Here is a 288358-nt window from a genome sequence, read left to right on the forward strand (position 1 = left end):
TTTTTTTTTTTTGCTTTGTGATGGGTTATATGGTTGTGTTGGGGGTTCTATTTATATATTTTTTGTGTGTGTGTTTTAAGAGACATGTAAGCCACTTTGTTGTTTATTATGGAAGGCAGTCAATCAAATTTAATAAACATAAATACAAAGCCAGTGCTAGACAGTGAGGAATTATACCATGAAAAAATAATCTTGGACCCATGCCAAGGATGGTAATTGGAAAGTTGGTGGAGGTCTCTGCCATTTATGTCAACATTAAATCTTATAGGAATCCAATTTGCTGAGAAAGAGGGCAGAGTTGAATCTGTGAATGATGTGCATTGTGGTTACCCGGAGAAGGTGGAAAAATGATTATCAAAGGAGGAGGACAAGCAGCCCTTGACAAGGCCTTTTTTTTATATGATCTTTTTTTCTATTTAGCTGTTCTTGTGTCATAGATATTTAACTAGAAACCAATTTATTCAACCAGAAAACAAAGGCCATTTATTTACAGTGCATGGATTTACAGCTGGATGTTTTACTTAACTAACTGTGTTGGAAATGGATACCTGCATTGTCAAAAGTTGCAATAAGACATATTTAAACACATAGGCCCTGATTCTATAAAGTCTGCCTAAAGATAGGCACTGAGAGCTGGATTCTGTAACTGGCGCCCAAGTCGATGGCCGCCTTAAAAGCGCCGGTTACAGAATCGCTCCAAGATAGGCTGCTGAAACGTAGGCCTAGAAAACCCAGGGCTACATTTCAGCCACTTATCTTTGCAGGTAGACCACAGCAGCTGATCATGGCAGGGAACTCCCATATTCAAACTTAAAAAGGGTGGGAGAGATGCCCACTCCCTCCTGCCAGCGCCCCCACCCCCTACTAACATCCCCAGCAGGAGGGATGCCCAAGCCCTCCCGCCGGCACCCCCCACTAACACCTGGCAGCCCTCCGAACATCCCTGGCAAGAGGGATACCCAATCCCTCCTGCCGGCACCCTCCACTAACACCCCCACGCGCCAAAACCCTGAAAATGGGACATTTCAGCGTCTGAAGCGGTGGGTCAGGATAAAGGGACGGTCAGTCCAAAAACGGGATGGTCTCGTTGAAAACGGGATGTATGGTCACCTTAAGAATCACCCAAAAGGTAGGCGCTGGAAATTTAGGTCAGGGTACGGCGCCTAAGTTAAGGCCACACTTAGAGAATATGGGCCTGATTAAGCCTATCCTCAATTAAATTAATAGGCGGTGTTTATAGAACAGGGCCATGACATAACAGCAGGGGATGAAAGAACAAGTAAACTGTCATTACACAGTACAATTTAATGAGACAGCCTGAGGAATCTTTATCGATTAACAGCTGTTGAAAAAAACGACTTTAAATCGATTCAGAGGGACATGCCTGCAGCCCTAAACTGCAGCCTAACAGTATTTCCTGCAGTTTCTTTCAATTGAACATTTCTATTTCCGTTCTAAAAACGAACCGGCAGTGACTTTTCAGAGCACTCAACCGTCTTCCTGCTACATAAGCAGCACGCCCTACCGCGCGCACAAGCAAAGGAAGTCCTCTACCGGCCCTTTCGCCACCGGAGGCCTAGTCATTGCCCCTTTAAGGCGAGACTGGGCAGGCGCGTCAGGAGGGGGGGGGGGGGAGGGATTACGTGACGTTGCAAGGAGGGAGGAGCCGGATTCGCTAGCAGAGTCTGATTCAGTCGAGCGTTGCAGGTCAGGCCGGACGGTAGCGGCGGTGCCGTTGCCTCGGTCTTCCAAGCCAGCCGGGGAGTAAGACCTTCGTTGTTCTTTGGCCAGACTGCTTCCCAGTGTTCGGGGCAGCATCTTAAATAACAATCCCCCCCACCCTACACACACACCCCAGCAGGGACAGTGAGAGGAGGCGGTGGGGGAAGGGCTGGAGGCTCGCGCTCGTTGCCTCGGAGCTCCAGCCTGACGCGCGCGCTCTCTCTCTCCTTCCCACGGGAGTTAAAGAAGAAACAAGATGGCTGGTGACAAGCGATGAGGAGGCGGACTGCCGGCGTTCTTCCCCTTTAAGAGCCAGAGGCGGCCGGTAACCGTCGGCTCGAGCCGTGCTCGGAGCGAGGACGACCGATGGGTAGCTGACCGTCCCGCCCCAGCAGGAGGAGAGCGCCGGATCGACCCGGACCCCCCTCCCTCCTCCACAGAAGCCCCCCCCAACACCACCACCACCACCCCAGTCCATAAACTGCCGAGGAGGCTGCGCCAGGCCCCTTTGTCAGCTCGGGAGGGGGGGGCGAATTTTTCCTCCTTCCCCGTCACTTGAACGTTCAGAACATTAAAAGATGAATAATTTATATATCTGGAAATAATATATTATATTTATGATCAAGCTGGTGGAGTGGCCTTTTTTTAACCTTTGCCTTTATTTTGGGGTTTTTTTTTCTCATGGGAAAGATAGTGTAAAGTTCCAGTGCGCTGCTTAAACTGGGGAGTGTGGGGGGGAAGAAACCTGGTTTGGTTACTGGACTGTTGAACGAAGCGGACCGGGAGGCACCAGTCGTTATCTGTCAGATGTGTTTTTATTGGAACGGGAAGGGGGGGAAAAGGAACCGATCTCTGTTTTTTTTAAACGAAAAAATGGATTAAAAAAACCAAGATGGCTGAAGGCGGCTGCGATGAGAGTGTTGCATTTTTTTCTGATCTGATGATAAAAGGCCAAAAAAAAAAAGGAAAGCCACAGCAGCTGCGTGCTCAGTTTGAAGTTTCCCTTCATTGAGCTGAGACTGAGCTCATAAAAGAAAAGAGAGACACATAATTCTTGGGGTGGGTGTTGGCATTTTATGGGTTTGTTTTTTTTTTTAAATTAAATCTATATTTTAATACACATATATGGATACGCGTATAAGCACATTTTTTGTTTGCTAAATCCAGCGGAGACTCAAAATGGCTGAGTGACTAGATCTGCTGGAATTATACGTTTCTGTGGTGGGGTTTCGACTCCCTCTCAGCCTCTCGCCACTTTGCAGGCTGGTCCTAAATGCAGAAAGAGCTTTCTTTCATGTCGGGACGAAGGGTTCTCTGATCAGCAGCCGAGAAATTTCTTTATCAACGAGGAATGCTTGCTTTGCTATCAGTGGAGCAGAAGAGAGGTGCTGAGGATTTGGGGTTTCTTTTCTTGTTTTCCTGCGTTTTAGAAACCACAACATACTTTCAAGGTTTTTACGACCAATAGTGTTTTGAAGGAGCTTCTCTCCCCCCCCCTTCATTTGCTTTTTTTTTTCTTCCTATTTGCGAAACAAGGAAGGAGTGGGAGGACTTTTTTTTTTTTTGCTCAGGGCTGGAATTTGATCTGAGTGACGGACCTGTTTTACAGAACTGTGTCCAGAGCACATTGTGAAGCAACGGAAGGAGAACTCGTTTTTCCCCCTCTTTCAATTAAATCTGTGAGCACTATTCAGCTTTCATAAAGAAACCCTTTTTTGCTATCCACTGGATCTGAGCGCTCTGATTATTTTCCGAGGCAAATGATTTCTCCCTCATTGAGAGAAGGCGCTGGGAGGAAGAGGAAGTCTGGTCTTGATGGAAATTGAAAAAGGGTACAGAAGCTGCATTTTGAACAGTGAAACTTACGTCAGTGTATGCTGAAATCCCAAACTGCAGAGGTTTATGTGGAATCAGGACAGATTTTTTGTTTTGTTTTTTGCATTTTCGCCACCAGCCTTGGGTAGGTTTTGATTTCTTTATCTGGAATCGGAGGATGCAGTGGTTAAAACTGTGGTTTTGAACCAGAAAGCTGCCTTTTTTTCCCCTTCACATCACTTAGCATAAAACCATCTACTGATCTCCCCTCTCTTTTTCAGCTTTATTTTTAGGGTTACTGAGATTTAGGATTACATTTTTAAACTATTTTGTTGGGAGACATCTTAAATATCTGCATATATCTCAAGTACAAAAGTTTGGAAAGACTAATAAAAATGGCTGAGAACTGGAAAAACTGTTTTGAGGAAGAGCTTATTTGCCCCATCTGCCTGCATGTCTTTGTGGAACCTGTTCAACTCCCATGTAAGCACAACTTCTGCAGGGGCTGTATAGGCGAGGCCTGGGCTAAAGAAACTGGGCTAGTACGTTGTCCTGAGTGCAATCAGGCTTATAATCAGAAACCTAACCTAGAGAAGAACTTGAAGCTCACAAATATTGTAGAAAAGTTCAATTCCCTTAGCGTGGAAAAGGCTCCCTCTGTCTTGCACTGTGTATTCTGTAGAAGGGGTCCGCCTCTGCCTGCCCAGAAGATCTGCCTCCGATGTGAAGCCCCCTGCTGCCAGTCCCATGTACAGACTCACCTGCAACAGCCTTCTACAGCTCGTGGGCACCTCCTGGTAGAGGCTGAAGATGTGAGGGCATGGAGCTGCCCACAACACAATGCTTACAGACTGTACCACTGTGAAGCAGAGCAGGTGGCAGTATGCCAGTTCTGCTGCTACTATAGTGGGGCCCATCAGGGACATTCAGTCTGTGATGTAGAGATTCGAAGAAATGAAATAAGAGTAAGTATTGTTTTTTCTTGCTGTCATGTACTAAAATTAAACTAGATAAGTGCCATACGTCATTTTCTGCTGCTTTTTTTTCTTTGCTGTTACTCAGAATACATGATACCTAATATCTGTCTTACTGGATGGACACCTGGGCATAAGCTGCCATTGTCCTTGACAAAATGTGAGTAATGAAAGATAAAAGTTAGAATGTCTTAATGGAAAAACTCATATCACTCATCAGATTGCTTGGGAGTTTAATCATTTTGAAACTTTGTAGTCTCTCTCACACTGCCATCCATCACCACCCCCAGGACTGTGGAGCTTTGAGATGTGCTGGGAAGAATTTCAGTATTGCATTGGAAGTTAGGTGTGTCACGCTGGAGCCACCTCTCACCGCCAGAGGGAAAGGAGGGTTAAAAACTGTAGGTTTATAACTATTTTCAGAAACTTGTGCTTTAGAGGGCCCCTTGTTGATTGTAACAGTGTAAAAGCTCCCAGAGGCAATGTGCTTGTTTTCAAAAGATGGTGGTTTTGTTCTTACTATACTGAGATAGTAAAATTCAAAATCAGTTATATTCAGACTATGCCTCAGTGGCCTGTTGAAAGGTTATATGCTAGTCTTTGTCCTGTAATAGCTTCTCAGCTGTCACCAGTTTCTCCAAGGAGCAGCCCCAATTTTGTAGGCTCTGGATGGAGTCCTAGATAAGAGAATGATTAAATGTTCATTGCATCTGGATGAGCTTGACTACTATTACACTGACTTGAATTTCTTTGCTACGGATGTCTTGGCCTACCTTAATACCATTGCCATGTTAGTCCCGGTCACAACCTCTGCAATAAATGCCATGAAGATTTGCAGCCTTGTTGGGAGATATATAGCCACTGCAGGCCTAATTCTATAAACTGCGCTGCTAGGTACCATAATCATGGATGCTGAGCGATGCCTAACTAAAATTTGCCTGCCGCTTGTTTGTTAATGGGTTAGATGGCATTGGATTTGACCACACCATTAAAAACCCATTAAACAGCAATTTTTTAATTGCTAATTTAGTTTGCACCTGGATATCTGCATGATGCCTACCTGGCATGGTTAGGGGTTACTTGGATGTTGCTAGGTGTCCTAGAGGTAGATGCTGGTATATTAGGTTTTACCTGGCCTAATTTACTGGTGCCTAATTACAATGTCTAGTGACGCCTAAGTTTGTTTAGGCGCTGCTAGGCATGATTCTGTAAAACAGGGGTAGGGAACTCTGGTCCTCGAGAACCGTATTCCAGTCGGATTTTCAGGATTTCCTCAATGAATATGCATTGAAAGCAGTGCATGCAAATAGATCTCATGCATATTCATTGGGGAAATCCTGAAAACCCGACTGGAATATGGCTCTCGAGGACCGGAGTTCCCTACCCCTGCTATAAAGGGTGGAGCAGCACCTACAAGTTAGGCTCTGTTTATACAATCGGGCCCTATGTGCCTGCTTCATGTTTTCTACCTGTCATCACCCAAGAAGTTATACCCTCATCTAATTACCTTCAATGTGTTTAAAACCAGATGGAATCAATATTTTAACAGTGAAAGAATGAGTATTTTATTATAGAATAAATGGATGAGGAGAGGCTAAAGTGGCTAGGGCTCTTCAGCTTGGAGAAGAGAATGCGCAGGGGGTGATATGATAGAAAGGGTAGATGTGAATCGCTTGTTCACTCTTTCAAAAAATACTAGGACTAGGGGGTATAAGATAAAGCTACTAAGTAGTAATTGTTGATGGAGAATGTGGTGAAATCAGTTAGCTAAATGAGATTTAAAAGGGCTTGGATAATTTCCTAAAAGAGAAGTCCGTAGGCCACTATTGAGGTGGCTTTGGGAAATCCATTGCTTATTTCTAGGATAAGCAGTATAAAATCCATTTTACTACTTGGGATGTAGCTAGGTACTTGGGACCTAGGTTGGCCATTGTTGGAAACAGCCGTCGGTCTGTCCCACTATGGCAATTCTTATGTTGGTAAACTGGGCGGGTTTTTGTTTGAGGCCTAGTATGCTATACTTGGCATTTCTGTGCAGGTGCTGTATGTTTACCTATGCTGGAAGTCAGACTTCCAGCAAAAAAGCGACTGGTAAGATATTTTTATTTTTTTTAGAATTATGTAATCTGTTAAGCTCCCAGTCGTTAATCCAGGCTCAGCATATGGATTATAGATCAGCTGGTGCTTCTGCCACTGTTGTTTTAAATTTATGTTCATGCTAATGTTCATGTTATCTCTGGAGCATTGGAGGGGTTTCAACTATTACAAAGGAAGAGGGTTACAATTTAAAACATTTGAGAAACAGATCGAGAAATCGCTCTTCAGTGCTTTAGAATCAGGCTGTGCAATGGCAACCAGCAGACTCTGCTAGAAAACATCTGGTAGCTCCCTTTTGAGACTGCAAACTCTGCCTACACAGCACGATCAGCTGTAAACCAGATTTTCAATACTTTGATTCCAATCATCAGGCCAGCAGAATGCAGCCTTCCTGGGTAATTTTCCTCTCCTCTCCTTCTCACAAAAAAGCAAATTTTATTCTAAGTGTTATTTAAATTGTGGTACACATGCAGCAATTAAAGTTGTTGAATACTTCATGCCACCTAGCTTGGAAAACACTGCTAGGTCAAGGGTAGGCAAAGACATTGCCATCATTTACAGTGCTACAAACAGAGTATCTGCCTTGCTGTCTGTCCAGTTAAGGTTTTTAAATTTAAAAAAAACAACACATTTTTGGGTAGATTGTGAATTTATAAACTAAATTTGCACAAAAACAAACGGAGACAGATGGTGCTCAATCTTATTTATTAAACAGACTTGGCACGATCGTGTTTCGGCCCAAAGAGCCTCAGAAGTCTTGGTATCGAATAATAAAACCAATGGCGTATCAATCCAGATGTCCAAGTATTGCAATAAAAAACTGACACCCCCCCCCTCGAAGAATGGATGGCATGGAGACTGTCGAGTTTATTTAATAAATAGGATTGAGCACCATCTGGTCTCCTTCGTTGTTTGATTTTTGTGCCCCTTTCTGGTGTAAACTAAACTTGCACCAACACCCATATTTTCCACATGATCTCTCAACCCCCCCTTCCTGTTCCTCTGCCCAAAACATGTGTAATTTTTATCTTTTTTTACAGTGCTGATGTAAACTACCAACTTGTAGGATATTCAAGGCTTTTTTTTCTGTTCATAGAAGACTTACAGTATTCTTAATTTATTGCCAAGGCCTCCCATACCTTTCCAGCAAGTGTACTGTGAAAACTAGTGAGGCTGCTCTGTGCAGCTTATCCCATTCTTTTGGGAAATCTGCTTGTAGAGCTCAGAACAACCTGTTTCATTGAATATCCAATGAGCATTTAGAAAAAAATTAAATTGAATCAGGTTGGGCAGACTGGATGGACCATCCGGGTCTTTATCTGCCATCATCTGCTATGTTAGCAGATATAGTATTTTGCATTCATTTGGCCTAGAAACACTGCTAATTTGCATAGTTTAGTGGTTATTTGCTGCTCCTCCAGGACCATTTTGTTCTAGGTTTGTTGACTAGGCAAGAATGGCTGGCCTGTGCTCAGAAACAATTGCAGGAGCAGATTTGTAAGGAAGAATGGTCCTGGAATGCCTTTGCTGTAAATCTTTTCTGGTTTTAGTTAGGGTGAAAGGTCAGGATAAATTTAGTTGAATTCTTTTGCCGTTGCTCTAGAAGGGAAAATGAGCTAGAAAAGTAACCATCTCCTTTTCTAGGCTGAAGTAGTTTTGAGATATATTGCTTGACGCAATAAAATATTGAGAAATCTGCTGTTTATCTTGTGACTGTCCCCCCCCACCAAAAAAAGCAGCTTGTATATCTTGTGCAACAGAGTGTTAATTGTAAAAACTTATTTTCCCCAAGAGCTTAAAACTCCATTTGTGCCTTCACCTTTCCAGTGTGTTTATTGGATTTGATTTTGGGCTCTTGACTGTGTCAATAGAAACAGTAAAGACAGCTGGAGCATTTCAGATTAGAGGTTACTGTTAATTCCAGTAAATCTAACACTTAGGTCACTTCCTTGAAGTAGCAGAACTGGTCAGAATGCTCAGCAGTAGCTTATCTGTTTGTTTTTCTTTCTGGCTTCCTCTCTAGGTGTTCCTAAATCTCCTTTCTTAAGTATTGGATTTTTTGGTGTGTTTGACTTTTTGAATAAGAGTAGGACCACATCCTGTTGTTCAAATTCTTCTACAAGCTAGATAGTTGTGCTGTGTTCACATTTCAGATGGGTCAGGGTGAAGTTTGTATAGGAATTTGATAGGGATCTTTGGACCCCTTACAAGAGATTGACTGTAAGCATTCGGAAAAAAAGCGATAATCTCTATAAGAATGAAATAAAAAAAAGTGAATATTACTTAATGTTCATACTTATAAACTAGGGCTGCAGGAAGATTAAAATTTTTAAATCATGCAATTAATTACAGTTAAAATATGTAATCATGATTGATCTCATGATTTAAAAATGTTTGCCAGCATCTTATTTCTGCCTCTCCCTCTTTCTTCCCCCTCCCCTTTATGGGCACCATCTCCCTTCTGTATTCCATCCCATATAAAAAAGTTGCCTGTATATTCAATAAGCATCGTCTGCTCTCTCCTGTGCCCTATCTCTTCCTCTGACTTTTTATCTTTGTATTTTTTTTTGTGTGTGTGTGTGTGTGTGTGTATGTATGTATGTATGGAGGGGGGGGTTGTGTGTGTGTGTTTTTAATTCCAAAGGATTCACCTGTTTGCAGGAGTGGATCAGGCAGTCAACTTCAGCGGTCTGGGGTTTCCCTGGAGCAAGTCCTCTATGCTGGGCAGCTCAGGGATGGAGAAAGGCTGCAGGAATTGGCATCTAAGCAGCTGTAGGGCAGTGACTAGGAGCTGCATCACCGACATTCATGGTGTGAGGCCTTCAGCATCTGTGCATGCTCAAGGCTGACACCTGCCCCCAATGAACTTCCTGTTTTGGAGAGGATGGAAGCTGGCTGGCCTTGAGCATACACAGATACTCAAGACCTTTATTAGGCTGCCTTATGGTGTCGGTGATGCAGCTCTTAGTCTCCATCCTATGGGAGCTAGTTGGGACCAAGGGCTTCATGAGGAAAGAGGCAGGGTAGCCTATGGCTGGATCTCCCAGACCCAGAAACAAGCAGTTGCATGAAGCTCTCTTAACTGGCTGTCTCTAGGCCCATTAGATTCAGCCTGCTGCTGATTCCTTTAATTGTGATTAAAAATATAACATGTTGATTGCGCTAATGTGTTAGATCTGCAGTCATATTATAAACTAAATTATAACAAATGTTTTAAAGCAAGGGATTAACAAACTTCTTTTTTATTGTTCAACCCTCCCTTTGACTAAGGGGTTTCAGGTAACTTTAACCAGTTGATCTACTTTCTCTGGCGTCCATTCAAATAAAATAATTTTCCTCTTCATATTAATTTTATATAGTCAAATTAAATCCAAAAGTAAAAAAAAAAAAGAATAAGCTTAAAGTAAACATTACCTATGTTAATTACTTCAAAAATATTTTGAAAAATTTAAACATAACTGCTTAAAAATTCTTGGCTCTCTACACTAGAGAAAAAAGTTTGCTTGTAGGAGTTACCTTAGCCGCCTGCCCCACACCCACACATGATGAGCACAGTAGAGCAGGGGTGTCAAAGTCCCTCCTCGAGGGCCACAATCCAGTCGGGTTTTCGGGATTTCCCCAATGAATATGCATGAAATCTATTATCATTCAATGAAAGCAATGGAGGCAAATAGATCTCATTTCTATTCATTGACACCCCTGCAGTAGAGTGACACCACCAAGAAAGGAATCAGTAAGTACACAAACACAAGTAAATTGCAAACAGTACACAGGCCTACTGAACTGGGCTAAATATTCTTTATTTATGGAGTCCTGACACTGCTGATGTTTCAGCCAATGGCCTGCTTCAGAGGTCTGGAACAATTCACAAATTGACAATGTATAAAATATTAAATCTTCATGTACACCAATAAATATAAAATAAACAGCACTTTTAAAATAATGATTTTATTATGTATCATTAATAAATATTATAACTGTACATATCATGCCATTTAATCATTGCATCCATGATTATAAAATCAACAGCATATTTAAAATACATTTTATAATGTATTCTGTGAATATTAAAATTGCACATATACCATTAATATGCATCATTTATTTTCACAGTTTCTGTTTTTAATGATTCAACGGATTCTGGTAAGGCTTGTTTGGAGAGACCTTTTATTACTGTATATACTTGAATATAAGTCGTTCCGAATATAAGTTGAGACCCCTTTTTCCCCCCAAAAAGGAGGAAAAATGGTTGACTCGAATATGTCAGGCGGCTTAATATTCTAGTGCTCTGCACCCAGCTCCCTTTCTGCCAGGCACTGCACCCAGCACCCTTCCCTCCCTCCCTTGTCAGGCATTACACCCAGCCTCCTTTCTTCCCTCCCTCCCCTGTCAGGCATTGAACCCAGCCCATTTCCTTCCTTCCCCCCATCCCTGTCAGACTCTGCACCTAGCATCCTTCCTTCCCTCCCCCATCAGACTCTGCACCCTCCCTACCTCCCAGCCTCTGCACCTTGCTGCCGCCGCCGTAAACCCTGCCACCCTCCCTGTCCTAGATTCAGGCTCATACCTCTACTGATGATCATCGGTGGAGGTGCAGTGGGCAGGAGTGAACTTTCCAAATTCCTGCCCTGCTGTTAACTGGCTACAGTGTCTTTGGCCGCTGAGAAGAAGCACGAGCAGGTGTGTGATTTCGCGCTGTTGCTCATTGCTGAGTGGCTTCCTTAATGGTTCCCGTGAATTCTTGTGGGAACCATTAAGGAAGCCGCTCAGCACTGAGCAGCAGCGCAAAATCACGCGCCTGCTTGTGCTTCTCAGCGGCCAAAGACACTGTTGCCAGTTAACAGTGGGGCTGGAACTTGGAAAGTTCGCTCCTGCCTGCTGCACCTCCACCAACGATCATCAGTAGAGGTATGAGCCCGAGTATAGGACAGGGAGTGCGGCAGGTTGAATGTTGGCGGTGGCCTGCAAAAATTTTGGAACGGGCGGTGTATTGGCTCGAATATAAACCGGGACCCCCATTTTTTGGCCCAAAAATCCCAGTTTATATTCTAGTATATACGGTACTTTGTATCAGCATCAGTTTTTAGTTTATCACATTTGATGATGTGTAGTAGTTTGGAAAAGACCTCATTACTTTATATTGGTGTCGGTCTTAAGCTTGATGATCACATTTGGTGATGACTAGTGGTTTTTCACAATGGTGTCAGCATTCAATAAAAGATACAACTACTTGAGCCGTGTTTGAGGGTTTCAGTTCTTCGCTCTCTACATAGGGCTCCTTTTACTAAGGTGCACTATGCTTTTTAGCACACGCTAAACGCTAACATGTGCATGTTAGTCTATGGACGCGTTAGCGGTTATCGCAAGCTAAACGCTTGGCGCACCTTTGTAAAACAGGGGGATAGTTTGAGAGCGGTGGTGTTTTTGATATTAAAAAATGTAATTTATTTGTGTACTTTCATTAAGAATCTTAGTATAAGTATTAAATATAAAATATTCTGTATTTATACTCTATTTTATAAAAATTTATTTTATTTAGTGCAAATAATTAGATGTGGATTAAGTTTAAATAATTTGAACATGGGTATTTATTAATAGGCATATATTTAAGGATCATTTTCATATTTGGACTTGCCTGAACACTGTAGGGTAGACATCACATTTGATTGATTATTGCACACATACAAACCCCTTTTAGTATGATTGGGATAACAAGTTATGTAAAAAGACCTGTCGATGTATTAAAAAAAGGAAAGTGCTTACCTTGACAGCTGAGAAATAAAGTGCATTGTTGGGCTTCAGAGAGCTTTCTTAGAATAAACATTTGTGGAGATTTTGTTGAAGATCATATTGAGTTTGGTTACTCACCCTGTTAAGAAGATGAAAGAATTTGTGATGCAGGTTGCCTTCAACTTTGACTTTTGATGCTGTTCTGAAAAATATTTCAATTCTAAGAGAGCACTTTCAATCTAGAGAAATAAACTTTATTTCTCAGTTATCAAAATGCATGCTTACCTTTTTGGGATATATTTAGAGAGTGGTCTTTTGATCAATTAACAACTTTATCCCAGATATACTGAAAGTCTTTGTTTGCTGTGATTAGTCATGTAATCGGAGGATCTAAGGTTATTTCTTTGAGCATGTTTAAATAGTTACCGTATATACTTGAATATAAACCGAGACTTTTGGGCCAAAGAGTTGGCCCAAAAATGGGTGTCCCAGTTTATATTTGGGTCAATGCCCCCTTCCAGAATTTTTTTTTTTCAGGTCGCCGCCAGACTCTGCCCCTGCCTCCCTCCCTGCCCTAGCCTCATAGGTACCTCATCTGGCGATCACGAGAATTCGCGGAGCCAGTAAGGATGTCTCAGTTCCAAGCAGCAGTGCAAAATCGCGCTTCTGCTCATGTTGCTCAGCGGCCGAAGAAACTCAGGCAGCCAGATAGCAGCAGGGCAGGAACTTGGAAAGTTCGCTCCTGCCAGCTGCACTTCCACCGCGGATCACCAGTTGAGGTACCTATGAGGCTAGGGCAGGGAGGGAGGGTGCAGAGTCTGACAAGGGAGAGGGAAGGGTGCTGGGTGCAGAGCTTGATAGGGGAGGAAGGAAGGGGGCTGGGGCAGAGCCTGAAAGGGGAGGAAGGAAGGGGGCTGGGTGCAGAGCTTGATGGGGCAGGATACTTGGATATTAAGCCACCTGACTTATATTCGAGTCAACAATTTTTTTTCCTCCTTTTTTGTGGAAAAAGGGGGTCTCTACTTATGTTCAGATCGACTTATATTCGAGTATATATGATATGTTGATACATTTTTCAAAATAATATATTGAAATTCTCAAGTTATTTAAAATTTGATTGATCGCCTATCCTGGATTCTAGGCGATAATATAATAATAAAAGGGGGGGAATACAAAAATTAAAACACAGACATATACAACAAATACATAGACATGACAAACAAATGAGAGAGAAGAACTACAATAAAGTCTAGGAAAGAAAACATTAATAGGAAGAACAATAGGAATGAAGGTTATCCCAGGACAAGCAGGCATGATATTCTCACATGTGGGTGACGTCATCTACGGAGCCCCAGCGCGGACAGCTTTTCAAGCAAACTTGATTGAAGTTTCAAGTTTGCTATGCTGCACCACGCATGTGCATGCCTTCTTGCCCACTAGAGGGCGCATCCCCACCTCGTGGTCCTCAGTAAGTTTTTTTCCGCGGAGCCAGAAGCCCTGTGGAATTTGTGCTCTCTCTTTTTTTGCTTTCTGACACCGCGTCTGAGTCGTTTTTCTTGGTCGCTGTGCTTGCTTTATTTTTTTATTCGTTCGTGTGTTTGTTAATCGTCGAAAAAAAAAAAAGATTTTTCGTTCGGCTCCGGGGGCTCCCGGTAGCCGCGGCCGCGGGACCTCGTTCCGTTCCCGGCCATTTTTCGATTTCATGTCCCGTCCTTTGACGGGCTTTAAAAAGTGCACCCGGTGCGATCGGCTACTTTCTCTCACCGATCCCCACCGGTGGTGCTTACTTTGCCTGGGTCCCGAGCACCCCACCGATTCCTGTCCCAGGTGCTCGACTTTTCAGCAAAGAGCTCTCCGCCGCCGTCGTGCCAGAATGGCGGAGCTCTTTGCTGTCGACCCCGCGGAGCAGGCCTCGACGTCGGCCCCGGCCTTGACCTCGGCCTCGACTCCCTCGGCCTCGCCGAGACATCCTGCTTCCTCGAAGCCGACGGCCTCGACTTCGAAGTCGACGGGGGGTAAGTCCTCTCTTCCTTCCTCAGCTCCACCTTCGAAAAGCCATCCTCGGGATCCTCGACGGGGGCGGGTGGGTCGTCCTCTGCCCCGCCCCGAGCGTCGAAGTCGGGTGCCCCGCGGGAATACTCGAGACTGAGGTCGCCCTCGAGGGAGCACCCGCCGGCCCCGGATCTACCAGCCATGATGGCGGTGCCGGCTTTTCAGGACTTGCTCCGTGCCCTCATTACCTCGGAGCTGTCCGGCGCCTTAGCGCACCTGCAGCCGGCTTCGGCCCCGAGTGCCCCGGCTTCGGCGGCCTCGGTCTCGGTGCCCTCGACTTCGGCCCCCGGGGTGGCTCCGGCCTCGACCCCGACCTTGCCCTCGACCTCGGTCGACCAGCCGGAACGGAGTGTGCGGCCTCGGGACAAGGTGTGGAGAGTTCGGAGGATCTCTTCCACTTCTTCCTCGTCGAGGTCCTCCCGGGGCTCCTCGCCCTCGGGTCGGCCTTGGGCGAAGCGCCGGCCGAGGAAGCCCAAGCGTTCTCGCGGGTCTCCTTGGAGGTGCGGTCGCTCCTCGCCGACTGGGGCTGAGACTCTACGTGTCTCGGAGCTCCGCCTCGATAATCCGAGGTTGTTCCGTTCCTCCGAGGGAGGGTTGTCGAGAGACTCCTACTGGATATGGGGAGGGCCTTGGACTTGGATCTGGTGTCTGGTTCACAATACACCAAGGAGTTTTTGGAGGAGCAGGATTTACCTTCTCCCCCGAGGGAGACCCCTCGTCTGCCTCTTAATAAAGTCCTCCATCAGACCTTCCTGAGGAACTTGGACTCCCCTCTTACAGTCACAGCGGTTCCATCTAAAATGGAGTCGAAGTGCCGTACCATCCCATGTAAGGGCTTCGAGAAAGCGCAACTGTCTCACCAGTGGTTGCTGGTGGAGTCGGCGTTAAAGAAGTCCCAGCCTTCTAGGGTCTCCGCTGCGGTCCCTCCCGGGTGGGAAGGGCGGAATTTGTACAAGTTTGGTCGCTGCCTCTATTCCAATTCCATGATGGCGGCCAGGGTCCTTAATTATGCTTTCACGTTTTCATCTTATCTGAGGCAGATGGTGAAGGCATTACCCCGTTATCATGGGGTCATGCCGGATTCCCATAAGGGGACTTTGGTAAATTTATGGCCAACTTGTCACAGCTGCGCCTATACCTCTTTCATGCGGTTTACGACGCATTTGAGTTGGCCTCCAGAGTCTCCGCCTTTGCAGTAGCGATGCGCCGTTTCGCATGGCTCCGAACGGTGGATATGGACCCGAACTTGCAGGAGCGCCTAGCCAATCTGCCATGTGTCAGATCGGAATTGTTTGATGAGTCCTTGGAGGCGGCGACCAAACGCCTGTCAGAACACGAGTGCTCCATCGCCTCCTTGGTCCGTCCTAAACCACGGGTAACGCCGCAGAAGCCATTTAGACCTCCACCGCGGCGATACCTTCAAAAGTCTACACCAGCATTCTCGAGGCCTCCGCCCAGGCGCCCATCGCAGCAGGGCAGAGGGGCCCAGCCGAAACCTCAGACGCAAGGGGCGTCTAAGCCGGCGCCGTCTTTTTGACGTGATGAGCGGATGGGGGCGGGCCCCCTCCGCACTCTCCCCGGACCCCCTGCCCATCGGGGGCCGGCTGCGGGCCTTTCATTCGGCCTGGACTATGATCACGTCAGACGCTTGGGTGCTCCGTCTCGTCTCCGAGGGTTACTCGCTAAACTTCTCGGCCACGCCGGGGGCATCTCTTTGCAACCGAACCCAGCTTCCTCTTCTACTCTCGGAAGCCAGGGCCTTGTTGAGCCTTCGGGCGGTGGAGCCGGTCCCCCCAAACCAACGGGGGCGGGGGTTCTACTCCCGTTACTTTTTGGTCCCAAAGAAGACCGGGGACTTATGCCCCATTTTGGAACTCCGGAAGCTCAACAAGTTCCTGGTCCGGGATAAGTTCCGTATGTTGTCGCTTCCGGTTCTCTACCCTCTGTTGGAGGAGGGGGACTGGATGTGCTCCCTAGACTTGAAGGAAGCGTATACTCATGTTCCGGTGCATCCTGCTTTCCGCAAGTTTTTACGGTTCCAGGTGGGGGAGTTGCACCTTCAGTATCGTGTCCTCCCCTTCGGGCTGGCCTCGTCTCCTCGAGTCTTCACGAAGTGTATGGTGGTAGTCGCGGCTGTCCTGAGATCTCAGGGGCTGCAGGTCTTCCCCCTACCTGGACGATTGGCTGATCAAGGCATCATCCCGGGAGGGGGTTATCTCAGCGACCCGACAGACTATCATCTTCCTTCAACGTCTGGAGTTCGAGGTGAATTTTCCCAAATCGCAGCTGTGCCCTGCTCAATCCCTTCAGTTTATCGGGGCCGTGCTGGACACGGTTCGCCTTCGTGCGTTCCTTCCCTCTTCGAGGCTGGAGGCTCTGCTTCGACTGTGCCGTCAGATTTCGCTGCAGCGCTCCGTCTCAGCACACCGGCTGATGATTCTACTCGGCCACATGGCATCGACGGTTCATGTCACACCGTTTGCCCGATTGCATCTGAGACTCCCTCAGTGGACCTTGGCCTCCCAGTGGCGTCAGGATCGAGACCCGCTCTCCCTTCCTGTAACAGTGACTCCTTCCTTGAGACGCTCGCTCCGTTGGTGGACCAACTCTTCCAATCTTTCCGGGGGTTTGCTCTTTCTCGTCCCTCCGCATCGCAAAGTTCTGACCACGGACTCTTCGGAGTACGCTTGGGGGGCTCACCTCGATGGTCTGCGGACTCAAGGTCTATGGTCTGCGGAGGACCGTCTTTATCACATCAATGTGTTGGAGCTTCGCGCCATTTTTCTGGCAGCTCGAGCGTTCTGCCATCTGCTGCGCAATCAGGTAGTCCTGGTACGGACGGACAACCAAGTGGCAATGTATTATGTAAACAAGCAAGGGGGGACGGGCTCTTGGTCCCTGTGCCGGGAAGCCTTGCGCCTTTGGGAATGGGCGGTCTCCCATAACATCTTCCTGCGGGCGGTTTACATTCAGGGAGAGAAGAATTGTCTGGCCGACAAACTCAGTCGTCTTCTCCAGCCGCACGAGTGGTCGCTCAACTCCCGAGTTCTGCGAGAGGTCTTCAACCGCTGGGGGACTCCTCAGGTGGATCTGTTTGCCTCCCCGGAGACTCACAAACTGCCCCTCTATTGTTCTCGGATTTACTCCCAGGACCGTCTCGAGGCCGATGCCTTCCTTCTCGACTGGGGAGGGAGGTTCCTTTATGCGTTTCCTCCTTTTCCTCTGATCTTGAGGACGTTGGTTCATCTCAAGTCATCCAGAGCCACTATGATTCTCATTGCGCCACGTTGGCCTCGTCAGCACTGGTTCTCCCTGCTCCTTCAACTCAGTGCCAGGGAGCCTCTACTTCTGCCTGTTTTTCCCTCTCTGCTGTCTCAGAGTCGGGGTTCGCTGTTGCATCCCAATCTTCAGTCATTACATCTGACGGCTTGGTTCCTTTCCCCCTGACTTCGGTTTCTGTTTCTCAGTCGGTCAGGGAGGTGTTGGAAGCCTCGCACAAGGTCTCGACTCGGCTTTGTTATTCCCAGAAGTGGACCAGATTTTCATTCTGGTGTTCCTCTCCCCATCCTCTATGAAATATTTAGGGGTTCTTTTTGGTCCCACTATATCAGAATCTATACAACTAAATTGTGAATATCTCATTGACACCATTAAATCACTAACAACCAAATGGTCCCCATTGACCTTGACCTGGTGGGGGAGACTTGAAACCATTAAGATGATGATGACTCCCAAAATTAATTACATACTGTACATGCTACCGTTTCAGCTGCCATCTCACTTTTACAAACAGGTGGACTCTATTCTCACGAAGTTCTTGTGGAATTCTAAGCAGCCTCGTATTGCTTTAAGCAAACTGAAAGCTCCACGTAAATCTGGTGGGGTCAATTTCCCGTCATTCTCACATTACCATAACGCATTCATCATGCGACAATGGTCGTTGGGGCACTATCTCATGGTTAGAGATCCCAACCCTCCAACATGGATACTGATTGAACGAGCATTGTACGGTGAACAATGGGTACAGTTCCTACCGGGTCTGCTTCTATCTAAAAAAGACATCACAGATCCTATACTTCAGGCCTATAAATCAACCATTCATAACCTTGATTCAACTTTTAAGAGTAGATGGGAGATGTCGACACTGATTCCTCTCTGGAGAAATGATCGCTTTAAAATTCAAAACTCAATCATATCCTGGAAAGAATGGCAAGAATGTGAAATCTGAACTGTACAAGACCTCATGACCTTAACTAATTGGACGCCGTTTACTACACTTGTGGAGAATAAAGGACTTCCTGCCAATCAACATTATAGATGGCTTCAACTTGTACATTGTATTCGTGATTCCTTACCTACGATCCTTAATTGCAACGCTGACTCTGGGTTGCGTGATTTTATGCATAGGAATGCTGGGCAAGTGCTCACTGCGTCAATATGGTATAAGCACTTACAGATGATGGCTTTTCATGGTTCTGCAGAATTAGAACAGAAATGGAATTATAAGCTTAGTCTTCCTTCTGATGCTATTGACTGGGAGGAACTCTGGAAAATCTTCTTTAAATCCATTCACTCTGCTTCACTTTTACAATCTATCTTCTTTGTGCTACACAGAGCTGTATGGACCCCACTATTATCTTATAAAATTGATTCAAAAAAGTCTCCCAAATGCTGGTCTTGTGAGACATGTGAGGGTTCCTTAGAACATTTACTTTTCTTTTGTCCACAAGTTCAGTCTTTCTGGGAACGAGTTTGGAATACTATCTGTGAGGTTCTTCAGATTCATGAAACAATGTCACTTGCCACACTTGTAGGTATGAGTCAAACATTATCAACTCCCTTACCTACACATTCAGAACGTTTATTCACCATAATGATAGCACTAGCCCTGCAAACGATATTATATTGCTGGAAAGATTTAACTAAAGTTGATTTTCACATGTGGTGGAATGCCCTTTGTCTCACTGGTAAATATGAGAAAATTAATGCTGAAAGATCTCATTTACTGTATAGATATTATGATATATGGAAACCTTTACTAGATTATTGCTCAGATTGACCTTTTGTGTTTTTGTTATATGCATGTCACATGTGATACACATATTAATGGAGCACTGTAAGAAATATTTTTATGTATACAATTATATGCACACGCATGTCTGGGTTGTTCAAGAGATAACTGTGACTATATGTACATCTTTCCATCTGATATTGTTTTCTATTATAATCAATAAAAACATTTGAACTTAAAAAAAAATTCTGGTGTTCCTCGCACCATCTGGATCCGAGTTCGGTTCCGGTGTCCTCGGTTCTGGAATATTTGTTGCATTTGTCCAAGTCTGGGCTAAAGACGACTTCCATTCGGGTGCATCTCAGTGCTATTGCTGCTTTCCATCGGCATCTCGAGGGACGTTCTCTCTCTTCATCCTCTGGTGGTTCGTTTCATGAGGGGTTTAGTGAATGTTAATCCTCCTCTGAAACCTCCTCCTGTGGTTTGGGATCTTAATGTGGTCTTGGCTCAGCTGATGAAACCTCCTTTTGAGCCTATTGACAAGTCTCTTCTTAAGTTTCTCACTTGGAAGGTGATCTTTTTACTTGCGCTCACGTCGGCTCGTCAGATTAGTGAGCTGCAAGCTTTGGTTGCGGACCCGCCCGTTACTGTGTTCCATCATGACAAGGTGGTTCTTCGCACCCATCCTAAATTTTTACCTAAGGTTGTGTCTGATTTCCACCTCAATCAGTCCAGTGTTCTTCCCGAAGCCCCACTCTCATCCTGGGGAGGCGGCGCTTCACACGCTTGACTGTAAGAGGGCGTTGGCTTTTTATCTTCAACGCACCAAGTCTCATCGGAAGGTTCCTCAATTATTTTTGTCCTTTGATCCTAATCGGTTGGGACGCCCTGTTTCCAAGCGCACCTTGTCCAACTGGTTGGCTGCTTGTATTTCTTTTTGTTACGCTCAGGCTGGTCTCGAGCTGCATGGTCGGGTTACGGGACATAAGGTCCGAGCGATGGCAGCTTCTGTTGCTTTCCTCCGGTCTACTCCGATGGAGGACATCTGCAAGGCTGCCACTTGGTCTTCGGTTCATACTTTCACCTCCCACTACTGTCTGGATACGTTATCCAGGAGTGACGGCCGGTTTGGCCAGTCAGTTTTGCGAAATCTGTTTTCCTAAATTGCCATCCTCCCACCTGCCCTTTTTTGGTTGGCTTGGAGGTCACCCACATGTGAGAATATCATGCCTGCTTGTCCTGGGATAAAGCACAGTTACTTACCGTAACAGGTGTTATCCAGGGACAGCAGGCATATATTCTCACAAACCACCCTCCTCCCCGGGGATGGCTTCTTTGCTGGATATGGAACTGAGGACCACGAGGTGGGGATGCGCCCTCTAGTGGGCAAGAAGGCATGCACATGCGTGGTGCAGCATAGCAAACTTGAAACTTCAAGTTTGCTTGAAAAGCTGTCCGTGCTGGGGCTCCGTAGATGACGTCACCCACATGTGAGAATATATGCCTGCTGTCCCTGGATAACACCTGTTACGGTAAGTAACTGCTTTTTGTTTAGTTTAAATCTGTGGAAATGAGCCACAACTCTGGTGTATAGATGGAGAGACCCCTCTCTTGAAAAACTTTTCTCTCCTGGCATATTCTTGGTTATAGGCTGCCTGATATTTTTTGGCTTCATGTTAATTTTTAGTTTGATCAGGTAGGTTGGTTGCTGCATACTAGTGCTTCCCGATTTTCAGGGAAGGTTTTTGTGATTCAATTTGGCTTATTGAATTGATCTTTTGATTCGATTCACCGCCCAATCAGGCGTGCGTTTTTTTATATCAGCCTGGTGGGTTTATTTTTGTAACCTCTTCACCCCCCCCCCCCTTTTTTTGCCCTTTCCAACCCCATACAAGTGCTGTGGTGTAAACAAAAGACTTTTCCTCTCTCTGTTATGTCTTAGCTCACGCTCACTAACACCAGCTCTGGCAGGATACACAGTTCAAATCTGTCACATTGTAATCGCAAAATAGAAAATTAAATTGTTTTTTGTTGTCTAGCCATATTATTCAAATCATGTTGGTCCCAGGCTCTGGTTTCTGTCTTCTGTTAACTTGCCTACCAGGGTCTCTTGCCTATTTGATGTTTTCTTCTTTCCCCGTGCTCACCATTCATCTTTTGTTTCTATACTTTCTCTTCTACTGCCATATCCAACATTTCTGTTTCTTTCCCACTGTCTACTATCTCTCCCTGACTTGTGCCCTGGGCCAAACCTCTCTATTCTCCAAGAAGCATCTTTCCCTTTCTCCTCTCCATTATCAAGTGCAACATTTCTTTCTCCCCATGCACCATCTCTCCCTGCCCTAGACCCTTTGTCCAACATTTATCTATCTCTCTCTTAACCATGCATGTCTCCCTCCCCTCCACCATATGCAAGATTTCTCCCTCTCACCCCTTTCTACCTCTTTTTTACTCCTGGCAGAATTCTATGCAAAATAATTCAAAATTCTGTGCACAAAATTAGGAAATTCTGCAAGTTTATTTGTCAAAATTTAAACAGTATTTTTGCTAATTATCCATATTCTATTTAAACAGTTAATATAAAATGTTTTTTTTCTACCTTTGTTGTCTGGATGTTTTATTTTTCCATCATGTTGGTCCCAGTTTTCGTTTTTCTGCTTTTCCTGTCTTTCCTGTCTTTTCTACTCTGTCTTGTCTATTCCCTCACTACATCTGCCTCAGATATATGTTGACTTTCTACTGTTGTTTTGTTTGGAGTGTATGTTTGTAATATACAAAATTTTTTCAATAAAAATATTAAAAAAAAAGAAAAAAGGAGGCACCTATGAAGCTAGGCGCTGGATTCAAATCTAAGCATGGCACCTAACAATGCCTAAGTTTAAAGTAGGCATGGTTAGGGGAAGAGAGATCTTAGGCACCGTTAGCCATGATTCTCCGTCAGATTTAGGCACCAGAGAAAGGAAAATGGTAAAACCAGAGGACATCATTTGAGGCTGAGGGGTTGGAGACTCAAGAGCAATATAAGGAAATTCTTCTTTATGGAATGCGCTCCCGAGAGAGGTGGTGGAGAGGAAAATGGTGACGGAGTTCAAAAAAGCGTGGGATGAACACAGAGGATCTAGAATCAGAAAATAATAGCAAATATTGAAGAACTAAGGGCAGCACTGGGCAGACTTGCACGGTCTGTGTCTGTATATGGCCGTTTGGGGGAGGATGGGCTGGAGACTTCAGCAGTTGGAACCTAAGAATAGTACCGGGCAGAGCTTTGGATTCTTGCCCAGAAATAGCTAAGAAAAAAAGAATTTTAAAAATTTAAATTGAATCAGGTTGGGCAGATTGCATGGACCATTTAGGTCTTTATCTACCGTCATCTACTATGTTATTCCTTTATATGAGTAGCTTTTTTCTGCCTCTTTCTTGCCCTTCTCCTCTTTGCACTTTTCAGCTACCTGTCAAATTTCCATCTTCTCTACCATTCCCTATCTCATTCCTTCCTCAGCCCTCCATTGCCTTTCATCTTCAGTGTACCTCCATTATCATATTTCTACCCTCTGTTATATCTCTCCTTATCCATTTCCTTGCCACCTTCTCCTCCCCCTTAGCATCTTCCTTCCTCTACCCTTATAGCCCAGCATCTCCTCCCCACCCTTGTAGCCTGACATCTCCCTATCTCTTCCCTGCTGCACTCTTATTTAATTCATTTTCTATCCCAATGTCGCCAAGAAACTTCTGGGTCAGCGGCAGGCAGCATGTGGAAATTGCTGCTGATACCGTGACACAGCGAGATTTGATACTAACACAGCCGGCGCAGTGAGCTTCTGCATAGGAAAAGGGAATTTCATCCTCCTGTGCAGCATTTCCGGATCAACCCCGCCTCCCCTTCCCTGTCAGACCTCAACTTTGGGTCTCCTAAATTAAAACACCTGCAGCGGTGAACAGGCTGCTGGCGGCTTGCCCACCAGGGCTTCCCTTTGCTGCATTATCAGTGATGTCATCAGTCATGTGGCAGAGGGAAGGCCCTGGTGGGCAGGTGAGGAGCAGCCTGTTCACCGCTGCTGCTGCTTTAGGAGACCCGGAGGAGACACTACTGGGCCCACAATAAACTCCTTCCTCATATAGCTACAGAGTAACAAAAGGTAATTTTGCACCTCTGCCAAGAATCTGCAATATTTTTCCCCCTCTTCTAAATGATCAGGACTCACTGAATCGGTGAGTCCAATTTTTTAAGGAAACGAACCGATACATCGAAGTGAATCGGGCAGCACTGCATACTGACTTGATTTCAAAGCAAGAGATTTAATCCATCTTTTTATGGGTGTATGAGATCAAAGACTAAGGAGAATGTTTAACTTAAGTTCACTCCAGATATGAGCAGTTTAATGCACAACTCAAGATTTTCATAACGATCTGATTTTGTGAGAAGGTCCCTGCCTATTTGCATTTCTGATCTGTGGTCTCATTGCCGATGTTCCAGAAAACAATTTATTCATATTGCCTTAGCCAGGGATTCTCGATCTAGTCCTTGGGACATACTTAGCCAGTGGTAGGGTATGAAAATATTTATTTATTTGTTTAGGTACTTATATACCGCCTATCAATCAGGTATTCAAGCATTTTCCTTTTTTGTCCCAGTGGGCTCACAATCTATCTAATGAACCTGGGGCAACAGAGGATTGAATGACTTGCCCAGGGTCACTCAGTATGTCATGCATATTCATTATGTGGATCCTGAAAACCTGATTGGTTAGGTGTGTCCTGAGGACTGGGTTGAGAAAAGCTGTTACAGGTCACTTGATCTGTACAATTGCAATTGGATTCCCCAAAACTTACACCAGTAGCAATTCCTAATGTGCAGTGCTTAGACCAGGGAGCAATACTGCACCAAAGGGAAAGAGGCATCAGCCTAAGCCAGGTGTTTTCCTATTTCCCTGTTTTATTTGTTGGCAGTCCCTGCCACTTCTTCCCAGACAGTGTGCTTAACTAGCTCTGTCACCAGCCTGAGGACTGGTAGGGTGCCTTCTTTGTGCCACCAGCACTGCTTTTCTGGATGTCAGTGATTGCCAGATAGATGACAGCTTCTTCCCTTTGGGTCTTAGGTGTGCAGGGAAGAACCGCACTGATGGTTGGGTGCTTTCAAACTTGAGTCCCCCTGCATTGCAAAGATGACCTGAACTATGGTATTGGCCCTGTAACGGCTCTCTTAGTAAGCTCTGTGCATACGTTCGTACAATTGTGAGACTTCTGACAAAGATCCCAACAGTCAGTTGACTTCATCAAAAAGGAAAATAAGAATCCTGCCAGGAAACGGGTTGACTTCTTGTTGGATGTCTGAAAAGCTGTAATTGCTATCAAACTGTATGCCTAAAAGAAGTAATGACTAATTTCCTATATGATTTCACTAAGAACCTTCAGCGTTGGTCATCAGCCTTGCTGTATCATTTATGACAGGAAGTCATATTTGTAAAAATATTTTGAATATGACTAGAGCTAGGTAGGTAAGAGGCCATCCTTCTCTATACAGCTTGGGTAATTATGGCTTGCTTTTGCATAGAAGCATCTTGAATATTCCCTGGTCCCTCCTCTGTATGATCCAATCCTTTAAGACAATGGTTCCCAACCCTGTCCTGGAGGACCACCAGGCCAGTCGGGTTTTCAGGCTAGCCCTAATGAATATGCATGAGAGAGATTTGCATATCTTGATTTTAGAAAATTGTTAAAGACTCAACTCTTTGATAGGCTGGTATCTTAATGCATTCTGCTTCATTTTTTCAATCAAGTTCCTTATATTCAACTTGATGTATTTTATCTGTTCTATGTATTACTTCTTTCCCTGCCATGCTGGTATTTTCTGCATTACATTGTAAATGCTGTCTGTCTTTATCTGTTTTTAAGTCCATTATTCTAATTTGTATTTTATCTGTATCCCATGTATTAGCTCACCTTGTTGTGAACCGTCTAGAACTTTTTCAGTCTATAAGAATAAAATTATTTATTATTATTATAATGGAAGTGACAGGCATGCAAATCTGCTCCATGCATATTCATTAATTATCCTGAAAATCCAATTGGCCTGGTGGACCTCCAGGACAGGGTATTGTGTGCTCTATCAGCACTGGACCAGAGGCTAATTTGAAATCTCACATTTTGTTCACAATGAGCCTTTCTACATTAGTCCACAATATTCATTCTTTAGACAGGTCTGAGCTAGTGTTGCTTCAGTTGACTTGCTGGCATGGATGTATGCACAGGATGTGTAGCCTATAAAATGAAAGAGGAGACTATTATTTTTAAGGGCGTTCTTATCATAAATCTTAATATCCTGGCTCTGTCATTTGAGAGGAGACAATCTGAAGATTTTCCAAGAGGGGGGAGTAGGGGAGAACAAGAATGAGTAAATCCATGTAGAATGAAGGGTGAATGTTTTGCTAGTGAAAGCAAGATGCTGTCTGCACAATTTTGTGTTTGAATACTGGTGTACTGAAAGAATTCTGCATGTTTTGCACTGTTCAGTATTTTATAAACTGGCCAGTTAATAAATTATTGCATCAGTTAAAGCATTATTCAGTCATAACTAACCAGTCATAACTCCTGGAAAAACCCCTCGGGAGTACCACAGGGTTCACCACTATCACCTACACTATTCAACATCTACATATCATCCCTAGGACACTTACTGCAAAAGCTAAACTTAAACTACTACATATATGCAGATGACATTTCCATTTTAATCCCAGTGAACAGCATAACAAACGAGACCTCAGAATACATTTTTCATGTAATGACCGAAATAGAACACTGGACAATCAACTTCAAACTGAAACTAAACACAGAAAAAACAAAAGTCTTCCTCGCAAGCCCAACGGACAAAATTACCAAAACAATGTTACATATAAAAGATCACAACTACCCGATACTAAAACAATAAAAATATTGGGAGTCACATTAGACACACATTTGACAATGGTTGAACACACGAATTTAGTGGTAAAAAAGTGTTTCCTGACAGTATATAAGAAATAAATTACATTACATTACATTATGGAAATTAAAGACCATAAAAAAATACTTTGACCCATTATCATTTAGATTACTAGTGCAATCACTAGTGCTTTCTACTCTGGACTATTGCAATATCGTTTATATGGGTATACCCAAAAAAACAGTGAAGAAACTTAGAATTGTTCAGAACACGGCAGTCCGCTTGATTTTTGGATTGAAAAAAAGCGACCATGTCAGCCCCTACTACAGACTGCTGCACTGGATGCCAGTCGAGGCACGAATAATATTCAAGTTCTCTTGCATATGTTTCAAGCTGGTATGGGGACTAGCTCCTACATATTTGCTATCTCACTTCATATTATACAGTCCCATAAGACAAACCAGAAACTGCAATCTATTTGCATATCCAAGCATTACCGGCATTAAATACAAAACCTTTCTGGATAGAACCTTTAAGTACCAAGCAAACAAACAACACTACTGACTTGACAACTACATTGATGGAGCTAGACTGACATACAATGTTTTTAGAAAAGTCATAAAAACTGCCTTATTCAACAGATATATCACCTAAACAGTAACTCTGTTAATCCTATCCTTTTCTATTTCTGTCCAATGCCCCTCCGAAATTCTTAACAAACTGTATTTTGTAATTTGCTCATATTTCTAACATGTCCCCTCTGAAATACTAAACAAACAGTATATTGTATTTCGCTGTATTTCAAGATTCTACATACTGTAATTTCACTGACTATCTGCATATTGTAATTCGCTGATTGTCCAGCTCTCTTCAAATGTGAACCGCCTAGAAGTCACACGATTATTGGCGGTATAGAAGAATAAAATTATTATTATTTAGCTTGTACTTTTTGGAATTCATGTTTGGAACAGTGATAACTGATTGGTTGATGCAGTTTATGATGTCATTTATGAGGCATCCAGTATAAATTCAGTAAAATGCAGTGAGTGTCAGATAACCCTACATGTGGCTTTACCACAGTAAGGACACGAAGAGCAATTCTAGTAGTGTCTAGGCTGTTTGAGGTCTTGGGAAGAAAAAATACTTTAACTTAGTATCAGTTTGTTCTCTGAATAGTTGTTAATACATATGTTGAACAAATTGTGATTTTCCATATTCAATTGGGAGTAACCCTTAGAAACATAGAAACTGACGGCAGAAAAGGGCCAAGGCCCATCTAGTCTGCCCATACCAATGTCCCACCCCCTAACTCCCTCCGTGAAGAGATCCCACGTGCCAATCCCATTTTTTCTTAAAATCTGACACTCTGCTGGCCTCAATTACCTCCAGTGGAAGACTATTCCAGCGATCAACCACTCTTTCGGTGAAGAAGTATTTTCTGGTGTCACCATGAAATTTCCCACCCCTGAGTTTCAACGGATGCCCTCTTGTTGCCATGGGACCTTTAAGAAAAAAGATATCTTCCTCCACCTTGATACGGCCTGTGACATATTTGAACGTCTCAATCATGTCCCCCCCTCTCTCTGCGTTCCTCGAGTGAATATAGATGCAACTTATCCAGCCGTTCCCCATACGGGAGATCCTTGAGTCCTGAGACCATCTGGGTGGCCATTCTCTGAACCGACTCAACTCTCCGCACATCTTTGTGGTAATGTGGCCTCCAGAATTGTACACAGTATTCCAGATGGGGTCTCACCATGGATCTGTAGAAAGGCATTATGACCTCGGGTTTACGGCTGACGAAGCTCCTACGGATACAACCCATGATTTGTCTAGCTTTGGATGAAGCTTTCTCCACTTGATTGGCAGACTTCATGTCTTCACTAATGATCACCCCCAAGTCTCGTTCTGCTACAGTCCTTGCTAGGGTCTCACCATTCAGGGTGTAAGACGTGCATGGATTTTTGCTGCCAAGGTGCATGACCTTGCATTTTTTGGCATTGAAACTTAGTTGCCAGGTCCTTGACCAATGCTCCAGTAGGAGCAGGTCATGTGCCATACTGTCGGATATTGAGCCTTTGTCAGGCACTGTGCTTTTGTCTGTTGTGCTCTTGCCCACTATGTTGCATAGTTTGGTGTCATCGGCGAATAACGTAATTTTACCTCGAAGACCCTTAGCCAAGTCACTTATGAAGATGTTGAATAGGATCGGGCCCATTTTGTAGGCAGCAATGCACGGATTCTCTAAACAGCATCGTTATTAGCAGCTGCCTTAAAAGCAGCTGCTGATCACATACCAATCACTCAATGGCACTGTTTAGAGCAGATGTGTCAAACACATGGCCTGCGGGGCCAATCCGGCCCACCTGGCCTTTTTATGTGGCCCATGGCAACGTTCCCGATCTTCCCCTTTAAGCCCTCCCCTCCGCGCCGGTCTGATGCTGCCAAGCCGGAAAGTCTGCTGGCCTCAGCAGAAACTCAGCAGTGCTGTTCGTGGCTCCCCCCCTCCTGCTCTCCATCCAATGCAGTCCACCCGGGTGAAAACAGGAAGTTGCGCGTCATTGGAGACAAGACCGCGGCAGGCAAAAAACAGGAGGAGAAGCCACGCACAGCACTCCTGAATCGCCGAGGCTGGCAGATTCCCCGGCCTGGCAGCGACATCGAACCGGCGCCGGAGAGAAAGGCACAACGGGCTGTGAAGAGAGCAAGATGAAGGGAGAGAGGTTGGACCTGGGGTAGTGTGGAGAAAGAGGAAGAACTGTTGGGAAGAGAAAGGAAGAAATGGTGGACCTGGGGGGAGGGAGGCAGGCAGACAGGGGGAGAGATGGGATGGGGGGCAGTTGGGAAGAGAAAGGGAGAGAAGTTGAATCTGGAGATGGAAGGGGATGGAGAAATGTTAGGCCTGGGGGTGGAAGGGAGAGAGAGAGAGATGCAGCATCTTTTTTTTTTTCCCCCTTCCATCTCATTGTTCAGCATCAAGGGGGGAAGGAAGAAGAACAACAACAGAAAAGTGATGGAGCAAAATGTTGGACCAAGAGGAGAGGGAGGAGGAAATAGGAGGCTGGGAAAGGAGTGAGATGGGAGAGCTACAGAATAAGAGAAGATGGAAAATTGATAGGTAGCTGAAAATTAAAAAAAGAGAAGAATGAGAAAGAGGGTGAGATTTGAGTGGACAGAAGCAGAAAAGGAAAAAAGGAGAAAAGTTGAAAGGGAAAAATCAATATATTGGAGACAGGGACTGGAGCAAGAGAGAAGAGGAGAAAAAAAATGGACAGCAGACGCTGGAAAGAGAATTAGAAGATAGACAAAATCATAAAGAGAAACTGGGACCAAAAGAAAAATGACCAGACAACAAACGGTAGAAAAAATAATTTTATTTTCTATTTTGAGATTACAACATGTCAGATTTGAAATATGTATCCTGCCAGAGCTGGTGTTAGACAGCAAGCGTGAACTTGGACCTAAAAGAGAGGAAAAGTCTCTATTATTTATTTTGTAGCCGGCGCGGGGTTGGAGAGGTTGCATCCCTATACTTCTGCTAAGACTAACCCCCTCCTTTGCTGGCATGCAGCGTGGGTTTTGGCGCTCCAACGCTCACAGAAGTCCTGTGAGTATCGGAGCCGCCACCGGCGCTGGGGCCCACACTGCGTCAGCAAAGGAGGGGACAAGTATTTTAATAAAAAATCTGGCCCACGACTTAGCCTGCGTTTTAGATTTCGGCCCCTTATGTGATTTGAGTTTGACACCCCTGGTTTAGAGAATCACGCCTCCAGTAAAGGTAGGCGCCAGAAATGTAGGCCAGGGTTTTCAAGGCTTACATTTCCTGCTTCTGCCTTTGATGTGACTCGCACCTCCAAGGGTGCCTACCATCGCCTAACATCACTTCTGGTATTAGCCACACCTAAAGTATCATTAGGCACCAGTAGGCACCTCTGGAGGCATGATTCTGGCGCTGGTAGGTGCTTTGAAATTTTATTTAAGTACTGTTTGAAACAGTATTTCCCTCTTAACTTAGGTGCTAGTAGGGTGCCTATCGGCGCTTAAGTTAAGGCGCTTTTATAGAATTTCCCCTCATGCAGTGTTTTTAAAAAAAATGTCTTCACACTAATGGCGATGGTGCATGGTCATTAATACAATAAAGGAAATCCGCCTTGGCACGCAGGAGAAACCTATGTTAAGGCTGCTTTTTGCAGCACCCTATTGTGGAATCATAACTGCTGCCTTTTTCCGAAGAGGGGGGGGGGGCAACAACAGGGTAAATGTTGGTGCCAGCCATGCACTTCAAAATGCTACATCTGAATTTTTTTTATTTTTTTTTAAGTAATCCATTTTTCTTTTTTGCTCCAGAGAGATATTCCTCATCCCTTTAAAAAAAAAAAAAAATCTAAGAAATTTGATGATTCTAGGCAGTTGCACCAGAGCTGTTATAAAGGGCCTGTGTTTCTGCTCTCAGACAAAAGGATTCTTTCTCTTTGTGGGTCTCTTTGTTCTCCTGTGCCTGTACAACATTCAATCAAGGAAACCTAATTTACTTCTGCTTCTTCCAGTCTGTCCTAATGCTACTGTAGCTTGGGAGTTGAAGGGTTTAAGAGTGGTCATGTCTAATGTTGGCTTTTATTTAATTTTAATGTGTCTAATTTTTGTGCCTTTTCCAGTTGAAATAGAAATGGCTTTAGCATGCAGGAAGGACCCATGTAAGGATGCACTAAGGCCACTTTGTAAATCAGAATGGCATTTCCCTATGCAGGATTTAAACAATTCATATAGTGTACGACTGACCTGAAGCCTTTATTTACTATCTGGTCTAATATATGTTCCTATTAACACCACAGTTCACTATATTACATACAGTATAACTAATGGGAGAAAAATGCTATTTATGGTAGATAGCGCAATTCATTGACATTTTATGAAAGGACCTTGAACTAGACATACTTGGGGAGCAGCTGCTGTTTAACCTCTTTCTTTCTTTATCACCCAAATAAAAATGTTGAAACATTAAAACCGCACCAATACTGCCACTTATAGAGAAAAAAAACTCATCCTTAGATATATTAACATAAACAACACATCTAACTTTTCTTCCTGGCTCCTATTGCACTAAACACTTTTATAAATTTACCCAATTTAGATTTAGGGCCAAGGAATTTTGTTTGCCTTTTTGTTTCATTCACAGACCTGTGATAACTACTCCTCAAAACCATTTGCTACCATTTACTGAAAGCCCATTTTGGGTTTCTCAATTGGATAATTGATGTGTGGCATATCTTTCTGTTGTATGTTAAAATCTTGTATATTGTATAGATTTATTCTGGCCATAATAATCTACTAACCCCAGGTACAACTATTTTAGTGGCTTGGGGAATGGAGAAAGGGTGTAGCTGTGGAAACTATTTTGTGGCCCCTGCTGACCTTTTCTAATCATTTTGTACTGTCATTGAATAGCAGAAATAGGTTTAATCCGTTGCTTTGTAGATGGGGATGGGGGTAAATGATTCTTGAGTGCCAGCTTTTTGAAAAGGGTTCCCCTCCCTTCCTCCTCCTCCCTTCTGCCAGATGTTGTGTGCTAATATTTTATGATTTCTTTGACGTAGTCCTGACAACTGAATTCGGCATTCACCTTGGAATACATTTACTTCTAAGGCACGGTTTGGTTAGGGCATTAAAATTTTTGTATATGTTTAGTTTAAATCTTGATTATCCACTTAGTAAACATACTTTGAACAATGTATGCATCCATTGGCATTAAATACAATAATATTCTAAAATAAAAACCATACATGTCAAATATAATTGGGTAAAAAACATTAGATGACAATAACTATTTATCAAAGAGCTTGTTTTAAACTTAAACAGTATAGCTTCCCATAGGAGCATCCAAGAGTTTACTGGTTTTCTAATTTTGTTTCTGCTTCTCACAATGCTAGATCAAAAATTTTTGTTGATTTTTAAGCAAAGGCCATTTTGGGTCTAAAAGGGCTGAAGGAAAGCCGACAAACATCTTCTTATATGGGGTCATGATGCCATAGCACTTCTCAACATTCATTCCTGCCAGAAGACCTGACCTTTGTCACCCAATGAATTAGACTAAAAGTTCTAACATACTGTACACAACCGAAACCCATAATGCCAGACTCTGCAAGCAGTGCACTACCAAAGGAATAGAAAGAAATGCATTGCTTCCTGAACAGTGCAAAATATAGACATCAGTTGTAAATTCTCAAAACTGGCATATTTCAATCACTGAATTAAAAATGAAATAATTTTTCCTACCTCTCCCCCACTCCATTTTATGAAGCAACGTTAAGCTTTTTTATCGCCAGCCACGGCGGTATGAGCTTCATCTTACCCAGGCTCTGGCTGTACTTCCTTTTGTCTGTGCTCTTAACAGTTTCAAGAACCTTCATATCCATTTGCTGTATTTCTCTCCACTTTCTGCCCTACATCCATCTTTGGCGTTCAGTTTTAGTATTCAACTTTCTTATAATTTTTTTCTGCTTCCTTCTCAATCTGAGTACGGTACTTTTCCATGTCTTCCCCTCATCTTCATCCATGCGTACCAACTTCTCCCTCTCTCTGCCCCTCCCCTCCTCTTCATCCATGCGCACCATCTCCTCCCTCTCATCCCTTCCCCTCCTCTTTATCCATGCGCACCATATCTCCTCCCTCTCTCTCTCTCTGCCCTTCCCCTCCTCTTTATCCATGCGCACCATATCTCCTCCCTCTCTCTCTCTCTGCCCTTCCCCTCCTCTTTATCCATGCGCACCATATCTCCTCCCTCTCTCTCTCTCTGCCCTTCCCCTCCTCTTTATCCATGCACACCATCTCCTCCCTCTCTCTCTCTGCCCTTCCCCTCCTCTTTATCCATGCGCACCATCTCCTTTATTGGGATCCAGCACTTTTTGTTTCCAGCTCTGCAGACCACTCTTTGGGCTACAGTGGCGTGAATGAAGTAAACACGCTGCCTTTGACAGCTCTGGAGGCTTTCCCTCTGCTATAGCTTCCTGTCCCGTAGTAGATACCTAGAATGCCCTTCTGCATCCCTTGGATGAGTCCCACCTTGCCAGAAAGAGGAAATTGTGTAAGAAGGTAGAACGCTGGAGAATAGAAAAAAAAAAGTTGCATCAAAGGAGGACGGGGCGCCAGAGAAAGAAAGGCACTGGGCTTGTGCCATGCAATCTCAAAGACATGTTGGAGACAAGAGAGCCGCATGAGAACAAGCTCTGCGGGATTCACTTGGGAGAGCAGGAGCCTCTCTGCGATCAGATCAGCTACGTATCTAGGGTCCGCCAAAACGTTTAACTACCACCTTCTTTCATAAATTCAAAGCAGCCGCTCTTATTTTCTGCACCGGTGAATGCAACTGTGTTTTCACATTTACTGGTGCACGGGCCACTAGCATCGGAGGTCACCTGATCTATTGGCGCATAAGTATGGCGACCTTCACTTGCAACTCATCGGTGCATGTGGAGGTCGCCACATCCTCGTGCCAGTAGGTAAGGCCATGAAATGACCTCTGTTGTCTGATTGAAGCCAAGACTCCGAGGATTTGTTGCATAGTACTAGTCGACCATGGTTTATCAGCTTCAATGCAAAGGGAGTTAAAAGATTGGCACCGAAGCTGATGCATGTCTTTTTTTTAATTTCTCATTCACACTGGTTCTACAAATAATTTTTTGCATGCATAGGCTTGGAGGCCAAGTTAAGAGTAGGCTGGGGCCGAAAAAGCTGTAGCAGCGTTAGAGCGGTGCAAAAGGTACGAGAACTGACGGCAGCCATTCATGCTGCGATGCAGGACAAGGCAGGTGCGCGAAAAGCTCACGCCTGCCTTTTGCGCCGCTCTGACGCTGCTGCAGCTTGTTTGGGAGTCAGCTGGAGGGAAAGGCAGGACCACCGGAGGAACTAAAATAAAGTATGGGGGGAAAAGGGGGGCCCTGCTTTCCTCGTGGTGGGGGGCCCTGCCTGCCACTAGGCCTGCCTGCCCTGTCTCTGCCTGCCCTGTGGCCTGTCCCAGCCTACCACTAGACCACCAGACGGGAGACAGGGTACACAGCCTGGCAGGGAGGGGGGACAGGGTGCAGAGCCTGGCAAGGAGTGTAGGGATGGGTGCAGAGCCTGGCAGGGAGAATTTGGTTCAGAATGTTTTTTTTTTCTTGTTTTCCTCCTCTAAATCTAGGGTGCGTCTTATGGTCAGGCGCATCTTATGGAGTGAAAACTGCGGTATATAGTATTGTCGTCATACCTTATACTATGAGTTTTTATCTTGTTGGGCAGACTGGTTAGACTATACAGATCTTAATCTGCCATTAGGATTGTTTCTTGTTTCCAGCTTTCTTTGAAGTACAGTTATTCAACAAGTAACTATATTCATTTGAAGTCTGAGTAAATCTTTTGAATATGTAGGAATCAAACTTTGGAATGATATTTCTACTGAATTAAGGAAAGATTCTTCATATTATCTTTCAAACATTTTTGAAAACTTGTTATTTTAATTGATTTATTGTAAATTTGTTGGGAACGTTGATGTATTTTAAAAAATATCTGTCTAGATGTATGTTTCTTAAATATTATTCACCTAGAATATGATTGGAGTGGGCTATAAATGTGAGTGTCGGGTCAAAAGCGCGCCAGGACAAAGGTGCGCGCAGACAACTGAGCGCAAAGCGGAGGCGTGCGCCAAAGAAAATTACTGTTTTAAAGGGCTCCGACGAGGGTGTGTGTGTGGGGAACTCCCCCCTTTACTTTATACAGATCGCGCCACGTTGTGGGGGCGTTGGGGGGTTGTAACCCCCCACATTTTACTGAAAACTTCACTTTTTCCCTAAAAAACAGGGAAACAGTTAAGTTTCCAGTATAATGAGGGTGGTTACAACCCCCCACAACGCCGTCGCGATCTGTATTAAGTAAAGTGTGAGGGGGGTGTTTCCCCAACAAAAACCCCCGTTGGAGCCTCTAAAAACACTTTTTCTTTGGCGTGCGCTTCCGTCTTGCGCTCAGTTGTAGGCGCGCGCCTTTGTCTTCGGCGGTTTTGTCTATGAACCATAAATGTGTTATAGAACAGAATGTTACTATGTATTCCTAGACTAAGTGCTGTTTGTTGAGGAAGATTAAGGAAAGGAATAAGTAGAAGGCGGGTTATTGGAGAGTGGTTGTGTTGGTGGTGGGGTACTCTGCTGTAACCTGAAGAAGAAACTTATTTGGTAGCTTCCTTCCCTTCTCTTATTACAGAGATTGGTTGAAGTAGCTATTAGGTTTTTAAATGCAGCACCTGATTGGGCACACTTTCAGTGCTTTGTGACAGTGTTTGGAAAAAATGAGAAATGTGATTTTGATTTTGTTTTACAGGGCCTAGTCACCACAAGCTTATTGCTTGGATCCTGTGCCTATGTGGTCAGTCAGCACCACTCTTAAGGAGAGGGTTGTACCTCTTAGGCACTGTTAAATTGTTATTTGGGTGGTTTAACACTTTGCTTTAAAGCACATAAAATGTCAGCTGTTGGTGAACAGTGTTTAGCTTGATGCTTAAACCATAGAATGAAAGGGGAGGGGAAATTCCTTTTTGTGCATTTTTCTTTGAGCTTCAGGTTTCTTTTTTTAGTGCAAAAACTGAAAGAGAAAATTTCATTTACTTTCAACTCCTGGATCCGACAATTTTCTCTTCCTTGTTTTTAAATATTTCTAGCTCATTCAGAATGGGAGTAGAATCAGTGCCTTGGATTTTCTGTTTGCAATTGCCTGCCTCCCCCCCTTCAAGTTTTAGTTTCTAAGATGCTTTTAAAAATTATTTTTTGGGTTGTAAAAAGAAAGACTGGGGAATTGAACTCATAAGAACATAAGAAACGCCTTCACCGGATCAGACCCTAGGTCCATCTATTCCGGCGACCCGCACACGCGGAGGCCAAGCCAGGTGCTCCCAGATGGAGACCCTGATCACCCGTATCCCTCACTTAGCTCAGCCATTTCAGAGCTGATGATGGTGTATGATGTCTTGAGATGCCATCCATCCACCTCTCCTTCCCCAGAGGCTGTGAATGCAATATTTGCATCCCCACTTTTACACAGGCACTTGGCACTTTTACACAGGCACAGTTGTCCCACTCCTGTGCTTTTATAAAAGAAAACTATGCTTATATTCACATTTTTCCACGTTCAGGGCTTTAGAATGCAAATTTTAATTTGTGAAATTCTGAAAACCATTTGCTTTGACAAACTAGATTTGCAAGCAAACGAATTTCTAGTTTTTTGCTTATTCATCCCCTCCCCACTAGCCACACAGTCACTCGGTGTGTGAGGGAGTCCTAGCCTTTGATTTCACTGTCTGCAATATAAAGTTGGTTTGGTTTCCATGGATACGACTGAGCGGCCAGCAGAAAACTTAGGAAGTGGCTTCTCTGCCATTTAATTCCCTGTGACAGCAGCACCTTTTCCTGAATGCTTGGAATTCTCATTTAGCAGCTTTGACCTCTCTTGTCACATGGTATCTTGGGAAGGCTACCTCTGTTGGTGTATGTCATTGCAATTTTACCCAAGACCCAAATTTGGTCCTTGGCTACTTTTTATAGGTAGGGGAATTTTTTCTCATTAAAACATACCATACTTTGCTTGTTCAGAACAAATGCCAAAGCAATAAAAGTTAGCCAGATATTTTTACAGTTAATATCATCTAAAAAGTGTACTTTATGTTAAAAGTGTAGTTTAGATTGTAATCTAGTAGTAAGAAGGCATGCAGCATGTGAAGTGGTGTAACCATGGGGGCTTGGGACCACCTCTGTCTTCATGGCTAGCGCAGCAACATTTAATTAACTTGGGTGCGCTTTGGTTGCTAATGCTGGCTCTCTCGTGTATGTTTAGGTCTAACTGAGCATGCATGGGGAAAATGTCATTAGTGGCTGAATCAAATGCTGCTATAGGTGCAACCCAGGTGGAAGATATCTTCAACTAGTGGGACTTGGCATCCCCACCGCCCAAGGTAATATCCTACCCCTCCCCCATACACCCACCCACCCACAAAGAAAGGGAACCTCCTAAAATGGACTTCTGGCTATGCCCCTGGTGAGGAATGTTCAGTTACCTTGCCAGGATTCTTAATCTTTGTTCCCAACTCAAAAATGGTATGACTGTGTGTGTTGTGCTTCCAAGAAGGCTGCAGTAAAGAGTGGATACAACTCCAAACAGCAGTGGTATGACAGTACTGGATTGCACAACCTGCATCAAGGTTCCTTGCATACAACCTTTAACTTTTTAAATCATATATAACCCATGGGACATTAATAATGTAATGCATATTCCATTCCCCTGTGCTTTCATATCTGCTTAGTGCTCACGCTCTCTCTCCTCCTTCCATCTTAGCCCAGTGGTCTGCAAATTGGTGGTACTGTGTGCTTTATGTCCTAATGCAGAGGCTTTCAACATGCAGTACATGTACCCCAAGGAGTATGTGAAACCTCTTCAGGGGATACCTGGCACCTTACCTCCTCCTTCCTGCCAAACCAGCAGCAGCAAAACAACCTAAAGCAGTCCCTGGGCCATGGCATTCATGTGTACATTGCTGGTTCTTTTCCTCCAGAACAGGAAGTTGACATCAGAGAGGGCGGGGGACCTGCAGAGCTGACAGCAGGCTGATGAAGTCTGCAGCCCAGAAACTGCTTTAGGTTGTTTTGCCTCTACTGCTCCTGGTTTGAAGAAGTAGGGGGGGGGAGACTGAAAGAGGGGAGATTCTGGATAGGAGGGTGGGGAGAGGACAGAGTTAGGATTTGAGGATTAAGAATAAGTGAAATAGGAGAACTAGGATGAGGGAAAGATGGAATGCTGTATAGGTAGATTCAGTAAAAAGAGGGAAATGAAGACTGGATAGTAAGAATGAATTAAATCTGGACAGAGGCAGAAAATAAATTGAAGAAAACAAAGGAAAAGGAGAGAAAATGATCAGAGTTAAGAGAAGATGGAGAAAAGCAGAAACCAGAGCTCAGACCACTATAATTAGAAAAATATGAAAAGTAATTTTATTTTCTTTTTTTGTGATAGAATACATTAGTTTTATGAATTCATTTTAAAATCTCTGAAGTCAGGGATACTGGGTTTGAAATTTGTCAGACTTAGAGAAACTGCTCTAATGTGTATTACGGTGTGCTTATTCAACAGCTGAAGGCACCCCCTGGTGGCCATAAGAAATTTAGCATTAGCAGAGTGCAACCAAGGCCTGTTAAGTAGGTAGTGTAAAAGGCCTGGAAAAAATTATATACAGTAATTCACAGCTCCTAAAGCCTGCCAGCACTAACTAATATCAGAATGCTTTCTTGATCCTTCCAAATATCCCCTCCTAGTTTATCCCTTCCTGCTCCATAATGGTGCTTACATACCTTTGGTTTTAATTCCCTTATGGCTACAGAATACCAGGTGCAATGTATCCAATCTGCATTAATTGCATGCTATGTGTCTTGAGTACTTACATACATCCCTGAAAAATACAAATCAGACAGTGTGGTCTGTTATTGAGACAGACATGGGGGAAGTCACTCTTGCCCTGGATCTGTAGCATGGAATGTTGCTACTATTGGGGTTTTTTGCCAGGCTCTTGTGACTTGGATTGGCTACTGTGAAGTTGGAATACTGGGCTGGATGGACCATTGGTCTGAACCAGTAGGGCTTTTATGTTCTAAAAAAACATGGAACAATTCCTAAGGGAGATAGAAACATAGAAAAATGACGGCAGAAAAGGGCCAAAGCCCATCAAGTCTGCCCACTCTAGTGACCCTTCTCCTTGATTTTGCTCACCACCCCCTGCCTTTACATCATTAGAGATCCCATTTATTTTTGAAATCTGCCACGCTGTTGGCCTCAATCACCTGCCGTGGGAGTTCATTCCAATGATCGACCACCCTCTCGGTGAAGAAATACTTTCTGGAGTCACCATGAAATTTCCCTCCCCTGATTTTCAGTGGATGCCCTCTGGTGGACGAAGGTCCCATAAGACGGAAGATATCCCCTTCCACCTCGATACGGCCCGTGATATATTTAAATGTCTCAATCATGTCCCCTCTCTTCGTTCTTCAAGTGAGTACAGCTGCAGTTTATTCAGCCTTACTTCATACGGAAGATCCTTGAGCCCCGAGACCATCCTGGTGGCCATCCGCTGAACTGACTCAATTCTCAGCACATCTTTCCGGTAATGTGGTCTCCAGAATTGAATACAATATTCCAAATGAGGTCTCACCATGGACCTGTACAGTGGCATTATGACCTCTGATATCCTGCTGATAAAACCTCTACGGATACAACCCATCATTTGCCTTGCCTTGGAGGAAGCCTTTTCCACTTGATTGGCAGTTTTCATGTTATCGCTAATGATTACTCCTAAATCCCGTTCTTCCGTGGTCCTAGCTAAGGTCTCACCATTTAACGTGTAAGTCCTGCACAGATTTCTTTTACCCAGGTGCATCACTTTACATTTTTTAGCATTGAAGTTGAGCTGCCAAGTCGATGACCATTGTTCCAATAGTAGTAGGTCCTCCGTCATACTGTCAAGCATAGTGCTTTTACCTACTATGTTGCACAGTTTGGTGGCGTCGGCGAACAATGATATTTTTCCTCTGAGCCCTTGGGTCATATCACTTATGAATATGTTGAATAGGATTGGACCCAAGACCGAGCCTTGTGGCACTCCACTGGTCACATCCGATGGGGTGGATGGGGTACCATTTACCATCACCCTCTGAAGTCTACCGCTCAGCCAATCCTTAACCCATGCAGCTAGTGTTTCCCCTAATCCCAGCGATTTCAGCTTGTTCAATAACCTTACTTAGCTTATCTTCAGGTGCACCACTTTGTGTTCCCAGCATTGGGATAGTATGCCGCCAGTGGGGAGGGAACACTTGGAAAACATGGTCACTTTTAAAAACTACTCTTTATAGATATTGGAGAAGCAGTGAAGTCCTTGTTTTTTTCCTTTAGGATCAACTAGGAGAAAGATTTGCGGTGTATTTGTACTTCTAGGGAATGGGCTAGCATATGTGCTGAAGGTGGTAAAGTGGCTTCTTGTGCGTTAGTGCAAGAAAATGCTTACAAGGTTGTACCTGCAAGCGTCTGATCTTTGTTGATGTTGCAATACAAGTTTAGGATCCTTTCTTCATATATGGTGGGCTTGTCCCTTATTGTCCCTTTTTGGAGAGCCGTAGTAGACTTTGGCTTGGCTTCTGGGAAAATCTGTAAGATTTACTCCACAGAGCTGTCTTTTGGGTCTTTGTAATATTTGTTCTTTTAAGTGGCAGACCAGGTTATTACGCTTGGGGTTGGCAGTAGCTAAGTGCTTGATTGCTGGTTCTTGGAAGTCACCTGTTGCGCCTGATTTGATTGCCTGGCGTCCGAGACTGTATAATCTAATGAAAATAGAATTGATGCTTGCCAAGCGAAGAGGTGGTTATACCCAGTCTCTGGGCACTTGGACTATGATAGATGATAAACTGGAGCTTTTATGAAGGGAAAGATTGGTGTGTTTCCTGTTTCTAGGTGTGGGAATGGAGAGGGGTCTTCTGTTATTTTCACACCACTCCTGGTTGTTGTACTTGTGAGATGGTGGGGGGAGGGGGGTGTTGGAAAGTCTACTATTTTAGCAGGCTCTCTGGATGGGGGCAGTTCAGGGGAAACGATGGGAACTGATTACATCTGACCTCTGGGTCTTCACAATAATCAGGGAGGGTTACTCTCTTCAATTTCTTCAGATTCCAACAGAGCTCCCTCCAAGAGAGTGTCCTTCCAATTCATCTCAGCTCACCCTTCTTCAGGAAGCTCAAGCTCTGCTTTGTCTCCATGCCATTGAGGAAGTTCCTCTGGAACAGCAGAGCAGGGGGTTTTACTCCCGTTATTTCCTTGTCCCGAAGAAGACAGGAGACCTACGACCTATTTTGGACCTCAGAGCTCTCAACAAATTTCTTGTCAAAGAAAAATTTTGGATGCTGTCTCTAGCATCCTTATATCCCCTTCTGGATCACAACGTTTGGTTTATGCTCTCTGGATCAAAAGAGGCTTACACTCACATTCCCATTCATCCAGCCTTCCGCAAGTTCCTCAGATTTCAGGTGGGATATCATCGTTTTCAATACAGAGTGCTACCTTTCACCAAGTGCCTAGTAGTAGTAGTAGTAGTAGCAGTAGTAGTAGTAGCAGCAGCTCTGTGCAGCCATGGTCTTCAGGTTTTCCCGTACCTGGACGACTGGCTTATCAAAGATTCAACATTTCAGGGGATTATTGTAGCGACCCAACGGACTATTTGGTTCCTCCAAAGTTTGGGGTTCAAAATCAACTTTCCAAAATCCCAGCTATACCCCTCTCAACTTCTACAGCTCATTGGAGCTGTACTGGACAATGTTCAACTCAGAGCATTCCTTCCTCAACGTCAGGATACTCTCGTACAACTTTGCCACAAAGTGTTGCCCCTCACTTCACTCTCAGCGAGACGAATGATGGTTCTCCTCGGTCACATGGTCTCTACAGTTCACATGACTCCTTTTGCCAGACTTCACCTCAGAATTCCTCAGTGGACCCTGGCCTCTCAATGGGCACAGGCTTCCAATCCTCTCTCTCAGCATATTACTCTGACTCCTTCGTTTAAACAATCTCTCCTCTGGTGGATGCTTTCTTCCAATCTCTCCAGAGGTTTACTGTTTCAAACGCCCCCCTCATCAGAAGGTTCTCACAACAGATTCCTCGACCTACGCTTGGGCTCATCTCGATGGTCTCCGTACTCAAGGGCATTGGTCCAACACATTGTCGGTGTCACATAAATCTTTTGGAACTCGGAGCGCTTTTCAATGCTCTCAAAGCTTTTCAACATCTTCTTCACAATCAGTCCTCATTCACAAGTAGTCCTCATTCGTACAGACAATCAAGTAGCCATGTACTATGTCAACAAGCGGGTAGGAACAGGATCTCTTCCTCTGTGCAAAGAAGCTCAGAAGGTTTGGAATTGGGCAATTTTTCACAATATCTTTCTGAAAGCCATATACATTCTAGGAGAGAAAAACTTCTTGGCGGACAAATTGAGTTGTCTTCTACAGCCTCAGAAATGGACACTCAATTCATCGTCTCTCCATCACATTTTTTCTCAGTGGGGGACTCCCCAAATAGATCTCTTTGCGTCTCCCAACAACAACAAACTGCCTCAGTTTGCTCCAGGATATACTCTCCTTACTGCCTGGAGGCAGATGCCTTTCTTCTGGAATAGACCAACAAGTTTCTGTATGCGTTTCCTCCATTCCCTCTCATTCTCAAGACACTCGTCAAACTCAAACATGAACATGCCACCATGATTTTAATAGCTCCTCGGTGGCCCAGACAACCTTGGTTCTCCCTTCTACTTCAACTCAGCAGCAGGGAGCCACTACTTCTACCAGTTTATCCATCTCTGCTTACACAGAGTCAGGGGTCTCTGCTTCATCCCAACCTGCAGTCTCTGCATCTGACAGCTTTCAACGTAACTGACCTTTCAACGTAACTGCCAAACTACAGTTCTCTCAATTTGTAGCAGACATTTTAGAAGCTTCTAGAAAACCTTCCACCAGGCAATGTTACAACCAGAAATGGACTCGGTTTTCTGCTTGGTGCGCTCTTCATCACAAGGAGCCTCAATCTACCTCCTTGTCTTCAGGTCTAGATTACCTGTTTCACTTATCTCAATCAGGCCTCAAATCAATAACTATTAGAGTCCATCTCAGTGCAATTGCTGCTTTCCATCAGCCAATTGAAGGGAAACCCCTCTCTGCTTATCCTGTGGTTTCCAGATTTATGAAAGGACTTTTCAATGTCAAACCGCCTCCAATGGTTTGGGACCTCAACGTGGTTGTTGCCAAATTGATGAAACCTCCATTTGAACCAATGTCTACGGCTCATCTGAAATATCTCACCTGGAAAGTGGTTTCTCTCATTGCTCTCACATCTGCTTGCAGAGTCAGCGAGCTGCAAGCTTTAATAGCAGACCCTCCTTTCACATTATTCCATCATGACAAGGTGGTCCTCTGTACTCATCCTAAATTCCTACCAAAAGTTGTTTCAGAATTTCATCTCAATCAATCATTTGTTCTTCCAGTGTTTTTTCCAAAGCCTCATTCTCACCCTGGAGAAACAGCTCTTCATACTCTGGACTACAAGCGTGCTTTGGCTTTCTACTTAGAAAGGACATAAGCCCCATAGATCTTCTCTTCAACTTTTTATCTCTTTCGAACTAAACAAGTTGGGACATCCAGTGTCAAAGCGAACCATCTCCAACTGGTTGGCTGCTTCCATCTCATTCTGCATCTAGAGGGTCGAGTCACAGGCCATAAAGTAGCTTTCCTTAGATCTACTACTATTGAGGAAATCTGCAAAGCTGCCACTTGGTCCTCTGTTCATACATTCACCTCTCATTATTGTCTGGATTCTTTTTCCAGGCAGGATGACCACTTTGGCCAGGCAGTATTACAAAATTTATTCTCTTGAATTGCCAACACTCCCCCCCCCATCCCATTCTGGTTAGCTTGGAGGTCACCCATATGTTGAGAATATGCTACCTGCTTGTTCTGGGATTAAGCACTGTTACTTACCGTAACAGGTGTTATCAGGGACAGCAGGCAGATATTCTTACAACCGACCCACCTCCCCTGGTTGGCTTCTTATCTGAACTGAGGAGACGCGCGCCCTATATCAGGCAGGAAGGCACTTGCGCATGCGCGGTGTGGCAGTTCTGAACTTTGCAAAAGTTCTTCAAGCAAGTCTGCTTGTGAAGCTGTCCGCATCAGGGCTCCGTGGTTGACATTACCCATATGTGAGAATATCTGGTTGATGTCCCTGGATAATAACTGTTACAGAAAGTAACTGTGTTTTTCTGCCTCATGCATTTCTGTCTTTCTGCTAGGGATGGCAGTGCTTGCTGTTAAAAATCCACTTTATCTTCTTGCCATTAGCATTTATATAATCTGTTGTCCTAATCTTAAGTATTTTCCTTTCATTGACATCTTTTGTGCACCTCGTGTCCCTCATTCTGATACCTCATGAATTTGTGCTTGCTTTCGCACATTCTTCATGCATATAACCATATTCTCAGACACAGCTTTTCTATATTATCCTCTATAATAAAACCCTAAGCACGCATGCACATTTACAATACTGTGATCCCTGCCTCCTTGGCCGTGTTCCATTTGTGGCATGTGTGGCGGTTTGAGCGGCAGCGAGAGCAACGGCAGGAGGGTGTCCTTCGGCCTCAACAAAGCAGACAGGGTGCGGGTGCTGCGAGGCGTTCGGCTACTACTGCTGCACAGGGAAGTGGAGGGGGAGAAGGAAAGGGGGCTGCTTTGGGGGGAGGGGTGTGCTGGGGGGCAGGCAACAATCTTGGTTTGCTCTTGGGGGGGGTGACAGAAGGGGGCCATGGAGAGACAGGCAGGCATGGCGCAACAGAAAGAGACAGGCGGGCAGGGGGTCAGGGAGAGAGAAAGACAGACAGGCAAGGGGCCAGGGAGAGACACAGACATAAAGAATGACAGACTGCTGTGTCCACACCGGATTTTTCCTACTAGGACTCATCCCTTGCTGCGTTCCATGAGACAATGTTGGCAATGGTTGTGTAAACGCATGCATTTGCCTTTCACCTCCACTGTTCTGTTGCCCCTGTGGGGTAACCGCGACCTAGATCCTGATGCCTCCAAACTATATTTACAGCGCTGGAGGGCTTGTGGTCTATGCTATGTGCATGATGTTGTGTCAGAGGAGGGTGTGCCTCATTCTTTCCAGGATCTACAGGCGGCGAGTCTCTTGGAGGGTTCGGATTGGCTTTACTACCGCCAGGTGTCTCATTATCTCCACTCATTGGATGCTGCTACCTTGAACGAAGACAGGGTGGACGTGGTGTGCGAGACTTTGATTTTGTCCCATCTGACTCGGATTAGTTTATCCTTCCATCAGTTTGGACTACTTTGCGGCTCCTTGGGATCCTGAGGTGGTGGCGGCTGTGTGGAACCAGGATCTCTCTCCAGCTGAACATATCACGGGCCAAGGAGTTCGTCTTCTTATGAAACATCTTCCTCGGCTGACTCGTTCTGTGGTCTTGCAGGAGCAGCATTTCAAGTTTCTTTTGCAGCTGCATGTCTCCCCATTCTGGGATTATGTTTCTGGATATGCCTCTCATGCTCGGTGTCCTCGGTGCCAGTCCACCCCTGTAGGCTTGCTTCATATGTTCTGGTCGTGTGACTGTATTCAAACCTGGTCTTTTGTAGCACTGTGCCTGCAGTCTGCTCTGCGCAAGCAGATTCCCTTGAGGGCAGATGTTCTGCTTTTTTCTCAGGGGGTTCATTTGGGATTGTCTAGAGGGGGCAACATGTTATTGCAAAAGGCCTCTTTGTTGGCCTGGAAGTGTATCCTTTTGTTCTGGCGCCAAGCTGATGTGCCTACCTTAACTATGTGGAGAAATGAATTGTTTACTTTGTTAAAATTTGAATATCTGGATTTTCGGAGGGGAGGTCCTGGGCCATGGAGGAAATTCAGAAGAATATGGGCTCCTGTTTGGGAGGGATTGTCCCCTAGAGCTCACAGTTCTTTATTGAACTTTTGACACTGGAATGTGTGGGGTGGGGGAGGGATCCTGGTGGGTAGGGGGGTTGGTTTTTGTGGGTCTTCGTGAAGGAAGACACAAATGACCTGACTGTTCCTGCTCTTTGTCTTAATTGTGGTTGGTATGTTGTTGTACTGCTTGATTTTGTAAATCCGAAAAAAATAATAAAAATGATTGAAAAAAAAAAAAGAATGACAGACAGCCGCCAGCCGCCAAAGAGAGAGAGAGAAAGACAGACATACAGGGGGCCAGGGAGAAACACAGACAGAATGATAGACAGGCAGGGGGCCATAGAGACAGAAAGAAAGACAGACAGACAGACAACGGCCAAGGAGAGAGAGAAAGAAAGAAAAAAAAGACAGACAACGGCCAATGAGAGAGAAAGAAAGAAAGAAATGACAGACAGACAGCAGCCAAGGATACAGAAAGAAACAAAGACAGCAGCCAAGGAGAGAGAGGCAGAAAGAAAGCGCTACTTCTGGACAGGGGGAGCAGGCAAGGGGTGGTGGTGGACAGCCGAGGAGAGAGAGAGAGAAAGACAGACAGATAGACATCTATTCTAACATCTGTTAATGTAACGGGCTTAAAGACTAGTAGTACATAAAGTCTGGCTTAAATACTAGCTGATGCCTGCCATTTCTGGGGGGCAGCAAAGAACAGCAGTAGAGAAGCAAAATAAGACCCGACAGCTCACAGACTCAAAAGAACCATCTGTGCTTCAAATTAGAGAATGACAGGACAAATTTTTCCCCATTTGCATGGGAACTCATTTTCCTGTCCTGTCCCCATGAGTTCTTTTCCTGCCCCTGCCCCATTCCTGCAAGCTCTGTCCTCATCGGTACAAGCCTCAAACACTTTAAAATCATTACTGTTCAAGGGTTGTGCGGTTAAGGCAGAGCTTACAGGAATGGGTTAGGGACAGCGACAAAACTTGTGGGCATGAGAAAATTGAGTTCTTGCGGGGACGGGAAAAAATTTGACCCCGTCATTCTCTACTTCAAACATTGTCTTCATATTTTTCAGGAACATATACAGCCATCCCAAATACTACTTTCTACCATGGTTTTGTTTTGGGGGGGTTTCTTGGTTTTTGTATGTGTGAGAGTTCTTTCTTTTTTTAATGGTCTGATTTCATTTTTATATCTATACTTCTGATAGCTTTCTCCATTGTTACCAGGAATGAGGGGAGGGGGGGGGGGTTTGGAGTAAGTCTGCAACAGAACAATTACTTTGCTCTCAAATCCAGTCCCATCCTTACCTTTCTAGGCAGCTTCAGGAGCAGAAGGACTAAAGCTAGATCAGACTGAGCAGAGTTTCTTGCTTATTAAAATATAGCGCAGAGTAATAGTCATCGGGGATTCCATGCTGAGGGGCACCGAGGGACCAATTTGCAGACCGGATATGCAATCTAGGGAGGTCTGCTGTCTGCCTGGAGCCAGGATACGAGATGTCACCGCCAGTCTGGATAGACTACTCACGCCCCGAGACCGCTTTCCTATGCTTCTTGTCCACATAGGAACCAACGACACTGCCAGGAACACACCGGAGACCATCACCAGAGACTTTGGAGCACTGGGTGAGAGGCTGAAGCGGACAGGAGCGCAGGTGGTTTTCTCATCGATCCTCCCAGTTAGAGGCAAGGGAAGAGCCAGAGATGAACATATCCTGAGAACGAACGAGTGGCTACAGGGATGGTGCCGGGATATGAACTTCGGATTCTTAAACCATGGGGAAGCGCTACAAGGACTTCAGGGACCAGACGGACTCCATCTGACCAGTAGGGGTAAAAACGTCTTCGGACACCGACTAGCCCGCCTGCTTCACAGGGCTTTAAACTAGGTAAGTCGGGGGAGGGTACCCATTCACATATTAGTGCAAAAAGGAATTATCCTGATGAGGTGAGTCGAAACTCCGCTTCCATGTCCAAGGTAAGTACCCACATTACAAACAGTTCTTTAGGAGTCACACCGACTCGGGTAGAATACGCCTCACAGAGGCTCCCTGAGGCTCCTTAGTTCCTGCATGAGATCTCCATCCAGCTGCGCGGCCTCCTCTGTCTGTGTAGAGACTGTAGTGTAGCGCTGGGGGATGGTCTCGGTCTGCACAGAGACCTCTGTCCACCGTCCTGGGTCCTCCTTCTGCACGCAGTCCGTGGTCCACATAGGAACCAACGACACTGCCAGGAACACACCGGAGACCATCACCAGAGACTTTGGAGCACTGGGTGAGAGGCTGAAGCGGACAGGAGCGCAGGTGGTTTTCTCATCGATCCTCCCAGTTAGAGGCAAGGGAAGAGCCAGAGATGAACATATCCTGAGAACGAACGAGTGGCTACAGGGATGGTGCCGGGATATGAACTTCGGATTCTTAAACCATGGGGAAGCGCTACAAGGACTTCAGGGACCAGACGGACTCCATCTGACCAGTAGGGGTAAGAACGTCTTCGGACACCGACTAGCCCGCCTGCTTCACAGGGCTTTAAACTAGGTAAGTCGGGGGAGGGTACCCATTCACATATTAGTGCAAAAAGGAATTATCCTGATGAGGTGAGTTGAAACTCCGCTTCCATGTCCAAGGTAAGTACCCACATTACAAACAGTTCTTTAGGAGTCACACCGACTCGGGTAGAATACGCCTCACAGAGACTTAGCAAACACAAGATATGGAGGGCCATGTATGTCAATGCACACAGTTTAGGTAACAAAATTCTAGAATTAGAGGCTGAAATAAGGAATGCCGACCTAGATGTGGAGGTAATATCTGAAACTTGGTTCACGGACTTACATGGGTGGGATATGGATATACCGGGCTACAATCTACTTCGTCAGGACAGAGAGGGCAGGTTAGGAGGGGGGGGGTAGCTCTATACATTAAAGAGGACATCAAAACCACCAGGATCACAGATGTCAAGTACACTGGGGAGTCCCTCTGGGTAAACCTGGCAAGAGGCAGAGAAAAATGCCTGTATCTAAGTGTGGTATACAGACCCCCAAGACAACTGGAAGACATGGACGCAGAATTAATTGAAGACATAGATAATATCACTCTACGAGGAGAAGCTGTACTGCTAAGGGACTTCAATATGCCTGATGCAGACTGGAACTCATTTTCAGCGACAACCAGTGGTAGCAGGAGGCTCTTAACCTCCATAAAGGGAGCACGTCTCAAACAAATGGTAACGGAGCCCACTAGGGCCCAGGCGATCCTCGACCTGGTACTCACCAACGGGGAAAGCGCCTCAGAGATCTCAGTAGGAGATACGCTAGCCTCCAGCGACCACAACATAGTATGGTTCAACCTTAGGAAAGGCTTCCCTAGATCAAACACGAAAACAAAGGTACTCAATTTCCGGGGCACAGACTTCGCACGCATGGGAGATTTCGTCCATCAGACGCTGCAGGACCAAGCGGAGACCGATGATGTAGAAGCTAAGTGGTTAACACTGAAATCAACCATACATGAAGCAACTAGCCGCTTCATAAAATCAGTAAATAAACGACAAAGAAACAATATGTAATTTATCTAATGTAATTTATTTCTTATATACTGCTAAACTCCGTTAGGATTCTAAGCGGTTTACAGAAAATAGACAATAGGGTACATTAAAATTATAAGTAAAATAGGTACTTAGAAATTCTAAAGTACCTGGAAAAATGACAATTAGTAGGGTAATGAAGAAATAAAATAGAGATAGATGAGAAAAATAAGAAAATAAACATTCTAATAAGACTACAATGATCTAAAGGACTTTGAAAGGTTGAAAAAAAAAAAAGAGGGGAGATAGGAAATAGAAGCAGAAGGGAGAACCGTTGAAACTATAGAATTCTTGGGAAATTTAAATGAAATTTAAATCTATATATATAAAATCGGAGGTATGTATGTGTGTATGTATGTGTGTGTGTATGTGCCGCGATCACGCAAAAACGGCTTGACCGATTTGAACGAAACTTGGTATGCAGATCCCTCACTACCTGGGTTATATGTTCTGGGGGTCTCGCGGCCCACCTGCACACGTGGGCGGAGCTACAAACATAAAATCAGATTTCACCCATTCATGTCAATGGAAAAAATGTAAAAAGCTGCCATTCTCACAGTAATTCAAAAACGGCTTGACCGATTTGAACAAAACTTGGTATGCAGATCCCTCACTACCTGTGGTGATATGTTCTGGGGGTCTCGCGGCCCACCTGCACACGTGGGCGGAGCTACAAACAGAAAATTAGATTTCACCCATTCATGTCAATGGAAAAAATGTAAAACGCTGCCATTCTCACAGTAATTCAAAAACGGCTTGACCGATTTGAACGAAACTTGGTATGCAGATCCCTCACTACCTGGGTTGATATGTTCTGGGGGTCTCGCGGCCCACCTACACACGTGGGCGGAGCTACAAACAGAAAATCAGATTTCACCCATTCATGTCAATGGAAAAAATGTAAAAAGCTGCCTTTTTCCCTGTAATTCAAAAACGGCTTGACCGATTTGAACGAAACTTGGTATGCAGATCCCTCACTACCTGGGGTGATATGTTCTGGGGGTCTCGCGGCCCACAACTCTATGTTGCTTGCTCAAGGGTGGGTTCACCCAAGAATTTATATGTTCTTGCTCCAGGAGGTGAAACTAAAAATGTTGTTTATAATCACGTTTTGCGTTAGTTGTATTATATTCATTTTGTCAAATATTTCACATTATAATTTGAATATTGTACTTTTTATTAAGCTGTAAAAAAATAATTTCATTCACCACTATAAAGTATCTTTATTTGAATCCATTTACAATGTTATTGCTATAATTAAATACCCGTGCAACGCCGGGGCATCAGCTAGTAATATAATAAGAAACAAAAACAAGTGGCAAAACAATGAATGAGATTTAAAAATAAAATATCATAAACTAAAAAGAAAGTGAAAAAAATAAAAACAAAACAGTCAAGACTGAAGTCCAGCTTGAAATGACTTCACTGCTTTGGCTACGAAACTTCTCCAGATGTCATCCGATCCTTGTCAGCAAACCGGAAGCCCCAAATCCAGTGTCTCTGGTCATCAACTCGTCTGAGACATTTACATTCTCCTCCTGCATGCCAAATTCGCTGAATCTGTCTCCTTTCAGGACAGGCACCGCTTGCGTCTCTCTGACCGTTTACGGCGCCAACCATGGCCTCCCCCTCGTGGTGGCGGTGGGGGTCGCTCCTCTTCATGGCCGAAGCTAGCGGCTGCAGCGCCTTCTCTGAGTCGACGCTGCTCAGCAGAACCAGGCCGGGTTGGCTGCCGGCTTCTCAGCGACAGGGGTGACGGCGATGATGGAATGGAGGGGCTGGGTGAGCGATTGCGTCGGAGGCATCTCCTTGCCCGCATACTTCAGCTCCAACTTGCCGCAGTTCAGGAGGCTTCCCAGTGGTTCACCGCGGAGATCTCGCACCTCATTAAGGAGAAGAAAAAAGTGTTTCTCTCCTACAAGCGCACGGAGAAAAGAGAGGCAAAGGTAGAATATAGGACCAGGTCTACAGCAGTCAAAATGGCAGTTATGGAGGCAAAACTTCGAGTGGAAGAAATTCTGGCAAAAAACATTAAAAAGGGGATAAATCCTTCTTCAGGTATATTAGTGACAGAAAAAGGAACACAGGTGGGATAGTATGCCTTAGAAGACCGGACGGAAGTTACGTGGAAGCAGATTCCGATAAAGCCGAACTACTGAATGAATACTTCTGCTCAGTCTTCACCTGTGAGGCACCAAGACACGGTCCGCAGTTGAAGGCAACACAAAGCACAGAAGACCCGTTTCAGAATTTTGAGTTCACACCAGGTGAAGTTTACAGTGAACTGTCAAGACTTAAGGTGAACAAAGCCATGGGACCAGACAATTTGCACCCAAGAGTGCTCAGAGAATTGAGCGATGTCCTGGCGAAACCGTTGGCTGAGCTATTCAATCTCTCCCTAAGTAAGGGGAAAGTTCCCCTGGACTGGAAATTAGCTAATGTCGTTCCTCTGCATAAAAAGGGTTGCAGGGCAGAGGCTGCGAATTATAGACCGGTGAGTCTCACATCAATAGTGTGCAAACTCATGAAAACACTAATTAAAAGCAAATTGGACATGATCTTGAATGAAGGGAATCTTCGGGATCCCAGTCAGCATGGATTCACCAAGGGTAGGTCCTGCCAATCCAATCTCATCAGCTTCTTTGACTGGGTAACAAGAAAGTTGGGCATGGGAGAGTCTTTGGACGTTGTGTACCTGGACTTCAGTAAAGCTTTTGACAGTGTCCCACACCGCAGGCTGCTAAGCAAGATGGAATCGATGGGGTTAGGAGAGACACTAACTGCATGGGTCAATGTTTGGCTGAGTGGCAGACTTCAGAGGGTGATGGTTAATGGTACCCTCTCTAAAACATCAGAGGTGACCAGTGGAGTGCCGCAGGGCTCGGTCCTGGCTCCACTACTTTTAAACATATTCATAGGGGATCTGACTCAAGGGCTTCAAGGTAAAATAACACTATTCGCCGATGACGCAAAACTATGTAATATAGTAAGTGAATGCAGTTTACAGAATTATATGGCGCAGGACCTGCTTACATTGGAAAGTTGGTCCTCAACCTGGCAGCTAGGCTTCAATGCTAAGAAATGTAAGGTCATGCACCTTGAAAGCGGAAATCCATGCAGGACGTACTTCTTGAACGGAGAAACTTTAACTAGGACTTCAGCAGAACGAGATTTAGGAGTAATCATCAGTGCAGACATGAAAACTGCCAATCAAGTGGAGAAGGCTTCATCTAAGGCAAGGCAGATATTGGGTTGTATCAATAGAAGTTTCGTCAGCTGAAAGCCTGAAGTTATAATGCCGTTGTACAGGGCCATGGTGAGACCTCATCTGGAGTACTGTGTGCAATTCTGGAGGCCACATTACAGTAAAAATGTGCGCAGAATTGAATCGGTTCAGCGGACGACCATCAGGATGATCTCGGGGCTCAAGGGTCTCTCGTACGAAGAGAGACTGAACAAATTGCAGCTCTACACTCTCGAGGAACGTAGGGAGAGGGGAGACATGATCGAAACATTTAAGTATCTCATGGGATGATATTTTCTTTCTCAAGGGACCCTCGGCCACAAGAGGGCATCTGCTCAAACTCAGGGGCGGAAAATTTCTTGGCGACACCAGAAAGTATTTCTTCACAGAGAGAGTGGTTGATCATTGGAACAAGCTTCCAGTGCAGGTGATCGAGGCAGACAGCGTGCCAGACTTTAAGAATAAATGGGATACCCATGTGGGATCCCTACGAGGGTCAAGATAAGGAAATTGGGTCATTAGGGCATAGACAGAGGGTGGGTAAGCAGAGTGGGCAGACTTGATGGGCTGTAGCCCTTTTCTGCCGTCATCTTCTATGTTTCTATGATCGGCCTCAGCACCGAACCCTGAGGGACTCCACTTCTCACCTTTCCTTCCTCCGAGCGACTTCCATTAACCACCACCCTCTGGCGTCTGACCGACAGCCAGTTTCTAACCCAGTTCACCACTTTGGGTCCTAACTTCAGCCCTTCAAGTTTGTTCAACAGCCTCCTATGAGGAACTGTATCAAAGGCTTTGCTGAAATCTAAGTAAATTACATCTAGCATATGTCCTCAATCCAGCTCTCTGGTCACCCAATCAAAAAATTCAGTCAGGTTCGTTTGGCACGATTTAACTTTTTGTAAAGCCATGTTGCCTCGGATCCTGTAACCCATTAGATTCAAGGAAGTACACTATCCTTTCTTTCAGCAACACTTCCTTTATTTTTCCAACAACCGAAGTGGGGCTCACTGGTCTGTAGTTTCCCGCTTCATCCCTGTGACCACTTTTCTGAATAGTAAAAAGGAATAGAAAGATACACTGGATGGCAAAACAACTAATTCAGGTTTTTTTTACATATTTCTGCTTTTAACATGTGGCTCTCTATTTTGTATTTGGGGAGGGGGTATCCATGTTTTTTGTTCGTGACCAAGGTGGTGTATTCTGCTAATGTGTAGTTTCTAATGTAGCAGTTTGTTTTGTTCTCTTTTTCCAATAGGAGTTTTACATAATGTGCTTTGTGTTTCCAAAGTTTTGTATTGAATGCTGGTAATGAGGTAAAATAGTCCCTGTCTAAATTCCAGCTGTAGCAGCTATTAACACCTTTTCTGACTTTAGCTTTCTCTCTGAACTGATATTTGTATGAATTGTACTAGTTTGGGAAAATAACCCAATTGAGGCTAGTCACTAATTTTAGGGCTTACCTTCAGCCATTATCATTAGGTTGTCTCTTAATTTTTTTTAATGCATGTGTTACTTGGCTGTCTGCTTTTTAGTATAACATCTTCTTCTCCCCTCCCCCCCCCAAAAAAAAACAGATAGCATTTTCATCGTACTGACCTGATCTCTGAAATGACTTGTAGTATGTATACAAATATGAAACAGCTTAAAATGTAAAAATATAATGTATACATTTACGTTTATAGGATTGTTCTGGGAGAGGTGGTGATTGGATCCTCATGAAGATTTATTACTCCATGCCATCTGTAATTCAGGGCAAAGTACGAGTACATACATAATTAAATAGAAATCATATGGTTCAAAACATTTGATATGTACTTCTCAAGGTCAGTCAGATATCATCATGAACCATAAAACGGATGTTGACGTACACATTTTATTGTAAGCTACTACATCGAGGAGAGTACTGATAGTCCTTATGATGATAGGTAATCACCAGGGATGGGCACTCAGAAGGGTTTTGTCTCCATGTTCACTTATGGTTTTTAGAAAAATGTTTTCTGTAAACAAATGTCAGTGGTGTCAGCCCTCCAAGACCTCTTGGGTGGCCCGCGCAGCCTGTCCAGAATTCCCTTACAGTGGGATCTGGTACTTCCTTACCTTTCTTGTACCTGGCGCTGCACTCTTTCACTCTTCAGGCCATGGGCTGCCTTTGGCAACCCCTGAAGCTTTCTCTCTGCTTACAGCTTCAGGGTTTCAGTTTGTGGTCCTGCATTTGTATGGGGTTTATCTGTGTTCTGTATGTGTCCAAGATTAGGTGTTCTGGTAGGAATGAATGTCAAGAAGCCCCAAGTAGGAAGATATTTGTCGGCTCTCCTTCAGTCCTTTTTTACCTAAAGCAGCCCTCAATTAAAAATTAGGAAAGACCACTGCACTATGTGTACAGAGTATGTGCTCTTTGTTCGAGTGCATGCTGTTTCCCATTAGATGCGCATGCACAAACCAGTCTATTGGGAAGGAGCGTGCACTATAGCAAAGGGCACATATGCTTTAAGGAGAGCATACACTGTGCATTACACTGATGACAGCAGCGGTCTCAAGCTTATTAAAAAAATTTTATACCGCGCAATCAAACTTCTGAGCAGTGTACAAATAAAAACTAATGAGGAACAGATTATGCAAACTTAACAAATTGACCTCATAGGGAATTAGCAAACAAGTAATTCATAAACTTTAAATGAACAGGAACAAAAGGGGAAGCAGGGAGGAACTACAATAGTCAGTGAATTGAACATAAAAGGTAAAGTACAGAAGGAGGGGGATCTAAGAATAAAATAAAATTTAGCCCTAATAAAGGCAGTTAGGTGTCGAAAGCGTCTTGAAATAAGAATGTGTTTAACTTTATTTTTTTTAAATGAGGAAGTTATACTTCTAAACGGAGATGATTAGGGGTGGAATTCCAAAGGGAAGGAGTGGTCACTGTGAAATTATTAGATCTAATGGTATTGATGTGCTTTAAAGAAGGATTTTGAGACATAGAGCGAAGGGCTTTAGTTGGACAGTAAGGTATGATTAAACTGTTAATAAATTCAGGTTGGTTACTTAAACGGGTTTTAAATGTCAATAAAAGAATTTTGTAATTTATTCTGTGCTCAACAGGGAGCCAATGAGCTTTGTAAAGAAAGGGGGTGATACATGATCGTATTTTTTGGCACTCTGGGTGTAGAGCCTATAAAGTGGATTATTATTTTTCATTTCGCAGTTCACCTCTGCTAGAACAGCTTCCACAATGAATGTATCCATGACACTACTTGTAAACTTCTGCAAGGCTGCATTGATGTCACATCTGGAGCATCGCCTTTACTATTCTATTTTTTTTTAATTTCTTTATTGCAATTTTAATATAACGTCACAAGATATCTCTTGTTCAAGCAAAGCAGTTAGAAAATGATTTCTACGGCAGTGTTCTGTACACTCTGTAGTCGCCTGATTTCCTTTTTTTGTTATGCCCTTAAACAGAGAATTACAATAATCCAGGGGTGCCCACACTTTTTTGACTCGCGAGCTACTTTTAAAATGACCAAGTCAAAATGATCTACCAATAATAAAATTAAAAAAAACACAACGCACACTGTACGCATAGAAAATGTTAATTATCATTCCTATTCCGGGGTTTTTTCAAAGAGGTCAAAGCAGATGACTCTATGCACTGTCACCTCAGTAACAACCATACAAAAATAGACAAATACCCACCCCCCTTCCTTTTTACTAAACCACAATAGCAGTTTTTAGCGCAGGGAGCTGTCTGAATGCCCAGCGCTCTCTCGACGCTCATAGGCTCTCTGCGCTACAAACCGCTATTGCGGTTTAGTAAAAGGGGATCATATTGTAAAATATAGACAGCAGATATAAATTCAGACACATTTTGATCACTAAATTTAAAATAAAATCATTTTTCCTACCTTGTCTGGTGAATTCATGAGTCTCTGGTTGCACTTTCATCTTCTGACTGTGCATCCAATCTTTCTTTCAGTCTGTATTCTTCCTCTCCTCCAAACCTTATTCCCTCCCCCAACTTTTTCTTCCTCTCTCCCTGCCCTTTCTTTCTTTCTCTCTTCATGCCCTCTTTCTTTTTTTTCCTGTTTCTCTTCTTTCCTTCTGTCTCCCTGTCTGCGCCCCTTTCTTTCTTTCTCCCTGCCCTTCCCCAAGCCACTGCCGCTGCCATCGGGGAACAGGACCCAAACCGCCACCAATGGATAACAGGCCCCAAAGCTGACGCCACCCCAAGCTCTCCCTGCTTCGGGCTGACCAGCATTCCTCTCCCCGACGTCAATTCTGACGGCTGGGCGGAGAGTAAGTTCCACCCAGCCAGGCAGCGATTGGCTGGCCCGAACTTCCTCTCCGACGTCAGAATTGATGTTGGGGAGAGGAAGACTGATCGGCCCAAGAGATCGCCAAGGCAAAGTGAGTCCTGGGCGATCGACTCACTTTGCCTTGGCGAGCTACCAGTCGATCGCGATCGACCTATTGGGCACCCCTGCAATAATCTATACAAGAGATTACTAGGGAGTGAATAAGAACGTTTAAAGATTCAGGTTCCAGGAGTTTGGCTACATTTTGGATTTGTAGGTACTTTGAGGGCTGCATAAAAAATAGTTAATGTCTTATTAAAGAAATGACAACTTTGCATGAGGTAAAACTCATTATAGTAACTATAACAAATTTTACCTCATGCAAAGTTGTCATATAGTTTATAAATCTTTCCTTAATTGCTTCTGATAATTTCAGCTATACACAGCTGAAAGCAGTGCAATATACAGAAAGTGAAAAACTATCAAAATATCAACTCCAAGAGACAAGATTTTGGACCAACTATTTTGAGGCCCTCGGTATTATAAAGCAGTGGTTCCCAACCCTGTCCTGGAGGAACACCAGGCCAATTGGGTTTTCAGGCTAGCCCTAATGAATATGCATGAAGCAAATTTGCATGCCTATCACTTCCATCATATGCAAATCTCTCTCATGCATATTCATTAGGGCTAGCCTGAAAACCCGATTGGCCTGGTGTTCCTCCAGGACAGGGTTGGGAATCACTGTTATAAAGAATGATTATTTATTGAAAACTTGTGCCTTAAGTGTCCGGTGGTCGTGTCAGCATCCGCCTTCAGCTTTCACCTCCAGCTCTCATCTCCTCCAGCACTGGACCCACGCACAAGCTGCACTGCCTCCAATTGTTACCTTATGTTCTGGAACGTTGCTTGCCTCACTGCTGTAACCTCATTTCTTGTGTCTGCATGTGATTGGACTCCACCTCACAATCGCGTACAGACGCAGGAAAGCGCTTGCTTGAGGTTACAGCGACCGCCGGACATTTAAGGCACAGGTTTTCCATAAAGATTCATTCTTTATAATACCAAGGGACTCAAAATAGTACCTGGTGGGCTGCGAGTTTGAGACCACAGATCTACAGTAATCGCATAACCCTCTTATCCACATATGCAAACTTAGATTTTAAGCTCTCTGTGACATAGTAACATAGTAGATGATGGCAGATAAAGACCCGAATGGTCCATCCAGTCTGCCCAACCTGATTCAATTTAAATTTTTTTTTTTTTCTTCTTAGCTATTTCTGGGCGAGAATCCAAAGCTTTACCCGGTACTGTGCTTGGGTTCCAACTGCCGAAATCTCTGTTAAGACTTACTCCAGCCCATCTACACCCTCCCAGCCATTGAAGCCTTCCCCTGCCCATCCTCCTCCAAACGGCCATGCACAGACACAGACCGTACAAGTCTGCCCAGTAACTGGCCTAGTTCAATCTTTAATATTATTTTCTGATTCTAAATCTTCTGTGTTCATCCCACGCTTCTTTGAACTCAGTCACAGTTTTACTCTCCACCACCTCTCTCGGGAGCGCATTCCAGGCATCCACCACCCTCTCCGTAAAGTAGAATTTCCTAACATTGCCCCTGAATCTACCACACCTCAACCTCAAATTATGTCCTCTGGTTTTACCATTTTCCTTTCTCTGGAAAAGATTTTGTTCTACGTTAATACCCTTTAAGTATTTGAACGTCTGAATCATATCTCCCCTGTCTGAAGTTGACAGTACAAAAATATAACATGGTGCCTAAAAGGGCAACTGGTTTTCAAATGCCAGACCAACCAGAAAAGGACAAACCAAAGCAAGAGAAAATTCCATAATGGAGATTTTATTGAAATAACACATGAGGGGTTCAAACAGAAGCCTGACTTGGCCAAGTTCTGCACCACCTCAGGCTGTCTCAGGGACAATAATACTGTATTGGCAGACAATAAAATTTTTTAGCTATTCACCAAACAGATCATTACATTCTGAGAATTTAGCTTTCCTGAAAGTAAATGTGAACCCATGGCTTGTGGAGACTGGTAAGATGACTTTCTGCTGTGCAGGAGTTAAAATATGGAACTCCCCTGTGGGCCAAATATAAAATTGCCATGAAAAGGGCTTGTTTAGAAAACTACTCGAGAGACAATTATTTGTGGACACCTTTTTCTGGCCAATAACTTGTTTCTCTGGTATAATTGATGAACTTATTCACTATCTCTTTATATAAGCTTTTGCAGATAGGATATCTGAGGATTGTTTGTGTGTTTGTCTTATGTTTTTTATAATTTTATGTATGTAAATTATGTAAACTGTTTAGTGCTAAACAGTATAGAAAATTTTAAAATAAAAAAATTAGTAAAATCAATGTTTTAAATAACTGTAAACAATATTAATAACTTTAATTTTACCAATAATGATTTTAACATTAGCGTAAATAAAATAGAGTGAACCTTTATTGAGTGTTTTTTTGTTTTTTTACATACAAAGGGATTCACATGTATAAATTAAACAAATGAAAACTTGGGCATGTTAAAAGTAATATAGGAGTAGTGAAATCATTAAACCTATGCTGCACCTCTAAGACTGGGTGCAGTTCTGGTCATCGCATCTGGATATAGTAGAATTAGAAAACGTACAGAGAAAGAAGGATGATGAAATTGATATAAAGGGCTAGGATGACTTCCCTATGAAAGGCTATAGTGTCTAGGGCTCTTCAGCATGGAGAAGCAATGGCTCAGGGGCAATATAATAGAGGTCTATAAAATACTGCGTTTACTCTTTCCAAAAATACTAGAACTAGGGGAGTATGCAATAAAACTACTAAGTAAAACCAGAGAAAATATTTCTTCACTCAGTAGAGTAATTAAACTCTGGAATTCCTTTCTGGAGAATGTAGTGAAAGCAGTTAGCTTAGCAGGGTTTAAAAAAAGGTTTAGATAATTTACTAAAAGAGAAGTCCCTAAGCCATTATTAAGATGGCTTGGATAAATCTGCTGCTTATTCCTAGGATAAACAGCATAAAATCTATTTTTCTTCTTGGAATCTTGACAGGACCTGGGTTGGCTACTGTTGGAAACAGGCTACTGGGTTTGTTGGACTTTCGGTCTGTCCCATTATAGTAACTCTTCTATTCATACCTAGATTGAGTGTATCTGCAAGCGCCAACCTTGTAATTGTAACAATTTAAATCAAGTGTCTCTAAATATATCATTAAAAAAAAAAGACATGTTATAAAAGTAAATGAGTAGGGGTGGCCTTGGGGGGGGTCTGGGTGGGCAACCTTTGGGGGAGTGTCAGCAGGAGGGACTGAGCATCACTCCTGCCACGATGCTTGCTGAGGCATCCCTCCTTCTGTGATCATTTGGGGGGGGGGATTGGGTATCTCTCCTGCCACAATTATTTTTTTGGGGGGAGAACGATTCCACGATTCTCTAACTGGCCCTTATGACAGACGCCGGTTAGAGAATCATGGTTTTAGGTGAAGGACTGGGCCCTCCCACGCCTAAAAGGTCTTGTTTTGGGTGTTTGGATTTAGGCAATTTTTTTTTTTTGGGGGGGGATAGGGCTTTAAAGGTAGACATAATGGCAGTCTGGGCGATTAAATGCCTGAAGGTACAGGTAGGCCATTCCTGAAAAAACTCACATTTTGGATGTTTTTTTCAAGAGTGGGCATTTCCCCATTTGGGCGCTTAAAGCCTTAGGCCAAAAAGGGACTTGGGTGTTTTGTGTTTGTTTGTTTTTGTTAATGCCCCTCTGTTTACTAATGCCACCATTCATAATTTTTTGGCCCAAAGATCCCGATTTATATTCAAGTATATACGGTAATTTGTTCTTTTGTTGTTTGTATGTTTAATAAGTATGATTATTTTTTCTTTTTACTTTGAAACATGGAGTTCTTTTCCTTCTATTGATTTTAGTCTGTACACTACTTTGACCTTCTGGAAAGCCGGTATAGCGAGTCTTTTAATAAATAATAAACAATTTTTTACTGTGGTGTCAGAGCTTTGTACATCCTGCCCTGGGAATTGCTGCACTAGGAACTTGGAAGGCTGCCTCTGCAATTCTCAGCCAGCTTGGAGAATGGAAGACCAGAGCCAGAACTGAGCTCAGGTGTTTGCACGAAAGTGCACAGAGCACTTACTACTGAGTTGACCCTACCGAGAAAGTAGCATTCTACTTCATTTTCTTAACATCCCCTCCCATTTGGTGAAATTAGGCCCTTGATCTTCACTTCCTATTCTTGAAGGCCACCAACAGATTAGGTTGTCAGGACACTGTTAATGAATTTTCATGGCTGCTAGAGAATGACACGGGGACAAATTTTTCCCTGTCCTGTCCCCGCGAGTTTTGTCGCTGTCCCTGCCCCATTCATGTAAGCTCCGCCTTAACCACACAAGCCTCGAACACTTATGATTTTAAAATGTTTGAGGCTTGTGCAGATGAGGATGGAGCTTGCAGGAATGAGGCAGGGACAGGAAAAGAACTTGTGGGGATGGGAAAAATTTGTCCCCGTGTCATTCTCTAATGGCTGCTACCACAATTGTACAATCATGCATATTCATTAGGGATACTCTGAAACCTTATCTATTGGTGGCCCATGGTCTGAGAGAAGGCTAAGGAAGTAGATTATATAGCTGATCTGTCTTGTGGTAGGCTTTTTTTTGTGTTTCAGAGTGTTTTATATTTTACAAGTAGACAGATGCAGTTGGCATTACAATTTGAACAGCTGGTGCTTTGAAGACACTCTTCAGTATGTTCTCTATGAGATTCATAAAGATTATAATCTGTTCTTTGGAATTCTGAACAGCCAATCAAAAATACAAGTACACAACAAAATCTCTATCCTAGCACTTTTGGAGCCAGCTGAAGCCCATTTTAAATAAAGCATTAGGACTTCAGTAACTGTAATTAAAACTCTTTGATTGTCTCTAGTGTGCCTTGTGTTAAGATAATTTTTTTTTTAAACCTGTGTGTTGTTCACATGCTATGACTGTGCAGAGTCCATTAATATATTGAGGTTGGGTCCATTTTAATGTTATCATTTTATTTCAGAGTACTTTTGATCAGTTATTATGTAGCCCAGTGCCTGTACATGTCTTTTACAAAAATAAAAGGGGGGTGAGTAATATTGCAAAGCTTTACACTGAGACCTTTGCAAAGTTTTGTGATTGAAGGTATATGTATAGAGGCCTCTCTAAAATCATGCAAGAAGATACTAGTGACAGCACCTGCTTCCCACATTGGGATGGAGAATCCTAAAATTATAGTTACATGATGCTAGTGAGGAGTCACCACCAAGGAAAAGGTTTTAGGTGTCATGATCCAATAGGCAACTGAAAAAGCAAAGAATGTTAGGCATTATTAAAGAAGGAATAGAAAATAAAAATATAGTGCCTCTGTTTCTCCATGATGAAACTGAATCTTAAGTTTTGTATGAAATTTTGGTCACCACATTTCAAAAATATAGTGAAACTGGAAGTGGTACAGAGAAGGGATGGAATAGTGTGTGTGAGGCAGTGCAGATTAGTGCTGCCCGATTAAGGAAAAAAATTTTTGATTCGACTTCAGCCTATTGAATTGGTTTTTCGATTTGATTTTCCTTCCCAATTGGGTGTTTTTGTCAAACATCCTGATGGGTTTATTTTATAGCCTCTTAACCCCCTTTGCCTTCTCCTAACCACACTGGCGCTGTGGTGTAAACAAAATCAACAAACAAAAAAGACTTCCTCCTCTGTTAAATCCTAGCTCACGTTTGCGGTTCTATACCAGCTCTGGCAGGATACACATTTCAAATCTGACAATTGTAATCACAAAACAGAAAATAAAATTATTTTTCCTACCTTTTGTTGTCTGGTCATTATTCAAATCTTGTTGGTCCCAGGCTCTGGTTGTCTTCTGATAACTTGCTTGCCAGGGTCTCCTTCTTTCTTCTTTCTTCGTGCTAACCATCCACCTGCCATCTCTGTCCTCTGGCATCTTTCCTTTTTTTTCATCTCCCTCCACAGATCCACCTTTTCTTAACTATCTTTTCATCCAGCATCTCTCCCTCCTTCCCCACCACCCCAGGGTCCACCATCTCTCCCTTTCTTTTCTCAACTCCCCTCCTATCCAGTATCTCTTTCCCCCCTCCATACCATTCCTTGTGCCAACTTCTTTCCCTTTCTATTCCTTCCCTCCCTAAATCCCATTGTCTCTCTTCTTGTCCTCTATTTTTAGACCCATTATTTCTCTCCCCCCCCCAAAGTCCAGCATATGCACGTCTCTTTGATCCCACCCTCCCTCCGTGTACTTCTACACCAGGGCCCCCTCCCTTGAAGGTCTGTCTCCCCCTGAAGGCCTGCACCCCACCCCTGAAGGCCTGTCTCCCCCCCTTAAAGGCCTGCATCCCACCCCTGAAGGCCTGCCTTTCTCCCCCTAAAGGCCTGCCTACCTGTCCCCCCTGAAGGCGTGTCCCACCCCCCATACCGAAGGACTACCCCCCCCCCGGAAGGCCTGCGAGTTCCCCCTGGCCTCCCACTGGTGTCCTGCTTCCCCCCGGCCTTCCCGCACCCATTTACCTCTGAAGAGCATCCTGCACTGAAGATCACGGCGTTAGCGATGTTTCCAGTAAATGAGGGGGGTTACAAACCCCCCACAACGCCGGCGCAATCTCTGTTTAGTAAAGTAGGGGGGTTCCCCCCCCCACCCCCCCCCGTCGGAGCCCTTTAAAATACTGTTTTTCTTCGGCACACTTCCGCCTTGCGCTCAGTTGTCTGCGCTGGGTTGTCGGCGTGCACTTTTGACCTGTCACCAGAATAGCGTCTCTTGTAAAATGTTGACTGATACCTAGGATTGTAGTATTTCCTAGTAGTCTGGGGTTTGGAAGATTTTGAGGTAGACAGAGTTGTCATACTTTGCTCATGTTTGGTCATCTTTTGAGTGGCCTCTTCAATGTTGTTACCAGCTTGTCTCCTAGGCAAGGAATATTATTAGCAAGACAGTCTTGCACATTAGGGTCTAGGTCAGAGATCACTGGTCTCCTCAGATGGACTTTCATTAGCAACCATTTCCATGATTACCAGAAGCAAACAGCTTCCTTCTTAAGGGGCATGCCCCTCTGCATTTCCTCCTGGGGGATACTAATGACCGATGCAAGCCTTTACAGTTTAATGTGTTCCATTAAAAAATATTTTGACCATACTTCTTTTAGATTATTAGTTCAAGCATTAATCTTATCTATTCTTGACTATTGCAATATAATCTATTTGGGAGCTTATAAAACCATTTTAGGAAGATTAAGGCTAATCCAAAATACAGTGGTCTGTTTAATTGTCGGATTAAAAAAATAGGAACATGTCAGCTTTTATTACCGTCAGCTGCACTGGTTGCCAATGGAAGCAAGAGTACTTTTCAAATTTGCTTGTATTTGCTATAAGATGTTACTTGGATTAGCTTCAATATATCTCTTCTCTCATTTTGAATTGTACTGCTCGACTAGATCTACTTGGTGTACTGGTTTATTCACTTTTCCTAATCCCAAAATTTGCCGTTATAAAAATTATTTTGATCAATCAGTGGCGGGCATCAGCACAGGGGGTGTATCATTTTTTTTTTGGTTTGGGGAGGGGTCACTTTTGTCGGGAGGTGGAGGGGCTTTTTTTTTTTAAATTGGGCTGATATTTTGCGTGTGTAATACACGCAAAATATCAGTACCATTAAAAAAAATGAAAAAAACCCGCCAGAAGCCCTGACAGCAGTGACAGGAGGCTGCTTCTCCTGTCAAGACTCTGCCCCGACTCAATTGCTTTGTCGGGAGTTTGCATGCAAAAAAGATAGTGAATGAATCGCTGTTTTAAAATTGGCCAGGAATCGGCCAACAGCGATTGACTCCCTATCTTTAGTGAATCTGGGCCTTAGTGAAGTAAGGGCTTGGCTGTGTGCAAGGACATCAGCTGCAAAGGCTGAGCAAGTCTTGTTATCTCCTATGCCTATAGAATAGGATTAGAAAGTCTAATAGAAACAATAGGTACCAACAAAAGCTTGAATAAAACCTAACTACCCCCTCTCCATAGCTCTGAAGAGGACATTCCTCTAGTATCCACTACCTTGGGAAACTTAGGGGAGACCATGTTAACATTTTACAGTTGGAGCCAATTCATATCATAGCTATGCCCCTGCATGAATTTAAAGCAAAACATGAAATGAGGCCTAAAGAGGGCTCTGAAGAAAAGCAAAAGAGAACAGAATGGAGGGCAAACAGTCCAAACAGAAATGAAAGAGATCAGTCTAGCAAAAGTCCCTTGAATGTTGAAACATAACATGGTCAATTGTTTTTCTCTGATATTTGGATGTAAAAGTCAGTTCAGCAGCAGGTGCAATTAAATGCGGTTTCATAAAAGGGGGGGAAGTACAAAAGGGAAGAAACTGTTCTTATGTAGTTGATAATGTCATTGTTGCATTGACAAAACCTGTGCCTTCCTGTTGAAGACTTTCTCTTTGAAGGAACTGAAGATAGTTCCATATTGGGAAACTTAGGGCGTGGTAACAGCCCCAAAGCCCATAGAAATTTAAAGGGCTTCGGGGCTGTTGCCGCACGGCAGCCGCTAGTGCAGTTTTGTAAAACAGACTGCTTAGTGTGTTTTAAGTTTATTAAAATATTTGATTTGATCGCAAAATGCAAATCCAATGTGATTTACATTTAGTTAAGAATTAGGTTAAAAAAACAAACATAAAACAATTGGAACTATTTTAACAAAACAAAACATGTGAAAAAGGGAGTGAAAAAAAATAAAAGGATAAAGGGGTAGGTAATAAAACAAGAGGCTGGGGAAGCCCCACTTAATTTTTGCTTACCAGCACTACTAGTTGACTATACAGTATCATAATAGAATTTAAATGATTCAGTTAAAAGCATCCTTAAAAAGCCAGCTTCCTTTGGGGGGTTTTTTGTATTCATGGCTGGGTGCATTGGTTCTGGACTGAAACCTACCTAGAAAGAGCTTGGGTACAGAATGGTTTCAATTATAGAATTTTTTTTCTTTTTTGGAAGATTTGGTAATCCAGTTGCATTATTCTCCTCATGACATTAATATCACCTCTGTTTCCAAAATATGCTGCAGTACAGTCTTTATTCTGCTTTCTTGCTGGACTTTGTTTGGAGGTATGTTGCTTTGCCAGTATGGCCTCTGCTTCACAGGGTTTGTTAATAATTCATAGCATGTTCTGTTATGGCAAGAGTGGAGCACTGTTTGTTTGGAAGGGGAGGGACTGGTTTTCCAAGCTTAAACTGGCCTTCCTGATCATTTCAGCTTTGTGGATACAAAAGCAGAGATGGAGTGCAGTTAAGACTGAACTTGGCACTGGTGTGAACATGGCTTCAGCTGGATAGAGAGAGACTGAAAGCAAACTGGAAATTGTGGACTTCTGAGCCAACAAATGCAGCAAGATTAATAGCAGATTTGGCAGGCTTCTGGGGTAGGGAAACCTGCTTTAGCAGCAAGGCATCTCTTTGCTAGTACATGCCTTCAGGCACCAGTAGGAAAAGAGAATTAGGGAAGGAAACAAAGCACAGTGAAAAGTGTTAGCTGTGTGTGTGCTGTATCCTAGACCTAAACCTAAGATAAATGCATTTGGGCAAAGGACATAAGTACTAGATGTCAAATTACAGTCCAGGAGAGCTGCAAACCAGCCTGGTTGTCAGGATTTCTCTCATGAATATTCACGAGAGGTTTGCATAAAATGGAGGCAGTGCATGGAAATACATCCCATGCATGTTTGCTAGGCATATCCTGAAACTGGACTTGTATGTTAGCTATACCTCTGAAGTAGCCCTGATTGGACAAAATGTGAACCGTGTTATATTTTTAAAAAATTCAATAAAGTACCTTTTGCTGCAATAATTTGTTTGGGATCTGCTCTTTCTGTGCAATCTCTCTTTTTAGATATCCGAAAACATATTTAAACCCATGGAATTTGGGTTAATTGACCCAGAAAACCGCAGAAGACCTAAAATCTGAAGACAACAGTGGGGCAATAATACCAAGTCTAAGTTGGGGGAGGGACATCTGAAGTAAAACATAATAATTTAGTATTTCTGTAGCACTACCAGCTGCATGCAGCACTGTACATTATGGGGCTCATAATCGAAACTTTAAAATGTCCAAAAAGCAGCCCGAGTCGGCACTTGGACGTCCTACTAACAGGAATGTCCAAGTGCCGATAATCAAAAACAACTTTCTGGATGTGCAGCAGCACTTCTAAGCTGCTGTGTGTCCAAAGAGCAAAGGGTCGTGTTGGGAGGTGTGTTATGGGTGGAAATCGGGTGGGCTTCAACCTGGACATACCAAAGCCATAAAGCTTTCCTAGAGGGAACTTATGCCAACAGAGTTGCATCTGAGTTCCACAAAGGTGCCCAGACTGACAAGAAGACCACTGGAGGATTTAAGGCATGAGCCCCCTTATTCCCCCAGTGGTCATGACCCCCTCCCACCACCCAAAGAGCAAAAAAAACCCCAAACCCCCGTAGGCTTCCCATCAGCTGATCACAGCAGAAGGAATCCCCATCTGTTGAGCCGGTTTCAGAGATTCCTGGTGGCTCAGCTGATAGGAATTCCCCTGTAAGAATCAGCCGAGGCTCGGAGCCCTACACCACTTCCCCCCCCCCCCCCCCAACATCCCCCACAGCTTACTCCCTCCTGCCTACAGGGACCTGTGTTGCAAATGATGGGACTTCCCCCTCCCAATGCATCTTGGGATACTGATTGGCTCAAAATGTCCCAGTGAGTCACCAAGATCCCTATCAGTTCTATAGGAGAGCCTAGCAATTGAGACACTATGATACAAATTCTGTTGGAATCTACCTTTTTTCCCTTTTCTAAAGTCTAAATATTCCCAATAAATTTAGCTAGCAGCTTCTGTGCTATAATCTCCAACTACAGATTAAACCTTAAAGTTGTTTTCTTGTCGGACTGACTATATGAAATAAAATAAACCTTGCCTATAGTATAAAAGACAAGAGTTAGTCAGAAGAGCTAATCCCCTCTAATTCCAGAGCTAATCAGAAAAAGAAACGGAGGGAAGGCTTGTTTTTTGGGGGGTTTTTTTAGGTGGGTGGGGGGCTAGGTTAGAAGACAAGAGTTACATCACACTATAGACAAACAGTTCTTAAAGTTAATGTCCAATAATTAAATAATAAAATCTATGCTCAGAGCTATAGAAATATAGCCAACAGTTTTTAAATCTCAAAATTAAATAATCAAGCCCAGAGAACACAGCAGTTTTAAATCCTAATAATTTAAATATTAAAGTCAGTGCTCAAATCAAGAGTAAAAATATTTCAGGTAGCAAAAACCTATTTCTTGTCAGTTGAGATATTTAAGAATAAAATCTAAGGCACTTAGTAATTTTCCAGATCAGAACAGAACCTGGAAGTCAACTGCTTCAAAATGTGCTTTGTTCCACTATTCAGAAATGAAGACCACCCCCTGCTGTGAGAGATGGTCCCTGCTCGAAAGAGCTTACAATCTAATTAAGACATACACGGAGGACTAAAAGTGAATCTATGCATACTGCTCAGGTAGGGATTTATAAGGGGACTGATGAGACGGATAGGGTAGGGGACTATAGAGGGACTGAAACAGATATTGGTGATTTACAAGTTGGTAGGGTTAGAACTTAAATGCAGCTTCAAAAAAGTGGGCCTTCAGCCTGGATTTGAATATTGCTAGGGAGGGAGTCCGATGCACCGTCAGGTTGTTCCAGGCCTACCTTGGCCAATCTAGTATTTAGGATAGCCACAATGAATATGGGGCTGAGGGGAAGAAGTGGTGATGAGTAGGAGAGCACTAGACAACCAGGGATTTATTTTGGGGTATTAGAACATGGGCACATGAGTGTGTCTCTCCCTGTCTGTGTGAGCTAATCCATGGTCATTTGCTGACTGGTAGTGTGATGTTTGCAACAGACTTCTGCATATTACTGTGCTAGTGTGTGCTATTCATATTTTTTCCCTGACAGCACACACCTAGGGCTCCTTTTTATCAAGCCGCGCTGGCGGGGTTAGCACGTCGGACATTTCATCATGCGCTAACCCCCGTGGCCGGCTAAAAAACTAATTGCCTGCTCAATGCAGGCGTTAGCGGCAGGCAGTTTAACGCATGGTATTATATGCGTTAAACCCTTATTGTAGCTTGATAAAAGGACCCCTTAATGCAGCAGTAATCTGCATGCTGTTTGCTTATTGCATTTGGAAGCTAAATTTTTATGTTAGCGTATAACTTTCTAGGTGTTGCACGCAGCTCTAATGCAAGATTACTGCACCAGACCCCAGGATTATAGTTTGATATTGCTTCCCTAGATAGAGCTTGAGTTCAGCCCATTGGAGTCTTGCAATGCTGGCTCCTGACTATGGTATCTGCCATGTTTAATATTGGGTTAATCTCTTGGATTTGTTTGCTGTTCCACCAAATATGTAATTACTGTTGATAAAAATCTTCAGGGTTTTTTTTTTGTTTGTTTATAAATGACATAATTGTGTAGTACATATTCTTGCTGTGCTATTATAACAGCTGTTTAAAGTGTCTTATTTCAGTGGTACAAAATGTTTATTGAATTTTAAAAATATTTCTTAATTTTTCAAATTAAGTTTTTAAAATGAGAAAAATAAAACATACTAATCAACAAAATGTGCAAGTACAGAAAAAGGACAAAGAAAATAATACAAATAAGTGTGTTTAATGAGAGGCCACAAATGAAATGTGGGGGAAACATTTTACAGAAAAATATTCCACAAACTCTTCAAAGTAGAGAAGGAAATGGACTATTGACACATTTATTTCAGGGTTATATTACATATTTTCTAAAATGCATTCTATGATATCCTGTGTCTCTTAACTTTTTTCACTGTTTTTGCATGTGGAAATGGCCTTTTTAAAAAAGTTTTGCAATTGATTTGAGTAATAGAAGAAATATTTACTGACCTTATTTTATAATCAGGGCTGGTCAATAGGTGGACTCAGCTTTCGCCTATGCAGCAGAGTTTTTTTGTGGGGTGGGGGTCCTGGTTGTATGTCTCTGGCACATGATACCTGTCTCCTGCCACTTACTACTTCCTCCCACTCACTGCCTCCAGCTTAAAGAAGAGTGAACCCTGCTTGGGCTTGTAAGCACAGTGTAGGTCAGAAACTTCCTGCCTTTGGTCTGCCATAGAGAGGGGAAGAAGGCAAAGGAATGAGGAAGCAAAGAGTAGATACAGGCACTGGTTTGTGAGGGGGAAGAGAGATGGACTATGAAAGGGAAAACAGCTGAAGTGAAGAGAAGCTGGGGGAGGGGGAGCATGGACTATGATACAAAGATAAGTGGGTGAGGGATTGGATGAAGAAAGAAAAAGATGAGAACAGGGAGAGGAACTGTGTGTGATTCAAAGAGGAGGGTCTGATAGTCTGACAAAAGGATTCTGAGAAGAGAGGATCAGATTAGAAGGGCAAAGAGATGAGACTAGAAAGAAAAAAAAATCAAGAGCAAGCAAAGAAAAGATAATTTTCAGATTTGTCCACTCCCCATAACTGAGCAAGCCCAAGAATTACAGGGTGGGGATGCATTATATTGCTAATTGAGCTGGGTCAGTTTTGGGTAGCTGCTCATTTCTTTCAATCTTGCAGTCGCTGGGATAATAAGGTATTTCATTAGAAGGCTGGGAAAAGGGGGGGAGGAGGCATGGAATACCATGAACTGGAAATCTCCTTTTCAAAACTTACGTTCTCTTTGCAGATATTGAGAGGAAGCTATTTGAGGGGAATGAAGCATAGCACTATTCCCATTCCTCACAAAAATGTGAAATTATTATTCCTCCATTATATCCCACAGGAGGTAGAAATAGTGGGGGGACAGCAACTGTAGCAGGAGACCACCAACAAAGTTGGAGAAACGGGGGAAAGGGACATGTTTTCTCACAAACTGGGTTTCTTGGTTTGGCTTTCTGGCATTCTTTGTGTTTAATCCTTGCTCTTGGTATAAAACTGCAGCTATCTCCCAGGTCTGAACTTAGTTCCTTGAGCTGCATGCTTGTTCCTTGGCCAATGGTGCAATATCATACAGGCAGCCCAGAACATAGTGGCTTAGTATGAGTGCATGCTCCTGTGCCCTGAGCTTCTGGAATATGTTTTACCAGTAGGCATGTAATCTCTGAGGTTTCAAACTGTGATCCTTGTTGGGCTTCCAGAGCTCAGGGCGAGCATGTGGGAAAGAATCTCATTTGGACCCTGCAGGCAGAGGGTAGCCATTGGCCTGGAATCTGGAGGGGGGGGGAGGGAGTGCTGTAGTGCAAAAGAGGATAGGGAAGCAGTCCAGGAAACAGGAATATGCCTGGGGGCCACATGCGGCCCGCCAGGTACTATTTTGAGGCCCTCTGTATGCTTATCATAATCACTAAAGCAAAATAAAACAGTTTCTTGATCATATGTCTCTTTAGCTAGAAATTACAATATTATTATTGAGACTTAGCCAAAAGGAAAGATTTATAAACTATAAAGAGTTTGACCTCATGCAAAATCGTCATTTCTTTAATAAGACATTAACTATTTTTTTCTGAGGCACTCCAAGTACCTACAAATCCAAAATGTGGCCCTGCAAAGGATTTGAGTTTGAGACCACTGAGTTAAATCTACTCACCTGTAGAGGAAAGTGAGAAGTGGAAAGCAGTGAAAGGATGGGTGAGCTAAACCTGCATCAAACAGCAGCTGGCTAGGGAAAAGTGCATTTGAACTTGGTGGGGAGTGGAGAGAAATGAGAAGCAGAACAGTCTAAAAAGAGCTATTAAATTCCCTGGCCCTAAGTATATAACATCAAATTATGCTTATGCATGAGGAGAAAAATTTAAAAAGTGCAGAGAGATAAGGGAGAGGGAAAAAGGACAGGGGCAAGGAAGAATTAGAAAGGGAAAAAATAGGTAGCATGTGGTATAGGCTGAGGGAAGCGAAGGACTGGTTGAAGAAAAGTGCTATGAGTGTCCTGAATAGAATAGAGGGGGAGAGAGTATGATGCTGACAAGCTGTGAGGGGAGGAGAGAATGGGAGGACCCTAGCTTTTGATTTGTCCACATTTCAAGGCCTGCTCTTGACATTTAGATAGGGGCTGGTCATTCACTACCAGATGTATTTTGTTTTTCCTCACTGGGTTGAGGGGAGGTTTATTGTGAATTATGAGTTCAGTGATCCCAATCATTTTCAAAAGCTGGCTCCTGTATGTTCAAGAGCAGACTTCCTGTTGGAGAGAGGCAGGACATAGAAGTACTTCAGTGTGGGCCTGTATTTACAGGGTCTGTGTAATGCCTGCTCCTTTTTAATTTCAGGGCCTGTACATACCACCTTCCATCGGCCAGAGCTTAACTATCCCCCTCCTTTACTAAAGCATAGCACAGGTTTTAGCACTGGCAACAGCGGTAACTGATCTGATGCTCATAGAATTCCTATGAATGGTGCCTACATAATGTAAATGTGCATGAGTCGAGTCCCTTTCATTTGAAAGGAAACTCTGCAATGAGAGGGCATAGGATGAAGTTAAGAGGTGATAGGCTCTGGAGTAATCTAAGGAAATACTTTTTTACAGAAAGGGTGGTAGATGCATTGAACAGTCTCCCGGTAGAGGTAGTGGAGACAGAGGCTGTCTGATTTCAAGAAAGCCTGGGATAAGCACATGGAATCTCTTAGAGAGAGGAAGAGATAATGGTTACTGCGGATGGGCCATTTGGCCTGTATCTGCCATCATGTTTCTATGCCAGCACTAAAACCTGCACTACACGTTAGTAAAGGAAGGGGTATCATATATACTTGACTATAAGTCGATCTGAATACAAGTCGAGACCCCCATTTTCCCCCCCAAAAGGAGGAAAAATGGTTTACTTGAATATAAGTCGGGCGGCTTAATATTCAAGTTTCCTGCCCTGCCAGGTTCTGCACCCCTCTTCCCCCTAAAAAGAGCCAACCTCATCAGTGATGTCACAATGGCTTGATTGTCCCTTACTCCCATCTGCCCTCGAACCCAGCCAGAAGATTAACCATTCCCCTTAACTTAAGCCACCTAGTGGTAGGCTGGGACAGGAGGGATCCCTCCCGTCTCCTGCCCCGGCCGACACTAATAATTACCACCCTCCCTTCCTCGTGTATCTGTTCCCTGGTGGTCCAGCATGTATCCCGCGCTGAAATCCTCCTTTGTAAATGTAGTTAGCAGTGCACCTGGGCCGGCATGCAGGAGCGAGCTTTTCGTGCTGCTGGCCGGCCCTGCACCACTCCTTGATAGGCTGCTGTGAGAACCATGAATCCCGCGAGAACTTGCGGTGTGGGGATGGCCAGCAACACGAAAAGCTCACTCCTGCATGCCAGCCCAGGTGCGCCACTGGCTACTACATTTACAATCTTCGGGAGAATTTCAGCACGGGATACATGCTGGACTACCAGGGAACAGGTACACGAGGGAGGGTGGTAATTATTAGTGTTGGCCGGGGCAGGAGATGGGAGGGATCCCTCCTGTCCCGGCCTAAGGCAGGCCTGCAGGAAGTCCAAGAGGATTTCGGGTGATCTCTGGGGGATGACCCGAATATAAACTGGAACCTCCATTTTTAGGCCAGTATTTTGGCCCCAAAATCCTGGTTTATATTCGAGTATATACGGTATGTTTTGAATGAAATAATTTTATCCTATTTGTTTTAAAAGTATTTCTTTAGGAAGCATGCTATGAAGGTACAGTCTTTGTACTTTTTGAAAGAGTAAACACTTGATTTGTGTTTAGTAGTTATATTCAAGATTTTTAGGCCTCTGCCACATCCCCCCCCCCTCAACTGGCTTGCTGCCAAGCTTAAGAGCCCTAACTTCTTTAGCTTTTCCTCTGAGAAGAGTTCTGTCTCCTTAATCACTTTAGCTGTCCTTTTATATACCTTTTCTGATACTACAATATATTTTTTTTAATAAGCATTGTGTCCAATTTTGGTTGCCTCAAGGTGAAGTTGTACTATGGAGTGATACAAATGCATTATAAATTTTATTTTCTGTTCCTTTCCTAATTTCTAATATTTTATTTGCTCTTTTGGCTGCCACTACATACTGAACAAAAGATTTCAACATATGTCCATGATGATATCTCAATCTTTTTGGGGGGTGGGTGGGGGGAAGTGATTCCTAATGTAGAACCTAGCATCAAATAGCTATAATTTGGATTATGCTTGTCAATGCGCATCACTTTGCACTTGTCTACATAACATTTCATTTGACATTTGGATGCCCAGTCTCCAATCCTGCAGTTTCTCAGTATGTGATTTAATAACTTTGAATAGCTTTGTGTCATCTACAAATTTGATCACCTCACTTGTCATTTCCAGCTCCAGATCGTGTATAAGAGTTAAACACCAGATCTAGTACAGACCCTTGTGATGCTGCACTACTCCCCTTCCTCCATTGAGATATCTAGCCGTTCAAACATACTTTGTTTTCTATCTTTTAACTAGTTCCCAGTTCACAACAGAAATATGCCTCCTATCCCATAGCTTTTTAAATTTCTTGCAAATCTCTCATGAGGGACTTTTTGAAAAATCTAGATATACTACAGTAATTGTCTCATTTTTATCTACATGCTTTTTTACACCTTCATAAAATGTAGCAAATTGAGGTAAGATTTTCTTTGTCTGAATCCATGTTGACTCTGTCCCATTTACCATGTTTATCTATATTTTTAAAAACAAAAAGCATTCTGTCCACCCTGCTACCTCTTTACATTCTCAGAAGACAAGCATTCTTCTCATATGAATTGTAGCTAAATTGTTCAAACTGGTGATAGCAAAAGGAGGTGATGATGACTGTATGAATGTTATCCTTTTTATTTGGGGTGGGACAGAAGGAAGAATGTATGGGCTAAAGTTGAAAGCCCAAAGTGGTGAACTGGATTAGAAACTGGTTGACGGACAGATGCCAGAGGGTGGTAGTTAATGGAATTCGCTCGGAGGAGGGAAAGATGAGTAGTAGAGTGCCTCAGGGGTCGGTGCTGGGACCAATTCTGTTCAACATTGCTGAAGGGTTAGAAGATAAGGTTAGCCTTTTTGCGGATGATACAGAATGGAAAACATGAAAAAGTATCTGCAAAAGTTAGAAGAATGGTATAACATCTGGCAACTAAAATTCAGTGGTGTAACCACACTGTGGTCCGACCAGAACTCCACAGCACTCCCAGTGGCTACATTGAAAAAGAACACTAGTGTGTGACCCAGCCTGGAGTCATTCTGCAGGATTGGACTGACACAAATCAGGAACAAAAATTAAAATCACATAAATGGAGTTTAAATCAAAATATTTCACTTTTACTTATCAAAACAGGATGGCATAAACAAGGATGAGCATAGTCTTGATAACAGCTTCCAATAAGTCCAAATTAAAAAAGAAGGAAAAATAAACAGCTCAAAATAAAGACCAAACTTTCCCCTTCTTTCTCAGTCAATACTGCATTTTTAGCTCTCCCCAGAGCCTGTACAGCCTGCTCCCAAGCAGGTAGTCCAATGTACAAAATAAAACTCTTTGCTCTTGTGCTCACAATCCACAGTCCTTAAAAATAAAGCCTCCGGCAGACTATATGCACCTGCCAGGCAAAGGAGAGTGTCTTAGGTTTTGCAAGAAAAAGTACTAATAATGGCTTTCAAAATTCCCTCCCTGGGTGATAGCAGAACCTCTCCCCAGAGACACTTCCAGCTTCATAAGAAAACCAAAAATACTGAGTTCAAAATAATTAGCTCCAAAATCAAACAGTTCCAAAAGCAAACAGCCTTAAAACAAAACTTACTGTTTGCAGCTTATTGCCTGCAGCTGGTTGTCAAGCCCACATCCATGGCTTCAGGTAAGTTTTCCCCAACTTCAGAAAAACCTTCTTGGATTTCCATTGGCAACTCTGCATCAGGAAAAGACAGTTCCTCGGCTTGCTCAGCTTCCTCCACCTCCATAGGTGTAGGCCTATTGCACCTGTTTGACCCAGGGAGGTCCTCAGGGAGAAAAGGTTTGAACCCTTTCCCTAACCTGCTTGTCTGCCTGTTCTCCACTGCTGGCTTTTGTATTTTAGGGACACGCCCTAACCTAGCTGAGTCAGCAGTGCTCAAGGTAGCTTTAGGGCTCCTCCGGTGGTGACCTGAATACTGATCACCTAATATATTCTCAGCAAGATCAGGCTCCCTCTGGTGGTTAACTGGGAAATTGTCAGAATCAGGAATAGGACGTACTTTAGAAACTCCCTTCCTGGCTTTCTTTTGTACTCTGACCTCTGCCTTGGCTGGGACCTTGGTGGGCACGGCACCTGAATGGTCACAATGATCTGAGCAGTATTCTTACAACTGTATTGTTTTATGCTTACTCCACTTGCAAGCCTCTTTGCTTGTGTTGAATAATGTCTTGTATTCCTGCCAGCCTGCTTCTCTCTGACATTAGCATGTACGTTGGGACCATGTTGTGAAAAGCTTTGTAGGCCAGAGCCAGGGCCTTAAAGATACAATGTGTCCTAATAGGTAGCCATTGGAAAGAGGCCAGTGCTGGGGAAACATGGTCACAAATTCTCAGTTTTTTTTAATAGGTGGACTGCTACATTTTTGGACATGCTATAGTTGTATTATGTTCTTCGTAGATAAGCCTATGAATAGTGCATTGCAGTAGTCCATTTGTGACAGTATGAAGGCATAGAGCAGTTGGGCAAAGTCGGCTTCTGAGAAGTAGCTCAAAGTTTGCGTAGTTGATGCAGATAATAGAAAGAAGTAAATACCACCTGTGATATGTGGTTTGTGTGTTAATCCAGAGTCAAGTAGTACTTCTTAACTAGGGACTTGGTCTTTGGCTGTTAGGGTGGCATTACCCCAAGAGAAGGATAGCCTGGAGGAGGATAGTTTTGGATGAGGTCAGTTGGAACTTGGTGACAGTTGTCCCGTTTTTGATTTCTGAGAGGCAGTTTTGTAGGGTTTGTAATTGTGAGTCATGATTGGGGCCCAGTTGCAATTAGAGCTATATGTCGTCTGGAAATGAGTGGAGGAAGCAACATAGAGGGGAGAGGGGTGGGGGAAACCAACTTAGTTTAATTTGGTTAACCTATTTTGGACAATGTAAATATAGTATACTAAATTAGAATGGTTAATGTTAATCTTGAACACCATACATTATTTGCTAGAATTATTTAGGATGTATGTAAACATGGTATTCATATATAGTAGTGTAACAGTGCAAATGCATAAGATAGTGTGTAAATGTAAATATACCACACCATGATGCTTAAATGCACCACACCAAAACCAAAAGTGAGTGCAGTATCGAAAACCATCATAGAAACACTCTAACCCTGTATTGTAACACCTTACAGAAGTTTATGTAAACCGCCTTGATTTGACTCACCCAGTAGTGGTATAGGAGCTTTCAATAAACATAGATATATTTAGAGGAGAGGCCAATCACTTGTCTGATGTACAGATTAAAAGAATAGAGGAGATAGTAAGGCATCCTGAGGCACACCATACTTAAGCTGTGTGGGTTTGGACAATTTAGATCCTAGTAATAATACACTATGTGTTCTGTGGTCCAGGAAGGAGGAGAACCAATTTCAGGCCATGCCATAGATTCCAATCAATGTCTGTCAGTCTGGATAGTAGGAGGGGGTGGTTGAGGGTCAAATGCAACTCTAAGGTCTAGTTGAGTTTGAGGAAGGAGTGGCCTAGTAGTTAGAGCCTCAGCACCCTGAGGTTGTTGGTTCAAATCCCACGCTGCTCCTTGTGATCCTGGGCAAGTCACTCAATCCCCATTTCCCCAGGTATGTTAGATTGTGAGCCCACCAGGACAGATAGTGAAAATGCACAAGTACTTAATTGTAAACCACTTAGATAACCTTGATGGGCAGTATATAAATACCTGAAATAAATAAATAGTAATACTAGCAATACATCCTCTCCTTTATCAATAAATTTCCAGCACGCGTTGATTAGGTCTAGTAAGACTGTTTCTGCGCTGATATTTTATGAATCCCGATTGGTATATAGAAAGTTATTTGTTTTTCGATGAAGTCTTGCATCTGGATTAAAACTGCTTTTTCTAAGATATTTGATATCCTGTAAAAGGTAGATTCGAGCTGGGTCTGAAATTGGTGAGTAGGTCCAGGTCCAATGTGGGTTTCTTTAAGATTGGATTGACCACTGCTGACTTCCAGCATATAAGCATCACACCAGACTGCAAGGATTAATTTATTAGTGGCAGAACTAATTTTAGAAATGTCTTTGGTGGATTTTAAGATTGTAGGGGAAATGGGAATAGTATTACTATTGGTCCAAAATGGAGTTTGAAGATCATAAGGAATCTACAGTCACCTCTGGATTATTTAGAGAGACTGTCTTTGTAATGGCTAAGGGTTACAGTCCTAGTTATATTTTGGATTATTGGGATAGCAAAGGCGACGGGCTTGAACAAAATTTGTTTATTTTTTCTTGGAAAAAGGATAGTGTGTTGCTGTCTAGGCTAATTTGGACTTGGAGACTACTCTCTTGGGGGGCAGAGAATAGTTTGTTTGTTTTTTTGTTAGGATGAAGCTACCTCTGGATCTATTTGGGGCTTTCTGTATTAACTTAGCTTCTTTTAAGGGAAAGTTCTCCTACTCCTCTGGGATGTTGCAATTCAATAGGAGAGCTTCATAGCTTTAAGTCTGAGTCTGTAAAGATTCAAAGGTTTGCAGTGTACTGATAAGGACTCTTGGGGTTTCATGATGATCATTATATCATCTGCAGATGCAAAGCACTTAAAAAAAAATCCTTCCCAATTTCAAAGCCTGTGATACCCTCCTGTTGTTTCAAGGCTAATAATAGGGGTTCCAAAAATTAAAATTGAAAATAGAAGGGACAGAGGGCAACACTATCTGGTACCCCTTTTCAATGGAAAAGCAATAGTAGGTCTGCCATTCAGCAGTATTTTAGCTGAAGGACTTACATACAGTTCCTGCTAGGTTTCATAGAAACCCCCCATGCTAAAATGACTCAATAGCTTAAATAATTATGACCACTCCACCCGATCAAAAGTTTCTTCAGAGTCAAAACCTATCACTAGAGCGGATGTAGCGGTCAAATTACATTGCTCAATAGCCAGAATCAGTATTCTGATATTAACTACTGCTTGCTGACCATGTATAAAACTCATCTGTTCTTTGCCTATTAAGTTGGGGATATACTTCACTAACCTATCGGTAGTATTTTGCAAAAATGTTTAGGTCTACATTAAGTAAAGAAATAGGTCTATAGGACTCCAGGTACATAGGATCTTTACTTGGTTTTAGAAGGACTGTAATAAGAGTCTGGTTAGGTAAGCTGGGGAAATGGTCCACCTGCACAGCTTGCAAGTAATAAGCCTCAAATGGGGCCACTAGTTGTGCTTTTAGTATCTTAAAAAGTTTGCCACTAAATCCATCTAGGCCCAGAGACTTATGCAACTTAAGGTGACGGATAGCTCCCACAATCTCCAGGCCTGCAATAGGCGCATTCAGCTGTTCTACTGCCACAGGAGAAAGCTTAGGGCAGGGGTGTCCAGTGTCGGTCCTCGAGGGCCGCAGTCCAGTCGGGTTTTCAGGATTTCCCTAATGAATATGCATTGAAAGCAGTGCATGCACATAGATCTCATGCATATTCATTGGGGAAATCCTGAAAACCCGACTGGACTGCGGCCCTCGAGGACCGACATTGGACACCCCTGGCTTAGGGCATCGTATCTTACGTAGGAAGTTTGAATGAGCACGTTACCTCTGAACTATACAAGGTGCTGTAAAATTTAGAAATGCTTGTTCTTGTACAATCCCTCTGGAGGCTGAACTTCCTGTCTACATATACTGCAGATTCTTTGTCATAATAAAGCTGGGCAGGAAACTTCCAACGAAGACTTCCTACCTTATCTTCTCACAGATCTAGCCAGATCATATTATGATCTGAAATGACATAATTACCCTTAGGGTCAGAGAGAACCTTGGAAACCTGAAAAGAGATTTATCCCAGGACAAGCAGGCAGCATATTCTCAACATGTGGGTGACGTCACCAACAGAGACCCCTAGCGGACGTTTTTGTAAGCAGACTTGCTTGAAGACCTTCTAGCTTGCGATTGGCCCGCGCATGCATGCGTGCCTCTCCTGCCCAATCTAGGGCATGCGTCTCCTCAGTGTGGCCTCAGTTCTATGTTTTCCACGGAGCCAGAAGCACTGCTCCCTTGCTGCGCGTGATCTCGTTGTCCCTTTTGCACCGCGGCTTTCTTTGTTATTTTCGTTTAAGTCGCTGTGCTCGCGTCTTTGTTAATTCTTCTTTTCTTTCGTATCTTTTTGACCGGTTCTCCGGTCTTGCTCTGGCCGCGTAGCCTCACGGGGCTGTGGTCGTCTTTTTTCTTATGTCCCAACCTCGCACCGGGTTCAAGAACTGCACTAAGTGCAACCGGGTTATCTCCATCACCGATCCTCATCGTTGGTGTGTGGAGTGCCTGGGTGCGGAGCACCGCGCTGAGTCATGTCCGCGTTGTGCGACTCTGCAACCGCGGGCTCTTTGTCAGAGGATGGCCAAGATTCTTCAACTTTTTGGCCCGATGGATCCTGAGGGACAGGCCTCGAGCTCGACCTCGGCACCGGTGTTGAGTGCCTCGGCCTCGAAGTCCTCGGCCTTGAAGTCCCCCTCGTCCTCCAAGGCTCCAGCTTTGGCTCCTCCTGCTACTCTGGCCTTGGGTAAGTCTCCTCTTTCATCCTCAGGTAAGCCGGCAAAGAAGCCTGAGTCTCATGGGAGTGCCACCTCGTCGGCATCTTCGAGACATCATTCTAATCGTGCCTCCTCACATAGGGAATACTCTACTTCGAGGTTGCCCCAGATGGAGCGCACTGCTGCACCTGTGACCCAACATCCTTTGGTCTCGGTGCCTATGTTTGAGGACATGCTTAAGGCTATCCTTACATCACAGCTTTCCTCGGTGGTGAGCCAACTGGTCCCGACCTTGACGTCTCTGACCTCGGTCTCGACCTAGCCCCGGTCTGACCAGCCTGAGCGTCCTTCTTATGTGTCTCTGGGCCATGCCCGCAAGACTTGCAGGGTTTCCTCGAGCAATTCTTCGTCTCCGGAATCGGGGCCTGTGACTTTCTGGGGATCCATGACAGGGGCCCGCTTTTCACCCACTACTTTGCCGAGGTTTGCCCCTTCTAAAAAGCTGCGGTCTTCTCCGCCCCTTTGGGGCAGGTCTCCAACTGCAAAACCTTCCAGGCACACCTTTGTCCTCGAGTTGGACTCTACTGTGCATTCTTCAAAACCGGTGGAGGAGGTTTCCTGTGCCTCGTCTTCTCCGAGGCTCCTCAAGATGGTCCCTCAGACTCCGGGGTCCTCCCCGACCCACCCTATGCGGGGGTCGTTCCTTGACGCCCCCGAGACATAAGAACATAAGAACATAAGCAATGCCTCTGCTGGGTCAGACCTGAGGTCCATCATGCCCAGCAGTCCGCTCATGCGGCGGCCCAACAGGTCCAGGACCTGTGCAGTAATCCTCTATTTATACCCCTCTATCCCCTTTTCCAGCAGGAAATTGTCCAATCCTTTCTTAAACCCCTGTACTGTACTCTGCCCTATTACTCCCTCTGGAAGCGCATTCCAGGTGTCCACCACTCGTTGGGTAAAGAAGAACTTCCTAGCATTCGTTTTAAATCTGTCCCCTTTCAACTTTTCCAAGTGTCCTCTTGTTCTTTTATTTTTCGAAAGTTTGAAGAATCTGTCCTTCTCTACTCTCTCTATGCCCTTCATGATCTTATAAGTCTCTATCATATCCCCTCTAAGTCTCCTCTTCTCCAGGGAAAAGAGACCCAGTTTCTCCAATCTCTCAGCGTATGAGAGGTTTTCCATCCCTTTTATCAAGCGTGTCGCTCTCCTCTGAACCCTCTCGAGTAACGCCATATCCTTCCTAAGGTACGGAGACCAATATTGGACGCAGTATTCCAGATGCGGGCGCACCATCGCCCGATACAATGGCAGGATAACTTCTTTTGTCCTTGTTGTAATACCCTTCTTGATTATGCCTAGCATTCTATTTGCTTTCTTAGCGGCTGTTGCGCACTGTGCCGTCGGCTTCATTGTCATGTCCACCATTACCCCCAAGTCCCTTTCTTGGTTGCTCTCATTCAATAATATCCCTCCCATCGTATAGTTGTACCTCGGGTTTCTGTTTCCAACATGCAATACTTTACATTTCTCAACGTTGAACTTCATCTGCCATCTCGCCGCCCATTCCCCCAATTTGTTCAAGTCCCTTTGCAATTCTTCGCATTCCTCTTTAGTCCCAGCTCCACTAAATAGTTTTGTATCGTCCGCAAATTTTATTATCTCACACTTCGTGCCTGTTTCTAGATCATTTATGAATATATTAAATAGCAGCGGCCCGAGCACTGAGCCCTGCGGAACACCACTCGTGACCCCCATCCAGTCCGAGTAGTGGCCCTTCACCCCTACCCTCTGTTTCCTACCCGCCAACCAGTTTCTGATCCATCTATGTACGTCTCCGTCCACTCCATGGTTCTTCAGTTTCCGGAGTAGACGTTCGTGAGGCACCTTGTCAAAGGCTTTTTGGAAATCAAGGTATATAATGTCTATGGGGTCTCCTCTGTCCATCCGTTTGTTAATTCCTTCGAAGAAGTGCAATAAGTTCGTTAGGCACGATCTCCCCCTGCAGAAACCATGTTGGGTTGTTTTCAAAAGTTCGTTTCTTTCCAGATGTTCATCGATGTGTTCTTTAATCAGTGCTTCCGTCAGTTTCCCCGGAACCGAAGTCAAACTCACTGGTCTGTAGTTTCCCGGGTCACCTCTTGATCCCTTTTTAAAGATGGGTGTGACATTGGCTATCTTCCAATCCTCCGGGATCATGCCTGTTTTCAAGGATAGGTTGCAAATTTGCTGCAGTAGTTCCGCTATCTCCTCCTTTAATTCCTTCAGAACCCTGGGATGGATTCCGTCCGGACCCGGGGATTTGTCAGTTTTAAGTTTTTCTATCTGCCTGTGTACATCATCAAGGCTCGCTTCCATGGATGTTAATTTTTCTGCTTGATTTCCATTGAATATTTGTTCAGGTTCCGGTATGTTGGTTGTGTCTTCGTTTGTAAATACAGACGAGAAGAACATGTTGAGTCTTTCTGCGACTTCTTTCTCCTCCTTCACCGCTCCCTTCCTGTCTCCTTCGTCCAGCGGTCCTACCTCCTCCCTAGCTGGCTGTTTCCCTTTAACATATCTGAAGAACGGTTTGAAATTTCGTGCCTCCCTGGCTAGCCTCTCTTCATACTCTCTTTTGGCTTTTCGAACCACACGGTGACATTCTTTTTGATACTTCCTGTGCTCCTTCTGGTTCCCTTCAGTTTTGTCCTTTTTCCATTCCCTGAATGAATTTTTCTTATTGCCTATCGCTTCCTTCACTATTTTAGTCATCCATACTGGGTCTTTTGTTCGACCCTTTTTGCACCCCTTTCTGAATCTGGGGATGTGCAGATTTTGTGCCTCGCTCACTGTGTCTTTGAAAAAAGACCAGGCATGTTCTACTGTTTGCCATTTTTTGGAAGTGTTCCTAAGTTTCTTCCTTACCATTTCCCTCATTGCTTCATAGTTTCCTTTCCTGAAGTTGAAAGATGTCACTATGGTTCTCTTTCCGTTCGGTATGCCTACTTCAACCTTGAACTTGATCATATTATGATCACTGTTTCCCAACGGTCCCACTACTTCCACTTCCTTTGCAGGTCCCCTTAGTCCATTTAGGATTAAATCCAGAGTGGCATTTCCTCTCGTCGGTTCTCTAACAAGCTGCTCCATGAAGCAATCTTGTATAGCCTCCAGGAATTCTGTCTCCCTAGCGCATCTTGAGCTTCCAAGACTCCAGTCTATCCCAGGATAGTTGAAGTCTCCCATAACAACTGTGTAACCACTTTTGCATTCTCGCTTCATCTCGGCATCCATTTCTTTATCGCTATCTCCGGTTTGCCCGGGTGGACGATAGTATAGGCCCATCTTTATTTCATGCCCTTTCCTACCCGGTATTTTAACCCATAGCGATTCCAGTTTGTTGATCATCTCCGCTGTGTCCATTCTTGTCGATTGTATGCTTTCTTTTACGTATAGGGCTATTCCTCCTCCTTTCTGACCTGACCTATCCCGGCGATAGAGCTTGTACCCCGGCAGTGCTGTATCCCATTTGTTTTCCTCATTCCACCACGTTTCAGAGATTCCAATGATGTCTATGTCCTCTGCATTGGCCATGGCTTCTAGCTCCCCCATTTTGTTTCTTAAACTCCTTGCATTAGTATATATGCAGTTTAGATCCTGGCATTTTGTCGTCTTCATTTCTTTTCCCTGTGCTTCAGTCTTTGGTGTCTTCTCTTTTGCTACAATCTTTCTAACCTCCTCTTCTGGGTTAGTTGACTCCTGTAATTTGTCTCTTGTTTCTTCCCTGCCTTTTTTCCCCTTAGTATCTTCACGGGATACCTTCTTCCGAATCATCGACGCTAGGTCGACTGTCGGCTTTCCCCTTTCTCTTAGTTTAAAGCCTGTTCTATTCCTCTCTTGACGTTGTTTGCTAGAAGTCTTGTTCCCGCCACGCTCAGGTGCAGTCCATCTCTCCTGTAGAGCTTGCTCTTGCCCCAGAACGTTGTCCAGTTCCTCACGAAGTGGAACCCTTCTTCCTCACACCATCTCCTCATCCATGCATTTATTGATTGTAGTTCTTCCTGCCTTTTCACATCTGCCCTCGGTACCGGTAGGATCTCTGAGAATGCTATCTTCTGGGTCCTCATCTTCAGTTTCCTTCCTAGAATCTTGAACTGTTCTATCAGCGTGCCTCTTCTGTAGTCTCTCCTGCTGACATCATTCGTCCCGATGTGGATCATTACTGCGGTCTCTTCCGTCTCTGCTCCTTCCAAGACCTTCTCAATTTTGTCCACGATGTCCTTGGTTCTCGCTCCTGGGAGGCAGGTCACCAGTCGATCCTCTCTTCCTCCTGCTATGTGGCTGTCTACATGCCTCAATATCGAGTCTCCCACCAGGATCGCTGACTTTCCCTTCTTCAATTTTCTTATCGGTCTCAGGTCAATGTCCTCGGTGTGCTTAGCTCTCTCTTCTTCTGGGCATCGACTAGCCAATTCTTCCCCCTCGTGTGGTATTCTTCTGTGGGTGTCTTCTTTGAGGTCATCTGCTTCTTGCTCCCCCTTCCAAGTTGGTGTTGCATCATCTCTCATCTGGAGTTCGTTCTCTTCCACCCTCCTCCTGTATGCTTCCTCAATGAATTCCTCGAGTTCCCTGACTTCCTTCTCGATGTGTTTCTCACTCCTGAAGTCTTCAAATGCCCTGGTAGGGTCCTCTGTGGTGTAAAGTCCTTCTAGCTCCTGTATCTTGTCCTCAAGTCGCTTGACTTCTTTCTTCAAGCTTTTCAGCTCCTGACACCGACTGCATACGTATGACTGTCTCCCCGAGGGGAGGTAGTCATACATATGACAGTCCGCGCAGAACACTGGAAAGCTCATCTTCTGGTTACCTTCTGCTTCCATCGGGGTTACTACTTTAAGAAAACAGATAAGTTTACGTGTTCCTTCGATTTAGCCGAGCCTCCTTGCCAGTCCATTTTGCAAAATCTGTTCTCCTAAATTGCCAACTCTCCCTCCATCCCATTTTGGTTAGCTTGGAGGTCTCCCACATGTTAAGAATATGCTGCCTGCTTGTCCTGGGATAAAGCACAGTTACTTACCATAACAGGTGTTATCCAGGGACAGCAGGCAGATATTCTCGCAACCCACCCACCTCCCCGTGGTTGGCTTCTTTGCTAGCTATCTGAACTGAGGCCACGCTGAGGAGACGCATGCCCTAGACTGGGCGGGAGGGGCACATGTGCATGTGCGGGCCAGTCGCAAGCTTGAAGGTCTTCAAGCAAGTCTGCTTGCGAAAACGTCCACATCGAGGCTCCGTTGGTGATGTCACCCACATATTGAGAATATCTGCCTGCTGGCCCTAGATAACACCTGTTATGGTAAGTAACTGTGCTATCTTTGTGTATCAAAATGACTGTACCTGCTTTACTACACCCAGAAGATGCATAAAAACCTCCTTTTCTAATCTGCTAGTTTTTATCACAAACGTATCTGTGGTGGTTCCTGGATGGTTGGATTTTTTTCTTTCTTTTAGGTGATATCCTGTAGATATGTGATGTTATGATACCGGTATGACTGAAATAGTATCCTAGACAGATAACTCTGAAATTGTAGAATAGGAGGATAGTGATCATGAAAGTGGATAGTTTCCAGAATCCTTTAGGTTGATTCCTCTAAACAAAAAAGTAAATGCTGTTATTTTATTGATAAAATCCATTTCAGCTTATTTAGTATCACTTATTGTATTCACTGCCACTCATTACTAAACTAAACCTTAAGTTTGTATACCGCATCATCTTCATAAAGATAGAGCTCGGCACGGTTTACAGGTAATTCAATAAATGAGGGAAGGACATAATAAGAAATTAGAGGTTATGAAGAGGATAGCTAGCTTTACATTTTAAATAGATAGCTTTACGTTTTGGAAAAAAGCCAGGTTTTCAGATGCTTTCGGAATAATTGGAATGAGCCTAGGTTCTGCAGCAGGGCAGGGAGGTTATTCCAAAGCTCAGTGAATTTGAAGAAAAGGGATTTCCCTAATTTACCTGCATACATGACGCCTTTTAATGAGGGGAAAGATAGTTTGTGTATGTGGGCGGATCTGGTAGTGTCAGGTCTCGAAGAATTCCAGGATAGTAGGATTAGGGGAGGAAGAATGCCATGTAGGATCTTGAATATTAGGCAGGTACATTTAAAGTGAATCCTAGAAATCACCGGAAGCCAGTGAAGTTTTCTACTTCCCATTACTGCCCAGAAAAGGAATATATGCTTGTTTTAATTCTTTCTCATAATTGTATCAAAATGACAGTAACATGCAGTATTAGTAACAAATATAGTTTTGCTTGAATATAGTGTTTTTTTGCTACTTCAGCTTGTCCGCTGTGATCTTTACTCGCATGTTTTCAGTCCAATTCTTTATATGTAAGTTTGCAAACCATTGGACCCTTGAGGAAGGCGTGTTCACCGAAACACAGACTGTGTAGGGTCCAGTTGGATTTTTACCACTTTATTTTTTATCATTGTACTTTTTTCATTGAATTTTCATGTTTTTATGTCAGTGTATAATAAATCGTCTCCAGAACATCTGTATCTACAGTTTTTTGTTTTTGTTTGCATGAATATAACATAACATAACATTGTACTTATAAACCGCGTAACCTTAAGTTCAATGCGGTTAACAAAAGATTAATAATAAAATGACATAAGAAACATAAATTAATTCACCAGGTACTTTGAAAAAAGGTATGTTTTCAATTGAGTTCTAAAATGTTTGTAAGAACAAGCGCTACTCAACAAAGGTCAAAATTCTTCAAGGCAGTCTTTAGGAAATATGATGAAATCGAAACATTTATTAACCCGAAGATCTTGCCTGTACAAATGTGTTCTTTTGTCATTTTCATCAAAGCACTTCTCATGATGTTTCATTTGGACCGTCAGGCCTTGCATTTTGCATGCATGCCTGCCTTACATATAGGTAGAGGAACTTCATTAAAATATTTCCAAACTGGGTCTCTTACGGCATGCTGTCATTATATATTTGTCTTGTGGTTTAAAAAAATAAATAAATAAATTTAATCATTTATTCATATTCCAGCAAAAACTATTATTGAACAAAATCAAGAGTCTTATCTCATTACAAACCATACAATTATAAACATCATTGTGAAAGGAAAAATAGTTTCTAAGACTCCCTTTTTTTTTAAAAGCCCACATTCAAAAGAGGCAATCACATGTTACCAAAAGGAGTGATTTTTAAAACAAAAACAAAGCAATGAAAATTTAAATTATAGTAGTGGTTCATCCCCATTTATCTATATGGACTAGCACAATGTGATTCATTTGGCTCCCTCAGTATTACCCCCTTTCCTTCTAGGAAGAATTTTAATTGGGAGGGTTCATAAAAGACATAAAAATTTTGATCTAAATAGATCATACATTTAAAAGGGTAACGCAATTGAAATTTTGCCCCCGATACTTTCACACTTTCTTTCATCTTCAGGAATCTTTTTCTTCTTGTTTGTGTAGACCTTGAAACATCTTGGAAAACTGAGATTTTTCCATTCAGAAAGGAGACTTCTTTTTGCCTTAAAAAAAGGGCGAAGAAGTGCTTCCTTATCTTGTTGGAATATGAAAGTCACAAGAAGCATAGAAAATAATATAACGTCCTCCTGAGAGTTTTCCAATATGTTGGAAATATTCAACAGACTTAAAGGTACTACGGGAGCCGTATCCACTTGCTCTGAGGAATAAGTTTTGTTGGGGTTTTTTTTTGAGAAACAACTGGCAGAAAATATATTTTATGTAGAGAGGGGAGACCCTCTTCAGGGTATTGAAGAACTTCTTTCAGAAATCTAAAATATTTCTTTAGGTGACATAGTTATTGTTTTTGGAAAGCTCAACAATCTTAAATTCAGTTGTTTTGTGTAGTTTTCCAAATTTTCTACTTTCCTCATTAATACTAATTTGTCCTGAACAATAGTTCCACAAGTGGCCTGCACTGCTTGTACTGATTGTTCTAAACAACTGATTTTCTTCCCTCGGGTCTTCAATTCCTCTTCCCTTTTTTTAATCTGTAAAGTCTGGTATTCAACAAGAGGAGAGATTCCCAGACATACTTTGTAGAGGGAATCTAATGCAGTCCAAATTGAATCTCGGCAGGTCTCACAAGGGGCTGAATAGATGTTAGTTCCCCTGTCTCCGCCGGGACTCCGATATCCTCCTCTGCCAAAGGTCCTCCAGCCGGAGGTTGTTGGGGGCCAGCCAGCCGTCTGATAGCTCCACAGGCGGCGTTGATACCATTGCCGACGTCACTCCTGGCACTCCCCTCTCTCTCGGCTGCAGGGGAGGTGTTGGTTCCGTGAGCTGAGCAAAATCTTGCTTCCCAGTGCCCATGCCTCCTTCACATCCGGCATAGCAGGAGTGCCCCAAGGAGAGGATGAAACAAAGCCAGTGGGTACTCCTTGCCACATTAGGGCTCGTTCAGGGCTGCCGGGCTGAAACAGCCACCCTGCCTTATCTTATCGGCATGGCAAATTGCAATGCAGGACTCGGCAAACAAGGAATATTTCCATGGCAGGAGCTCAACACAAAGCGTCCTTCCACTATGATACCATCTTGCCCCTCCCATTATAGGATTTCTCCTCCAAGGAGAGAATAACTTCAGGCTATTCACACAAAGATCCCAAGACTTGTGGAGTATTCTGCTCAAAAGATTCACTTTCATGTTTACTGCTGGCCTCTCCCTCCTCACACATACCTCCTTATGCAGAAATATAAACTTAGCACTTAAGAGGTAAGGGGTTGATTCTGTGTATATTGGTTTGCAAAAGAACAATGGGGCTAAGGTCTTTTTCTCAACTCTATATTTTATAACACTTTTGCTTGAAAAAGATGCATGTTGTCTGGAGGCACAAATTCACAGTTTTGAGAAATGCAATTGCAAAACCAAGCATCTATGATAATATCTTCTAGATAGGAAGGGATTAATAGAATTAATTTACCAAAAAATTTAAACATTGCATGAATATACATCCTCACGCTACATAATTAAAAATTAATCCTTATTTCACGATGAATAACTTTTGGACTATTATCTATGGATAGATTTTTCCTGAAAAAAAGCATTTTATATAAAAAAAAATTAAATGAAAACAAATCAAACAAGAAATCATTGTTTTTTATCCACCTGCCTCACAGACCTTTTTGTGGTGATCTTATTTTATCACTCCCATTTTGAGCTAACAATATGATAAATGGAGCTGGAAATGGTGATTCCTTATGAGCCTGATGCTTAAAACTCTGGTTCTAGAGGCAAGAGCACACATCCCATAGTGTAAGAACAGCATTGAAACTGGCCAACCCCCCCCGCCCCCCCCCCCGCTCAAAACAAATGGGATACAAATTTTATGTGCACTAGTAAAGCAAGAGGGAGGAATGATTAAGAAGGGGATCACAAATAGATCTGAATAGGTTATCATGCCGTTATACCGGGCCATGGTATGCCCCCACCTGGAATACTGCATCCAACACTAGTCGCCATGCATGAAAAAGGACTTAGGACTCAAAAGGGTCCAGAGAAGAGCGACAAAAATGATTAAGGGACTGGGAGAGTTGCTGTACAACGAGAGGCTAAAGAAACTGGGCCTCTTCTCCCTTGAAAAGAGGAGACTGAGAGGAGACATGATCGAAACATTCAAGATATTGAAGGGAAAGAGAGATTGTTCACCCTCTCCAAGGTGAAGAGAACGAGAGGGCACTCGCTAAAGTTAGAAGGGAAAAGATTCCGTACAAACATAAGGAAGTTCTTCTTCACCCAGAGAGTTGTAGAAATTTGGAACGCTCTTCTGGAGGCTGTTATAGGGGTAAGCACCCTTCAGGGATTCAAGACAAGATTGATAAGTTCCTACTGGAACAGAACATCCCCGTAAGTAAGGCTAGACTCAAATAGAGCACTGGTTTTTGACTTAAGGGCCGCCGCTTGAGCGAACTGCTGGGCACGATGGATCACTGGTCTGATCCAGCAGCGGTAATTCTTATGTTCTTATGACTGATGCATGCGCACAAGAGCTGTGCTTATTGCAGTACTCCTGTGCACATGTACCAGGCAAAATAGGCAATGGAAGAGCACGTCGGCACTCTTTCCCTGCGCTATGAATTATAAGTCCCCCAAAACGAAGGAAAACAGCCACCTCTATCCCTAGAAGTATGACGGCAGATAAAGGCCAAATAGCCCATCCAGTCTGCATCCATTATTTCCTCCTCTCCCTAAGAGATCCCATGTGCCTGTTCCACACCCGAATTCAGACACAGTCTTTGTCTCTACCACTTCTTATTCTACATATTTACCATCCTTTGCTTGTACTTGCAGAAATGTTTATTCCTCACTTTCAGCAGACTCCACAAGCTTCTTTCTCCTTTCAAAAGAAGCCAGAAACTTTCAATTTAATGTGAAAAATACTAAAGAAATCCTCTTTGAAACCCAAACGCCATCCTCCGTGGTGTGTTTTCAGCGTTAAGGCCAGCATTAGTTTTTGATCTGTTTTCTGAGCATTTGACGTGAATACATAATCATCTCATTTGAATCAATTTCAATGCATTTAAATACAATTTTGCTAATCTTCAGTGCACTGATTAGCATGTGCACTGGAGGGTTTTGTGTGTGCTGTGTAGTGTGTACATTAATAAGCATGCAGTTCCAGTGCTATTGGCTCCTAGCATCTGTGTTAGGAGCATCTGGGCCTTGGATTTGAAACTTCTGAGGATTCTTAATGGGAGACTGCAGTTCCAGTGCATAATCAAAACTTTAAAACGTCCAAAACCTGCCTAAGTCAGCAATTGGATGCCCTAATATCAGGGACGTCCAAGTGCCGGTAATCAAAACAAACTTTCTGGACATTCAGGAGCACTTCTAAACTGCTGGTTGTCCAGAGCTGAAAGGGGAATGTTGGGACATATGTTAAGGGCAGGCATCGGGCAGACTTAAACCTGGATGACCTGAAGCAATAATCGAAGCTTTCTTAGGGCATCCGAGATGGAACTTACACATTGGGACTTAGATGAATGTAAAACAAGTCTAAGTACCCCAAAAGTTACCAAGATGACAAGTCTTGACTCCACCTTACTCCCCCAGTGGTCACTACCCTCCTCCCACCACCCAAAGAGCAGAAATAAAACAGGCTTCCCATCAGCTGATTGCAGGGGAATCTCGATCAGCTGAGCTGATTTCGGAGAGTCCTGCCAGCTCAGCTGATGGGGGATTCCTCTGCCAGGATCAGCTAGATCGACCAGGAGATCCAATTCCTCTCTCCCTCCCAGCATCCCCTGACAACCCCCACACTCCCCGTACCTTTCTTCGGCACAGTTGGCAGGAGGGATGCTCACTCCTTCCTGCCGCTGGGCCTCTTAAAACCCCGACGCCCCCCTCCTGAATCCCCAGCACCCCCCCTTCATAATGAAGGTGGGCCGGCAGGAGGGAGAGAGGAATCTGATCTCCCTCCTGGTTCAGCTGATCCTGGTAGTTGAATTCCCCATTAGCTGAGCCGACAGGACTCCCCAAAACCGGCTCAGCTGCTCAGGATTCCCCTGCTATGATCAGAAAAGGTAGTTGGGTATGTCTGCAAAACTTGTTTTTGTGTGTTTTTGATGTGGATGTTTTTATTTTTGAAAATGGCCAAAAAAGGTAGACGTCCTAAGGACCAAAAGGTCTACATAGGTCATTTTCAAAAATAAAAGAGATATGTCTGGCTGTTTTGAAAATGGACATTTTCTATACAGGATTTCTGGATGTTTTTTCCAAAACTTCCAAATTTGACTTGGATATCCTATCAAAAATGCCTTTCCATGGCTCCTAGTGTCAGTGTTAAGTTTTAAGCATCTGGGCCTTGAATTTGAAACTTACTAGGAGACCACTGCAAATGACTCTTACTCTTCTATGCTAGTTTTATTTTCTGTGTGAAATCACTATATGATGACCTTAGAAAGGAAGATGCACAATATTTGAAATGTTTTACATTCTCTAAACCAGTGATTGTCAGCCAGTCAAGTTTTCAAAATATCAATAATGAATATTCATGAGAGAAATCGGCACACATTGCCTCCATTTTATTTATAGACAGTATATCTATTCTATTTAACCAAGAATAAACTTCAGTGACTCTTTTTAAGGCAAATAACCATGTGCCAAAATTTAAAATAATAAATAAGGTTGATTCTTGCAGTGTGATAAAAGCATACAGAAGTGATGTTGATCTGTTTTGTCGGTCTTTTTCCTGAATTGTGTGCCATTTTGCTCTTAAACACAGGCCTCGATATAGTTTGCAGTCTGAACTAGAATATGTAGTTCTGTTGCCAGTGATACACTTGTGTTATAATGGACTCTGATTTGAAATTCATAATGCTTTATATATTAGAATGGAGGTAGGAGATGGAATTCTAGTCATAGTTGCATATTGCTGAAGAGCTATTTAGAGTGAATGTAGGTCTTGTATGATTGGTTATGATTCATTTTCAGTAGTGAACTGATGCTTCACCCCTTTCCATTTTTGGTCCTATTCGTGCTACTCCATTTTGAGTCCCTGAAATTTAAACTTCTTAATACTTGGGTTGGTATTTAGTTGAGGTGTTCAGGTGTTTTTGTTAAATGTCAGCCAAAGCAGCTGGAAAAATTTCAGATATTTGGCATCAGTATCCTGATAGTGGCGGTCTGACTAATCTGAATTAGACTTTTTCATCTTGCTTTATATATACCCATTATTTCATTTGAATTAGCATAATTCATGGCTATGTGTTGGTGTCCTTAATGGTAGGTAAAGCAGTTTTCCAATGACCTTTTATTTTGTGTGTTTAAACACGTAATGGGGAAAATACCCCAGCCATGATCAGCTGAGCTGGCTGTGGCAGGGGACCCCAGCATCCACTCCCGAAATCAGCAAGAGAGATGCCCACTACCTTCTGCTGTCTTCCTCCCCCCCCCCCCCCCCGGAACTTATGACACACCCACCCAACTATCGATACTCCTGAACTCCCCTGCCAACACCCCCCAGCCACCTCTAAGCGAGGGCCTTAGGCCTCCTTCCGATGCATCTTGGGATACAATGGGCTTGGCCTAAGACTCCGATTGGCCCTTTTGGAGTCTTAGTCCATACCCATTGCATCCCAGGACGCACCAGGGAGGGAGTGGGCATCCCTTCTGCCGGGCGACAACAGGGTCTGTGTCGGAAGTTCCGGGGAGGGTGGGGGTGGCAGGATAGAGTGGGCATCCCTCTTGTCTATGGTACTTCAGGGGTGTCGGGGGATCGCGGCTCAGCTGATTGCAACAGGGGTATACCCCCCCCCTCAGTCAACTGAGTTGACAAAACTCCACGAAGCTGCACCAGCTCAGCTAATTAGGGATTCCCTTGCTACGATCAGCTGAGCTGGCTGCGTCTACTTGTAGGTTTTGAAATATACTGGCCTACATTTCAGGTATCTGTTGCAGCTCTAGAGAGACTCATATGGATGCTTAAACTCATCCAAGGCCACAGCCTTGGGCGAGCTTAGGTGTCCCTACACAGTTCCCTAGATCCGTGATAAACGCCTATAGTATAGGCGGCATGCCTTGGGGAGCTATTTTTTTATAAATGTGCATCCCGATTGTCTAGAGAAGTGCATCTACTTCCAAAGGCCTCAGAGTTGGAGCCTATGCACAGTTGTATTATCACAAACTGAGGAAATCAGCGTACTGTTGTTTCTCCTTGCTCCAATCATTGGCCAAAGGACCTGGTGTTAAAACTCATGTTATATACTTTATCCTTATTTTTTTGAAAAAATTTTATCCTTTTTTTCTTTTTCTAAATTAGTTTATAAATTACTACCTTCTCTCCACTTAAAATTTACACCAGTGTCTCCAAATTTCAGGTCTCATTATTTCTGCATATATTTAGTCATTTGCACTTATCCAGTATATTGAAAAAATTGACAAACTACTTATCTTGAGCAGTATTTGTCTCTAGATATGCCTCTCAAGCAGTGCTTATCTCTAAAGGTGCCGACGCGGCCAGCGTTTCGCGGACTCTGTTCTTGTCCGCTGCTTCAGGGCCAGCACTACGGCATCCAACTATAGCTCAATTCTGTCATCAAGATTTTCAAAACCTTGATGACAGAATTGAGCTATAGTTGGATGCCGTAGTGCTGGCCCTGAAGCAGCAGACAAGAACAGAGTCCGCGAAACGCTGGCCGCGTCGGCACCTTTAGAGATAAGCACTGCTTGAGAGGCATATCTAGAGACAAATACTGCTCAAGATAAGTAGTTTGTCAATTTTTTCAATATACTGGATAAGTGCAAATGACTAAATATATGCAGAAATAATGAGACCTGAAATTTGGAGACACTGGTGTAAATTTTAAGTGGAGACTTTATATATAAGAAGGTAGTAATTTATAAACTAATTTAGAAAAAGAAAAAAAGGATAAAAATTTTTCAAAAAAATAAGTATAAAATATATAACATGAGTTTTAACACCAGGTCCTTTGGCCAATGATTGGAGCAAGGAGAAACAACAGTACGCTGATTTCCTCAGTTTGTGATAATACAACTGTGCGTAGGCTCCAACTCTGAGGCCTTTGGAATTAGATGCACTTCTCTGGTTGAGTGGTGGGTTATATATTATATATTTTTGTTGACTGATACCACTTGGGATAATTTATTTAGATTACATCCCGATTGTCTGACAGATGGTGGTAGGATGCTGCCTAGCACTGCCTACAATCAGGAGGTGCCCATTTTATAGAATCAGCCCCAAAGTGTGCACCCTGAGGACCTGTTCAGGCCAGTTACAGTTTAAGAAAATGGCAGATTTAAGGATCAGGAGCAATAGAACATAAAAGTAAAAAAACGCTGAAATTAGGTGTGCTAATTTTTGAAGGGAGTGAAAAATCACAAATAGACAAATTAGAATTTGTGCATAAAGCTTTGAAGGATTTATTTAAGTGCTAAATTTAAGGATCAATAAGTGCTAAATTTAAGGATCAAAAAGTGCTTTGTTAAGTTAATTTGGTTGCTCAATTTTTTTCTGTTGGAATTTGATTTTAAGATTCTCCAGAAGTTTCAAGAAATATAAACAGCAAAAAGATGCACTTTTCTTTAAGTTTGTAGGAGCAAATGGGTTTGTAGACATCTTAAGTGTCCTGTAACCCAATTCTTACTCCTGACTTTTCATGTTTAATAGAAGTGCTGAGAGGTGCTCATCTGTGTGCGTGCCGACATTGATGAGTGCCCTCCCAGATTCTCAAATAACATTCTTGCTGTATTAGTGACTGTGTTGTAAGTACTGAATTTCATAATTTTCCAGTAGAAGTTGTCCCATCCCACTCAGCTTTGGGTGATGAGGTTGGTGGTGAGAGAAGACACCATGGTTAGTAAGCAGACGTTTTAGATAATACAGTTCATAATTTAAATTTTCTGTGCATGGATATACACATTTTGTCACTAGACAAGTCCTGCGCTGTGCTACTGTTTGCTTTTTCTCACCACTCTTTCAATAGAGGACAGAGAAAATGAAGCCTTTTAGTTGTACGAGGCCAGGTGTTCAGTCTACAGAAGAAGCAAGCATAATTCATCCAAATACAAAGTGTTATTAAAATATCTTTCCCTGCCAAGTGATTTGAACCCTTTCACTGTCTTGCCATTTTGACTTTCCCAGAGGTTAATGAGGTATTAGATACACAAGCCCTTCAGTAAAATAAGGAAGATCCTAATTCTTGCTTGATCTGTCACTTCAGAATTGGGTTTTGATGACAGCTTTTCCTCTGGTGCCAATAATTCAGCTGCTATTGTCATCAGTATGGCCTTTCCTGGAGCAGGAATTAATTACCATCATTAATAATCCCTTCTAAATGGGTCTTTAGTGCATTTTCCTCGGCCTCTCTTTGTTATAACCTCTGTAGCACTGGGACTCACCTCCAAGCTGGTAACTTCAAAGGGAGTGAGCCATTTTCTGTGGGACTAATGCTGGAGCATTAGAGGAGATGATATGTGAATCTGCTGTGGGCACAGTGCCAGTACAGACTTGGGCAGCTGCTAAAGTTGATCTTGTGTTACAAAGCTTGCATTTCATTTTAGTATTAATTCTGGTCTTTCAGTCTGATGAGGTACCAAAGAAAGAAGCCCTCTTTTTTTTTTTTAAGAGAGACCATGGCCATTTAAAAAAAAGTCTACTTTAGCTTGAACCTTTGGGAAATGAGTGCAAGCCCCAAAGGTAGAGAGAGTATGTGTTTAAAAAGACCACAGTAGGGTAAGCACAAAAATATATTGCTTTGAAAAGTGAGCTACGTTGTAATTTCAAATTCCTCGTTTCAAATTTATTCAGAAATTTTCTGTCCTGTTCATAAGAGCTTGCTCTGAGCTGCTTACAATCTAATATGAGTTAAGTAAATAGAAAAAAAGATTTAAAGCAAACAGGAAAAAGAAAGTTAGGGAAGGGAGGGTGGGAAATATGACAGGGTGCTGAAATGTTTTCAACCCAACCAGCTTCCGTTATTTTGGCACTTTAACTGAAAAAAGTTTTTTTATTTTGCAACGTACCAATTTGCAGAATCGTAATGCTATGTTTACATTGTTTCAGATAACTGATTGAACCGTGTCAATGAAAAGTGTGGAATTTTCAAGTGTGGAACTCTGAGCTGTCATGAAGTTCCTATTCCTGCAGAAGAAAACTCCAAAGGAAATCCATGAATGTATGATGCAAACATTGAGTGACAAATGCCCATCATACTCCACAGTTAAGAAGTAGTGTGCAAACTTTCAGCTTGGAGATTTTGAGATTGAAGATGCAGCAAGGTCCTGGAGACCTCAAATGGTGTCAACTTCTGAAATTGTTGACCATGTCCATGACCTGATTTTGGCAGATAGGCAGATATTGGCTAAAATAATTGCTGAGACCGTACAGATATCCAGAGAAGGTGTTGGGTGTATAATTCATGAGCAGCTGAGTAAGCAGAAGCTGTCAGCCAAGTGGGGGCCTGAATATTTGAATGCTATTGAGAAATAATGTTGAGTGGACATTTCCAAGTTGATTTTGCAGCATGTTCAGTGAGCTGGTGCAAGCTTTTTGGAATGACTAGTTATCCCACATATTTACCCCTAAGTTCAACACACTTGGCACATTGTGGTTGAAGTTTCGTTAACCCTTCCAAAAAATACTCTGATGTCTGGTCACTGAAATACTGCTCTGCTGCTGCAATCACCTCTGAATGACTCAAAAATTATTGCCCTTTCAAACTCTTTTTAAAGTTTGGAAACGGAAAATAGTCAGAAGGAACAACATCTGATGAGTAGGGTGGATGATCTACGCACTGAAACCCCAACTGCATCAAAACATCCATCATTTTGCCAGCCTTGTGAGCAGGTGCATTGTCTTGCAAAAACTCATTTCTATAGCTTCCCTCTCTTTTCTTTCAGTGCCTTCTTTAGTCAGCACAGCAAGTTACAATAGTAGTCTGCATTAACTATTTGGCCCCTTGGAAGATAGTCATTACAACACCTTCCTGATCCCAAAACACTGTGGCCATGACCTTTCCTGCTGACTTTTGGGTCTTGAATTTCCTTGGCCTTGGAGAACCTGAGTGCTGTCATTGCATGGACTATTGTTTTGTCTCAGGATCATGGTGGTGTAACAATGTTTCATCAACAGTAACTTGTAAATGCATGGCTCCATGTCATTGCCTTCTTCGTTGGGCTGAGAATTTTTTTAGCACCCCCTCGTACTTACACAGAGGACAAGTAATGCAGTTCAGTTCTGCCTCTTGACATATTCTACTGCGAAACATCAACTATAGGCATCAGAAAAGAGAAGTTTTTAGACTGTATTTTAAATTGGTGTAAGGACAGTGTAGCTCTAAGGTGGTATGGGAACTTATTTCACAACTTGGCACCTTGAACAAAGAAAACTGCATGGTGGGTGGTATCATAGACAATTTTGCAGAACTAGGGGATGAGTCAGTTTTGATGTATCTTAGTTAGTTGAGCAGTAGGGGGTCAGGCTGCATGAAAAATAGCAGTTCACCAAAGCTACAGATCTTGTTTACAAGTAGTAAGATCCTGTTTATGATGCAGTGAGAAAGCAGCAGCCAGTGGGCCACTTTGAGAAGGGGTGTTACATGATCATATTTCCTGTGTCCGGTAATAATTTTGGCAGTGTTTTGTATTAGTTGAACACATTTAACCTTAATTCTTTGATAAAATGCATTGTAGTAATTTAGTTGGCTGACTAGTGAATGAATGAGGATAATAAATGCTCAGGAGCATAGTAGGGATTGTAGAGAGAGGTTGTAGCTTGAAGAATGAACTTTTCACAACGGTAGAAATCTGGGTAGTAAAGATAAGGGGGTTATTGTAGTTCTTAGTTGTGGTACTAACTAATAGGACTGGAATAGAGCAAAGAAGAATGGGATATGCAAGCTTTTTATCAGCACAGCGCTGGGTAACACTGACTGCTGAGTCTTCCTCACTCTTCCTTGAGAAGAACAGCTCAATGCAGAACTTAAGGAAGATGAGAAACAAAATTTTCTTGTACTATGCTAATCCTTGAGTTAAAGAGAATAATGTTCTACCTGGAAGATTATAATTTATAGAAATAGAGAAAAATGAAGCCAGATAAAGACCATATGACCTATAGTGTACCTATCCTTACCATCTACTAACCCTTCTTGTCTCTTAGAGATCCTATTAGGGGCATTTTCAAAACACAAAAACATTCAAAAACCGTCTAAATCGGCACTTGGATGTTTTTCTCAGCAAAATGTTCAAGTGCCAATTTTCTAACAAATATTTGATGTCTTGTGGGTCATTTACTCTCCAGGACATCTAACAACATAAGAATTGGCACTGCTGGGTCAGACCAGTGGTCCATCGTGCCCAGCAGTCCGCTCACGCAGCGGCCCTTAGATCAAAGACCAGTGCTCTAAATGAGCCCAGCCTCACGTGCGTACTTTCCAGTTAAGCAGGAACTTGTCCAGTTTTGTCTTGAATCCCTGTAGGGTGTTTTCCCCTACAACAGACTCCGGAAGAGCGTTCCAGATTTCTATCACTCTCTGGGTGAAGAAGAACTTCCTTACGTTCGTACGGAATCTATCCCCTTTCAACTTTAGAGTGCCCTCTCATTCTCTCTTCCTTGGAGAGGGTGAACAACCTGTCTTTATCTGCTAAGTCTATTCCCTTCAGTATCTTGAATGTTTCGATCATGTGCCCTCTTAATCTCCTCTTTTCGAGGGAAAAGAGGCCCAGTTTCTCTAATCTCTCGCTGTACGGCAACTCCTCCAGCCCCTTAACCATTTTAGTCGCTCTTCTCTGGACCCTTTCGAGTAGTACTATGTCCTTCTTCATATACAACAACCAGTGCTGGATGCAGTACTCCAGGTGAGGGCGCACCATGGCCCGGTACAGCGGCATGATAACCTTCTCCGATCTGTTTGTGATCCCCTTCTTTATCATTCCTAGCATTCTGTTTGTCCTTTTCGCTGCCGCTGCACATTGCGTGGATGGCTTCATCGACTTGTCAATCAGAACTCCCAAGTCTCTTTCCTGGGAGGTCTCTCCAAGTACCGCCCCGGATATTCTGTATTCGTGCATGAGATTTTTTAACCGACATGCATCACTTTACACTTATCCACGTTGAACCTCATCTGCCATGTCGATGCCCATTTCTCGAGCCTGATTAAGTCACGTTGCAGATCTTCACAATCCCCTGTGTCTTCACTACTCTGAATAACTGCGTATCGTCCGCAAATTTAATCACCTCACTCGTCGTACCAATGTCCAGATCGTTTATAAAGATGTTGATGAGCACGGGTCCAAGCACTGAGCCCGTCGGAACCCCACTGGTGATGCTCTTCCAGTCTGAGTATTGTCCATTTACCCCCACTCTACCCCCACTCTCTGTTTCCTATGCTCCAGCCAGTTTTTAAGCCACGTGAGTATTTCACCCTCAATTCCATGGCTTGCAATTTTCCAAAGTAGTTGTTCATGTGGAACCTTGTCGAACACCTTCCAAAAATCCAGTTATACAATGTCGACCGGGTCGCCCTTGTCTATCTGCCTGTTTACTCCCTCGAAGAAGTCATAAAGGGCATATTAGAGGTGTGTTTTACAGGATATAGGCCAGCTTAGACTTGAACATCTTGCGGTGATAATCAAACCTTTTGCAAGATGTCCTGGATGGAACTTAAATATTTTAACCAGTGGCTCACCTAGCATATGTGATACCTGGGGTCCATCATTTTTTGACACCCCCCATCTGTATGAAAAACATTTTTCATAACAATCCACATTTCACACAAGAGTGTACCTAGGAAAAGGCAGCATCTTACATACTGCAGTGAGCAGTACATCAATACACCCATTGTAAAACTAAACAAGCCAGAGTAGTACAGATCAATCCTACACAGTCAGTCCTAATAGAAAACCATGTCTTTCGAACACACAGAACACAGAAAACACCTTCGCCTAGTATGGAATATGTAATCACAAACTAACCCCTCCCCCTTTTACAAAACTGTAGTGTGGTTTTTAGCCATGGTGGTAACAGCTCAAACTCTCATAGAATTCTGAGCATCAGAGCTGTTACCACCACGTCTGGAGCTAAAAAACGCTCTACAGATTTATAAAAAGGGGGATAAAATAGAAATACGTAGACAAAGGTTAAATTGAACCACCAAGAAGCTGGACTCTGCATACAATGCAACACCACAGAAACAGCGATGCATCTCCCCTAAAGCAAAAAAATAAATAAATTGAATTTTTTTTTCTACCTTGTCTTCTCTGGTTTCTTCTTGCCTCATCTTCTTGTCACTCTCTTCCTTTCATGCACGGTCTACCCTGTCTCTGCCCCTTCTATATGGCATCTTCGCTCCTAATCCCATTCCAGAAACTTTATGCCCCTCCCTTCCATCTCTTCCTTCACCCGCATTGGTCTGGCATCCATCTTCTTCCCTTCCCTCCTCCAATGGTCTGGCATTTCTCTCCTCTCCTCTTCTTCCCTTCCCTCCCCTCTCCCACACCCCCATGGTCTGGCATTTCACTCTCTCCTCTCTCTTTCCCCCACTTCCATCAACATCTGCCCCCTTTCTTTCCCTACAACCCAATTCCATCCAGTATCCTTTCCATGCACACCAATTCCATCAGCATCTGCCCCCTTTCTTTCCCTCCAACCCAATTCCATCAGTATCCTTCTGCCTTATGTCTCTCTCCCCTTTCCCCGCACACCAATTCCATCAGCATCTGCCCTCTTTCTTTCCCTCCAACCCAATTCCATCAGTATCCTTCTGCCTTATGTCTCTCTCCCCTTTCCCTGCACACCAATTCCATCAGCATCTGCTCCTTTCTCTCCTTCCACACCTCCCTGCCCCTTTCTCTCCCTCCACCACCCTTCTATACTCCTCTCTCCCTCCAAACCAGCAAGGTCCCACGATGACTGCTTCTGCCTCTGCTCTGGAAGAAGTAAGTGACGTCGGAGGGGGTAGGCCAGCAGATGCAGGGAGTTGCGGCAAGGTCCCGCGATGACTGAAGCTGCCGGTCCACCCCCTCAGACGTCATTTACGTCTTCCTCAGCAGAGCCGGCAGATGCAATCATCGCGGGACCTTCCTGCACTTCAGCGCCGCTGCTGACTCTGCTGAGGAAGACGTACGGCAGCTGCACTAAGGTGCAGGTGTGGGTGCCGTTTAGAGAAGTGCAGAAGGTTCCAGACCCACCTGGCTGTGCACCCCCCTAGGGCTGGCACCTGGGGCGGGCAGCACCCCCTGCCCCTCCCTTGGTACACCACTGATTCTAACCTAGATCTGTTTTAGAAGCATCTAATTGTTGAAAAGGTACCTAAACTAATCAGGTATGATCCAGTGGTCACTGAACCCCTCCCCTCCTAGTATTTGAATGAAACTATAAGTACCTGTGTCTAGAACAGCAGCACCTGGTATTCGAAAACATAGTAGAACTCCAGGTGTCTTAAGTAGCCAGGTGGGTGGGCTAATGAACCATAGAAAGGAGGAGCCAGACTCATAAGCCACTCTGACCACAACATTTATAGTGGAAAGTATGAGCCCACCAAAATCCTACTATACTGCCATATAGGTGCCACCTGCATCCATAAGTCTATTGGGGGTGGTAGACAGGTGGTGATAGTAGGTTTTGGGGGAGTTTTGGAGGATTCCGCATAAATTATAAGGGGTATTTGGTGAGATGTATATCTGGCATCCTTTATGTGAAGTTCACAGCAGTGCCCTCTAAGGTGTCCCACTGCTCTTTTGGCACGTCTGTGGCCAGTCTATTAGAGGGGTGGCCCCTCCCATGTCTAAATGGTGCTGATTTGGACATTTCTAACTTGGGATGTTTTTGTGTTCAAAAATGGCGAATAAAGTTGACGTCCTTTTGGTTTAGATATTTTAGCAGCCAAGATGTTCAAGTAGGCGATTTCCAAAAAACAAACATTTGGATGTTCCATTCAAAAATGGACGTTTCTTTACCTCCAACTTTGGACATCTTGTGGGAAATGTCCAAATTCGGACTTAGCCTATCGAAATTCACCCTCCACATACATGACCCAAGCTTGCTTGAATTCAGATATGTCTTTTTCTCCACCACCTTCACCAAGAGGCCATTCAACAAATTCACTACCATACCATGAAGAAGTATTTTTCCTTGGGTTACTTCAGAGTCTGTACCCTTTCACCTTCATCTGATGACCTTTCAGTCCAGAGCTTCCTTTCAATTGGAAGAGACTCACCTTCTATGCATTTATGCTATAGAAGTATTGAAATGACTGTATTATCCTAGGACAAGCAGGCATCATATTCTCACATATGGGTGACGTCATCCACTGAGCCCAGTACGGACAGTATGAAAAGTGAACTGTCACTTTAAGTTTTAAGAAACTTTGCGACTGCCCGCACCGCACATGCATGACTGCCTTCCTGCCCACTGAGGCTTCGGCACATCAGTTCAAAGTTCTGCCCTTCGGCTTAGCCTCCAAGAGTGTTTGCCAAATGTCTTGTAGTAGTGGCAGCAGCTTTAAGGTATCACGGCCTTCAATTTTCCCTATCTCGACAACTGGCTCATAAGACACCTCTCCTCAGGGGGTGCTCTCAGCAACACAGTCCACAATCCTGTTTCTTCAACAATTAGAGTTCAAAGTCAACTTTCCAAAATCCCAACTTCAACCCTCTCAAACTCTACAGTTCATTGGAGCCCTGCTTGATACTGTTTAACTTGGGGTGTTCTAGCTCAACCAAGACAAAACAACCTAATTCAATTGTGCAATCAAGCATACCATCTTCCGCCCATCTCAGCCAGACGAATGATGAGACTATTGGGCCATATGGCATCTATGATCCACATTACCCCCTTTGCAAGACTTCATCTCAGAACAGCTCAGTGGTCTCTGGCGTCTCAATGGTCTCAAGCTTTTGATCCATTCTTACAGAGCATTACAATCACATCATCGCTTCGTCAATCTCTTCAGTGGTAGATGAATTCGTCAAATCTTTCCAAAGGGCTGCTGTTTCAAACTCCTCCTGATCACAGACTCGTCCATATATGCTTGGGGAGCTCACCTGGATGGTCTCCGGACGCAAGGTCACTGGTCTGTGCAAGAACAGAAGCTCCACATAAAACTCTTGGCACTCAGAGCGAAGGACTATTAAAAAATACTTTGACACTACATCCTTCAGGTTACTGGTGCAATCGCTGATCCTATCCACCCTGGACTACTGCAACATCGTCTACCTGGGTATCCCACAAAAATCAATTTAAAAAACCTGAGATTAGTACAAAACACTGCAGTTCGCTTAATCTTCGGACTGTGAAAACAAGACCACATTAGCCCATATTACAAAAAACTGCACTGGCTACCAATGGAAGCGCGAATACAGTTCAAATTTGCATGCATCTGCTTCAAGCAAATCTGGGGCCTAGCACCTTCCTACCTGCAAGCACACTTTGCTCTACACACGAACAACCAGAAACAAAAACATCTTCGCCTATCCTAAAATTACTGGCTGCAAATACAAATCCTACCTTGACAGAACCTTCATGTTCCAAGCTAACCGACAACAATCCTGGCTGGGAAACTACATAAATAAAACCAGACAGACCTACAATGCATTCCGAAAATCTATCAAAACCACTCTGTTTGACAAATTCATCACCTAAACAGACCATTCCGCGTTCTCTACGCTTTTTCCCCCTGCAAACCCTAAGCAATCTTCAGGCAATTCCTACCCCCCCTCACTTCCCCCCCCTTTTCACCCCCCCTTACTTTCCCTCCCCTACCACCCTTTTCTTCTGTAACATTCCCCTCATGCATTTGTAATTCGCTGAATGTCCAGCCTTCTTTTGATGTGAACCACCTAGAAGTCGACTGACTATGGCGGTATAGAAAAATAAAGTTATTGTTGTTATTATTATTATCACGTCATCCTGGTCCGTACAAACAATCAAGTCGCAATGTATTACATAAACAAGTAAGGAGGACGGCTTCTCAGACTCTCTGCCAGGAAGCGGAGAAGATTTGGACCTGGGAAATTGTTCAAAACATATCTCAAAGCTGTCTTATGTTCAAGGAGCACAAAATACACTTGCCGAGAAACTCGGCAGATATCTTCGCACAAGTGGACGCTCCAGTCCAAAGTCTTGCATCAGATATTTTCTCTTTAGGGGACTCCTCAGATAGACTTATTTACATCCCCCTGCAGTCACAAACTGCCTCAATTTTATTCCAGGTAATACTCTCCTCAGCGTCTGAAGGCAGATGCCTTCCTCCTAGATTGGATGGGCAAGTCCCTCCGATTCCTCTCATTTTCAAAACACTGGTCAAGCTCAAGCAAGAATCAGCTACTATGATCCTCATAGCCCCTCGGTGGCCCAGACAACTGTAGTACTCCTTTCTACTTCAACACAAGGACAAAGATCCAGTAACTCTGCAGATCTTTCCATCTCTTCTAACTCAGAGTCAAGGGTCTTTTTCATATCCCAATCTGCAGTTGTTGCACCTGACAGCTTAGTACCTCTCAGCCTGACTTCAGCAGAAGCTGATCTCTCTGATTCAGCCTGACTCATTTTAGAAGCATCCAGAAAACCTTCTACACAGCAGTGCTACCAACAGAAATGGGCACGGTTTTCAGCGTGATGTGATCTTCATCATCAAGATGCTTCATCCTCCTCCATACCTTCAGTATTAGAATACCTTCTGCACTTATCCAACTCAGGTTTTAAAACCACTTCAGTAAGAGTTCACCTTAGTACTATCAGTGCTTTTCATGTTCAGGTAAACAATAAATCACTTGCAGTTCATTCTCTTGTTTCCAGATTTATGAAAGGTCTTTTAACATCAAACTGCCTCCGGTTGTTTGGGATCTTAATGTGATTCTCTCCATCTTAATGAAACCTCCATTTGAACCAATGTCTTCTGCTCATCTTAAATATCTCACTTGGAAAGTGGTATTTTTAATCTCCATCACTTCTGCACATCAAGTGAGTGAGCTTCAAGCATTAGTAGCGGACCCACCTTTTATAGTGTTCCATCATGATAAAGTTGTTCTCCGCACCCATCCAAAATTCTTGCCAAAACTGGTTACAGAATTTCATTTGAATCAAATTGATTGAGCTTCCAGTTTTCTTTCCGAAGCCTCATACTCATCCTGGAGAAGCAGCTCTTCTTACCTTGGACTGCAAATGAGCATTAGCTTATTATTTACAAAGGACTCGGTCTCACAGGATTTCTCCTCAACTGTTCATCTCCTTTGATCCCAACAGATTGCAGCCTGTATTTTCTTCTGCTATACTCAGGCTGGCTGCAGCTCGGGAGGGGAAGGGGGGGCGTGTAATAGCACATAAAGTCCGAGCTATGGCAGCTTCGGTTGCATTCTTGTGTTCCACTTCCATTGATAAAACCTGCAAAGCAGCTACTTGATCCTAAGTTCAAACGTTCACATTTTACTACTGTCTGGAATCATATTCCAGACAAGGTGGGCGCTTTGGCCAAGCAATTTTATAAAAAAAATTTTCTTAAAGGCCAGCTCTTCCTCCATCCTTCTATAGTAAGCTAGGGAGTCCCATATGTAAGAATATGCTGCCTGCTTGTCCTAGGATAAAGCGCAGTTATTTACTGTAACAGGTGTTATCCTGAGACAGCAAGCAGGTATTCTCAGACCCTCCCACCTCCCCTGGTTGGCTTCTTAGCTTGCTAACGGAACTGAAGTACTGTGAGCCTCGGGTGGGAAGGCAGTCACGCATGCGCGTTGTGGGCAGTTCCAAAGTTTCTTAAAACTTAGTGACAGTTCACTTTTCATACGGTCTATACCAGGCTCCGTGGATGAAGTCGCCCATATGTGAGAATATCTGCCTGCTGTCTCCGGGTAACACCTGTTAAGGTAAGTAACTGTGCTTTATAGCTCCCCTCTCCCGCCTTTCTTCCAAAGTAAACCTACTGAGATCTATAACTCTGTCCTCATATGGCCTTACACAACAAAGCCCCTTTAAATATAACAGAACTTCCCAAACTATGGGTCAGAACCCCAAATGGTATCATAAAACTTGCCTTTGGGGTCATGATCTAGGTGGGCAGTCCATAGGTGCATCATTATTCTGCTCATCCTAGGAGGTTTCACATGTTTATTTGGCCACAATCATGAGGTCAGAGCCAGAAAAAGATTGGGAAGCACTACTACTACTATTCACTATTTCTATAGTGCTGAAAAGCATATGCAGCGCTGTACATTTAAGCACTGAATTATAGCATTAACATTGAAAATCTATTATCTTTCCAGAAAATTGCAGTCGGTAGGGGAAAAAAAAGACATATAGTAAAACCTTGGATAGCAAATAACTTGATTTGCAAGTGTTTTGCAAGAAAAGCAAAACATTTTATTAAATTTTAACTTGATATACAAGCAATGTCTGTTTCTAACGCCTCAGGAGTGTAGTGACTGTGCTAAATGAATAAGGTCTTGCAATACAAGTACGTATAGTATTTTGTATTCAAGTTTTTGGGTTGTGGAACGAATCTGAGTTTCCATTATTTGTTATGGAGAAATTTGCTTTGATATACAGTATAATCTCGTTATAATGGACTCGCTTATAACGGAATATCGTCTATAGCAGACGAGGTCCGCTGGTCCCGGCCATGTGCCTTTACAAACATGCAGAAAAGCACTGCATATAGTGGACTCGCATATAACGGAATTTCACATATAACGGACAAACAATTTGGTCCCCAGATCTGCTTTTAGCTGTAGTTTTGTTCGGCTATAACGGACAGGCAGGCTCCGCCTACAAGGCACGTGGTGTGCTGGTGATACAGTATTAAAATGCAGCCCCTTTAGGGCCTCAGAAAAAATACTTAATGTCTTATTAAAGAAATGACAATTTTGCATGAGGTAAAACTTTTTATGGTTTATAATTCTTTTCTTTTGGCTAAGTCTTAATAATAATATTGTCATTTATAGCTAAAGAGACATATGATCAAGAAACTGTTTAATTTACTTTTGTGATTATCATAAACATACCGAGGGCCTCAAACTAGTGCCTGGCGGGCCGCGAGTTTGAGACCACTGCTTTAGAACATCTTTCAGTGTTCTGGTTTTACAATCATTTCGTGCCATACCAATGTTTTTGCTGAGTTTTGTTATTGATGTTGCTGATATGCTTGTGCAGTGACTGTTGTTCATTGGTTGTATGTTGTTTCATGTTGACCTAAATAAAGTTTTTTTAAGAAATGGAACTCTTGAAGTCCCTTATAACGAGATTATACAGAGATTATACTGTACGAGTGTTTTGGATTACAAGCATGTTTTCGGAACGAATTATGCTCTTAAACCAAGGTTTTACTATACTTGATGTACCATCTTTTTGCATAATAAGCTTGCATGAACTGAGATCCAATACTTTCTGTGTGGCAGGTTCACAATTTTGGAATTCACTACCTAATGAACTACATTAAACTGGAACAAATGTTATTTCAGTGACAGCTAAAGACATTATTTAGGCAGGGTTTTTCATCACTAAAATAGCAGTTTTTTTGGATAAAGGTTCAGACTAGATGGATTAAAAGTGTCGTTTACAGCAGGGATGAAGCTCTAATATGTTCAATTCGCCCTCTTAGTGAGGGGGGGGCGCCCAGACTTTACACTGAGTTTGGGGATACATGTTCATAGCATGTGATGATTTATGGAAGCACAAATGGAAAGCGGTAGAATAAGGTTCTCTGTCATGAGATGGTATGGTAGGAAACTACCTCAAATACTTATCCTGTTTATACTATACAGTTTAAAAGAAGGAAAAGAGGCTGAGGTGGTCACATGGTACTCACTTTTTCTACCCAGTTCTAGTGTAGTGGTTGGTTATAATGAATAGTTGTTAAAAAAAAAAAAAAAAGAGAGAGAGAGAGAGATGTGAAAGGGGGGGGGGTAGCAGTTACACAGTTGATCTAAAAAAGATTTGCATACTTAATCCAAAATTGATTTGGATTATACCATTTTGGAAATACCTTGAGCAAGTTAGAACTCTCCTTGTATTCCACCCTTTTTTATGTTTGTGGGTTTGAACGTTTTATGGATGTACCGTTCTAAGTCCAGATTGAGATTAGTTGTGAAGAAACCATGCCACCCGACATGTTTCCTGGTTTCACTTTGTCCTTGTTGTTTTACAAAGTATATTCTTGCCTCTCTGTTCTTAGTTTTCATAGCAGCCTCTTTTAAAATACATTTCTCATCTACAGTAGATCATTCTAGCCATAAGCAGTGTTTGATTTTTAAAAGGTCAGTGGGTAAATGAGACCAAATTTAGGGCTCCTTTTACAAAGTTGCGCTAGCAGTTTTAGCGCACGCTAGCTGCTACCGCCTCCTTTTAAGCAGACGGTAATTTTTCGGCTAGCACATGCTAATCTTGTACATGCACTAAAAACGCTAGCGCACCTTAGTAAAAGGCTTAGTATATTTGTTGGTAAGTGTTAAGTCTCTTGATGCCCATAAGTCACTCTTTTGGCTGATGCACATACAGAAATCTGTGCATGCTCCATGTACCACACCCATTAGATGTGTGTAGAATGCATAGATTTCTGTCAGACTATTGGTAGGACACAGAGCTTGCAAAATCTTAGAGAAATTTTAGTTGTGTACCAAACTTGCTTCATTTCTAGTCATATGTAAGAACATTCCTGTCCTTCCCAATCTTCTGAGAGGAGGTGGTTACTATTATTATTTATTTATTTATTATTATTTTTGGTGGGGAAGGGACTTCTAATGGATACAGAATAAAATCAGTGTCTTGGGCCTTTGTCCATCAGCGTACCCTTTGTGCATTTTGGTTTCCTACCCTGACTTCAATATTAGTGGCCATAGCTGTACAGTAGAGCCAGATGGAAGAGGGAAGCCAAAGACTTTGTATAGTTGAAGAGTTGTCAAGTAGTGTCAAGTCTGAAGCAAGCAAGAGGGTGAACTGTTTGAGAGTCTATTGGGGTAATGTCTCGAAATAAGTAAATTTTCACATACCATGACAGGAATGCACCTTACCCCTGTGCTAGAGTTTGTTGCAGATATTTCAACCACTGTTAACAAGGTGTGTGTGTATATATATATATATATATATACAGTGGTATCTCGGTTTACAAGTGCACCAGTTTGCGAGTGTTTTGCAAGACGAGCAAAACATTCGCAAACTTGGTGCCTCGTAAACCGATCTTGCCTCGCTGTACGAGCGCCCTCCCCCCAGCGATCCGGCATCACCCCCCCCCCCCCCCCGAGCAGTCAATGACACCCTTTACCCGACTTGGCACCAGTGCCAGTGCCCAAAGATCCTCCCTCTTCTGGCGCGGCCTGGGCTGAGCGGTGTGTCGGAGATCCTCCTTCTTCTGGGCTGGGCTGGGCTGGGCTGGACTGGCTTTGAGCATTTGCGCATGCTCAAAGCCTTCTGTTCTTGCTTTCTCCGAGATTGAGAGCGAGACCAGAAGGCTTTGAGCATGCGCAAATGCTCAAAGCCAGTACAGCCCAGCCCAGACCAGAAGAAGGAGGATCTCCGACGTACCGCCCAGCCGCGCCAGAAGAGGGAGGATCTTCGGGCACCGGCACTGGTGCCAAGTCGGGTAAAGGGTGTCATTGACTGCTCGGGGGGGGGGAAGTAGGATCGCGGTGGAGGGGGGGCAACGTGAGCCGGGGGGGGGATGCCGGATCGCTGGGGGGGGGATGCCGGATCGCCGGGGGGTGGGGGTTGGAACAGCGTCGGATTCCTCAAGGGGGGGGAGAATGGAGCAGCGCCGGTAGCCTCGGGGGGGGAGGAGGTGGAACCAATCAAAGCAGTTTCCCTTACTTCTTATGGGGAAACTTGCTTTGATATACGAGCAATTTGGTTTACGAGCATGCTTCTGGAACAAATTATGCTCGTAAACCAAGGTTCCACTGTACAGACAAAATATCAAGATCAGCATAGAAATTCTTTTTAATTAAGGTGATGGCATCCACTACAATTATGGCAGTTTATTTCTTTGCCATGTTTTCTTGGTCTCTAACTGCATTTGTTTGGACTTGAGAATTGTGTGTCTGTTGGGGTGATAGGGCCTCTCTCCATCTGTTTAAATTTTGTTTGTTTCTACATCAGGTAAAATCAAAAAACAGAAATGCTATGGATAATGCTATATATGCTCTATATAGTACTTTTGACTTTTTCCAGTACTAGTTATAAATTTGAATTGTGATGGATTGAGGCCAAATGACCTCCTTCGGCTAACCAATCTGCTTTTTTCTTATAGAAGATGCTGATGAAACAGCAGGACCGATTGGAGGAACGAGAGCAAGACATTGAAGAACAGCTGTACAAATTGGAATCAGACAAACTACTGGTTGAGGTATGTACCTGAGTAATGTTTTCACCTCTCCAGTAGTATTGTTTTGTTATCCCAGGACAAGCAGGCAGCATATTCTCACATATGGGTGACGTCAACCACGGAGCCCCAATGCGGACAGCTTCACAAGCAGACTTGCTTTTTAGAAAGTTCGCGACTGCTGCACTGCACATGTGCGAATGCCTTCCCGCCTGATGTAGGGTGCGCGTCTCCTCAGTTCTAAGTTTTCCGCGGAGCTGAGAAGCCCTCATTTCAAGGCTCTGTGTGAGAGTTAGTTTTACTTGTGCCTTCTCTCACCGTGGCTTGTGTATTTTCTTTTTATTTACTGGGTCGCTGTGTTATGCGTGTTAAAAAAAACCAGTCTTTAATTTTTTGGTCGTGTCACAGTGGGGCCTGTTCCGCGGCCTCAACCTGCAGGCTTCGATTTAGCCACGGCCGTGTTTCATTCTATGCTCCGGCCGGTCATAGGATTTAAGAAGTGTAGCCTGTGTCAACGTGCAATCTCCATCACTGACCCACATAAGTGGTGTGTGCAGTGTTTAGTACCTGATCATTGTCCGGAGTCGTGCGCCCGCTGTGCTACAATTCAAAATCGAGCTCTTAAACGTCGTCAAGTTCAGATTGAAAAAATCTTCTGGGGAATGGATCTTTCTTCAACTAAAGCCTTGACCCCGATTGTGGCCTCGACCTCGACTCCGTCTAAGTCTTCTGTGAGGCCCAAAGCATCATCCTCGACCTTCAGAATCCTTCCTCAATAGGGAAGTCCTCATCCTCAGGGAAGTCAGCTAAATCCTCTCTGGAGGGGCCGTTATCCTCAGTGTCTGCATCTGGTAAGCTATCAAAGTCAACCCCTCAGGAGTTGCAGGCCATTTCAACAACAAGATTGGTGGACCTGATCGCTTCAAGACTTCCCAGGAAGCATGTCTCAAAATTGAGGCAACACTCTTCCTCAAGATCGTCTTCTTTGGAGTGTATAGTCACACCAATTGTACCAGCTCCAGTGGTCTCGGTGCCGGCTTTGCAAAATATGTTGGAAACTATTCTGCATCAAGAGTTTGGTAATATGGTTGCCAAATTGACTCCTGCCTCGACTTTGCTTCCTGCAGTCCAGTCTGAGCACTCAGCAGTAATACAAGGAGTCAAGTTCAACCTGACCACTTTATTCAAGGAGTCGAGTCCTTGAGAGTGCCTCAAGTTCAACCTGACCACTCTATTCAAGGAGTTGAGTCCTTGAAATTGCCTTGAGATCAATCTACACACTCCATACAAGGAGTTGAGTCCTTATCAGTGTCTCGACTTCGATCTCCAACCTCCAATCCTATTTCTGCACATAAGGCATTGCTTTCTTCAAGGCACAGGGCGAGGATTCCTCGACATTCCTCATCAAGGCTGGATTTGACTCGATCACTGGCCCGTGATTCGAGACATAGTTCCAATTCCTTTCTCAAGGAAATCTATTGTGGAGCCTCAGCATTCTCGCCAGTCGAGTTCTTCTCCTGTGAGGTTTTCTTCACCAGCTGGTTCTTCAAAACGAAAACGTTCTACTTTTCCTACTCGTTCTAGATGTGATTTTTCATCTTCAGATCTGGGGTACCAATATTCCAGAGAGGCTTCGCCTCCTTTCTCTGCTGTAAAGGGTACCTCGAGAGGTTCTCATTCACCCTCACCTCAACAAGGTCACTTCTCTTCTGATCCAGTGTCGTTTACAAAATTCTTATGTCAAATGAGTAAAGATCTCAACATTGCATTGGAGTCTGATTCCAAATACTCTTAAGGAGTATTTGGAAGAACTGGGTATGCCTAATTCTCCTAGGGATTCTCTCAAATTACCCATGAATGGCATTCTTTCTCAAACTTTCAAGAGGAACCTAGATACACCATACTCCATTCCTGCTGTGCCAGCAAAGCTGGAATCTCATAAGATGGTCCATTCTAAGGGATTTGAGAAGTCTCAACTATCCCATCAATCTCTTCTTGTGGAGTCTTCTTTAAAAAGATCCAATCCTGCCAAAGTTATGCCACCGTCCATCCTGGTCGAGAGGGCAGGACTAAGGATAAGTTTGGCCGTCGGCTGTATCAAAATTCTATGATGACAAATAGAATTTAAACTACAATTTTGTCTTTACATCATATCTCAAGCATTGGGTTAACACTATTCCTACTATCTTCAAGTATCTTCCAAAACATCGCCTACCAGAGTTCCAGCATATGCATTCAACTCTAGGTCATCTTCGCATGCATATGGTTCAGGCTGCATATAAGGCTTTTGAGATGTCCTCCAGGGTCACTGCATTCTCGGTGGCCATGTATTGTCTATCCTGGTTACGCACTGTAGATATGGATCCAAATCTGCAGGATCGACTGGCCAACATCCCATGTCAGGGGAATGAGCTGTTTGATGACTCGATTGAGGCAGCTACAAAACGGTTGTCTGAGCATGAGAAATCATTTGCCTCTATAGTTAGGCCGAAGCCTTCCACTGCTAAGAGTTATAGACCTCCTCCATCTTATCAGCGGTGCTATCCTCAGAAGGCAGCACCTTATTCAAGGCTGCCTCCTAAGAAACAACAGCAACAGCGGCAGCGTAAGCCTCAGACTCCTGCTGCACCTAAGTCCACTCAGCCTTTTTGACCATCTAACACAGAGCATAACCTCAATCGTTCTGCCTCTGTCCCCTCCTCTTCCCATAGGAGGTTGTCTCCATCATTTTTATCAACGATGGGAACAAATTACATCCGACCTCTGGATCCTCACAATAACCAGGAAAGGTTACTCTCTTCACTTCCTTCAGGTTCCACCAGATCTCCCCTCCAAGAGAGTATCCTTCCAATCCGTCGCAGACCACCCTTCTTCTTCAGGAAGTTCCTCTGGAACAGCAAAGCACGGGGTTTTACTCCCGTTTCTTCCTTGTCCCGAAGAAGACGGGCGTTCTACAACCTATTTTGGATCTCAGAGCTCTCAACAAATTTCTTGTCAAAGAAGAATTTCGAATGCTGTCTCTAGCATCTTTGTATCCCCTTCTGGATCACAACGATTGGTTATGCTCTCTGGATCTCAAGGAGGCTTACACTCATATTCCCATTCATCCAGCCTCCCCCAAGTTTCGGCCTGGCATCATCTCCCAGAGTTTTCACCAAGTGCCTATGCAGCCATGGTCTCCAGGTTTTCCCATACTTGGACGACTCAACTTCTCAGGGGGTTATTGTAGCAACCCAATGGACTATTTGGTTCTTCCAACATTAATAATAATAATAATAATAATAACAGTTTATATACCGCAGTACCTTGAAGTTCTATGCGGTTTACAAAAGACTAAAAGAGGTACAAGTAGATTGAATTTAAAAGAGGTTAAGGAAAGAAAGTGGTAATAGGACAAAAGAACCGTTAAGGAGTCAGTTGTCTAGATATTTTAGGAACAAATAAGTTTTTAGGCGTTTTCTGAATTCCTCTTAGGTAGTGGGCGAGAGTAATTGTTCTAGATCCTTACCCCCTAATGCTGCCTGATGTGAGAGAAGGTGTTCATGGTGTTTTTTTAGTTTACATCCTTTAACTGGGGGGGAAACGAAGTGCGAATGTGAGCTTCTCTTGTGTCTGTTGGCTGAGAAGGAGAAAAGGTCAGTTATGTATTTAGGGGCTAATCCGTATAATACTTTAAAGCAAAAGCAGGCGAACTTAAACTTTACGCATGCTTCCATTTGGGGTTCGAAATAAACGTTCCCAAATCCCAGCTACAGCCCTCTCAAAACCTACAGTTCATTGGAGCTGTACTAGACACTGTGCAACTCGGAGCATTCCTTTCTCAACATCATCAGCATACTCTCATACAGCTTTGTCTCAAGGTGTTATCCCTCATTTCACTTTCAGCGAGACACATGATGCCTCTCCTAGGCCTCTACAGTTCACGTAACTCCTTTTGCCAGACTTCACCTCAGAATTCCTCAGTGGACCCTGACATCTCAGTGGGCGCAAGCTTCCAATCCATCTCTCAGCACATTACAGTGACTTCTTTGTTGAGACATTCTCTTCACTGGTGCATGCTCTCTTCCAATCTCTCCAGAGGTTTACTGTTTCAAATTCCCTCTCATCAGAAGGTCCTCACGACAGATGCCTCGATCTACGCTTGGGGGGGCTTATCTCGACGGTCTCCGTACTCAAGGGCATTGGTCCAGCACAGATCGTCGGAGTCACATAAATCTGTTGGAACTCAGAGCGATTTTCAATGCTCTGAAAGCTTTTCAACATCTTCTTCACGATCAAGTAGTACTCATTTGTACAGACAATCAAGTCACCATGTACTATGACAACAAGCAGGGAGGAACAGGATCTCTTCCTCTGTGCAAAGATTGGGTGATTTGTTCAAACATCTTTCTGAAAGCCGTCTACATTCAAGAGGAGAAAAACTTCCTGGCGGACAAATTGAACCTCACGAATGGACACTCAATTTGTTGCCTCTCCATCACATTTTTTCTCAGTGGGAGGACTCCTCAAGTAGATCTTTTGCGTCTCCCCACAACAACAAACTGCCTCAGTTTTGCTCCAGGATTTATTCTCCTCATCGCCTGGAGGCAGATGCTTTTCTCCTGGAATGGACGAACAAGTTTATGTGTTTCCTCCATTCCCTCTGATTCTCAAGACACTCGTCAAACTCAAACATGAACATGCCACCATGATTCTCATAGCTCCTTGGTGGCCCAGACAACCTTGGTTTTCCCTTCTACTGCAACTCAACAGCAGGGAGCCACTACTTCTACCAGTTTTTCCATCTCTGCTTACACAGAGTCAGGGTTCTCTACTTCATCCCAACCTGCAGTCTCTGCATCTGACAGCTTGGTACCTTTCAACGTAACTGCCAATCTACAGTTCTCTCAATCTGTCAAGGACATTTTAAAGGCTTCCAAGAAGCCTACTACTAGACAATGCTACAACCAGAAATGGACTCAGTTTTCTGTTTGGTGCGCTCTTCATCACAAAGAGCCTCAGTCTTCCTTCTTGTCTTCAGTTCTGGATTACCTGTTTCATTTATCTCAATCAGGCTTCAAATCAACATCCATTAGAGTCCATTTCAATGCAATTTCTGCTTTCCATCAGCCAATTGAAGGGAAACCCCTCTCTGCTCATCCTGTGGTTTCCAGATTTATGAAAGGACTTTTCAGTGTCAAACCACCTCTCAAACCGCCTTCAGTGGTTTGTGATCTCAGTGTGGTTCTTGCTAAATTGATGAAGCCTCCATTTGAACCAATGTCTACGGCTCATATGAAATATCTTATTTGGAAAGTGGTCTTTCTCATTGCTCTCATGTCTGCTCGCAGAGTGAACTACAAGCTTTAGTAGCGGATCCACCTTTCGCAATATTCCATCACGACAAGGTGGTTCTCCGTACTCATCCTAAATTCTTACCAAAAATTGTTTCAGAATTTCATCTCAATCAATCCATTGTTCTTCCAGTGTTTTTTCCAAAGCCTCATTCTCACCCTGGAGAAACAGCTCTTCATACTCTGGACTCAAGCGTTCTTTGGCTTTCTACTTACAAAGGAATAAGCAACACAGATCTTCTCCTCAACTTTTTGTCTCCTATGATCCAAACAAGTTGGGACATCCAGTTTCCAAGGGAACCATCTCCAACTGGTTGGCTGCTTACATCTCTTTCTGCTATGCTCAGGCTGGACTGCATCTAGAGGGTTGAGTCACAGCCCATAAAGTTAGAGCCATGGCGGCATCTGTAGCTTTCCTACTCCTATTGAGGAAATCTGCAAAGCTGCCACTTGGTCCTCGGTTCATATATTCACCTCTCATTATTGTCTGGATTCTTTTTCCAGACAGGATGGCCACTTTGGCCAGGCAGTATTACAAAATTTATTCTCCTGAATTGCCAACACTCCCACCATCCCATTCTGGTTAGCTTGGAGGTCTCCCATATGTTTAGAAAATGCTGCCTGCTTGTACTGGGATAAAGCACAGTTACTTACCGTAACAGGTGTTATCCAGGGACAGCAGGGCAGATATTCTCACAACCCACCCACCTCCCCTGGTTGGCTTCTTAGCTAGCTATCTGAACTGAGGAGACGCTGAGGAGATGCGCGCCTTACGTCAGGCGGGAAGGCACTCGCACATGCTCGGTGCGGCAGTCGCCAACTTTCTGAACAGTTCTTCAAGCAAGTCTGCTGTCCGCATCGAGGCTCTGTGGTTGACGTCACCCATGTGTGAGAATATCTGCCTGTTGTCCCTGGATAACATCTGTTACTGTAAGTAACTGTGCTAAGTGGGCATTTCTAAATCTGCCTCAGTTTTATCGGGTTTAGAATTCTTACCATGTCTGTATAGATGCAATATTTTAGAGGCATATTTTCAAGGCACGATACACAAAGTTCCATAGGTTGCTATGGTACTTTCTGTGTCTAAGTGCTTTGAAAATGAGTCTCTTAGTTTCTTATTAATATCCATTGTGGCTACAATTTCTTACATTTATATCACCTGCTATAATCTATACAAACTTTGCTTGCCGCTGGGGGAGGAAATTTTTTATACCTAATGCAAGCACTTACAACAATTTATACTTGAATATAAGACGATCCAGATATAAGTCGAGGTACCCTTTTCCCCCCAAAAAGGATGAAAAAAGTTGACTTGAATATAAGCTGAGGGGGGAAGTGAGTTAATATTCATGTGCCCTGCTCTGCCAGGCTCTGCACCCAGCCCCCCTCACTCCCTGCCCTGTACCCTGTCCTCCCTCTCCCCCGATGTCCTGCAGGCCTCCACTGAACCTGCTGTATGACTTGGTGGTCCAGTAGTAGGCCAGGATAGGAGGGACCCTCCCTTCTCCTGTCCCGGCTGACTCTGACAATTTTTTTTACCTCCTTCCCGCCTCTCCCTGTGTACCTTTTTGAATCCCTGGTGGTCCAGCAGTGTATCAGGCAGGTCCAGCAGTGTATCAGGCAGGAGCAGCAACTTTCTGCGCTCCTGTCCCGAGCTGAACCCCTCCCCAAACAGTTGTCTCGAGTTCTCATGGCCCAGTGGTGTACCAGGCATGAGTGAGCTTTTTGCACTTCTTCCCGGCCCTGAGCCGCTCCCTTAATGGCTGCTGCCAGTTCTCACGAGTCCCATGCCGGGCAGGAGCATAAAATGCTCACTCCTGCTCGGTACACCGTTGGACCACTGGGGATTCAGGGGGAGGGAGATTAAAAAAATTGTCAGAGTCAGCTGGGACAGGAGATGGGAGGAATTCCCTCAGCCCACCAGGTCATGCTGGCAAAGGCCTGCAACAAGTCCGGGGGGGGGGGGGGGGGAGTTTGACCTGAATATAAGATGAGAACCCCATTTTTGAGCAAATTTTTTTAACCCCAAAATCTTATATTCGAGTATATACGGTAGTACCTTTTGTTATAAATGCTACTTCCTTAACATCCCTCGTAGACCAGTCTACACCAGTGGGTTATGACCCCTTCCTACTAGCAGATGGAAGAAGATACTGAACTATTCCATTGACATTAATAAGAACATAAGAATAGCCTTACTGGGTCAGACCAAAATCCAAGGAGTAGCAATATTCCATGTTACCGATACAGGGTAAGCAGTGGTTTCCCCCATGTCTTTCTCAATAACAGACTATGGGCTGGACTGCACTAGTACACCCTAGAATTTTGCAGTATTTCTCTACGTTCCATTAGAAGGTAAAGGTTGGTCTGGGCTGGTGGAGTGTCTTCAGCCTAGTTCTCTATGCAGTTCAGAGCCTCCAGTCATGTAGTTGAGCGAGGGTGTGCTTATTCCATCTGCAGCTGCAAGCTGTAGCCAATGGATTTTATCTTGGTGAGGCTTCTGGCTCAGTTCCTTGTGAGGCCCTTGCCAGCAGGTGATGTGCTACCCCTCCCCCATCCCTCCATTGTCCCTCTTGGGCTTTCCTGCTGCCTAAGGGGAAAACCTCCCAAGCCTGTAATTCTAATTGGGTTGGCTTTATTCCCCTGTGTGTTAATAGGCAGAAGGATGGAGGCAGTTTTGTTGGCAGACAGCTGGTAAGAGGCGCTGATCTGCAAGTGTTAGAGCAGTGTAGATAAGGAACAGATCAAATACACTCGTAATGCAAATATTTGACAATTCATTGGAGAACAAATGAGTTAAAGAAAAAGCGGTATATGAAGTCCCATCCCCTTTATCTTTAAAACATACGCTTGATGTGACTACATTTTGTCTAAAATTAGGCTGCGAAAGGGGCTTGACTATTATCAAATATAAATAACTTTAAAATAAAACAAATCATATAAAATTAAATCATTAAAAGTTAGTCATATAAATAAATACATGAACAGCAAAAGTTGCTCTAATAACACTAACTATTGTAACATGAACCTTACTCTAAACATGGTGAGTGGTCCATATAGTGAGAGTTGAGTGTTTGTAAAGTGCACAAACTAGCAATACCTGAAACAGTGGAGAAGTGGAAAAGAAAAAAATACAATACCACTTACCGAGAGGAAATCGATAAAAAGCACTTCCCCCTAGGTTTTACAAAGCTTGGCAAGCTCTAAAAATACAGAGAAAGCACAATTGACCAAATGAACAGCATGTGAGCACAATTCATAGCATTAAAGAAAAGGCAAGACAATGTAATTTACAATTAATTCATAGTACTCGCAGCCTCCGTAGTCTCAGCAAAGATCCACAAAGTGTTTTGGTTAATATAAAATCAAGCTATGCTGTAGTAAAGTTGTAGTTGCTCTACAAAGGTCAAAGATTAATGGAAATAAAATCAAATGTTTTCTTAAGACAACCTTTCTGACATTTCTTTCTTTAAAATAAATAACCAAAGTTAGCAATAAATAAGTTGTCAACAGAAATTGCTTTAAAAGCAGTACTGCCATTTTTCTCACCAATTTAGAAACAGAAAAGAAACCCAGATTCCATTATGTCTATGCCAGACCAGTCCAGAACGAATGGAGTTAGAGAAAAAATAGTCACAAGAGTTTCACCCTTTAAGGGTATCATGAAGCCTGGAATGTTCAGTATTTTTCTCTGCCTCCAAGTGGAAGGTGGATGGATCGCGCAGCTCCTTCTTGGTGCTTGTCTGGTAGCTCCTGGCCTAGTTAATTCCAGGAGGCAGTTGAGCAGGGGTTATGCTGGTCAATTTTGCTCAGGTTATAATCTGAACTTTCTCATGGAGCTTGGATGATACCCAGAGTTCCTGGTAATGCGAGTTCCCTCCCCACCCTCCTTCCAGATCCACTTCTGACAACTGAGGTGACTTTGGAGTATGAAAAAAGGGCATACATAGTTTAGGGGGGGGGCAGAGACTCTGGAAACACACAGAGCATAGTAGGGCATGGACTGAAAAGCATGTTGGAGGTAAGGTTAAGCAGTAGTGTAGTCTTGTACATCTGGCAGTTCATATATCTGTTCTTATTGCTTGAGGACTTCATTGTCCTGGTTCCTCATAACTAATTTCGGGCCTTGAGCAGTTAACAGAAGAGGAAGGTCTTTACTGCCTTTTCGGAAAGTCATCAGGGAGTCTAGGGATCTGAGTTGTGTGGGCAAATGATTTCAAAGCTTAGGGATGAAGTGGCTGTAGGAGCGTTTATGTGCAGTTTCCAGTTGAAGGGCTCTTCTGGGGGAATGCAGTCGTTTCTCTGTTTCGGAGTGGAGGGGTCAGTTGGGCATGTAAGGGTGCAGATTGGCAGCTATGTAGTAGGGTGCTTTGTGGTGAAAGTTTTTATCGGCTAATATGAGACCCTTGAAGGCACAGCACTTGTTGATAGGTAGCCAGTGCGCTGCGCATAATGCAGGTGAGACAGGGTCGTGGAGACTGAGAGTTTTTAGGAGGTGGATCGCCACATTCTGAACTCAGTGCAGACTGTTCAGGTTTTTGCAGTGAGACCATTGAAGAGTGTGTTGCGGTAATCCATGTTAGAGCAGTTTCTCAACTTGCGGTACGCTTACCCTAGGGGGTACAGCGGACCGCCTGTTGGGGGTACGTGGGCTGATCTGATTCCTCCTCCCCCTCGGTTCGCTGCCGCTGCCACCCACATTTATTCCCCACCACAACTCCGGGAAGGGCCAGGCCCGTGCAGCGATTGCACGCTGCCGGCCCACAAGCCTTCCCCCCAACGTCAATTCTGATGTCGGAGAGAAGGTCCGGGCCAGCCAATCATTGCTTGGCAAAGTATGGTTTTGCTGCTAGATCTCTTTGGCTTGGTCCCCATGGTCCATCGCGGCTGGGGTTTTATCCCAGGACAAGCAGGCAGGTATTCTCACTAGAGGGTGATGTCATCCGACAGAGCCCCGATACGGACATCTTGAAAGCATGTCTTGCTTGAAGAAACTTAGAAGTTTCGAGATGCCCGCACCGCGCATGCGCCAGTGCCTTCCCGCCCGATGTACCGGGCGTGTCTCCTCAGTTCTTTTCTTTCCGCGGAGCTGAGAAGTTATCTTCAATCTGCGCTGACTGAATTTCAGTTTTTCTTTGCCTTCTTTACCCGCGTTTTGGTTTATTTCTTTGAATTCAACTTTACTTTACTTTATTTAAAAAAAAAAAAAAAAAAAAAAGTTCAAAATTATTTCTTCCGGCGGTTCGGCCGGCCCGGCCTCGTGGCTGCGGCCTACCTCTTTCGACATTGCAGCGTCGATTTTCCGGCCTATGTCACGGCCAATCACCGGTTTTAAAAAGTGCAGCAAGTGCCAGCGTGCGATTTCGTTGACGGACCCGCATCGACGCTGCCTTCAGTGTCTTGGTCCGGACCACGTTCCGAAATCGTGCAGGCCTTGTTCCACGCTCACTGCGCGCTCGTTCAAGCGGCGTTGCTTACTTTGGGAGTCGATGTTCAAGATGGAGACTGCCAAGGATCTGTCTGCTTCTACATCTGCTGAGGTTTCACCGGTCCGCTCGAAACCTGCATCGACGACTTCCGCATCCAGCATCGTGAAGCCTGCATCGTTTACACCGGCTGCGGCTTCCAGTTCCGCTGCGGCGCCTGCCTCTGTCTCTTCGGTTCAGGTACCGCCTTCCACTGTCCCTCCCGTGGTCATCAAGGTGCCCAAAGCTACTAAGCAGAAGCACTTGGCCGCGAAGGAGCGCGAAGACCGTGCAGGAGGACCCCCTTTCGGTGCGGATCCCTCCATATCGGCTTCGCTTCGATCCCTGCTAGAAGCTCAGTTTGTCGAGCTTATGCATACTATGGGACCCCGGCTTATCGCCAACATTCAGGGTGAAGTCCGAGCACCGGTCCCTGAGGGCGGTCCGCCCCCTCCCCCTCCCCCTCGCCGTTCGATCTCGCTGCTCGACGAGGGGGATCGGCGGAGGGCGGCGGATGCCTCCAGGAGGGCTTCCCTTCCTGATATGCCACCTTTAGAGCCCATTACTCCTCCAAGGCAACAGGGCGCTGGGATGGTCCCTGAGATTCGGAGTCCTGGGCATACTGCATCGCAGGAAGAGTTCTTCCGCACTCCATACCAGACTTGGGTGGCGCTGCGTGAGTCCGCGTCCTTGCCACCTCTGCGATCCACCGCTTCGAGCCCCATCCATTCCTTAGAGGCTTCGGGGGATCGTGCGATGCACAGAAGTTCTCGCTCCCCATCCCGGCACCGGGAGGGGCATCGTTCTCGTCATTCATCTCGACACTCCTCACGTCATTCGGAAGTGTCCCCACAGAAAAAGATGCAACGTTTGGGATACTCATCGTCTGATGTTTCCCAACCGGAGGGACCAGAGTATGAGGAACCATCTACCTCTTATTCTCCATGCCGGTCTCAGCTCTCCCTAGACCCGGAGGCTTCTACTTCGTCTAGTCCGTCTCGGCGGCCGGCCTTGGCGGACCAGTTGTCTTTCTCATCTTTTCTCCGACAGATGGCGGATGACTTAGATGTGACTTTGGATACTGGATCTAAATATTCTAAAGAGTATTTGGATACGATGCATTTGCCTCACCCTCCGGCGGAGACTCTTCGGCTTCCTTTGCATAAATTGCTGGACCAGACTTTCATGCGCTGTTTTGAGACACCGTATTCTATCCCTGCGGTTCCCAGTAAGCTGGATGCTCGATACCGCATCGTTCACCACAAGGGGTTTGAGGGAGCTCAACTTTCTCATCAGTCTCTGCTGGTCGAGTCTTCTCTCAAGCGTTCTCACCCTTCCCAGGTCTACGCTTCTGTGCCTCCGGGCAGGGAGGGGAGAACGATGGACAAGTTTGGTAGACGAGTTTACCAAAATTCGATGATGGCGACTCGAGTGCTCAATTACAATTTTTTCTTCTCTTCCTATTTGGATTTCTTCTTGCCGGTCCTCCGCAAGTTCGTCCCTTTCATCGATGCTGAAGCTCGTTTCCAGTTTGAGGAGGTGGTGGCAACCCTGTCCCAGTTGCGGCTGCAACTGATGCAATCCTCCTACGATGCCTTCGAGCTCTCGGCACGTGCTGCGGCCTGCTCAGTCGCCATGCGTCGCCTGGCCTGGCTCCGCACTATTGATATGGATCCGAACCTCCAAGACAGATTGGCTAATGTGCCTTGTGCGGGAGCAGATCTATTCGATGAGTCTATCGAGACTGTTACTAAAAAGCTTTCGGACCACGAGAAGTCTTTTCAATCCATTCTACGTCCTAAGCCTAAGCCTCAACAGTCTCGTCCATCTAGACCGCCTCAAATCTACCAGAGGCGTTATCAACCAAGACAGGCTCCCCTAGCGAGACAGCCTGCGAAGAGGCAGCCTCCACAGAAGTCTCAGCAGAAGCCTCAGATGCCGGCTGCACCCAAGGCCACTCAGCCCTTTTGACTCTCTTCCAGGGAGCATAACCGACGTTCTGTCTTCCCTTGTTTTTCCCATCGGGGGTCGACTCCACCATTTTTATCATCAATGGGAGTCGATCACCTCGGACCTTTGGGTCCTTACCATCGTAAGAGAGGGATACTCTCTTCACTTCCAACGGGTCCCCCCGGACCACCCGCCAAGAGAGTATCCTTCCAACTCGATGCAGACCGCTCTTCTTCTACAGGAGGCGCAGGCTCTGCTTCGGCTTCGAGCCGTCGAGCCGGTGCCAATAGATCAGCAAAACCGGGGGTTCTACTCCCGGTATTTCTTGGTCCCGAAGAAGACGGGCGATCTGCGTCCCATTTTGGACCTTCGAGTCCTCAACAAGTTTTTGGTCAAGGAGCGGTTCCGCATGCTGACCCTTGCTTCTCTTTACCCCCTACTCGAGCAGAACGATTGGTTATGCTCTCTGGATCTCAAGGAGGCCTACACTCACATCCCGATACATCCGGCCTCCCGCAAGTTTCTCAGATTTCGGGTGGGACATCTCCATCTGCAGTATCGAGTGCTTCCATTCGGCCTTTCCTCGTCTCCCAGAGTCTTCACGAAGTGTCTGGTGGTGGTGGCCGCTGCACTCCGGAACATGGGTCTCCAGGTGTTTCCATACCTCGACGACTGGCTCATCAAGGCACCTTCGGCCCCAGAGGTCATTTCGGCGACCTTGACTACAATTTGTTTCCTGCAGAGCTTGGGCTTCGAGATCAACTTCCCCAAATCACATCTTCAGCCCACCCAGTGTCTCCCCTTCATCGGGGCTGTTCTGGATACCATTCAACTTCGAGCATTCCTTCCTCCTCAACGCATGGATGCTCTCCTTCTACTCTGCCAGTCGGTGTCTTCTCGCCAGTCCATCTCGGCGAGACACATGATGGTCCTCTTGGGCCACATGGCATCTACAGTTCATGTGACGCCTTTTGCCAGACTACATCTCAGGATTCCTCAATGGACCCTGGCATCTCAGTGGACTCAGGTGTCCGACCCGTTGTCCCGTCACATTATCGTCACTCCTGCTCTACGGCAGTCTCTTCTCTGGTGGATGACCTCTTCGAATCTATCCAGAGGTTTGCTGTTTCACTCTCCTCCCCACCAGAAGGTTCTCACGACCGATTCATCGAACTATGCATGGGGGGCCCATCTGGATGGTCTTCGCACTCAGGGGTTCTGGACCAGTGCAGAACGACTCCATCAAATCAATCTTCTGGAGCTCAGAGCCATCTTCAATGCTCTCCAAGCCTTTCAGCATCTGCTTCACGACATGGTGCTCCTTATTCGCACAGACAATCAGGTCGCCATGTATTATGTCAACAAACAAGGGGGCACGGGCTCGGCCCTTCTTTGTCAGGAAGCTCTTCGAGTCTGGGATTGGGCAGTTCGCCACAACACCTTCCTCAGAGCTGTCTACATTCAGGGGAAGGACAACGTCTTGGCAGACAAATTGAGTCGTCTTCTCCAACCTCACGAATGGACGCTCCATTCCAAACCCCTTCATCAGATCTTCGCTCAGTGGGGAACGCCTCAGATAGACCTCTTTGCAGCGCCCCACAACTTCAAACTGCCTCAGTTTTGCTCCAGGATCTACACTCCTCTCCGCCTCGAGGCAGACGCCTTTCTACTGGAGTGGGGGAATCGCTTCCTTTATGCGTTTCCTCCTTTTCCTCTCATTCAGAAGACTCTGGTCAAGTTAAGATCAGACCATGCCACCATGATCCTGATTGCTCCTCGGTGGCCCAGACAACCTTGGTTCTCCCTTCTACTTCAACTCAGCAGCAGGGAGCCACTACTTCTTCCAGTGTTTCCTTCACTGCTTACTCAACATCAGGGTTCACTGCTTCATCCCAACCTGCAGTCTCTCCACCTGACAGCTTGGTTCCTTTCAACATAACCCCTCACCAGTTCTCTCAAGCTGTGAGGGAGGTCTTGGAGGCTTCCAGGAAGCCTGCTACTCGTCAATGCTATTCCCAAAAATGGACGAGATTCTCGACCTGGTGTATTTCCAATGCTACAGAACCTCAGAGAGCTTCTCTATCGTCTGTATTGGACTATCTTCTACACCTGTCCCAGTCTGGTCTCAAGTCTACCTCTATACGAGTCCACCTGAGTGCTATTGCGGCTTTCCATCAGCCTCTACAAGGGAAACCTTTGTCTGCTCATCCTGTGGTTTCCAAATTTATGAAAGGTCTTTTTCATGTCAATCCTCCTATCAAACCTCCTCCTGTGGTTTGGGATCTCAATGTAGTCCTGTCTCATCTGATGAAGCCTCCGTTTGAACCTCTCAAAACGGCTCCACTTAAGTATCTCACCTGGAAGGTGGTTTTCCTGGTGGCCCTCATGTCAGCTCGCCGAGTCAGTGAGCTTCAGGCCCTAGTGGCAGATCCACCCTTCACTGTATTCCATCATGACAAGGTGGTTCTCCGTACTCATCCAAAATTCTTACCTAAAGTGGTCTCTGAATTTCACATCAATCAATCCATCGTGCTTCCAGTGTTTTTTCCAAAACCTCATTCTCATCCTGGAGAATCTGCTTTGCATACTCTGGACTGTAAACGTGCTCTGGCTTTCTACTTGGATCGCACAAAGCCACACAGAACTGCACCTCAACTTTTCGTCTCCTTTGATCCAAACAAGTTGGGACGACCTGTATCGAAGCGCACCATCTCTATCTGGATGGCGGCTTGTATCTCTTCCTGCTATGCCCAGGCTGGATTATCCCTTCCTTGTAAGGTCACAGCCCACAAGGTCAGAGCAATGGCAGCCTCTGTAGCCTTCCTCAGATCGACACCGATTGAGGAGATTTGTAAGGCTGCCACTTGGTCCTCGGTTCATACATTCACCTCTCATTATTGTCTGGATACTTTCTCCAGACGGGATGGACAGTTTGGCCAAACTGTATTACAAAATTTGTTCTCTTAAGTTGCCAACTCTCCCACCATCCCATTGGGGTTAGCTTGGAGGTCACCCACTAGTGAGAATACCTGCCTGCTTGTCCTGGGATAAAGCAATGTTACTTACCGTAACAGTTGTTATCCAGGGACAGCAGGCAGCTATTCTCACGTCCCACCCACCTCCCCTGGGTTGGCTTCTCAGGCTAGCTACCTGAACTGAGGAGACACGCCCGGTACATCGGGCGGGAAGGCACTGGCGCATGCGCGGTGCGGGCATCTCGAAACTTCTAAGTTTCTTCAAGCAAGACATGCTTTCAAGATGTCCGTATCGGGGCTCTGTCGGATGACATCACCCTCTAGTGAGAATAGCTGCCTGCTGTCCCTGGATAACAACTGTTACGGTAAGTAACATTGCTTTCCGGTGATGCTGAGTTCTCTGAGGGTCGCGGCTCCTACTAGAGAGCCCCTGAGGTGGCCTGAGTGAGGGTGGGGTCTGTCGGGGAAGAGATGGACATCGAGGATTTACTTTTTCTCCCAGCTAACCTGGCATGCGATGTCGCCCAGGGTCCCTATCTGTCCTGGTGGGCTCACATTCTATCTAATGTACCTGGAGCAATGTATTTATGGAGGAGAGTGTAGTGTAGTGGTTGGAGCTATAGTCTCGGCAACTTGAGGTCGTTGGTTTAAACCCCACACTGCTCCCTGTGACCCTGGGCAAGTCACTTAATCCCCCACTGCCCCAGGTACATTAGATAGATTGTGAAGTACCTGTATGTAAACCGCTTTGAGTGTGGTTATAAAACTACAAAAAGGTGTTATACAAGTCCCAATACCTTTCCCTTTCCCTACTTTTCCTGTAGTTAGTTTAACTTCACCGAGGTAAGTTTATTTTTTTGTTTTTTGTCGGTGGACAAGAATCTTCTTCGTCTGTATGATTTTTAATTGTCAGGGGAGATATGATAGAGACTTTCAAGATCATGAGGGGCATAGAGAGGGTGGATAGGGACAGATTCTTCAGACTGAAGGGGACAACAAGTACGAGGGGGCATTCGGAGAAACTGAAGGGAGATAGGTTCAAAACAAATGCAAGGAAGTTTTTTTTCACCCAAAGGGTCGTGGACACTTGGAATGCGCTACCGGAGGAAGTGATCAGGCAGAGTACGGTACAGGGATTCAAACAGGGATTGGATGGATTCCTGAGGGATAAAGGGATCGTGGGATACCGAGGGAGGAGCTGGGATGTAACACAAGTATAGAAAGCTAACCAGGTAATAAGTATAGAAACCCAACCAGGTCGTGCATGTGCAAGACCGGAGGGTTAGGACTTCGATGGGAAGATAGGACTTCAATGAGAAACCAAGGTGGCAAGGGAGCCCCTTCTGGTGATTCAGACAGGTCGTGACCTGTTTGGGCCGCCGCGGGAGCGGACTGCCGGGCAGGATGGACCTATGGTCTGACCCGGCAGAGGCACTGCTTATGTTCTTATGTAATCAAAGAGAATTATGCTGTTGCTTCCTTTCCAGTATCTGTTTTCAGCTTGGCAGTTTTCTTTTCTCCTCAGGAGGGTTAGTTTTATTTTTCCCGCCATTAGCTGCCTCAAGAGTGCTGGCAGTTTTCTTTTAAGCTGAGGGGTCAGTCACCTCTCAGTCTGTGGTGATCATGATTTTGCTATTTTGGGGGGTACCTGCTTATTTCTAATGTATAAAAAATGTCTTTTCTTGAGCACATGTTCTATTTGAACCTGTTCATTCCAGTTTTGTAGCTGGCAGTTCAGTGAGGTGTCTCATCTGCACAGTTTCCCCCACTTTCATATTGTTAGTCAGTGGTGCTCGAATACATTTACTAATTCTCTCTTTAATGTGACAGTTAATGCTAAGCCCTTTTATGTAGTGCAAATGCACAGATGTGGCTTTAGACACAGCAGCTGCAGATGCCTTCATATAAAGGGGCTGTGAAATGACTACATATGTATGGGCCACAGATGTATCTGAGTCATTGAATTTACAGGAGTAGCCTTAGCTGCAGCCTACTACATCTGATACAATAGTCAGGCGCCTGTATGGTGCCAGTTGCCCCAACCTATCCTTTTGAAAACAGTGGGTTGTTTCTTCATCTGCAGTAATACTGGGTGCATTTTTTGCTGCAACACCTTAACTATACAGCACCTCTTGCTTCTCTGGAACACTGGCTGTCTGCATGTGCAGTTCCAGGAATCGTTTTTGCCACCTTGACATCTATTGTATGTTTTGAGTCAACCTCACTTGTATGTATAGCTTTGCCTATCGTAACACCATATTAATATAATACCTAGTAGATGATGGCAGATAGACCTGCGTGATCCATCCAGTTTGCCCAGCCAGGTAAACTCCATAAGATATGATGCGATACCACATATGCATACTGGATCTTGATTTATCCTTGCCATCTTCACGGCACAGACCATGGAAGTCTGCCCAGCACAGGCCTCTCTGTTCAGCCACAATCAGGGCACAGACCGTAGCAGTCTGAGCAACCGCCTAAACAGGAAAAACACATCCAGACCAAGGAGAACTCATGCACAATTTACCCACCCCCCAATCAAAGGCATACAAAGCAAAAAAATATATGATGGACTATTAGCCACCAGAGCAGCGAAATTACACCGCCACCTCTCCAATCTGCTGACTATAACGCCCAACTACAAAACATTCAGGAAATAACTTAAAATTTTCTATTCAAGAAATTTATCAAATGATCTAACTAAACCTGATCGACCCTCCACAGATCCTGACACAGACTACATCTATTAACCGTAAACCGCCTAGAACTGAAAGGTATTGGTGGGATAGAAGACACCAATGTAATGTCTGGCACTGGCTTTGCTTCTCGGTTGTGTTGCCATCTAATCACCACTAAGCTTGTTTGGTTCCATACAGGTTTGCTTAGCTGTTTCTATGATATTTAGCTCATCGGTCTTCTCTAGAACTCTGGTAATAGTTGTTGGCTGCATGACTCCAGCAACTTCACTTGATTAGTGGCGTAGTAAGGTGGGGGGTGCTCCGGGCACCCTTCCTCCTCTCCAGCCCCTCACCTCTTCCCACTCCTCCCCTCACTACTTGTGTGCCTCCCTTCCCTTCCTCTGTACCTCTAGTTCTTCGCCACCACGAGCAACAACTTCAATGTTCTCTTTGCAACCACGTTGTCTCTCCTGCTGACGTCACTTCCTGGTGCTGCGAATAGCAAATGGCATCAGAGGGTTGCGAGGAGCATGTTGAAGTTCTTGTTGCCTGTGGCGGAGAACAACTAGAGGTACGAGAATGGAGACGAGGGCGGGAGAGGGGCTCTACCACCCTAGGCGCTTCTCAGCCTCGCTAGACCACTGCATCTGATTGCTTTCTTTCAGTTTCATTCTGGTTCTTGATGGTACGTCCTTCTTCAGTGGTACCTTATGCAAATCTATTCTGCTGCAGCATTTCATTTGCTCACTTTTTTGGTGTCTTTCCAGACTTACATTTTATACAGACCTTCTCCTGGTAGATTAGCATGGCTCTTCAATAAGTCATGAGCCTTCACTTTTTATGTCTACAGTGTCCATGAGCTAGAGCCTTGCTGGTTATTCTGGGCCTATTGTCCTGTTTCTGCTTTCCCTTATATCTCAACACTTCGACCATTGGTTCATGCCTTCTGGCATGCCCCCCGTATTATCCTAGGACAGTGGTAGGCAAACTCATTAGTCAAAAGAACCAAAGATCAGCAGTACAACGATTAAGATTTCTTTTGAGAGCCATACCCTGCACCCGCTTATGCTACGATGGCTACATCAACCCAACTGACACCCTGCTTGCCGGCACGTAGTCGAAATCAATTCGTGGCAGAGCTAGAGAATGACACTGGAAAAAATTTGTCTTCATCCCTGCGAGCTCGGTCCCTGTCCCCGCAAACCATCTGATCCCATCCACACAAGCCTCGAATAGTTTTATACTGAACTTATTATATTAAAACTAGTGTTTTAGCCCATTACATTAACGGGTGCTAGGTGCCCTTTCCTATGTCCTTAGTGCCCCTCCTATGTCCTTAGTGCCCCCAGTTCCTCCTTACCTTGTCCTTAGTACCCCTTCCTACGTCCTTAGTGCCCCCATTGCCTCCTTCCCGTGTCCTTAGTGCTCCCAGTGCCTCCTTTCTGTGTCCTTAGTGCCCCAGTGCCTCCTTCCCGTGTCCTTAGTGCCCCCAGTGCCTCTGTCCTGTGTCCTTAGTGCCCTCAGTTCCACTTCCTATGTCCTTAGTGTCCCCAGTGCCTCCTTCCTATGTCCCCCTCACTTCCTTCCAGAATATGTCCCCCCCACTCCCCCCGAAGCCAGCCTGCCTCCCTCCCTCCCATCCCTTTGTGCAGTAGAACCCTTGAGCAGCATCTTTCCATTTCTACCCCCCATCCCCCTGTACAGTAGAAGCTGGTATTTTTCTATCCCTCCCTCCCATCCCCCTGTGCAGTAGAACCGTTGTTTCTCCCCCCCCCCCCCCCGCCACTACTGCTGCCTTGCAGCCGACCCCACTGGCCCTCCCATCTGACCCTCCCACCACAAGAGACATAAAAACCTCCCAACTCCAGCAGTGTCCGCAGCACTCTAAACACGCACTCTAAACACGCTGCTTTGCGGCCTTCTACTGCCCGTGATTTCCTCTGCCGTGTCTCAGGGGGGTGTTTGAAGCGGCGATAGGCAACAGCAGCTGGGGCCGATCCGTGGGGGGCAGGCTTAGGCTTTGGCGCTGGAGGGAGGGGAAGCAATCGCCTGTCCTATTGTCCCCACGCACAACTTCGGGACGCTGTCCCTGAAAACGGGACATTTCAGCATCCTGAAGCTGTGCGTGGGGACAATGGGACAGGGGATCTAAAAAGGGGACAGTCCCGTTCAAAATGGGATGTAAGGTCACCTTATTTTTATGGAGAAGGGAAGCAGGTTAGGTACCCCTGCTCTAGCCAGCTGAGCCGCAAGCCGCGCTAAAGAGCCGTATGCAGCTCACAAGCCGCAGTTTGCCAACCACTGCCCTAGGACAGTGAAAAGTGTAGTATCACTTTACGCTTTTGCAAGCTTTAAGACTGCCTTCCTCATATCTCTTGTTTCTCTGTCAAATTGCCTTCCCGTTTATAGTTTTCATGTTTCTTCTTTCTGTTTTTTTCTTTTGAAAAACAAGTAAAGAAGAAAAGTAGAAAGGAAAATAAATTTTGTTGTCTTCACATTACGTTCATCGTTCAGCAGCCTTCATACGAATTTCCATCCTTACGTCTTACTGTGATTAACAATGGATTTTCGGCCTTGTTTCTACTCTACCCCAACTCGCCCTCTCCAACTGTATCTGATTCCGGGGCTATAGATTAGAAGAAGATAAACACTATTAATTAATTTCAAAAGTTTTTCTTCTTTTTTTTTATTTTTGTTTATTTCAACATATAGGTCTGGAGTCGGACTTCCAGTGACTGGGTCTTGCCAGTACCAGTAGACATCAATACCTCCATCTACTTGCATCAGTGGCATATTAGCATCAAGTCTATTTGATGCATGTCTTCTGTAACCAATGTTTCAACCACATCGATGCAGATGCCTCACAGTGGACAGTGACCTGCCAATTATGCATTTAGTCCATTTGATGCATGGCTTTCTGGGCAATATAGGTTGTCATTTCTGAAGCGCATCACCTTTTTAGACACTCACGCTTCGACATTTGTGGCACCTTTGATACCACTTGATGTTATATGGTCTTCGTGCCTCCTCTTCACCCCCAACCATCCCTTCCGCTCTGAAGCCAAAAGATCTTCGCTCTGAAGTTGGCATTGGACTGGAAGGCACTTGCGCACGTGCGGTGCGGGCAATCTTAAAGCTTTCACTGTCTGTATCGGGACTCCATGGATGACGTCACCCACGTGTGAGAATATCTACCTGCTGTCTCCAGATAACACCTGTTAAATAACTGTGCATTCAGTGACATCAATTCCTTTCTCTAGTCATTAGCCATCTTCATTGTTCTAGATCAGTATTTCTCAACTCATTTAAGCCAAGTACCCCTTAAGTCTAACAAATATGAACCAAGTACCCCCTGCCCAAGCACCACCTTTGTTCCAGGGCCTTCTTATCCATTGACTTTTTTTTTTCTCCTTCACTTTCTGCCCTGCATCCATCTTTGCCATTAACTTTCAACATTCAACTTTTTCCATTTTTTTTTTTTTTTTTTTTGCTTTCTTCTCAAAATCTACTTTTTCATGTCTTACCTCCCTTCCTATCTCTCTCTTCTACCATGGTCTGACATCTCTCTCCTTCCCTCTCTCTTCCCAGTAGTCCAACATCTCTCTCCTTCCTTTCCCCCCTTCCCACAATCTGACATCTCTCTCTTTCCCCTCCTTCCCTTCCATAACCTTGTCTGACATCTTTCTCTTTTTCCCTCTGCTTCCCCTTCCACTGGTCTAACATCTCTCTCCCCTCCAATCCCTCCAACCTCTTGCAGGTCTCTGCACCTCTCGTTCTTCCCTCCCTTCACCCAACCCATAGCCAAGGTTCTTTTCCCTCTCCAGGCCCCGACCCTTTAATCTCCCTCCCAACCCCATGATCCCCCTCCTGAAGCCTACCAAGGTACTTGGTGGTCCAGTGGAGGTCTGTGTCTGTATATGGCCGTTTGGTGGAGGATGGGCTGGGGAGGGCTTCAATGGCTGGGAGGGTTTAGATGGGCTGGAGTAGGTTTTAACGGAGATTTCGGCAGTTGGAACCCAAGCACAGTACCGGGTAAAGCTTTGTATTCTTGCCCAGAAATAGCTAAGAAGAAAAATCTTTTCCAATTATCCACTATATTTGTTATGAGCACCATTGGCTGGCTATTCGAAATACTGAACATTCTAGGTTGCGCAAAACCCTTAAAGGGCAAAGCTCTTGGGACTATTTTTACAATGTCTCCCTCTGCTGGTAAATGGACATAACTTATTCATTCTGTACTGTTCTGGTATGACTAAAGAAAAGAAAATTATCAGGTAAGAAACATAATTTCCCTTCCAAAACAGCAGACTATGTGGATCGTAGGATGGTCGGCAGAGAGGTTAGTGAATAGTGCAGGAGGGAAATCTGGTTGCAAAGGGGTTGCGAACCGATCGGTAAACGATCGGTTTGCTTTATGAATCAGCCCCTAATCCTTAATACTGATACAATTGCTGGCAATAAAAAATACTTTTAATGCCTGATATGTTAAATGCCTTAAGACCCAATTCTAATCCCTTTATTAAAATAGCCCTATTAACCACCTTTGAATATCAAGTTACAGCAATACTTTAAACAACTAGCATATCTTAGGGTTTTAACAATAACATATACTGTACCTATTTGACAACACTCCTGTCACCTATGGGATAACAGACATCAGTCTAGCCTTTTCTATTTGCAGAAAAGATGAGTTTGAGCAGGATATTTAATTTCCAATATCACATCATAATTCCTAAACAAATTGAATTCTACTACATTTAAAGCTATATTATTCTTCCAGTGGTTAATTAGCAACTTCAAAGCTATGAAAATTTAAAGTATAGTAGATGGCTATCTGTCTCAGTCATGGAAGCAGGAATTGCTCGTGACTGATCAAAGAAAAAAGTTCAAAAGGATCTTGCTGGCACACTTATTGTAGTGTGAATCATCAAAGGAGGGCAAGCACATAAGTAAGCCAGGGCTGAGTTGTTCTCAGTCTAGAAGAGGTGCTGTAAGAGGACTTCCAGAGAGGGAGAGAACTTCAGTGGTAAATGTTGCTGGGAAATTGCTTTTAAACTGGGGGAAAGGTAGACTTAGAGTTAAATAGGTAACCTCAGTGATTTTATTTTGAGTTGCTGTGCTCACTTAGCAGAGATGGTATAAGGAATAGCTTTTTTATTTAAAGCATCTCTGTTACAGTTCCATAAGCTAGCATTTAAAAAGGACTATTTTAAAGTTATCTTAGTATCATATATCACATCAAGAAACTCGAACCACCACGCCAGCACTCAACACTCCATCACTGTTACCTGGAGAAGAAGATCAACACTTCCGAAAACAAAATCTCATCCATCTCCCACAACACTCATATACCCGGAAACAACTCACATACCCCAGACTGACACGACCTCCCTCACATGTGCCTATGTTAACATCAGAGCACTAGGACCCAAAACAGAAAACATAAAAAATTGGATAAAAACAGAAAAACTCGACTGCCTATTCCTCACTGAAACCTGGTTAACCTCAGACACAGACCCTAGAATAAAAGAAGTTTGCCCGCCGGGATACAAAATAACAGTAACCTGCAGAGAAAAAAAAAGAGGAGGAGGACTAGCAATAATACTCAAGAACTCCCTAACTATAAACATACTTGAAAAAACATCCACTCCGCAAATGGATTTCCTAGCGTGTCACCTCACAAACCCAACACTAAAAAACTCACTAAACTGCTTGCTCTGCTACATAACACCAGGAAACTGGACCACAGTAAGACCTGAATTTGAAAACTTCATTTACCAAACAAAAATCTACTAAGGGATAAGAGGAAAAACTACTATACTAATCTCATAGGCACGGAAACCCAAGATTCCAAAAAAATATTCCAAATCCTGAAAGAACTAACAGACACCAAACCATACACAACCACCACGAACACCCCTCCACCATCACCCACCCTCTTAGCAGAACACTTCAAGAACAAAATTACAAACGCCAGAGCCACTCTCATCACTAACCCATCCCATCAAAACACAATCACAATCCACCCTTCAGGAAAAGAGGCAACTGCTGCAGACAGAATTTGGACTCAATTCCCCAACATACAATGGTCAGAATTCAACAAATTATACAAAAAATACAGTCATGCCTCCTGTGACCTCAACCACTGCCCCTCATATCTCCTTACCACCTCTAGTGTAAAATTCCGCACCATAATTCTACAATGGATTCAATTCACGCTCACAGAAGGCACATTCCCTGCCGACCTCAGGGAAATCATCATCACCCCAATCCAAAAAGACCCAAAAGCACCACAAAACCACCCATCTAACTTTAGACCTATAGCCTCAATTCCGCTATATGTCAAAATTATAGAAGGCCTAGTAGCCAAACTCCTCACCAATTACATAGATGACCACAACCTACTCCACCCCATGCAATCAGGATTCAGAACAAACTTCAGTACAGAGACACTACTAGGCTCCCTTATGGATACCGTCAGACAACACCTTAGTACAGGGAAAAAAATGCTGCTCATACAACTAGACCTAACTGCGGCATTCGACTTAGTGGATCACAACATCCTTCTACAGATCTTAGACGCAATAGGCATCTCAGATAAAGTATACTCTTGGTTTGAAGGATTCCTAAAACTCAGAACCTACAGTGTAAAATCTAACAAAGTGTTAAAATCTAACAAAGAAAAGTCAGAATCCTGGTCAAACCCCTGCGGCGTACCACAAGGATCTCCACTATCCCCTACCCTCTTCAACCTCTACACTGCTTCTCTAGGAACGCATCTGGACAATCTAGGCATAACCACCTATAGTTATGCCGATGACATCACCATCCTCATCCCATACGATCATTCTAAACCTACCATGACAGACAAACTTCACCAAACACTTGAAACAGTCACAACCTGGATGAAAAACCACAAACTTAAACTCAACCAAGACAAAACCAAATTCATCCTTCTCGAAAATGACAAGGTCCAAACCACAATCAACCTAGATATAAACGCAATCAAATACCCCATCCAAACCACCATAAAACTTCTTGGCATGACCATAGACAGACGCGGCACTATGCAACCGCAAATAAATAAAACAATTCAGAAATCATTCGCAATCATGAGAAATCTGAGACAAGTCCGAAAATTCTTTGAAAGAACACAATTCCAACTTATAGTGCAATCCCTAATACTAGGTATATTGGACTACTGCAACATCCTCTTCCTTCCTTGCCCTGCAACAACGATTAGACAACTCCAAACAATCCAAAATACAGCTTTGAGACTCATCTATTCATTGAGAAAACATGATCACATCACTGAAGCCTTCATCAACTCACATTGGCTTCCAATCCAAGAAAGAATCCAATTCAAATTCTACTGCATATTATTTAAAACCCTACACGGAGACAGCCCATCATACTTGAACAATCGCCTCATCCAAGCACCCACTACCAGACACAGAAAAACGCACTCCCCATTCATACCCCCCCCAATCAAGGAAGTCAAAAGAACAAAACTACACGACGGCCTCCTAGCCACTCGAGCCGCAAGACTGGACAACCAGATCTCCAACCTTCTGATGACCACCCCAGACTATAGGACGTTCAGAAAAGAAATAAAAACCATACTTTTCAAGAAATTCCTGAAGCAGCAATAACATCACGACCTCCTAGTAACTCTAAAACTGACATTAGATCTACCCATTACCGCACTAATAATAACAAAAGAACCTCCACTGTGACCACCTATTAATTCTTTTACAAACCACCTCACCCACAACAACACGTTAAATGTTTATAAGATCTACAACTTACCTCTCTAGCTAATCATTGTAACTCTACTTTTTTAATTAACCTTTTGTAATCCGCCTTGAACCGCAAGGTAATGGCGGAATAGAAATCCCTAATGTAATGTAATGTAATGTAATATATAAGGCATAGCTAATAGTCACAGAAAACCTAAGTTTAGATCAGTGGCCTTCATTGCAAGGCCCATGAGTCAATGGTGGCCCACCGATACCTCTTGGGTGGCCCATGCATTCTGTACTGGATCCCCCTTCCTCCCCCGGCGGGATCTGGTACCTTCTTACCCTTCCCGTTTCCAGTGCTGCACTCTTTCCACTCTTCATGCTGCGGGTAGCGTGAATCAAGTAAACATGCTGTCTTTGGTGATCCCATTGCTATAGCTTCCTGATCCTGCAGAGGTGAGAAACTATAGCAGAAGAATAAATCACAGGGAGAGGATAGTAGAGAGATGCTGAACTGTGGGGATGGGGAGGAAAGGGAAAGGAAGAGATGCTAAGCCTTCTGGGGAAGAAAAAGACTGGGAGGATAGAAATGCCAGACCACAAGAGGGGGAAGGGAAGGAGAGAGAAATGCCAGACCAGGGAATGGAAAGGAGGAGAGAGAGATGCCAGACCATGGGAAGATGGGAGGGAAGGAGACCAGGTGCCAGACCAGGGAATGGAAGGAGGAAAGAGATTCCAGACGAGGGAAGGACAGGTGACAGACCATGGTAGGGGGAGGAGGGAAGGGGAGGAAGATGCCAGATTTTAGGAAGGAGAGGAGAAAAATGCCAGACCATAGGAGGGGGGAAGGGGGAAGACAGATGTCAGACTACAGGAGGGTGAGAGAGAGGGATGAGATGATGCACAGGGATTGAGGGGAAGGGGAAAGAAGAAGGAGATAGAAGAAATGCTGTTCATGGACTGATGGGAATAGGGGAGAAGAAAGAGGGAGGAGGATATGGTACACATGGATGAAGGGGGAAGGACAGGACAGAGAGGGAGGAGATGGTGCACATGGATAGATGAGGTGGAAAGATGTGGAAAAGTAGATACATTTGAGAAGGAAGCAGAAAAATGGAAGAAAGTTGAAAGTTAATACTAAAGATGTGTGTAGGGCAGAAAGTGAAGGGGAGAAAAACAGCAAATGGATAAGAAGACCCTGGAAACAGACAGAAGGATATGCAACGAGAGACTAGGAAAAGATGATTAGGAAAAAATAATCAGACAACAAAAGATAGGAAAATTGTTTTATTTTCAATTTAGAGATTGAAATAAGTCAGATTTGGGAATTATATCTGCTGTCTGTATTTTACACTGTTCAGGAAGAAATGCATTTCTCTGGTGGTGTATTTGCATGCAGAGTCTGGCATCTTAGGGGTTCGTTTGTGCATATTAGTAGTTTTAATTTGTGGTCCTGTATTTGCATAGGGTTTATCTGTGTTCTGCATTTGTGACCAAGGCCAGGTGTTATGATAGGAATGAATATTAAGAAGCATTATTGGTGTCATGGTCCCAAGTAGGAAGATATTTGTCAGCTCACCTTCAGCCTTTTTGCATCCAAAACTGCCCTCACTTAAAAATTAGCCAAGACCACTGGTTTAGACTTTAATTCCCACCATCCTTGGCCTGATTTCTGATTTATTACTACTGGTGGAGTTTTGTGCAAAAAAAAAATCATATTCTCACACAAAATTTGCATATTCTGCAAGTTTGAGAAAATTTAAACAATATTTTTGCTAATTATTCAGAATTTTAGTACAATTCAGTATTTTCATTAAATTATATTAGAGAAAACAAAGAACCTTCAATTTTTTCTTGCTTAGTGACTGTTCTAGCAGAAGGTATCAAATTGAACCGTGATAAACTTTCTCTGCATCTCTAGAATTAGAAACGACATTTATACAACTGAAGCCCAGGCTACATTGTGAACAAAAAAAACCCCTCCAGATTCCTGTCCCCCCAATCCACTGTATCTCTCGCCCCTATCGTGTGTCCCGCCCCCAAGCGTCTTTCTCATCCCTATTGTGTCTCCTCCCCCTTGAGCCAGCATCTCTCTTGCCCCTGTCATGTTCACCCCCACCCCGAGCCAGCATTTCCTATCCTCTCTCCACCCTATCCTGAGCATTTCACTGTCCCCTATCCTCCTCAGCCAGTAATTAAAGACATACCTGTTCGCTAAATATCTGGGTAATTTAGTGCGAATGTATACGGATATCATAAACTTAGTAATCTGTTTTATTTTTACTTACTTGGTTATTTTAATTTTCTTTTCTTTCAATTGTAAACCTTATCTTTTAATTTTCTTTTCTTTCCATTGTAAACCTTATCTTTTGTAAACCACATAGAACCTCACGGCCCTGCAGTATATAAGCTGATTGTTATGTTATGGTCTCATTCTCTCCCCATTGTACCTTACCGACACGGATTCAAATTATTGGCAACATTCCGCCGGCTCTGCAGGCTTTCCTCTACCGCAGTTCCGTCTGTGATGAAAGAGGAAGTGACATCATCAAGGGCAGGAACATGGTAGAGGGAAGCCTGCAAAACCTGTGCAGGCTGCCCAAAGATGTGCTGGCAGTAATTCAGGCTGCACTGAGGGGAATGCCAATTCCTTGAGCTGCAGAGAGGGAGTGCCAATTCTGTGCAGATCACAGGTATTTCTGCATGCCTGTGGAATTCGTAAATTCTGCATTGCGCAGTTGCGTAGAATTTATAGACCTTTGAACCAATTATGAGGCTAGAAATTTAATTAGATCATCTATGTCATCCAGTAATTAACTTTTAGAAATAGTCTATTTAGGCCCATAGAGGGGGACTTACTATTTAACTTTAATAATAACCCTAAATATTAGCATATCCTAGCACAGTGGTTCCCAAACCTGTCCTGGGGGACCTCCAGCCAATCAGGTTTTCAAGATATCCCTAATGAATAGGCATGAGAGAGATTTGCATACCTGTCACTTCCATTATATGCAAATCTCTCTCATGCATATTCATTAGCGATATCTTGAAAACCTGACTGGCTGGGGGTTCGCCAGGACAGGTTTGGGAACCACTGCCCTAGAATATAATTAGCAACCTTAGGGGACATTAATTATATATTCCGACTCCATTAGCAACTTAATTAAGAAATCACCAATAATAAGATGTAGACAGCAGTCCAGCAGTGAGTTGGGGGCTCTCCAGTCTTTTGTACTATGTTTGATTATCTCACAGTTCTTGAGAAGTCATATGCTTGTACTTAGTGCAAAGAGGTCCTAGAACTCAGGTCCAAACTTTGGAGACTAGAGTAGCAGACAAGGAGGAGTTAAGGCAGACAGGTTTATAGTGGAGGTCTTTAGGAAGATAGTAAAGAAGTCCCACTTCCAGTCTGGCAATCTTAGTGCTGCCATGGAGGAGAAAGGGCACCTGAAGGGAAAGCATCACCATGGAGAGATAGGAAGTGATCCTGTAGCCAGGACCTGCCCTCCAGGGGATGCAATACCCTCTCGCACTGAGGACAGCTGTTTTAGTTGGAGATTCGATCATTAGGCATGTAGATAGCTGGGTGACTGGTGGACATGAGGGTCACTTGGCTGCCTGGTGTGAAGATGACAGACCTCATGTGTCGCCTAAATAAGATTTTAGATAGTGCCTGGGAGAAGCCTGCTGTCTTGGGGTTGGGAGTACTAGTGACATAGGATGATGTGGGAGGGAGATTCTGGAAACAAAATTTACCCCCACCCCCCTTTTAGCCCAGAGCACTAAATGCTCCGCTGCTCATAGAGCACCCTGGCCTGTGGTAGAAACCTCTACCAGAGCTTAGTAAAAGAGGGCCTTAGGCTTTTAGGTAGGAAACTACATGGTAACATTTTTGGAAGTGCTTCTGATTCCATGTGCTGGACCCAAGAGACATACAGAGCTCCGGAGTCTCAATGCGTGGTTAAGCGTTATACCACAACGCTGACACAATTTGTCTTGCAAGTCACAGAAAGTTTGAGATACAATGAATGATTGGGGTTATTGCTTCATTAATTGGGTCTTGAGAACAGCGTTTCTCCTTCTCTGATCCCCTGAAGAAGCAGATTGTGAAACGGGTCCCATCAGGATCAGAACCTTTCAGTTAAGTTGAGCTGTTCTTTAATAATATACGAAGATATAGTTGTATCAAGGCTTAAGATTACAAGGAGGTTTTTTTTCTGACCAGTGATTGATGTTACATAGTAACATAGTAACATAGTAGATGACGGCAGATAAAGACCCGAATGGTCCATCCAGTCTGCCCAACCTGATTCAATTTAAATTTTTAAATTTTTTCTTCTTAGCTTTACCCAGTACTGTGCTTGGGTTCCAACTGCCAAAATCTCTGTTAAGACTTACTCCAGCCCATCTACACCCTCCCAGCCATTGAAGCCCTCCCCAGCCCATCCTCCACCAAACAGCCATATACAGACACAAACCGTGCAAGTCTGCCCAGTACTGGCCTTAGTTCAATATTTAATCTTATTTTCTGATTCTAGACCCTTTGTGTTCATCCCACGCTTCTTTGAACTCAGTCACAGTTTTACTCTCCACCACCTCACTCGGGAGCGCATTCCAGGCATCCACCACCCTCTCCGTAAAGTAGAATTTCCTAGCATTGCTCTTGAATCCACCACCCCTCAACCTCAAATTATGTCCTCTGGTTTTACCATTTTCCTTTCTCTGAAAAAGATTTTGTTCTACGTTAATACCCTTCAAGTATTTGAACGTCTGAATCATATCTCCCCTGTTTCTCCTTTCCTCTAGGGTATACATATTCAGGGTAGAGAGTTGCGCGGGGACAGAAATCCCACCCGTCCCCGCCAAAGTCCCACCCGTCCCCACCCGTCCCCGTGAGGACTCCCACCCGTCCCCACCCGTCCCCGCGAGGAATCCCTCCATCCCCACCCGTCCCCGCGAGGAATCCCCTCCGTCCCCACCCGTCCCCGTGAGGAATCCCCTATGTCCCCGCCTGTCCCTATAAACTACAGAAATAGTTATTTCATTTAATTATGCTACTGAATTAAAGGCTCTGGTAGAAACCCATTTAAAAATAAGCAAAAAGACTTTATTAATTTGGAAATATTAATTGAGAAGAATACATACTTTGTAAACGGGTTTCTACCAGAGCCTCTAATGTTTATAAATTTTTATCAACACAACTAATATACTACTTTATCCTTAAGCAAAAAAAAAAAAATAATAATAATTTTTTTCCTACCTTTATTGCCTGGTTTCTGCTTTCTTCATGTTCTCATTCAATTCCTTCCATCCACTGCCTCTCTTCTCTCTGTGTCTTCCATTTGCTCTGTTACTGTGCCTCTCCCTTTCTCCCCCCTCCCAAATTGGTCTGGCACCCATCTTTTTCCCTCCGCTCCCCCCATAGTCTGGCACCTCTGTCTTCTTCCCTGCCAGCGTCTTCTTCCCATTCCCTCTTCCCCATTTCCTTTCAGTGTCCTTCTCCCCCACCATCTTTCCCATGTCCTGTCAGGCAGCATCCTTCTCCCCTCTCTGCCTTCCCCATGTCCTTTCAGTGGCATTCTCCACCCCTTTGTCTTCCCCAGTGCTTTCAGGGTCCTTCCCCCCCCTTCCTCCCGTTTACCCCATGTCCTTTCAGCGTTCTTTTCCACCCCTTTGTCTTCCCCAGTACTTTCAGCGGCCTTCTCCCCCCCTTAAGCGTCTTTTCTTCTCCACTCCACCTTTCCTCCCTCCCTGCCTCCACCTTTGTGGCGCTTTTGCACCCGACCGACAACAGAACAGGCCCGGTCGGACAAATCTCCCTGTCCTGTAGCCGCGAATCTAAATTACCTTCTTACAGCAGCTGAAGTAGTGAAGCTGCTGTAAGAGGTAATTTAGATTCGCGGCTACAGGGCAGGGAGATTTGTCGGCCGGGCCTGTTGTCGGTCGATCGGGGGACCTGACCGGCTGTGCACATTCTCCGGGGCGGACCGCCCCCTCCCCCCTCTTTCGTACGCCATTGCCTTCTTCCTACCTTCCCTGCCGCACACAGCCGACCGGAAGTCTTCCTGATGTCAGCGCTGACGTCGGAGGAAGGGAGGGCTTTGCTTAAGCCCTCCCTCCGACGTCAGCGCTGACATCGGGAAGATTTCCGTTCGGATGTGTGCTGCGACAGGGCAGGTAAGGAGAAGGAGACTACCCTCGCGGCTCGACCAACCCCGCTGCGATCCAACCCCGCAGGAACCCCGTGACCCTCGGAGGCGTCCCCACGGGATCCCCGCGACCCTAGGGGGCGTCCCCACGGGATCCCCGTGACCCAAAGGGGGAACCCGCGGGATCCCCGCGGGTCCCGCGGGATTCCCGTCATCCCCGTTCCCGTGCAGCTCTCTAATTCAGGGCTTCCAGTCTCTCCTCATACTTCTTCTGGCGCAAGCCTCCTATCATTTTCGTCGCCCTCCTCTGGACCGCCTCAAGTCTTCTTACATCCTTCACCAGATAAGGTCTCCAAAATTGAACACAATACTCCCAAGTGGGGCCTTACCAATGACCTGTACAGGGGCATCAACACCTTCTTCCTTCTACTGGCTACGCCTCTCTTTATACAGCCCAGCATCCTTCTGGCAGCAGCCACTGCCTTGTCACACTGTTTTTTCACCTTTAGATCTTCGGACACTATCACCCCAAGGTCCCTCTCCCCGTCCGTGCATATCAGCTTCTCTCCTCCCAGCATATACAGTTCCTTCCTATTATTAATCCCCAAATAGGCATGTATCATATTATTAGACCTGCCATTGAAGGGAATCTGAGGTCTTTTTTCCTCGTTTTGTGCCATGATTTAAAATAAATTATACCCACTATATGCTGCAGAAGTTTAGTTGACTTCTGGAAGGTCTCAGTTCAGACCTTATTTTTTTAGTTTAAGTTGAAATCCTTTAAGCAGGTGCCTCACAATTAATTCCTCTAAATTCCCAGGAAGCAACCATATTTGGAAGCGGCAAAAATGACATTGTGTGGAGTGAAATCAGCTTTGTTGATGTAGGTGTTATTTTGATAGAACTAAATCAGCAATCGAGAGATCGCTATGCTATGCTAAACAGCTGTCCTTCTTTCAACAAAGTCTGTTTTGAGATGGAATTCAATACACACAGAAAAGAGGGCTCACTTTAACAGAATTTTGAGTACTGTACTGTTCAGCTTTCTGCAGGCCACTTCCTGTTTTGCATAGAGGTTAAGCCTTTCTTCTGCCCAGAGTGGAGAGTGCTAATGAGTACTTGGAGACATATAAAGTTGCAAATCCATCTCAGGAGAAGGAAACACGACACAAAAATTCCTGCTATAGCCCACTGCTGTAGCCAACAGCTTCTCTCCACATTCTGCCTCAACCTATTGCAAGTCATTTGGATTTACTTCTCTCAGTTGAAAGGAAGCTCTGAAATAAGGGTGAAAGCAGGTAGACTCAGGAAGTATCTAGGAAAATATTTATTTACAGAATGACTGCCAGATATGTGGAAACTCCCAGTTGAGGTGGTGGAACTGAGAATTGTGTGTGTGTGGGGGGGGATTATAAGCTTAGTAGTGGTGTGAATAAACAGATTGGATAGGTTATATAATCTTTATCTGACATAATCTTCTGTATTTCTGCGGATATGTCTTAAAGTGTCCATCATTGAGAGGCCAGAGCAGAGGCACATAAAGAAAGACCAAGTAGAAACTAATGGATAAAGGAATTTTCACCCCCATACATTTTGCTCCCGGGATCTTTCAACCCCCCCCCCCCCCCAACATTCACTGTAGTACTAAATTGCAATATCATAATCATTAAGTATTGTCATCATTACCGTTTTTGTTGGCCTTGCTCATTTGAATATGCCACTCAAGTAAATTTTTATATACAGCATTTTTCATTATGCATATTTCAAATCTTTTCCTATATTACAGTATTTTTGACCCATTCATAATAAGGCCTCAATGAAATTTCATTTTTCAGTGAAAAAAGTCTAAAATCAACTAAAAAAAAAAATCGTAAAAGTAAAAAATACACAGTAAGCACAAAACAATCAAGTTAAAAGTCAAAATGAGACCACACTAAAAAAAATCATAAATCTTTGTTCACAGGTTACACTGGCCTTTTAAAATGAACATTCACTTTCAAATGGGAAGTTTATGCTGTTCACTTCACCTAGCATCAACCTCCCATTTGAAAGTGTTTGTTCATTTGAATATACCATTGTAACCTATGTTTACTGACCCAGTATTGACTTCTCATTTTGCAAGTGTTCACCTGAAATGCTATATAGAGCTTCAGCATCACAGCAAATCATTCAACATGTACAGCAAACAGTTTAGTGTAGAGTTCGGAATGAAGGACTAAAAGTGCAATACGAAGGTGATCACAAATTTGCCCATTGGATCCGCATGATACCAGCCCTTGCCTTTGTCCCGCCTGGGAATGTTGTGCAATCATTTGAAGAATTGCAGGAAGATCCCAACTGCTCAATGTTCATGTTTGGCTCTACTGTCCCAAAGGCATAAAAAGCAAGGATGCTTTGTGTAGCCACTAGAGAATGACACAGTGGCGGTAAGCCACGGGTGACTGCGGGTAACCTGCCGAAACGGTGGGGGGGAAAACAGTGTTCACCGCGGCTACAGGGACAAGGCCATTCACCACCCCATGGAGCGGTGAATGGCCTTGTCTCCACAGTGAAGGGAGGAAATGCGTGCAGTCACTAATCGCACTCCATCCCTCCTTACTGATAGCCGCTGCCCGATCGCTGCCGCCACCCAAGCATCTCCCTCCCTCCTTACATATTGCTGCCGCCCAATCACCGCCACAGCCTGAGCATCTTCCTCACTGCCCCTTACCTTTGTGGCAGGCAATTTCTCTAAATGTGCTTCTTACAAGCAGCTGAAGTGTTGAAATCACGTGTGGCTGCCATAAAGGTCATCTGCGACGCAACCGGAAGCGATTTCAACACTCCGGCTGCTGGTAGGAAGCACATTTAGAAATTGTCTGCCACAAAGGTAAGGGGCAGGGAGGGAGAAAGGGAGGAAAAATGGGTTGTAGAAGAATAGATGCTGAAGGGAACTGGGGAAGGTGGGATGCAGAGGAACAAACGCTGAAAGAAACGGGAAGGTGGGGTGCAGAGGAACAGATGCTGAAGGGAACTGGGGAAGGTGGGGTAGAGAGGAACAGACACTGAAGGGATCTGGGATAGGGAGAAACAGATGCTGAAAGAAACTGGGGAAGGTGGAGTGCGGAGGAACAGACGCTGAAGGGAACTGGGGAAGGTGGGGTGCGGAGGAACTGGGGAAGGTGGGGTACGGAGGAACAGACGCTGAAGGGAACTGGGGTAGGTGGGGTAGGGAGGAACAGACGCTGAACTCAACTCCTTGGTAAAAAAATGCTTCTTTAGCCTTCATATGCTGAGGAAAGTGAGATCCTGCTTTCATCATTCTCACTTCGTCCTTGTTCAATCCACCATCCTCTCTAAACTGGATTACTGCAACTCCATCTATATAAGTCTAACTAAGAAAAACCTCCATAGACTTCAGCTAATTCAGAATGCCACGGCTAAGCTTATTTTTGCAAAAGGCAAGTTCGATCATGTCTCCCCACTCCTGTCCAAGCTTCACTGGCTTCCAGTACACTCCAGAGTCCTCTTTAAATGTGCCTGCTTAGCCTTCAAGATCCTACATGGCATCTTTCATCCCGTCATCCCACTCTTTTGGAACTCCTCAAACTCCAACTCCACCAGACCCTCCCAAAAACTGAAACTATCATTCCCCTGTACAAAAGGAATATCCCGCGCAGGAAAACTTGGAACATCCCTCCCCTTTAGAACCACAGAACTCTAGAACAACCTCACATCTCCGCTCAGAAATTCAAGCTCCCTCCAATCCTTCCGCAAACACTTGAAAACTTGGCTCTTTTCAAAAATCTAATCACCTCCCGCTCTCAGGTACCCTTGTCCCTCTCTATCTTTTTAGTTCCTTTCCTATAACCCTTCATTGTAGTTCCTTTCTATCCTAACTCTGTAAACCGTGCCGAGCTCTACTGGAGATGGTGCGGTATACGAACCTAAGGTTTAGTTTAGTTTAGTTTAGCTGAAGGAAACTGGGGAAGGTGGGGTAGGGAGGAACAGACGCTGAAGGGAACTGGGGAAGGTGGGGTAGGGAGGAACAGACGCTGAAAGGAACTGGGGAAGGTGGGGTAGAGAGGAATAGACGCTGAAGGGAACTGGGTTAGGGAGCAACAGATGCTGAAAGGAACTGGGGAAGGTGGAGTGTGGAGGAACAGACGCTGAAAGGAACTGGGGAAGGTGGGGTGCAGAAGAACAGATGCTGAAGGGAACTAGGGAAGGTGGGGTAGAGAGGAACAGACGCTGAAGGGAACTGGGGAAGGTGGGGTGCAGAGGAACAGACGCTGAAGGGAAATGGGGAAGAGAGAGATTCCAGACTATAGGGGGAGCGGAGGGAAGAAGATGGGTGCCCGACCAATTGGGGTTGGGGGGTGGACGGAGAGATGGAAGGGAGAGGCACAGTAACAGAGCATATGGCAGAGACAGAGAAGGCAGACAGTGGATGGAAGGAAATGAATGAGGAGAAGATGAGGAAAGCAAAAACCAGACAACAAAGGTAGAAAAAAAAATTATTTTATTTATTTTTTTGTTTCAGGATAAAGTAGTATATTAGTTGTGTTGACAAAAATTTATAAACAAAGTCCTGCCAGCTGAACATCTCTTTCTCTAGTTCATCAGCCAGAACTTTGATTTATAAAGAAGGATTAAGCTAAGTATTGCAGTACTGAGGCTTGTATGGATGCAGGGACAGTGGTTGCGGGGACGGGGATAATTTTTTTCCCCGTGTCATTCTCTAGTAGCCACTTTGTTGACCAAGAAGCAAATTAGTCATCTTCAAGTGTACACAAATCACACATTGATGTTCTTGGTAATTTATCTTTTCCAAGAGTAAAGAGATAGTCTTGTACTCTTCTTTCATCCTGGTGGAGTGACCGATTGGCATAGTACCATAAATTCAACCATTTCTAAGAAACTAGAGCGGATGCGGTCTATCCAATGCAATTTTCTGAACCGGTGCCCCAGATAACCCCAGGAACAGGTTAAAAACCCCAAGGCACCAAATTTTTGTTTGTTTGTTTTACCTGTGTAATCCACTGTCCTGAGTTTCAACAATCAATTGCTCATCCTTAGGTTTCAATTCACATGTTTATAACAATTCACGTGTCTTGTTTTGATCAATGAATGGTTCCTGAAGTAACACTTTGTTTTTCCTTTTACATTTGCTACTTATTTCTCACTTGCTGATCTAATTTCTTGAATAGCTTTTTCTCTTCCTTCCCTTTTGGTATAGGTGGATTCTCACTCAGTTCTTGTACTTTTCAGAATGTTTGTCCAACTTTGATGGAAAAGGATTTTGGAAGTTTTTTTTTCATATTTCAACACCATTTAAATATTTGGATCTGATGACACTATTAAGTAAGCCTGAAGGCTTATAGTAATAGCTAAATCTAATCTGTTTCTTTGAGATCCACTCTTCCTTCAGCTTGGGGAATGTACAGTCTTGACATATATTGATTTTTATAAATGGCATCATGGGCAGGAAGAAGGTTTTCTCATTCATAGATCCAGTTTTTCAAGGTCTGTAAGAGGCCAATCCAAAGCTATATGATAGTGCAGGAAATGCTGGCTGATTAATGGCTTTTATCTTAATGTGGGATGATGCACTTTTCACTATCAGTTTGTCTCCTACAGTTTTCTTTACTGATCTTTTCTCTTGGTGATTTATGCTTGTTTTTTGCTCCTTCATCCACTCCTAAATATTTGTATATACTGTACCTTCCTTTTCAAGGTCCTTTATCTCACAAGAAGGTGTATTCTGCTGTGGGCCAGTTAGGGATGCTGCATCTCTTGCACAGTGGCAACATATAGTGATAGGACTTGGGGTCCAAATTACAGTCTTCAGGAAGGAACTCTGATCCCTAACCAAGGACTATTGCTTTAATGACCAAGCTAAGTGAGTAGGGTGTGGATGTAAAATAGGAGAGAAATCCCTGCATAGTTGTAAATAAAGGTTCATGGTGTCAAACGAGCTGGAAGCCTATAGGAACAGAAAGAAATAGCTAAGCCAGTTTAAAGTGTGCTTTGTTTCAATGTGAACCAGAAATAGAATGTTTATGATAGTTTATTGTGAACCATTAGATGGAATAAAGTGTTCTTTCATAAGTGGCAGACTGTTTCTTAGTGTGAGTTAAATGTATAAGTGTCAGGGGCACATTGCAGGAACAGCAGTAATATAACATTCAGTTTGGTGGCTATTTCCAGCATGATCAAGTAGTTGAAAATGTGAATGGTCTGGTCTGTTCTACTCTTCCAGGAGAAGGTAAGCCAGCTGAAGGATGAGGTGCGCTTGCAGTATGAGAAGATGCACCAAATTCTAGATGAGGACCTGAGGAAGACTATGGACATACTAGACAAGGCACAGGCAAAATTTTGCAATGAGAATGCCACCCAGGTGCTGCACCTCAATGAGCGCATGCAGGAGGCCAAGAAACTTCTCAGCTCTGTGCAGGTCATGTTTGACAAGACAGAGGACATCAACTTCATGAAGGTATCCTGAGTCATACTGTTTAGACTGTGATTTTATTTTTTCCCAGGATCATGTAATGAAAGGTAGCTCAGATATCCATATTCAGACAACTGAATAGGTAAGATATCTTGGATGTTCAGCAGAATTTATCTAGAAAAGATTGCCCTGAGCATCTAGACAGTTCAGTGATTGTGAAAAAGTTCTCCCCCCCCAACACACACACACACAATTGTCCTTATTGCATATATGTCATACTGAATGGTTTCTGGTCTCTAAACAAAAGTAAATACACAACTTCTTAAATTATTTGTTTATTTAAGGGATAAATTTATGTAATACCCATATCACCCATTGTTAAAAAAAACAACTGCCCCCTTAATCCATCAGTTGATCAAATTTAATTTATAATTAGATTGAGCCGATTGAACACAGCCTGCCCTGTTGAATCTGAGCTTCACTATGAGAGTGAAGTAGTCACCATAAAATTTCTATAAGAAATCTCATGATCAAAGGAAATTCCAGAAGATGAGAAAAATGTTGAAATATATCACTCTGGAAAGGGTTACAAAGCCAGCTCTTAGAGCTCTGGGAATACTCCAAACCACAGTAAGAGCCATTATTTCCAAAATGAGTCTTGAAACAGTGGTGAATTTTCTTATGAGTATTAAGTTTACCAACATTACTTCAAGGGCACAGTGGCAACTCATCTGTGAAATCACAAAACTTCCCCAAAACACATCCAAACTACAGGCCTCAGCTAAGTTCAGTGTTCATAAATCCACAGTAAGAAAGACTTGGGCACAAATGGGATTCTTGAGAGAGAAGCAAGACAGAAAACCTTGTTATCCAAGAGTAACATCAGTGGTCATCTCACGTTTGCAAAAACATACCTGGATAAACCTTTTGGGATAATTTTCTAATCTAATCCATTTGCTAATATTCTGCCAGGAACTCATAAAAGCCCACAACAGATTACAGTAATGTGACCAGTATAATATAACTGAAAATTACAAATTTCTGTATTATAGTTTCATAATAAAAAATAGATAATGCATATATTTAAGAACAGAATTTTTAAAATAAAAAGTTTTCAGTTGACAAAGGCAAATTGAATAAGATGGTAGAGTGCAGAGGGAAATAGTTACACTGTTCCAATTAATAATTCACACTTGGTGAAGATGACTTAAAAGAAGAGATACATGTTCACATTTTCAAGATTTGAATATTAAATTTGCTGCAATATTTTGTAATAATTAAAGCTTATAAAAGTAATTGAACCTATGGTCCAGCATATAGAGTTATAGTAATCTCAGTAAGAGAATTTACTTGAACTAATATGCAAACTGTCTATGTGTCAAGTTAGGATAAAACTTGTACTGGAAAACTTGCACTATAAGGATAACTATGGCAAATTTAAACTGTTTATTATGTATCTAGCCTTTTGCTGGCCTCCTTTTCTATTGCATTCTGTCCTACTAGTTCCTGTGGTGTGCATGAAACTTGGAATCCTGCCATTGGAGTAGAGTAAGCCTTTATTATAACCCTGGAACAGGAATAAAGCCTAATGTGTGTATTAGTGCATTACAAAACACAAAAAGAAACTACCCCTAGTATCTATCAAGTTAGGCTAAAAACTTGTATCATAAACTGGTACTGAAATTATGGCAAAATCCAGTGCAAATCATAACCTGCTAACTGTATATTATGTATGTTTAACCTGTAATCTGTTCTTTGAGCTCTTTGGAGACAATGGGATAGAAAATGAATTAAACTAAAATCCCAAATTGAATATAATTGTTGCATTAAAGACTTTTTTTCACAACCAAACTAACTTTGTAGGTCCATAGTCAGTGATATAAAAATAATTGCCAGTTCTTTAATAACTTTCTCATTTGTGAACGTTATTTCAGATAACACATGAACAGATTAAGGCAGGGGTAGGGAACTCCGCTCCTCGAGAGCCGTATTCCAGTCTGGTTTTCAGGATTTCCTCAATGAATATGCATTGAAAGCGGTGCATGCAAATAGATCTCATGCATATTCATTGGGGAAATCCTGAAAACCCAACTGGAATACGGCTCTCGAGGAGCGGAGTTCCCTACCCCTGGATTAAGGAATATAATTTAAAACAGTATTTAATCAAACTAACTTGGCTTTATTTTTATTAAGTTCTATTTATATGTGAGTCAAAATGGAAATCTAAGGACAATAAAGGGCCCTTTTTTTTTTTTTTTAAAATCTAGCCCAGTGGTTCCCAAACCTGTCCTGGGGGACCCCCAGCCAGTCAGGTTTTCAAGATATCCCTAATGAATATGCATGAGAGAGATTTGCATACCTGTCATTTCCATTATATGCAAATCTCTCTCATGCATATTCATTAGAGATATCTTGAAAACCTGACTGGCTTGGGGGTCCCCCAGGACAGGTTTGGGAACCACTGATCTAGCCTAAAGGAACTAGACGCAGGGCTGCCCAAGTCCAGTCCTCGAGATCTACTGGCAGGCCAGGTTTTCTGGATATCCTCAATGAACATGCATGAGAGAGATTTGCATACCAAGAAGGCACTGCAGGCAAATCTGTCTCATGCATATTCATTGTGGATATCCAGAAAACCTGCCAGTAGATCTCGAGGACTGGACTTGGGCAGCCCTGAACTAGAGCATTCCACAATAAGAACAACATACTAACAGCCAAGAATGGTGGTGGTAGTGTGATGTGGGGATGCTTTGCCATTATTAAAAGAACCATGAATTCTGTACTGTACTAGAAAATTCTTAAGAATGTCCAGTCAGCTGAAACCAAAGTGTAATTGAGTTCTGCAGCAAGATAATGTTCCAGAATGTTTACATCTGAATGGCTAAGGAGAAATAAAAACTAGTTTTGTATTGGCCTAGTGGACTCGAACCCAATAGAGATGCGGCAAGAACTGAAACAAGCAGTTCACACATGAAAGCTTCCAAATGTCTGAGTTTAAAGCAGCTGTGCAAAGAAGAATGGGCTAAGATTCCTCAAAAGCAATCTGAAAGAGTGATGTCAAATTCAAAGAACCTTTTGGTTGCTGCTAAAAGTGGTACAGCCAATTCTATTTAGGAGACAGGTTTTTTTTCCCCGGGTGATATGAGTATTGGTTAATTTTGTTCCTTAAAAAATGAAGAAGTAATGTGAAAATGATGTGTTCGCTCAGGTTGCCTTTGTCTAATATTAAATTTTGTTTAAAAATAAAAAATCACTCAGTATAATTTATATGCAATAATTGGGGACATTGATGCAAAAAAGGACCCCCTTCCAATGTATATGGATTTCTTTACCCAGAAAAATTTAGGAGAGCTAGTTGTGCAGATCTTCCCCCTCCCCCCATATACACAAATTTTACCTGATAGCATTCCAAGGTACTGTTTGGCTATATATAGTTATACCCACAAAAAACAAGAGGGAATGCAGATGTGCTAACACCCGGGCTTGTCCCAAAGTCTGGTCTGAGAAAAAACAACACCTTCTGAGCACTGTTTTCATAAACCCGGTTTATGTTTTTGAACAGCATTGCCAGTCCTTTTTTGTTTTGAGAGTTATATAGAAAGTGCCAGCAGAAAAGGTCTGCCCACTCCATTGATCCACCTCCCTAGTTAATTGCTCTCTGATGACCTTTTCCCTCATAGAGATCCGACATGAGCATCCCATCTGTTCTTAAAATCTGGCACGCTGCTGGCCTCGATCACCTGTACTGGGAGCTTATTCCAGCTGTCCAGTTATATACAGTCCACTTCTGCTGCACCTACAGCCCTGCCCCCTTTCTGTTTGAGTAACTTTGGCCACACTTAAGTTTTTGTATCAATAGAATTACCCGATGAAAGGGGTGATATTTTTGCAGGTATAAAGCTGATTTGAATATGAACTTCTTACTGTTCAGACAAAGTGAATCCTTGACTGCCCCTGAAAATCGCGAGCTTTGCTTACTATTTATTAGAAGGGTTTCAAGTAAAATGGAAAATTCATTTCACTGGAACCAACTAGTCCCTCCTAAGTTTCCTTTTGTGTTTTGTAAGGCACTTGATGTTGAGACACTGATGCATACACTAGGTTTTATTCCTGTTCCAGGGTCATAATAAAGGCTTTTTCTACTCAATGGCAGGATTTCAAGTTTCATGCACACCATAGGAGCTAGTAGGACAGAACGCAACCAAAAAGGAGACCAGCAGAAGGCTAGATATGTCTTATCAATTACTGTAAAAGCAAGGGCCCCAATGAAAAAGAAGTGGAAGTGATGGTTTGGCTTTACATAAATTTGAAGTGTGGAATTTTTCAATATTGTTGGAGAAAAGCGAGAGCCAAGAAATGCTGTCTTCAGAAACTTGTGGGCTTGAACTTTGCACAGTCAAGCAATTCTATCTTGAGTAATCTCCAGATGATAGCACAGGGAACTGTATATTAATTTCAGACCCAGGGGTGATGCAATAGAATATGCTATGCTTTGCGTGCAGATTAGCTTAGTTTTAGCACACAGTTTTGTGGTTATACAGTGTAAAAACAAGTTTTGCACATGGAGGTAGATACCTGTGCGCAAAGCCTCAGGTAGATCAGTGCACAGCATGTTTAAATCCCATGGTAAAGAAGATATTAGTTATTCAGTGAAGATGCAGATTAGAGAATGACACGGTGACAAAATTCATCACCGTTCCCGTCTCGGAAACCATCTTCATGTCATTCTTTAAGGAGAGAGGGAAGAATCAGAGTATGAATGGCCACAACCATTGACCCGCAAGCTTTGCTTTGAAGAATGCTGGTGTAGAAGGACAGAGGATGAAATAGACACTACAGAATGACAGTCTCTGGTATCCAGAGCAGATATTGTGATGTCATAATGCCTCATTCCACCAGTGCCTAAGAGCCAATCACATCAGTGATGTCACAATGGCTTCATTATCCTTGGCTCACATAAGAATCAGAGTATGAATGGCCACAACCACTGACCCGCAAGCTTTGCTTTGAAGAATGCTGGTGTAGAAGGACCGAGGTTGAAATAGACACTCGAAAATGACATGGGATTATTTCGTGCGGTTATCCGCGGGGACGGGAACAGTGATGAATTTTGTCACCGTGTCATTCTCTAATTGCAGAGAGAAGTGGGCAGAATACCTGAAGGGCAAACTCGGGGTTCTCTGACAGTGGCCCAGAGGAGGAGGAGAAAAGGGTTAACGTGTTCTTCTGCAATCAGTACTAGAGAGGATTTGATGTCTGTGAGCACACAGGGCACCTAACCTTTTCTGGCTTCCCGAACAAAGAAATTCTGGACTGTCGACAAAAATTGATATTTACAAAAATTGTGTATCATCATTTTGACCTGCTTGCAATTAGGGTACCAATCTGCTTTTCTTGTTTGCCAGATAATAGCTGTGTGTGTTTTGGGGCACAGGCCATTTGCATTCGATTTGCTTCAGGAAGCAGATTTTTTTTTCCTTTTATATGTGCACTAGGAAACTCTGCTGAACTTTAGCGCCCAGCCCTAATATACGGCCATCTGCATCAGCCTCTCCAATTGTTTACACTTTAAAAGTGTTTGAGTTAGCTAAGTGGGTGCTACCTAGTGGTAGCTGAAAAAGAAGTGAATTGTTCTCTCCAGTTCTCTCCAGAGGAGGAGAGGAAACTGGAACTTTGGAGCAGGTGCCCCTTCTTTATGAAAGGGCTGTCTGTCGCTAGACACATTTCACCTGTAAATCCAGTGTAAACCGTACCTGCTGTAATTGGGAAACTTGAGATGATTCATGTAACCTATAGAATGGGAGAAAGAATTTTTGAATGTTGATTGGTCTACCTTGCCTCTGCTGCAGAACTGGCTTAGAATTTACTTGACTGACAGAACAAAGTGCAAAAATAAATCAGTTGTACTATTTGTTCCTCCTTTAACTCGGGATGTGTCCCAGCAAAACTAGTCTTTTGATTTGTTTTAAATTTTATGTATGTAATATTTTGTAAACCATCTAGGTTTAAGACAGTATGGAAATTTTTAAAATAAATAGTCAGGTATGAGAGAGATAAGTAAGTGCCAGTGAAAACATTAACTTATTGCTCCTGACACAACCACTAATTTTGTGTTTGCCTTCATAGAATACCAAGTCGGTGAAAATCTTAATGGACAGGTGAGATCTCTTGCAGTTCATCTATAAACCAAATATTCAAATCTCAGCATGGCTGGAGTACATGCATGCTGTCAGGATATCCTTATCATTTCTATGATGATCTTCCTCACTTCTTGATGCATGAAGCCCCTGACTTCATAACATCTATGGGGTCTGTTTTCAAACTGCTTGCATATTATGTAATAGAAGTTTTGATTATATATATAGCAGTCTATGCACTGCCCTCAAAATGTACAGTTTGGCACCTTTCAAATATTTGTAATATCCTTGGGGGGATGGTGATGGTTTGTTAGCCAGAACCATGCCTTTCTTAGAGCATAAACTCTGCAGTGTTCTCAGAACCCAGTATCTGAGTATTAAGGTAGCTGCAAAGCCTGATTTCCCTGTGTTTGTGGGAGGGGGAGGTTTCTAAAGTGTTCATGGCCTGACTCTTCATAGGGTGATGTTCCTCTTCTCTTGGTGTCAGAATGCCAAGCTGCCTCCTGCATATGGATTTGAAACACATGGTGCACATTTGTCACCTGTAAAAGAGGGGATACAGAGTGATTTTTAGTGTAAATCGCTTTGGTTTTCCTTTTACTAACAGGACCCAAAATTGCACAGGTGGGAGCCTGCCTCCTCCCAAGATAGGCCACCTGAACTCTAAACTTTTCCTGAATGAGATTTCAAAGAAGGAGAAACAGCTGAGAAAAATGCTGGAAGGTAAGTACCAGAAACTGGGCAATATGTCTCTGCAAATGCTGCTGAAGCTCTGCAGTGAGACATTGCTTCTTGCTTCCCTGTCCCCCAATCTGTCTTGGTTTTCAAAAGGAGTATGTGTAGGGGGTTGGTGCTTGGCGTGAGTTAAGCCAAGCCATCCTAACAAAAATCTGAATTGTTTATATGGTTACATAGTAACGGTGAACAAAATAATCCCATCATACAACATTAAACAAACATTTAGATTATAGACGAACTGTAGCTCTTTGAGCAAAATTTACCCAAATCATCGAGAACCCGTAGCCTTTCAAGTGCCCCACACACTGTCTCCTTTGAAAGGCACTTCTTGGATACACATTATGTGTCATAAAGAGAACATTATTTTATTGAGTGCCACATCCTGGATTAAAAGCAGTTGCAAAGCAGATCTTGGAAGGTTGTTTAGACATGTTATATCCTATAAATATTCCAGAAGGTATGCTCTTTGATACTGCAAATACTATGGCAAGCACTAGCAGTAAATTTGAGAGACACTTTATAAACCAAGTATCATGGTTTAGGAATGAGATTCTTTGCTGCCTTAGTATGTGCAAAACTGACACATTTGGAGACATTATCTCAGAGGACAATAATATGAGAACTGAATGGGATTTGGTATCTATAGTATACTGGTGTATACATAAGGGAATCTACAAAATAAACAGGTGTGTTCATATGGCATTAGCCATATTGCTTCTACCAAGTCTCATTCAGTTCCCTTATATAATTCTAGCCTCTTTCAGGCCAATAATCAAAGCCAGTTTTGTGTACTGACAGCTGACTAGCAGGCCTAAACTAACCCAGATTTTAAGCTGAACAGGGATTTTGGAATGAACCAAGGGGGAGGGGAAGCAGGGAAGGAGGTAAGGAAGAACCATGGGGGATGGTGGGAAAAAAGGTACTTGGGTAAAAGAGCCATGGTGAGTGGGTAGTGACTGCCAGGAATTTTAAGGAGAGTGGAAAGGATGGACAATAGCCAAGGAATTATATTTTTTATCCCTGTGTATCAAGTGCATAGATAGTAAAGTATCTGAACTATTGCCAGACCCAGACTTTTCAAATGAAAATCTGTGGGGAAACTTACATAGTAACATAATAAATGATGGCAGATAAAGACCTGCACGGTCCATCCAGTCACATTCATGAGCCCTCTGAAGATTCATTTAAAGTTAGTTATAGTTGGATCATTTATATTCTGCTATTGCCAAAGAATAGTTCATAGTGGATTATATGGTTCACGGAAGTTTCGCCCCCCACATTTCGCCCCCAGCAATTCGCCCCTCACATTTCGCCCCCGCACATTTCGCCCCCCGGATGTTTCGCCCCCACACATTTCGCCCCCACACATTTCGCCCCCCGGATGTTTCGCCCCCACACATTTCGCCCCCACACATTTCGCCCCCACATTTCGCCCCCCCACATTTCGCCCCCACATTTCGCCCCCACACATTTCGCCCCCGTCTCGGAGCGCAAATCCTTACCTCGGAGCGCAAATCAGTCCAGCTACTGTTGTGAGCGCGAGAGAAGCCAAGGGGGATCGAGGCTTCTGGAGAGATGCAATCAACTGCAGCATTAGACAGCTGTATTAGAGAAGGGTGGGATGTGTGTGCTGAACACGGCTACTTTCCCCTCCCCCCATACACGCCAGTGATTATCCAAGCAGGAGCACCTGGCCAAAGCGAGACAGCGTCCCGCGAGAGCTGTGCGCGAGCGAAGCCTAGGGGGGGTAGGTCAGTCCAGCTACTGTTGTGAGCGCGAGAGAAGCCAAGGGGGGGGTAGGGAGTCGAAGTCTGGGGATGAAGGGGGATCGGGGCTTGGGCCGAAAGGGAACATGAGCTGTGCGCGAGCGAAGCCAAGGGGGGGTAGGTCAGTCCAGCTACTGTTGTGAGCGCGAGAGAAGCCAAGGGGGGGTAGGGAGTCGAAGTTTGGGGATGAAGGGGGATCGGGGCTTGGGCCAGAGCTCCGTGCTATGTGTGTCATGCACACATGGAACGTTAAACATTGTGTGGCAAGCATGGCATGAGGGATTGTAGCAAGGCAGGAAACTAACTGCAACAACTCCAAATCTAGCCTCAAAACCTTTCTCTTTAAAGATCTATACCTAGGTTTAATTACTCATGAGACTCAGGCAATGGCCACATATCAGACATTCCATTTCTCCCTCTTCTTTTCCCCATGCCCCTTTCTTTTTATGCAATGTGTCCCAACCATTTTCCCCTTTTAGCGTGTTTTGTCTTTAATACCATGCAGTCTGTCTTTTTACTACCCCATTTTTACTTATATTTTAAATTTTGTACAATGTAAACCTCTTTGGTAATTAACGCAGTATATCAAAGCTAAATAAACTTGAAATTTGTATACATTTTGGCTTCTTTTATGCACCATGAAGAATATGCGCTCCCTGTGAAGAGTGCACACCATTTGCAGAGAGCATATATTGGGCATGACCTGGATTGGCCACTGTTGGAAACAAGAGGCTGGGCTAAAACAGGATTTTTCTGAATTTGAGAGGACCAAAATACATAATTAACTTTTTTTGCTTCATTTTATCATGTTAAAATGGTGATTTGTTTCAAAAATCGAAAATTTGGTGGAGATGTCTCCTTTATCCCCAGAGCGAAGTCATTGATTTCTGTGATGTTTATGATTTAATTTTTTTTATTTTTTACTGTGCTAAACAAAACAGTCAAATAACATTCAAATAACAAGTAAAATGAAATACAGTGATAAAGTGAACAAAAACTAACCTGTCAAATGAAATAACAGTCCAAACACAACACAGTCAAATAACAAGTAAAATGAAGTGATAAAGTGAACAAAAACTAACATGTCAAATGAAATAACAGTCCAAACACAACACAGTCAAATAACAAGTAAAATGAAATACAGTGAACGTCAATCAAAATTCAAAATTGTATGCTATTCCTCTGAGATAGTCGATCAAATTTCGATTGTCCAAGTCCTCCACAATACGCCGAATTCTTGCAGAAATAGCCGCGTATTTCTTGTTTCGCGCATTGACAGGATTGCCTGCTATAATCTGCGTGATTTCAAAATTGTGAAGGCCTTGCTGTCTTTTCAAGCAGTTGATGAAGCGGTATATATTGGGGAAAAGTGAGCCGCAGGTTTCTTGAAAGCTGCGATGCCAGCCCTCGACGTCATTGTTCGTCCGATGTTGGCCTTTCAACGTTCGTTGATGAACATTCCAAAACACAACTGGAAACAATGGATTCTGGCGTCCTCTTCGGTTCATTCGACCAATGTAGGTGTCCTCGAAATAGTTGGCAATGGGTAGTGCTTCTTCTGGAAATTTGGGATCTTCCAGCAGCTCTTCAAATGATTGCACAACAATGGCCGGAGGCAGAAAAGCAAGAGCTGGTATCATGCGGATCCACTGGGCAAATTCGTGGTCATTTTGGTAGCGCACTTTCAATCCTTCATTCTGAACTCTTCGCCATATTGACTGCGACAAGTGGAAGAAGCAGCCTGTTTTCTCCATGTTAGGAAACTCGATTTCAAACGCTTGAATTGCAGCTTGTTCAAAATCGGTCATCAACTGCTGCGGTTGGAGACCTGGCTGCATATTCTTAAGCTGCTGCAGCATCTGTCGATAGGTTGTTCGGGTCTTGTTCGGCAACAGCGCGTACAATGCTGGAATGATGACACCACCGTGAACTGCATGAATCGTATAAAGCTGCTCGAACAAAGCTGGTGCAGTAGAAAACGTGCCATCAGCGAACCATTCACTGCTCTGTGCCAACGAGTGGAGATTATCCCTCGTTCCAAATATCAATATTCGGCTGGTTCCAGTCCCTGAATAAAAATAAAAATAATTTAGGCATAAATTTAGGCGGTGGATGGAGGAAACCCCTCAGTTGGGACGGGACATACATGGGCTTTTCAAAGTCCAAAAAAGGGTCAGAAATAGTCAGGGGTGCAGAAAAAACACCATTTTTCGACGAGCTCTATTCGCTGGCATCAAAAAATTCCGAAAGACAAAAAAAATATTTTTTCTTCATTTTTTTGAGCTATTACGTTAATGGAATGTTTCACAAATTCTACTAAAATTCTACCAAAAATTGTACCAAGTAATTTAGTAAAATTAAATGTGGAAGATTATATAGCAACAATAATTCAAGATAACGCTTAAAACGGCTTAGAAGACTCAGACATACTTGTTTGACCAATTCTAATAAATTAAGAAATTTTGGGCCATTTTATGTGCCACAAAGTGATATAAAATGCGAGCAAATAACGCCTACATGTACGAGTACATAATGCTAATAGCTTGAAAAGAAAAGTTTACCCGAGTCCCACAAAAGAAATTGCTGTTGGACGCCATTGATAATGATCTCCTGAAATTCTGGCGGGATGACGAGTTGATCAATGGTTTGAGGCAGCCGCGGCATACCCTCGACTTGTCTTGACGATCGAATTGATCTCTTTAGCGAATCTTTTCTAGGCAGAAGCGCTCCAACGTTTGCATGGCTGCCTGAAATGACCTCACTAAGAATCTGCTGTGGCGTCTCCTGTGTCGACCTTGCCCTGGAAGTAACTTCATTGATTAATCGAACTACTTCAGGCCTTGCTGCCTGTGCTGCATGATTATGTATATTTACGATTTTCACAACTTCGCCATCAATTCCTTCAGTCCAAACGCGTCCTTTACACCTTGACCGCTTTTCGCATACCCAAATAGCATGTCTGTCATCTGCTGTTCGTTTAGAGAATACATAAATATGATTTTCGTAAACTAGCTTCTTCTTGCCACGCTTTGAAAGAACTGATTCCATAACTAAATAAATCACTACACAGATCAGTTAATCAGGAAATCGAAAGGACTAAATGACCAAGAGGCAAGAACATGTCATATTTATAGAAGCTCTGGTGAATTTTGCAAAGTCATTGGCGCCAGATTGGCCGAATTTAGCACTGGCGACTATACATACATTTCGCCCACGCACCTTTCGCCCCTGAGCGTTTTCCCCTACTTCAGGCCTTGCTGCACTTATCAGCGCGCTCCAGCGGGATAAGCTCATGTTCCCTTTCGGCGGACCTGCGGCTCGTCGGAGGCGCGCGGCGTACGCTCGTGGGACGCTGTCTCGCTCTGGCCCAAGCCCCGATCCCCCTTCATCCCCAGGCTTCGACTCCCTACCCCCCCTTGGCTTCGCTCGCGCACAGCTCATGTTCCCTTTCGGCCCAAGCCCTGATCCCCCTTCATCCCTTTCCGCTGTCTCGCTCTGGCCTTGGGCCCGATCCCCCTTCATCCCCAGGCTTCGACTCCCTACCCCCCCTTGGCTTCGCTCGCGCACAGCTCATGTTCCCTTTCGGCCCAAGCCCCGATCCCCCTTCATCCCCAGGCTTCGACTCCCTACCCCCCCTTGGCTTCGCTCGCGCACAGCTCATGTTCCCTTTCGGCCCAAGCCCCGATCGCCCTTCATCCCCAGGCTTAGACTCCCTACCCCCCCTTGGCTTCGCTCGCGCACAGCTCATGTTCCCTTTCGGCCCAAGCCCCGATCCCCCTTCATCCCCAGGCTTCGACTCCCTACCCCCCCCATTGGCTTCGCTCGCGCACAGCTCTCGCGGGACGCTGTCTCGCTTTGGCCAAGCCTCGATCCCCCTTGGCTTCTCGCGCTCACAACAGTAGCTGGACTGATTTGCGCTCCGAGGTAAGGATTTGCGCTCCGAGACGGGGGCGAAATGTGTGGGGGCGAAATGTGGGGGCGAAATGTGTGGGGGCGAAACATCCGGGGGGCGAAATGTGTGGGGGTGAAATGTGTGGGGGCGAAATGTGTCTGGGGGCGAAATGTGGGGGGCGAAATGTGAGGGGCGAATTGCTGGGGGCGAAATGTGGGGGGCGAACCTTCCGGATCCCGGATTATATTATAAACGAGCTAGATCAATAAATTTAGAATTTGTCAAAGTAAGCAGGCTTTTACATATAAGAAATCATATATTTATCACCTACACAAGATATATCTTCAAAACATGATTGTCTTTAACGCTTTCTTAAAAGTGCTCAAGTTTGAAATAGATCTTATTTCATTTGGAAGAGTAGATCAAATTGATTCTGCTTGGTAAGAAAATAAAGATATAAACATTCCTTTTGAAGTAACCCCCTTAGGGCTTGGAAACTACAATAGCATTGTTTCAAACTTCACAATATTGAGTGGCCAATGAAATACAGAGAAGATGCTACATATTTTGAGGGATCAAACCATACAGAATTTTGAAAATCAGTCAGTTCAATTTAAACATCATTCTGACCTCAACTGGGAGGCAGTGTAAAGTAATAAAATTTATCCCAGGATAAGCAGGCAGCATATTCTCACTGTTGGGCGAAGCCACCGATAGAGCCCCAGTACGGACCACTTCAAAAGTGCATTGCCACTTTAAGTGTTTAGAAAGTTTTCGATAGTCTGCACCTCGCATGCGCGAGTGCCTTCCTGCTCTCACGGTTTGTGACTTTTCAAACATTATTTCGTTTAACTTTATTTCTTTTCCTTGATTTAAAAAAATAATAATTTCATTTTTTTCTCTTTCGCGGGTTCGGCCTGGCGGGGCCTGTTGTACCACCTTGGCCTCCAATTTTAATCTTACCAGGGAGGTCTTTCCGTCGATGTCCAGCCCGCAGATGGGTTTTAAGAAATGCAGTCACTGTGCTTGGCCCATATCGGTAACTTACCTACACTGCTGGTGCCTCCAGTGTTTGGGACCTGAGCACTGCCCGGAGACTGGTACCCGGTGTTCTTCTCTTCAGAAGAGGACTTAAAAAAAACTGCCTTCTTCAACAGAAACTTATTTTCGGTGCCGCTATGGAGGGGGAGCCAATATCACTACCGACTTCGGCGCTGACCAAGGCGACACCACATCCTTCAACACTGGCAGAAACATCTCCGGTGTCGCAATCTTCTATGGGTAAGCCAGCTTAGAAGCCTTCCCCTACCCTTTCTGGAACTCAGGTCAAAAGGCATTGAGCCAAGTCATGCCAACCTCAAAAAAGTCCCATAAGTGCCCGGTCTCGATCTCAGTGAGTGCCTCGACATCGGCCGCCTCATCGCCGGGCTGGAGTGCAGCACCAGTGAAACCGGCTAAAAAGCAAATAGCACCGGTTCTTTCCTTAAAGCAAAAGATTGACAATTTACTTAGGGAGGAATTGGGTGAGCATTTTCAAATGCTGGTACCGACCCACTTATGCCCATGTCGACATCGATTGCCCAAACTGGGTCGACACTGGTTCTCCAAGTGCCGGTCCATTCTGAGCAAATAGCGACATTGATCATACTTTACATTGATGCTCCACCGGTGCAGAGACCATCGGCATGGGAGCCGATTGATCTTGTCCCACGGCACTAGTCATCTTCTACACAGACATCTAGAGAAGCGACTCCGGTAAGGTCTCGGAAGGCCTCTCATAAGATGAAACATCTTGAGCCTTCCACACCGGCCTCACTCCATTCAGGACTCAGACTTGTTTGGAGACTCTGAACAGGAACTACTCTCTTCTGATGACGTGGCCAGTTCAGATTCACCTCAGTGTTTTCTCAACCTGCTGTTTTTTCTGAGAGATCCTCTTTTTCCAGGTTTTTTGAAGATGTCTGAAGATCTCTATTCCACTGCAGGCGGACTCCAAATATAGTAAGCAGTTCTTGGAGGCTCTAGACTATGACCAGCCACCAAAGGAGCTGCTGAAGCTTCCTGTCCATGACATTCTGCGTGAGACTTTCTATAAAAATCTGGAGACTCTACTTTCCATTCCTGTGGCTCCTAGAAAGCTTGACTCATTGTACAGAGTGGTTCCTATACCTGAGTTTGTTAAACCTCTGCTTCTTCATGAATCTCTTGTGGAATCGACCTTGAAGAAGTCTGCAGGCGCTAGTGTCTATGCTTCTTTACCACCTAGCAGAGAAGGTAAAGCAATGGACAAATTCAGTAAACACCTTTACCAAAATGTTATGTTGGCGAACCGAGCTGGAAACTATAATTTCCATTTTTCATTCTACCTGAAACATCTGGTTAAGCAGTTTTCATCTTTTCAAAAATATATTCCCTCACGCAAAACTCAAGCTTTTCAACATCTTATTGCTTCAGTTCTACAATTGAGGAAGTATATGGTTTGAACTTACCTCACGAGCGGCAGCCATGTCGGTGGCTATGAGACGCCTTGCTTGGCTCCATGTCTCCGAACTTGATTTCATCCACCAAGATCGTTTAGCTAACGCTCCGTGTCTTGGGGATGAACTTTTTGGACCATCTATGGATTCTGCTCCCCAAAAATTGTCTGCTCATGAGACAAGGTGGGATACCTTGGTCAAGCCTAAGAAAAAGCCTCCACCACCTCATGCCTTCAGGCCTGCATCTTCTTCTCAATGCAGATTTTCTGCTAAGCCTGCACCCCCTGCTCCTTCTCAGCCTAGGAAGCAAAAGCAGCAACAACATCAACAACAACCTAAGAAACAGGCTGCTCAACAAAAACCCACACAGCCTTTTTGACGTGTTCCTCAAGAGCATAGCCACAGTTCCCATTCTTCAACCGTTACTTCTGCCGATCGGAGGACGGCTTCAGCATTATGTAAATTGTTGGGAGCTCATTGCTACAGATCTCTGGGTGTTGACCATCCTTCGTCAGGGTTACACTCTTCATTTTCACACCCTGCCTCCAGATCATCCTCCAAGAGAATCTGTTTCGGGCCCTGTGCAGTCCTCTCCTCTTCTTCAGGAGTTTCAATCCTTTCTTCTGCTGAATGCCATTGAAGAAGTTCCTCTTTCTACTCCCATTACTCTTAGACAGGAGGACTGTGACCCATTCTGGATCTCAGAGATCTCAACAAATTTCTAGTCAAGGAGAAATTCTGGATGTTCTCCCTTGCTGTTCATTTTCCTCTTCTGGATTAGAATGACTGGCTATGCTCTCTGGATCTTAAGGAAGCCTATACTCACATACCAATCCATATGGCTTCTCGCAAATATCTTCGTTTTCAAGTCAATCAGCGGCAGTACAAAGTCCTTCCTTTCGGACTGGCATCGTCTCCCAGGGTCTTCACGAAGTGCCTGATTGTAGTGGCTGCATCTCTTTGTTCGCATGGCCTGCAAGTCTTTCTTTATCTGGATGACTGGTTGATCAAAGCTGTCTCATCTTAGGAAGTGCTCCTCAACACATCTCAAACCATCTCCTTTCTACAGGTTCTGGGATTCAAAGTCAACTTCCCCAAATCACACCTACTTCCGACTCAACATCTATAATTCATAGAGGCAATCCTGGACACCACTCTAATGAGAGCATTTCTCCCTCCAGATCGCATGAACACATTACTTTGCCTCTGTCAACAGACGTTTCAAATTCAATTTATCTCAGCAAGACGCATGATGGTTTTTCTAGCCCACATGGCATCCACAGTTCATGTGACGCCCTTAGCAAGGCTACATCTTCGCACACCTTAATGGGTCCTTGCTTCTCAGTGGTCTCAAGCGACAGATCGTCTCTCTAAACATATTTCTGTGACATCATCTCTTCTGCAGTTGCTTCAATAGTGGTTGACTTCTTCCAATCTCTCTAGCGATCTTCTGTTTCATTTGCCCCCTCATCAACAGGTACTAACGATGGACGCATCTCCTTATCACCTGGACGATCTTCAGACCCAAGGTCTTTGGTCTACCAGGGAGCGGAAGTTTCACATCAGTCTCTTAAAGCTCAGAGCTCAAGGCTTTTCAGCATCATCTATGCCCTCAAGTCCTTCTCCTTCGCAAGGACAATCAAGTAGCGATGTACTATATAAACAAACAAGGAGGCACAGGCTCTCTTCTGTTATGCAAGGAAGCCCAAAAAATTTGGACTTGGGCAGCTGCTCGCAACCTTTTCTTGAAGGCTGTCTACATTCAAGGGGAGAAGAATTCCCTAGCAGACAACCTTAGCAGAATTCTTCAGCCTCATGAATGAACTCTCAGTTCTGCAGCTCTCCATCCCATCTTTGCTCAATGGGGTACTCCACAAGTGGACTTATTTGTGGCTCCCCACAATCACAAGTTACCCCAGTTTTGCTCCAGACTCTCCTCACCGTCTGGAGGCCGATGCATTTCTGTTGGATTTGACGGGCCTGTTTCTGTATGCATTCCCTCCAACTCCTCTCATGTTGAAGACTCTTTTCAAACTCAAACGAGAGTCAGCCACCATGATTCTCATTGCTCCTTGGTGGCCCAGGCAACATTGGTTCTCCCTTCTACTTCAACTCAGCACCAGGGAGCCAATTCCTCTGCCCATCTTTGCTTACTCAGAATCAAGTTAGATCAATTTGTTACATGGATTAACTAGTGTAATCCAAATCTAACTCCAACTGAATACCCAACCATACAACAAAAATATTGTTGATATAGCGCTTCCAAAACAACATCTTGGAATAATGATGGGATGGATACAAGAAAGATTATTCAAAATCCGCTACATACAAACAGGCTACTGTGGGCGCCATTTTTGCACCCATGGAAGTGCCTTTAATTTGTATATAATATTTTTCGTCGAACTGGAAGTAGTTCTTACTTAAAGCTATACGAGCTAGTTTCACCAAAAAATCAATTCTAACAATGGAAAGATCCAGATGATGTAAATGCTTTTCAATGATTTCCACTGATGAACCCTGGGATATATTGGGATAAAGAGCTGTTATATCAAGTGTCACTAATAAAGCCTGAGGAGGAATATCATGATATTGATCCAAAAACATAATGTGTCCTTAACGTAAGAGGAGATCTTGGGAACTTGATCTTTTAACTGCAGATCTATGAATTTTGACAGTGGTTCCAATACCTATAACGATTGGGTGGCAGGGAGGATTTAACAACGACATATGAATTTTAGACACAAAGTAAATGACCGACAACTTAGGATGTTTGCATAATAAGAATTTGTATTCCCCATCTACTACTTAGACAAATTTAACATCCTTAGTGAACATCAATCAGGATTCAGATAGCTTCCATCCTTAACCATCTCTATGGTTTTTTTTTAGCAATGGTACAAGTGCTCTGATTTTACAACTAGATCTTAGTAGTGCGTTCGATCTAGTAGACCACGAAATAATGCTACTATGCCTAGACGCAATGGGGCTCTCGGGAAAAGTTAAGAAATGGTTCCAGGACTTCCTAACAAACAGATCATACTGAGTGGCCAGCAATGGGAATTACTCTAGCCCATGGAAAACCCCCTCAGGGGTTTCCCAAGGCTCCCCATTATCACCCACACTATTCAACATTTACATCTCATCCTTAGGTCATCTATTACAAAAGTTAAAACTTAAACTATTACATATATGCAGATGACATTTCTATCTTAATTCCCTTAAATAACATAACAAATGAAATTCTAGACCACATCTCTCACATAATGACCGAAATTGAAAAACGGACAATCAACTTCAAACTGAAACTAAACACAGAAAAGACAAAAGTCTTCTTGGCAAGCCCCAAGGATAAAATTACCAGAATATCATTACAACTAAACGGCCACGAATACCCAATTTCCAAAACCATAAAAATACTGAGAATCACACTAGACACACATCTAACCATGGCTGACCACATGAACTTAGTGATGAAGAAATGCTTTTGTACACTGTGGAAACTAAGGACCATCAAAAAATACTTTGACGCTACATCCTTTAGATTACTGGTGCAGTCTCTGATCCTATCAATTCTGGACTACTGCAACATCGTTTATCTAGGTATCCCAAAGAAAAGAGTAGAAAAATTAAGAATAGTGCAAAACACCGCAGTTTGCTTGATCTTCGGATTGAGGAAAAATGACCACATTAGTCCTTACTACAAAAGGTTACACAGGTTGCCAATGGAGGCATGAATAATGTTCAAGTTTGCCTGTATTTGTTTCAAGCAGGTCTGGGGACTAGCACCTTCTTACCTACTACCACATTTCGTACTACACAACCCCACACAGTCAACCAGAAACCGTAACATATTTACATACCCAAAGATCATAGGCTGCAAATACAAATCCTTTTTGTACAGGTCCTTCATGTTCCAAGCAAGTAACCAGCAGTCCTGGCTGCATAATTACATCAATAGAGCCAGGCTGACCTATGGCGCCTTCTGGAGAGCAATTAAAACCGTACTGTTTGACAAATTCATCTCCTAAACAGTAGCCTTACTACCTATAAAGTTATATTTTCCTTCTGTTAAATTCTGTGTAATATGTTGTTCCCTCACTTTCAGCATTTTGCAATTCGCTGATTGTCCGGCGTTACTCCTTGGGTTGCATTCATGATACCTAAATTAGATACTTAAGATTCATATTTCCCTTTTAACTATTTCTTGTTAATAAGTTGTACCCTCACTACTTGTATCCTGTAATTCGCCGACTATCCAGTTTTATTCTGTAATTTGCTTATCCAGTAATTCGCTTTATCCTGTAATCCGCCTTATTCTGTAACTCGCTTTATTCTGTAATTCACTTCATTCAGCAATTCGCCTCATTGTCTAGCTCTATTCTAAATTTTGCAGATTGATCAGCTTTATTCCTTGGGTTGTATACATGAGATCTATACCACATACTTAAGAATCATATTTTCCTTTTATCTATTTCTTATGTAATAAGTTGTACCCGCACTTCTTGCATTCTGTAATTCGCTGATTGTCCAGCCTTCTTCGATGTGAACCGCCTAGAAGTCATTTCACTGTGGCAGTATAGAAGAATAAAGTTATTTATTATTATAAGAACATAAGAAGTTGCCTCCGCTGAGGCAGACCAGAGGTCCATCTTGCCCAGCGGTCCGCTCCCGCGGCGGCCCATCAGGCCCACTGCCTGAACAGTGGTCTCTGACTAATTTTATAATTTACCTCTAATCCTGTCCCTATAACCTTACCTCTACTCCTATCTGTACCCCTCAATCCCTTTGTCCTCTAGGTACCTGTCCAGACCTTCTTTGAAGCCCTGTAGCGTACTTCTGCCTATCACATCCTCCGGCAGCGCGTTCCATGTATCCACCACCCTCTGGGTGAAAAAGAACTTCCTGGCATTTGTTCTAAACCTTTTGTACTTGTGGTTCCCCTTAGTTTGAAAAATCTGTCCCTGCTTCCAAAGCCTGAAGCAAAATGTGAGAAATGGAATGGGACAATTCTTCTGTTGGATCATGATCAATTTCTAAATATGTGCCATCAGTTAGTAGTTATTTGGCCTCTTCTACATATGCTCGAGCATCCATAACAACTACCCCACACCCTTATCAGTAGGATGGATAATAATGGTCTGATCCAAAGTTACAAGTGCCCATGTAAGATTGTGTCTTACTTTCCCACTCTGACTCTCCAATAACTTGATGTCTTTTTCCACCAACTGCTCAAAAGCTTTTATATGAGTATCAGTGGGTCCAGGACACCATATTGATTTTTGTCTATTGGTGTATATCATTTCTGACTGTGAAGCAACATTTTGAAAAAAAATGTTTTAATTTGAGTTTTCTAATGAATCTAAACAAGCAAATATGGGTCATACCTATGAATAGGTACAAATGATAATCCTTTATTCAAAATGATAATTCTATAAGGCTCAGCGGTCTGCTCAACAGGTTGAATACGTTTGACACTTGGATTACGGTTTCTGGCTCTTCTGACGTGACAGTCTAGGGTTGTTGGTAAGTTTGGCTGATCAAAGTAGACAAAAAATTATTCTTTTGTGGTACTTTTGATGATGTATTACTGCTGAGGGTAGTAGTCTGTGTGTCGTCTTCTGAATAATCACTTGATGTTTTCTTATATGTTGGTCATTTAGTAGCTCTGTCGAGTTTTGTCCGTTCAAACATAAATAAATCCCTTAACGTAATCCATTTCATCTCTGCGAAATTTTTAAATTTTTGTTTGTTTCAACTCGGCCCTAAAATTATCGATTTTATTATTTAAATCCTGCAATTGACTACTAAATGTATCCTCAGAAATGGAAGCTTGCAATGTATCTACTTGTGATTAATAATCTTCCTTTTATTGATCTAATTCTGTTTTTGTGGTTTCAATGATTAATAACCCCGTTTTACTCTGCAGTATTCTGCTAAAGTTGCTGCATGTAACTCTGCCCTTACAATACATTTCTTCAAAGATTCAACTTGATCTCAATCTGTGGGCGATGTAGTTGGTTCCGAAATTCTGTAGTTGGAAATGAAATTCTGATGTCACTCGCTTGTTGTTCATTATAGGACAAAATAGTGTCCCAACCAGCATTAGCCATTATATCAACTATGAATTGTGAAAATTCCCTTGAATCCTACCATATGTAAAGCTTTTGTTTTGAAGTGGATGTGCTTTGATTATACATATTGACTTTTTCAAGTGTCAAGTTTATTTAAAATTTGATTGATCGCCTAATCATACATTCAAGGCAATGCACAATTCTAAAACAATTTATAAAAACTCCCTGTTTTGATACCTTCTGGTATTCAATTCTTTTTGTTCCCTGCTCTTTATTTTTTTGACTCAATTCTGTTCCAGACAATATTCTCCTCATCGTCTGAAGACAGATGCTTTTCTCCTGGATTGGTCGGACAAGTTCCTCTATGCGTTTCCACCAATTCCTCTCATTCTTAAAACATTGGTCAGACTCGAGCAGCAATCGATCACCATGATCCTCATAGCTCCTTAATGTCCCAGGCAACCATAGTTCTCCCTTCTACTTCAGCTCACGGTCAAGGATCCAGTACCTCTGCAGATCTTTTCATCTCTTGTCACGCAGAGTCAGGGGTCTCTTTTACATCCCAACCTACAGTCGTTACATCTGACAGCTTAGTACCTCTCGGCTTGACCTCAACAGTCACTGATCTTTATGATCCTGTTAATCATTTTAAATGCATCCAGGAAACCACCTACACAGCATTGGACATGATTTTCCGCATGGTGTAGTCCTCAGCATCTTGATGCTATATCCTCTCCTATATTTTCAATGTTGGACTATCTACTTCACTTATTCAACTCTGGTCTTAAAACCACTTCAGTCAGAGTCCATCTGCGTTCTCTCAGTGCTTTCCATATACCAGTCAACAATAAATCTCTGGCTGAACACCCTCTTGTCTCTAGGTTTTATGAAAATACTTTTAAATATTTATTTATTTATTTCGATTTCTAGCCTGTTCCCCCCCTCCCCCGGAAACTCAGAACTGGTTACATCAGTACATTCACAATGCAGGCATTATACAAAAGCGGGACATGACAGGTCTTAAGGAAGTGGGTACGACAGGAGAAAATTGTTGAAATTTCAAAGAGACTAAGTTTGAGACTGGTCATTAAATACAGGGGCACAAAGGCGGGTTACAGAAAGGGGGAGGCAGTATGTCAGTCTGTTTAGATGAAAAGAATAATCTTTGCTGCTTGTCGCAGTTCAGCTGAAAAGTATGGTCTTCACTGCTTTTCGAAAAGTATGGTCTTCACTGCTCTCTGGAATGTCATCAGTGAGTTCTGAGATCTTATCTGATTAGGCAACTGGTTTCAGAGCTGAGGGATGAAATGTCTGCATGAACGTTTCCAGGCTGTTTTCATCTGGAGGTATTTTCCATGGGGATGCGCAGTTGTCTTTCCACGGTTGAGCAAATGGGGCGATTGGGGGTATACTGGTGTAGTTTGGAAGCTATGTATGTAGGGGTTATGATATGGAATCTTTTGTGAACAATTACTAGAGCTTTGAAGATGCAGCGTTTCCTGATAGGTAGCCAATGTTCTGCTTGGAGAGGTGGGGTCACGGTAGTTGAGGCCATATAGGAGTCAGATTGCTGCATTTTGGACCTGGTGAAGCCATTTGAGTTCCTTTGTGGTGATGCCTTTGAAGAGAGAGTTGCAATAGTCTAGTTTAGAAAGTACATAGGCGTAGATGAGCTAGGTTAAGTTGGGTTTGGAGAGGTAACACTTAATCCTTTGTAGTTGTCGTAAGTAATAGAAGGAGGTGGAGACTACTTGTGAAATGTGGGCCAAAAAGGATAGGTGGCCATCCAGTATCACCCAGAGGCTGCATATCTGGTCCTTTGCTGTTAGGGAGGTTGATTCCCAGGTTAATATCGGGCGGGTGAAGTTGGTGCCTCTCTTTCTGATCCAGAGGAGTTCAGTTTTAGAGGCGTTCAGCTGGAGTTTGTTGGCTGTCATTCAGCTCTTTAATTCAGAGAGGCAGTGTTGGAGTTTGGAGAGTTGGGAAGATCAGTTTTCACCCAGCGGGAGCAGTAGCTGGAGATCATCTGCACAGGAGTGGATTTTAATGTTGTGTTGCTTAGAAAGCTGTGGAGCCACGGGGTGCAGGGGGGATGTCCACCGATGGATCAAACACTGGCTGGCAGGCAAGAAACAGAGGGTTGGAGTAAAGGGCCATTACTCAGACTGGCAATGGGTCACGAGCGGAGTTCCACAGGGGTCGGTGCTGGGACCGCTCCTGTTCAATATATTTATCAATGACCTGGAGACGGGGACAAAATGTGAGGGTATTAAATTTGCTGATGACACCAAACTCTGCAGCAGGGTTAGAAACATGGAAGACTGCGAAGACCTGCAAAAAGACCTAATGAGACTGAAAGAGTGGGCAAAAAAGTGGCAGATGAGTTTTAACATAGAGAAATGCAAGGTCATGCATGTAGGGAAAAAGAACCCGATGTTCAGCTACAAAATGGGAGGATCACTGCTAGGGGTGAGCAACTTTGAAAGAGACCTGGGGGTGATGGTGGACACAACATTGAAAGCATCAGCACAATGTGCGACAGCCTCAAAGAAAGCGAACAGAATGTTGGTTATCATTAAAAAGGGTATCACGACTAGGACGAAGGAAGTCATCATGCCGCTATATCGTGCAATGGTGCGCCCACATCTGGAGTACTGTGTCCAGTATTGGTTGCCGTACCTCAAGAAGGACATAGCAGTACTTGAGGGGGTCCAGAGGAGAGCAACTAAACTGGTAAATGGTATGGAAAACTTTTCATACGCTGATAGGTTGAAAATGCTGGGGCTGTTCTCCCTGGAAAAGCGAAGACTTAGAGGAGACATGATAGAAACCTTCAAAATCCTGAGGGGCATAGAGAAGGTGGACAGGGACAGATTCTTCAGATTGTGGGGAACCACAAGTACAAGGGGTTACTCGGAGAAATTGAGAGGGGACAGATTTAGAACAAATGCGAGGAAGTTCTTTTTTACCCTTTGGGTGGTGGACACATGGAACGCGCTTCCGGAGGTTGTGATAGGCCAGAGCACACTACAGGGTTTCAAGGAAGGTTTAGATAGGTTCTTAAAGGATGAGGGGATTGAGGGTTACAGATAGATGTAGAGGTAGGTTACAGAAATGGTCAGGAACCACTTCACAGGTCACAGACCTGATGGGCCGCCACGGGAGCGGACCGCTGGGCGCAATGGACCTCTGGTCTGACCCAGTGGTGGCAACTTCTTATGTTCTTATGTTTGTGAGCAATATCTATGATTGGCCTAATGTAAAGGTTGGGGTACGCCGTATTTGATGGGTTTGGGATCAGATTTGCTTGGGCCTAGTAGTGCAGTTTGAGTTCTTTGGTGGCGGAAGGAGGTGGACCATTTGTGGGCGGCGTTCTTGATGCCAAGGTCTGTGAGTCGGTGTAATAGGAGTTGGTGATTGATTGTATCGAAGGCTGTGCTTAGGTCGAGTAGCACTAGTAGGGCATTGCTCCCTTTATCAAATATTGACTAGCTGTCATCAGTGATATCCAGGAGGACAGACTCCATAATATGCCCTTCTTGGAAGCCAGATTGGAAGGGGGATAGGGCCAGGGTTCCCTGCTCTTCTATGAATGGTAGTAGACGGTGTAGAACTATCCTTTCCAGGAGTTTGGAGGCAAAAGGGAGGTTGGAGACTGGTCGGTAGTTTCCAGGGAAGTTTGGGTCTAGGGTGGGCTTTTTGAGGGAAGGTGTGATAATGGCTGATTTCCAGCTGTGTGGGATCTTCCCTGTAGCTAGGGAAGTGTTTATGATGGGGAGGATAGATTCTGCTAGGGCATCTGCCGTGAATAGAAAGAGGCTGGACAGGCAGGGGTCAAGGATAGTGTTGTAGGGTCTGAGCTCTTTCAGGGTTTCAAGACGCTCATTGTGTGTGGCTGGGTGTAACTGGGAGAGGGTTCTATTTGGCACAGTTTCAGGAGTGTGTGAGTAGGGGATTGGGGGGGGGGGAGCTTCTGATAGGGGTGTTATCGAGTTTGTTGGGGATGTCATCAATTTTGGTCTGGAAGAGAGGTTTTCGCTGTCGAGGTTAGTGGGGTTGTTTCCGTCTCCCTGGGCAGCAGTGAAGAAGTGTTTGTCAGGGTGAATAGGCATTTAGATCTGTATTTGGAACTCTCTATAGGAGTTGTGTGTAGTATGTTTTCTTAGCCTCTAGGATGGCAGTTTTGTAGGAGGCTGAGAGGTTTTTCTAGTGGGTCTTAGTCTCCTCGTTTGGTTCTTGACCTACTGCCTTCAAAGCACCTCTCAAACCGCTGCCAATGGTTTGCGATCTTAATGTTCTTCTCACTAGATTGATGAAGCCTCCATTTGAACCAATGTCTTCTGCTCATCTGAAATATCTCACTTGGAAAGTGATATTTTTTGCATGTCGAATGAGTGAACTTTAAGCCTTGGTGTTGGACCCACCTTTTACGGTTTTCCACCATGATAAGGTAGTCCTCTGCACCCATCCAAAATTCTTGCCTAAAGTAGTCTCAGAATTTCATCTAAATCAATCAATTGTCCTTCCATTGTTCTTTCCAAGACCTCATTCTCACTCTGGAGACACAGCGCTTCATACCTTGGACTGCAAATGAGCCTTGGCTTATTATTTATAAAGGACTAAGCCACACAGAACCTCTCCTCAACTATTCATCTCCTTTAATCCTAACATGTTGGGCCAGCCTGTAACCAAGAGAACTATTTCCACATGACTTGTGGCCTATATTTCCTTCTGCTATGCTCAGGCTGGGTCATGTAAACAGCACATAAGGTCTGAGCTATGGCAGCTTCAGTTGCATTCTTAAGTTCCACTCCCATATATTAAATCTGCAAAGCAGCTACTTGGTCCTCAGTTCACACATTCACCTCTCACTATTGCTTGGTATCCTATTCCAGATGAAATGGGTCACTTCGGCCAAGCAGTGTTAAAAAATTTATTCTCTTAAATGGCCAACTCTCCTCCCCCCCATCCCATTGCAGTAAGTAGGGAGTCCCATATGTGAGAATGCTGCATGCTTGTCCTAGGATAAATCATAGTTACTTACCATAACAGATGTTATCCGAGGACAGCAGGCAGATATTCTCACATCTCCCACCTCCTCTGGTTGGCTTCTTAGCTTACTTATGGAACTGAGATACCGTGAGCCTCTTCGGGCAGGAAGACAGTTGTGCATGCGCGGTATAGATAGTCGTGAGCACTCCAAAAGCTTTTTAAAGTGGCAGTTCACTTTTCAAACTGTCCGTACTGGCCTCAAGTGGATGACGTCACCTGTATGTGAGAATATCTGCCTGCTGTCCCCAGATAACACTCGTTATGGTAAGTAACTGTGCTTTTTCTATTGTCTTGCTGTTATAAACACATGTAATTAAAGCATAATTTATGGGAATTAGATTTCCTAAAATATAACTCAAATATTAAACTTATCAACCGTGGCAGCTTATCAGGTATGCCCTGAGAATGAAGATATGTCATGTTCTAGGAGCAGGTTATCCTGTTTACCGGTTCTTCCCTCCGGGTGACTCACAGATTAAGGCTAAGTGACAGCCTATGCACTGTAGAAATGATCTCACCATGCTCTTATAGAGAAACAATCTCTGTATTATTATTTACCCCTTGTTACTGTAATAGTGAAGCAGAGCATGTTATAGTGGTACTAATTTTATTGGATAATATGATACTCATTTCCTCGTGAAGTCCACAGACTGTTCTTATAGCATGCAATCATAACAATGCCAGGTTTTAGATGAGCCCCTAAGGCTCAATGGCAGGGATTACACACAGTCTTGTAGTAGACTTTGATTCAATTTCGGGACCAGGCTGCTGCTCTTACCAACCAGGGCTGAGGATGCTATGGAAGCAGCATTTGCAGGCCCTGGGATGTGAGGGGTGTAAAGTTATTGCACCTTGCAACCATCACTGAGCCTCCCAATTGTCTAAAGAGCTCATGCATACATCTATGTATAGACAATAACTACAAACTTTTCTCTCTGAGAGTCCTTTATTTTTCAGAAGCACTGAATATCCCACACGTACACAGAGAACAATGTATCATATAAAAATGTACAAACAAAAGAAATCTTATAACCTAAGGGGAGTGTGTGGCATAGTGGTTAAAGCTACAGCTTCAGCACCCTGGAGTTGTGAGTTCAAACCCACGCTACTCCTTGTGACCCTGGGCAAGTCACTTAATCCCCATTGCCCCAGGTACATTAGGTAGATTGTGAGCCCGCCGGGACAGACGTAAAAATGCTTGAGTACCTGAATAAATTCATATAAACTGTTCTGAGCTCCCCAGGGAGAACGGTATAGAAAATTGAATAAAAAAATAATAATAATAAGTTACAGGGTGAAGAGTTGTAACACAGTGACATTCAGTGGCCAGACTAGATCCCACTATTGCAGAGTTCCAGAGGATGCTCTTCCTAGCCCCCAGGATATACCCAATCAATCAGGTTTTCAGGACGCCTACAAGAAACATCTACAGTATGAAATATCTACAATATGAAATACTGTTTCATTATATTCAGATAGTTCTCATTTATTTTCATTGTGGTTATCTCAAAAACCTAACTGGCTAGATATCTAGGTAGTTGTAATGAAGACCCATGGTGCAGTAACCCCTTAAGCCTAAATTCTCAAAACTGCGCTGAAAGTAAGACTGCGATAGGTGCCTTACTGCCGCATAACTTAATTGGTGATAAATGGTGCGGTAATTCACCACATTGTTTAAAATCAATTAAAAGAAAAAAAAATGTGTCTACAGACGCCTACTAAAGCTGCCACCAAACTGCATCCATAGCCTCCATCTAAAATAGGCTTGGTTTAGGAGGGAAGTTGTCATAAGCATCCTTCGGCGTCTCTTTGAACGCAATTCTCATGTAAAGGAGGTGATGAAAATGTAGGCCTGTAAACCCCTGACCTACATTTCTGGCGCCTACTTTATACATGGTCGCGATTCTGAAAACAGTGCTGTTGCATGATGGGCATGCGAACGGAACCACTTTTGCAGATGACGGACGCTAATGGTACTGTTTGCAGAATCTGGGCCTTGGTGGTGGTTTCTATTCAAGCTGGAAGAAACTTCTAGGCCAAAAACCCTGTCCAGAGAATATTGGGTATGGATGATATGATGTTGGCATAGTATGAGATAATCGTTGGGTATTTTTTTTTTTTTTGGGGGGGGGGGGGGGGTTTAGACCAAAGGGGTTTTCATCTTAAAATCGTATCTTGATGTTTTTTCTTCTTCCTAGGTCCATTCAGCACTCCAGTACCGTTCCTCCAGAGCATCCCCATGTATCCCTGCAGCGTAAGCAACTCGGGGGCTGAGAAACGCAAGCACTCCACTGCCTTTCCAGAAGGCAGCTTCCTAGAGCCAGCATCTGGAACTGTCAGTAGCCAGTACATAAGCCAGGGGGCTTCAGCTGGCGAGGGTCAGTCTGCACAACCCATGGTGCCTTGTAGCTCCACACAACACGTAGTAGGATTACCTAGTGGCCCACAAGCAGTCCACTCCAGTTCTGTCTTCAACCCATCTCACTACCCTAATAGCACATCATCTCAGCAGTCTGTGCTCTCCCAGTATGGTGGGCGCAAAATTCTTGTCTGCTCAGTGGACAACTGTTATTGTTCCTCTGTGTCCAATCACAGTGGGCACCAACCCTACCCCAGGTCCAGCCACTTTCCGTGGACAGTATCCTCACAAGAGTACTCGCACCCCCTTCCTCCTGCTCCCTCTGTACCTCAGTCGCTTCCAGGACTCGCAGTCAGAGATTGGATTGATGCTTCCCAGCAGCATGGCCGCCAGGATTTTTATAGAGTCTATGGTCAACCATCCACAAAACACTATGTCACCAGTTAACCATGAAACAAAATACAGTCCTGTTAATTATGCATTCAGAGAGAAACCCAGCTCTGCTCTGCTCTTCCTTATCTCCTCTGGCCTGCTTTGCTTCTCAAATCAGAACAAAATGAATTCAGTTCACTTATGGTTTCTGAGGTCAAATCAAGTGTCTTCTATTTTAGATTTTTTTCCTTTTCCCTGCCTTTCTTACAGCAAAGGAGAAAATAAATGCACATTTTACTTCCAGTTACTGTTTTTTCTATGTACTTACATGTGACCATTATGTTCATGTGAAAAAAAAGACAGCCTTTCTTTAATCTTTTTTTAGAGTGGGTCTCTCCTCATCATCCCTTTTGTTCTCACCTTAGTTTGCAATCTCTGGTTTTGTAAGCATCAAATCCCATACATTTTCAAGACTGGGTTTTGAGTTAAAAGGCCACTTATCATTCAGACTGGAATCATGTTTCATTTGCTTTTAGAAATCTGTAAATACATAAAGGCAGGAAACATTGCACCAAAAAAGGGAAAAGACACTTCAGCAAATTGATTAGCAGGGGTGCTACCATGCTTGTTCTTTCCTGGGCTTTGATGATGCAACTTCCTGTAACAGGCACTTTGTTGAAAATGTGATTTCCTGTTTAAGATGTGGAGGTATTTATTTTGAAAGCAATTTTAGAACACAGAAGTGTTCAAATAAATGTGGTAGCCTAATGGCAAAGAATTGGCCAGCTCCTCCCCCTCCTTGTCCTTCCTTTTCTATAGGAGAAGGTGGGTGGGTGGAGGGGGGGGGAATGTACTTGAAAAGAAATCTGACCTACGATAAATAAACTATTTTATATCTTCAGGTGTTGGAAGTTATCTGACCAGACATGCAGGGATCAGGAAAAAAGTGTTTGATGGAAACACTCTCTCTTTGTAAATAAAGAAGAAATACAGGGTATTTGTTTTATAACTGTAATTCTGTAACATTTTAAAATCAGTTAAGAGGTAAACAAGAGTAGTTCACCTCAAAAAAAATTAATAATGTATGGACCAAGTTTAGAAGTAGTAAGATGATTCATGTGTGTATTATACACACACAAACTCTTCAATGGTAAATGGTCTTTTAGCTTAAAATTAGAGTAATTTCTTTAACTTTATTTAAAAATATTTTAGAACATTCCAAATCTGATACATATAAGCAAAAGTGCAATTCAAAATTTCCTTTGCAACTAGTGTTTTTATTTACAGATTGACAATATAATTATTTTTTTCCATTTTTATTGAATTTATTTTTAATCTGGTGTGCCACAACCATAGCAAAAAGAAACAAACTGTATGTATATATGGCATAACTAAGGTCCAGGCACTTTTTTTTTTTTTTTCTGACGAAGCATTAATTAACCTTAACAATGCCATAATGTAACACAACAGCAATAAGATATGGAAATGTATGTTTTGTTGACAACTGTCACACTGACAGCAGTGTGCACCAGGCTGTGTGGAGTAAGGTGGGCTTTATAGCTGGGATTAGGGGGGGGGATCCAAAGCTCTCTAGGCCGCGCATGCACTTGGAAAAGCACCGCTGTCGAAAGTGAGTGGGAAGAACGCTGTCGTTTCTCCCACATATGACAAACACACTTAAGAATTAGGTTGACTCTGAAGGGATGACTTGTTTAAATTGTTCCCCTCTCCACACCCTATATTTACACTCCCACCAGGTAAACTTGAGGTTCAGATTATTCCCCCACCCCCCTTCCTAATGAGTGATATGAGGAGCCAGCACTGATCAAGCTGTTAGGAAAAGGAGAAGTTTCAGCTCTTTCTACACCATGTTTGCTCAGCTGTTTTTGTTTTGCAGAGGAGAAAAAGGATTTCTTATATTGTTTGGGATTTTACAGCACAGGCCTTTCCCCACAGATACTGGTAGACAAATGACGACTGGTTTAAAGAAGTAGTTACTCTTCGTCCTGGTGCATATATGTGGTCCTTGCCAAGTTATTTCCTTCCTAAAGTGGGCTTGCTTTAAATAAATAAATTCCAATTGAACTAAAAAAAAAATAAATAAATTCCTGAGCTGCTAAAGGGTTTTGACTTCAAGTTGGCAAACTCTGCACAGATTGCCAGACTGGAGAGGGAGTAAGGGAGAGAGCACAGGGTAGTGAAGGAAAATGTTATGTTTAGTTTTTACATGCTTCCTTCTAGAAACCAAAATCTGTAATTGCCCATGTGTTATGGAGCAACCTTAAAACTGAGCTGAAACATTAATCCTCATTATTTTCACATATATAGAGTTTCTCCTTGCTGCGGGTAACTGAATTGGGAACATTGTAACTGATACAACTTATTTTTTTGCTTTGTTTTCATCAAGTGTACGGTATATGCTTTGGGCTGTCAGGCTTGGGTATGCCTGGTTTAGATTGTTTAGCTTAATAAAACCTGGGTTTTCATTTAAAAGGCAGGTTAGAGAAAGGGATTGCAAATTATGTTTCAAAATTTATAAAGTGCTTTGGGGATACCCTCTCAGTCAGATGTCTTGACTGGCTGAAAGTTTCAACATGTTTGAGTTTAATAAATCATGTTTCAATGCGGCAGAAAGAATTTCTGTTGTAGACAGGAAGTACTTTTAAAAATAAAATTTGGTCATGAGCTTTAAAATAAGTTCTGTGTCAGTCTTTCACCCTAGTGCATATTGTCTTGTGTTTCTGAGGAGAAAATAGCCCACACCCAAAAGACTGTTTAACTGAATAGTTTCTATTTTATCTCATGGTACACTATCCACCTTTCACTGGTAACTCTCAGTACTTTTATCCATAAAAGTACAAACTGTTAAATCGATGGAAGGTCACTGGCCAGCCCTGCCTCACCCAACCAAATCTTGTTGCAGTTGTTGAAACTGATAGAGCAGATGTGGGCCTGTCAGAATCCCCTTTGACTTAAAACTCCTAATGAAGGAGAGGAGAAGGAAAAGTGAATTTGGCTTGTGGGTGGATGAAGAGCTGAAAATATAGTTGTACCTGAGCAGATTTTTATTTTTTGTCTCTGGTATAGAAAGGTAGCCAGATTAGTCAGGTGTGACAGCTAATCTGGTCTGAATTGTAGTAAGCTTCCAAAGTTATCAGCTGCTCTCTCCCCACCCTAGTGGAGAAAGTTGCTGCAGGGGAGGAGGGGTAGGGAAGAAAATACGTCATCCCTTCATGGTGAAACTTTGTCAAAGGGTCATTGGTATCCAAAGTTATAGAAGCCTTGAATATTCTAAACTTTTGTGCAAAAGGTGTGGGGGAGGGAGGGGGGGAAAATGCTGAGGGAATTACATTGTAAAAAGGTTTAAATAGCTCTCACAGATTTTTTTTTTGTTTGTTTAATTTTTCTTCTCCTTTCTTTACATTTAAAATAGCAGATTATGCAGGATTTATCTTCGTAATCTGGATTTCATGTCACTTTATCAATATTCTTTAAATAAACATGTATACACAACAGTGGAATGTTCCATTTTCTGTTTTTACTTTATGTAAAAAAAAAAAAAAAAAAAGTTTATAGTATTTCTCTGCCTGTATGCATCTCCTACATATATAATAATCATTTGTTCCTGTGCTTTGAATTCTTCAGTAGGCTTTCAAGACCAGAAGGAACTTAATGTGGTCTTGAGGGTTCATTCATGTACTCCACCATCTTTGCTGTTGCTGCAATAAAAAGGTGTCCTCACAACCTAGAAAGCCTCCAGTTTTCTCCGGGATTGATAAGCTACTCAAACTCTGCACAACAAAGATTTGCATGAGGAGGGGGAGAATCTTTTTTTTTCCCCCATTAATTTCTACCACCAAGTAAATATAGAAGTAATAAGGTTTCGTTTTTCTATTATTTTACAAAGGAAACAGAAGTGTTTGTGTGGAGGGATGACTGAATATTTTGTTCACTTACAGAAGAAACCTTTTAATTGCTTCCAGAAAATATATTTTTTTTAAATGGAACAGAAAATGGCCTCCCTTTTTAATTTGCCAACAGAACTAGGTTTGATTGGGGTTTTTTTTTTGGGGGGGGTTACGTGAAATCAGAGACAGTGAAACCCATTTTTGGTTGGAAGGGCCAAACAAGCCAGTTTCCAACCTCACTCCCAAGCTTTCTCTTTATGAATGAAATACTACTTCAGATGTACTGTGTTTTATTTATTAATCAATTATTACTGTCCATGTGACTCAGTGCTGAAAATTCAGAATGCCTTTGGCTATGGGACCCTGTTACACTGATGATTTGATTCAGCAGTTTAGGATCAGAAGCTTAGCTATGAACACAAATTATGATCCTTACTTATTAGAGATATGTTTTTTAGTTGGAATGGCATTGACAGAGTTGTCTGTTCCTGGGGCAGATATATTGACATTTCTCCACAAAAGTATTAATTTCACAGTTAGCTGACTCTTGTATTCCCATAGTTTTTATCACATTGTGCAAGACTCCCCGTAATCCGAATCACAGAACATCATGCCCAAAACTCTTAACTATGAAATGGAAATGTGGTGTATATCATTTTCAAAAGAAACCATGCATCTCATAAACACTAGTAATAAGTTCATGGACAGGCTGACTTAATCATGTCTTTATTTTTTTGCCCATTGCTATCCCTAAGAAAATCATTGACGAGTGCTTTGGGTAGTGGATTGAAAAAATTCAACCTGCCCCAGAGCAACCTGAACATAGCTTTTGTAGTTTATGTTTGATAGAGAGGATTGGTTCTAGCATAGAATTGTACTTGTTGTACATTTGATTTTTCTATATACAGTGGTGCACCGTTTTGCGAGTGTTTTGCAAGACGAGCAAAACATTTGCAAAATCGGTGCCTCGGAAACCGAGCATGGCTCGATTTATGAGCACCCCCCCCCCCCCCCGGCAATCCGGCACCCCCCCCTGCGATCCGGCATCCCCCCTGCCTCGAACCGGCACCCCCCCGCCACGATCCAACACCCCCCCTCCCGACACGATTGGGCACCCCCCCGCCACGATCCGACCCACCCCCCCTGACACAATTGGGCACCCCCCCGCCACGATCCGACATCCCCCCGACACAATTGGGCAACCCCCCCTCCCCCCGCCGCTTCTTACCCTCATCTGGGCATTCTTGAAGATCGGCCTACTCGTCTGCTGGGCCTTGAGCATCTGAGCATGCTCAAGGCCCAGCAGACGAGTAGGCCAATCTTAAAGAGTGCCCAGATGAGGGTAAGAAGTGGCGGGGGGATGCCCAATTGTGTCGGGGGGGGGGTGCCCAATCGTGTCGGGGGGGGGGGGTCAGCTGGTGTCGGGGGGTTCCCAATCGTGGCGGGGAGGGTCGGATCGTGGCAGGGGGGTGCCGGTCCGAGGCGGGGGGGGTGCCTGATCGCAGGGGGGGCCTTCGAGGGGAGCAATGCCGGTTCTCGGGGGGGGGGGGGAACGCATCAAAGCGAGTTTCCATTATTTCCTATGGGGAAACTCGCTTTGATAAACAAGCATTTTGGATTACGAGCATGCTCCTGGAACGGATTATGCTCGTAATCCAAGGTACCACTGTAATTTTTTTTTCCAGAAGATCTGCTCGGCTGTATTCATAATTTTAAGGTAGTGTTGCTGCTATATTTAACAGGATACACACTTTTAAAGGAAACATTGCATTTAGTGTGAGGCCTGTATCCAAGATAGGCTAAGAAACTAAAATGACTATCACTAGCCATAGCAGTTGAGCTCCTGATGCAACTGATTCACTGGCCGCCCTATTTAATGAACTTACAGACTCTTTGTTAACCTGAAGCCTGAAGGGTTTGTCCTTAGGTTTAGGAGTTCTTTCTGGCCCTTTATCCAGGTTTAACAGGAAGAGATCCCACACTCTAAATGTTTCAAAGTTTATTAAAAATGTGTTATACTACCAAATCAAACTTCAAGGAGTCAGTGTATCCAAAGGATAAAAACATACAATTATAAATACAGAACATTAGTCTCAGTTGTCAAACAAAGGACCAACAGGATGAACGGCCTAACAGGAACATGAAGGAAATGGTAGAACTACATTGACTTAGAAAATCACAAGAAAACAATTTCATGCTATATTCTTTCTCATTTACCTCTGCCAGAAGGGTCAGTGAGTTGCAAGCATTGGTGGCAGATCCACCCTTCACAGTTTTTCACCATAATAGTGGTTCTACGCATGCATCCTAAATTTATACCAAAAGTGGTTCATGGAGTTTCATCTCAATCAGTTGATTATTCTTCCAGTTTTTTCCCTTAAACCTCATTCTCATCTGTTCCTGAAATACTTAGGAAACCAACCTATACAATCTTAGTTCTCAACAAATGATCTCTAGAACTGTTAATCACTAATTCTGAACTTTGTTTATTCCACTCAATCTGTAACATCTTTAATCATTGTAAACCGCATAGAACTTCACGGTCCTGCGGTATATAAATTGTTATTATTATTATTATTATTACATTACTTAAAGTAAAAGCACAAAATAGGGAAAGAAAACATAAGGCTGGGGATCTAATGCCAAGTAAATAGATAAAAATCAGATCCCATTCTAACAAAAGGTAGGGGAAAAGCCCTAAATCCTGTAATCCAATGGGGACTTGTTAGATTCTTGGTCAAAGACAAGATATCCATATACTTCTAAAAAAATATTTTGGTGAGTGAACAAACAGATTGGATGAAACTAGATTTTGTAATTCTTTTTGATGCTATTAAGCATTTATGTAATGCTGCACTGCTCAGAAAGCCATGAGAGACCGTTTGCTCTCTGGAGGTTAGAAAGGCAGGTACACGGAACAAATAAGTGGCAAAACCTAGGAATAGAGATTTAAAATGTGGAATTTAGTTATACTGTATAATTTAAGAGGGATCGCTGGATAGCGCTGCAAACAATTTAATCAACAAATCTTGCAGAACAGTCTATAAGAAAAGTGACAAAAAGATGAATGCAATGTTAACTTTTCTGCGCCAGTATAGAATATTTTGATACAGGTGAAGGATTAATTGTCTTGGTGATAGAAAAGAAGAAAGGGGTTAAGTGAGTTATTGAATTGGGTAAAGTTGTGTTAAATCCTTCCATACCATTAATCAATTAGAAAAGCAGGAAATGGGGAAGGGTGGGAGAGCAGCCCCAGAAACTTTATCCCAAGAGAGAGGAAAAGATGCCCAACCGTCGACATTCTGAATTCCATGATTTATCAAAATACCAGGTTCAATCACACTTTAAGGAGACTTCTAACTAACTCTTCCACAGGTCACATATATGTATTTCTTTGATTTGTTTTCTATCCCATTCTCCCCAATGAGCTCAGAATGGGTTACAGGTTGACATACATAATATACAGTTAATGGGTTACCAGCCTGATGCAGAAATTCCAAAGGGACCTTAAGTGGGTCTATGGTTTAGTCATGAACCGCCCCCCTCCCCCATGCAGATTTGAGGAAATGTACTGAATTTAACAGGCTTGTACTTCGGTACCTTCAGGCACTCTTTCATAGATACAATACTGGAACTATACTGTAGCAAAGTACAGTTATAGGCTAACTGAATGGTACATTTGTCACCAATCTATTATTTAGTGGAGATCTGAAAAGACAAATTTACATTAACACTTTTGTTAACCTTTAAAAGTTTTTCTACCACTTTGCTGCCTTGTTTTCTGTAACTAGGTAAGGGACGCCTTTTAGGTCGATCTGTTTCTAGCCACTTAGGATTCAGGCACCGAGGGGTTGGCTAATGTTCTGGAAAGGTTGTGTCCAGTAAGTTATTGTATAATCTTGCTGAATGGTTCAAAAGCCTCTCGGCAACAATAATACAGGGTGTTACGTTGCTGTTTATCTAGAATTCAACATGGTTTGGGGTTGCTGCATTCCACAAGAGCAAGAATATTGAACTCTTAATTAGATGTGGGAGTGGATCTTTGTCATTGTAAAATTAAGCTGTGCTCTTCACCTGAGGCCATTCTGCTTAGCATCTCAGAACTAAGCCAGTGTTTGGTTAGAGATCACTGTTGCAGTTATAATCTATGGTTTGCTAATATTGCCTCCCTTCTCCCTCCTTTCACTCAAAAAACAGGAACATAGAGGCTCCAGGAACAGCATTAATAGATTGAAGTTATCCACCAGAGACAATGTGTACTCAATATTTCTAATTGACACTGTCTTCTGCCTTCATATTTCCCAGCTTCCACATAAGTGGTACTGTACATCCCACGCACAGTATCACAGAGGGACACTTAGGAAGTGAAATTAATCATGCAGCAGTAAGTTAAATAAGTTTACTGGTTATAAAATATTTCTATGTAGTTGCATTGCTTTTACATTTTCCAAAATAAACTTCTAGAAGTTGGTCTGTATAAAAACATCCTTTATGGATAAAGCATTCGAACAGTGAGGATTGTCTTCTGTGAAACTAGAGCATTTTCTGAGACCACCTTTAGGAAAACCTCAAATGTAGTTGCTCTGATTGAAGAGTGATTTGGAGAAATGCAAAAATTATAGAACTGTCTCTTTGAGGTTTGCAGTTGATGTGTTGCGAAAACATCAGCCCTCAAGAAGCCTTGGGTGTACCAATGGAGGCGCGAATACTGTTCAAATTTGCTTGTATCTGCTTCAAGCAAGTCTGGGGCCTAGCACCTTCTTACCTGCAAACACACTTCACTCTGCACAACCCCACACGTACAACCAGAAGCAAAAACATCTTTGCATATCCAAAGATCACAGGTTGCAAATACAAATCCTTCCTAGACAGAACCTTCATGTTCCAAGCAAACAGAGCAATCCTGGCTGGGAAACCACATAAATAAAGCCAGGCAAACCTACAACACATTCCGAAAATCAATTAAAACCGTTCTATTTGACAAATTCCTTGCTTAATGAGATCACCTCTCTCATGTTTTTTTTTCCACTTTATAACCCCATTGTATTATTATATTCCCTCTATTTATATGCTCCTGTAAATCTCTCTCCTTTCTCTCCTTTTGTTTTTAAGCTTTGTAAACCGTGCCGAGCGCCACTTCCGTGTAGAAGATGCGGTATATAAACTTAAGGCTTAATTTAGTTTAGTTTAGATTGTATTATGTAACATCTTTCTTCTCTCATGTTTTCTTCCCCCATGCTTCTCCAATTCATGATGTAACTTCCTTCTTCTTGCATTTTGTAATTCGCTGATTGTCCAGCCTTCTTTCTATGTGAACCGCCTAGAAGTCAGTTTGACTATGGCGGTATAGAAAAATAAAGTTATTATTATTATTATTAATTTATTCTTTGACTAGTTTGCATACAGCCTAAAGCTTCCCAGTGGCATATGGTCATTTCACTATTGCCTGTCGTTCGGTTTGTGGATTGATGGTCATTTAACTCTTTATACCCCTTTTCCAACTACCTGATGTACCCAAACTTCAGCAAACTGAGCTGATAGATAAAGTAGGGCAGTTAAATGTTAAGCAATGCTGGGACAGGTTGAGTTACTGATGGGCTATTTAGATACATTGGGGATGGGGATTTTACGGGGATACTGTCTGTGCTCCTTTCCATTTGGAGCTGCAGGGTTTCCATAATTAATTAAAGAGGGTAATTTTACAACAGGTTCTGAGGCAGGAAAGGTATATAGCAACATGTACCTTTATTTTCCCTGATGTAGTTCTAAGTGCATATACCCCTCCTATGAGGCTGGTATAACTGTACAAGGTGATATAAAAAAATATGGTGAATGCTGCTGCTGAGCACCATCCAATGGAAAGGCAGGGATCTTAAATACAGGACATGGCGCGTCAAACCTTAACTGTATGACAAATTTCAACTTGTTTGGTGCAGTCGGTTGAGAGAATGTGTATTTTAAAGGGTGCTGTAAATCATGGTTAACAAACGTGAAATTTTGTTTCAAACGGCCAAAAAGTGCCAAAGAAACGCACAAAATGTTTAAAATTAGTTTATGGTGTTGCTTCAGTGACCATGAAGACAGATTTTACAAGTGGTTCGAATGATTTTGTAATGGGCGTGAAATCGGTTGAAGATGAGAGATCGGGATGTCCTTTAACATCAAAAGCCCAAGAGAAATGTTAAAGAGTAAGCAAAATGATTCGATCAAACAGGCGATTGACTATTAGGGAAATGAGGATCTGAACATCTCTTATGGTTGCATTCAAAACATTTTAACAACAGGCTTGAACATGAGGCAAGTGACTGTGACCTAAGAAATGGGCAAACGCTTTCATCCTCCATCATGACAACGCTTCTGGTATAAGAATTTCTGTCAAAAAACATTATGGTGTGTCCTCATTCATCTTATTCACTCGATCTGGCACCATGTGACTTCGGGCTCTTCCCCAAAGTCAAAATGACCATGAAAGGTAAATGTTTTGAATCCATTCAGAATATCAATGTAATGAAAGCGAAACTAAAGCCACAAAAGAGGACTTCCAGAACTGCTTTAGAAAGTGGCAAGTGTTTGAAGCGAGGGGGAATAATGGCAATGTGTCTCCTACGGTGTCAGGTCAAAAGCGCGCCCAGACAATTGAGCGCTGTTTTTAGGGCTCCGACGGGGGGGCGTGGGGGGAACTCCCCCACTTTACTTAATAGACATCGTGCCGCGTTGGGGGGTTGTAACCCCCACATTTTACTGAAAACTTCACTTTTTCCCTGTTTTTAGGGAAAAAGTTAAGTTTACAGTAAAATGTGGAGGGTTAAAACCCCCTATAACGCAGGTACGATGTCTATTAAGTAAAGTGGGGGAGTTCCCCCCCCCCCACAACCCCCCATCGGAGCCCTAAAAACAGTAATTTAGAGTGGCGTGCGCCTCTGCGCACCTTTGTCTATCGCGCCGTTGTCTATGAACCATCTCCTACTGTAATAATTTTTTTTTTTTTTTAAATTTAAACATGCACTGTATTTTTGATTACACCTCGTACGTGTGTGATGGTAGGAATAGGTGAATATATGTAAATACATGCATAAGTGTCAGTTCTGCCTCACTGTGCTCCAGGAATATTGCGTAGATAGAGGGCACTTCTATAGAGGTACCAAGAAGGTATGTATGGCAATGTATCTGTGCATCTACTTTTTAAGCAAAAAAGAAAACAAATCAGGCTTTAATTTTTTATTTTTTTTTTAAAGGTGTGGCAGGGCATAATTAAAAATGTGCCTAAATCTTGAAGTTGGACGTTTTGTGCAAGACGTTCACAAACCCAGCAGGAAAAATGTCCATTTTTAAAGCTGCCAAATGTCTTATGTTTGAAAATGAGCTAGGTATAAACTTTGGTCCTTAGGATGCCTACCTTTTTTGCCCATTTTTAAAAAATAAACATTCACATGAAAACCATACAAAAGCAAAGTTTTGTAGATGTACCCACCAACTATCTGGTCAGTGCAGCAGAAGGAATCCCCATCAGCTGAGCACCAGGAAACTCCAAAACCAGCTCAGCTGATGGGGATTCCCGCTGCCAGGATCAGCTGAGCCATGGAGCCCTACATCCCTCCTGACATGCCCTGACATCTCCACCCCCACATCCACCCAACATTTTTGGGCCCCCTCCTACATCCCCGGAACTCCCCCGTACCTTTGTAAGAGCAAATGACAGGAGGGAAGCTCGCTCATTCCTGCCTACAGGGCCGCGCGCTGCAAATGATGGGACTTCCCCCTCCCAATGCATCTTGGGATGCAGTGGAAGGGGCCAAAGGCCCGATTGGCTCAAAATCACCATTTGTGAGCCAATCAGGGCCTTCAGATTGTCAGGCTATCTACAATGAATATGAATAAACTTGATTTGCATACACTGCTTCTATTATATATAAATTTCTTTCTTGCATATTCATTATGGATAGCCTGACAACCTGACTGGCAAGGGGGTAATCCAGGACAAACACTGGTATAAAGGGTGAAGTACTACTGTGTATGAATTAAAGATTATATCTGATGATCTTAAGATGGCCAACAAGTAGAAAAGATGTCATGCTTGTGTACATGGAGCAAGGAACGACAGAAGGAAAAATGAGGTGATAATAATGCTTATGTACAAGTGTTGTGCAATACCTCAATTGGATTACTATCTACAGTACTGGAGATCACATCGTCAAAGAGGAAAATGGGATGAAGTTGGCTGAGAGTGCAGTGGGTTTTGTCATAAAACATATGGGGGACATACATTTAAATACCTCGATATGCATACTTCGGAATAAAGGAAGGACAGTGGATATGATAGATTTAAATACCTCCATGGTATACATGCACAGGAGGCTCTTAATTGAAAGGAAGCTCTAAAACAGGACAGACCAAGAATAATATGTTTCTTACCCTTGAGTATATACAGTATACTTAGGTTCCTTATAAAATTGTCCCCAAACTGATTTTTAGGTACACCTTTGGAGTCCATTTTTTACATTAAAATTTTTCAATTTTGTGGGAGGAGCTAGACAGCCCTTCAACGGGATGCATGTAAAGGAGGTTCTACAATCCCATAACAAATTAATATTTTATGCAATATCCAAGCTACCCAAAACAAATATATACTGCTAGTTAGAAGCTTGGGGAGCATGCCAGATACTGTACCTGGGAGCAATGAATGCAGACAGAACAGACATTGCTGGGAGCAGTGCAAATGAAGTCATGCTGTGGAGCAGGGCTGCTGGCCCAAGAGTCATGGCTCCATCCGGAAGATGTACAGGGTAATCCTGAGACTGAAAAATGAGTACAGCCCCTGATGCAATAGGGAAGTGGAGGTAAGAGGTGCACTTGAGCCAACTGTGGAGGAATGTAGAAAGTGTGTGTAGCAGATGGAGGGCTGGGAGCTTAAGTGCTGTACCTGAATTAAGTTCTGCCTGGGAAAGCTACAGCTAGGCTTGCCAACTTTTTGACACACAAAAAGTTAGCTACCTGCCCCATTTTATACTCCTTTGTCATGCCCCAATGCCCTGTCCTGCATTAGAGAATGACACGGGGACTAATTTTTCCCCATCCCTGCAAGTTTTCTCACTGTCCATGGCCCTGCCCCATTCCTGTAAGCTCTGCCTTAACCACACAAGCGTTGAACACATAATTTTAAAATGTTTGAGGCTTGTGCAGGTGAGGACAGAGCTGAGTCATTGGTGGAATGACGCATTATGACATCACAATCTGAGCTCTAGAATGTTGCTACCTATGTTTTTAAAGTGTTTGAGGCTTTTGCAGATGAGGACAGCTTGCAGGAATGGGGCAGGAATCATGAAAAGAACTCATTGGGACGGGATGGAAAAATAGGTTTTCGCAGACATGGGGAAAAAATTTGCCCCATGTCATTCTCTATCCTGCATCAACTTACTGTAGTTAATCTGCAGTATACTGACAAAAAACTAATTGGTTTTTTCCCTGCAGTCAGTTTTTCTAGGGAAACCACAGCTAGAGTCAAGCGATTGGTCAGAGGAGAAGAGGGGCGGGAAAGATGCCAACGGTGGCCCATTCCAAAGAGTAAGAAGGATGGTCAATGAGTGAGGTTTTTTTCATGCATTCAGGGTATACATTTGGCACTATAGTGAAAGGACAGATTCCTGAGGGAGGGCTGCTGGTTATTCTTAGTGACAAATAATGTCTCCATGTGCACCTACAATGAATTTCTGTATCATGGGTGATAAGTTACATATTTTAAACTTAATTATGCCAAGTACATAACCCTAGACCAGCAGCCCCCCAGGACTGTTTTGCGGCCCGCAGTCTGAACGCAATGATGGCATGTTTAGTTTCTGGCCGGCTCCTTTGCTGCACTCATTTTTCCTTCAAAGCTGCAGGCAGCGGCGGGAGCAGCAGCGGCTTCTCACACCTATGTCGGAAGCCTCTCTGACATCAGAGAGAAGGCTTCTGATGCAGGCGCACATCACGTGAGGAGCCGCCAACACTGCCCGCAGCTTTGAAGGAAAAATGAGTGCAGCAAGGGAGCTGGCCAGAAACTAAACAGGAAGAGAAATGCTGCTGCTGCATCCAATTGGGGAGAGAGAGGGAAGGAGGGAGAAGGAAGACAAGGGAGAGGAGATGAACGAGAGATGCCAAGTCCATGAGAGGGAGGGAAAGGAAAAAAGGAAAGGAGATACCAGACAATGGAGGGGGGAGGGAGACAGATGCCAGATGAGGGGGAAGAAAGGAGGGAGGGAGGGAGAGAAAGGAAGATGTCAGACCATGGAAATAGGGAGGGAAGGAGAGATAAATAGAAAGGAAAGGGAAGGGAAGACATTGAAAAGTAGATTTTGAGAAGAAGGCAGAAAAATTGAAAGTTAAGTTAAGGCCAAAGATGGATGCAAGGCAGAAAGTGAAGACATAGAGAAAACCTGTCAATAGACAAGAAGGCCCTGGAAACATAGTTAAAAGCACAGAAAAATAAAGTCACCAGACAACAAAGGTAGGGAAAATGATTTTATTTTCAATATACAGTAATGATTGAAATGTGTCAGTTATGAGAAAGGAAAGATGTTAAAAAGACATTAACTATTATATCTGCCGTCTACAAATCCAAAATGTGGCCCTCCAAAGGTTCGAGTTTGAGACCAGTGTACGAGACCATATACACATCTATGAAATCAATTTAGCTGTATTTAAAGGTCCCTCAAGAGGCCATAAAGACAACCAACTCAACACATATCAGATCCTGCAAAATGTTCTAAACCTTGTCTGATGTTAACGACAACACAATTTCTCTGCTGAAAAACACTTTTGCACAAATATGTGCAAAAACAAGCTCAAAGAACCTTACCTTACCATAACAGAACCAACATCCAGAACTTGAAGAAAAAGCAGCACGGTGAACATTACACCAAGCCATAAATCACCACCTAGTGAGAAAACAGAACAAATGCTACAAGATCTCCACAGAAACTGCATGCTAGCAGAATAGCACACCTTGGTCACAAGCACAAAGCACAGACCCTCAATAAATATGAAACAAGGGGATGTAGATCAGTGACAAAAAAGAAAAAGGGAACTAGAAAGAAACCTCAAGAAATAGAAACTAAAAAGCACAGTTACTTACCGTAACAGGTGTTATCCAGGGACAGCAGGCAGATATTCTTAACGTATGGGTGACGTCACCGACGGAGCCCCGGTACGGACCTTTTTAACTAGAAAGTTCTAGTTGGCCGCACCGCGCATGCGCGAGTGCCTTCCCGCCCGACGGAGGAGTGCGTGGTCTCCAGTTAGGATAAGCCAGCTAAGAAGCCAACCCGGGGAGGTGGGTGGGTCGTAAGAATATCTGCCTGCTGTCCCTGGATAACACCTGTTACGGTAAGTAACTGTGCTTTATCCCAGGACAAGCAGGCAGCATATTCTTAACGTATGGGTGACCTCTAAGCTAACAGAAAGGGAGGAGGGATGGTTGGCCATTAGGAAAATAAATTTTGTAACACAGATTGACCAAAGTGTCCATCCCGTCTGGAGAAGGCATCCAGACAGTAGTGAGTAGTGAATGTGTGAACTGAAGACCAAGTGGCCGCCTTGCAGATTTCCTCAATAGGCGTGGAACGGAGGAAAGCCACAGAAGCAGCCATAGCTCTGACTCTATGGGCCGTGACAGCTCCTTCCAGTGACAGGCCGGCCCGAGCATAGCAGAACGCAATACAGGCAGCAAGCCAATTGGACAGCGTTCGTTTAGAGACAGGGTGACCTAGACGGTTAGGATCAAAGGTCAGGAAGAGTTGAGGAGAGGAGCGGTGGGCCCTGGTACGGTCAAGATAGTACGCAAGGGCACGCTTACAATCCAGCGTGTGTAGAGCCTGTTCCCCAGGATGAGAATGGGGTTTTGGAAAGAAGACAGGTAGCACGATGGACTGATTGAGGTGAAAGGCTGAAACCACCTTGGGAAGGAATTTAGGATGGGTGCGCAGAACCACTTTGTCATGGTGAAAAACAGTGAACGGTGGATCGGCGACCAGTGCATGCAGCTCACTGACCCTCCTGGCAGAGGTGATGGCAATGAGGAAAAGCACCTTCCATGTGAGAAGTTTGAGCGAGGTAGTAGCAAGAGGCTCAAAGGGAGGTTTCATGAGGGCTGACAAAACCACATTGAGGTCCCAGACGACCGGGGGAGGCTGAAGAGGTGGTTTGATATTGAAGAGGCCTCTCATGAACCGGGAAACCAGAGGATGAGCCGTGAGGGGTTTTCCGAGGATAGGCTCATGAAAAGCAGTGATGGCACTGAGGTGGACTCTGATCGAGGTAGACTTGAGACCAGCGTTAGACAGAGAGAGCAAATAGTCCAGTACGGTCTCCACCGCCAATGAGGTGGGATTGTGTTGATGCAGGAGGCACCAAGAGGAGAACCGGGTCCACTTCTGATGGTAACATTGGAGTGTAGAGGGCTTCCTGGAGGCATCCAAAATGCGACGGACAGGCTGAGACAGGTTTTCTGGAGAGGTCAGCCCGAGAGAAACCAAGCTGTCAGGTGGAGGGAAGACAGATTGGGATGTAGCAGAGACTGATGCTGCTGCGTAAGCAGAGAAGGAAACACAGGAAGAGGAATGGGCTCCCTGGAGCTGAGCTGAAGCAGGAGGGAGAACCAGTGTTGTCTGGGCCACCGAGGGGCGATGAGAATCATGGTGGCGCTGTCCTTGCGGAGTTTGGACAGGGTCCGCAACATCAGAGGAAGTGGAGGGAAGGCATAGAGGAACCGATCCGTCCAGTCGAGTAGGAATGCATCCGGGGCCAGACGGTGTGGAGAGAAGAGTCTGGAACAGAACTGGGGCAGCTGATGGTTGTGAGGAGCTGCAAATAGGTCCACTTGTGGAGTGCCCCAGCGAGCAAAGATGGAGTGAAGAGTGGGAGGGTCCAGGGTCCACTCGTGAGGTTGAAGGATGCGGCTGAGCTGGTCGGCCAGGGAGTTCTGTTCGCCCTGGATATAGACAGCTTTGAGGTAAAGGTTGTGGGCTGTGGCCCATGTCCAGATTCGGAGGGCCTCCTGACAAAGGGGGCGAGATCCGGTGCCGCCCTGCTTGTTGATGTAATACATGGCGACCTGGTTGTCCGTGCACAGGAGAAGAACCTGAGGATAGAGAAGGTGCTGGAAAGCCTTGAGAGCATAAAACATGGCTCTGAGTTCCAGGAAATTGATGTGATGTTGACGCTCCTGAGGGGTCCAGAGTCCCTGGGTGCGTAGATCCCCTATGTGAGCCCCCCATGCATAGGGGGAGGCATCTGTGGTGATGATCATGGAATGAGGGGGTGGATGGAAAAGGAGGCCCCTGGAAAGATTTGAAGAGTTCAACCACCATTGAAGAGATCGCTGAAGAGACGATGTCACAGAGATGTGATGAGAAAGAGGATCCCTGGTCTGTGACCATTGGTTGGCGAGGGTCCATTGCGGTATCCTCAGGTGGAGTCGCGCCAGAGGAACCACATGGACTGTGGAGGCCATGTGGCCCAGAAGAATCATCATCTGGCGAGCAGGGATGGATGGTTGGAGGAGCACCTGTCGACAGAGGTGAAGCAGTGTCCGGTGCCGGTCGGCAGGAAGGAACGCTCTCATTAAGTTGGTATCGAGAAGTGCTCCGATGAACTGAAGGCGCTGCGTGGGAAGCAGATGCGACTTGGGATAGTTGATCTCGAACCCCAAGAGATTGAGGAAAGAGATGGTGTGGTGAGTTGATTGCAGCACAAGTGGAGATGTTGTTGCTTTCACCAACCAATCGTCCAAGTAGGGGAACACTTGTAGGTTGTGGGACCTGAGACAGGCCGCTACCACAATCAGGCACTTGGTGAACACCCTGGGTGATGATGCGAGACCAAAGGGTAGCACTTTGTACTGATAGTGGTGATTCAGTATCTGGAATCGGAGGTAGCGACGTGAAGCCTGATGGATTGGGATGTGAGTGTAGGCCTCCTTGAGGTCCAGGGAACATAGCCAGTCGTGTTGAGACAGAAGAGGATAAAGCGTGGCAAGGGAGAGCATCCTGAACTTTTCCTTGACCAAACACTTGTTGAGGTTCCTGAGGTCCAGGATAGGACGAAGATCCCCTGTTTTTTTGGGTACCAGGAAGTAGCGGGAGTAAAATCCCTGACCTCTTTGGTCTGGTGGAACTTCTTCGATGGCATTGAGAAGGAGGAGGGATTGGACCTCCCTGAGGAGGAGAGGAGTTTGGGAGGAGTGAGAAGCAGACTCTACGGGAGGATGGTCTGCAGGAAGAGTCTGGAACCTTAGTGAGTATCCGTGACGGATGATGTTTAAAACCCACAGGTCTGATGTGATGGCCTCCCAGCGTCGTAGAAAGATGGTGAGGCGGCCTCCGATAGGTTGAGGAAGAGGCAGCGAGGGTTGGAGACTGGCTATGCCCTGGAGAAACGAGTCAAAAGGGCTGAGGAGGTTTAGACTGAGGGAGAGTCTTGGCCGCCTGGTGAGACTGAGAGCGGGCCTGAGAGTGTTGTTGATGTTGTTGTTGGCGAGGCCGACGAGATTGTTGTTGAGGAGGATTAAGCGGCCTGGCAGAGAAACGACGTTGGTAAGAGGACTGAGGTCTGTATGGTCGTGTCGGTGGAGTCTTCTTTTTAGGCTTAATGAGGGTGTCCCATCTCGTCTCATGAGCCGAAAGTTTTTGTGTCGTAGTATCCAGAGACTCCCCAAAAAGTTCATCACCAAGACAGGGCGCGTTGGCAAGGCGGTCTTGGTGGTTCACATCAAGGTCAGACACTCTCAGCCAGGCAAGGCGTCGCATGGCTACTGCCAGAGCAGAGGCTCAGGAGGAGAGCTCGAAAGAGTCATAGATTGAGCGTACCATGAATTTCCTAAGCTGAAGGAGGGTGGAAATTTGTTGCTGAAACAATGGTACCTTGCGTTCAGGGATATATTTTTGCAGAGCAGAAAGTTGTTGTACCAGATATTTCATGTAAAAAGAAAAATGAAATGAGTAATTGTTGGCTCTGCTAGCCAGCATGGCATTCTGGTACAGGCGTTTTCCAAATTTGTCCATTGTTTTTCCCTCTCTGCCAGGAGGGGTGGAGGCATAGACACTGGAACCATGAGATTTTTTGAGAGTGGATTCTACCAGGAGGCTCTCATGGGGCAATTGGGGTTTGTCAAATCCCGGAATAGGGATGACCCGGTATAAGCTGTCCAGTTTCTTAGGGGCACCTGGGACAGTAAGGGGATTCTCCAAATTTTTATAAAAAGTTTCCCGTAGAATATCATGGACGGGCAGTTTGAGAAACTCCTTGGGGGGTTGATCGAAATCCAAGGCTTCTAGAAAAGCCTGGGACTTCTTGGAGTCGGACTCAAGTGGAATGGAGAGAGCCCCAGACATTTCCCGAAGGAATTTCGTAAATGAGGACTGCTCGGGTTTGGAGGTGGATTCAGCCATGGAGGGTTCCTCATCAGTGGAAGAGGCATCCTCCTCGGTACCGAGCGGGGATTGTTCCCATAAGTCAGGGTCCCTGATGGCCGGCTCAGTATGGCGGGTTTTAGAAAGGGACTTGCCAGATCTCATGGATACGGTACCGGGAGATGAAGAGCGGTGCCGATCCCTGTCCCGGGAGGAGTGGTGCCGATCCCGGTCCCGAGACGATCGGTGTCGATCTTGGGTCCGGGAGGGGTCCTCTGCCGCGCAAGTCTGAAGTACAGGCTGGGCAGATAAGACCGGCATGGAGGTGTTCATCGGTACCGAGGGGGTGGCCACTGGCGTAGTGGTGCGAGGCTCGGGCCGGACCGGTACCGGAAGGAGCGGTGCCAACAGGGTCGGGAGCAGTTCCTGAAGCTGGTGCTGTAGCTGCTCTTGTAATTTGTTCTGGAGAATGGCCGAGATACGGTCCTCCAATGGGGGCACCGGTACCGTTTTACTTTTCTTCGGTACCATCGGTGCTGCTCTACGCTCCGGCGATGAGGAGGCCGATGAAGAGGCACTCACCGTTATCGGAGCGGAGCGCTTGCGGGATTTGCGTGACGTCGGAAGGATCGGTGTCACTGCCGTGGCTGGAGGGTGCTCGAGGGAAGTGGAAGGCTTCTTAGCCGGCTTACCTGGCGCTATCGACCCCGCAGAAGGATCAGGTGGTGTCGATGTTGACGGTGCCGATTTCGGCGGTGCCGTCGACGTCGGGGTCGGATCCATAGCAGAACCGGTGCCGAAGAGGAGATTCTGCTGGATTTGTCTATTTTTAAGTGTGCGTTTCTGGAGAGTCGCGCAGCGGGTGCAGGTGTCAGCCCGATGTTCCGGACCCAAGCACTGTAGGCACCAGTTGTGTGGGTCCGAAAGGGAAATCGGGCGTGCACACCGCTGGCACTTCTTAAAACCCGGCTGGGGGGGCATGAAGGGAAATACGGCCTCCGCAAAATCAAAGCCGGAGGCTTGTATGGTGGCAACAGGCCCCGCCGGGGCCGGTTGAAAAAGAAGGGAAAAAACAAAGTTTTTTTTTTTTTTTTTTTACCAATTAGAGAAAAATCAGAAAAATTTACGCGAGCGGGAAGGCAAAAAAGGAGTGTTCAACGGCCGTTGAAACCACATGCGTCTTCTTCGCTCCGCGGAAACGAAGAAACTGGAGACCACGCACTCCTCCGTCGGGCAGGAAGGCACTCGCGCATGCGCGGTGCGGCCAACTAGAACTTTCTAGTTAAAAAGGTCCGTACCGGGGCTCCGTCGGTGACGTCACCCATACGTTAAGAATATGCTGCCTGCTTGTCCTGGGATAATGAAAGATATGCATTTCCCAACAGTGACATTCTAATTAATGGAATCCAAATGAAATAATCCGTTTCTAACTTTGTTGTCTGAGTATTGTATTTTTTCATTTGATTTGGTCCAAGTGTGTGTCTTCTGTTTTTCTTCCCTTCCCCATCTTTCTAGGGTCTCCTGGTCATTTAACATTTCTGCTCTCTCCATGTCCACTATCCATTTTCCCCTGCATCACTATCTGTTCTGTCCAGCATCTTCCCTCTGTTTCCCTATCTCTACCCTACCCCTATGTTCAGCATCAGCATCTGTCTTCTTGTGTCCCTAGATTCCCCCTATATTCAGTAACTCCTCTGTGTCCCTTATCACACTTCTTTTTCCAGCATTGCCCCTTTGTGTCTCTGTCCCTATACTCCCTCATGCTCAGCATCTCTTTTCTATGTCCTTGTCCCTCCGCTCTCTCTTCACTCTCTCCTGCACACCCTAGTTTGGGACCAGTATCTCCCCATTTCCATATCCTCTCCAGGAGATCTGGCATCTTTCACTCTCCTGCTGTCCCATCCCCCCAGCATATCCAGCATCTCTTCTTCCTATTATCTGGTGGATATAACATTTTTCCCTCTCCCACCTCCTTCAGTGGATCCAGCATCTCCCCTGTCCTTCCATTGTTTAGTGTTTTTTCCTCTCCCCCTCCATTTCCTCCTCCTCCTGCGTGTTGAGAAACTCTGCTCTAGATCATCTCCAGCCTTTGAATGGAATAGTCTCCAGAACTGGATACAAAGTTCTGGATGAGGTCTTACAAATGGCCTCAGTAGGAAGGTATAGAGGCATTTTCATCTTTTATCTTGCAAATTATGCCTCTTCTTATCTATTCCAGCATCCCTCTGGCTACCACCTAATTACATTGTTGCTTTGTTACCTTGAGATCATCAGACATGATTCCACCAGAATCATCATGATAGATGCTTTATAGTTTATCATCCCCATCATATACTGCTCCTTTAGACTTCAGCACTCCAAATGCAGGATGACTCAGCAATTTTTTAGCATTGTGTTTTAACAGCCCAGCATTAGACCACTCTTAGATTACTTTTTATTCTGTCTACTCCATCAGATTGTAGGGCTAGATTCACTTACCTTCCCAATTGTGTCCAATCCGTGGTAGGCCGATGAATTCTCAATGCGTCCTCGTGCAAATAGGGGCAATCGTAGGCACGCCCCCACTGACCACAAGGATCGCTCTCCAGCGATCCTGACGCATGCGCAGACCATTTCTTATGCCTGTAGATGGTCTGCGCATGCTCACTGCAAAGATAGAGCTTGAAACTTTTTTTTATTGTTGTTATCACAGAGCTGGAAACTTTCGCGAGCCTGTGGTTTTAACCCATGAGTTGAAAGCGGGGCTGCACCACGGGTTAAAACCACGGAGTCGGGGCAGAGAGCAGGAGAAGCAGGATCGGGGCAAAGAGCAGGAGAAGGAGAATCGGAGCAGAGAGCAGGGGTTTTTAAACAAGCGACTGGTCCTCAGCGGTTGCTTGTTTTTTGATCGGGCAGCCCAGTCGGTGTAACTGAAATTGTGTTGTGAATCGCGTCCTTCCTACTTTGCATGCCATGCCCCCTCATTTGCATGCGTGGATCGGATCGGAGGATGATCGGCACAGAGGTTAGTGAATTGGGTCGGAGGAAAATCGGGTCATTTGCAAAAAGGTAAACCTTTCCTCTAATCCTTCTACATTATCACCTACAAATATATTTCTTTTATAAATACTTGTTCAAAGAGCATTCCAATCATGCAACATTATTAAAGAGAGAAGGCGCTTATTTTATTATAAGTGATGAGATATTAATATAATAAAGAAAAAGTAATCATATGTGGACGCTTCATGAGCAATACTTATTCAGGTGGGGAGAAGAAACCTGTTTTGGAAAAAAGTAATCACCTCCACTCAACTAGCTCAATAAAATGTTCATCAGAGTGTGAATGTGGTTATCAAGAGCAGCCCATGGAACATGTAATAACCCAACATCAGATTCATAAGTACAAAAAGATATTAAAGAGATACATTCATTTATCCCTGGGGGAATCAGCTGACTTCAACATCTCAGTATAAAATTCTAGTCGCTGCTCTGCTGTTATATGAACCATACTCAAGAAGAATAAAGAAGTGAAAACAGGAAAATAACACCCTCTATTACTCCCTGGAGATCTGTATCCGTTTTGTACTCAAATGAGGCTCCATCTGCAACCATAGAACATATTCTCTGCCTCCAGCTACAAAAGGAGATATTCTTCCTGCAGACCAAGCCATGTTATAGCTGAAACCAGTGGATCATCATTTCTTTTTTTTTTTAGTTCAATCATTTTTATTGGAAATTTTAATATACAAGAATTGGCAGCAGTGATCAGTACACAAAGCAGATAATAACAATAGTAATACAATTAGTCTGTCACTGCTACCTCAAGAAATTCAAGGTAGGTAACATCCTACCAGAACAAAAAGTAAAGAGAACAAAAGAACTGGTCAGACGTGTACAGTACAATATATAAACAGAAACAGTTTATCAGTTGAGCGACAGAACGAGCATTGAATAGTAATGTCTAGCAATAATAAAGTGAAATATAGAAATATTAAGAGATTATTAGTTTGAGCAATAAGACGAGCATTGAGATTAGTGTCTAGTGATAATAATAATAGTCTCAGGTTCACAAGGGGCTGCAGTAGGATATGTCACATTAGGTGATCTCAAGAAGGGCAAGCAGGGGGTCCCACATTTTTCTAAATCTAACCAGAAAGCCGCATCGTTCAACTGCAATTCTTTCATACTTAGCTTATAGGCATACCGTGTTCCACCATTCATTGTGAGAAATATTAGTGAAATCTTTCCAATTAGCAAATATAATGCGTAAAGCAATCAGAGTCATGAGTTGTAGTAACGGAATTTTTCCTCGAGGTATGGATATATGCGAGGCAGTTAGGCCAGTAAACAAAAGAGGATAGGATAATGGAATAGTGATATCCATTAATGAGCATATTTGAGCCCATACTTGATTCCAATAGTTTTGTAACAATGGGCAATTGAATATCAGTTTGCTGAAGTTTGGGTACATCAGGTAGTTGGAAAAGGGGTATAAAGAGTTAAATGACCATCAATCCACAAACCGAACGACAGGCAATAGTGAAATGACACATTCTCAAGTCCTCAAGTGATCCAAGACTCTACGAGTGATCTTTGCAAAACGCAAGTCTGACCATGTCTCCCCACTCCTAGCCAAACTTCACTGGCTCCCAGTGATTTCCAGAATCCATTTCAAATGCTCCTGCCTGGCTTTTAAAATCATTCACGGCATCCTTCCTCCCTTAATCCCACTATCTTATAACTCCTCGAGTCCTGACTCTACCAGACCCACCCAAAGGTATAAACTATCCTTCCCCTCTCTACACGGTATTCGCTATGCAGGCAAACTGGGAAAATCCCTTCTCTTCAGAATCACAGGTCTTTGGAACGACCTTACTACCCCGCTGCGGAACCTGGGCTCCCTCCAATTATTCCGCAAGCAACTGAAAACCTGGCTTTTCATTAAAATGTAATTCTATCCCCCCTTACTCTTCTCTTTTATATATAAGTTCATTAAACCTTTTTTTCCTTCTCTTCCTATATTTTAAGTTCTTGTAAACCGTGCCGAGCTCCACAACATCCGTGGAGATGATGCGGTATGTAAACTTAAGGTTTAGTTTAGTTTAGAGTGAATTCAAAAAATAAACTTTAAACAAAGTAATAAAGAAGGTATCTGAAGGCTGATATTTCTACTTTAGCTAGCCGTTGTTGTTCCTTCCTTTTCCAGGCATTTCAGTGTCAGGAAAGTTCAAAAAACATATTTTGTTTCTTCATAAATTACTTATCTTCAATAATGCAGCCAGCCCGCACCTGATGGGATCCATTTTGCCAAAGTCATCGGCTTTATCCAGGGTTCATAATAGCTGCTATGTGATTTCAGGCTGTACCGCTCTTGATCACTGCTGACTGAAGTCGGCTATTATGCCACAGTCATATGTGCGGTGGTGTTTACGCTAATGTGCTGTGAACAATAAGACGAAGACTTAAAAATTCTAAACCCCGGACGAAGCTTTCTAAAGCAAAACGACAAGAGTTCCCGTCGGGTCAAAGCTAAGGGCTCCTTTTACTAAACTGCGATAGCGGTTTTAGCACGTGCTAAATTGCCACACCTGCTAGACGCTAACGCAGCTTAGTAAAAGGAGCCCTAAGTATTGGCTTCATCTAATTATAGTTCATTTTGTTAAATGTTAGGGCATAGTTCTAGTGGGAGATTATTGAGCCAGCGATGATATTCATTACCCCAGCATACACACCAGCGAGTTGCGGGTGTGCGGGTGTTTGAGGCTCTATCCCCACTATTGGATATAGCCTATGTAACTGTTTTCGATACTTACTTGTCTCAGTCTTTTGGTCAATATTACGGTGAGTTAAGCAAGTTATTTTCCACAATTTTTTGAATTGGCGGGTTTAAGGTCATCTGGAAACATTGGACGAAGGCAGGTATACGCACTTTGGATGATGTTATATCAGATGGTAAGCTGCTTGACTTTTCACGATTGCAACACAAATTATAGATGGTTACAGTTGAAGCAGGCCATTCAGGAGGGGTTCCCTGACTGGAAAAATCTTTAAAATCAATATAGTTTGCCGATCTTGTGTTTTCAGGCGGACTTCCTGGGACACCAGGCCGCTCAGTGGTGTAAATTAATATCTGGATTTTTGAATAAGAAACCAAAGGCTGGTCTTCGTGACATTTGGAGCATTGAGATAAAGCATCAGATTACTGCATCTCAATGGTCGCAAATTTGGACTTGGAGGATGTACGGATGTACGGTGTCTGCATCTATGAGACAAACATGGTTTTTCTTATTACATAGAGCATTTTGGACCCTTGTTAGGTTACAGAAATTAGATAGTTCAAAGAATAATAGATGCTGGCCCTGTCAACTTGAAGCTGGGACTGTGGATCATTTATTATAGTATTGTCCCTTAAATTTTGGAGGTCCATATGGGATCAAGTGAACAACATATTGGAAAATCCAGTGGCATTAATGTATGACAACATTTTACTTGGTACATTGATGAGAGCTAAAAGCCAAATATCTAATCGAAATAACAAACTTCTATTTATAATGATAGGGGTTGCCATACAGCTCATTTTAAGGAATTGGAAGAATTGGGATCGATTAAGTTACAATTTTTGGTGGGAATCTCTGTGTTACATTTTTAAAATGGAACGTTTTATGGCCATACAGCAAGGGTGGTACAGAAAGTTTATGGATATTTGGGAGCCATTGGCTAAATTTTGTAAGGAAGAATAATTGATTTGATTTTATAGACTTGTAAACATACACATCCAGGGTGGGGGAAGGGAGTTACATGGGAACTGGATTCAGGGTATATATGGATAGTTTCTTGTGGTTTGTATTTTATGTGAGTATTGCGGGCAGGGTGGGGAAAAATGTAATTGTATATTAATGTCTGAAAGTTTATTGTGCTTGTCTTGGGATATTTTATGTATATGAATTACTTGTTGCACAATTGTAGTTTAAAAATCTAATAAAGATTTATTAAAAAAAAGAATTAAAATAACAATTTTACAACGATTAATAATAAAAATCGGGGGGGGGGGGGGATAAATGCATACTTTTACTGTGGCGGCAGGCAGAGGCACCTACCATTACTATGTGGAAAAATGAACTATTTACCTTGTTAAAGTATGAATATTTGGATGTTAAGAATTGTGGCCCTGGCCGTTGGAGAAAATTCTGGGCAATTTGGGCTCCTGTTTGGGATAGCTTGTCCCAAGGAGCCCGAAGTGCTCTTTTGATTTTTTGACACTGGAGTGCTTGGGAGGGTGGGGGAATGGGGTGGGCATGGGGTGGGGGGAGGGGGTTGATGATCTGTTTCTGTTGGGTTCTTTTAGTCTCCGTGAAGAAACCACACAGTTGACTCCTTTATCTTAAGTTCTGATTCCGGTTGTGTTCATTTTCAGAGTGTTGTATCGTTTATCTTGTATACAAATTTCTAATAAAGACAAAAAAAAAAAAAGAAAGAATCAATGACAAATCACATTAACATCAAAATTAAATAAATAAATAAATAAAAAAACGGGGGGAAAACAAAAATTAACTTGACAAACGTAAAGGCAAAGGATGTATACAAAATATAAAAACATGGACTAACTGGAACGAGAGGAAAAAAGGAAAAGAACTACAATATTTAGATAATAATAATATTAGTACTAATTTTATTTTTTATATACCGTCTAACCAGGAATGGTTCTAGGCGGATCACGACAAATAAAAACTGATCATACAGCGAAGAATACAATTTAAAATAGAAATACATCCGATAATAAAACATAAGAAATGCATAAAATTTAAAAAAGACGACGGAATGCAATTAGGATACAAATTTATCAAATAATTTGTATCCTAGCATAATTTTTCCAAACCAACCATTCAATTCAGCAGCCTGAAAAGAGAGAGTTCTGTCAAGAAATCTTTTAATGCCAACATAATTTAACAGAAGGAAATGTAAACAAACAAACTCTACGTGTGGACTTATTTGAGTGGTTCAAAGTAAAATGGGAAAGAAGGTAGCCAGGTGACAAGCCAAAGATTGATTGATAACAAATACAAGCAAACTTAAACAAAACTCTGGTCTCAATCGGCAACCAACGAAGTTTCTGATAAAATGGCGTAATATGCTCCCATTTTTTCAAACCAAAAATCAATGTTTTGAACCACTCTCAATTTTCTAGTAAAGAGCAAATAGGGATCATACAAGAAAGAGGGAAACAAGAAAGGGCGACCTTATTTTTTATGCTTGACTTGATGCCACTGAGAATATATTGATTGACAGCTTTTCAATATTTTAAACTAAATATTTATTTATATACCGCTTATATCCTATAAGGAGTTTACATAAGCTACTCTAAGTCCATACATGAAATCCTGTGGGTAAAGATACATACGCTGTGGAAGTATGCCCCTTATTTTCACATGCATACATCATTGTGCCCATGGAAAGGGCTTTTCATTCTTGCCCAGCCTATATCACATTGTACACAACAAAATGGTAAATTCCTCAATTCAAGGCTACACCATCCGGGTACTTCAAAATTACACAAGGATGTAAAACTTGGGAACCAAACCAAAAAGACTTTGTAAAGGCATTGACTTTCATACCCATTTCAGATGTAGGCCCCTTGGAGCTGAAAACTGAAGGCCCAATATTCAAAGGGACAAAAGCACACGAGGCTCCTGCCCGCTTCACATTGCCTGTGGCCGCCTATTGCCTGATATTCAGCAGAACTAAACTGGGCTATGCTACTGAATATTGGCTCTGACCGCCCATAAAAAGTGGGTACGCCAGGGGCAGTACAGGGGGCAGCGTTGGGGAGGAGCCAGTATTCAGTGCTGCACCCGCATAGCTAAGAGAGCTCAAACACTGATTGGCAGCATCCGTATAACCTTTTTTGTTCTTAGTCCCCGCAATTCACCCCCTGGTAAAGGCCTCTCCTTCCCCCCAACCTGCATCATGCAGAAGCCTCCCCCTCCCCCAATCCCTTGGAACATCACCACCTCACCCTCAACCCCCCATGGTCTAGGCAGGCCCCCTGGGCTAGGGTTACAAGACGTCCAGATTTACCTCGACATGTCCTCTTTTTAGAGGACTATCCGGGCTTCTGGACGGCTTTTCCAAAACCTGGCACTTTGTATGGGTTTTGAAAAGCTCCCGGCTCTGGCCCAAGTCAAGAGTGCAATTATGCATGCGCGGGTGCAACAGGTTGGCGCCACCCGCACATGCGCATGCGTGTGCTTGCGCAGATGCCCTCCTGACGCTGCTCTGAGCACGAGAAGAGGTTGAGGTTGTGGCGAGGCTGGGTGGAACTGGGTGGGCCTGGGGGCGGGGCCACGGGTTTTGGATTTTACGATTGTAAAATCTGGTACCCCTACCCTGGCCTACCTTTGCGTCCTGGTGGTGGGGGCAGGAGCAAATCCCCCTCACTCCTGCCTCTTGCAGCTGGCTGTACACAGTGGCTGCTGTGACCTCTCGCACCAGCTCGCTGTACTTGCGTGGTATTGACACATCAACGCAATGTGGCCGCATTTCGGCATCTGCCTGCATCAGCAGTGCACTCTGTTTTGGTCCAATAAGGTCTATTACTCCTGATGCAGGTGGATGCCAAAAATGTAGCCATGTTGGGTTGATCTGCTAATAATTATTATCCTGTTGGCCTCTTTACTGCTGGATCTCCTCAAGCTGCCACTCCTGGTGGTATTTCTTTTCACTATTTACTTGGAAGACTTGGGAGTGATCATCAGCGCAGACATGAAAACTGCTGATCATGTGGAGAAGGCTTCATCTAAGGCAAGACAGTTGTTAGGTTGCATCCGCAGGAATTTCGTCAGCCGGAAGCCTGAAGTCATAATGCCATTATACAGAACCATGGTGAGACCTCATTTGGAATACTGTGTGCAATTCTGGAGGCCACACTACCGAAAAGATGTGCTGAGAGTAGAGTCGGTGCAACGAATGGCCACCAGGATGGTCTCGGGGCTCAAGGATCTATCGTACGAGGAAAGGCTGAAAAATTTGCGGCTGTACTCACTCGAGGAACGTAGGGAGAGAGGAGACATGATCGAAACGTTTAAATATATTACCAGCCGTATCGAGATGGAAGAAGAGATTCTCTTTCTCAAAGGACCCTCAGCCACAAGAGGGCATCCGCTCAAACTCAGGGGCGGGAAATTTCATGGCAACACCAGGAAATATTTCTTCACCGAGAGAGTGGTTGATCCTTGGAACGAGCTCCCGGTGCAGGTGATCGAGGCAAACAACGTGCAAGAATTTAAGAGCAAATGGGATGCCCATGTGGGATCCCTTAGAGGGTTAAGCCAAGGGAACCTGTCACCAGGAGTGGGATCCCTAGGATAGTAGACTTGGGGGTGGGTCAGTAGAGTGGGCATACCTGATGGGCTATGGCCCTTATCTGCCGTCATCTTCTATGTTTCTATGTTTATGGCTATATGCATGCTTTGTTTTTACTATTACTATATTTCTGTAGCTATATTTCTAAAACGCTACCGGACACACGCAGCGCTGCACAGAGTCACAAAAAAGAAGTTTCCAAGTTTATTAATAATATACCGACCATCTACATGTATAAGGCTGGTTTACAATGCTAAAAGTATAAAAATAAATGTATAGCGGGCTAACAGAAAAATTAAACAAAATGAAGACTAAGACATTGACATTACTGGACACGAGAGGAGTTAGGGGTGAGGAAAGTTGATAATTACATCATAAAAATAAAAGTAAAGGAGGTATGAGGTAAGGGGGAAAAACAGCATGGAATGGGGTCACATCATAGAAGCAGTTCTTTAGGAAGATTGTGCTACAATTGGGAAAAGGTGCTATGGAATTCGTCTGTGAATAAGAAAGTTTTAAGTTTGGTTTTGAATTTATCGAGAGAATTTTCATGACGAAGATGAGATGGCATGACATTCTAGAGTGCAGGAGCCGTGGCAGAAAAGATTGTATTTCTAATGTAATAAAGTTCTTTGATTGATGGAACGGTCAGTAAGTTCAGGTCTGCTGATCTGAGGGCCCTAGAAGAAGAGTAGAGAATGATGTGATTATTGAGAAATGCTGGAGAGCGCGTACATTTTATTTTGAAGATGAGTAAAAGAATTTTATATGTGGTGCTTTGTGAGACAGGTAACCAGTGCGCTTCTCGGAGAAGAGGAATGACATGGTTGTATTTTCCAGTTTTGTATCGTTAGTTTGATGGCTGTATTTTGGACGAGCTGCAGATGACATGTTTCCTTTTGAGTGATCCCGTAATATAGAGAGTTGCAGTAGTCGAGATGAGAGATGACTAATGAAACCATGCTACCAATCCAGGGCAAATTTAAAAAAATTAAATTAAATTAAAATTTTTTTTTAAATTGAATCAGGTTGGGCAGACTGGATGGACCATTCGGGTCTTTATCTGCCGTCATCTACTATGTTACTATGTTACTATGAATGAATTAGGGTTTCGCTAGAGGCAGTTTCTAGGACAGAAGTTAAGGGACGAATGAGACAAAGTTTGTAAAAGCATTTTGTTGTGACAGAGCTTACATAGAACTCACTGTAACAATGTGACCCTCCTCTGCTCTTGGCTATCCAAACTTGTGAATAGCACCCTCACCCCCCCCCCCCCCATCTCTCTTTTTTGGGAAGCTAATGTCTGATTTTGCATATGGGCACAAAAATCTTAAAGCTGGGTTTTCTATAATAGTTTTGTCTGAAACACTGCACAGATGTTATATGAGATAGAAGCACTAGACAAAGGGGCAGATGTGAAATTTCCTTTGGATTACAGCTAAGCAATTACTTCCTCTGCAGGCCAGAGTTAAGTCTGCGGCAAAGTGACTGATTCAGGCACAAAGATGCAAACTGAAAGCAACTTGCATCTTGTGACTGAGCTCAATCTAATCTGTAGCAAATATTAAGTCATGTTGGCTCGACATGTCTTCCACAATATACACCAGCACTATTTTGTCTTTCTGTTTGCTGGTCTTAGCTCTAAACTTGTTATCTTTACCTTTACCTTTTCATTATTATTATTTTTCTTTTTTTTTGCAATATTTTGAATGCCTGCCACAAGATTTCAATAGACCTCAAAACCCGGGGTAGCAATTAGCCGGGTAAAAATGAGAACAATGTGATGTGAGCATGAACCACTGCTGTCAGCACCTCCTCCACTGTATGCCGTGACTTAAAATATCTCTCATCAGCCTGCTCTGTCTATTAAACAGCCCCAAAAGAAAAAACAAACAAACAAAAAACTGGCATGTCATGACGAATTTTGCTTCCATCTCTGCTGCCGTTGCTAATTGCAATCCCGAGCTGTAAAGCCGGCTCTGCAAGTTCATTCACACCATCTGAAGATGAATTCTATTTCCAGAACTGCATTCCATTCTGTGAGATTTACCGGCTCGCATATACTGGCCTCTTAGATCACGTGGTGTACAATGGTCCAAGATCAACTCATCACTTCATATTATGATCCCTTCATTGCCCAAATCAGTATAAAGTTCTTAGAGGGAAAAGGGATGGAACTTGATATACTGCCTTTCTGTGCCTTTCGGTGGCCAATCTAGGTTCCTAGTACCTGGCTAAAACCCAAGGAGTAGCAACATTCCATTATCTCAGAGTAAGCAAGATTCCGGAACCCCAAATAGTAGCAACATTCCATGCAGAATCCCCAAAGAGTAGCAAGATTCTAGAACCCCAAAGAGTAGCAACATTCCATGCAGAATCCCCAAAGAGTAGCAAGATTCTAGAATCCCAAGGAGTAGCAACATTCCATGCTACCAATCCAGGGCAAGCAGTGGCTTCCCCCGTGTCTTTCTCAATAACAGACTATGGACTTTTCCTCCAGGAAATTGTCCAAACCTTTCTTAAAACTAGCTACATTAACCGCTCTTACACATTCCAGAGCTTAATTATTCTCTGAGTGAAAAAATATTTCCTCCTATTGGTTTTAAAAGTATTTTCCTCTAACTTCATTGAGTATCCCCCTAGTCTTTGTAATTTTTGACGGAGTTAAAAATCGATCCACTATCTTAACTATCAGACTTGTCCACGCATACATTTTCTCAATGGTCAATTACGGATGCAACAGCTGGACACTATGGAAAAGACAGAAAGATGATTGACTCATTTGAGCTTTGGTGCTTGAGACGGATTTTATGCGTGCCATGGACTGCCAGAAGAACTAACAAATCAGTTCTGGAAGATATCAAACTGGCTATGACACTCGGAGCCCAAATGATGAAGTTACGACGGTCTTATTCTGGTCACACCATCAGAAGAAAGAGATTGCTGGAGAAAGACATCATGTTTGGGAAGATCGAAGGAACCAGGTGAAGAGGTCGACCTGCAATCAGATGGCTGGACATGTTGAAAACAACCATGGGGATGATGCTGGAGGACCTTACCAGACTAGCACAAACCCAGTTTCTTTTTAGTTCTGTAATTCATCAAGTTGCTAGGACTTGAACACGAATCAATGCCACCTAATGCTTACACTTCTCCCTCCCCATTCGCAGTTTCTCCATTTGCGGTTTCATATAATCGCAATTTTTTACTGGGGAGGGGGAAAATTAAAAAAGCAGTCTTAATTTTAAAATAACCCATATTTTTTTCCTCCCTGCCGCCTTCCCGGCCTTACCTGATGGTCTAGAGTGCTTTCGGAGATCGCCATGAGGAAATGGCTGCTGTGAGTTCCCGTAGTCTCTCGAGACTACGTCGGGAACTCCCTACATCCATTTCCTCATGGCGATCTGCACGGGTCAGGAGCGTAGGAAGATCGCTCCTGCCCCGAAAGCCCTCTAGACCACCAGGTAAGGCCGGGAAGGCGGCAGGGAGGTGGGGGTGGGTCAGAGCCGGATAATCGCGGTTTTTCGCCATTCGCGGTCCGGCTCTGCCCGTATCCCCCGCGAATGACGAGGGAGAAGTGTATTTTGTATCTGGGGCAATGAGGGTTAGGTGATTTGCCCAGAGTCACAAACAGCTGCAGTGGGAACCAAACCCAGTTGCCCAGGTTTGTAGGCCACTGCAAAAAAACATTAAGCTACTCCACTCCAGTACCACATACTGGCTGCTTCTCTCAACATAAAAGATAATAGAAATATATAAGAGCATAAGAATAGCCTTATTGGATCAGACCAATGGTCCATCTAGCCCACTATTCCATCTTCACGGAGGCCAATCCAAGTCACAAGTACTTGGCAAAACCCCAAATAGTAGCAGCATTCCATGCCACCAATCCAGGGCAAGCAGTGGCTTCTCCCATGCCTCTCTCAACAGTAGTTTATGGACTTTTCCTCCAGGAACTCGTCCAAACCTTTTTTTAAAACCAGCTACATTAACCGTTTTTACCACATCCTCTGGCAACGCATTCCAGAGCTTAATTATTCTCTGGGTGCAAAAATATTTCCTCCTATTGGTTTTAAAAAGTATGGGGTTCATAATAATAAAAAAAGTCTAAAAAGTGGCCTAAATGGCTACTTGGACGATCAAAAAGCCTGATCGTCCAAGTACCCATAATCAAAACTGGTTTTAGACGTATCTAAAACCAGCTTAGGCCTTTCCCCTGCCTCTAAACGCACAGAGAGAAAAGAGGCGTTTATAGAGGCGGGGAAAGGGCGGGAGGTGGGCCGACCTACACCTAGGCGTACAACAGGTATAACCAAATGTTTTGACAGGTTGCCTAGTCGGCACTTATACGTTTTGACTTAGATCAAGTCAAAACAGGTATAAGTGCTGAAAAAGGGGTCGCTGAGCTGATGGCGGCTGGCGCATCAGTTCAGCGGCCCTGCAACCTACCCCCCCCCCCACCATCCAGCCAGGAGGGAGCCCAAGCCCTTCTGGCCACGCGACCCCCACCCCCTACAAAATCGGGTAGGAGGGAGCCCAACCCCTCCTGCCCAGACGGACCCCCTACCCCCCACCCCCACTAAAATACGGGGAGGAGGGATCCCAGGCCCTCCTGCCCTCGACTCAACACCCCCACGACCCCCCTGAACCCCCGATCATCCCCCCGCCGACCTGCGACCCCCCCACCCCCAATCCCACCCCGTACCTTGACATCGTTGACCGGACGGACGGGTGCCAAGCCCATCCGGCAGGCCAGCCAGCTCAGAAATGGGGCCGGATTGGCCTAGGTGGCTCAAATCCTGCCCACAGGTGGGGCCTGAGGCGCCTGGGCCAATCAGAATAGGCCCAGGAGCCTTAGGCTCCTCCTGTGGGCAGGGCCTTAAGCACATGGGCCTGGGATCCCTCCTGCCTGTATTTTAGTGGGGGTGGGGGGTAGGGGGTCTGCCTGGGAAGGAGGGGTTGGGCTCCCTCCTGCCCGATCTTAGGCCAAAAAGGGACTTAGACATTTTTTTTAAATTATGCCCCTCCATGACTCTGTAACTTCATCGAGTGTCCTCTATTCTTTGTAAATCCACTTGTATCCGTTTTGTAGACTTCGATCGTATCTCCCCTCAGTTGTCTCTTTTCCAAGTTGAAGAGCCCTAGCCCACTTTTCCTTCTTACCTGTACTGACACTACTGTAGCTAAGGACTTCTCCTAGCCATCAGCTGAAGCTCTGCTGCTTTAGCTCTGGCTATCACTTTTCCGTACCTTACCTCTAACAAAGATATCTCCGATACAAGCTTGCAGGAGAGTATGATGCCTTCATTTTGCCCTTAGCTAGAAAGTAGAGCCTAGACCGGTCTTTGAGGTTGTAGCCTCAGGGTCCCTGCATTGGCCAGCTCTTTCATGGATTGTCCACATGCCAAGTTTATGTTTCTTGAGAGCTTCTATACCGCTACTAATGACTGGGGAGTCAATTCAGAGCAGTTTACATGAGCTCCTGTAAAGGTTTTGCAAGTCAATCAGCTGATGCAAGTCTAGTTTCTGGGAGGTAAGACCTGTGAGTGATTGGTCCTAGAAGTTGCATAAACTTACAGGGAAATTCTTTTAAAATCAATAGGAGGAAATATTTTTTCACTCAGAGCTCTGGAATGTGTTGCCAGAGGTTGTGGTAAGAGCGGATAGCGTGGTTGTTTTTAAGAAAGGTTTGGACAAGTTCCTGGAGGAAAAGTCCATAGTCTGTTATTGAGAAAGACATGGGGGAAGCCACTGCTTGTTTTGTACCGGTAGCAAGGAATGATGCTACTCTTTGGGATTCTAGAATCTTGTTACTCTCTATGATTCCAGAATTTTGCTATACTTTGAGATTCTGTGTGGAATGTTGCTACTCCTTGGGTTTTGTCCAGGGACCTGGATCGGCCACCGTGAGAACGGGCTTTGGGCTTCATGGACCATTGGTCTGGCCTAGTAAGGCTATTCTTTTTTTTGTTTAAATATATCTTTATTCATTTTGAAGCCATAAATAAGTGCAACATATTATACAATCATATTACACTATAAAAGCACTTAAATTCAATCAAAATTGTAATCTATGACAAACAGATATATCACCCCCCCCCATACTTATATTCAAAAATTGCCCTCAAATTAAAGAATTAAAAATATTTTCCAACCCCCACTCCCACCCATTCACCCTTATATTCTTATGTTCTTAACTCGCTCCTGGACCTATAGCATTCTAGGGTCTGTGCTGAATGTAGCTACTCACCCCTCTCTCTATAAGTTATATGAGAATTTGCCCCATAAAGGTTTGCCACTGTTTCACATTAGTTGAGTAAAATGGTGTGGTAGCCATGTTAGTCCACTTTTAAAGCTAATATATAACAATAAAGCAAAACATATAGGAAACAAGGTGATACCTTTTTTATTGCACTAACTTAAAGCAGTTTTTAATTAGCTTACGAAGGTCAATCTACTTTGATGCAATTATATCATCATTATGTGGAAGTCAACTCTGTTGTCTTCTGTTGAACGTAAGGGTTTCCATACCCAGCCCAATACTTAAGCTCTCCCTACCTATAGGGTTGCCATCAAGCTGGCTCCTTTCCATTTGGCTTTTTTTCCCCTTCTTCTCCCCCATCACCCTTTCTATCTGTCCCAAGCATGCTTACGTTATGTTCCACAGTTGGTGTTTCCCATCAGATATTGCAGGTTGGATGTACAATGTCACCCTGAAAGCAAGATAAGTGTCAGCCACTCTTGTTCAAACCAGGTCTTTCACTTTTTTTACTGTTGCTGTCAAGAGCTGAAGTTGGACATGCTGGGGCCAGGGCAGAAATTTGCAAGAGGCTCCAATGTCTGTCAGCAGCCTGTGCTGCCTTCAGTTTGGGACAAGCATGGGGCCCCTTCCGACATGGGGGATCCAGGGCAAGTGCCCTGTTTACACCCTCCTAATGTTGGCCCTGATTGCTGATTACATAGCTCCCTGTTCAGTTAGTGTTTTCCTTCCTTTTGTGTCAAGGGCAAAATGACCTTGAATGAACATGACCTAAAGAATTCAAGATATTTGCATGCAAATAGCCATCTTTGTCTTTGAGGCACAGTGGTTAAAGCTAGAGTCTCAGCACACTGCTCCTTGTGACCCTGGGGCAAGTCAATCCCCCCCTTGCCCCAGGTACATTAAATAGATTGTGAGCCCACTGGGTCAGAGAAAAATGCTTGAGTACCTGAATAAATTCATGTAAACCATTCTGGGCTCCCCTGGGAGAATAGTATAGAAAATTGAATAAATAAATAAATATCAGGGTTACTGAGCTGTAATAGTGCCTGATTTAATCTGTAAAATTTCTTTCTGTAGTTCCGTGGCTAAGAGAGTAGGGATACGGAGGGAGGGAAGGAAGGATCTGGATTTTGATGGACATGTACATTCCTTTTTATTTTCTGAGAAATGTCTATCCAAGTACCTAGGAAAACAGTCTTTGCAAAGAGCTGCAGTGGGAACCAAACCCAGTTGCCCATAGGAATTGGATGGGCTTCAATGCATTTACATATAGTAACATAGTAGATGACGGCAGATAAAGACCCGAATGGTCCATCCAGTCTGCCCAACCTGATTCAATTTAAATTTATTTTTTTTTTTTCTTCTTAGCTATTTCTGGGCGAGAATCCAAAGCTTTACCCGGTACTATGCTTGGGTTCCAACTGCCGAAATCTCTGTTAAGACTTACTCCAGCCCATCTACACCCTCCCAGCCATTGAAGCCCTCCCCTGCCCATCCTCCTCCAAACGGCCATATACAGACACAGACCGTACAAGTCTGCCCAGTAACTGGCCTAGTTCAATCTTTAATATTATTTTCTGATTCTAAATCTTCTGTGTTCATCCCACGCTTCTTTGAACTCAGTCACAGTTTTACTCTCCACCACCTCTCTCGGGAGCGCATTCCAGGCATCCACCACCCTCTCCGTAAAGTAGAATTTCCTAACATTGCCCCTGAATCTACCACCCCTCAACCTCAAATTATGTCCTCTGGTTTTACCATTTTCCTTTCTCTGGAAAAGATTTTGTTCTACGTTAATACCCTTCAAGTATTTGAACGTCTGAATCATATCTCCCCTGTCTCTCCTTTCCTCTAGGGTATACATATTCAGGGCTTCCAGTCTCTCCTCATACGTCTTCTGGTGCAAGCCTCCTATCATTTTCGTCGCCCTCCTCTGGACCGCCTCAAGTCTTCTTACGTCTTTCGCCAGATACGGTCTCCAAAACTGAACACAATACTCCAAGTGGGGCCTCACCAATGACCTGTACAGGGGCATCAACACCTTCTTCCTTCTACTGACTACGCCTCTCTTTATACAGCCCAGAATCCTTCTGGCAGCAGCCACTGCCTTGTCACACTGTTTTTTCGCCTTTAGATCTTCGGACACTATCACCCCAAGGTCCCTCTCCCCGTCCGTGCATATCAGCTTCTCTCCTCCCAGCATATACGGTTCCTTCCTATTATTAATCCCCAAATGCATTACTCTGCATTTCTTTGCATTGAATTTTAGTTGCCAGGCATTAGACCATTCCTCTAACTTTTGCAGATCCTTTTTCATATTTTCCACTCCCTCTTCGGTGTCTACTCTGTTACAAATCTTGGTATCATCTGCATTTATTTATTTATTTATTCAATTTTTTATACCATTCTCCCAGGGGAGCTCAGAACAGTTTACATGAATTTATTCAGGTACTCAAGCATTTTTCCCTGTCTGTCCTGGTGGGCTTATAATCTATCTAATGTACCTGGGGATTAAGTGACTTGCTCAGGGTCACAAGGAACACTGTGGGTTTGAACCCACAACCTCAGGGTGCTGAGGCTGTAGCTTTAACCACTGCACCACACTCTCCCCGTTTGCTGTGACAGAATTGCTGCTGTGGCTTTGTAAATGGTGCCCGTAGGCTTCTATTTAGAAAGAATCTCCATATGTACAATTACAGGTGGAGATCAATGGGACACAGATTTCCAAGGAGCTTGACTTGGACAGGGTATAGGCATGGCTTGGATTGGCCAAAAATGTACATGTATAAACAATCTTACTTAAGGAATACATTTCTATATTTTAAAAAAATAATTCCTGGTAAAGTTCTACGGTCAATAAAACAATGTCTCTAAACTCCAAATTTATTATAGAACTAACGACAACTATTTTAGAATCCTGGTCTCCCCTTTATCTTTCTTGCTGGGGTAGAGCTGAGGCCATTAAAATGGTTTTAGCCCCAAAACTTAGCTATATTTTTAGCATAATACTGTTTCCATTTTCAGCTTGCCTATATAAGAGAGTGAATAGCCTAATCAATAAGTTTCTTTGGCGGTCAAAGCCTCCTAGAATTGCGCTTCACAAGCTAAAACTGCCTAAATCACGGGGGGATTAAATCTACCAGACACTTATCATTAAGGCTTGCTCAGGGATTATTGTGGTTTCAGGACTTTGATAATTGGAATGTTCTTAGATGGCTAGTATTTGAAAAAAATGTTAATTTTTCCAAAAGCCATATATTTGCTACCATTCATGGATAAATATCCATTTAATGCCACTTTAAGAATACTTAAATCCTCAGCCCTAAACATTTCTTCATTCTACAAAGCTATTAATGGAGGTCTCAGGGGGAGGCAACATGTTCCTTTGTGGATCAGCAGCATCTTTGATTCTCAAATTTTGTCTGCTATAAAGGTAGTTTTGTCAATCAAAGAGTATTTGGGCCCTTTCTCAATTAATCATCGAGGGTGGATTATTTTTGGTGAATGAGTTAGAATATACTTTGGATTATCCTGACTTGGATATTAATCATTGGCAAAGGGTTTCAGTACCTCTCAATTCTTTACTATCCCTATGTAGGGAGACATCGGGTCTCTCCATTTCTCTAAGTTTATAGGATCTCTACTGTTAGGAAATAAAAAAGCGTCAAGACTTTATAAAATTATAAGAGAAATTGATGGTGAAAAGGAAATCTCCTTTGATGATATTTGGTCAGCAGATCTAAATGTAAATCCTGGGGAAATTGACTGGAAGTCATTTTGGGCATTTTCAGCAAGACCCACTATTTGTCAATCTACTTATTTTACCTTACATAGAGCTTATTGGACCCCTACTAAAATTGCAAGGGTGTTACATTCGTCTTCGGATCTGTGTTGGTCTTGTCGTCAGCAACCTGGTACTCTCTTGTACCTCCTTCATACATGTCCTAACCTACAAATTTATTGGTCGGGCATTTGGTCCAGAATTTTCTCTATAATACATATGAATAATAAGTTAACTCTGTCTTATAAATCCATCATACTGCGTTCCTCAAACCCAGATATCTCGTTACTACCATCGTTCAAAAAAATTTTTGATTTTATGATCGCATTAGCTATTCACCATATTATCTGTATTTGGAAGGATAATTCTAAGCTTAATTTTCATGAATGGTGGAATCATCTTTGTGCCATCAAGAAATATGAAGAAATAATAGCGTTCAAACAAAATAATATTGAAGTTTTACTGGGATTTGGGCTCCTCTCGACGAGTTTTGTAAGGATTTAAATGTTAACCTCATATGATTCCTTTATATCTGACTTGAGAGTATGCAGCTTATTGTATTGTATTATTATATTGTTTTATTTGTACATTTTTTTGTATTTGGAAAAACTTCAATAAAATGTTGTTGCAAAAAAATAAAAAAAATAAAAATAAAAATTCCCCAATGAATTTTGTACCAGTTTGAAAGCATGCAGAAAATTTTAAAAACTGTTGCTTTTATCCAGGGAAAGGGATTAAGGAAGTAATATTCCTTAATCCTCTATTTCTGTTTAAAAAAAACTTGTAAACCGGCTAGATATTTGTTGATAGTCGGTATAGTAAAATTTAATAAACTTGAAACTTAAAAAAAAAAAATGCTCCAACTTTGGAGCCTCATTAAACTAGTGGAACTTGGACAATAGTTAGTTAGTTAGTTAGGTGCCATTGACTTGTGTTTCAGTGCTAGCAACTTGATGACTTACAGATCTAAAGAGAGATTGGTTTTGTGCTAGTCCAGTAAGGTCCTCCAGCGTCATCCCCATGGTTGTTTTCAACATGTCTAACCATCTGATTGCAGATTGCTCTCTTCGCCTGGTTCCTTTGATCTTCTCAAACAAGATGTCCTTCTCCAGTAATCTTTCTCTTCTGAATGTGACCAAAATAAGAAAGTCATAACTTCATCATTTGCGCTTCGAGTGACATAGCTGATTTGATCTCTTCCAGAATTGATTTTTTAGTTCTTCTGGTGATCCACATAAAATCTTTCTCAAGCACCAAAGCTCAAATGAGTCAATCTTCTTTCTGTCTTGTTTCCTTAGTGTCCAGTTTTCACATCTGTAATTGACCACTGAGAAAATGAGTGCATAGACAAGTCTGATCTTCGTTTGGAGTGTTATTTCCTTGCCTTTGAATATGCCCAATCAGGAAAAACACATCCAGGTCAAGGAGAACACAGGCACACTTTTACCCACCCCACAGTCAAAGGCATACAAAGCAAAAACTATATATGTTGGACTATTAGCCACCAGAGCAGCAAGACTAGATCGCCACCTCTCCAATCTGCTGACCACGACGCCCAACTACAAAACATTCAGGAAAGAATTGAAAACTATGCTATTCAAGAAATTTGTCAAATGATCTAACTAAACCTTATCGACCCTTCCCCAGATATTCTATCTATCAACCTTATAATCTCCCTGGGAATGCCCAGGCCAATTCTTTTTGTAAACTACCTAGAACTGAAAGGTATTGGTGGGATAGAAGACACCAATGTAATGTAACTTTCTCAAGAGCCTTCATTGAGGAGCAACCCAGTGCTATTCTGTGGAGTATTTCTTCCCTGCTAGATGCTTCTTTGTTTATGAAAGAGCCCAGAAGATTCAAATTCTTTACAACTTATATTCGAGTGCCTTCAAGCTCAAAATCGTCATCATTTTCCGTGTTCATGATCTTTGTCTTGTTTATGTTCAATTGTAATCCCATGTTATGATTTTCATTTTTTATTTTTCTCAGTAGATACAGCATGTCTTTTTTGCTGCTGGTGATGAGCATTGTATCACATCTGCGTAGTACAAGTTGTTTATATTTTGGCCACCAACTTTGAAACCAATATTCTCTTCTTCCAAATTTGCTTTTCTGAATATGACTTCGCCGTAGAGGTTGAACAAGAAAGGTGACATGATGCATCCTTGCCCGACACCATGTTTTATTGGAAACCAATCGGTGTTAGCATATTCTGTTCTCACTGTAGCTTCTTGATTTGTTGACAGTTCTTGAATGCATGAGTAAATATGTTCAACTGGCTAGTTAGGATGACTCTGCTGTACTAGGTAGCACTTGTCCTTACCACACTGGTTATATAGGTGGATGTGGGGACCAATCAAATTGTGGCAAGGGAAGAGTGTGTGGAGGGGATTCTCCTGTTAATTGCATCTTTCAAAGTGTAGTGAGGAGGGGAATTCCTGTGCTCCCTGAATCTAAGTACAGAGATTCAGTAGGCAGGCTTCTGATGTGGCAACAGTGAAGCTATCATAGAAACATAGAAAATGGCGGCAGAAAAGGGCTATAGCCCACCAAGTCTGCCCCTTCCAAGTATCCGCCCCCCTGAATTCACTCCCTTAAAGATCCCACGTGAGTATCCCATTTTCTCTTAAAATCCGTCACGCTGCTGGCCTCAATCACCTGCGGTGGGAGTCTGTTCCAGTGATCCACCACTCTTTCGGTGAAGAAGTACTTTCTGGAGTCGCTATGAAACTTCCCTCCCCTGATTTTCAGCAGGTGCCCTCTGGTGGTCGAGGGTCCCATGAGACAGAAGATATCATCTTCCGACTCGATACGACCCGTGATGTACTTATATGTTTCAATCATGTCTCCCCTCTCTCTTCTTTCCTCAAGTGAGTACAGCCGCAATTTTTTTAGTCTTTCTTCATATGTGAGATCTTTGAGCCCCAAGACCATCCTGGTGGCCATTCGCTGAACCGAGTCGATCCTCAGCATGTCCTTACGGTAGTGTGGTCTCCAGAACTGAACACAGTACTCCAAGTGTCCATGCATACTGTGTGGGCTCCTCCCACTGTCAAGGGCAGAGAGCTACTACGGTATTGGCTTTTTTGAAAGTGTCAGAGTTTTTTTTCTACCTGATAAACAGTGTAGAGAAAAGCAGAGAGGCAGTTGGTGCATGAAGTGGAAGGGAACAGTTGAAAGAAGCAGCTTGTATCTCTCTGGTTAATAGTTTTGTGGGAGCTGCCAGAGAATTTCTCTAAACAGCTGGATACCTCTATGCATATAGCTCAGGGGATCAGCGTCCCAGAACCCTAAATATACTGGTGAAGGGGGGAATTTCTATTTGTCTTATTTACCCACTTTTTACCTGATAAATGCCTCCTGTGCATAAAACCAGCCACAGGGTACCATAGGAGGTCAAGGATCAAGAGACATTATTGCCAATGTTAGATGGATATTGGAGAAGAGCAAAGAATACCAAAAAGCCCTATACTTCTGCTTCATCGACCAAAGGAAAGCTGTAGATTGTATGGATCATGATAAACTATGGAAAACTCTAGCACAAATTGGAATGCCCAAACACCATAACTCAGCTGATAAAGGAACTTGGACAATAAGTTTGTAAAATGGGGCCTGATAGACAGGTAAGACTTGGAAAATGCTGCGTTAACGCCAGTCTTTTTGTGCGTTTGTAAAATGGCTGCTTGGTTTTACGTGCTGGCAAGTACACATGCACTCCTGAACTTCCTTATACTGTATATAGTTTACAAAAATCTATGTTCAGTAGAGCATTTTATCAATTACTGCTGAAGTTGAGCATATCCTGACCTGAGGGCCTGAATTCTGATCTCAACATTCTATGTAAAATGGAGCTTCTACTGGAGGCTGAAATTCAGAGGAAGCAGTAAGGAGGCCAAGTGGACAATTGCCAGGATTGTACCAAAAAAAACCCATAAAATCAGAGTTCAGACTGAGGAATTAAGCATTCCCCACCTTGTCTTCACTAGTCGCTGCTTGCTTCATTGAACTAATCAGAGCTTCTCAACTCTAGTCCACAAGGGCCTCAGGACATCATTCATATAAGAGTAGCCATATTGGGCAAGATCAATGGTCCATTTGGCCCAGTATCCTGTTTCCACAGTGGCCAATCCAAGTATCTGGCAGAATCCCACATATTAGCAAGATTCCATGCTACTGACCCCAGGGCAAGCAGTGGCTTCTCCTATGTCTGTCTTTATAGCAGACTATGGACTTTTCCTTCAGGAACTTGTCCAAACCTTTTTTTTTATTCGCCACATCCTCTGGCAATGTTTTCCAGAGTTTATTCTGAGTGAAAAAAATATGTCCTCCTATTGGTTTTAAAAGTGTTACTGTGTAACTTCGAGTGGCCCCTAGGGCTCCGTTTCTAAGCTGCGCTAGTGGTTTTAGCGCGCGTTTAGCGTGCACTGCATTGCCACACGCGCTAGACGCTAACGCCAGCACTGAGATAATGTTAGTTCTTGGCACGTAGTGCGGGGTTAGCGCGTACGGCAATGCAGCGCACGCCAAGAACGCCAGCACACCTTAGTAAAAGGAGCCCCTAGTCTTTGTAAATCTTCAAGTAAAAATTCGATCCACTTGTACCCGTCCTACTCCACTCAGGATTTTGTAGACTTCGATCATATCTCCCCTCAGCCGTCTCTTTCCCAAATTGAAGAGCCCCAACCTCTTTAGTCTTTCCTCATACGAGAGGAGTTCCATCCCTTTTTCCACCTTGGTCGCTCTTCTTTAAATCTTTTCTAGTGCCGCTATATCTTTTTATTACAATCTGACAACCAGAACTAAACGCAATACTCAAAGTGAGGATCATCCTGGGGGCTGCTGCTCAGGGTGCAAGGGAGATGGGGGGTGCAGCGGCTACAGGGCCGTGTGCAGGGCTAGTGGCCATGTTACACAGGGTGCCATTTTAGCTCGGGACACTGCCAATGCCCAATCTGTGTATGGGTAGCAGTATGCCCCTTGTTCCTCAATGCATATGCTTTCACCCGCATTTTTGTGGAGACATTCCCTGGGAGTATTGGGTAAGGGAAAGCGATAACGTGGGCAGTTTTGTCGTTTCAAAACTATGGGGGTAATTTTATAAGGACTTGCTTAATTTTAGGCGGCAAGAACATGCAGAAATGCCAAAATGCTAATCATTTACATGCATAAGTAGACAGATACGTGCATATGTGTCCGTTTTCCTGCTACCCAGTACTCTAAGTTCAGGATACGATTTGAAGGCATGTACTTTGCAGACAGGCACTCAATGAGTGAAGTTCTGGTGGATCATGATTGGGGCACACACCCACATAGATTATAAAATCTTATGATTTATACCAGTTATACAGCATAGATTTCCATGCCTGCAAAGTAAGCATATTTAAGGTGGCTTATACTAGTATTCTATAATGAAAAGGATGTATCTATTTTTCTTACAGAGAACATAAGAAGAAAATAAGAATAGTCTTACTGGGTCAGACCAATTGTCCATCAAGCCCAGTAGCCCGTTCTCACGGTAGCCAATCCAGGTCACTAGTACCTGGCCAAAACCCAAAGAGTAGCATCATTCCATGCTACTGATCCAGGGCAAGCAGTGGCTTCCCCTTTGTCTTTCTCAATAACAGACTATGGACTTTTCCTCCTGGAATTTGTCCAAACCTTTCTTACAACCAGCTACGCTATCTGCTTTTGCCACAACCTTTGGCAACGCGTTCCAGAGCTTAACTATTCTCTGAGTGAAAAAATATTTCTTCCTATTGGGCTTTAAAAGTATTTCCCTGTAACTTTATCGAGTGTCCCCTAGTCTTTATAATTATTAATGGAGTGAAAAATCGATCTACTTGTACCCGTCCTACTCCACTCAGGATTTTGTAGACTTCAATCATATCTCCCCTCAGCCGTCTCTTTTCCAAGCTGAAGAGCCCTAACTTTTTTTAGTCTTACCACCAAATACAAATATTCCTGTATTTCTGTAACTACTTGTTATTTTGCTGTTTGTTTTAATAATGTATGTTTCATATGTACACCGCTTAGATTTAAGCGGTTTATAAATGTTAAAAATAAATAAATAGGCATTCAATAGGTGTTTTCCTAGTGCTTAAATCTAGCCACCCCTTTATAACTCCACAAGTCTGATGCCCTTTAAAAAAAAGTGCAAATCTTTGTGGGCAAATTTTCCTTGGGCAGCTCTCAAAAGGGAAGTATACACATACTCATGGACTTTGTACCTATCTGCAGAACTTTGAATATTAGCCTGAGATGACTGATTTAGTCCCAAAGCTGACTGACTCAGTTTTGCCATTTCATGCACTGTTTCCACTCTTCACAGTGGGGCCAAGTGTCTCCAGAACCTTCCTAATCTCTGTCACTGGCACCACGTCCTCAAGGAAAAGCTATTTCAGGTTATGTCTGAATGGGCAGGAATAGCAGCTGGTGAGGAAACGGAAGAGAAGTGGGATTTGTATGACTGCAGTGCGGCGATAACCCTCAGGCAAGGGTTGCAGTGAAAGAGAAGGGGAGGGCGGCAGAGTAGGGGAAGGAGCTTTTAATCAGCAACCACCAAAACCACTCAGAGATCACCACTGCTGGCCACCCACCTCTGATCCTTGGCTGAAACAGCCCTTCCGCAGTTTCTGCTTCCTCTCTTGTTTTTAACCCTTTGGGATTGGAAAGTTCTCCTCTTCCTAGTTTTCCCTGCAAAATAGTCAAAATCATATACCTAGGAAACGGTGAACTAAGCAGTTTTTGCTTATAGATACAAAATGGAAGAAAACTTTACCACATGAACTCCTTAATTTAATTTCCATTTGGATTTGAATCGCTGCCTTACAAGACCTGCCAGTATTTAGGTAAGAGGAAAATTAATTTCTCTCACTAACAGTGGCTTCAGAGGCTTAACAAGCTCTGCTAGCATAGGCCAGCTGTAGGAAGAAGATATTCTGAGAACATTGGGCAAAGGGGACGGTACCAAAGAATGTGTACAAAACTCCCAGTTTGGGAAGAATCTTGGTCCATTCTCTCATCCTTCTGTGGAAGTATTGGGGCTCATGGGGCGTGCCTGGTGCTGTGATTAGATCAACAGCCTCAGCACCCTGAGGTTGTGGGTTCAAAACCCTGCGCTGCTCAATGTGACCCCTGGGGCAAGTCACTTAATCCTCCACAGCCCCAGGTACATTAGATAGATTGTGAGCCCACGGGACAGATAGGGAAAATGCTTGAAGTACCTCACTGAGAACTCTGTAAGATTCAGCAGTATATCAAATTTGAATAAGCATAAACAAGTTTAGGGCCCAATTATTGTGGGATCGGGTAATGGGATTCATTTCTGAGGTGTTGGGAACCCCTGTGGGTAAATCTATCGAAAGCTGTCTGTTGAATGTAGGTCCACAAGAGTTATTGCTACGCCACTGTAAATGGATAACTCAGGTGGTGACAGCTGGTCACTTATTATTGGCAGCTGTCCTACATAAAGTAAATTACGTTTATTTACTGTCTAAGTTAACTGCTTTGCGAAGAAATAGACTCTTACACTTTCATAAAGTTTGGTCTCCCTATATTACTTGGTATGAGGCATGCAATCCTTCGCTATCCTGATGCTCTGTATATTACGGTGTTTTTGGTTGATACACTCTCACTTACCCCGTTTTACTAAACTGCAACAGTGGTTATTAGCGCAGGAATTGTGTACAATTCTGGAGGCTGCACCTTCAAAAGATATAAAAATGATAGTGCAGAGGAAGGCTACTAAAATGGTGTGTGGTCTTCATGATAAGGCGTATGGGGACAGACTTAAAGATCTCAATCTGTATACTTTGGAGAAAAGGCGGGAGAGGGGAGATGTAATAGAGACGTTTAAATACCTACGTAATGTAAATGCGCACGAGTCGAGTCTTTCATTTGAAAGGAAACTGCAATGAGAGGGAATAGGATGAAGTTAAGAGGTGAAAGGCTCCGGAATCATTTAAGGAAATACTTTTTTTTACGGAAAGGGTGGTAGATGCGTGGAACAGTCTCCCGGAAGAGGTGGTGGAGAAAGAGATTGTGTCTGAATTCAAGAGGTTCTGAGATAGGCACGTGAGATCTCTCGGAAAGAGATAATGGTTACTGCAGATGGGCAATTTGACCTTTATCTGCCATCATGTTTCTATGTTACTAAAGTTCTATGATGTCACAATGCAGGCGTAAAGAGCCTTAGCCAATAGGGAGAGGAGATGCAAATGTTAAGAGCCTTAGCCAATAGGTAGAGGAGGAGATTATGGTTACTGCGGATGGGCAGACTAGATGGGCCATTTGGCCGTTATCTGCCGTCATGTTTCTTTTTTTTTTTTTTTTAGTTCAATAATTTTATTGAATATTATAAGAAATATAAACAGAAAGCAGTTCAAACACATAGAATCAGAGTAAAAATCATGTATCAAAGATCCGTATCTACAATCGTTTGAATAGAACTAGATTAGTGAAAAGGATCCAGAGTATCTGGAACTGCTAATGAAAGAAACAGAAAAAGACAGAGAAGCAGGAAGAATGGAAGAAAGAGAGAGAAAGATAAAGGAAGAGAGAGAGAAAGAGAAAGAGAGAGAGAGAGAGAGAGGCAGAAGTGTCTACAGAGCAGAATGAACATATGAATCTAAGAATGAGCAAGGTGATTTATTTCGTGCCAAGTTTGTGGAGAATCGAGAAATCAATTTCTTCTCATATGCATAAGATTCAAATTTGTGGTACATGCTCAAAGAGTTCCACCAGAAGGTGTAGTCCAGTAGTGAGGATGATTTCCAGTTTTTCAAAATATGCATAAGAGCTGTCACAAACATGGTGTCAATGAGTTTAGGTGGGCAGTTTGATTGTGCAAAACAAGGGTGTTGAGAATGAAGGATTATAATGTCCATGGAGATCATTTCTGAACACTTAGTAATAGATTTTATGGTGTCCCAAATAAGAAGCCAAAAGGAATGAACCATATTGCAGTGGAAAAGCATGTGATCAAGAGTTCCAGGTTCTTTCAAACAGTTCCAGCAGGTAGAGTCTTGTTGTAGATTCGCTTTCCACATACGAAATGGGGTCCATACTGCATTCCACATAATAAAGTACATTGATTGCGAAACTCTGGATGATAAAAGAGGACGATTTGTGGAAGACCAGAAAAGTCCCCAATCTATTTCAGAAAGCGTGGTTTTCAAGATAGAGTCCCAATGGCTCATAGATTGAGATGAAAAGGTGAAGAAGTGATCTCTTAGTATACCATAAAAAAGAGATATCGCCTTACCTTTCAGTAAAGCCAGAGTAGACCAGTGACGAACAGTGTGAATGGAGGTCATAAAGTCAGGGCGTGTATGTATATTAGATAATATTCCAGTAAGCATAAGCCATTGTGAACGTACAGATGATGGAAGTGAGTATGTAGAACGGAAAATATCAAAGGGGACAAAAGAAGTGGAGGAGACCAATTGATGAACAAACCACACACCCGCCCGCTGCCATCTCTTCCATGAGAGGGATCTTCCGCTGACTTGAATTTTAGAGTTATTCCAAAGCTGCCGTCATGTTTCTATTTGCAAATTAAACTAACTCTACAGAGGACAGGCCTCAAAAATGTCTTTCACCTGCTTAACATAGCCCAAGACCGCTTTTTCTGTGTGGCTACAATCAAAGTGGTTTACATCTTTTAGACAGGTACCTTTGTAACTGGGGCAAAGAAGTGTTAAGTGACTTGCCCAGAGTCACGAGGAGCTGCAGTGGGAATTGAACTCACAACCTCAGGGTGCTGAGGCAGCTGCTCTAATCACCAGCCAGCCTCTACCCTCTCAGTAACCCCCCATCTTCTGCTCCAGGCTTTACCTTTTAGTGAAACGTAGTAGTATTACCAAGGGGACCTTTAAGGTTTTACAGTGAACTCAGTCCTGGTTTTGCCCTGCAGCACCCCCGGATGTGTAGATATGCAGGGCAGCTTTCACTACAGAAATTAGAACTATCCATCCGACATGCAAAGCAATTTAAGCAATCAGGAGAACCCCCACGGACCACGAAGTGACAACCGAGGGAGAGCTGAGGCTGGCGCAAGCAGCAGTTAGGACAGGGGTCAGGAACCGATGGCTCGAGAGCCAGATGTGGCTCTTTTGATGGCTGCATCTGGCTCAATGCCAACATGACACTCTGACTTCCGGGGGCAGAGCCAAGGAGAACGGCCGCACACACTACCAGCTCCTCTGCTGTAGCGGAGAAAAATCTTCTCCAAGACGTGCACTGCAGCAGAGGACTCCCGAGCAGACCTACCCAGACCATCGGGAACATTCTGCCGGTCACCTGGAAGCGGGAGCCACCGACACAGAGCCGGATCGGATCTGAGCCAGGACAGGGACAGCGGCGGCCATCTTCTGATGCTCTGCACAGTGTGGCATCTCCCCCAGCTGCAGATTCTAGCCTGGACCGCAGCAAGCTATACCAGTGAAGGGGACAAGTTGTGAGTGTGCCTACTTCATTTGTTATTGCACCAGAAACCCCCCTAATCTCCCCAGTGTCCCTCTGTGACTATATGAATGCATGGGAAAGATCTTTGGCTGGAGCTTGATTGATGCATGCTGGGAAAGAACACGTCTTCTTTCCACCGAGCGCAGGCCACGCCCTCCTCTGCATCGCATCCGCATCCGGCATCCTTGGGACCCACCCTACCTTGCTCCGCAGCATCCGCGGCCGAACGGGCTTGAAGCCGCATCATCCATCACAGGCAGCCCCAAATGGCTTTCCCATCCCACCAGCTACACCCGCAATTGGCTACCCTGCTTTCATTACCTCTGCCCTGCCCCACAGACCACTACCTGGGGTGGTATCCTCCTCACCTCAGTCAGCTAGCTAATTGCAGAAACCCTTTTATTGAAGAAGATGGGTAAAAGGAAAAAAGATGAGAAGTATCGTACTTTTCAGCAGGAATGGACAAAGGAATTTGCCTTTGTGGAGAGAGCTAGTTCTGCAGTGTGTCTAATATGCAATGATAAAATTGCATCGATGAAACGGTCAAATATAAAGCGGCATTTTGACACACGCCATACTACATTTTCATCGAAATATCCTGCGGGGGACAGCAGGAAGAAAGCATGTCAAGAGCTACTGTGCACAGTGCAAGCTAGTCAGCAGCAACTCCGTGTTTGGACCCAACAAGGTGACTGGAATTCCGCTAGCTTTGCTGGTGCTTTAGCAATTGTGAGAAACGGAAAGCCGTTCACAGATGGGGAGTATGCCAAAACATTCATGCTTGCCAATGAACTTTTTGATGACTTTTTGGATAAAGACAAGATAATCAAACGAATAAAAGACATGCCTCTGTCGGCAAGAACTGTTCACGATCGTACCATCATGATGGCAAATCAAATTGAGGCAACACAAGTGAAGGATATAAATGCTGCACCATTCTTTTCTCTCGCTTTGGATGAGTCAACAGACGTAAGCCATTTATCCCAGTTCAGCGTGATTGCAAGGTATGCTGTCGGTGACACACTACGTGAGGAAAGTCTTGCTGTTTTGCCTATGAAAGGGACAACAAGAGGGGAGGATTTATTCAGCGGCGTACCTAGCATATGTGACACCCGGGGGCCCCCCCATCTGTACGAAAAACATGATTTTTAGTAACAAGCCACACATCACACATGAGTACCTAGGAAAAGGCAGCATCTTACATACTGCAGTGTACAACATAAATACACCCATTGTAAAACTAAACAAGCCAAACTAGTACAGATCAATCCTGCAGTCAGTCCTAACAAAAAACCATGTCTTTTGAACACACTGAACACAGAAAACACCTTCGCCTAGTATGGAATATGTCATCACAAACTAACCCCTCCCCCTTTTACAAAACTGTAGTGTGGATTTTAGCCACGGTGGTAACAGCTCTGATGTTCATAGAATTCTGAGTATCAGAGCTGCTACCACCACGGCTGGCGCTAAAAAATGCTCCACAGTTTTGTAAAAGGGGGGATAAAATAGAAATACATAGACAAAGGTTAAATTGAACCAGCAAGAAGCTGGACTCTGCATACAATGCAACCTCACAGAAATAGTGACACATGTCTCCTAAAGCAATAAATAAATAGAAAATTTTTGTTCTACCTTTGTCTTCTCTGGTTTCTGCTTTCCTCATCTTCTTGTTACTCTCTTCCTTCCATCCACTGTCTGCCATCTCTCTGCCCCTATATGGCATCTTCTCTCCTTCTATGCCCCTTCCAGAAACTGTATGCCTCCGCCCTTCCATCTCTCCTTTCACCCCCATTGGTCTGGCATCTCTCTCCTTTCCTTCCCTCTCCCACACCTCTCTTCTGTAATCTTTTACTTCCCTCATTTTCCTTTTCAATTTATTTTCTGCATCTATCTAGATTACGTTCTTACTACCCTCTCATCAATTTACTTTTTTACTGTCTACCTACAGCTCGCCACCTCTGTCCCTCACCCCCTCCAGCATTTCCCTAACTCAGTCCTTTCCCCCCCATCATATGCCGTCCTTTTATTTATCCCCCTCCTTCCATCATGTGCCCTCTTTCTCTACCCCTTCCAACTAGCTAAAGAAGCACTGCCTGAGCTTTGCAGTCCCCGGTTATGTCTCTAGCAGGATATATATTTCAAATCTGATATATTCTAATGACAAAATAGAAATAAAATGATTTTTTTCTACCTTTTGTTGTCTCTGGTTTCTTCTTTTATCTTCTTTTCACTCTTTTCCTTCCAGCGTCTGCCCTGTCTCTTCAATCCAGCATCTGCCCATTCCATCCACTGTCTGCCTCTTCCAGAAACTGTCTGTCTCCCCCTGCCATCTCTCCTCTAGACACCCCCCCCTTTGGTCTGGCATCCATCATCTTCCCTCTGTTCTCTCATGGTCTGGCATCTTTCTCCTTCCATCTCTTTTTTCCTGCTCCCTGTGGTTTTTGGCATCTCTCTCTCTTCTCATTTCCTCCACTCAGATCTGATACCTCTACCTCCTTCCCCATTCTCTGGCATCTCTCTCTCCTCTCTCTCTTCCCTTTCCTTCTCTGGTCTTCCTTCTTTATTTTCTGCCTCCGTCTAAATTAAATTCTTTCTTACTATGCAGTCCTCAGTTTTCCCTCTTTTCACTGTGTCTACCCACAGCATGCCACCCCTTTCCTTCACCCCTCCACTATCTCACTAACTCTATCATCTTCCACATCCAGCAGATGTCCTTTTTCTTTATCCCTCCTTCCATTCAGTATGTGTTCTCTTTCTCCACTTCCATTCAGCATTTGCTCTCCCTTCTCCCCACTTCCCTCTTCTCTCTACCCACTTCCATCATCTGCCCCTTCTCCCCACTTCCATCATCTGCCCTCTTCTGTCTCCCCACTTCCATTATCTGCTCTCTTCTCTCTCCCCCTTCTCTCCACTTCCATCATCTGCCCTCTTCTCTCTTCCCCTTCTTTCCACTTCCATCATCTGCCCTCTTCTCTCTTCCCCTTCTCTCCACTTCCATCATTTGCCCCCTTCTCTCTTCCCCTTCTCTCCACTTCCATCATCTGCCCCCTTCTCTCAATCTCTCCATCCACCACAGGCCCATCTCTCCCTTCCTCTCACCTTTCCGATTTTGACAACAAGATCGGCAACGCCCCCCGCCCCGCCCCTGCGATGACACTTAAAATTGGCAACGGGCCTCCTTTTACACCCGGCATCAACAGAAACTTCAGATCGGCAATATGATGCTCAGTCCAAAGCTTCCCTCTGACTCAGCTTCCTGTTTCCGCCCAGGCAGTTCAGTCAGAGGGAAGCTTTTGACTGAGCACCGCGTTGCCGATCTGAAGTTCTGTTGATGCCGGGGGAGAAGGAGGCCCATTGCCGATCTTAAGTGTCATCACGGGGGGGGGGGGGGTGCGTTGCCGATCATGAATTGCGTTGCGGGGGGGGGGGGCCGCTGATGCCACTCATCGCCATTGCAGCCCTGACGCTGCCAATGGCCCTGCGCGGACCGGCACCGGACGACCCGGACCTGGCCAGCTGTGTATCCCTCTAAGGCGTGCACACGGGGCGGCCCACCCCCCCCCCCTTGGAACACCACTGGATTTATTCAAGTCTTTCACTGAGCTCACTAAAGAACAAAATCTACCGATGGATAAACTTATTTTGGTGTGTACTGATGGTGCTCTGTGCATGGTGGGAAAAAAACAGAGGATTCGTAGTGCTTCTTCGTGACCATGAAAAGAAACCCATCCTAAGTTTTCACTGTATCCTACATCAGGAGGCGCTTTGTGCTCAGATGTGTGGCGAGCAGCTTGGTGAGGTGATGTCACTGGTCATTCAGGTGGTCAACTTTATTGTTGTCTGAGCTTTAAATGATCGCCAGTTTAAAACACTGCTGGATGAAGTTGGGAATAATTATCCTGGTCTGCTTCTGCACAGCAATGTGCGTTGGTTGTCAAGAGGGAAGGTGCTCAGCCATTTTGCGGCTTGTCTGAGTGATATCCAGACTTTTCTTGAAATGAAAAACGTCGAGCATCCTGAGTTAGCTAACACTGAGTGGCTCCTGAAGTTCTACTATCTCGTGGACATGACTGAACATCTGAACCAGCTCAATGTGAAAATGCAAGGCGTTGGAAATACAGTCTTATCCCTTCAACAAGCAGTGTTTGCATTTGAAAATAAGCTAGAACTCTTCATCGCCGACATTGAAACAGGTCGTTTACTACACTTTGAAAAACTGGGAGAGTTTAAAGATGCATGCACAGCAAGTGACCCTGCTCAACATATTGATCTTCAGCAGCTAGCGGGCTTCACATCTAATCTCCTGCAGTCATTCAAAGCGCGCTTTGGAAAATTTTGTGAGCGCGCTCGTCTTTTTAAGTTCATCACCCATCCACACGAGTGTGCAGTGGACAGTGCCGACCTGAGTTACATCTCCAGTGTCTCCGTCAGAGATTTTGAGCTCCAAGCTGCTGACCTGAAGGCCTCAGACATGTGGGTGAATAAGTTCAAGTCACTGAATGAAGATTTGGAAAGACTTGCACGACAGCAAGCAGAGTTGGTGAGCAAACACAAGTGGGGAGAAATGAAAAAACTTCAACCCGCAGACCAGCTGATTGTCAAAACTTGGAACGCGCTTCCCGTCACATACTATACACTGCAGCGTGTGAGTATTGCTGTACTGACAATGTTTGGCTCTACGTATGCATGTGAGCAGTCTTTCTCACATCTAAAGAACAGGTGCCAGGACTCGGCCCTCAGCTACAGACAAGGGTTGACCCAGATGACCCGTTTAGTAATTTCGAGTTTACACCCAGCGATGTCTACTGCGAGCTGTCAAAGCTTAAGGTTAACAAGGCAATGGGGCCTGACAACCTACACCCCAGGGTGCTCAGGGAATTGTGTGATGTCTTGGCGGAACCGCTATCCGCGCTCTTCAATCTCTCCCTTAGTAAGGGTAATGTCCCGTTGGACTGGAAGACGGCTAACGTTATTCCACTCCACAAGAAAGGCTCCAAGATGGAGACAGCAAACTACAGACCGGTGAGTCTCACATCAATAGTATGCAAACTAATGGAAACTCTAATCAAACACCAATTGGATACGATCCTGAACGAGGAGAATCTACGGGATCCCCGTCAATATGGATTTACTAAGGGGAGATCCTGCCAATCCAACCTGATCAGCTTCTTTGACTGGGTGACAAGGAAACTGGATGTTGGGAGTCCCTGGACATCATATACCTGGACTTCAGTAAAGCAGCCAAGATCCAAGTCAAGTCCTGGTTGAATTCACTGGGGTCAGAGGGCAACCAGAAAGACAAAAATAACAACAAAAGAACCCATCTTTGGTTTAGGTGTTTCATAGGACTTGTCGTTTTATTTATATGGCCTTTTTGGTCTAAAGGTTTTTAGAGCCTGGAGTGATATGAGGGAATGTAACATGGTGACCATTTAAAAAAAGGTTAGGCCTGTAACATTTTGGTGGGAAATTTTCAAGGCTCGCAGGTTATGTAGGGGAAAGGAGTTAGGGGCTACTTAATAGGGGACACTTTTCCTCTCTGAATCAGTAATAAACAAATATCTCGGCATGAGGCTGAAATGGAAGCACTGCCTTTCTGAGAGTCATATTTTCTTTCAGATCACATGTTAAACCAAGGCCCTACTGATTCTATGAACACTATGGACCCCAGAGCACTTTCCTCCAAAGCAACACTGATAATGTGTCTTCTAAATACCAGCTTTACTGTTTCTTGGTTTTATTGCTTCACTGTTTGATCTGTCCTACCCCCCCCCCTCTTTTTTTCTCTGCATCTATAAATTGTCTTCCTCAGAAAGACATGCCTGGATAATTCTGGGAAGCTATCACCAATCCAAGGTGCACCCATGATTAGGGTTACCATATGGTTCCAGAAAAAAGGAGGACGTATTGAGACATCAAGTAAAACCCAGATGTCTCCATCTGTCCTCCTTTTTCTGGAGCCATATGGTAAAAGAAACAGGAGAAACCACCTTCACACCAGTGAGGAGCAAGAAACAACAACACAGGGGACCAATTGGTGCTCAATCCCTTTTATTGTAATAGACTTGACACGATCGTGTTTCAGCCCACAGAAGGACCCGCCTCAGGAGTCTTGTTGTTAAATCATGATAGATACGATGTAAGAACATAAGAACATAAATAATGCCTGCACCGGATCAGACCTGGGGTCCATCCAGTCCGGTGATCCGCACTTGCGGAGGCTCAGCCAGGCATATCCTGGCGAATACATTAGTCACTCGTATCCCTCAATGTGTCCTGCAAGAAGATGTGCGTCCAATTTTCCCTTAAATCCTAGAATGGTGGTTTCCTCCACCATCTCTTTCGGGAGAGAGTTCCAGGCGTTCACCACTCGCTGTGTGAAGCAGAACTTTCTGACATTTGTCCTGGCCGTGTCCCATTTCAGTTTCAGGCCATGACCTCTGGTCCAAGTCTGGGTTACATTTGCCAATGTGAATAACGCTGTTTCTTGCTCACCATCCTTTCCCCCTGCTGGTGAGTGAGCTTGCTCCATTTTGTCGATTCCTTTTAGCAATTTAAAAGTCTCTATCAGATCCCCTCTCAGTCTTCTCTTCTCAAGGGTGATAAGAACATGTACAAATTCACATATTCTAATTATTCATTGGGTTAACATTGAACCATGAAAAACACCACCGCTTGAAAAGATAGCGTGTGCTGCTGACCGTCCCAAATTGAAAGTGAAAGTATAAAAAAGGAAAGTAAAAAAAACTCACTTTCAGTTGGGCAGGTCTAGGGGTCCGGATTTTACTAAAGTAAAATCTGGTAACCCTTATCACACTGCTCCTTGCATGCTCTGTAACTTGCCAAATGTCTGTCGGTCTATCTCTCTCTCTCTCTCTATCCCGCACTGTCTTTGCATCAGCCATTTATCCCCTTGTCTCCTCCATCTTGAGTAATAAATTTCCCCAAGTCAGCTTTATCTACTCCTTTAGATTTGTTTAAAAAATATTTAATGGAAAATTTGAAATTTGCCCCTGAAATGATGCCTCCTATAAACAGAATTTACTACTTACCTAAAAGAAAAGTAAATATACTTGAAAACCAACAAGAAATAGCACAGCAAATTTATTTCAACAACTTAAACTAAACTAAACCTTAAGTTTACATACCGCATCATCTCCACGGATGTTGTGGAGCTCGGCACAGTGTACAAGAACTTAAAATATAGGAAGAGAAGTAAAAAAAAAAAAAAGGTTTACATGAACTTATATATAGAAGAGAAGAGTAAGGGGGGATAGAATTACATTTTAATGAAAAGCCAGGTTTTCAATTGCTTGCGGAATAATTGGAGGGAGCCCAGGTTCTGCAGTGGGGTAGAAAGGTCGTTCCAAAGACCTGTGATTCTGAAAAGAAGGGATTTTCCCAGTTTGCCTGCATAGCGAATACCGTGTAGAGAGGGGAAGGATAGTTTATACCTTTGGGTGGGTCTTGTAGAGTCAGGACTCGGGGAGTTATAAGATAGTTTGGAGAATTCTCAGGAGGAGATCGAATATCGAGGTACTTGGGTAATATGATTAGTCTTTGAACAGGACTTAAATTCAATTCTGAAAACTTTTTTTCGTTCTCCTCAAAGTTTATTCGTGGGTCATAAAATATGGATTTTTCCCGATGTTACAAAGGTAACCCAAGACCGCAGAAAAGCATTCTTAGCTAGGCGGGAAGAAGCCGTAAAAATGGGTGCTAATTTTTTTTATTAAATTACCCTTGTAAGGGTCAAATAAAATATATGCTGGGACTAAATATGTGTTTATGGTACCAGAGCAGCTTCAAAACTTTTTGGACACAAAAAAAGTAATGAATGTATGAAATTAGGGCTGTAAAGAAAAATAGGCCGGTATGACTCACGTTAGGCCTTTTCCTAATCTAATATAAAAAAATGATAGGCCGCGCATGCGCACTAAAAAAATGTGTTCCCTGGTCCCGTCGTGAAAATACGAGTGCGCATGCGCGCCTACAACGTCACCACAACCTGCTCTCCGTCTCCACCTCGCGCCGCTGCAGGCCCCACACTCGCAACTCACGCATCCGCTGCAGCCTAGCAACTCCGACCACAACCTTCCCCCCTCAACCGCCTATGCCGGCTCAGGCTGGCGCGTTGAGGAGTCGGAATGCAGACCCGGAAGAGCGAAGGAAGCCTCACACTGAGCAACTGTATTTACACTGTGCAACGAGCCTCTGCCACGGTCCCGGGTTCCTCTCAGCCCACCCTTCTCGCGGTCTGGCCAGCTACCTTAGTCCTTTGCCGCCGCCGCCACCCCCTTCCCTTCCCTTCCCGCGGTCGACAAAACTCTTGCCTCCAGCAGCCGCCGCAGCACTGTAAACACGCTGCTTCGCGGCCTCTACTGCCTTCATTTGCTCTTCCGTTTCTCTGATGACGTCATCAGGGACACGGAAGAGCAAATCGGGGCAGTAGAGGCCACGAAGCAGTGTGTTTACAGTGCTGCGGCGGCTGCTGGAGGCAAGAGGTTTGTCGACCGCGGGAAGGGAAGGGGGTGCCAGACCGCGAGAAGAGAAAATCGCGTGGGCCACGAAGAGACAGGGAGGAACTGGGAAGAAGGAAGAGGAAGAGGGAAAGGGGCCTGCTTTGGGGTAAGGGTGTGCTTGGAGGCACGCAGCTTTGCTTGGGGGGTAGACAGAAGGGGGGCCACGGAGAGACAGGGAGGAACTGGAGCTGGAGAGGGAAAGGGGCCTGCTTTGGGGGAGGGGTGTGCTTGGAGGCAGACAGCTTTGCTTGGGGGGGAGAGACAGAAGGTGGGCCACGGAGAGACAGGGAGGAACTGGAGCGGGAGAGGGAAAGGGGCCTGCTTTGGGGGAGGGGTGTGCTTGGAGGCAGACAGCTTTGTTTGGGGGGGAGACAGAAGGGGGGGGGCCACGGAGACACAGTCAGGGAGGAACTGGGAAGAAGGAAGAGGAAGAGGGAAAGGGGCCTGCTTTGGGGTAAGGGTGTGCTTGGAGGCACACAGCTTTGCTTGGGGGGGGGGAGACAGAAGGGGGGCCATGGAGAGACAGGGAGGAACTGGAGGGCCAGAGGGAAAGGGGTCTGCTTTGGGGGAGGGGTGTGCTGGGAGGTAGATAGCTTTGCTTGGGGGGGAGAAAAAATGGGGGGCCACAGAGAGACAGTCATGGAGGAATTGGAGGGGTAGAGGGAAAGGGGTCTGCTTTGGGGGGGAGGGGTGTGCTGGGAGGCAGACAGCTTTGCTTGGGAGGGGAGACAGAAGGGGGACCACGGAGACACTGTCAGGGAGGAATTGGAGGGGTAGAGGGAAAGGGAGCTGCTTCGGGGGGAGGGGTGTGCTGGGAGGCAGATCATTTTGCTTAGGGGGGAAGACAGAAGGGGGGCTACGGAGAGACAGGGAGGAACTGGAAGGGGAGAGGGAAAGGGGGCTGCTTTCTAGCACCCGTTAATGTAACGGGCTTAAAGGCTAGTATATATATATATATTTTGTCAATAAGGGATCTCCTTATCTTATCTTCTTGTTTCTCCCCAAAGACATATTAGGGTCTAAGGAAGAGCTTTGAAATAATTGCAAATTGTATACGATGTAGTCTTTGTTTTTTTCATATTAGAGTTTGTTTCATCTAATATTTAAGTGTTTCTTTTTGACACATCATATGTCTTGATGTATGATGCTCTGATTTGTTGTAGCAAGTGGATTCTTGTAAATTATTTTGAAATGCAAAACTAAACAAAAACCAGGACATCTTTTTGGATTTTAGAACCAGAGTTACACGTGCAAGCCTGATCGATTTTTTTAACTGGATGGTCAAAGAGTTAGATAAGTGGCAAGCAATGGATTGGGTATATTTAGATTTGGGTAAAGCTTTCGACAACATTCCACAAAGACAGCTCATAAATAATGTAAATTGGAGGAAAAAAAAAAAAAGAATGCTTTTGCATACTTAGCATGGAGGGTTAGAGATGGGGGATAGGAAGAAGGGTGAAAATGCAAAGGAGGGGAGTCCCAATAGTTGCTTGGAACAACCCCAGGTCAAGCAGGGAATGGACAGCAGGTCTCCTGCATCAGCACTCTGGTCACTTGAACCCAGAAGTGAACCAGCCAGGAAGCTGCTGTAGAAGGGAGATAGTCAGAGAAGAGGTCCACGGGCAGAGGCAGCCCCAGAAGGAAGCGGGGTCTCAATGCTGCTTTCAAAGGCAGAAGGAGTCAAACTAGTAGAAACAACGGCAGCGGTAATGTTGAGGGTCGCCCATATTGTTCCCATGGTGATGACCACAGAGGAGACGAGCAGGGCTATGACAGGGAGGAGAGACTGTGAAATTGTAAACCGCGACAGTAGCAGAAGTGGTAAGGGCTACACAGAGAGGAAGCATCAGAGCTTTGGAGGAAGTGGGGCCCCCAACAACTACTTGTAATCCGCTTCATAGCTGCTATGTGGGAAAAGCTGTAGAAGCATACTGTATAAACAAATGGGCGTAAATTCTTTTTTTAAAAAGAGGTGTCTCCATGCCTACAGAAGTACCTGAGGCTCTTGTGTAGAGAGCAGAAAGCCCGCGGAAGTAGTGGAGCTGTGGCAGGAACTGGGAGAAGAATCTTGAAACGCGACTTCTTAGCTCCGCGGAAACTAAGAAACTGAGGGACCGCGCGCCTACATCGGGCGGGAAGGCACTCGCGCTTGCGCAGTGTGGGCGCCGAGAACTTTTTTTCAAGTTCTTGAAGTGTCCGTACCGGGGCTCCGTCGGTGACCTCACCCATCAGTGAGAATATGCTGCCTGCTTGTCCTGGGCTGCTGCAGGAGGCTGGGGAAGGGGTAAAACGCGGACCTCACGGACCTGACGGAACTCGCGGATCTAAACCCGTACGGCCTTAAAAATCTGAGGTCCGTGTCGGTCCGTGTCCGTGGCGCTTGTAGTTTCTGTCGCTGACAGACCTTGATGAGATTTTAGCGCTGACGGATCCGTCTCAGCATAGGGAGGGAAAAGTGTTAGGATCCGTCAGCGCTAAAAATGTCTTCGAGGTCTGTCAGAGCCAGAGACGAGTGCTGGAGTTTGGAGACTTCTTTTCCATAACGCACATCCAAAACCTATGTCCCCGCTCTCTTGGCTTCTGCTCTGCCGCTCCAGCACTCGTCTCTGGCTCTGACAGACCTCAAAGAGATTTTAGCGCTGACGAATCCTAACACTTTTCCCTCCCTATGCTGAGACGGATCCGTCAGCGCTAAAATCTCATCAAGGTCTGTCAGCGACAGAAACTACAAGCGGCAAGGACAAGGACCGACATGGACCTCAGATTTTTAAGGCCGTACGGGTTTAGATCCGCGAGTTCCGTCAGGTCCGTGTTTTACCCCTTCCCAGGAGGCTACAGTGCAGAGGCCAGAGAATTGTGGGAAGAAACAGACAGGCAGGAGACAGCGAGGTTATAGAAGACTTAGGGTTACCTGATGTCTGGATTTACCTGGACAGGACCTCTTTTTAGAGGGCATGTCCGGGCGTCCGGATGGCTTTTCAAAACCCAGCACTTTGTCTGGGTTTTGAAAAGCTTCTTTTTTGGGACTGCATCAGGACGGCATCCGCGCATCCCAACTGACGAGAACAGGCTGAGGGGGGGGGGGGGCAGGGCTGGGGGCGGGGCTGGTGCGTGACATGGGCGTAACGAGGCTGGTCTGGGCAGAACTGGGCGGGCCTGGGGGTCAGGGCTTTGGGTCCGGATTTTAGTTAACTAAAATCTGGTAACCCTAAGAAGACTGTTGCTGGAAAGGCTGAGAAGCAGCAAGAAAACCAGATGCAGATAAAGGGTTGCCAGCTGGCTGGTGTTCGACTGGCCTGGCTGGTTTTCAAATGGGGAGTCTGGTGGCCTGCAGAACAGAAAAACACTTTAAGTGACTGCCAGACTCAGGGAATGTTCTGTCCTCTACTGTAATTACGCTACATTCCCGCCCAACCTCCTTCCTCTGTTGCCACTGTGGTTCCCACTGGATCATCCCATAGACCAAGGCTAGCAATATGTAAACCGGAAGGCCCTGCAGGGCCTTCTACCAGTGTGTATGCTCACAGTTCTGCAGCATTACATCCCCTAGAAAGCAGACTTCCTGTTTCCCTGAGGGCGGATCACTGCAGAGCTGCTTTCTTGCAGTTTCAACTTGAGCTGGAGGTTATGTAGGCAAAAATGATCACCACTTATTTGGACCAGATCTGTGCGAGTGGCTGAGGCCAGAAGCTTTTTAGCACGGAGTTTTCTATGTAAGGATCTGTAGTGATCTGGCTTGTTCAGTTTTCTCAGTAGATGTACTGATGTGGAGCTGTAGCATACTTATGGTGCTGCCTTTCCCTGGGTAAGCTCTTTGTTATATGAGATTTGGACGTTATAGTGGAAAGGTAGACTTGCTTGAGGTCCCGAGTGAGTTTGTAGAGTTTTGTAACATAGTAACATAGTAGATGATGGCAGATAAAGACCCAAATGATCCATCCAGTCTGCCCAACCTGATTCAATTAAAATTTTTTTTTTTTTTCTTCTTAGCTATTTCTGGGCAAGAATCCAAAGCTCTACCCGATACTGTGCTTGGGTTCCAACTGCTGAAATCTCCATCAAAACCTACTCCAGCCCATCTAAACCCTCCCAGCCATTGAAGCCTTCCCCAGCCCATCCTCCCCCAAACAGACACAGACCGTGCAAGTCTGCCCAGTACTGGCCTTAGTTCAATATTTAATATTATTTTCTGACTAGTCTTTAAGCCCATTATATTAACAGGCGCTAGAAAAGATTTGTGTGTCTGTCTTTCTTTCTTTCTTTCTGTCTCTCTCTTTCTCTCTCCTTGGCCGCTGTATGTGTATCTGTCTTTTTTTGCTGTCTGTCTCCTTGGCCGCTGTATGTCTGTCTGTCTTTTTTTGCTGTCTGTCTCCTTGGCCGCTGTATGTCTGTCTGTCTTTGTTTTGGTGTCTGTCTCTTTTAATCTGTCTCTGTAATCCCCTGTCCTTCTGTATGTGTCTTTTTTTTTCTTTAAATCTGTCTCTTTAGACCCCTGTTCTTCTGTGTGATTTTTTGACTGTCACCTTCTGTCTATCTCTTTGGCTGCTGTCTGTATTTCTTACTTTTGGTCTCTCTGTCTGTGTTTGTTTTGGTGTTTGTCTCTTTGGCTGCTGTATGTGTTGTTGTTTTTTTTTCTGTGTCTCCTATTATTAACCAGCATTCATTCCCTCCCCCCACACTACTTCCCTGTGCAGCAGCAGCGTTTCCCCTACCCCCCCCCTTTCTCTTACCGTGGTCTTGCCGGCTCCCTTAGTCCCTTTCCGCCCCCCCCTTCCTTTTCCGTGGTCCCGACAAACCTGTAACTCCAGCAGCGTCTGCAGCACTGTACACACGCTGCTTTGGGGCCTTCTACTGCCCTGATTTGCTCTGCCACGTCTCTGATGATGTGTACAGTGCTGTAGATGCTGCTGGAGTCGCAAGTTTGTCGGGACCGCAGGAACGGAAGAGGGGGGCGGGAAGGGACTAAGTGAGCCGGTCGGATCGCGGGAAGAGAAGGGGGGACGGCAAGGGAGTAAGTGAGCTGGTCAGATCGCGGGAAGGGAAGGGGGCGGCGGCAAGGGATTAAGTGAGCCTGAAGCCTGTTTCTGCAGCCGCGCAAGGTGGAGAGGTGGAGAGCAGAGAGGCTTCTCTGGCGCGCATGCGCATTCTACCGGCCACATCCCGACAAATCAGGACTCAGGGAACACGGGATAAGAGTGCGCATGTGTGCTTAGCATATTATTATTATAGATTCTAGATCCTCTGTGTTCATCCCACGCTTCTTTGAACTCAGTCACCATTTTCCTCTCCACCACGTTTCTTGGGAGCGCATTCCTGGCATCCATCACCCTCTCCGTAACATAGCATACAAATTTTATTTGTATACTGTGATACACCGCGGAATTTGACGCGGTTAGTAAAAATTAACCAGATACCGTACATAATCGGTGTGGATACAAACACAAACAGGCTAAAGGCAGGACAAGACCTGCCAAGGTTAAATTCATGGTAATTAATGTGAAGATCTACATAGGTAAATAGCCTAAGTTATAGTTATAGATAGAGGTACCCAAATACAGGGAGCAAGGGAGGGGTGGGACATAGTAAGTACTAGATGAATCTGAGCATGGAGCATTTACAGTTGTCCGAGGGTGAGGCGTGAGGGACATGCGAAGAGAGTACAGGGTTTAATGGTTTGCTGTACTACTTCACAATGCCCCCAGTTCTATAAATGGCACCTACAAGTGGGTACGCAGTTATAGAATAGGGACAATTACACACATAAGCTTATTGTCTTGATTGGCAATAGTTATCAATAATTGGCCTCAAGAGGCATTATTATAGTATTATATGTGTATATAAGTAGGACAATTGATTTGGTATCAATGTGTGCATGTAAGTAGGATGACCAATGTGCCAGTAATATAAGTAGGATGACTGATTATGGCATAATCATGCTGGTATTAATAACTCTGTATTGTACCACCACCACAGAGCTCCGTGTGTTTTAGTACAGAGACCAGGTATTGTAACATCTCTACAGAAGCTCATGTAAACCGTTCTGAATTGACTCCCCAGTCATTAGTAGCATACTTACAGTAACACAGTAAATGACGGCAGATAAAGACCTGCCCATTTGCCACACCCATTTAAATGCATGAAATTTCTGGGGTCATAAACTGCAAAGTCCACCTGGCATTCTCCTAGGTTCCAAATGTAGAAGTTGCCATTTAAGCTCACTCCAGCCTATCCAACCATCCTGTTTGCAGGATATCTACCATAAAGTCTGGCCAGTAATATCCTCATGTTCCAAGTTAGTGGAGTTCCTATTGATGCCTTACCCAGCCCATCTTACACCAAATCACCACATATGGGACACAGACTGTGCAAGTCTGTCCACCGGCCTTAGCTCTTTAATTTACATTCTTCATTTTCTAATTAGACATCCTCTGTGTTTATCCCATGCTATTTTGAATTCCATCACCGTTTTCCTCTCCACCACTTCCCTCAGGAGGGCGTTCCAGGCATCTACCACCTTCTCCATGAAAAATAATTTCCTAACATTGCTCCTAAGTCTTCTTCCTTGCAACCTCAAATTATGCCCTTTAGTTTTACCATTTTCTCTTCTCTGGTTCTATATTAATACCTTTCAAGTATTTAAATGTCTGTATCATATCTCCCCTATCCCTCCTTTCCTCCATATTTAGGTCTTCCAGTCTCTTCTCATACTTCTTTTATTAATAATAATAATAATAACAGTTTATATACCGAAGTACCGTGAAGTTCTATGCGGTTTACAAAAGAATAAAAGAAGGTACAAATTGATAGAACTTAAAAGAGGTGAAAGAAAGTGGTTAATAGGTCAAGAGAACCGTTATTGAGGAGAAAGAGATGTATGGGTCAGCTGTCTAGGTATTTCAGGAACAGATGTGTTTTTAGGCGCTTCATGAATTCCTCATAAGTAGTGGGCGAAAGCAATTGTTCTATTTCTTTACCCCATAACGCAGCCTGATGTGAGAGAAGGTGTTCATGGTGTTTTTTTCAGTTTACATTCTCTAACTGGGGGGGAAACGAGCTTCTTTTGTGTCTGTTGGCTGAGAAGGAGAAAAGATCAGTTATGTATGTAGGGGCTAGTCCGTATAGTACTTTAAAGCAGAGGCAGGTGAACTTAAACTTTACGCATGCTTCCATCGGTAGCCAGTGCAACTGCTGGTAGTAAGGTGTCAAGTGATCAAATTTCTTTAGCCCGAAGATTAGTCTGGCCGCTGCATTTTGCATTAATTGTAAACGTCGCATATTCTTTTGGGAAATTGCTAAATAGGCGATGTTACAGTAATCAAGTTGACTCAGTACGAGGGATTGTACCAGGATTCTGAATGCTGATGTATCAAAATATGATTTGATGGATCTAAGTTTCCAAAGAGTGAAAAAACCCTTTCTGATTAAGGAGTCCACCTGGTCTTTCATGGTTAGGCATTGATCCAGAGTCACACCCAGTATCTTCATGGTGGGCTGAATAGGGTAACTAAGTTTATTGATGCATAGTGGTGTTTTGGTGTCAACCCCCTTACCATTTTTGTTGCCTTCCTCTGGACCGCTTCAAGTCTTTTTATATCCTTCACCAGATACGGCCTCCAAAACTGAACGCAATACTCCAAGTTAAGCTTTACAGGGGCATCAGCACCTCATTCTCCTGCTGGTTATTCCTCTTTCTATATAGCCTAGGATCCTTCTGGCTACAACCACCGCCATATCACACTATTTAGATCCTCAGACACAATCACTCCAAGGTCCCTCTCTCCATCTGTGCTTATCAGCCTCTCGCCTCCCAGCACATATGGTCCCCTCAGATTTCTACTCCCCAAATGCATCACTGCACTGCTTCGCATTGAATTTTAGTTGCCAGAGGTTAGACCGTTCTTCTAACTTTTGCAGATTCTTTTTCATGTTTTCCACTCCCTCCGGGGTGTCCACTCTGTTACAAATTTTGGTATCATCCGCAAAAAGGCTAACCTTACCTTCTAACCCTTCAGCAATGTTGCTCACAAACATATCAAACAGAATCGGTCCCAGCACCGATCCCTGAGGCACTCCACTAGTCACCTCTCCCGCCTCCGAGCGAATTCTATTAACCCCCCCCCCCCCCCGCTGGCGTCTGTCCGTCAACGTTAAAGCCCTAACGCGGCTTAGGGCTCCTTTTATCAAGCCGCGCTAGCGGTTTCATGCGCATAATAGCGCGCCTCCCTTGAGCAGGCGGTAGTTTTTTGGCCAGCGCGGGGGTTAGCGCGTGATGAAAAGTCGCACGCGCTAACCCCGCTAGCGAGGCTTGATAAAAGGAGCCCTTAGTAAATGGAGCCCTTAGTTTCAAGCTTAATAAAAATTTGATTAATCTTAAATTCTAGGTGATATAAAATAATAACAAAAACAGGGCATTACAAATTTAAAATACTGAACAAAAAACTAATAACAAAGACAAAGATGGACGAACGAGGAAACAAAAAGGAGAAATCTAATTGTAAACACAGTATACTGTTATAGGAGCTGCTGTGAGGAGGACTGCTCAGAAATGTTTTATTTGGAAGCTAAAAAGCTCTTTCCTAATTACCGTATTTTCACCCATATAACGCGCATACGTGTATAACACGCATACGCGTATCACGTGCGGGTCCAAAGCATTTCAGTAAAAAAAATTTTATATAGCACACACACGCATATACTGCGCATGCTGCTATAACCTCCTCCCACTCCCGCTTACTCTACTGGCCTGTGAACCGGCATCCTCCTCCCCACTCGCATCACCCCCCTCCCCCGCGATCCTACATCCCCCCCCAGCACCGCAAAACATCTCTTACCCGATTGGGCACTGGCACCAGCACCAATGCACAGGACGTGCCAGTGCCCGAAGATCCTCCCTCATTGCTGGGCTGGGCTGTGCTGGGCGGTGCGAGGAAGATCCTCCTTCTTCCTCGTGCCGGGCTGGACTGGGCTTTGAGCATTTGCGCATGCTCAAAGCCTTCTGGTCTCGCTCTCTCCGAGATTCTCAGATTGAGAGAGCGAGACCAGAAGGCTTTGAGCATGCACAAATGCTCAAAGCCCAGTCCAGCCCGGCATGAGGAAGAAGGAGGATCTCCCTCGCACCGCCCAGCACAGCCCAGCACAGCAACAACAAGGGAGGATCTTCGGGCACTGGCACTGGCACGTCCTGTGCATTGGTGCTGGTGCCGGTGCCCAATCGGGTAAGAGATGCTTTGCAGTGCTGGGGGTGATGTAGGATCGCGGGGGAGGGGGGGGGGGTGATGCGAGCGGGGGGGGAGGATGCCGGATTGGAATGAAAAAAAAATTGTACAACGCGCTCACACATATAACGCGCAAGTTTTTGCACGGTTTGTAAAAATCGTGTATAACGCACGCGTTATATGCGTGAAAATACGGTACCTAGTTTGCCGCACAAAGTCCAGCGACTTCTCTTTCTAACTCTCACCTTTCTTATAATCATTGAAAACAAATGCATAATTAAGCAATAACTTTTACAAATTATATTAATTAGATGCTATAACCCACTGCAATGTATGATGGCAATCTAATTGTAAATGCAGCACACTGCTCTAAGGAAGAAACACAGCCATTGTGGAGATCGCTCATTTCTATTTCCATTCAAAGCTCAAAAGCTCATACCTAATTACCCAATTGTTGCACAGAGTCCAGAAAGTATTGTTTCAGACTCTCACTTTTCTTGCAGTCATTACAAATAAGTGTAACAGGAACCAAGACTTCTCAATATATGAAAGTCAAAAATGGATCTTAAATATAGGTATTAAGAAGTGAGGTAATACAATTTTCACATACACTCAGAATTGTGTAATCCGACCAAGAGCCTTGGCTCCTATAGCCGAACCCACCGTCCCATCACTGTGTATGACTTTAATGCAAAATAATAGTAAATAATGCTAGATTTGTTCTCAATGGCAATAAGAGGAAAAACCACTCCACTTAGCTTTAAGGTGTGTTAGCAGGTCCCGACATGGGCCATGTTTCGAGGGTCTGTGAAGAAACCCAAAGGAGATGTGCTAAACTTCAAATGCCAGAGAAATAGTTGCTGAGTGATTCGGACAAAACACTTGTGTTCATAGGCTGAAAAGTCTCTTCTGATTTTCCATTACAAATAAGTGTACAGCACTGTAGTGAAATATATTAATTTGATTCTAAAATAAACTGCAATAATTAAAAAAAAAAATCTTACTCATCAAGTCAGTAGGAGTGAACACAGCCGGTTGTTCTACAAGCCAAAAACAGGTACTGTGAAAGCTGCTCACTTATACTTTCATTGGAAAGTCAAACGCTTAATCTAATCTAATTCTTAAATTTATATGCCTGGCCATCATTTAAAAATATAAGCTCGACTCGGTTTACATACGATACGTAACGAAATGAAGGGTCAAACATAAATTTACAAAAATAATAAAAACATTATAACAAAATCCACATTTCAATAAAAATAACTGGGAAAAAAGTGTTTTTAAAGACTTTTTGAACGTTGGAAGAGACAAAAGAATTCTAATCCCAACAGAAAGTTCATTCCAAATAGATGTGAAAATATATACAAAAGATCGAGAGATATAACCCGGGGATGCCGCCATTAACAGGAGCCTGAAGGCACCAAACTTTTTTGGATCATTAAAAGCGATCACTTTTTTTGTGCATTGGGAAGCCATATTAAAGTATCAATCGTTCTACTAGTGTACATGGCATTTCAATATTAATGACCTTATTTGCATGGCTGAGTGGAGAATGAGCGATCGCGCACAAAACTATGCAATGAGCCATTTTGTGCATCGGGTCGGCAAATCCGATCGTCGCTAAACCAGTCAAAAAGGGTTTGGTGACGACCGTTAGACGATCACTGGCTTTAGTGCATCTGGGCCTCTGTTGGGCCACGAAGCAGAAAGCTGCTTTGGGAGTTGAACCTGGTATTCCTACACGATAGCACAAACTGTTTGCCACCAAATCACAGGGACTGGCTCTTGTGACCTTCTTGTAAAGAAGTTCACACATCCTTACCACCCAGGGAGATCAATTCTGGGCCTCAGAAATGCATTTCATTAATAAGGAACAGAGCTGATACATATACATCATAAGCCACCAGGAGTTTCTAATTCAGATTCCACTGTGTCCCTGCCATCTGTTTCAGTAAGAGGGTGAAGGGGAACGAAAGGCTAGCTGAACATCTTGACTGCATTCCATTTACATGCATGAACTTTGTAGGCAATTTGCCTCAGTTAACAGAAGAGTAACATTGTCTTTGGAACCAAAGGTCGGTATTGAAAAGATTTGTCTTAAGGAATTACCTGAACCCATCTGTGCTTTTGAAATTCTCCCCTCCAAGACTGATTACATTCTGTTGGCCAGACAACATTTAGCCACCATCAAAGAGGCAGGATCATAAGCGTTCAGGCAGCAGGGTGAGACATAAGTTGGGCAGTGCTAAATATTGGCATTGCATGCTAAACCTGTAACTGGATAACTCTGGAAGTCTTTCTAAAGTACAGAGGATATCTTTATTCAGTTATCATGGAAATGCCACTGAATGAGGCCAATGCTCAAAGGTTCTCAGTAGAGTCTTCACTCTACGACAAAACCGACCAAGCTATCTAAACAATCGTCTAATCAGGAACAACACATCCAGACCAAGGTGAGCACAGGCACACTTTATCCCCACCCCCCCACACCGCCCCCGTCAAAGGCATGCAAAGCAAAAAAATATATGGTGGATTATTAGCCACTTGAGCAGCGAGACTAGACCACTTCCTCTCCAATTTGCTGATCATGACGCCCAACTACAAAACCTTAAGGAAATAATTGAAAACCATGCTATTCAAGAAATGTGTCAAATGATCTAATTAAACCTTCTCGACTCTTCCCTAGATCCCAATGCATATTCTATCTATCAACCTTGTAATCTCTCTGGGACTGCCCAGGTCAATTCTTTTGTAAACCGCCTAGAACTGTAAGGTATTGGCGGGACAGAAGACACCAATGTAATGTAAAACTAATGCAGATAAATGACTGTGGCATGCTTAAAATAAGCATGCAAATTAGCGCCAAGTTAAAATCACTGAAATAATCTGCTAAGTAGTGATTGGCTCAGGCACTGACAGAAAAGTTGGTCTTTTAAAAACAAAAACTACATACATGCATACTGTGACATGCATCAGTTCCTTACCGCCAACCAGGCACCATTTCCCACCACCTCCTCCAAACATATCCCTGAAATCTAGTGGCACCCACACCAACCCCACTTGTCAAACCTCCCCTTAACCCCAAATATTAAAAATAATGCTCTGGTGGTCAAGTTCCCCCTTCCGACCCCCTCTCTTCCCTCAGTCATAAATACCTGGTGGTCTGGTGGAAGCCCAACCTTCTGACCCCCATACTTCATACAAAACAGGAGCAATACCCACACGCTCCTGCTTCATAGCACTGTCATCTTCAAAATGATGGTGCCCTGCCCTGTGAGGTGAATTTTGGGATGCACTGGGTAGGATCTATCTACCATATAAGGAAGTTTGGAGAAACTCCCTTCTAAGGTAGATAGATCCTGTCTAGTAGGCCTCGCTTCTACCTCATATGAGATATGGGAGTTGAGGGTTGAGCTTCTGCTAGATCACCAGGGCATTTTGTTTGTGATGGGGAAAGACTGGGGGGGGGGGGGCAATGGACCACCACAGCATTGTTTTTTATATTGGGTGAAGGGGGCAAATGCTCAAAATTATAGGTTGAGTCAAGTCAGGAAGTGGGGATTATTAGTCCTCCAGACTAGTACTTTTTTAAATACTGTATTAGGAGAAGAGGGGGTTGGGTCTGGGAGAGGGAAGGAGAGCGGGGCTGGTACAGGAAGTAGTCTGGGACAGGGTGGTCAGGTTGAAGGGACAGCAGGAGTGCTATAAGACACCTCTTCTCTCAACCAACCCTTCAGTGTTGTCTTGGACCTGGCTAAAAGTTTCCCGCCCAAAATGCAATTGAAAGACTTTTTTTTTTTTTTTTTAGTATAAATGCGAGGTAATTAAAGACCACATTTAAATGCATTTTAATGCAGTCTACGGTAATGATTTCAGTGCAAGTTAATACCTGTGCTGAAACCATTTGTGTATTTGGTACTCAATAATGTGCGCGCAAACCCAATATTAACCTCATCTTAACGCTGGCAGTAGTTTTGAATTAGAGAATGACATCCCCATCCCCGCAGGCTCTGTTTACATCCCCGTCCCGTCCCCACAGGCTCCATCTCCATCTCCATTCACATCCCATCCTGTCCCCATAGGCTCTGTCTCCACGAGCTCTGTCCCCATCCCCACTCCATCCCATCCCTGCAGGCTCCGTCTTCGTCCATGCAAGCTCTGTCCTCATCACCACCCTGTCCCCGTGGACTCTGTCCTCTTTTGCACAAGCCTCGAACATTTAAGATTCTATATTTAAATCTTTTTATTAAAGTATAAATATAGACAACTGTTTATAAATCACAAATAGAGCCTTCTATTTCAATCTGGTTTTGGTACAACCTTCCCAAAGATTCGGTTGTCTATGTTTTTACATCATCTGGGAAGGTAATTGGATTACTTTTCAGACATGGGTGTAGAAGAGAACCTAAACTGTGTAGTGGAAGAAGAGGAAAATAAGTGTCTATTAAATGTTGTAAAGGTTCCTTGATGCTAGCCACGGCGGATGAATCTGTTGCAGTAACAGTAAGATGCTTGAGCAGCTGGGCACATGATGGAAGGACGTTGCAGATGGTAGGAGTCTGATCAACAACTTCAAAGGCAGACAAGACACAAACGATGTCATTTAACAGTAGGTCATTTAAATCCCAAAACTGCTTCTACAGTTTGTTTTAAATCATTGAATTCAGTTATCAGTTGTCTTTAAGACGTGTTACGTTTTTACATATTGGTACTAGTCTCGGGTTTTTAGAGAATGACACGGGGTCAAAGCTTGTCTCTGTCCCTGTTCTTGTCCCTGAGGTCTCTGTCCCCATCCATCCCTGCAGGTTCTGTCTCCATGCCCGCTCCATGGGCACTGTTCCTGTTCCTGTCCCTGCCCTACAGTTAACTGCAGGCACCCATCCCTGTGTCATTTTCTATTTTGAATTTAAAAAGAATAGTGATCAATAGTTCCATCAAATCTACCAAGTATCCAAATGGGACAGAACAAAGTGCTAAATCTAATCTAATCTTCTATTTCGGCTTCGCTCATACCTAGGTAGGCTCAAGGTGACTTATAAAGGGGGCGAGGAAGGAGAAGGGGGAGGAGGGGTGGGAGAAGAGAAGAGGAGGGGGTAGAGAGAGGGGAGGAGGGGGAGGAGAGGATACAGGTGATTAAGTGTAAAATAGATGAGTTTTCAGTTTCTTCCGGAATATGGTGTGGTTAGGTTACGTTCTGGTCATTTCAGTAAGGCCATTCCAAGTTTTTAAGCCTAGAAAGGTGAGCATAGAGTGGAAAACACGTTTGCATTGCATTGTATTGATTGTATAGAGGACCTTCAGGTGGTATAAATTTAGAGAATAATCTCTTCATAAGATGATGCTTACACATAAGAGCCTGGATCATTAAATAGAGGTCATCAGCCCCTATTCATTCTCTGTTTTGAGCATCAGCCTCTAAGATAACCAGATAAAAATATTGAGCCATTGAATGATGGCCTCAATGGACCTTACCAACAATCCCTCCCTCCTTCAGGCTTTGTTGGTTAGACCTTAGAGTAGCCCCCCCCCCCTCCCTGTCCTCAAGGTCCTGTATGTCTTGTCTAGACTGTAAACCACATAGAGCAGATGTATTTCTTCAGTGTGCTTGTACAGCACTTTATATACCAGTGGTCTCAAACTCAAACCCTTTGCAGGGCCACATTTTGGATTTGTCGGTATTTGGAGGGCCTCAGACAAAAAAATTGTTAAAGTCTTATTAAAGAAATGACAGTTTTGCATGAGGTAAAACTCTTTATGGTTTATAAATCTTTCCTTTTGGCTAAGTCTTAATAATAACATTGTAATTTATAGCTAAAGAGACATATGATCAAGACACTGTTTTATTTTACTTTTGTGATTATGATAAACAGATCGATGGCCTCAAAACAGTAACTGACGGGCTGCATGTGGTCCCAGGGCCGCAAGTTTGAGACCACTGGTATATACCTTGCAGAACAGTGATCTTCACTTATTATCAAGCGGAGTCCGTGTGGGCAACAATAAATAAATAAAAACTTCATTGTGAAGAGTTATAGAAAATGGCTGGCACCTGGGGAAAGGCGGACTCCCTATGACCAGTCTGGCTGCTCAGATCTAGAACAACTTGTGGTATTAAAATGATCTCTGTTCCTCCACTATATTTTTCTCCCTTAATCACCCCCCAAATATTTTCTTTCTCCCCCTTCAACCACTTCCCGCTCTCCCAGGTTGTCTCTCCCAATAAACTCTCTATTCCACCCAACGCTTCCTCTCACACACTCTTCCCATAATACACAAACTCCCCATCTCCATTCCAGCTCAGCCCCCCAGTCCTCTTGCAATTATTCACAAACCCTTTTGTGATTTAACAACTTTGAATAACTTTGGGGGTCCTTTCACTAAGGCGCGCTAGTGCGTTTTAGCGCACACTAGATGATAACGCGCCCATTATGGATGCGTTAGCATATAGCGCATGCTAATTTTTAGCATATGCTAAGACGCACTAGAGCGCCTTAGTAAAAGGACCTCTTTGTGTCATCGGAAAATTTAATTACCTCACTAGTTCTTGCCATCCCTGGATCATTTATAACAGTGGGGTTTTTTGGGTTTTTTAAAATAATTTTTATTATTTTATTAAATTACAATAGTGTAATACAGTAAATTGACAACATGAAAATATTATAAGAAAACACTATTACAAGCAGAAAGTATAGAATCGTAACTATAACCGCCCCCCTTCCATCAATTATTGATATTAACAACATTAAACATCTTAATAAGAAGATTCAATATCTAAGTTAATCAGTATCTATCACTACCCAACCCTCCCGCCCATCCCAACCCAGATGTGTAATGAAAAAACTCAGAAGGCAATATATTATCTATTAATTTGCATTCGCAAATAATGCCAATGGATTATAACAGTGGTTTTAGTAGTAGCACTTGTAGAGATTATAATCCTGAATGTCACTGGAAGGCTAAATATTTCAGGGGGAAAAAAAACATACAGTATTTCTATTTGATATGTTTCTGATAACAAGAAATACCAGCAAATGTAGTCCTGATCTCCTGCCTCGTAATGCTAACTCACTTTCTAAGTGCTTGTCTTGTGCACACATTTACAATCTTTGAACAGCTCTCTGGATGTTAATAATCTATTGGAAAATCCGGTGGCATTGTCATATGATACTGTTTTATTCGCTATGTCGGTGAGAGTTAAGAGTCAAATATCATCTACTATAATAAAACGCTAAGCGCACATGCACACTCTTACCTGCGTGATCCCTGATCCATGACGAGTAGGTCCATGGCAGGCAGGAGTGCACATGCGCGCATACAAAGGTCCCTGCGGTCTTGCCGGCTCCCTTACACCACGCCCAGTGCGGCTCCCCCCTCAATCAATGTAAGTAAGTTCTTCGTCGGCGCACCCCCCCCCACCCCTCCTCGCCGCACTCGAACCCCTGTTGACCCTCCCATCCGAGCCTCCCACCGCGAGACGACCAAAGACCTCCAGACTCCAGCAGCGTCCGCAGCACTGTAAACACACTGCTTCTACTGCCCTGATTTCCTCTGCTGCGTCCCTGAGACGCAGCAGAGGAAATCACGGGCAGTAGAAGGCCGCGAAGCAGCATGTTTAGAGTGCTGCAGACACTGCTGGAGTTGGGAGATTTGTATGTCATCTCGCAGTGGGAGGGCCAGTGGGGTCGGCTGCACGGCGGTGGTAGTGGCAGGGTGGGGGGGGAACAACAGTTCTACTTCACAGGGGGATGGGAGGGAGGGAGGCAGGCAGGCTGGCTTCAGAGGGGTGGGGGTGGGACAAATTCTGGAAGGTAGTGAGGGAGACATAGGAAGGAGGCACTGGGGGCACTAAGGACACAGGCACTGAGGGCACTAAGGACACAGAAAGGAGGCATTGGGGGCACTGACAAGGGAAGGAGGCACTGGGAGCACTAAGGACACAGGACCGAGGCAATGGGGGCTCTAGATCCAGAATGGAATACCTACACCAAACTCTACAACAAATACCCTAAATCTCACTGCATCCTAGATACGTGCCCTCCGGAGATTATGAAAGCGGCACCACCAGAATTCAAAATATCACTATTACACTACCTAACCCACAACCTAAAAAATGGGACTTTCCTCACTAACAACGGCCACATAATAATAACCCCCATTCCAAAAAATAGAAAAGAATCCTCAGCGCTAATAACAAACTACAAACCAATAGCATCTACCCCATTCATTGTAAAAATCATGGAAGGACTAGTACACACCCAACTAATGGACTACCTTAATCAATTCTCTCTCCTGCATGAAACTCAATCCGGCTTTAGAACCCTATTCAGTACGGAGACAGTAATCGCTACCATCCTAGACTATCTGCGCCTATTATTTAGTAATGGCCTCAACGCCCTGATCATGCAATTTGACATGAGCTCTGCATTCAACTTGGTAGACCATGAGAAAATAATGCAATGCTTAGATGCCATTGGTATCAGAGCTGCGGTACTAAACTGGTTTCGTGGCTTCCTCACATCCCATTCTTACCAGGTACGCTTTAACAACGAACACTCCGACACCTGGAGCAACTCATCCGGAGTGCCACAAGAGTCACCGCTTTCCTCACTGCTTTTCAATATTTACATGTCCTCATTAGGTGTGAAACTAACCCAACTAGGAATAAAACTATTCAGCTACGCAGATGACTTTACGATCATCATCCCATTCGCCAACTCCATCTCGGAAACCATTCCCAAGGCATCCGATGCCATAAATAAGATGGAACAATGGATGACAGATTTCAAGCTCAAGCTCAACCCAGAAAAAACAAAATTCTTCGTTGCCTCCCCTCACTCGCTTGACAATAAAACCCCACTTTGCATCAATAAACTCAACTACCCTATTCAGCCCACCATGAAAATACTAGGTGTTATTCTAGACCAATGCCTAACAATGAAGGAACAAGTGGATTCCCTATTCAGAAAAGGTTTCCTTACTCTCTGGAAACACAGAACCATTAAATCATACTTCGATACGTCAACATTCAGAATCCTAGTGCAATCCCTCATACTGAGTCAGCTTGACTACTGCAACATCGCATATCTAGCAATCTCACAAAAGAATATGAGACGTCTCCAAATAATGCAAAATGCTGCGGTCAGACTTATCTTCGGGCTGAAGAAATTCGACCACGTGACACCCTACTATCGGCAGCTGCACCGGCTACCAACGGAAGCCCGAGTAAGGTTTAAATTTGCCTGCCTCTGCTTCAAAGTACTATACGGCCTGACCCCCAAGTACATAACGGACCTTTTCGCATTTTCTAATAACAAACTCAAGAGAAACACACACCCAAAACTCATTTCCCCTCCAGTTAGAGGCTGCAAAATGAAAAAACACCACGAACACCTTCTCTCTCAACAAGCAGTCCTATGGGGCAAAGACCTAGACCAACTGCTTTCGCCCACTACATATGGGGAATTCAGGAAACGCCTAAAAACATACCTGTTCCAGAAATACCTAAACAATTGACCCGCTCTCCCTCCCCCCTCCCTATTCCACCTGAACTTACAGCACTGTTATAAATATAATCTGTTATCTTCATCTTATCGTAACTTTACGTTGCTATTTATCCCCAACAGATCCTGTTGGACATTACCTACTAAAATGTACATATTACATTTTCGCTCAGCAAATTGTATTTCTATACTATTGCCTCCTGAGGTCTCTGATCTCTGTATTTCCTCTGAATATCTACTTATTATATTTTGCTGAATGTCCAGCACTCTTGATTGTAAACCGCCTAGAAGTCGCAAGATTGTGGCGGTATAGAAGAATAAAGTTATTATTATTATTATTATTAAGGACATGGGAAAGAGACACTGGGGGCACTAAGGATGTAGGAAGGGGTACTAAGGACATGGGAAGGAGGCACTGGGGGCACTAAGGACATAGGAAAGGGCACCTAGCACCCGTTAATGTTACTATAACACTAGTCTAATAATAATAAAGTCTTACTCATCATGACAGGGGTTGCCATACAACATATTATGAAAAATTGGAAAAACTGGGATTGTCTAAATCAGTGGTTCCCAACCCTGTCCTGGAGGACCACCAGGCCAATCGGGTTTTCAGGCTAGCCCTAATGAATATGCATGGTGCAGATTTGCATGCCTCTCACTTCCATTATATGCAAATCTCTCTCATGCATATTCATTAGGGCTAGCCTGAAAACCCGACTGGCCTGGTGGTCCTCCAGGACAGGGTTGGGAACCACTGGTAAATGATACCTTCTGGTGGAATTCTTTGTGTCACATTTACAAAATGGAACGTGTTTTGGCCATACAGCAGGGGCATTTAAAGAAATTTAGGAAGGTTTGGGAACCATTAGAAAAATACTGTAAAGATTGATAATATTTTTTATTTTCCTTTGTTGATTGTACACATCCAGGGAAGGGGGGAGGGGCAGGGTGGGATACTTAAGGTCTATTGAATGGGAAACTGATGGGAGGGGAGGGGGGTATTTGATTTGAAGGAGTATTGTAAGAGCTTTAAGTGATGTTAAAAGTAAATTGATTATATACTGTATCACACTTAAAATGAATAAAGATTTAAAAAAAAGAACAGCTCTCTGGATGTTTCAATGTGATTGATTGCACTGGATGGTAGGTGTGAAGCAGTCACCCTGGCAGCTCCTGCTTAAGAGTTAGATTCATGGATCCGATCTGATCCGTGGCCGGGGAGCTGATTCACGAAGCGCCCTCATGCAAATGAGGGCGATCGGAGTCACTCCCCCATCCGACCGCAGGAATCGCTGAAGAGCGATCCCGACGCATGCGCAGACCATCTTCTTTGCCTGTAGATGGTCTGCGCGTGCTTACAGAGCTTGAAAACTTTTTTTTTTTTTTAACTTTTTTACTTTGCGAGCCTGTGGTTTTAATCCGCTTTAAACCCGTGGGTTAAAACCATGGGCTTGCACTGCGGGGAAGGGCAGGAGAGTCGGGGCAGAGAGCAGGGCAGTCGGAAAGGACTTGAGCGACTGGTCCTCACCAGTCGCTTATTTTCTGATCGGCCAGCCCAGTCGGTGTTCATGAAATTTTTTAGTGAATCGCTGGCTTCCTACATTTGCATGCCATTCCCCCCTCATTTGCATGCGCGGACCGAATCGGGTGCGGATCGGATCGGGAGTAAGGTTAGTAAATCGGGTTGGGGGGTCACAAAGTGGTCGGGACACGATCGGTGTCCTTAGTGAATCTAGCCCTAAGTCAGAATGTGCACAGAATCTCCATCTCCTGTGTCTTTGCAGAGCGACTAAAAACAGAGAGGGAAACCCAGCAGGAAGCACAGGCGTACAAAGGCCTAATATTTCTCTGCACTTTTCAGCAAATGCAGAGTGTGAGGGTTAGAACAAAGACAATCGATGGCTCCTAAGTACATGAAAAACGGGAGAAGTGCATGCATTTAGTGCCCATTGTTCAAATAGAAAGTGGAATGGTGATTATTTCCCACAGCGTATGATACCCATGCTGTGAGCAAGCTTAAAATGTATTAGCCATTCGACGCCGACCCAAAAAGTCTGAAGATAACCCCTTCAAAAGGAATTATATGGGATATGTATTGAAGAAAATGAGCAATGTCTCCTAAACCACCAAGAACTGTTCTGGCAGTATAGCCTGGGTCAGGATGCATTTCAGACCTCTGAAAATTCAGTGGGACATAAAAGCTAACGAGCTCTTATGAGGAATTTAAATGTTATGCCTCGCCTTTTTTTGTTGCTGGACATGAGGAAATGAGATATTGAATTTTATTTACCTGTTTTAGAGAACGACATGGAGACAAATTTTTCCCCGTCCCCACGGGAACTCATTTTCCCATCCCGTCCCGTCTCCGTGAGTTCTTTTCCTGTTCCTGCCCCATTCCTGCAAGCTCCGTCCTCTTCTGCACAAGCCTCAAATGCTTTAAAATCATAAGTGTTCGAGGCTTGTGCGGTTAAGGCAGAGCTTACAGGAATGGGGCAGGGACAGAGATAGCAACAAAGCTCGCGGGGACAGGGAAAAAAATTGTCCCCGTGTCTTTCTCTAACCCAGGGTGTCCAATGTCGGTCCTCGAGGGCCGCAGTCCAGTTGGGTTTTCAGGATTTCCCCAATGAATATGCATGAGATCTATTTGCATGCACTGCTTTCAATGCATATTCATTGGGGAAATCCTGAAAACCCGACTGGATTGCGGCCCTCGAGGACCGACATTGGACACCCCTGCTCTAACCTGTATTTCCATGTATAGGGCTACTTTCATGTATTCATATAAATTAAAGTAGTCACCTTGTTACCGCTGCTGCCAGGGTGGGAAGGAGGGTGGGTGGGTGGTAGGTTGGGTGGGTGGGGATTGGTTTCGTGTTATGTTATGAAACTGTGTTTGTAATAAGCATACTTACTCTTGTGATACTTAATAAAAATGATTTAAACATAAATTAAAGTAGTGTTCATAATATTTTAATGAAGCATAACTGCCATACAGTAGCACTCCGGTGTGATTGGCAGCATATCAAGTGCTCAATAACTTGAAATCCTTAGCTCTGTATGCAGCGGCAGTCTAAACGCAAATAGAGTGCTAGGGACAGGGCTACCATATGGCTCCAGAAAAAGGAGGACGGATTGAGACATTCGGGTTTTACTTCCAATTGCTTTCATAGCTAGGAATTATTTGGAAAGAATAAAATGGAGACTATCGTAATGCCTCTGTATTGATCAATGACATAACGAGGGTGAGCAGTGCCCCTCCCCCATAGATGGATGCAAGGCAGAAAGTGAAGACGGAGAGAAAAACAGTCAATGGACAAGAAGGCCCTGGAAACATAGTTAAAAGCACAGAAAATATAAAGTTAATAGTTAATGTCTTATTAAAGAAATTACAATTTTACATGAGGTAAAACTCTTTATAGTTTATAAATCTTTCCTTTAACATTTACAGGAAATATTTATAAACTATAACGAGTTTTACCTCACGCAAAGTTGTCATCTATATAATAAAACCGTAGGCGGCGCATGCGCAGTCTTATCGGCGTGCTTCCGTGATCCGTATGTCCGTGGCCGCCAAGACTGCAGCATGCCCCGCGCTTACTACGGCCCCATGCGCAGCTCAGTTCGGCACGGCGGTTTCCCCAGATAGGGGAAGTCGAAAAACTCACTCCCGACGCGCAGCTGAGTTCGGCACGGCGATTTCCCCGGTTTCCCCAGATAGGGGAAGCCGAACTGCTCACTCCCGTCTCAGCGGCCTGCACATCGACGATTCAACCCCCTCCCCCCCCCCCGGGGCTGCCTAAAGAAACAAAGTTTCACGGTGCTTGGCCCGCCAAACAATTCCTGCTGTTGCCGAAATTTGCCCCACCGTTCCTTCCCTTCCTCCATCAGGTCAGTTCAACTCCGCCTATGTTAAAAGGAGCTGCTTTGAAATTGGAGCCCTGCCGCCACCGTAACACGTTCCTCTCTGCCAAGGCAGAGGGGAAAGTGCTACGGCAGTGGCAGGCCTCCGATTTCGACGTGGCTCCTTTTAACATTGGTGGATTCACTGCACCTGATGGAGGGAGGGAAGGAAAGGTGGTTGTGCGGCGCGGGAAGGGGGCGGCAAGGGACTAAGTTGGCCGGTAGTGCTGTTTTTCCATGAAGGAGGAACACGTGAAAAGAAAACAAAATAAAGAAAACGTTGGCCCCCGCCGAAGAAGTGGAATGTGGAGGAGGGGCGCGAGGAGCCGGAGAGCTGTATGTAAGTGTGTGCGCGCGCATGTGTATAGCCAAGGAGGAAGTGCAGCAGGAGCAAGGAGGTGGGGAGAGTGGATTTCCCCTACTTGGATGTCAGTAAAAGCTTTGGTCCTGTGATCCTCACTCTTTTCCTGGGGCTACTGCTGGACAGAGGGGGAGCAGGACATAAAGGAGAAGAGCTACTGCTGGACAGGGGGAGGAGGGAATGGGAGGGGTGCTGCTGGACAGGGGGAGATAAAAGGAGAAGGGCTACTGCTATATGGGGGGAGCAGGGAAAGGGGGAGAGGTGTTGCTGGACAGGGAGGAGGTAAAAATAAGGGAGAAGGGCTGCTAGCACCCGTTAATGTAACGGGCTAAACAACTAGTTTCTTTAATAAGACCTTAATTCTTTTTTCTGCAGCCCTTCAAGTACCTACAAATCCAAAATGTGGCCCTGCAAAGGGTTTGAGCTTGAGAAGGGGAAGAGGAAGAAAGTGTCTACAGTGAAAATAGGTATATCTTTAATTTCTTCCGGAATTCAAGGTAGTTGTTAGGTTTTCGTAGGCCGATTGGCAGTTTGTTCCAAATGAGAGGTCCTTGGTATTCAAAGGTAGTTTCAAATGTCTTCTTTCGCCGTACTTGTTGAGGAGATGGGGAGGACAGTTTGTAGAGTTGTGGTATGTGAGCTGAAGGAGTGTGGAACTTTTACTGTATTAACATAAATATTTTTATTGTCTTTTTAGTTAATATGCAGTATTTTTACCATTATTTTGTATTTCACTGATTGTCCAGTTTTTTTCTTTTGTGTAAACCGCCTAGAATTCTTTTGATTGAGGCGGTATAGAAAAATAAAGTTATGTTATATTAATGCTAACAGATAGTCCCTCTGAGTTCTCGCCATAGATCGTTTTGTGGACCATGCAGGCTATCCTGAATGGGATCCTTTTTTCCCTTCGGTAGCCAATGTAGTTGCTCTAACAGTGGACTTGCCCTCTCATATCATCTCCTTTTTTGAATGTCTTGCAGTTGATAGGCTCTGGAGTAATCTGAAGCAGTGGCGTACCAAGGGCGGGGCCAGACCGCCACAGGTGCATACCCTAGGGGAGTGCACAGCCAGCTGAGTCCAGAACCTTCTTGGACCTGCACTTCAGCGCAGCTGCTGGTCCACCTCCGTAGCCAAGAGAAAGGCTAAGAAGCCGGCAAGACCCAGGCAAGGTCGACCAATGGCTGAGAACACTGTCCAGTGGCGTCATGAAGGGGGCGGGATAGAGCCAGTTCGGGAGGGTGTTCCTTAAAGGATGCTTTCGCCGCTCCTACTGGCTTTTTGGCCTTTTTCAAAATGTAGCAATGCCGTTCCAAGGGCGGGGAGGGGGGGGAGGTGTCAAAAAAATAATGGGCTGGGAGAGGGTTAAAAAATGATGGGCTGGGGGGAAGTATTAAAAAAAATGATGGGCCCGTGGGGGGGGTGTCAAAAAATGATGGGCCCTGGGTGTCACGTACCCTAGGTACACCACTGATCTGAGGAAATACTTTTTTACGGAAAGGGTGGTAGATGCGTGGAACAGTCTCCCGGAAGAGGTGGTAGAAACAGAGACTGTGTCTGAATTCAAGAGGGCCTGGGATAGGCACGTGGGATCTCTCAGAGAGAGAAAGAGATAATGGTTACTGCGGATGGGCAGACTGGATGGGCCATTTGGCCTTTATCTGCCATCATGTTTCTATAACTATAAGGCTCTATGAACTCACAATGCAGGTGTAAAGAGCCTTGGCCTATAGGAAGAGGAGATGCAAATGTTAAGAGCCTTAGCCAATAGGGAGGAGGAGGAGATAGTGGATGCGTGGATGGGCAGACTAGATGGGCCATTTGTCCTTTATCTGCTATCATGTTTCTATGTTTTTGGCTGTGTTTTGTAGCAGTCACAGTCTCTTGCATTCCTTATCTGTAATGCATTTGTTGGCATTGGAATGTGTGCTAGTTATGTTTTGTCTTTCTGCCCCCATTCCCTCCATCCCTTCTCCATCTGCTCTCTTTAGGGTTAATTATATTTCCCTGTACCCCCTCTCTTTATTTCACTAAATTGTAACTTACGTAGTTTCCTTTTGTGTTTTTCCCTTTTCAATTTTTCCCTATGCCTCTTTCATATTTTTTATTGCGGCATTGTTGTAAACTGCTTAGATTGATTTGATACGCGATATATCAAATCAAGTCGAACCTGAACCCTTCGATCTTTGCTTATGGATAACCTTCTGTCGTTTCTCCAACAGTACTGATTATTTAGGGCTTGATTCACTCCCGTCATGTCTGGGCTCTAGAAAGCAAATATCTACTCTGCTTTTCCTAAATGCCGGAAGACGTTCATGGCTTTCAAAAAACTATTTTTCAGGATGTGCAAGAAAGCGATGTCGCCAATGGCCCTTTCCTCTGCGCGCAGGCTGGCCTACCAGGGCTTAATGGCCCACACATTCACGCTTTTACTCACCTCCGTCAGAGCTGAGTATTCTTTCCTCAGGCTCGATATTGCCTCAGCTCCCGTTATGGCTTAGGTACATGATTTCATCACTTGCTTCCTTTTCTTTCCCTGCCAAAATTGGAAAATCTATGTAAGACAAGCTGGGCTGTTTTCATCTACTACAAGGGGAAATGTGACATAATCTTTCTTTCTGTGACAAAAGCCACTGTTGAAAGAGACGGTAAGCACTGCTCTCTGCGGAGGAGATCATGTACGTTTTTGAAAAGCACTTGGCCAGACCCTACACTCTCTTCAACCAGTCTAGTCCTGTCACTTATCACGTACGGTAGTTCCTTCCATGCCTATTGAACATCATCTTCATATTCTCTCTCATTCCTACAATTATAGCAGCCAGATCTGCAACATTTGTATTATATAGCATTTAAAGGGGCAGTGTTCTCCTATGGCTCTGGGGCAGCGGCCTAGCGAGGGCGAGAGGCGCCCCTTCCTCCCACCTCCACATGCACCTTCCCTGCCCCCTCCTGTCGTGTGCCGATCCCCTTTCCCCCCTACCTCTGTAACGTTCCTGGCTTGAGCAGCAAACCCCAAGCTGCTGCCACGCCAACATTGGTTCTTTCTCCGACGTCACTTCCCAGGCAGGGGTCCAAGAAGTGGCATCAGAGGAAAAGCTGGCGTTACAGCAACTTGGGGGTTGCTGCTCGAGCCAGGAACATTACAGAGGTACGGGGGGAAAGGGGATCGGCACACGACAGGAGGGGGCAGGGAAGGTGCATGTGGAGGTGGGAGGAAGGGGCGCCTCTCGCCCTCGCTAGGCCGCTGCATTGGGGGGGAGGGGGGGACGGATAGGAGGATGGATGCCTGCGCCCTCACCAAGATGGCTCCCGGGCCGGACTGCCCTTCCCACCCAACCCCCTTTACTACACTACTGCTCTGGGGTCATGCTGAGTTTGGGAGTGAGGAATGCAATCCGGGGCCCCTCCCCTGTGGAACAAGCATTCTTTTTTTTTTTTTTTTTTTAATTTTAATAATTTTTTATTGGTATTTAAAGAAAACATCATACAATACAATACAGATCATATGTATGAACAAAAGATAAGAACAAACAAAACAAAACAAACGGTAAATTAACATTTAAAATTGTTAATGATCATTAATACTTTCATAAATATGTTAAAAAAAGGACAATAATCAAACAGATCATTATGGTTTAATAGGCGCATGGCTATAAGACTCCAATTTTTTTAGAGCATAAGGCCCTGTTTTACTAAGGGGCACTAACCAATTAGCGTGCGCTAGATGCTATGGACACGTAAGTGTTTGGTGTGCGCTCATTCGATTAGAAGCGTACTAATCGGTTGGCGCACCTTAGTAAAACGGGGGGCAAATCTCTCTGCAGCAACACGCCCACACTTGGCCGTTCTACAAACTGTGTTCTCCCAAGTTGTGTATTCCGCCCTAGACGCATCCTTCCAGTGTCGCAATACGATTGTAATAGCCAAATGGATCAAAATTCATAGTCATTTTGCTTTATTATCAGATATTGTTTGTTTAAAGTCCAAAATGTCCCAACACTGTGGCCTCCTTTTACGAAACTGCGACGGCGGTTTCTAGCGCGGGGGAGCCGCGCTGCTCTCAACGCTCGTTGAGTTCCTATGAGCGTCGGGAGCTGCGCGGGCCATTCAGCGTGGCCCCCCGCGCTAGAAACCGCCGTCACAGTTTCGTAAAAGAGGGGGTGTGATGTTTAATGCGGGCGATTCCTTTACATTTCACAAAGTACTGGTTCTGATCTCCAAAAATACACATGTCCAGAAAGGATTAGCCATTAAAATAAAAATGGATTTTACAGGTGAATTCAGTCAAAACTTAGGCCCTCTTCCTAAGGTGCGCTAACCGATTAGCATGCGCTAAACGCTAACGCATGCATGTTAGTCTATGGGCAATGAAGGGCAATGTTAGGAAATTCTACTTTACGGAGAGGGTGGTGGATGCCTGGAATGCGCTCCCGAGAGAGGTGGTGGAGAGTAAAACTGTGACTGAGTTCAAAGAAGCGTGGGATGAACACAGAAGATTTAGAATCAGAAAATAATATTAAAGATTGAACTAGGCCAGTTACTGGGCAGACTTGTACGGTCTGTGTCTGTGTATGGCCGTTTGGAGGAGGATGGGCAGGGGAGGGCTTCAATGGCTGGGAGGGTGTAGATGGGCTGGAGTAAGTCTTAACAGAGATTTCGGCAGTTGGAACCCAAGCACAGTACTGGGTAAAGCTTTGGATTCTCGCCCAGAAATAGCTAAGAAGAAAAAATTAAAAAAAAAATAAAAAAAATTTAAATTGAATCAGGTTGGGCAGACTGGATGGACCATTCGGGTCTTTATCTGCCGTCATCTACTATGTTACTATGTAGCGCGCGGTAATTTGATTAGTGCGCGGTAATTTGATTAGCGCGCCTTAGTAAAAGAGGGGGTTAGATTGTGAGTCCATATATATGAAATGTAAATTGCACATAAAGGCATCATATCCACGTTTCCAAGTATATTAAGGCTTTCTATCCTGCACTTTATGGTAAAACCTTCTCGGCAGCTTACAACTCTATACAAAATTCAAGGGATGTGCCAATTTAAAAGACTACAATACTTACATGTAACCCAGTAGCATACTAAGCTAAGTATACCATTTATTTGAATATGTTTAAATAGAATAATCTCAAGGAAACTTCTAAAACTTCTAAAAAGATTATGGTGGATAAAAAGTTAAATCAAAGCATGGGAAGGCCGCGAAGCAGCGTCTTTAGTGTGATGCAGCCGCTGCTGGAGCCAGTAGGTTTGACGGTCGTCTCGCGGTGGGAGTGTCAGTGGGGTTGGCTGCACGACGGTAATAGTGGCGGGGGGAGGGGGGGGAGAGGGTTCTACTGCACAGGGGGATGGCTGGCAGGCAGGTACAAAGATCCACTGCAAATCATTTTGTAACTGCAATGCAATATGGCAGACTTCTGTTTTAGGCCATTTTACAAATATGTGAAGAGGGACCGGGGAGCAGGGAAGAGGTGCTGCTGCAGGGGGGGGAAGAGAGTTCTACTGCACAGGGGGATGGCAGGCAGGCAGGCAAGCTGGCTTCAGAGGGTGGGGGTGGGACAAAGTCTGGAAGGCAGTGTGGGGGAGCAGGGAAGAGGTGCTACTGGACCAGGGAAGAGGTGCTGCTGGACCGGGGGAGCAAAGAAGAGGGACAGGGGGAGCAGGGAAGAGATGCTGATGGACCGGGGGAGCAAAGAAAAGGGACAGGGGGAGCAGGGAAGAGGTGCTGCTGGACAGGGGGAGCAGGGAAGAGGGACAGGGGGAGCAGGGAAGAGGTGCTGCTGCACAGGGAAGTGGGTTGGGGGAGGTAAATGCTGCTGCTGCTGCTGCACAGGAAAATGGAGGGGGAGGGTATGCTTCTGCTGCTACTGCACAGGGAAGTGTAGTGGGGAGAGGAAATGCTGCTGGTGAGAAAACGGGGCTGGGGCTGAAAGGGAAAAGATGGGAGAAGGGGGCTGGGGGGGGGGGGAAAAATGGGTTTGGAGCTGGGGCTGAAAATAGGGGACATGTGAGGGAAGGAGGCTTTACTAGCACCCGTTAATGTAACGGGCTTAAACACTAGTTATATTATAAGATGTCTCGTTATCAACCACAAAGATCCCTGCGTTCCGAAAGTGCCGTAAACAAAGGCTAACTCTAAATACTGCAACATCATTTATCTGGGGTCTTTCAAGAAAACTATTCAAAGACTCTGAATCATCCAAAACTCAACCGTCCAACTGATTTTTGGCATAAAAAAATGGGACCACATAACCCCCTATTACCAATAACTTCATTGGTTGCCCCTGGAGGCAAGAGTCCTGTTCAAATTTGCCTGTCTTTGTTTCAAATCTATACTTGGCTCGGCCCCCACATACCTGGTCGCACATTTCAACTCGGACTGCCCCAGCAGACCTACACGCAGAGTCCACATGTTCACCCATCCATCAATAAAGGCCGATACAAAAGATACCTAGACAGAACACTTACTTTCCAAGCAGGCCAAATGAACAACTAGTTGAGCAACTTAATAACGCACTCTTCATCCTATCTAAGTTTTAGAAAACTAGTAAAAACAAACTTGTTCAACCGATTTGTAACCTAAATGCTCCCATTGCCCTATGGCTTTACTCCATCTGATTTTTACCACGATCTCATTCCCGCTCTGTTCTAGAGGTCTGCATGGGAACGGGGATTGCGGGAATCCCGTGGATCCCGCGGGACTCCCACGGGAATTCCCCCCCCTAACCCACGGGACTCCCACGGGGACCGCCCTCTGGCCCACGGGACTCCCACGGGGATGGAAGGCTTTGGAAGCAGGGTTTGTCCATATAATATAACGGACACGTCAGCCTTAGTAAAAGAGGGGGTTTATAAGTTAATTACCTGAACAGAAAACAAAAAAAGGCTTCCACCAAAGAGATTCCACAAGGAAAACAGCAGCGCGAACACAAAAGAAACTGTGGAATGATGAACTTGTGAGAAGTAATTGCTTCTTTTTATAGGGATGGGCGGGGATGGAGGTAATTCCTTGCGGGGACGGGTGGGGATGGAGAGGATCCTAACGGAGAAGGGTGGGGACGGAGAGGATCCTGACGGAGAAGGGTGGGGACGGAGAGGATCCTGGCAGGGATGGGTGGGGATGGAGAGGATCCTGGCGGGGATGGGCGGGCATGGGTGGGATTTCTGAGCCCGCACAACTCTCTACTCTGTTCTCTGCCTACATGTACTGATGACATGACTGTCCAGTGCGCCTATTCTCGCTGATTGTTTGCAGCATGCTCCAGCCCTCTTATCCCTGTATCCGCTTCACGTACTTTAAAAACTTACTTTGTACCTATCTTCGCTGATTGTCCAGATCCTCTTATTGTAAACCGGCTCGAATTACTATGGCTTTGGCGGTAAATAAGAATAAAATTATTATTATTATTAGAACATAAGAACATAAGCAGTGCCTCCGCCGGGTCAGACCACAGGTCCATCCTGCCCAGCAGTCCGCTCCCGCGGCGGCCCCAAACAGGTCACGACCTGTCAGAATCATCAGAAGGGGCTCCCTTGCCACCTTGGCTTCCCATTTAAGTCCTGCCTTCCTATCGAAGCCCTAGCCCTCCGGTCTTTCACATGCACGACCTGGTTGGTTTTTACTCATTACCTGGTTAACTTTCTATACTTGTGTTACATCCCAGCTCCTCCTTCAGTATCCCATGATCCCTTTATCCCTCAGGAATCCGTCCAATCCCTGTTTGAATCCCTGGACCGTACTCTGCCTGATCACTTCCTCCGGTAATGCATTCCAAGTGTCCACGACCCTCTGGGTGAAAAAAAACTTCCTTGCGTTTGTTTTGAACCTATCTCCCTTCAGTTTCTCAGAATGCCCCCTCGTATTAGCTGTCCCCTTCAGTCTGAAGAATCTGTCCCTATCCACCCTCTCTATGCCCCTCATGATCTTGAAGGTTTCTATCATATCTCCCCTGAGCCTCCTTTTCTCCAGAGAGAAGAGCCCCAGCCTATCCAGCCTCTCGGCGTATGGGCAGTGTTCCAGCCCTCTTACCATTCTCGTTGCTCTCCTTTGGACTCTTTCAAGTACCGCCATGTCCTTCTTGAGGTGCGGCGACCAATACTGAACGCAGTATTCCAGATGTGGGCGCACCATCGCTCGATACAGTGGCATGATGACTTCCTGTGTTCTGGTTGTTATGCCCTTCTTTATGATGCCCAGCATCCTGTTGGCTTTTTTCGAGGCTGCCGCGCACTGTGCAGATGGCTTCAGTGATGCATCCACCAGCACACCCAAGTCTCTCTCGAGTCTGCTGTCTCCCAACAATACCCCCCCCAATTTGTAGCTGAACAGCGGGTTCTTTTTCCCTATATGCATGACCTTGCATTTGTCCACGTTGAAGCGCATTTGCCATTTGTTTGCCCAGTCTTCCAGCTTGTCCAGGTCCCTTTGCAGGTCCTCACACTCCTCCCTGGTCCTAACTCTGCCGCACAGTTTGGTATCGTCTGCGAATTTTATAACCTCACACTTTACCTCCCTTTCCAGGTCATTGATGAAGATATTAAAGAGTAACGGCCCCAGCACCGATCCCTGTGGCACACCGCTCGTGACTCCCCGCCAGTCAGAATATTGACCCTTTACTCCGACCCTCTGCAGTCTACCTGACAACCAGTGCTTGATCCATCTGTGCACATCCCCTCCCACCCCGTGGCTCCACAGCTTCTTAAGTAGCCTTTCATGTGGCACCTTGTCGAAAGCCTTTTGAAAATCAAGGTAAATGATGTCTATGGGCTCCCCATTGTCCACCCGACTGCTTATTCCCTCAAAGAAGTACAGAAGGTTTGTTAGGCATGATCTTCCCTTGCAGAATCCGTGCTGGCTTGTTCTCAGTAGGCCATTCCTCTCGATGTGCTCGCAAATGCCGTCCTTGATCATAGCTTCCACCATCTTCCCTATAATTGAAGTCAGGCTCACCGGCCTGTAGTTCCCGGGGTCACCCCTCGATCCCTTCTTGAAGATAGGTGTGACATTTGCCACTTTCCAGTCCTCTGGTACCTCACCAGTTTTCAAGGATAGGTTGCAAACATGTTGGATTGTGCCCGCTATTTCCTGTCTTAGTTCCTTCAGAACCCTTGGGTGGATCCCGTCCAGGCCCGGTGATTTGCCACATTTTAATCTGTCTATCTGTTTGAGGACATCCTCCTTACTTACCTCTATGTGCTCTAATTTTTCAGCCTGTTCCCCACTCATGAGCTCCTCTGAGTCCGGTATATTAGTTGTGTCTTCGCTCGTGAAAACCGACGAGAAGAACGTGTTCAACCTCTCAGCTACCTCTTTATCCTCCTTAATCACTCCCTTCCTGTCCCCATCGTCCAACGGCCCCACCTCCTCTCTCGCTGGTCGCTTTCCCTTAACGTAACTGAAGAATGCCTTGAATGCCTTGAATTATTAAATATGTGGAACCAAATGCCATGACTTTCACATGCGCAGGAGTCAAGCTATGGAATGGCCTTGTTGGCCAGATTCGAAAATGTGGAGATAGGAATTCATTTAGAAAAATGTTAAAGACTCAGTTATTTGTAGATGCATTTTCTTTGAGCAATTGATTTTGGGCTCCTTTTACGAAGGTGCGCTAGCGTTTTTAGCCCACGCAGCAGATTAGCACGCCCTAACCCTGCACTAGGCGGCTAGAACTAATGCCAGCTCAATGTCTAGCGGGCGCTATTCCGCGCATTAAAGCCCTATCGCAGCCCTTTATGTAAGACTGAATTTGTCTGTTTTTATTTTTATCTTGTATAGACTCTTACCCCCCTCTTTTACAAAGGTGCGCAATGCTTTTTAGCGCGCGCTAACCATGCGCTAAACGCTAATGCATGCATCTTAGTCTAGGGACACGTTAGTGGTTAGCGCGTGCTAATTTTTAGCACGCGCTAATCACGTGTTAAAATGCTTAGCGCGCCTTTGTAAAAGAGGGCCTTAATATTTTATGTATGTAACTCCTTGTAAACCGTTTTGGAAAAAAAGGCATAGAAATTGTGAAAATAAATAAATAAATATTCTATGGGCGCCATAGCGGTTAGCATGAGCGCCATAAGAGAGAAAGTTGGAAATGGAGTACAAATTTGGCTACAGACCTTATGATAAGTTATGTATCTACCTCTAGGAGGATAACTCTCAGCCCCAAAATATGAGACATCCACTACATATACGTACACAGGACTTACCAAAATAACATTAAAGCACTACGAGGTACAGTCTATAGGCTGTTTCCTGCTTTCTGTGAAGGAAGCAGCTCCAGTTTCTAGCTGTTATTGTAACTGAGTTTTCCACTTGGAACTGAGATTGTATTTGCTCTGTTTGTTTTCTGTAAGTCAACTCTGGTTTCCTGGTTTTAATAATGGCCTATTTCTAAGTGAAGTGGATGGAGGGGGTTATAGACGTTTTCTTTTTATATCTCATTTGGGGACATGGTAAATCTTCCTTCGTTCCTATTACCCTGTTTCCTGTTATTATATGGAAACTTTATCCATGATTGGGGGGCAGGATATTCTGGTGTGCTTGCTTATTTAGGTTGCTGCTTTAGACTTTCCAATGTGAATAATGAAGAATCTAGAAGGGGGCCTGTGATCTTACCTGCCTGTGTGGCACAGTGGTTAGAGCTAAAGCCTTAGCACCCTGAGGTTGTGGGTTCAAATCCCATGCTGCTCCTTGTGACCCCTCCCCCCCAATTGCCCCAAGTACATTAGATAGATTGTGACCCACCAGGACAGAGAGGGGAAAATGCTTTGAGTAGCTGAATAAATTCATGGAAACTTTTCTGCGCTCCTTTGGGAGAACGGCATTGAATAATTAATATATAAAATTGAGCGGTGGTAACAGCCAGATTGGTGATCAGACTCCAATTCACTCCTGGACCTCTTCTACGCCTGTTGCAGAGATATTTTCTATGAGTTGGGAGACTCATCCGTATGAAACTTATACTATCACACTGAGGGCTAGGGAGAAGAAAGGCATGAAAATTACTGTATACTACTGTAACTGTTCATACTCTCAATCAATGGTGTTAATAATAATAAAGATGCGGTATCCTATATAATAAAAGGTTAGTGGCGCATGCGCTTTTAAAAAAGCGTGATTACTGCGGCTGTGGTGTGTGATCCGTGGCCGTGTTCCATTTTAGAACCTGGCCAATGATCACTCTGGCCACGCCCCTCCTCCCACCCTCACCAACCCGAAGGAAGCTCAGCAGACCTCCCGCCCTCACCTCACCAAGCTGGAACCATACCTCCCGCCCTCGCTCACCGCTGCTGCCGCTGCCGCTAATCCTCCTCTTCGGGCCAGCCTGCGATCGTGGCCGACTTTGGCGGGCCTCGCGGGCCGCTTTCCGGCCTCGGTGGCACGCTCCCTTTGACGCACGGGATCGCGTCGGGGGGGAGCGTGCTTCCAGGTTGGGGAGCGACCTGCGAAGTTCGCTGGGGCCGGCCACCACGATCGCGGCCTGCTTTGAAGAGGAGCAGGCCAGGTAAGCAGGGGGATTAATTCAGGGGGCCATAGGGAGTGGGAAAGGGGCCATGGAGAGATAGGGAGAGGGAAAGGGGGCTGCTTTGGGGGGGAGGTGTGCTGGGGACAGACAGTTTTACTCTGGGGGGAAGACAGAAGGGCCCATGGAGAGACAGGGAGAAGGAAAGGGGGCTGCTTTGGTGGAGGGGTGTGCTAGGGGGAGACAGAAGGGGCCATGGAGAGATAGGGAGAGGGAAAAGAGGCTGCTTTGGGGGGGAGGTGTGCTGGGGACAGACAGTTTTGCTCTGGAGGCAGACAGAAGGGGCCATGGAGAGACAGGGAGAGGGAAAGGGGGCTGCTTTGGGGGAGGGGTGTGCTGATGGGAGACAGAAGGGGCCATGGAGAGATAGGGAGAGGGAAAGGGGGCTGCTTTGGGTGGGAGGTGTGTGCTGGGGGCAGACAGCTTTGCTCGGGGGGGGGGGGGGAGACAGAAGGACACAGACAGCAGCCAAGGAGAGAGAGATAAAGAAACACAGACAGACAGACACTCTATTCTAGCACCCGTTAATGTAACGGGCTTAAAGACTAGTTTATAAATAATTCGTATATCAGGCATATATCAAATAAATCAAATACCCGCACCATTAGATCCCATACTCAACCTTGGTGAGACCTCATTTGGAATACTGTGTGCAATTCTGGAGGCCGCACTACCGTAAAGATGTGCTCAGAGTCGAGTCGGTTCAGCGGATGGCCACCAGGATGATCCTCGGGCTCAAGGGTCTCTCGTACGAAGAGAGACTGGACAAATTGCAGCTCTTCACTCTCGAGGAACGTAGGGAGAGGGGAGGCATGATCGAGACATTCAAATACATCACATGATGTATCGAGGTGGAAGATGATATTTTCTTTCTCAAAGGACCCTCGGCCACAAGAGGGCATCTGCTCAAACTCAGGGGCAAGAAATTTCATGGAGACACCAGGAAGTATTTCTTCACGGAAAGAGTGGTTGATCATTGGAACAGGCTTCCAGTGCAGGTGATCGAGGCCAGCAGCGTGCCAGACTTTAAGAATAAATGGGATACCTATGTGGGATCCCTGCGAGGGCCGAGTTAAGGGTTTGGGCCACTAGGGCACAGACTTAACGGGATGGGACAGTAGAGTGGGCAGACTTGATGGGCTATAGCCTTTTCTGCCGTCATCTTTCTAAGTTCTTAGTGGGGGGTTCCCCCAGATTTATTTCAATATAATTTATACAACTAACCATTATACAAATAAGGAAAAATAGATGAAGTCAGCGCAGAGGAAAATGCTTAAAATACAAATCACACGTCATAAATCAGCAAAGAAAAACCAAGCACTAATCCCGTGAATTTTAGCCTCCTCCTGAAGGGAAGGGAGAAGAACCTTGGCTTTATAATGTGAGGATCTTAAGGTAATGAAACAATGTGACAAGGCCATGGCACACTAAACTTGGGGCCACAGCTGGAGGGTATCCAGGCATGCGTGGACATGGATGTGATGACATCATCACGTTGACGTCTGCGCATGCACAGAGGCCTTCCAGCCTCGGCCCGGAGCTTGCTAACCCTGGGAAGAGAGGAGGAGAGGCTTCGGCAAGGAGGAGAGGTGCCAGTGCCAGCTGACTGCCTGAAGGACATGCCTCTTACCGCTAGAGGCACATTTTGTAGGTAGTCAGCTGGCACCAGCACCTTTCCTCCTTGCCAGCATCTCGTGGCACACCCTGAATCTCACCAGTGCTGTGGCACACAGTTTGCGATACACCGTCTCAGGGAGAAGAGGAGATAGTGGATGCTGTGCAGGGGCAGACTGGATGGGCCATTTGGCCTTTATCTGCCATCATGTTTCAATGACATCACAATGCAAGTGTTAAGAGCCATAAAGCTCTATGACCTCATAATGCAGGTGTAAAGATCCTTAGCCAATAGGGAGAGGAGGAGATAGCAGATGCTGTGGATGGGCAGACTGGATGAGCCATTTGGCCTTTATCTGCCATTATGTTCTATGACATCACAATGCAAGTGTTAAGAGCCATGAGTCTATAATCATAAAGCTCTATGACCTCACAATGCAGGTGTAAAGAGCCTTAGACAATTGGGAAGGGAGGAGATAGTGGATGCTGTGGATGGGCAGACAGGATGGGCCACTTGGCCTTTATTTGCCATCATGCTTCTATTTTTTTTTCTTCCTTTTTTAGTATTTATATACCACTTATAGCCCAAGTGGTTTACATTCAGGTAATCAAGCCTTTTTCCCTCTCTGTCCTGGTGGGCTCACATTCTAGCTAATGTACTTGGGGAAATGGGGGATTAAGTGACTTGCCCAGGGTCACAAAGAGCAGTGTGAGATTTGAACTCACAACCTCAGGGTGCCAAGGCTGTAGTTCTAATTAGAGAATGACACGGTGGCGGTTTACCCGCGGCCACCGCATTTTAGCCGCGGGTCACCGCCGAAAACGGGGAAGAAAACTAGCAGTCGCTGCGGCGACGGGGACAAGGCCATTCACCGCCCGCGGGGCGGTGAATGGGTCTTGTCCCCGCAGTGAGGCATGAAGGATCGCGCGGTCCCCGCAGCTCACACCCGATTCTAGTGTTTAGCCAGCTCTCTCCCTTCTCCTCACCTTAGTTTGTAGATTTTCTTTTTCGGCGACCCGCACGCTATCAGAGAGCCGCGCACCCGCTGCTGCTCAGTTTCGATCTTCTGCTCTGACGCAACCGGAAACAGGAAGTTGCAGCAGAGCAGAAGATTGAACACTGAGCAGCCGCGCGTGTGCGGCTCTTTGGGAAAGCGTGCAGGTCGCTGAAAAATAAAGCCTGCAAATTAAGGTGAGGAGAAGGGAGAGAGCTGGCTAAACACTAGGATCGATTGGGCAGGCGGGTGGGGGCTGCGAGGACCGTGCGATCGCTAGTGTTCCCGGCTCAGACTGTAAGGAGGGAGTGAAAGGGAAAAGGATTCTGGGCCAAGGTGATGAAAACGGAAAGAAAAACCCACAGCAGGAAAAAAAGGGAAGGACAGGCAGGTGAGCCAGATGCTAGAAGCAGGGGGGGGGGGGGAGAAAGAGGGAAAAAAGCTAGATGGGGTTGAAAAGAAGAGACACACTGGTATGGAAGAGGAAGATAGGGGAAATCTGGACACAGGAAGGTAACAGAAAGAGGGGAAATTATGTGCATTGGGGCATAGGGACAGAGACAAAAAGGGGACATGCCATGTGGATGGAATATGGACACAGGGGGGGGCAATGGCAGATACATAGGGGAGATATTAGAAAAGTATATAAAATCGTACCCGTTTGAGGCTTTTATGTATGCAGCAGTGACGGTGACAGGGCGGTGAATGGGATGGCAGTGGCGGTGACGGGGCGGTGAAGAGGATGGTGAGACGGGGACGGGGCGGTGACGGGGATGGTGAGACGGGGACGGGGCGGTGACGGGGATGGTGAGACGGGGACGGGGCGGTGACGGGGACCAATTTTTTCACCGTGTCATTCTCTAGTTCTAATCACTGCACTACACACTCCCTTTCATATGCTGAAAAGACATTACATTACAATGTACTTGTTAACCGCATTACCAAAAGTTCTATGAGGTTTACAAAAAAATTATTAATTATAACATATTACATATTACATAGAAAGAATTGATTAATTAGTCAAATATTTAAGGAAAAGAGTGGGAATGCCTGCAATGATCTACCCAGGAAGCTGTGAAGACAAAAATGGTGACGGAATTCAAGAACGCATGGGATAAAAAATAGAACACTATATAGAAAAAAAGGATGGAATCCAATGAAAGCAAAAGTTTAATGACCTCATAACTAGAGTGAGTTTTGATGGCAGCTTCAAAGGTTAGGAACGTAAGAACAATGCCGGGCAGGTGTCTAAGGTCCGAGTTCCCTAAATGGCAAAAAGTAGGTCAGAATCAAGGCTCGAGGAGGGACTTTGACACCCCTGGTCTATAGTCTGTGCCCCAAAACTTGGCAAAGATTACGTATACTGGTGTTTAATCATGAAGCAGTGGAACCTGTGCGGCGTGCCAGATTCAGCTCCGGCCATCTTGTTGAGCAGACTGGATGGCCGTGCTGGTCTTCTTTATCTGCAGCAGAATTTAGAGGTTTTCCCACAGAGTTTGTCCAAATAGCAAAGGGTTGCATTGTGGGCACGTTTTGGGTGGGCCCAAAATTAGGAGCAGGGCCGCAGAAGACAAATGCAACCTAGGGATGGAGGTGTGGAAGACCCTGATCGATTTTCAGAGGATTGTGGTCGTGAGGAGTTGGCTAAACTAGAGTTGGACAAAGCGACGGGGCCAACTGGTGTACATCTGAGGGTACTGAGGGAAGTTCTGGTGGCTCTGCTGGCTGACCTTTCCAATTCTTCTCTAGAATCAGGCCTGGTACCAGAGGACTGGAGAAGCACGGATGTGGTCCCTCACCACAAAAGTGGAAGTAAGGAAGAAGTAGGGAACTACAGGCCAGTAAGTCTGACTTCTGTGGTAAGTAAACTCTCCCCTCCCCCATTCCTCCCCTTTTACAAAGCTACACTAGCAGCTGTTGCTGCAATAACTGCCCTGAAGCCCATAGGGATTTAACATTTTCCTATCGTAATAAATTTTACATTACGCTGGCTCCAATCGTAACTATTTTAGCAAAGTTTTGTATTATTCACCGTTATCATTTACGGCTATTGTAAACATAATGTAAATAAGTCATAAGTCTTTACCCCCCTCTGAAACACAACCTACACAAGTCGGGGGCATATTTCCCAACTTCATAAGCAAAAAACTATGGGTAGACACTACTGACTACAATGTTTACTATTGCAACTCTATCTACTTAAGCCTAACTAAGAAAAACCTCCACAGACTCCAATGGATTCAGAATGCCGCGGCCAAGCTCATCTTCGCTAAAAGTAAATTTGACCATGTCTCCCCGCTCCTGGCCAAGCTCCACTGGCTTCCGATAATCGCTAGGGTCCACTATAAATGCGCCTGTTTAACTTTCAAAATCCTATATGGTATCCTCCCTCCCTTTATCCCTCTTTCTTGGAATTCCTCAAACCCTAATACCACCAGATCCTCCCACAAATTAAAACTATCCTTCCCCTCGCTAAAAGGCATTTCCCCACACAGGAAAGCTAGGGACCTCCCTCCACTTCAAAATCACTGAGCTCTGGAACAACCTTAACTCCCCTCTTCGGAACTTGAGCTCTCTCCAAGTTTTCTGCAAACATCTGAAAACCTGGCTTTTCTCAAAAAATGTAAGTCTCCCTCCAATTTAGGAATCAAGGAAACTCTTATATCTTGGCATCCCAAGTCCTCTAAATTTTCTTCACACTTCTACCTCTAACCCTCTGTTGTAGTTCCTTCCTATTTCTCCTACTGTAAACCGCGTCGAGCTCTACGAATGTGGAGATGATGCGGTATACAAACCTAAGGATTAGATTAGATTTTGTGTTCCTGTCATTACTGTATGTCTCATACCATGGGACATACGATGGCAACAACATTTTTGGAATGTCCCGTCAGCCGGGACACACATAAGGAAAAGGTTAAAGGGCTTTGGGGCTTTTGTCATGTAGCAAACGATAGCATGGCTTTGTAAAAGGAGGAGGGTGTGGCACAGTGGTTAAAGCTGCAGCCTCAGCACCCTGAGGTTGTGGGTTCACTTAATCTCCCCATTGCCCCATGTACAATAGACAGATTGTGAGCCCACTGGGACAGAGAGGGAAAACTGCTTGAGTACTTGAATAGATGCATGTAAACCGTCCTGAGCTCCCCTGAGAGAACGGTATAGAAAATTGAATAAATAAATAAATAAAAAAAGGGGGGGATTAATGGAAACACTTTTAAAACAAAGAATAGTGATATTTCTGGAATCTAGTAGATTACAGTACAGTTTATCAATACGTGGTACATATTTTAAAGTCATTTGCCTTGACCTCATTGGAAAAAAAAACAACCAAATATAAATGATAACTAACATTTTCTCTGTGTACAATGTGTTTTGTGTTTTTTATATTTTATTTTTTAGTTACCATTATGTATTAATAAGATTATATTGTGTGTATATGGAAAACGAATGGAAGAAATTGCATTACAATTAGCACTATTATTATGGGGGTGGGGTCAGGGGCGGAGCTTGGGCGGGAGTACTCAGTTAATATTTGTTAGACTTAGGGGGTACTTGGCTTGAAGAAGTTGAGAAACTCTGGATTACAGGACCCAATTCAACATGGATTCACTAGAGGCAGGTCTTTTCAGACAACTCTGGTCAAACCCTTTGACTGGGTGACCAGAGAATTGGATAGAGAGAAACGGACCCCGTTCGCCGAAATCGCCCTGCACACACCCTGTCGCCTGGGTTCATAGAGGGATAGCATTAGATTTGGTGTATTTAGATTTTAGCAAATCCTTTGACACTGAATGCCCTCGGGATGGGCCACAAAGTGACAGACTGGGTTAGGAACTGGTTGAATGGAAGACAACAGAGGGTAGTGGTCAATGGAAATTTCCCTGAGGAAAGGGATTTTACCAGTGGTGTACCTCAAGATTCAGTTCTTGGGCCTTTTCTTTTTAACATTTTTTTGTAAGCGATATTACTGAAGGGCTGTCAGGTAAGATGATACCAAAGCAAAAACAACAGCCAAAAATGGAGAAGGTCCAACTCTATCTGCAGTGAGAAAACCAAGCAGGAACAAACAAACAGAACTGCAGATGTGTACAACAATGTAGGCAAAATTTATTGTGACTTTAGTGAGATTTCACGATTATTTGTGACGCTCGGCGATACATACAGTCCGTATTTTCTACTGAATTTTGTCCATTGCTATTTTTTGTGACATTTGTTTTTTTTCCCTTTCTACCATGGACCCCTGATGAAGGTTGTCCGAAACACGGACCGTGTTGGGTCCCCTGTTTGTTAAAAAGGTTTTATATATAATTTTTTGTCACAATAAATTTTGCCTACGTTGTTGTACACATCTGCAGGTAAGATGATACCAAAATATGCAATAAAGTAGATACCCCTAATGGTGTGAATAAGATTAGGAAGGACATAGAGAAGCTTGAAGAATGGTCTGAAATTTGGCAGCTCAGATTTAATGCTAAGGAATACAATTTGGGCTGCAAAAACATGAGGGAATGATACAGTTTAGGGGGGGAACATAAGAACAGCCGCTGCTGGGTCAGACCAGTGATCCATCGCGCCCAGAAGTCCGCTCGTGCGGCGGCCCCCAGGTCAAATACCAGTGCCCTAACTGAGACCAGCCCTACCCGTGTTCGTTCTGATCCAACAGGAACTTGTCCAACCTCGTCTTGAATCCCTGGAGGGGGAAGAACTTTTGTGCATAAAAGAGGAGCAGGACATGGGTGTGGCAGTATGCGATGATTTTAAGATGCCAAATAGGTTGAAAAAGTGAAAGCTAGAAGGATGCTAGGGTGCACAGTGACAGGTATGGCCCAATAGAAAAAAGGAGGTATTGATGCCCCTGTATAAGACTCTGGTGCGACCTCATTTAGAATAGTGTGTACAATTCTGGAGACGACATCTTCAAAAAGATATAAACAGGATGGAGTCGGTCCAGAGGAAGGCGACTAAAATGGTGCGTGGTCTTTGTCATAAGGCGTATAGGGATAGACTTAAAGATCTCAATCTGAGTAATTTGGAGGGGAGATATATGATAGAAACGTTTAAACAGATAAATACCTACGTGGCATAAATGCGCATGAGTCGAGTCTCTTTCATTCGAAAGGAAGCTCTGGAAGGAGAGGGCATAGGATGAAGTTAAGAGGTGATAGGCTCAGAAGTCATCTAAGGAAATACTTTTTTTTTTTACAAAAAAAGGGGGGTAGATGCGTAAAATTGTCTCCACCACCACTAGCGGGAGACCACGTTGGTGTCTGAATTACAGAAAGCGTGGGACAGGCACATGGGATCTCTTAGGGAGAGGAGGTGATAGTGGTTGCAGTGGTTGGGCAGACTGGATGGGCCATTTGGCCTTTATCTGTCATCGTGTTTGTATTAGGGGATTGTATTCGTTGTATGTGAATAGGAAATGAGAAGTTGGAGTTGAAGACAACTCCACGGTTACAAGCAGAGGAGACAAGAGTGATAACAGTATTATTTACAGAGACAGAGAATGGAGGACATGGAGCGGAGGAGTTAGGAAGAAAGAGGAGCATCTGATGGCACAAGGCACAAGATGTTTGGGTGCCATGCTGAACATCAGCTGTACCTGGTTAACTTTCGGTGACCACTGAAATCCCAGATAGAGTGATATTTTTCTGAATGTCCAGCATTTAAGAAAATGCCACCTACTACGGGTTTAATACAACCCCCATTGCTTTTTACACACCGGAGTCACCTATAAAATGACTACATGTATCGCTCTTTGAGTACTGTTATTTTTTTATTTCCCAGTTTCCAATTTCTTCCTATTTTCCTGGGGTTTATTTCCAATTTATTTTTTTCTCCGTTTGGAACTATCCAGGAAGACAGATGGTAAAAGACATACCATTAGGATTCTCTGCTGGCATTTGTTTATTCTTGGGGATTTTCTGGCACCGAGACGTAAGATCCTAGTGACAAACAGACCGTGATAGTGATTTACCAATCTGTTAACCACAGAAAGCACCACACCCATTGGGCCATGGGGCCAGTTTAAGCTTTTATTTAGCCTGTAGGAAACTGAACAATTGATGGTTTTTAAGTGCAGTAAAATGTATTTCCCAGGTCCAATTATATTGTACCCTCATTCACTGTAATATGGAGGGGAAGCCATTCAAGTCTGCGAACACATTGTTTTGCTAATGTCCTGTTTTTCTGTTCCTTTGTCTGCATGCGAGCGTCTCTTGGAATGGTTCATTTTTTATTTTTTACAAAAACAGGGCATGTGACTATCAGAAGAGAAAGGGCAAATCAATATCAACTGAGAAGTTGAGCTGCTTGTGAAGAATACAAGTTTACTGCTCAGGCATTACAATAAAATCTAACAATTATCTTTTCTCTCTGCCTGGAAGCTTCATGCTGTGAATGTGGCAGAAGTTCATTGATCAGCCCTTACTAAGACAACAGTTTTGACTAGTGGTTTCCCTAAGACCTATCAGGTAATATCTGACAAGGGGCTACATGGTTTCCATGGATGTGTGAACACATGGATGTGTGTGCACATGGATGGATGTGTGTGCACATGGATGGATGTGAGTGCACATGGATGGATGTGTGTGCACATGGATGGATGTGAGTGCACATGGATGGATGTGAGTGCACATGGATGGATGTGTGTGCACATGGATGGATGTGAGTGCACATGGATGAGTGTGCACATGAATGGATGTGTGTGCACATGGATGGATGTGTGTGCACATGGATGAGTGTGCACATGAATGGATGTGTGTGCACATGTATCAAGTTTCAAGTTTATTATGGATTTGATTAATTGCATATTCAAAATTCTAAGCAATGTAAAAAAACAGTAAAATTATAAGTTTCTGGGGGAAACAAACCAAATAAATACGACTAACCTGACAGAACATATAATACAAAGGGAAAAAATTGGGAAAGAAATACAAGTTATTGATAGTAAATAAGACGAATAAGGGAAAAAACAATAGGAGGGGGGAGAGCAGTGGGCTTCAAAAAAGTTAGGAAATAAGATTAAAATTGAGGCTCCTAATCTAGCTTTCTAGCTGTCAAATGCATCTTTAAAAAGAAAACATTTTTACTTGCTCTTGAATCTGTCTAAATTTCATTCTTCCCGTACGTAAATAGGAAATTCTATATTTGGGGGGCATCTCGTGTGAATGAACACCACTTGTCCCTCTAAGAAGTTGGACGCTGACTGCTGGAGGTCGTGTAACTAGTTAGCATGGAGGAGTCTCATTCGTTATCAGAATTAACCAGACAAATTGCTCCACCAACTAAGAACGGCTTTGCACCACCACCCACAGAATCGAAAAAGAGCTATCAATCTGTCAATCCTGTCCGTGTCTGGGCCGGGTGAGGTTTCCCGTGGATGGATGTGAGTGCACATGGATGGCTGTGAGTGAACATGGATGGATGTGTGTGTGCACATGGATGGATGTTTGGGCACATGGATGGATGAGTGCACATGGATGGATGTGAGTGCACATGGATGGCTGTGAGTGAACATGGATGGATGTGTGTGTGCACATGGATGGATGTGTGGGCACATGGATGGATGAGTGCACATGGATGGCTGTGTGTGCACATGGATGTATGTATGTGGCTAATTACCAGTTCCTAATCCACAACTGGATACTATGAATTATTACAAAAAGCGATGGTTAACAAAACTAAGAATGTCATAATGCCCCTGTATCGCTCCATGGTGCAACCTCATCTGGAGTATTGCGTTCAATTCTGGTCTCCTTATCTCAAGAAAGATATAATGGAGCTAGAAAAGATTCAAAGAAGAGTGACCAAGATGTTAAAGGGGATGGAACTCCTCTCATATGAGGAAAGACTAAAACGGTTAGGGCTTTTCAGCTCGGAAAAGAGACGACTGAGGGGAGATATGATTGAAGTCTACAAAATTCTGAGTGGAGTAGAACGAGTACAAGTGGATCGATTTTTCACTCCATCAAAAATTACAAAGACTAGGGGACACTCAATGAAGTTACAGGGAAATACTTTTAATAATAATAATAATTTATTTCTTATATACTGCTATACTGTGAAAAACCAATGGGAGGAAATTTTTCTTCACTCAGAGAATAGTTAAGCTCTGGAACGCATTGCCAGAGGTTGTAGTAAGAGTGGATAGAGTAGATGGTTTTAAGAAAGGTTTGGACAAGTTCCATAGTCTGTTATTGAGAAATATATGGGGGAAGCCACTGCTTGCCCTGGATCGGTAGCATGAAATGTTGCTACTCTCTGGGTTTTGGCCAGGTACTAGTGACCTGGATTGGTCACCGTGAGAACAGGCTTCTGGGCTTGATGGACCATTAGTCTGACCCAGTAAGGCTATTCTTATTGCATTACATTACATTACTGATTTCTATTCTGCCTCAACCTTGTAGATCTTGGCGGATTACAAAAGAGACAACTGGACATTTCCAGGATAATTAATTCTTATGTTCTCATGAACTTTGCCTCCTTTCCCATGACTCTTTAATTTTCTCAGGAGCCTCTCATGAGTTACTTTGTCAAAAGCTTTCTGAAAACCTAGATACACTACATCAACCAGCTTGCCTTTATCCACGTTTATTCATACCAACAAAGAAGTCAAGCAAACAGAAAACACAATATTGAAGGCCCCCCCCAATTGACAGCAGTTGGGGGACTCCTGCTCAGCTTAGAAGGAACAGTGCTTGGGAGACTGGACATCCGAGTGGCAGATGACAAGTGCAAATTGATGCATGTGAGAAAGAGGGAACCCAAACAGTAGCTAGATGTTGCAAGGTTCTATAGGAATCACCACCCGGGAAAAAAACCAATTAGGTGTCATCAGGGATAAGTTGAAAACCTTCTGTTCAGTAAGCAAATAAAATGTTAGGAGCGATAAATCCCTGGGACCGGATGGCATCCATCCAAGGGTCATCAAGGAACTGAAAGGGACTATAGTTAAACTGTTTCAACTAATAGCCAATCGTCGATCAAATTGGGAAAGATTCCAGAAGACTAGAAGGTGGCGAATGTTACGCCAATCTTCAAAAAAGATATTCGAGGGGAGATCCGGGAAACTACAGACTGGTGAGTCTGACATTGGTACCGGGAAAGATGGTAGAGGTGCTGATAAAGAACCACATCATTGATCACCTTGACGGACACGGTTTAATGAGGACCAGCCAGCACGGTTTCAGCAACGTCAGATCTTGCCTGACGAACTTGCTGCACTTCTTTGAGGGAGTAAACAGGTGGATAGACAAGGGTGACCCAGTCGACATTGTATATCTGGATTTTCAGAAGGCGTTCGACAAGGTTCCACATGAACGACTACTCCGGACAATTGCAAGCCATGGAATCGAGGGTGAAATACTCACGTGGATTAAAAACTGGCTGGAGCATTGGAAACAGAGAGTGGGGGGTAAATGGACAATACGCAGACTGGAAGAGTGTTACCAGCAGGGTGCCGAAGGGCTCAGTGCTTGGACCTGTGCTCTTCAACATCTTTATAAATGATCTGGACATTGGTACGACGAGTGAGGTGATTAAGTTTGAGGACGATACGAAGTTATTAAGAGTAGTGAAGACACAGGGGGATTGCAAAGATCTACAAAGTGACATAATCAAGCTCGAGAAATGGGCAGCGACATGGCAAATGAGATTCAACATGGATAAGTGCAAAGTGATGCATGTCGGTAACAAAAATCTCATGCACGAATACAGGATGTCCGGGGCGGTATGTGGAGAGACCTCCCAGGAAAGAGACTTGGGAGTTCTGATCGACAAGTCGATGAAGCCATTTGCACAATGTGCTGCGGCGGCAAAAAGGGTGAACAGAATGCTAGGAATGATAAAGAAGGGGATCACGAACAGATCGGAGAAGGTTATCATGCTGCTGTACCAGGCCATTGTGTGTCCTCACATGGAATACTGCGTCCAGCACTGGTCGCCATACATGAAGAAAGACACGGTTCTACTCGTAAGGGTCCAGAGAAGAGCAACTAAAATGGTTAAGGGGCTGGAGAAGTTGCCATACAGTGAGAGATTGGAAAAACTGGGTCTCTTCTCCCTTGAAAAGAGGATATTGAGAGGAGACATGATCGAAACATTCAAAATACTGAAGGGAATAGACTTAGTAGATAAAGACAGACTGTTCACACTCTTCAAGGTAGGGAGAACAAGAGGGCACTCTCTAAAGTTGAAAGGGGATAGATTCTGTACAAATGTAAGGCAGTTCTTCTTCACCCAGAGAGTGGTGGAGAGCTGGAACGCTCTTCCGGAGTCTGTTAGAAGGGAAAACATCCTCCAGGGTTTCAAGACTAAGCTGGACAAGTTCCTGCTAAACTGGGATGTACACAGGTGAGGCTGGGCTCATTTTAGAGCACTGGTCTTTGACCTGGGAGCAGCCACGTGAGCGGACTGCTGGGCGCGATGGACCACTGGTCTGACCCAGCAGCGGCAATTCTTATGTTCTTATAATTATTAGAAAGGGATTGGAAAACAAAAATGAGAACATTATAATGCCTCTGTATCACTCCATGTTGCGACTGTACCTCAAATACTGGTCATCACATTTCAAAAGAGGTATAGCGGAATTAGACAAGGGAGAAAAAAAATGATAAAGGGGATGGGGTGACTTCCCTATGAGGAAAGGCTTTTCAGTTTGGAGAAGAGTTGACTGAGAGGGAGATATGATAGAGGTCTATGTAATATTGAATGGAGTGGAACAGATAGATGTGAATCATTTGTTTTACTCTTTCCCATAAAATACAAGGACTAGGGGGGGCAGCATGTGTGAGAAAATTGCTTATGGCTTCCCAGCTTCTGTTGGTCCTGGCCCTGGTCCCAAACCAAGAAATTCGTTTATGACAGTCTTCCCACACAGTCTCTGGGCCTATACAAAGGACCCGCCTCACGCTAGAAGCCTGTAAATTCTGCTGTGCTGATCTGTGACAATGATCTGAGCAGACAGAGATACGTAGATGTCATTTGTGCAAGTTCTTGTTTTCCAAATAGGTTTGTCATCGTTTCGCAATCATCTATGCCTCCATTTCCTGTGTTAGGTAAATTTTCTTCCCTTTCTGTAAAGGCAGGACAAAATAATTTGTGTAAGATTTCTGCCTAGTCGTCTTCTGTGCAAATCCCATTTCCTGCCTCTTCTTTGCTTTTGCTCTTATTTATATATATTTACAAATTTTATCTCCTCTTTATTGATTGATAGGGTAGAATTAACATTGCATTGGGAACTAGACAATCGTATATTTGTGGACCTCTCCAATTTACATCTTCTCACTACTGCCCCCTCCCCTCAAGATCTTTATTCATAGCCTCCCGCCACAAACACATTTTTAACTTCAGAAGTAGAATGGAAAAGCTATGGGCATGGTAGCATTAATGGTTTGTAAGTCTATGAACTAGGCAGGCATATGCTTTTGCAAGAACTGGCTTCATGTTTAGAATTGGAGAGCTGCCAAGCTGGATTTTAACAACCTTCTCTCCGTGCATTCTGGGACCTGAAGAGCTGATTTCAGTGGGTCGAATCAAGGACTACAAGCAGCACACTGAATTGAGAAGGAAGTTCACAAACAGAGAGAAACATAGAAACACGGCCAAGAAATTCCCCTCCTGGAACTGGATAACTTGGGCAGCTCTGAGACAGTGGGCTGAGAACCAGGAAAGTTGGACAAGTCATCTCTCCCTCCATTGCTTCTGGTACAAATCAGTAATGCCATGGGCAGACTGCCCCCAAAGAGTGAGAATTATGGACAATGTGTTTGAGATATACCAGCATGTGCATTCACAAATGGAAGCTGTCACCACTAGGGGCGCCCTAGTGTGTGACTCCTGGTCTTGATCACAGGTCAAGCTGAGTGAGCATAGGGTTGCCAGATTTTCTAAACGGAAAAACTGGACCCATGGCCCTGTCCCCAGGCCTGCCCCGTTCCGGCTGGCCATGCCCTGTTCCGCCCCCAGTACCGCCCCTCCCTCAACCTGCACGAGCAATGAATGACATTGGATGACATTCGCACATGCGCTGGTGTGACGCGATGATGCTGTGTTGCATGCGCAAATGCTGTCCCAATGTCGCTCGTTGTCAGAAGCGTCTCAAAACCCAGACAAAGTGACGGGATTTGAAAAGCCGTCCGGATCCCTGGACATGTCCGTGGAAATCCGGACGTCTAGTAACCCTAAGTGAGCAGGCCTTGAAGGAGTCTAATACAGGCAGGGCTGGTACTGAGAGGGAGCTGTATAGCCTTCCTGCTATTCCTATGTCCTCCCAGGGCTAGCCCAACCTAATCTTGTGCAAATCTTTTCCTACAATAACCACAATCTTTTGCATTTCCCCCCAAATCAATCTTTTATTGTGGTTACAGCACACAGAAAATACAAGCCTTTATTCTTGGCCTCTTCTCATAGGCTTCCATGATACACAAGTTACAAAATAATACTTGCCCTTTCTTTACAAATAGTAAACAGGACATCAAACATATATCATTGAAGATTTTCTTCTACCAGTGCCCCTCTCTGGTTGCACAGCATTTAGTTGCTCCCAAGCACTCTACCCCTTTTCCAGGCTCAGCCGCTCTCATCCTCCTTGTCTTGACAGTTTACAACCTTGGGAGGAGAGAGGAAGAATTGTTGGGCATGGGGTGGAGGAGAAAAAGGGAAACTGCAAACAAACACAGACAATTTTTAACAATGAGACCAAAATTACAGGAGATTGGTGCAAGGTATGGCCTTTACTATCCTGGGTTAATGCGGATTACATATAAAGATAAAAGTTTTCAAACTGAGGATCCTGAAAAGTTAAAAGAATTTCTGGAGCAGCAAGAAACACCAATGAACTGACTTAACGTTCCTATCAGCCGTGGGGGTGATGTCAGAGGAAGAGTCTAAGCTGTTTGGAAAGAATTGGGATTTCCTATATTTTTTGTGTATGTGTGTTTTTGTACACATGAGCCCCTTGGATATATTGATTATATATTTTTATTGAATTTAATAATATACTAACGGTTATCTCAGGCTTCCAACTGCCACGGAGATGATGACCCCAAGGACATTCTAAGTTTCTTTGAAAGAAGCCTCATGATTGGGAGGAAAACGATCTTTGTTTTGTTTTCCTAGCGAATGGCAGCAAAGAAGTGGGATTGCTCCCTCCCATTAGAAGAGCGTAATCCTCCATTCAGAATGCACGCTCGAAAGTTGGACACGTCAGAGGAAGGGAAATGAGTTCCTTCCGGAATTGCATTTGAGAGCGTGCTGATTTTATGGAGCGGCGGAAGAAAGTTTTAGTATTGGTGCTAATGTGGAAATACAGCAGGCAGAGAAGCCGTTATGAAAGCAGGATGCGGACCCAACCGAGAAGCTAGTTCCTACATGTAAGCGGCTTCGCCATGAAACAGAAGTGGACCCTAACTGGCTGGTTAGTTGTAGTTTGTCAACGGACATCCAGTTTTTTTAATTTCCGAGAGGCAGTTTAGGAGTTTCGCAATCTGGGCATCAAGGGCTTTTCCTAGTGGTGGGTACAGTTGGATTTCATCCGCGAAGGAGTGAATCT

General features: G+C 44.2%; 1 protein-coding gene across 1 annotated transcript; it reads left to right on the forward strand.

Annotated features, from left to right (window-relative positions):
- Positions 1-1663: 1663 nt before the first annotated feature.
- On the forward strand, positions 1664-182614 carry TRIM8 (tripartite motif containing 8). The gene is made up of 6 exons (XM_033940735.1): positions 1664-4502; positions 111386-111481; positions 149994-150227; positions 156309-156340; positions 156927-157042; positions 178514-182614. The coding sequence occupies exons 1-6, from the start codon at positions 3933-3935 to the stop codon at positions 179119-179121; spliced, it is 1656 nt and encodes a 551-aa protein (XP_033796626.1). The 5' UTR covers positions 1664-3932; the 3' UTR covers positions 179122-182614.
- Positions 182615-288358: the final 105744 nt, after the last annotated feature.

The sequence above is a fragment of the Geotrypetes seraphini genome, chromosome 4, assembly GCF_902459505.1.
Source record: "Geotrypetes seraphini chromosome 4, aGeoSer1.1, whole genome shotgun sequence".
NCBI lineage: Eukaryota > Metazoa > Chordata > Amphibia > Gymnophiona > Dermophiidae > Geotrypetes > Geotrypetes seraphini.

Coding starts and splice junctions, on each gene's coding strand:
- TRIM8 (XM_033940735.1), top strand. CDS start 3,933: ATGGCTGAGAACTGGAAAAACTGTTTTGAGGAAGAGCTTATTTGCCCC. Junction 156,341..156,926: donor GTGAAAATCTTAATGGACAG/GTGAGATCTCTT, acceptor TTTTACTAACAG/GACCCAAAATTGCACAGGTG. Junction 157,043..178,513: donor GCTGAGAAAAATGCTGGAAG/GTAAGTACCAGA, acceptor TCTTCTTCCTAG/GTCCATTCAGCACTCCAGTA.